At 39.8% G+C, this 288,358-nt stretch overlaps 2 protein-coding genes across 13 annotated transcripts; one reads left to right on the top strand and one right to left on the bottom strand.

Annotated features, from left to right (window-relative positions):
• Positions 1-36,035: 36,035 nt before the first annotated feature.
• On the top strand, positions 36,036-137,058 carry TMEM131 (transmembrane protein 131). Its single transcript, XM_054071225.1, has 41 exons — positions 36,036-36,323; positions 55,595-55,656; positions 68,970-69,010; positions 76,088-76,156; positions 85,613-85,736; positions 86,703-86,819; positions 87,634-87,756; positions 88,491-88,571; positions 91,721-91,871; positions 91,987-92,043; positions 92,925-92,986; positions 97,563-97,671; positions 99,616-99,724; positions 100,534-100,687; positions 100,789-100,959; positions 101,283-101,393; positions 101,480-101,614; positions 102,085-102,189; positions 103,533-103,619; positions 107,118-107,270; positions 107,427-107,502; positions 107,601-107,718; positions 109,637-109,775; positions 109,885-109,994; positions 110,335-110,401; positions 111,398-111,549; positions 112,215-112,357; positions 113,448-113,634; positions 115,339-115,524; positions 118,743-118,901; positions 119,252-119,844; positions 124,169-124,344; positions 125,948-126,075; positions 127,266-127,390; positions 127,540-127,698; positions 128,257-128,431; positions 128,764-128,885; positions 128,987-129,083; positions 130,939-131,036; positions 132,405-132,568; positions 136,017-137,058. Exons 1-41 carry the CDS (start codon positions 36,125-36,127, stop codon positions 136,308-136,310), a joined length of 5,688 nt encoding a protein of 1,895 aa, XP_053927200.1. The 5' UTR covers positions 36,036-36,124; the 3' UTR covers positions 136,311-137,058.
• A 16,144-nt stretch (positions 137,059-153,202) lies between these two features.
• INPP4A (inositol polyphosphate-4-phosphatase type I A) lies at positions 153,203-284,599 on the bottom strand. Of its 12 annotated transcripts, XM_009557933.2 has the most exons (27): positions 249,316-249,525; positions 232,308-232,367; positions 207,091-207,153; positions 204,437-204,654; positions 203,560-203,604; positions 201,951-202,069; positions 201,728-201,844; positions 200,617-200,696; positions 197,884-197,995; positions 196,539-196,629; positions 195,727-195,874; positions 190,848-190,978; positions 190,388-190,492; positions 189,516-189,624; positions 187,886-187,900; positions 185,092-185,275; positions 183,527-183,745; positions 182,107-182,380; positions 178,536-178,568; positions 174,236-174,408; positions 172,701-172,824; positions 171,767-171,893; positions 168,894-169,034; positions 167,435-167,532; positions 164,887-164,999; positions 164,380-164,534; positions 153,203-154,373 (listed from the first exon to the last, which is right to left on the bottom strand). In XM_009557933.2, exons 4-27 carry the CDS (start codon positions 204,540-204,542, stop codon positions 154,241-154,243), a joined length of 2,952 nt encoding a protein of 983 aa, XP_009556228.1. In that variant the 5' UTR covers positions 204,543-204,654; positions 207,091-207,153; positions 232,308-232,367; positions 249,316-249,525; the 3' UTR covers positions 153,203-154,240. The 12 variants fall into 12 exon arrangements, with proteins under 12 accessions (XP_009556228.1, XP_053912797.1, XP_053912782.1 ...); XM_054056822.1 differs by lacking the exons at positions 153,203-154,373; positions 164,380-164,534; positions 164,887-164,999 and adding an exon at positions 224,117-224,170 and having other exon boundaries at positions 167,413-167,532; positions 187,886-187,903; positions 197,884-198,037; positions 249,316-249,526; XM_054056807.1 differs by lacking the exons at positions 153,203-154,373; positions 164,380-164,534; positions 164,887-164,999; positions 249,316-249,525 and adding an exon at positions 284,570-284,599 and having other exon boundaries at positions 167,413-167,532; positions 187,886-187,903; positions 197,884-198,037.
• Between the last annotated feature and the right edge of the window lie 3,759 nt (positions 284,600-288,358).

The raw sequence follows: 288,358 nt of genomic DNA, 5'->3' as shown, positions 1-288,358 counted from the left end.
ATTATTCTGCTCTAGTAATATATACAAAAAGATGTGTGTCATAAACCTGAACTTGATTTTAAACAGTTCCCATTTATTCAGGTAGCCAGAAACCTAGGTTTGCAGTGTTTGGGCTGTAAATGTTTGTGAGCATAGTTTCCAGCTGAGAAACAAATAGCGCTGAGCTCTGCACTTCCTCTGCTTTGCTTTGGTCTACTATGCAATCACAAAGTAATAAACGATCGGTGGCTTTGTAGAATCAACTGACCAGTGTTATCTATGAACTGATGTTCAGATGGAAACACACACCCCCAGGCACAGACGGGTCTGTCCAGCGGCGTGCCAAAGCATTGCTTCAGCCCTTTGAGATGGCTTAGGTAAATAGAGATAGGAAAGAAAAGTTCCTTATAGGGCATTCAATTGGGATGGGAACACAGCTTTCTGGAGTTCCAGCGTCTGGTACAGTTGGAACCAAGTGCTTAAAGACTAACCTGGGCACAGCAAGTCATTCAGGATTGCACAATTGTTCCTCTGAGGTGTAGAAAAGGCATTTATTTCTCAGGCATGAAACAGATTCCCATAATATCTTTGAAAGTAGTAGGTGCAGCATGGTCTCTGAACCCTTTCAGACATCACAACAGCCGTAGTGCAAGCTTCTTTAAGGAGCCAGGTTTAGGGGGCAGGGAACTTTTAAAATTTCTCTTGTAAGTGCAAGTACAATAGATTTTATAAGTAGGTGCCCCAAAATCAATCTAGTCAAACTCCTGCTGTGTTTTGCTGCTTCCAGCAACAGAATCTTTTTTACCAGACACCTACAATGCCTCACTTGGGTCACTTTTTCTATACTATAAATAATGAGCCCTTGTCTCCTCGTGCCTAAATGTCTATAAATGTAGTAATTATAAGATTAAAAAAGTTATTATAGGTGCTGTAACTTCTCTGCAAAGAGCCTGCCAGAAACATTCACTCTAGACTTGGCTATGTTGAACAAAAAGTGTTGCAAGAAAATATTCCTTACAATGCTTTGAACTGCAGTGCTTTTACCCGACAAGCCCAAGGGCAAAGGCTGGCAAATGCAAATCTACTTCTAACTCTTACAGGCTCCGTGATCAACTGGCTGTCTTCCTTAGTTAAAGTTTTTTGGAAAAGGAGGTGATCTTTGCACATCAAATAAGCAGTGTTCCAGGTTCACATTGAAGCCTTGCCTTGGCCACTGCCTGCCCTGTGGAAAATGAGGAATGTGTTGTCCAGATGCTGCCTGCTGAATGAGGCAAGGCTGAATAATAAAGGAGGTGGGGACTCAAGTAACTAGGAAGTGGGAATTCACTCCTTGTACTGGGGTGATAAAAATAAATCTTGAGCCACTCTGTCATCTGACCTTTAGGCTGAATGACGAAGCAGTATTGATGGGTAGAAAACACATTGTTATGTCATTCATTAGAGAATGTATTGTAACATGGGCCTGAAATTGCATTAGCAAGTATGACTTTGTCCTGACTCTAGAGTATTTCACCTATCAATAAATATATTTGATCACTTTTTCTTATCGCGAAAAGATTGTCAGCATTGTCAGCATTTCCTCTCTATCGGTGCTTACAACATGGAACTTTTGGTTTGTTTTTTGTAGTGATTCTTTTTCAACCAAAATAAACCAATCAACTCAATTTTATCTTCCATTTTTAAAAAAATAAGTTAAAAAAGAAAACTCTTTAGCATTTTCCCTTTTTTTTTAGATAATTAAAACCACATTTAATATAAATTTGCAAATGTTCTTTATGCATGCAAAGCATTATGCATAGTGCATCTACTCTGACTGTTATTGAAATAAGAAAGATATGGTCTTCTACAGTGATGCAATCAGTAAGGGTACTTACTGCACTGATGATTATGGCTATGATAGTACAAAGAATGGAGCTTCTCCGGGAAGTTTAACGCTGTCACATATCCTGCCCCATAGTGTCATGCTTCCTGTTGACTCCCTCTCAAAGAGAGACAGGAATCCCTTGCAAGGAGTATGGAAGAAAAGAAAAGCAAGTTGGACTGAAACTGAATTAACCGCTGTCCTTGCTAGGCATATTGTTTACAGTGATTGTTCAAAATAAAAAATGCACATGCCTAAAAAGCAGCTTATCAGCACAGGTAGAATATAAAAGATGTGAAACAAAAGCCCTGAGGCTGTGCCTGTAACTCTTTTCATTTAACAAATTAAGAAAATCAGCTATGATCACCTTCAAAATAGTTCCCTTCTGAGTTGGCACACAGCTGCCAATGTTCAAAGCAATTCTGCAGATTATTTTCAGAAAGGCTGTTGAGGATGTCCATCATTTTTGCTTTCACATCTTCTATTGACAAAAAATCTATTTCTTTTGATCTTTGGGAAGAGGCAGAAATCACAGGGAGCCAGGTCTAGCAAACAGGGTAGGTGCTCAAGTACAGGGATGTTGTTATTAGCTAAAACTTCTTTGTGTTGTCTTGATGTTTACTCACTGTTTGCTCTTACACACCGGTATTTCCTCACCAAGGGTAAGAAAATGTCTGTATTTGAACATGTGTCCACTCATACTGATTGAAGCAATCGAGCTGATGCTTGTCTCACTGTGACAGGTTAGAACATGTTCTACAGCTATCTTTGTGTCTCCTCTTCCAATCTTGGTTCCCAAGATATAGGGTTAGTCTCTTTTTTTTTGTGTCAGATCTTGTAAATAGCATAAAAAGAAAGTCAAAGTGCAATATTTTAAATGCTCCTTTGATGTGTATGCTGCTCCCACCCTTTAAGAGCCTTCTAAAAAGATTTTCTTCATAGTGAGAGATAAATGAGGTAGCTGTGAAAGGGCTGACCCTGGTGTCAGTGGTGATATACTGACATGTGGGGTTTTGCCTTTTTCTGCCTAGAAGGCAGGCAAATGACGCAGGACACAGCTTTGGGCAGAAGAGCTGGATTTAGAGCAGCCTCCACCACATCTGTATGGCATTACACTGTACCTTGTACACTTACCCAAAGAGAAGTATTTTAAGTTTAAAGGTTCCTTCATTTTTTTAAGATGTTTCTAAAGTTCTGCATGTCAGAAGTATGCAGCCTACAGCCTGTGACTGACTTCTAGCTCATGTCTGCCTTAGTCTGCCAGACATTAACTTAGACATAATCACACTTTTGGATGAGGACATTGCAGGGAGGTGGCATGAAACTAAAAAATAGGCACTGCATTGTGGCTGGAGTGGCATAGTGAAAGTGATGTGTATAGGGACTTTTTACCCTTCACCTCACAATCTGCTTGACAAATAGAATGCACTGGATAAACCATAAGACTTATGCTGTAGGAGCACTGAAGTGGAGGAGAAAGGCATGGCAGTAGGAGGCTAATATCGCTGCAAAAAGGTTTAACCAAACTGTAATAGTGGTAGGACTAAACTGTTAGGCATAGAATAATAACAAAAAGCTGGGGATCTCCCGTGAATGTCTAGTGCCCATGTTTAAGCATCTAGTTTCAGACCTTGAGGAAAAAGAGTCATGTTTCTAACAGAAGCCAGCAACTGGTTATCTTCAATAGCCCACCCATGTTTTTTGAGTTATTCGTGTTTTCTCTATGTAATCATCCTCTGCTGTTTTCTGAATCTGCCACGTGCAATCTTGAAAGAAGGATGGTTGCTGAAGATCCACATCCCTGCCCATGGGAGAAGAGTTGAAACTAGATGTTTTTTAAAGTCCCTTCCAACCCAAAACATTCTATGACTCTGTGATTCTGTGGCTTTTTTTTTTTTTCTCTTCTTTTTGTTTGTCTTTAGATCTATACTTTACTAGAAGTGTTGTCAAACTGACAGGAGTGAACAAAAACTTCCCCATCCTAGAAAATTTCTGTCTTCCAATTACCACGTGTAACATGACCAGGCACAAAGGAAGTGAGCTTTTCACTGAAGAAGCAATGCTACTTGGAGCACTATGTAATAAGTAACAGACTGATTAGAATTTAAAATAATAAAAGAATAGAATAGAATAGAATAGAATAGAATAGAATAGAATAGAATAGAATAGAATAGAATAGAATAGAATAATAGCAAAATAAGATATCAGTGTTCCATGACCTTTGCGTTTAAGACAGGCACAACAGATCAAGGTTTGCCACTCCCTAGAATCCACGCAGTGCTTGTGTTGTCTGGAACGGATGATGACAGATAGAAATGCTGCTGATTCCTCACTGCCCTGGGGTGATATTGCCTTACTTATATCACATGGATTTCTTTCCAGGTAGCCTGATTGCGCAAGCAGAAAAGCATGCTAGCAGGCACCCTGCCCTTACTGCGTGGAAGTACTTTATGTCATCCTCAGCAAATAAAGGAAAGACGCTCACAGTTCTTGTCCTTTCCCAAGTCTATCATCAATGATGTGCTCCTTCCCCTTTCTGGAGCCACTCTTTTTTATACCCTGTCCTTGAACCGAGGTCTTCTATTTAAGTGGAGTGGAAAGAAGAGGAACTGGTTTATAATTCCAGTGAGGAACCAGAAAAGAATGCATTTGCTATGATATCTCTTTCCATCATTTTCCCATCTCTGTCTTTCTGTTCCATGATGATTCTTTTTAGCATGAACAGAAAGTCCCTGCCTGTTTCCACAAACATCTCTTCTTGCTAATATTCTTCGGGCTCTGAAACCCCAGGACATGGCCTATCCACCCTGGACTATCCGGAAAGTGTTTTGAACACTATAGGCACTGATAGTCTAGAAAGAGTTTAACAAGAAAGGAGAAAAAACAGAACAGATACAGAGGCTGGGAAGCATATAAAGCAAAAGTGAGAAAGTAAGGGTGGATTTTTTTTTTCCCCATTAGTGGTACAACGGGCAAATGAAAGACACTTAGCTGGCCATTAATAATTCTGGTTTAGAAAACAGAATAAAGTTCTCAAATGTGAAAACAGTGAGGAACTGGAACAGACGTAAAGCTGTCGTATTGGTGGGACATAAACTGTTTTATGGCAGACTGTATATACAAGGGTTCAAAGAGATCAAATAGGTCCTGTCCAGTCATCTTTTCTTAGGACTAGACACATAAATGTGATAAAGGCAAGATATAAAACAAAAGAGGATAGAGAGGAGTAAATGGCAATGAGGAGTGAGAGAAGGAATGAATGTGTAGATTAATTTGCACTGGGGGGGGGGGAATTTTCAATGCAGGAATTGGAATAAGAGCAAGTTAAGACAGTTATTAGTTTCCTTTGGGTTCTAATACTCATTTTACACCAGCTAAGAAACATTAAATGTGAATAGGCATTTGGGGCACAGTTAATAAGCACATAGTGACAGACGTTTGTACTGAAAATGCTTGGATTGTTTGGGTGCCACTAGAGTTCAAAAATCTAACAAACATTCTGCAGCAATGTTTAAAAGCTAGTGAATAACTTAGTGAGCTGAATACACTAGGCTAAGCCCAAGCTAATAGTTCATTCTTCCAAGGCAAGACGGAGAATGAACTGTTTCCTCCAACAAGGGAATGTTTGACTTAACACAAGCACTACGGAGCAACAGTGATAACTCATGGGAAACCAACAAGTTCGGTGTAGTGAATTAAAAACAATTGTAAGAATGAAGTGAATGTTACCAAAACCACAAATCTTTCTAAGAGGACCTGGTGTGAATGGGTAGCAAGAGGTCATAAGTGACAAAGTCATCAAGATACATCAGAGTCCCTGGGATTCCAGCCTGGCTGGAGGCAATTGTTTGATAATATCTAGAGGCTGAATCCAACTCAAAGGACATTCATTTATAACAAAAACAGCCTTTATGAAAGTCAGTATTTTCTATTTATAAATACTTAGAGCCACACTTCATCCACAGTAATCTAGCTGCACTGCCATCCTGCCTTTCATACTCAAATGCATCAATCCATGCATGCACAAGTGATTCTGTTATTGCATTTTATTTTCTTAAGTGCTTGCTAGAGGTTTACATATATTATTTCTACAATGTTGTCTGCGTTCTACAGAAAAATACGCATTCTTTAGTCCTTGTTACAGCGACTAAGCCTATGAAACCAGGGAATGTTGGGAATACCAGAAAAAAAGACCACTAATTGCTAAAAACAAACATTTTTTTAAGAGGTTGCCCATATTATATAACAGATAACAGAGGAACTTCACTGCAACATAAGTATGTTAAGATTTCTAATCAAGCCTAGATAAGAGATAATGTAATATTATTGTATTACTGACAAAAGTAGAGCAAGGATGGGGTAAGAGAGGCACTAATCAAGGAAAACAAGTCCAAGTTCCCTAAGTGATGGCTGCTGCTGGTGAAGGCAGCATGAGGGGGAGCAGGAGGTGGCTACAAATGAAAGCAGGAACAGCAGGAGACAAAGCAGGGGAATCCAGAAGAATGAGAGATGCCCCAAAGTACTTCATTACCATTATGCAAGGTATATAATATTATATAACAATAAATTCAACACTTTAATGTACAGATGAAAGACCTACATCAGTAAGCTGGTTGAGTACCAGGTTGGGTATTTCACTGTGAAAGCAGCTTTTTCCGTTTTAGATAAAGTTGATCTGGATTGATTTGCTGCTCAGCCAGTAAGCATACAGCAAAGGGCAGTAGGTCAGCTTGAAACATTATTCAAACTAAACAGTATTATTTTCTTTCACGTAGAGTATCATAGTGTTATCAAACGGGATAACTGGAGATGAGAATTGCAGGTGTTGTGCTCCTGGTCACATAGGCCCACAGAAAGGGATTTGCCGCATATGACTTCAGTTATCTATGAGATGAGCAATTAACCAAAGCTAATCACCAGCCCTCCTTGACGAGCCAGCGGGGAGAGATATGTAGCCACCTCCCCATAACTGCTTATGCTTTGGCTGCCCAGGCTGAGCACGCCAGCTCACACCTCTGCAGAGCAGGAAACATTCATGGTCTCTCCAGCTTGAGAAACTGTGTGAATGATGGGCAGGTGTGGTCCTGCCAGCAGGCTCAGACCTGTGCTAGCAGCAGAGACCAATGCACCTTCATGCATCCCAGCTGGACAGAACCCTGTTTTCAGCTCCAGGGATCTGCACTCCAGCAGCAGAGAGCTCACCGCTTGCTGCAGATCACATCATTTACCTCTGCACCAACCCTTTTTAAAGCACCAGGGGAGACAGGACCAAGAGTGCGGGTGAGGGCCTCGCAGCTCTGCCAGGCTGGGGGTTATGTGCTGAAAGGAGAGGTCTCAATGCTGACTCTTAAATCTTAAGCTGAGATCACAAGGCTAGCAGTTAAAGGAGAGGAAAAAGGATTTGTTTCTATTTGTTAATGCAGCATCAGTCCAACCTTGATCACTGAGAGATAATAAATATTGATCCTGAAAGCAATATTTATACCCAGGCACTATGTTTATACCAAGGCCTGTGTTTTGACCAATAAATTAATTACTTTACATTCATTCATGCTAAAGAACTATTTGGCCGGAAGAAATATATCCTAGATGACAATTCTTTACCTAGCAGGATGTACACTGGACAGTTATTTCATATAGAAAAAACATCTAGTGTATCATTTCCAAAATACAGAAGAATATTAAGGCTTTCTCTTCACTGGCAGATATGCAGTCTTTTCTCATTATATGAGTTACATCCTGTTCTACGGGAGACATTAAACTTATTAATGCTCTATTTTAAAACATTTTACTGTCTTTTAACAATATAAAATAAATTTGGTGTTGATAAAATCCTGTACAACATTTTGATAACATAGGAAAAGAAATGCATTAAGTAATTAAAACCCGGTTTTCACCTTTTAGTTTTCATATATTTCTGTATTACCTTTGTGATGGGCATGTTGCTTAGAACATTTTTAGGCAGGAATTTGTGTTTAAATAACGTCACTTCTCTCCTCATTTTAAAGCATTTTAAAATATTTTACTACCACTAAGCTCATTCAGTAACCTCAGTGCACTGTAATTATTTTTCCAGTCCAAGCACGATTAAGATAACAATTCTGAAGTCTGAATAACCCTTTACAGAATAATCTGCACAGTTATGAAATAATTCATAGATAACAACTTTCATGAAGTACTTGCTGACATTTTAATCCCACGTTGTCACTAAGAGCAGGACATGCGTCTTAGAGATGATAGCGCAATCAGGACACTGCCCAGATGATTTATAACTTGGCTCTGGTTCCTCCTTCTGGCATTGTTATCTGATGCCTATGAACAGGACTGTGACACACATCATCCTGTAGATACCACCAACGAAGCTGTACTTAGTGGCATCTGTACCCACAGACCTTCAGGTGAGGATTTTGAGTGCATGTGGGTTTAGAACAAGGAAAAAGGTGGAAAACTGATGCTGGAGGGGATATTTTATATCATCGTGGGGAAGTACATCTTGTAAGGGCTTTGAAAGGTGATTAATAGCATTAAGGCAAAAGAAAAAAAAAAAAAAGACAACTTAATATGTACTGATTGCAGAACCTGCCGACTAGGATTTTGTTTTAATCAGTGCTCTTTGTTTCCTTCCAGCCTCGCTGCCAGCTTCACCCCACGAAGCAGAGGCCGGGGTGTCTGCTCACAGCTGTCTTGCTGCATGTCTGGCAGGAGGTGCTGGTGCCAAGCTGAAACCAATTTGCACCCTGCTTTTGGAAACCAGATGCATGGATATAATTATGCTAATCAGTGGAGTTACGTCCCTCCCACTTTTCCCATCGCTTCCACCTGCAGTACTTTTATTGTAATTGAAGCAGTATTGTGTCATATTAATTTTAATATTCCCTAATACCCCTCACAGTTGGTCTGTGTCTTCATAACTCAAGGCCCATTTACAGATGACTCGCCTAATAGTCAAAGTCATTCATTTACTACAAGACTGCCTGCAATCCCAATTTTTGCAGTGTTCCTACATTGCTCACAGACTTAAAATCTGGAGCCACTCATATTACTCATCGGTTGATAAAAATAATTGGAAGCATTAGTGTAACCATTGTTTTATAGGGCCCCAGGCCATTGCATGCTGATAGAGTCAGTGGAGCTTCCCACACAGCCTTCGTCCAGACCAGGAAGTGCCTCTCATCATCAGCAGTCCCACAGGCTGCGATGAAGCGACACCTCCATGCCATTTGAGTCACGACATTAGAATGGGCCCCTAGGTGCTAATTAAAGTCCACTTCATGCACAGGAATATACTTCCAATTATCATAGTAGCCCTGGAATGCATTGTGGGATGTGGAGAAGAACAGAAGCTATTGTGGAAAAAAAGTAATTGGAGCATTTAAATGACAAGGTCCTCGTGATTAGTCTATGTTGTTGTATGAATTGTCTCACAATAACCCAGACCCGGGTTCCAAAACAGATGTTCACATGAAGGTTTTATCCAGGACTTCCAAGTATGACAAAATGAGGCTTTTTTGGTTTTCTCCGTCTTGAGGTTCCCACGTCACTGCATGGTAAAGTGCCAGAGCTATTGGCTGTTCAAGGACCTCAAGGAAGAATTTGTAAAAGATAAACGAATACGTCATTCAGAATGCTGTCCTGGAAAAACAAAATCCAAAAATTTCCTTCCATGTGAAATCTCAAAGATTTTTTTGTCCTTTTGTTTTAGAATGACTTCTTATTTTGGAATTTCTCTTGGAATAGAGATTCAAAGATTCTGCCAATTTGAGTCGCAATTGTGATTCAGCTGTTACTCATCCATAAATTTAATAACTTTACATCCTGTTTCTTAATTCATAGAAGTTTATCATCGATTTATCATTACCCTTATCCTTCCTCAGGTACTATCCAAGCACTATCGAGGAGAGAAATGAGAAACAGAGAGACTGAAAAGACTGCTGAAGCCCGGGACGTTTATTTTTCTACAGAAAGCTAGTATGTTTTGCTGTCTATTCTACTTTGCTTAAGGAAATACACTAACAAGCCCTTCTATCATTTTGAAGCTAAAGGCTCTGAATCCTGTACTAAAGATCCACTTCAACATGAAAACCTGTGCCATCAAGTGGCCCCCAGTGCATCCAGGTCATTTGCAAGCAATAATCACATCAGACTCTACTTCCTGCGGCTACCTACATTGGCTTTGGATGCATTTCAGTTCTGTCTGTCTTGCAGTGGTCTTGGAATGAGTATTTACATAAAGCTGTGATTGCACGCTATGCCCACAGTTTGTGGCCTGTGCCAGCAAAATAAAGGCTCTCAACACATAAGATTTTGAGTTTAGCCACGAAAGCGAGAACAAAAAGCAGTTTAAGATGTAGCCAGCTAGCAAAAGGATGCTGGCACTTACAGTTCATATTTCTTTTGCTAAATCATTTGCTTTTACCAGTATTTACACAAGCACGTTGTGACAGGCACACAACACTTTTGAGTAGCTTTGTGTTGTGACAACGGTAACCACAGAAAACGCTGTTGGCTCCAACAGCAAACAAGGAACTCTTTGAACAGGCTGCTATAGAAAGCCCTGCTCTCCCTCATTCCACTTCTTAGTAAAGAGTCCCATGAGAGACTCCAGGTCTTCCTTAGCACAAACCTGAAGAAACAGAACAAACCTCATTGCTGTAAGAGCCTTTCTTCCACTTTTGGACACAAGGTATAAAGATGCAACACCAGAATCTTTGCAAAAAGTAGCTGGTTTTGAAAAATGTTATCAGCATCCTGGAAACCATGATGACCCAGAAGCCAGGATGACCCAGCCTTTAGCCTTGGTTAGACACGTTGAACCGAGGGATCACAATGAATGAGAACAGGCTGAATGAGAAGAGTTCATGAGCCCAGAGCAAGATAGAAGCATGTTTTGTTGCCTCTGCGGCCAACATGGATGGATCTGCACATGTAGCAAGTAAAATAGGATTATTTTGCGCTGCTCAAACAGAGTCTTCTCTTTCACAAGATCATGGAATCACAGAATGGTTAGGGTTGGAAAGGACCTCTGGAGATCACTTGGTCCAATCCCCCTGCTAAAGCAGTTTCACGTAGAGCAGGTTGCACAGAAATGAATCCATATAAGTTTTGAATATCTCCAGAGAAGGAGATTTCACAGCCTCTCTGGGCAGCCTGTTCCAGTGCTCTGTCACCCTCACAGCAAAGAAGATTTTTTTGGGTTTTTTTTTTCAGTTATTTTGATACTACATTTGCCTTGTTTTAACTTGTCCTGTGATTTCCATCACTGAGGAAATTAATGCTTAGAATACAGAGCTCTAATATTGGAATCTTCTGGGAAGAGATTGAGGCAGCTGGCAGAGGACGGTTAATGTTTTTCACAGACCGAAAAAACGTAGAAGTCAGCACAACTTATTAGCATCTCCAGGTACTTCATTATTCTGATTCAGGAAAGGGCATACTTCATTTCTTCCTCTCTGTTCTTGCTCGTTATTAAGTAAAATATTCTTGTAATAACAAAATAGGCCCTCAGCATATATTTAATCCCTTCAGCACATATATAAAAACTTTCCAAAAAGAGATGGACTTTTCTTCAACAGGGCTGTGAGAGGAAGGAGAAGTCACTGTAATTCCATACATGAAATGTCATGAGTCTGAAAATACAGCTTGGAGTGACAATAAGCATTTCCCTGTCTCCAAAAGGAACTCAGACTTTCTCCACTGTCTTTTTCACACCCTGTTGTTCCTTTTAGAGTCAAATCCCGGTGTCTTGTGTACTCTACAGAAGTGTAAATGTTTAACTTGTCAATATATACTAATGATAAACAATCAGATTTGTAATTTACTTGGTCATCAACGATGAAAGTTGAGCCTTTCACTTTTCCTAGTTTACCTTTTTGGGGGTCAACTGGTAAGTGTGAGCGTTCATTCTAGACATGTAAAAAGGATCCAAACTTTTACTGAAAGAGAGTGTGTTATTTTTCTGGTTGAAGATTAACTCTGCCAGAAGCTCTTTCTTCCCTGAGAGAAATAGCTTTCAGACTTTTGAAAACATCCAAAATAATGATCGGAGGCTATTCTTCTATATGAACACCTGCTTTACTTTTCCTGAAGCTAAAGATTATTTTGCTCTGTTAAAAGGTGATTTGTGACAGCCACATATATAGTGCATTTAAATAATTTTTATTTGACTTAATTACTGAAATAAATATTCGAATGTTATCTTTTTCATTGCATATTTTCCTTTCTCACAGATATGTTCAGTAAGTATATAAACATGCTGTAGTTTAAAATCTAACAGAAAAACAGGCTTCATACTTCTGCCTCTACTTCTATATAAAAATAACATTATATGCATGGCATGGTGTGTAGCTTGGCTGGCGCTAACACTCAGAAAAAATCAGTGCACAGACAAACACGTGATGTACATGCAGGTGCAATTCAGACATTATTTTTCAGTTCATTGTTGCTGACACCACACAGGAAGGAAAAGAAAGAGCATGAGGACATTTCTATGCAGATCACCCAATCCCTCTGTGTTTTGCAGTCCCTCTCACTACCATAGAATGAGACACGCATTTATCTCAGGCTGATGTCAGATTTACTCCCCAGTTAATATTTGCAAAGCACAGTAAAATGGAATATGCTAGACTCAGAAACTGTTGAATATACTTATTTATTCATTGAATATTCCATTTTATTCAGTGCCACATCTGTGGCAGCCTTTTTGAAAACTATTCATCAAATTCTGCATTTACAATTAAATGGTTATTAATTACAATGGTATAGACTTGCATGTTCTCTTTCATTATATTTTTGTAGAAACGTGAAAAAAAGTCTTATTTTTTATTATTTCCTTTTCCATTTGTATTAATGTTAATGGTTTTCTTATGCTATTGTGCTCTGTCATCTCCTTATACTCAGTAAAGCTAATGCAAAAATGCACAGCTCTTGGAATTAATAGTGCTAAACCTCCATAAAAACACTTCTCAGGCAAAACTTTAAGGAGCATAGTAATAGGTTCATTTAGCACATACCTAAAGAACTTCCCATTTTTTATTATTTCTTTCCTCAAAAACTGAATGGCAACATTTGTACTGAATGTCATGAATGCCAAACACAACAAATGCCTTAAATGCAATCCCTTCAATCCAACACTGAGGAACATCTGATATTTAAGGATTATTTTATTGCGAGTCAGGGCTTGTTGCCTACTATGTCTTCAAACAGGCTTTCCATCGTGGATTGTAAAACTGGATTCATGTGTCTATCCGAAACTGGCAGTGGCACCAGCTAGTTTTACAAATCAGAAAAAACTATTTTCCAGCTCTTCTTGCCAAGCAGCAAAGAAAGTCCCGCAGCAGCAAAATGACTGCTTATGTAACCAGCCTCAGTTAACTGGGGCTGGGTGTACATATTATTACTTTTAAACATTTAATTGATGTTTATAAGAACATGCCACGGGTTCTTAATGCTCCATGCAGCACTTGAGCTGCCCTTCATAGATGAAGATATAAGAGAACGAGCCCTGTCCCCATTTTGGAGAGAAGGACACTGTCAAATGTAAAAAAACTGCATCAAAGTTTCTTCTGCTTTTAGTGTAGCTCCTGTTTTACAAGTGTCTCTCTCAAGCTGTTAAAGAGCAGCTGTTTTCTTACAGGCACCACAGCAGAAGGGGGACTTGCAAACGCATTGCTGGAATATGAGATGACCTCAGAGAGCTTCTTCCACGCAGAAGAGGATGCCATGGAGAAACATGTTACAGGGGGAGAGTAGAGAATAAAGTATTGTCACAGATATCACAGATAAAAGGGCTACAAGAAATGCAACCTATTGACATTAACTCTTAGTCTTTGTGACACGTTTTTGTCTAATAAGACACGAAGATTTGTTTATGTCCAATTTTGAGTCAGGGAAGTCTTTGTAGCAAAAGCTGTAGGACTTGCTTGAACTGATGCGTTACACAGCCCAGTAGCTGTAGCTCAAGCAGAAAATACATTTTGGAAAAGTCTTTCTTTTGGATTTTGAAGTTACTTGTGAAGGAGAAACAATCTTTGGCAACTTGTCTAAGGATTATTTTCCTTCCCAGTTAAGACAGTTGAAAAGATCTATTGGGATGAGTCTGGGATGCTTGTGTTGTCCTTTAAAATTGTTTTTCACACTGTCCTCCTTCTTGATGATTACTCTAATGGCATTTTCATAAGCATTACATTTCTCCCAGCATGTTTTCAGCCTGTAAAACCTTTGTTGAACAAACTACGCAACTGTCATGAACGACAGGACTGCAGCTGAAGACAGCAGCGATAGCATCAGGCTGCATACAGAGTCCTATTTTTAAATTTTTGCTTTGTTGAGAGAAGAGGGAGTTTCCTGTAAGTATAATGAAGCGGTGGTTGGCTGTGTGCTACAAATAATTTCTCATGCAAATTTTACCCAAGCTTGTGATAAAGAGTCTCTTATAGCCTTGAATGGAGAAAATAAAGCCTTCCATACAGGGATAATGGTTCATTAAAAAAAAAAAAAAGAAAAACAAAATATGTCATTTTCATGACAAAAAGGACAAAACTACTTTCTTCAGAGAAACAGGCATATGAAAACAATGTACCAACTGTAGTCTGTGCAATACAGCTCTAATCCATCTAACCTAGGATCTATAGGAATCAGTGAGAACCAACCCATAGCCATTGGTGTGAACTGGGCCAGACTCAGGGGTTTTAAGCAACACCTACTGAGAACCTCAGCTCTAATCCTGCTCCCCTACTGCAGGAGAGCAAAATCTTTATTGCTTATTATTGCACAGCAGTGAGATGTCCATGCCTTCAAAGTCCTGCAAAAAACCTCCCAACATTTTATTATGCCACTCAAGAAACAGTGCAAAACAATACTCTAAGATAATGTTTGATTTCATAATTGAATCTTTCTGATAAATGCAATGAGCGTTCAGTCAACTTCAAAAGTGGATTAAAATGTGCCCACCACTGAAATCAAAGCAAAGCTTTTAAGCTCATCTCAGTAATAAACAGTCCAGTCATATCTTTCAGGTCTGAAAATATATGTGCTGCAGTCAAAAAAATTATTATAAAAGTTAATTAGCTCAGTACAGTTAATTGATGTATTCTGTAGTGACCTTTGAATTTAAATTCTTATTTCAGGTCATATATTAAATAAAATTAAGAAACATATTTTAATTTTAATCTTATTAAACATGCACTGTATTTTAAGCATGAGGGAGCCTGAAATTCACTGTAGACATTTAATGAATAATCAGATCTGGAAGATACAATTTATCATAGCCGCAGAAAGAGCTTGGTAAAAACCAAGCCTGACAAGTTAATTAAATATGGCTGAATATACTGGATAGTAAGAATATTTGCAAGCATTTGTTTATAGGGCTTTTGCTTTAAAATTTACTTTTCCATATAGAAAAAATAAAGAAAAATAAGAAAAATGGAATTACAAATCTTAGCAAAAATATATTTAAATAATTAGTGCCTACTGGATGCAATTTTTCATGGTGTTTATACAAAATTTCCTTCTCAGAAAACTCAGCCAGTATTTAAAGGGTATTTTCATAAACGGCTTGGCCTTACAACCCTTTAACCTGATGAGTCATTCCAGATCATGCTACAGCTTACTCACTAGGAAGAATGTAATTTTTGAAGCCTGTCGTTTCGAATACTTCCATGATGGCTGCCATCATCATCCTTAGACAGGAGAAGGACAAGAGGGATGAATCGCATAAAATTCCATGACTCAGGAAGCTGGGATTCAAGATAAAACCTTGTTACTCATAAAGAACCTGTGAACGTGGGCAGTGCCTGAACCAAGACCACAGCACAAGTTAGCAATGCTTACATGTTTTCCCATTTTGAACTTTTGTATTTTGAGGTGTATTTTTGCTACTACAAAAGATCAGCTAATAAGAAACTTGGTATTTCTGTGATATTAAGGAACTGTCATCATTTAAGTATTATTGGTCTTTCGAAGTAATAATTGACTACCAACTATTTCACCAAAAATAGTATTTTGGTGTGAATGCAGGTAAAGGTTTGACCCCTGGCTGGTTTGTTGCCATACAGCAAAAGGCATGTTGTGTAGGAGTTGTTCCAATTCGATCTTCTAACACCAAAGAGCTACATTTCTAGGAGAACCACATGGCCATAAACCCTCCTTTCAGCTGTTGTCTTTGCAGTGGGTCCTGTCCAGGTCCTTTCTCCCTGCACTGAGAACATAACAGAAGACATATCACCATATCACATCCTGAAATGCTCTATTCTGTGGTTACTTTTTCTGCTGGGCTTAAAGCTACCAGTGAACTCCACTTCCTTTTCATGCTCTTTCCTGCTAGTAGTTCCCTGACCGAAGATGACAACTCTTCCCACTGCCTTGGAGGAGAGAATAAGATGCTGGGGAGATGAGTGGTACTTTCTCCACTTGCACATACTCCCAAGGCAGACCGTTTACCCCTGGTTTTCTGCCACGTAACGACTAGGAGCTGCATTAGTAAATAAAGCAAGAGTCAAGCCTAGAACGGGAGGTTAATCATCCTCCTGGAAAGTCAGCAGTTTTAGTCATGGTGTGAACCCGCCCATGACGGCATCCCTTTCTGAAACTTAATCCCAGGGAGAACAGCTTACAGAGCCGAACACATGACAGGCAGTGATCTAAGGCCCTGGCCTTCCTGAAATATATTCCTCCCCAGCATCTCTAAGCTGTCAAGTCATCCATGTAGTCCTTACGTATGTGTAATACATCCTTGAGCCATGATTTTTCTCCTGTGTTTCAAAGCCATGTGGCTCTGAGTGCATTAACTATGCGCAATGTAGGGATACAGGTCCAAACAAAATAATTTTATATTGGCTTCCCTGGTTTTAGAGGATAACTTACATCCTGCTTGGCTGAGCAAACAGAAACATTTGGGAATTGCCCCCAACAAACTTGTAAACTGAAAGTCTGAATGCTACAGCCTAAATTAGGGAAATCGCATGATTATGAGCGTAATCAGGACCACACATCTTCAGCCATTTCCAGGAAGATTGGATCTGTCACAAGAATTGCAATTTTTAAAAAAATGGGTACTCGTTCTTTTCAAACTTGTAATTGCATACAGTAAGATAATTTCTAGCTAAATAAATCTATAAAACTTTAATGATTTGGGGCTTTTGTTTCAGATTTTGAAACCAGAGCGAGGAGAAGGAGGGAAAGAAAGGACTTCTTCCTGGAAACTTAGGCATTCAGACTTTTACCAGCTTTAATCTGATTCCAAAAGGAATTACAACCTCAATCATAAATCATCTAAAGTAAATGAAGTAATTTTCATAAGAGATTCTGGTGCTGAAACATTCAGCCTGTACAGAGTTTGGGATGGATGGTTTAGCCAACCTCTGGAATTAACACGCACGTTTCCTATTTGAGCTGTTATGCCACAAATTCAACCTCACCATCACAATCACGAGTTGTACAGACAGCAAAGCAGCAGTCAGAAACAGAAGGCAGCTTTTCTGCATGGGATCTGTCTGGCTGCTTGTAGGAAAGGCATGACTGGTTCCTTTCCTGGGTAAGGTTGGATAAAAATGTGAATACATTTGTGGCTTTATCCAGTGTTTAGCAAAAGGATCTTTAAGGGCAGTATTGTTTATAATAGCATCCTGAAATGCTAGCTGAAGGCACTGCTGCTAGCAAGGAGTATCTGTAGCTCATGGTTCCTTCTTTTACAATCCGTTTACCAAACCCAACACTGAACCTGCTGTGGTTTCCCACAATTGTTGATCCTAGGATCTAGATGTAAGGTATACCTTTAATTACCGATATAATTATCTCCACCAATGTATGGGTTATGTTGTAGAATCCAATAAGCTACATAATTGCCTACAGGTAGCATTCATGTCATTATCCAGGTATCATCGGCACAAATCCACACACTGTTTATTGAAGAAGTCTTTACTGTCATTTCTGTACACTTCTCTCCAGAAATTCTCCTGGAAACACCCTTCAACATTTAAAGAGGTACCATTATTTTTTTTCTGGCTTTTTTCTTGACTTAACTTGGAACCAGCAACTGTCATACATAAGAGCAAGCCTAGTCTTTACTTAACACCAGCATATTTCCTGCTCCATATTAATTCTTATGTCTCCACCAGACATCGGGGTGGCTTGTCAGAGGCAGAATCATTCTGGGTTGCAGTGATAATTCAGAGAATTTTCAACACATGATGATATTTGATTTTTTTTCCTTCTAAAATAGACAGTGGGAGGTCATCTTCCATTCAAGGTTGCCTTATACTTCAGTAAATATGGTAGTCTGCAAAAATCCAGCTAAAGCTGATTAAAGCTGCAGGCAATTTTCTACTGAAGAACATACTTTCAATTTGATTGCCATGTTGGCCTCCCAGGACAGATATCATATACCACTTGGTATTTACATTTGGATCCTTGCTTTCTCCTGAGATTATTGAAAACTTGACATGTCTACAATATTCTCTGTAGTCTTTGAAAATTATTTACAGATGACAGGAAGGGATCTGCTGGCATTTCATATTTGTCTTGAGTCTTTTCCAATTAAAGAATTTGGGAAGTTTGAAAACTTCAGCCATATCTGCATAGTCAAAAGAAGCCCATGGCCAAAAGTTGTTCAGCAGTCAAGCATTAAAAGCAGTGGGACAATGGAGCTACTGAAAATCATCAGAGGAAGCATAAAGCACAACTTTGCAAGCCCCCAGAAAAAATCGATCTTGTTGTAGCTTTTATCTTTTCCTGCACTTCAAATAGTTGTATTTAAGTGATTTATTTTAGCATTTTTATAATATAAGTGGTTTTGTTCTTTGTTCCTGGCTTCATAGGAATGGAACAGACTGAAGAACTGAAAGATTCATGCATCAGTCCTTCAGCAACAGGAAGCAATCAGCTGTTAATTTGTTTTGTACAGTACTCTGTGGAAATGTCTAGTAGCTGGAAAAATGAGTAAGAGGGGCAGTCTGTGACTGATTGCTTGTTTACCTTAGAAAATAATGGCTTGGTCTTGTTTTCCTTCATATAACCTCCTGGTTTTCTCTTTTGTCAGGGACTTCTACTGATAAGAAAAAGTTTACAATACACTAGGTAAGCAGAAAGCACTTGGACTACCAGGTATGACAGGATCAGAGCTGGAAGCTGCCAAAGGACCATACCATTTCACTGCAAAAGAAAAGCAGTGGAGTCATGCTGCAGGGACGCGAGACACAGCATCACAGTCCCAGAGGAATGGCAGATGGCTGGGCAGATCTCAGATATCTTCAGCAACAGGGGATCAATAACTCCCATGCTCAGAATGATCGAAAAAAAAAAAGAAAACTGGTTGTTGTGGTTTAACCCCAGTTGGTAACTAAGCACCACCCAGCTGCTCACTCACTCTCTCCCGGTGGGATGGGGGAGAGAATGCGAATGGTGAAAAAAGAGAAAACTCGTGGGTTGAGATAAAGACAGTTTAAAGGGTAAAGCAAAAGCTGCTCACTCTAGCAAAGCAAAGCAAGGAATTTACTCCCTACTTCCCACTGGCAGGCAGGTGTTCAGACATCTCTGGGAAAGCACCACCCCAAATGTGTCCCTCTTCCTTCTTCCCACAGCTTTCTATGCTGAGCACATTATATGGTATGGCATATTCTTTTGGCCAGCTGAGGTCAGCTGTCCCAGCTGTGTCCTCTTCCAACTTGTGCAGCCCATTCACTGGTGGGATGGGGTGAGGAGCAGAAAAGACTGTGATGTTGTGTGAACACTGCTCAGCAGCAACTAAAACAACCCTGTATTATCAACATTGGCTTCAGCACAAATCCAGAACATAGCCCCATATTAGCTACTATGAAGAAAATTAACTCTGTCCCAGCCAAAGCCAGCACATCAGCTTTCCTTTAGCAAAAAGAAGACAGGCACAGATGGAGGGATTTTGGCCACGTGCCCAATATTTCTGTTCATTAGGCCAGAGGTCCTGCTTACTAAGCAATTTCCCCTTCAGGGAAAGAAAAAAGGCAGAGCCTTCTGCATACAGACTCTTAGAGCACATTCAGTGTTTACAGTTGTCTGATACCCTGGGAGAAGGAGAAAGAAACCATCAGAGGACTATACAAGAGAACAACTAAGACACTAGGTGATGGCATGTGCTATAATTGCTAAGTCTTATGGAAACAACATTCAGCAGCTGTTATTTTAGCAGCATTACTAACTCTAGTTCCTCCCCAGAAATTAATGAATAAAAAAAGCTGTCTGCTGCCTACAAATCTGAGAATATAAGCCACAGGCATCAGAAAGGACTTTTGCCCTAAATGTCTTCATTTTATTACAGTAATAGATATACACCATAAATTAAATGAATTAAAATATTCATTTGTTTGGTAACCAAAACAAATTTCCCTACCCATCAATATGGTCCTCATAGTATGAATAAATGTGGACTGATATCAAGTGAGTCACAGAAATAATAAAATAATGCTGTTTATCTTTACACATCAGCTGTTGCGCTCTATGAAAGTCATTCTACGTTACAGAGCTTAGAAAGTTAAATGGGATTGTACTACCACAGTAAGAAATTATTCTAGGCCTTTCTTTTCTGTGAAGAAGTAAAAAAAAAAGAGAACAAAAAGCCAATACATACATGTTAATCTTCATAAGGACATCTATTTCAGTTGAAATGAAGTCTTAAACGAATGTTTTGTTGTGAAGGTATGTAACCCACCTGGATGAGTGCCTAATATTACCTTACTAATCTTTGACCACACAGCAACCACAAACCAAATTGACAGAGGTATGAGTCAATATTCTTTCACTCTGACAATGAGGACAAGATGGTTTGGCAAACTGCCTTGGTTGCCACTCATTTACTGAGAAAAGCATATTAGGAGCAAGCCTGGTCATCTATTGCAAGGACTGTGCAGGTCTAGCTCCCAGTTGAAGGGCAAAATTCAGGCTCAGAAGAGTCTTGTGAGTTTGCCCTGACTTGACTCAAGCCTTCAGCTATAATAAAACTGTGCATGGCTTTAACTCAACAACTAATTTTCTGGCAGCTCGGTTGCCTATACATTGCAGCCCCCCAGTTCCTGCTCACTCCTAGACAGATGAGGGAATAAGCAGTTTAAAATTATTAGGCCAGACTATACCTCTTCAAAAAGGTAGTACTGTATTGTATTAGTAACTTGCTATGCAGCTTTATACTGTAACTGCTGTCTCTGAGCCACAGGGAGTAAAGGAAGGCAATGCCGCGCTCCGTGCTGGGCATGGAGCCTTTGCTTACTTTGCACCTGTGGCAGTGGGCTCAAAATAGAATAAAAATTTCTTCTAAGAAGAAATTTGTTAGCCTTGAGTAGGAGGACTTTAGCCTTGAGTAGGAGGACTTTCCACGTCCGTGGGTAAAGGGGAAGCAGGACAGCATCTTCTTGCTTCTGGATAGCAAGGCCAAAACCTTTTGCCACAATTTTTAATATGTACGCTTTGAATCTTGCAAATCAGAGTCTTAAAAAACTTTTCTTGAAATGCAGGAAGGAAAAAAAGCAGGAATGTGGCTTCTTGGAAATGCTGAACAAGCAGCAAACCAAAAAGCAGCAATAGGGCAACCTCCACAGAGTGGGTTATTTGCATCAAGGACGATTTTGCTGGGGGTTTCCTCAACTTCTGGTCAGAAGATGGTTTAAGTGAGGCAGAACTTTGTTTATTGAATTCAAAATGAGTAATACATAAAGACTGCATGCCCAGGGGGAGGCCTTAACAAATACTTGAATTAAGACATACTTTGAAAAGAGTTTGCACAAAAGCAACTCGTAGTTTGTTAGCTGAGAAAGATAACATCACTGTTAGTGCCACAGACAGGCTACTGACGGAACAGTATAATATAACCACTGAGATAGAAATTTAGGGTGTTTTTTAAAGGTATCAGCTGTGAATTCCCAGCCTCAGGGTGAGTCATTTAGACCAGATGCTGCATTTCAAGGAATCATTTCTAGTGAAGTGAGTAAAGAGTTGGAGGAGGCCCAAGTGCAATGCATTCATAGACATCTCATGGGTCATATGAAAGACGCTGTTTCTAAGGGGGCCCAGCACCAGATGGTATTTGCAGATGATGTAGAGTCAAAGGCCAAAGGAGGTGGATTTGCCCAAATGGAAGGAAGCCTCATCGAGGTAAGCAGGAGCTGCATAGATGGTGACACACAGCAACTGGAGCAATATGTGTGAAGAGCAGTCCAGGCATCTGCTGCTCTCTGCAGGAATCAACAGCCAAAAATAATTGTGATTTGGTGAAAATATGATCCACAGAAAATACTTAGGAGGTGAAGGGGAAGAAAATGTACTGTCAGAATAACACTAGGAGCTGCTAATGGCCAGCTGATGCAGACGCCAAAAGAAATTAATCTCCCATCAAATTTGGTGCCTGTGAAAACTAGGTGGATTATGTTGTGTGATCATTATTTCTATTGCTGTCTTACCAAAAGTTGCCTTCCTCTAGGGAACCTGGAAGGGTCCTGAAGCAAGTAAATGGGCTCTGAAGCAGAACTGAAGCCCTCCATGAAAGCAGGCAGGCAGAGAGATGGCTCCAGGGATCTCTCTGGGCTTCATGTACTTCCAGAATGAGTATGGACTGACAAAGATTAATTGCTCTCCATGACAGCTCTAAACTAGGTCATTGTGCAATAGTACACTTAAGTGAACCTGTTGGAGTATTTGAAACTACAGCTGTGCCATCGGGTTTTCTCCTTGTCAGGATGCTGCCTCATGCAGCATCAAAATTTGAGCTCTAAGTAAGAGCAAAAAATGTGATTGACGTTACAAGGTCCTAAGGACAATAGCCAAATGTTTCGCAGCATGTCATGGCAAAGAGGTGTGAAACAGCCCACTCTTTCTAGAAATCAGGGAAACATTAAAAAAGGCAGAGAATAGAAGTTGATGCTCTAGTACAACCAGTTTTCCTTAAATTTGCAAGAACTCGAGCGATGCAACTGGGTGCAGTATCATGTGCTGTACCACAATGTGCCCTTGCATCTTTTTTTTTTTTTCTGGTCACAGTGGATAACTGTGAGGGATTACAGTGGGTAGTGGAAAATGGCCTGGCCACCTCTACATCATCTTGAACTTCCCATACTGCAACTATTAAAGAAAAAAAAAGACCCTCGATGACTTCCCCAACAACTGAGTCAAAGCTTTGTAACGACTACGAGAAATGCAACTCAAAATACCAGCACAATACCCTGCAGTCAAGAGCAGAATAACTTATTAGTTTTGACTGGGAGTCTGGGTCATCCAATTACACTGACATTGACAAATTAAGACAGAACACAAACCACTGCAAGTTCTGCAGAGCATCTTTCATATTCGTGCCCACGCCAGAGATATTTCAGAGGATGATAAATTATCTAACTCAAGATATGAAGACACCCAAGAAGACCCTCAGTAGGGAGAAGCAGCCCAGGCAAAAAGACCTCTACAGCTTTTTCAGAAGATTAGTTGAGAAGGTTGAACTCACTGGGGACATCACTAGCTTCTTCACTGAAGCCGTCAGAGACAAATTACATGCAATGGATGGGCCCGGTTGGCAGATCAAGCATTTTTGTCTCACTGATAATCTAGAATGAAGAATGAGGAATATCCCCCAGACTTGAGCAGGCAGTCTCACACTGGAGCCTGCGAGGTCTGACTGGCTTCCTGCAACCAGAGATCACAGCAGTGATCAAACTGCTAATGCTTTCAAATTCTTGCTAAACAAAATAGGGAAAGACTGCACCAGAGAGCACCTGATGGTTATGGTGTATGGTTATCTTAAGGGAAAATTGCTGGTTTTGTATTATATTACACGTTTCATGTTGAATGGGTGAGGAAAGGCAAATGGAAGTGGGGCCAGAGCTTTTACTCAGAGTACTTCTCTACATCTTGGACTTCTATGTGTGAATGATAAAACAACCTGGCAGAAGACCATATAGATAAAATTATGCCTGTCGTAAAGTCTGCAATGCTATAAGTATTCCTAAGACATTTGCTTTGTTCCACATCTGGTCCTATCTGACTGAGAAGAATAATAACAGAAGTTTCACAGTACCCCACCCAGACTCTTTTTGAGAAGAACAGTTCTGAAACTACAGGCTCTGTGTGTGCAGGGATTATGCTTTATGATTGTATCACTACACATATTTTTTAAAAAAAAAAAAAGTTCAGACTACAAATTGACACTGTCAAAAAAACAGCAATCTGAAACAAGGCCTTATCCATCACCACTTAGTGGGGGAAAGCAGCACATCTAGTCTCCAGTTCTGTAGCTGCCTGGCTGACCAGGGCTTGGGAGCACTGAGGAACTACCGCTGCCTACGAGGAAGGGAGTGCCTGACGTTAGTCACCAGGAACCCGGTCTGAATCAGTTCACGGAGTACTGATTCAGCAAGTTAAATATCGGTGTGAAACAGCAGATGGGTCCTCAGCACTCTGTACTGAAGCGGAAAGCTGCTAGGAAACAAAAGGGGATGCCAGCAACGTGGTTCTGGAGCCCAGGTGCGATATAGATCCAGCGGGAGCCAGGTCTGCAACCGGCAATCCAAGTCTCTGTGGGCTTGGATGCAGACACATAACACTGGTGTGCTGGGGGGAGGATATCCTATCAATGGGGAGGGCAGTGAGCGCAAAAGTTGTATGAGGAGGCCCTGGGAGCCCATGGCCACGTTCAGCATTTGCTTTTCGACATCTATTTTTGCTCACCTTGAGCAGAAGATACAAAGGCTTACACTTAGGCCTCCTGCGCCCGAGAATCACTGCCTACAATTACACAAAGCAAATGTGTGCTTGGGGAATGCCACATCAGCAGTCCTCCTAGGGTGCACAGAGGATTACTGCCAGCCCCCTATGGTGTTTACATAAGAGGATTCGATCTGTGCTTCCTAGTGTGATTCACAAGGCTCTGCCCTGCTGGAGTAGCTAAAAGTTAATTCCTGGACTTCTATGCTTGGTCCAGATACTCTGCTTTCTACAGCAACAGCACCAGTAAGAGTAACATTGCAGCAGGCAATATGGTCCAGTTTTAACACAGATATTTTTAATTGGCTTTTTTGCTTTTCCACATATTTTTTCTCACTATATTTTTTGAGCTTAAAAACTTAATTTTTCAACTGCAAATCCTGCTTTCTTTATTTAGATGAAAACCAGAACAGTAGCATTTAGAAATACAAAGATGCCAGCATTGTTTAAACACCCTCCTTTAAATACATAGGTTTGCGAAAACAAAACTGGTGTCCCTGTACTTTGAAGAGCTAAAAATGACTCTGGTTGCAAAGATATGAAGCATGAAAAGAAATGAAATGTTAAATTACAAATAACTCGGTTTTCGCTTGTGTTCCAGAAACTTGCATAGCTTTCTAGACAGGTTGCCGCTAGGGTACTGACTTATTTATCAATGACCAAATGTAGTAACAAGTTTAAGAATTTCACAGAATATCACTGTAGCACTAGTTGGTTGGGGTTTTTTTTAATTATTTTCAACTTTTTTTTTTTAATCGGGAACAGTAGTTTCAAAAATATGCTTTCTCTTTTCTTACAAGCATATAGGTTTTCTATTCAAAACTTTGGCATTCCCTCTTTCTGCCTTTCAGTCAGTGTACTCATTTTGTATCTCAGTTTTCTGACTTCAAACAGATTACAAGTCTTAGAAACCACACAAGCATCTAACAAAGCTTCACTTAACAATATTTTTAAGACTTCCACCTTCCCTATATTTTAGGAGGGACATGCACATAAACCAGATGGGATGGTAAATTACCAAGTCTCAAGCAGGATTGAGAGAGGTCAAATACCTGCAAGTTCTGGGCATAACCAGCCCTCATTGGGCTCATACTCTCCATTATGACATAGAATGATCTTTGCTCTCTATCTGGCATGATTGCTGCTATGCAACATTTTCACATGGCTTTATTGTTAAAATGCAGGTTATCATGGCAAGTGTGTACCTTGGCAGCTAATTTATCTTGGTTTGTTCTTCTTCTTGCAGATTTATTTGTTTGTTTCATTTTTTAAGTGTGGTGTGGCTTTCTGGATACTTCCAGTATCAGCAGCTGTTGCTTAAGGGAGAAGCTTCAGTCCCCAGATCCATCTGTCATCATTGTTTGCCCAAACAGTCCTCTGGGGATGTTTCTGTTATTAGAGTTTCCATGAGACCAGGCTGATGGCTGGCTGCACAATTCCCAGCCAGGAAGTCCCCTTGGCTGCTTTTCGTCTAGTCCCTTTCTTCTGACACACCCAGCTTTGGAGGTCTACAAGGAGTCAGGCCTCCTAGGAGATCTATTGGGTTTAGTTGAGACACTTGCGCAGTCGCACTGTGTCAAAATACAATGAGAAGGAGAGGAATGTTAGCAAGAGAAAATTCTGTATAAGCTATGATCAAGACATTAACAAGACTGTTGATTACCAAGTTTTCTAACATAGCAATCAAGATCAGATGTTTTGTCCTTTATTCCCCCGTGAAAACCTGATCTGGATGAAGTTGAATCGTAATTAGTTCACAGATTTGATGTGGGACTCCCTCCTATGTGAGTTTTTCAAGCACTTGCAAAAGTACTTCGTTCAGCTCAGCGCTTTATGACCATTTCCTCCCCATTCACCACCTAAATCACTTCTGCACAAGTATGCCTGGATTTTGATGCTTACTGTTTGGAACCCAAAGAAATACATTAATCTTTGAAAGCTTTATTTCATTTCAAGGTGATTTTAAATATGTCATAATTCAGAGCTGTTCTGTTTTTAACTTTTTTTTTTTTTTTACTTCAATACATTGTCATTTTTACAGTTTAGTGGAGCAATCCAAAAGGGATTATATAGGATGAAACATGAAATTATATACTAAGAGTGCTGTTGTCACATAAGCAGTTTGCTTCCACTGTGCAATGACTGCCAATTGGCTCCTGCATCCGTGTCCTGCAGAAGCCATTGTGAGAGCTGACTGCTGCAACTAACCAAAAGGGTCCACGAAGAGTGGTGCAGGCGTTTGCTTGTGGTCTGAGCTAGCTCGATGTAAGCCACACCAGTCTGGATATTAGGAAGCTGCATTAAACAAAAGCTCAGAGTCGTGTTGATAAGTCCTGAAGAGAGTGTGGTTATGGTAAACGTGAGCACAATGTCACACAGTTGTGGTTTCAGTTTTCATATCGGAGCTGGCCTGCACACTGGTAAGCTCAAAGTGTAACAGTAGGCATGCAACTCTCCACACTCACCCATGTAGACATAACCCCTGAGGTATGTATAAAGGCCCTTTAATATTCCAAAGAGTGCATCAGCACCAAAATGCTCTGTCTTCTCAGTGCTCTCAATTCTCCTGCCTATTCTTTCTGTTAGATGAACTTCCACCTTGATGCCTGCGCATATACCTCTACCTCAGTTTGGATAGGCAAGGCTGAATGCTCCTGTGTTGCTGGTGGAAGAGCAGCACCTGGAGGAAGAGCAGCTGGTTCTTAATTAAAACAAACTTCTTCAAGAAAATTGACCTTTTCAGGAGCCTCAGTTCAGGCTCCTTTGGCCTTCCAGCCTACTGCGGTTCCTCATTCAAGGCAGTGCTTCATCTTTTGAATCTGGTGTATAACAAAAGACTGGGATGTCTCACATGCATGTCTCATTCAATTTTGCAGGACAGTAAGACATGCTAGCCCAGGCAGGATGAGCCAGCATTGAGAACTGCAGACAATTCCTGAACCGCTGGCTGTATCTCATTTGCAGGACTGCTCAGCCCCATGCAGTTACTGGAATCTCTCGCAGGAACTGCATGACTCCTATCCTTCTCAGCTGGTGCCACTTCTATGTCTTCTGCCCTGACAGATCTGATATCTCCTCTGAAGGGTGAAAGACAACACTCATTATCTCCATTCCACAGCTCTGCAGAGACCCCACTCCTTTCCCCATAGTCTACAGTACGAAAAGGACAACACAGAACATTTTAAATGAAGGTGGAGAAGTCACAAATAAGATGGAAGCTGAGGAAAGAGTCTTGAATGATCATATTAGTACAGTCTATAGACCCTGGGGCTAACGCTTACCATAAATATCAGTGTATTGCTTCTTGGGAGCCTTTATTTCCCAGTGTGAGACATGAGATAGTAAGCACTTAGAGATATGTTAAAGTGGTATCAACCAGTCCACAGCAATAAAATAGCAGGGAAGGTCTTTCCAAACCTACAACACTACACCACATGAGTCTACCATAGTTTTTGGTTTCTTTTTTTTTAAAAAAAAATATTTTAACATGCAGAACTGAAAGAGATGCTTACCCACAGCAGCAAAGGAGAAGTCAGGCAACAGTGAAGAGCCACTATTTTATACAATCCAACTCAAAAACAGAAATGAAAGAGACATCAGAAGACCAGAAAAGAAGAAGTGTGCACCCGAGAGCATATACTCAGAATGCCAGTACTAATGATAACATAGGTTACATGAAAGGACAGGAAAATCCAGGCATCCACCTACTCACTCTTTCTATCATGTAGCATATGACTCAGTTAAGAAGGATAAAATATCTAGAGCTGTCTGAAGGGCAAAGAGAAGAAGCTAATCATCAAACCATTCAAGCTCCTCCAGAAGAGAGATTGTAAAGACACAGGCAACAAGACACAGTACAAGTACATAACACATGAAGAGGTAGATGGAGCTGCTTTCAAACTTTAAGGGATTTAATCAAATTCTACCATCAGAATTTCATCCTGCAAGTTGATCTCCACGTGCAGTTCTCTGTGACTTTGGTCTCCTTCTTTGAGGATCAGCAGCTCAGGCAGCAATCACAATCCACAGCACCTGATGTGTACCCTCTTTGCACGCTTTAGCTATTGCTCTGCTCAGCTTGTGAACTGAAATCAACAGCACCTCACAGAAATGCTCTCCTGTACCATTGCAATGTCTGGGTTCCACATGCATTCGCAGATAATAAGGACAGAATAAATCCTGGCCAAGAATTTCAGATTAATGTGCCTGTGGCTGGGCTTCTGAATCTTCATGGAGACAACTGGATAAATGATTGAGTGTGCTGATCATTTTCAAACTGCCAAGCAAACCACTTGCATTCCACCAGTTTGACTAGTAACTATCATCTTTTCACCCAGACATGGATACTTTTTGGCGCTGGCACATCATTGCAATGTTGATGGACATGGTCATCGGAAAAGATACACAGAGCTAAGTATACCATTGTTTTGGTAGAATCCCATTTAACTGATTTACAATGCAGAACAGATTTACAATGAAGTTTCAATGCTCAGAAAAGCTTTAGGAACTTAGGAATATAGTCTGCATTTCTTTGGGATGAAAAGGATACTTGGTTTGCCAGCACTCTGTTCAGGCCCATTTGTTTTCTCTTTCTTCCTCTTTCCTCTGTCTTTCTGATCAAGGGTGGTTTTGCACTACATGCCTCCTCTTCCAGCAGTAAAATCAACATACAGAATATACAACAGAAATAGCAGGTATCTAGGATGATTCTGTAGGTACCACGCTACGATACCATGACAGCAGTCTTGGTTTTCTACCAGACTGTCATTCAGTGTAGTTGAATCAGTGTGGAGAATGGGGGAAATAAATATCACACACCTAGGTGTCATATCAAAATACCTATCAACTACACCAGAAACTGAGGCGGGGTAGCAAAAGGGGGCTTGTGGAATGGGGGTCTTGAGGCTTGTGCCCTTGGGGAATGAATCTGGAAAGTGTGGAGCATATTAGCAAGGCATCTAACAAACACATGGTCAAATGGGAGCAGTTCCCTTCTCTGACAGTTCTCTTATGCACAGAGCCAGCCTGGCGTTGAAGCCTTCTACTCTGTTGGACTTCACAGCAGGACTGAGCCCTTTGTGCTGTATGTCCCAAGTTCACACTGTCCCAGTGCACAGCACTACATGGAATAGGGCATGAGGAAACTGATAATGCATTAGGTCGAGTAACAGTGGTCTGTGACTCAGCACACAGACAACTCATGTCTCTGTACTACAGTCACACAACACCCATTTCTATCCACCTTTTATATATCAAACCTATATGTCAGGTACAATTAATCAGGTCACCCCAGATCAGACCAGCCCACTTTGTCTGGTGCCAGGATCACAATAGGAGAAAGGGACACTGATGTAGCAGTAGGGAAGCGTGAAGCAGTGGTCAAATGAGTGAGGCTAATGCCTATCACATGCAACTTTCCAGGTATGTATCCACAGCAAAAGCTCACACCGTAGCTCTCAATACTGATGCTATGGCTAGTATTATTGCCAGCAAAATAGTGCATCCTTTTTTTGGAGGAAACTGGTAAAACAACATCACACATGGTGTCATGGTTTTTATCATGGCAAAGCTGAAAGCAGGGTCTCATTGAGCAAGTAAGTGTGTATAATAAATGATGAGTCTGATCAGAAGGCAATCATCCATTTCTCTGAGAAAATAACTTCTGGGCCATTATATTTAGTTCATAAAATGTAAAATTTTTAGATAACTGAAGGATATTTTTCTCCTCAATGGGTTACCAAAAATTATATTACATATCTTGGATTTTAATTTAGATATGTGATCGTGTGAGTGATTAAGTGAACGGAAAATACGTAAATAATAATAAGAAAATAAGTAAAACAAATAATAAAGGTGCAAATTTACCAGTGTTTAGCTAGAAAATAAAGCCATGAAGTAAAAATGACTCTTAAAAAAAGAGTCCACTGAAAATAACCATTGCAGATAATCTTGAATATTAAACTCCCAATATATCATACCTTCTGTTTTCTTCATGCACAAGTTTTGCAATGCCACAAATAAAATGTTGGAAACAAAGCCCTTCAGTGACTTCAAGCTGGCATGCACAATGAAGCAGGGGGATGGGTTGAGGGGAAGATGGAGAGGAGTCCTGAGCCACTTGTCCTCACTGCACGGCTGTCGCCAGCACCCAAGTCTAGATGAGTATGAGGGCTGCACTGTATTGGCATGTAAAAGACACACCACCAATCCACAGGGTGGTAAACCCAGTTTTAGGGTGTTCAAAAATGTAGCTAAGTGATGCAAAGCAGTGAAGCGATGCAAACTCATTTTGGCAACTCAAGCTTATTGAAACGTTTCTGAAAGGACGACTTTGCCCTAACAGACTCAATGCTGGTACGTGCATCGTTTCTGTGCAATCCATCATAATGTCGAGGCAAATGAGGCAATTTAAGGAACAGCAGCAAGAATTATTTGGAAGAGCAGTTTTATAGAGGAAGGTTAAAAGAGCTTAATACATCTAGTTTTGTTAAACTGGAGGTAGATGGAGGCATGTCTCCAGCCAGCAAATGCTTAAGTAACACAAATCTTTCAGATGGGGAGGAAACACTTGGGCTTATCCATATGGGAACAAGTAGGAGTAAATGAAAAGAGAGTGGGGAAAGACTGAATATCAGAAAATCTTGCTGGCAGTGAAGAGCAGAGCTTGTGCAACTTTTTCAGAGGAAGTGGTTGGAATTCTTTCAGTTAAATTATTTTCAAAAAGAATTTGAAAAATACTAATAAGCAAGCTACCAGGAGTTAGTCCGTACCAGCAGGAAAATTGACTGGATGATCCAACAGCCTCCCTTCTCCTCATTCCTTTTTTTCCTTCATCTATTTTCAACAAATTGACCACATACAATATTTTGTAAAAGCAAAGAGAAAGAAATCTGGGGCACATTCATGACAGAAATCTCCATGTCAATTTTAGAGACTGTATTTCCCACTGTGAGTTCCTATCCTCCCAGCAGAACCTGAGAAAGGGACCCCACGAACATCTCTCAATTGTTCAAGTACAACATCACCTGGATTTGATCCATGTCTCACAGAAGAGGTAAGCCTCTGCAGGAGTGATAGGGTAGTTCAAATATTTGATTATTGCTTTTGGAGTCCAGCAGGCAGATAACCTCCAATGAGTACCAGCAGTTGAAAGGGTCATGGCTTCTAACTAACCACTTTGCTACTCTCCCAGAAATTTCTGCCTCCATAGTAAAGATGGCAGGGCAGAAGCCACACATTTGTATCTTTGCAGTTGTGGTTCCTTGCTCAGAGAAAGAATATAAACTATCAACAAAGGTAACTTTCATGACAGTTGGATGCTGACACTTGAGTGTGCTTAGGAGGACTGAGCCACCATAGCTCAGTAAATGTTGTCATCTTTAAGTACACACCTTTCCACTGAAGTCAGGCAAGAGTGAAGGTAGAGTGACCATACCTTTTGTGGTGTTAAATTTACTCTCTTTTAGCAACTATGCTAACAAAGCTGACAATGGCTGCAGAATTCAGAGTCCGTCTCCCCATTTCAAAGTCTTTCTGATACGTCCTTCTGCAGAACAGGGCATTTCTTCATCTGATGAGTCAGCTGTTGAACTGTAGTGTCTGAGGGTTCATGCAATTTCTGCTTATCAACAGAAGTACATTTCCATAAAAACTACATTCTATGCCTCATCATAGTTCATTATAAGAAAGTTTGGGGGTTTTTTTCAGTATAGGAATTGTTTTTTTAAAAAAAATGTTCAATAGGCTCAAGCAATACTGCAATATCTAAATATTAATATTTATATGCATTGCATGCATAAGCCAAGCAACTTGAAGAGTCTCAAACATTATAAACCAAAGTAATTCAGAAATAAATTAACAGAATCCTTTTTGCTTTATCACTTACAGACACTGAACCATATTGTTTTGGTTTTTTTCTGCACAGAAAACAGTGGGAGTTCTGGACAAAGATGAAAGGGAGAATATACACTGCAAGCCATTTGTTTTCTACACATCTAATAATATCCTTTGAAAGAGACATTCTGTATATAAAAAAATTAAAAACTACTCATATTTTAATGCCCTAAGTTTTAAGATTCATACATACCATAATGGTAGGACTCACAGTTGTTCTCTCATTTATATCACGGCCCTTTTTTTTTTTTAATAGCACAGTTGGCATTTCCATTTTTACTCCGAGGCAGATTTTGTCATCCTTACATCTTAGTTTCATTAGAGTTCCCATTCATTTTAGTGGGTAGGATACTCTACCGCATGAATTAGAATGAGAAAGTCTGGCTGCTCAGTTGTGCAAGACTGGATTTGAAATATGAGAAACAGAGAATAGCTGACTTCTTTTTCCAGAAAAGTAATGTGTGTACAGCAGAAGCCTAGTCAAGAAGCTAAAAGCAAGACCATACAGGGTTTGCTGTAATAAAGAAGCAGCCCTAACTGCAGTTTATCTTTCTAAGTTCTTTACTTGGATAAGATTATGCTCTTTGATGTATATACCTGTCCCCTACAGAAGTCAGCATGTGGGCTTCTGCTCACAGCAGTGATCGGGCTTTCTATTTACTGTGGCTTGGGTGGTTCTGAGAGCTGCGAACAGAGCCTCATGCTCTTAAGTCACTGATTCATGTATGTCCCTTTTCAATGCAGTGGCAAAAGATTATTAAAGTTTGAAAGATTAGTAATTACACGGAAGACTTAAACTTGGTTCCTCAAGCATTTTCTGGAAATGATCATTGTTGCTGGGGAAGGCTTCAGCTCACTGTTTCTAATTTTCCATTTCTTCCTTGAAAATAAAACTAGTTGCTGCTGTGGCCATAGTTCAACAAAACAATAGTATCTGGAATTTCAAGGTGTCTTTGGGGTGTTCTGACAATAAAGAACAGTGTATATTACAATTGTGTAACAGCCTTAATAAATGTTACTATTTTTAGTTAGGCTGTGTGTTAGTCAGTCCTTTAGAGACTCTCAATCTATGACGCTATCCCCATCTATAATGCTCTTCTGACAGCTGAAATTCAACCACGCGTTCAAGCACTTCAAACCCAATGTAACATATTGATCATGTAGGGAAATGAATGATTAAGGAACAGAGCATGGCTATATGCAACTTTTTATTCTAAAAAGCTAAACCGGTTTATCAGTGAACAGAGACTGTTCGTACTGCAGACTTTTTCCTCTACCACTTTATCCAAAATGGCTTTGGCACTATCAGTCCTGATCTTGGGCAGCTGATGTCCAGAACCAGCTGGCTGCAGTTCAAAGAATCACAGAATCATTTAGGTTTGAAAGACCTCTAAATCATTGAGTCAACCATAAACCTGACACTGCCAAGTTCACCACTAAACCATGTCCCTAAGTGCCACGTCTGCATAGCTTTTAAATACCTCCAGGGATGGTGACGCAACCACTTCCCTGGGCAGTCTGTTCCAATGCTTGACAACCCTTTCGGTGAAGCGATATTTCCTAATACCCAGTCTACGCCTCCCCTGCTGCAACTTGAGGCCATTTCCTCTCATCTTATCACTTATTACTTGGGAGAAGAGAGCAACACTCACTTCAGCCTCCTTTCAGGGAGCTGTAAAGAGTGATAAGGTCTCCCTGCAGCCTCCTCTTCTCCAGGCTGAACCATTTCCTTCAGCCACTCACATTTCTTATCAGCAGTCTCACCATGCCACACACCTGGTATCACAGATCCTTTTAGCATCAGGGAAACGCACTCATTCACCAGTGAAACGCTGCATCCACTGGCAGATACCAACCTCAGACTTATAACAACGGGCCTTCTCTCCCATTGCCAATTGGCTTCATGCATTCGACAAAGGCCCTATGCCTGCCCATGTTGCTGAAAGGGATGGTGACAGGTGTATGTGTCTCCTCAACAGCGGCAGAGGCGCAGCATCAAGCTCTTGCTCTAGCACAGAGCCTCGCACTATGCCTCTGGAATGCAATTCCTCCCTGTCCTCAGACTTCATTGCTTTGTTGCAACAGGTTGCCCAGGGAAGCTGTGGCTGCCCCATCCCTGGAGGTGTTCAAGGCCAGGCTGGATGAGCCCTTGGGCAGCCTGATCTAATGGGAGGTGTCCCTGTCCGTGGCAGTGGAGTGGAACTGAATGATCTTTAAGGTCCCTTCCAACCCAAACTATTCTATAATTCTACGATTCTATGCTGGTGAGCATGCTGGGCGGATAGCACTGGCTTGGCCTGGCAGCAGGGTAGGAGTGTGGGTTTCCTTCCTGAGAGGGCTATGGACATCCCTGCCTCACAGCATCTCTGCCCTCCAGCAGTGAGGGGGGCGATTCCTTTACTGAGATCTATGGACATCCGTGTCCCATAGCATCCCAGGCCTCCAGCAGCAGAGAGGGATGGATTCCCTCACCAAGAGGGCTATAGACATCTGTGTCCCAGAGCACCCCAGGCCTCCAGCAGTGAGGGAGGCAATTCCCACACGGAGAGGGCTACGGACATCTGTGCCCCAACAGCATCCCGGGCCTCCAGCAGCAGAAAGGGATGGATTCCCTCACCGGGATCTATGGACATCCCTGTCGTAGCATCCCAGGCCGCCAGCAGCGGGAACCACGGGAGAAGGACACAAAACAGCAGAGAGAGCCCGCCCCCACAGCATCCCAAAATGGTTCTGGTTGGAAAGGACCTTAAAAACCATCCAGTTCCACCTCCAGCCACGGGCAGGGACACCTCCCATCGTCTTGAAGGCGGGGAAACAGACGCAGCGACGCCCCAGTCGTGCGGCAGATGGGGGCGACCCCGACATTAGACAAAATACATCTAAAACAACCCGTTCCCCGAACTCTTGAGGAGGGTTAGGTTGGACATTAGGAGGTGGCTGTTCACCCAGGGGGTGGCGGAGCGCTGGCACAGGCTCCCGGGGAAGCAGCCACGGCGTCAAGTCTGACTTTACTCAAGAAGCATCGGGACATCCCGTCGCAGGGGGTTGGAACTGGATACTATGCAAGGTCCCTTCCAACCCAAACCATTCTATGATCGCTCTCAGACACACAGGTTGAGTGTTGGGCTTTGCTACACAGATACAGGAGCTGAACTCAATGATCCTTAGGGTTCCGTTCCAACTCGGGTCATTCTGCGAACTCCCTACCCCGGCGTGAAGGGGGCGGGGGGAAGAGGCTGCTTGCCCGCACTTAAGATGGCGCCAGCGCCCGCCCTCGCCCGGTAACCCCGCCCCACGGCCAGGGGAAGGGGCGGGGCGCCCTGAGGAACGCTCCTCTGCGTGCGCGAACGCGCCCTTAGGCTGTCCCCGCGGGCGGGCGCGCCCTTACTTAACATGGCGCCCGCGCCTTCCCTCACCAGGGTTAATCCCTCCCCTCCGGGCAAGCAGGAAAAGGGGCGGGGCGGGCGGAGGTCAGCGCGCCTACGGGCTGTCCCCGCGCGTGCGCACGACCACCCGCCCACAGCGCCCCCCTCCGCCTCGAGCTACGCGTTCGTCCCCCCGCCTCTGCGTGACGCGCGCGCGCCGGGAGGCGCCGCGGCCCCGCCCCACCCCGAGCTCCCCCGCGCGCGCGCCGCGGCCCGAGCGGAGAAACGCGGCGCGACCCGCGGCGGCTGCGGCAGCGCGATGACGGCGCGGCGGGAGGCGGCGGGGGCTGCCGGCGGCTGCTGTTGCTGCTTCAGCAGCACCAACACCACCACCACCGGCTCCCCCTTCCCTCGCGGCGCCGGCAGCTGTGCGGCGGCTGCTGTCCGGCGGGGCGCGGCGCTGCGCTTCGCCTTGCTGGTGCTGCTCTCTTTCTACACGGCTCGGGCCGAGAAGGAAGGTGAGACAGATCTCCCCCACTCCTCCTCTTCCCTTTTCTTTTCCTTTTTGCTTCGGGGCGGTGCGCGAGGAGAAGCGGGGGGGCGGTGGCTGGTGAGGCGCCCCCCCCCCCCCTTTGGGGAGCGGCGCCCCCCCATACAAACCCCTCCCCCCCTTTCATATATACACACACAGGACCGCCCCCCCCCCCTTCTTCCGTACACACAGGACCGCCCCCTCCCATTCCCAATACACACAGGACCGGCCCCCTCCCCCGCGTGTGGTTGGGGGGGGTGGGGAATCGCTGACATCGTGGGGAGCTTGGTGGGGTTTCTGCTCACTGATAGCGGTGGGGATGGAGCTGCTTCTTTGAAGCAGCGGCTCGGATCCAAGAAGAAAATAAAAGCTAGGAATGACTTGTTTCGTTTAATTTTCGACTTGAAATCAGAAACCGACAGATTTGATACGAATACCATTTTAGGTCATGCAACTGTATCTTCTCTTTTGCTTTCCTCCCTTCCACTCAGCAATTTGTGCTTTCTCCGTGTAAATCACAGTTCATTTAAAAAAAAAAAAAAAAGGAGATACACGTTGTGTTCTGCTCCGTTTCCTCCAAGTAAAAATGTAAAAAAATAAAATGTAAAAAAATTTGTAAAAAAAAAAATAAATGGAAAAAGTAGCAATGTAAACTGATTTTTTGTCAAAATACTGTGTTCGGTTCAAGGCCCCAGGTAACATTCTGCTTACGCTCTCTCCTTTAAAAAGCAGAGAGGAAGGGAGGAGGGGAAAAAAAAAACCAGCCAAACCCAGGCTGTTTCGCGTTGAGCTGGTTTCCCTGCAGCAGGGCTTCCAGTGGGAAACGGAGCCAAACCAAAGAGACGGGCAAAACCTGCCTAGGAAAAGGCAGAAATGCAGGCTCGGAAGTGACAGCAAGACCCTCCTTTGCTCCCTGTACTTTTGACATGTATCTGACCGCTCTGTAGGGTCCGTGGAGCGTTCTCCAAACTTCAGTGAAAGTCGGGCAGGGACGTTTTTAACTTACAGCGTCTCTGATTTTGGCACGTTGTCTTTCCATTGTGGTTTAACAAGGGGGAAAAAAAAAAGCCCGGAGCGAAACACCTAAGCATATTTTGTAGCATTGCTGAGAACGGCTTTCAAGGTGCAGACTCACTGTCTGCTTTAAAGTGTGGCTGTATGGCAGCGTTAAAAAGCAGCAGAGAAATGCAATGTGTTACAGAAGTAGGTGAAACAGATTTACTTCGGCTGTCGTGAGAATTTGCTTACAAGTTTCTTGCAAGAATTTATTTACAAGTTGAGGTCTAAAAGGATAATACGGAATAAGAACAAGAATAAGAAAGGTACAGAATAGGAGCTTGGTGGGGAGGCTTTGGTCGTGTCTCTAGACCAGGCTTGAGGGAAGGAACACATCCTAATAATGCATGTATCAAAGTAAATGTAAATATGTCTTTAAAGGTATCCTGGTAATGCATGTATCAGAATAAATGTAGCTATGCCTTTGAGTAATTTTCCTAGTAACTTTATGATGGTGTTGATATTAAGGTGGTAATAAAAAACAATAAATTTTGAGTCACAGCCTCTTGTTCACCTTGTTTACAAGACATTTCTTCAGAGAATTTAACATTTAGGAAACAATGTGAAGATATAGTATCCTTAGAGTGATGAGAATTTGTAGAGTCTGTCTGTAGAGTCTTGAAGCCCTAGAAGAGTTCAAATGTTTCAGAGATGCCTATTTTTAACCCTGATTTGGATTGCATTCCTTTACAGGCAATAGTTTATATGAGTTTATAAGCTTTGAGAGGTGTTGTATACCAGTATGATGGAATTGATTCATACCCTTGAAATTGTGACATCTGGGGCCATGGTCTGGCTTTCCTCATTTGTGGAGGACATACCATTTTTTTCCTCTATGGACTTCCTTGGCATTCCTAGATAAACAAGGGCAGTTTTAGATCTACAGCATTTGAACGGATATGATTGAAGTCCTTCAAGAAAATAGAATAGTTTGTAATGATACCATTTCCTTCTATTGATACAGTCTATTACTTAAAACTTATCCCAGCAATACTTCTGTCACTTTCAAAAACTGAATTTGAATCTCATACAGAACGTGGATTTTTTTTCAGACTTTTTTGATACTCATTCTTCTCAAGATATCTGCTGCTTGAGTGTGGTCTGAGTGGTGTATTTAAGCTTAATAATAAGTCTTGGTTTGGGGTTCTGGGTTCTTTGTGTGTGTATTTTTGTTGTATTGTTTTCAGTTTTTTTTTTTTTAAATTCCTATCTTATGGATTCCTTAGAAAAAATTGTTGATGGTGGGCATTTGTGGCTCACACATTGAAAAAGATTGTCTTGGAGTCTTCCTTTTGCTGAGTGCAATGTCTCTTTATAGCCCTGAATAAAAGAACCCTGACATTTTAAAGCAAGACAGAGCCAAATGGTGACTTGTAAGGTCCAGTCCCACTAATCTTAAACTGCAATGTAAGTGCCAGTCTTCAAGGGGCAGGGACTGAACATAGGCGAGGAAGGACCAGCTTGGATGGTGGGCTTTTAGACCAAGGCAGGAGTTCAAAATGAAATGGTAGTTCAGAACAAAGGATGGGAGGGTGTTTCAGGCTCTATCCTTCAATGCCTTTGCTTCTGCCAGGTTGTGTCAAGTTAAACATAGTAAGATGGACTTTAAAAAAAAAATATATATATGGAGGTAAGGAAGTAGCTAGGAATATCCTTTCCAACCCCCAAATGTGGACATATGTGTTTCACTACGGCTGCAGGAAGGAAGCTGTGGAGGGATATTAGAACTGAGGTTATGCGTTCTGGCTCCTGTACTATTTCTACACTGCTGAGTCGAAGGTGACTGTTGTAAGACACAATGCAGCGTATATTCCAGAGAAGTTGCTACAGAAAAAAGTTGATAGAAGCAGGTGCACAGATGGATGATGGGAGTGAGAGAAGCAGAGATCAGTGTATCATAAGTTAAAGTGAAAAAAATGAAGGTAGAGGACACTGCTTTCCGCTTACCTTGCTTGTATGAGAGGAGAAACTGGAGGAAAGATGGAGCAGATGCACAGAGGAGTGATGCTGGCTTTGGGCTTCGGTGGAGATGGAGCTGCAAGCAAATCTTTATGGAGCTGTCATGAGTAGGAAGAAGATTGATGCTGGAGCATTCCAGATTGACATGACAGCATCTAGTCCCCACTCCTAGTTAAAGAGTTTGAGGGTAAAAATGTAACATAAACAGCTTTGCGATTTGTCTAACAGCAAAAAGCAAAACCAAAATCCTTTGTGTATACAAGCTGTAAATCAAACTCATGAGGAACAGTGACATCGCTGTACACTCTCTCTGTGCTAGCAAAATAGAACTTGTGGAAAGTATCTGGTATCTGAACAAATATGAGAGCTGAGAAAGCTGCCTGTGGGACCAGCCAAAAAAACTTAAACATCAATTTTAGACTAAACAATTATGTGCGACTTTTCTTTTTTTTTTTTTTTGGTCTAGTTGGGTCCCCAGTGCACATGCACTGTAGAGAAATGAGTAAGATTAAGAAGGCTGTAAAATTTGTTTGTTTGTTTGTTTTTTCACTTAAGAAATTGTCTTGGTTTTGGCTGTGTTAGAGTTAATTTTCTTCTCAGTGGCTGCTGTGTTTTGGACTTAGTATGAGAATAATGTTGATAACACATTGTTTTAGTTGTTGCCAGGTGATGTTTATGCTCAGCTGGGATAGAGTTAATTTTCTTCCTATGAGCTCCTCTGTTTTAAAGTTAGTATGAGCAGAATGTTGATAATACACTGATGTTTTTAGTTGTTGTTAAGAAATCAAGGACTCTTCCAGTTTTACAGGCTTTGCTAGTGAGCAGGTGTACAAGAAGCTCAGAGAAGGCATAGCCAGACAGCTGACCCAAGCTGGCCAAAGAGATTTTCTATACAGTATAACATCATGCTCAGTATACAAATGGGAAGCTGGTCGGAGACCAGGGTTCACTAGGTATTGGTCTCTGTGGGTGGTGAACAATTGTACCGTGCATCACTTGTTTTATGTATATTATTATTATTAATCTTATTATTGTTATTCTCTCTTCCTTTGCTGTTCTATTAAACTGTCTTAAACCTACCCACCAGTTCACAAGATTGGTGCAAACAGAGCAAGATTGATATTTAGGCTAGGTTCAGTCCCTAACACTAACTTTAGAAATTACATCTTACTGCTGGATCTGGGAAACATTTCTTTGTTTTTTTCTGAAGCTTGACATATTCTCTGCTAAAATCCTAGAAACTAAGATAGTTACTGAGTGTAAAGGATAGGTAAAATAATCACAGAAGAGTTGAAGGGAGATGATGGTATTAGGACAGATGGCATTGGGATGATGGAGTTCTGGTTCCGTTTCTGTTCTTCTGTCTAATCTCAGACAAATAGCTTTTCCTTTTTGCTGTTTGCAGGTATGTAAAATGGCAATTCAGGATACTTCATGTGAATATTGAAAGCAGATTAATGCTGGAAGGTGATGTTGGGGGGGGGAAGCTTTTATGTTTAAAATAACATTATAATAAACTTTTCACATACACTGCTTGTTTGTCATATCTTGCTGTCAGAACTAATATGAAGCATGCTATCATTTATTTTCATGCTAATGTGTTGACTCTGACTTAAATAAAAATGTGATCCAGAAAGAATGACCTCAATCAAACTGAAAACACTGTAGCAGCTGAACTAGCGCATCAAATTTATGAACAGTGTGAGGAAAACAGTGAATAAAAATTGACCATGCTGTCTCACTGTGTCACTGCGTTTTTGAAACTCGAGTATGGGAGAGCTGATTAGGTTTGCACTATGTCTTTGCTCTTGTGAATGATAAATATTAACCATGGGCTTGGATTGAAAGGCCTCGTACTTGTCTGCAGTATCTTTGGGCCAATTTAAATGTAAGGAAAGGTTATTGTAATGCAGTGGATAAGAGGATGTTGGGACCCCATGTTCTCCATGACTTTCTGGTGTAATTTCAAAATGGTTACTCTTCTCTCCTTTGCATCTATTTCTCCCTCGTCAGTGTCTGGGTTATATTGCAGGGGTGAGGCAGACTGAGTCCATTGAAGGACAACATGTTGCAGTTCAGGGCTTTCCACTGTAAAATCTTGAAGGAACTTATTATGTATTTGCATACTGCCTAACATGATGGAGCCCCTCCAAAATTTACAGAAGTCTATGGGCATTTCTTTATTTAAGGCTTTCAGTTGTGATTTTTGTGATTGATTGCCAGTATTGCAATATGGGTTACTTTGAGTCATTTGGATACATTTATGCCTGTTAAAATTTCAGCTGTTTGCAGCAAAACTTGACCATTGGCTGTATGTCACTTTGTTTCAAAACCTACCCAGTTTTGCTCTGCTTAAAGCAAAGCATTTTATGATTCGATGGTGTAATTGACTAAGTTAATGTGTATAAAGAACCTTTCAATTTGTAAACGTGGTAAATCACCTGGAAGTTTGACTGTGGAAGGTTGATGTTGTGGTTCATGCATAACTAGGAGTAAAAGTTGGGCTACTGAAGCACAGGCTAGAACCAGTTTGTTTTGTTCCTGTGTTTGTGGGTTGAACAAGAATAGAAGTCTATAATAAAGATCTATTTTACTTTTCTTGATAGTAATTGCTGTCCAGTATGGTGCCTCAGACTTAGTCTACAGCATGGGCTTATTTGTGTGTAACAGGAGGTGCGAGAAAGTGTCTTTTTTTTTTCCCTCTAACAGTCAGCATTTGAACTAAATCTGCACTCTTCATGGTAATAAGTGTGAGTACTTGGAACTGGACTGGATTATACCTTGAGCAGCCTGCTCTAGCTGGACCCCCTCTGACCAGGCAGCTGGACTGAAGGCCTTTGGGGTCATTTCCAGCCTGTGCTACCCTATGGTTCCGAACAGTGAGCATAGCAGGTGCTTATTTATGGAAACAACTGATTTGATTCATTCACCTGTGGTAGTTACTGAATTTGCTTAAACTACAGTTATTTTTAAAGTATTTACTTTTTTTTTTTTTCCTAAAAATGTATGTTAGTATTCCAGCAATTTTAGTTGTTAATACCAACGTGGAGGATACAGAATTTCTTCCTGCAAAGGAAGTGTATCAGTGCATTGCTGGAATGGCCTTTATTTTGTGATTGACTTGTTTGGCATTAGTAATCTAGCATTTTAATTTGGAAACAGTAACATAGTTCAACTTGGTTTGCTTACTGTCACACACCTTTCTTATTTGGAGGAATAGTTAACAGTCTAGGTACAGAGGCAGTATTTCTTGCCACCAGCTTTCCTTTTTTTTTTTTGTAAGGCTTGTAAACTGAAAATGTAGATGCTCTCTCTTTTTAAAAACCTTGGTTGTAATGGGGAAATAGCAAAGCGCTGAAGGATTGCTGTGTAATTCTACTCTCTGAAAAGGGGAACAATTGAGGTTTACACTAATTTGTAATTTTTCCTACTACGCTTAGCAGATTTGTCTTCTCACTAAGACTATTGTAGAGGCATTTTTGATACTTCTTCTACTGTCTAGCATGCATAGCAGTAGAGAACCATAGGAGAACAACTGGAGTTGTATTCTAGCTATTGAACTGGTTTTAAGGATTCCGGAGCAAAATTTAATGAAAGGAGGTGTACAGCAAATGAAACTATGCGCCTCATAGCTTCTGTCTATGCACTGTATGAAGTTAAAACATGTTATTTAATAGAACCATTTAGCTTACTGTAATACAACATGCTTAGGTTTTTAAATTATTTGATCAATGCATCCATGAACTATTGTCCTTAAAGCAATCTTTCTCAACAATGGCATCTTAAGGATTATCTGAGGCATTTTTTCAGTTGAACATCTAGATCTGTGTTGGACCGTATGGATTTGGTGTAATAGAATGTGCACAGTCTTTTAAGAGTTACTTAAAATCCCAAACAACCCTTGGTTATAGGTTTTTTTAAAAAAAAGTTATTTAAGTCAAGAAGTACAGCTAATTAGTGATGTTAAAAAGATTAAATCATCATTTCAGAGAGTGATGGTAGAATAGGAGACAAAGTTGTAGACAAGCACGGTATTGACTTAAATAACTTGGAACGCTTGTTTCCACTAAACCTTGTATATACCCATTGTTCATCAGCTTGACTTTTTACATCTGAAGTAGAGAAAGGTGGTACTGGAGAAAAAAAATGATTGAGAAGTTCTCAAAGAGGAGGTTTTGAAAGAGGGAGGTTTTGAAAGGGGATTTTAGCTTTTTAAACAGAAAGCTTTCTCTTTTCCTTTGAAGCATACTCTGTTGAAAACATCTCAACGTAGTTTCCTCAGTGTGAAATTGGATGGCTTCAGCATAGTTTGATGTGACTGACTTACGAAGTTTCTTTATTTTTGTAGTAGATAAGCTTTAGACTGAAAATGTCTGGCTCAAATTGGAGATGATAGAAGATACTGACGTTGAATAGACTAGAGGAGTCGGCTATCAGCTATTTTTCACGATACCTATTTCCAGTAGGGGATTTTTCAGTCACCCATTTGAGATATTGATGTAGTATGCTAAGTGAATTTAAAAACTCGATATCTGAAGCTTGTAAATAAATATGAAATCATCCAGCAATACAGAAAAAATCTTAATGAATTAGTGATTCTCACCAAAATACTGTACAATTATTTGCAGATGGAATTTGTAGATATTGACAAAAACTACCCAGGTAGCTAGATAAACCACATTTTTTTTTGTTTGTTTTGATTTATTCCCAGCAGTGGTTCATGCTCTGCCTTGGAGACTAGTTACAAGGAGTTTCTCCTGGCTCTATTCTGGGACCTGTCCTGCTTAATATCTCTGTCACTGATCTGGAGCTGGAGTGTACCAAATCTGGGGAGCAGTCAGTATGCTCAAGGGCAGGGCTGCATTCCAGAGACATCTAAAGAGGACAGAGCAATGAGCTGACAGGACCTTCATGAAATCCAAAAAGGACAAATGGAGAGTCCTTCATGTGGGACAGAATAACCACCTGCAGGGGATACAAGCTGGAAATGCTATACACGAATCAGCACTGTACCCTGGCAGCATGCAGGAGTGTAGCCACTAGACTGAACAAAGTGATTATTCCTGTTTACTCAGCACTTGACAGGCCACACCTAAACTGCTGCATCCAGTTTTGCTTTCCACCATCCCAGTGGAAGGCTGTAAAGATGGTTGATGCGTGCATGATGTATGAAGAGAGGCTGAGGGACCACTGGCAAGGTCAAACAGGTGGCATAATTGCCAGTACCAAGTCGAAGCTGCCTACAGGCTCCTCTGTTACAGTGAGCTGGCTGAGCTCATCCGGCAGCCAGGGCGTATGTGCAGCACAGCAGGGCCTGAGAGCCAGCCTGTACATGCAACACAGCACAGGCATGGGCCCACTCAGGTTAGCTCTTGCATGGATCACTGACTCTTCAGTGAACTGTGTCCAGTCAGGATCACTGCTTGACATAGTAAGGTCATATTTCACCATGAGGACAGTCAGACTTTAAAACAGATTCCCTAGAGAAGTTGTTGAATCTCTAATCTTGGAGGTTTTCAAGGCCCAGCTAAACATAAGCCTAAGCAACATCATACAAATTCAGCATTCACCATGCTGCAGCAGAAGGTTGAGCTAGATGATGTGTTAAGTCCATTCCACCCTGAATTGCTCTCTGTGTTTTGGGTCTCCCTCATGATCTTAAAATCTTGGTTGGAAGTTGTGGTAAGTTTTTGCAGCTGTTGGGGATATTTGTAAGATAGGAGAACTCTGGGTTTGCCCGTAACTCCATGGTGAAATCAGCGCTATGGTAGTAGTAATTTAGATATAATTTAGATAGAAGGGGAGTTGCAGTTTGATCCAGGAAGTTTCACGTGTCGCTGCATCACTAAAGAATTGTGATTGCAGAAGACCCTGTTTGCCATTCTTTGTTTCTGTAGTCATGTGTCACATAGGCTTTATTTTCCCCTGGTTTTCATTCTTTCTCTTGAAAAATCTGTTTCAACAGGAATATTTGTATCCCATCTTTCATGCAAAGGATAATTTAGCCTTTAGTTTCGTCTTTGCTAGCTGCTGGTAATAGGACAATAAATTGGATTGTGGTTGACATGTTAGTGTACAAAATATATTAAAATAATACTTAAGTGTCTGTGCAGCTCATATATCTGAGGAAATACTGAGAGATCTGTATATTGAATGTTGCCAAGTTTGGCTGTTCCTTTGTTGCGGCAGAGGACGTGAAGTACTTGGTCCTCCCTGGAAAGCATTTCCGTTTCTGGACCTCTGTGTAACTTCAGTCTGTGGAGCGAGTAATAGGACATCTAGAGGTACCAGAATTGACCGTTATCTAGTGAGACCCTTGTTCCTAGCCATCCTGCTGCTTAATTCAGTGATAGAAAACATTGAGACTGCTCTCATCCTCTAAGTTGTTGCTCCTGAATATAAGGTGATAAAGAAGTTAGGTGTGAGGGACTTTTATATTATGATATAGTGGCTTTTATATTATCATATACCTCATCAGTTGCCTTTCGTATAGCTTAACTAGGTCATGGTGTGCCCAAATAGCTTTGCCTAAACTGTATCTTCTAAAATAATGAAAAAATATTAATAAATTCCTTGGTTTTGGGGAAGTCTGATTATATCTGATGCTGAAGGAGGGATAATTTTCATTGATAGAGAATGAGTTTTCATAGGCAAAGTTACTCTGCCAATGAATGATACTGAATATCATTACCTGATTGAGAAAAGACTGAGACAAACTTCTAGTTCATCAGGGAAAATTTGATCATAGTTCCAGTACTTGATGAGTCCCATGAATTCTTCCTTTGATTAAATTGAATTGTCTAGGGAAAAATACATTAGAGTAAGGAACTCAGGAATTGAATTAAAAAACTATTTAGCATTATTTAATTCTGCCTTAAAAGTACCTACATTGGGGATGGGAAAAAATCTAGTGCTGCACAGTCATTTAGTCTAGCAAGGGTTTGTGTATTTGGGTAGAGACTTGGTGCTAGGCCTGTAAAAGTAGAAATGAGAGTTATTTTTGAGTGAAGATAATTGACTGTTGTCTTAGTTAAGGGGCAAATTTGGTGTGGGATGGTTGTAATCTTTAAAGTAGAATTGGGTATCTCTTCAAAACATATTCTGTAATTAAGCCTAAGGGTGAAACTGTGATCTGTGTTGTTCAGGGCGTCATCTCGGGTCGTGATAGCAGTTTCGAAAAGAATCTGATCTGAAGAGATTGATTATTTACTTCTGAGGGGTAGCTGCTTCTCAACCATTACCATTTTGGGTAGTTGAGTAGTATTTATGCAGTTAAACATACTGAAGCATTTCATTTCTATATGCATGCTTGCACCTTTAATTTCTTGTTACTGTTTTTGGAGTTTTTGCCACAAATTGGAATTCCCCATTTTGTTTGATTCCACACCCCCCCCCCCCCACCCCCCCCCCCCCCACCCCCCCTGTATTTTATCTTATTGCAAAACTTAGTGCAGTTATTCTTCTCCACCTATTTATTTTCTGGCTTTGTCAGATGTTGTGGCCAGCTTGTGCCTGCTGGTCTGTGTTCCCATATGGCAATTCAACAGACTGCTTTGCTCAACAATCAGTAAGTAGCATTGCTGCCACATCATTAATGCTGGGGCTTTAACATTAGGGTTTTCCTACCCTTTCTTGACCTTCGATTGTTGTATTTGTAGACTTTGTATGGTAGCTGAGTAAGCATTATCTTACTGCTGTTTTACTTGTCCTCTAGGCTTAATAGCTATTTCCACTGGATGCTTGAGTTAACAATTGCCACATGAGCATAGAGAGAATGGAGATACTGTGCTCCTCTGTCCCAGCGATTATTGTCTCAATTTGCAATTTAGTCTTAAACAAGTTGCAAGTGTTATGCAGCAAAGTCTAAATTAATGTATTGGACAAGTTTCCTTGTTGTTTTATAAGTTCATACTGTTTCACCCTGGTAAGTGACTTAAAAAGGAGGAAGGAGTAGAATCAGGGCAGGAAGGAGAGCAGAACTCGGTCGCTCAGTAGATTGCTGTTTCTGCACCCAAAATTGGTTAAGGTGCCTGATACATCCTCTGTAGCAGTTAGCAAGGTAGGAGTAAGGATTGAAAACTGAGGGGTGTCCAGCATAAGCTGTAGCACCTATCTGGTTGCATTTCACATTGCCAGCAACACATTTAGATGTTGGGAGGTATTGGTCTGGCACTGTCATCTTCCTGTTCTGTGGGCTTTTTTAGAAACTCCAAAAATTCCATCCCCCTGCCTCTTTTCTACAGCGTAGAGAATAATTCTTGCTCTTTGTGATGGTTTATTAAGGTCATTAATCAGCTGGATGTAACTTTTAAGTAGGCCTTCGCACTGTGTCAGCATGGTCTGTTTATTCAGTGAGCAGGTTTGTGGGTCCGTTCGGTGGCTGAATTCATAAGAGTGCAAGTTTGGAAAGCTGATGTTAATGCTAATAGTTACAATTATTGTCAGTTAATGCATTGTTCTCCTGAGGCTGCAGAAGCTATGCATTGCCTGTCACTTCTTGCAAACTGCATATTAAATGTTTTAATATGCTGAAAAGGTTAGAATTCCAGTAAGTCCATGTTATCTGTGCACACATTGATTTGCACTGCTCTTTGAGTAGTAAAACTTACTGCCACAATTAGAAGTTTCTGATATAAAATTTGGGAACTTAAGCATGATGGAGATTTAAGAACAATTTGGGAGGGCTGCAGCTTCCCCCTCTCTTATTGCAGGACAGGTTATCTTGGTTTTGAGGGTAGATTTTTAATTAATTTTATGTCTGTGCAAGCTCGATAACAGCAAATTTATAGAGGTGTAACCTAATTTACCATGTTAAAATTTAAAAATATTTAAAATTGCCATCACTAGAAAGAATAAAGAGCCATAAATTATATGGCTCAAAGCCAGAATAAAGGATGCTGTTATGCTATTTGCAGATGTTGTGTTTCTCTTTCTTTTTTTTTCTTCTTTCAATGATTTATGACACGTTTCCATGAGTGTCGCAAGTATTGTTCTCTTTGGTTTACAAATGTGTGCTAAAGTCTTTCTCCAGATGAGAGAATTATTTCTTCTTTTTTTTCTTTTTTTTTCTTTTTTTTAAAAAAATCATTTAAAAATAAGTGTTCTCAGTTCATTCATACACGACTATGAAATCTGCATGGAAAAAAGCCAGAGTTGGATATTATTTCCTGAGAAGTGTTTTGGAGTCAGCAACTAAATGTCTTTGGAGGAATGAAATTACTGAAATATTTAAAAGTAAAGCACCAACTCAAAGCAAAAGATTTTAATAGGTATTTTAAAACATCTGGCAAGTTGTAAAGTAATACTTAATTTTTTTAGGTTGAAGTTTTATGATATTTATTGCTGCCATCTGAGGCAGACTCATTTTAGTCAATGGCAGATAATTTTATTATCACAAAAAAAATCAGATATAAATAAAAATTTCTCTAGCTGAAGGGGCTGAAGACGCAAATTTCTGTAAAGTGGAAATACAGGGTGAGTACAGAATAAGCATCTCGGAATAAGTTATGTGAATAATATGTTTCTTTTTCTGTCCATCTAAAAATCATCTGAAGTAATTTTCTTAGAAAAATAACTAAATAAAAGTAAACTGCTAGGTGTAGTACTTTCAAGTGAAATTTTTTGTTTCTGAGTATGTTTCTATAGTTTTATTGCGAGGCTAGATGTATTACACAACACATCTAATCAATGCAAACTCTGTAAATGAAACCTTCAAGCAGTTGCACCGTCTTCTAAAGCATGAAAAAAATGTTGTGAGCCAGATGTGTGAACTGTGTCTTCAGGACACAGTTTCTTCAGGACACAGACCCACTTTCTTCCCCTCTCATAATGAGCGGTTGCTTCATGGTCTGTCTGGGGCCTTCATTCTGAATCAGAATTGTGCTGTCACTTTCTGTTTTGTGGCTGGCTTTAAAAACTGAATTGATCACTGAATTCCTAAAAATCTGCATCAGCCTTAACTTAAGGGGAGAAGGGATAAACTGATGAATGCAGTGTGACAGCTGTCCTTACTGGGAAAGTGTCGGGCTGTGTAGAGAACCTTGGTTTGTATTTTTAAGTCTGAAATGACACATGAGTAAATTAGCAAAAAATTATATGCAGACTCAGTTGAGTAACAGTGTATGCAGTCAAATTTGTGCTGCTGTGTGCAGTAAAATACAAATTATTTGGCCTTTTTTCCCCACACTGTGGAACAGTGAATCATGCGCTCAGGTGTTGTGCAAGTGATCTACTGTCTCTGTTGATCTTCTGTTAACTTGGACATAGGTTGATGCATATGAACTTATTTGAGTATGTGTCATATAAAATCATAAAAATGTTTTTTATAATCAGTAGCACAAAATCAGGTTTTTAATGAAAATTCTCTCTTTGTTATTTAGCTTAATATATTGTGATTTTGTTTCACGTGATGACTAAAGGTGACTATATAGAAACATTTGTATTTCAACTCTATTATGTAAACAGAAAATAAAAAATCGTCAAGCTGGCTTTTTGAAGGATAGTAAGTTTAGTATAGAAAAAAGATTGAATATATTTCTATGCAAAAAGACTTCCAAGCGAGTTATTTTTGCTGTGATCTTTACTACTTAGTGTTTATTTACTGTCTCAACTGTGTTGGCTCTTCCTGAGGTCTGCTGGATTAACTTCCTTTTCTTATGGACTACTTGAAAAGAGTCAAGTGAAATGGCTATGAAAGTGCCAGAGGATTTAGCTAAAATAAAAAGCCTGCTGGCTGCTGATTTTCTCTTGGAGCCTCTTGCCTGAGCTTCACTGGCTCATAAGAGAACAATCTTTTACCTTTCTAGGGAATAAGTCACCTGTTGGACATAGGCAGAAATTCAGACTGAGAGCTATGACCCTCCTGTCTTGGAGAATAGGCCTTTCTTTAAAACAACTTTTATTGTCCTGAACACTAGACTGGGACATGTTTCTTGAGGCTCACCAGACTTTTATATTGTTGCAGCCAATAAAAATTGTTGCTTGCATTACAGCATAGTACTGTTTTTCTTTATCTGTGTGGTATTTAATTTTTTACAATGTAATTTTTGTTTCATAATGATGGTAACTTACTCTTCATTCTATATCCATTATATTCATTCTATATCCATTTGCCTGTATTCCACATGCTGCTCAGTTTTCCACTGTTCATAATGACTGCGGCTGTGTGATTGAGCGTAAGCAGTTAATTCGTAGTCAAAGCCTTAAAACAAATTTGTCTGGTTTTAGCTGTGCTGTTTACCCAGTAGTGATAGAAATGCTTTAATTACAATTACAGAGACAGAAGTGAATGACATTTAGCACATTGTAGTTGGATCATGTGGTTATTGTTACCTTGAAGTGAGCTTAGTGATTAAGACAAAAGGTTAGAAACTGGACTTTTAAAAAACTTAGTGTAATTAGGAGAGATTTGTAATAAATAATCTATTTGGGCCTGTTTTAGTAAGTTGGGACGCTATTTACAGAATTTGGAGAAAATTAATAGACTAGATGATGCTGGATTGTATAAATACAGCTCATAAGAAAATTAGAAGATTGGTTTAGACAAGAGATAAGGGAGAAAACAGTTCTTACAAGCTTGTAAGAGGTTATATACTGATGATTAACATAAAAATAAACGAAAGCACTTTGTTATGTAGTAGCTGTTCCAGAACTAAGTAGTAGTTAGTCAATCAGAATATTGATCTTATAAACCTGTATGCCAGAATATACATTCCTGTTGAAATAAAGAACTTGACAGCAACTAAATGAAAGAAAAATTCTCAAAGCCACCTTAAAAATTGTATCTCAGTCAGTAGGCCTCATAACCTGTGAACCATGGAGAATTTTTTTATCGTTGTGTAGCAAGAGTCTTGGCATATTCAGTGGTCTCACATTACATGCAAATTTATTATGTTCTATGTAATTCAGGCACATCTAAAGACTGATGTTGGCTAAAGGGGTTTTGATATTAAGTGCCATTTTACTTTGGAGAAGTGTAGGATTTTTAAATTTTTCTCTTGTTACTTGATGTTTTATGTGTCTGTAGTTATTTTAAGCTAAAATATAAAAGGCTTGGACCAAGGACAATTAAAACAGGAATGTGTTTGAGTAAAATTTGGCTGCTAGCTATATAAATCTGAGAAGAAGCTGCTTAAGCTTTGAGGAATGTAAGTGAATTCAGTATCTCTTTAGGTCACTGTTGTTTCCATTTTATTACTTGAGGTGTTTACCATCAAGCACCCTGATGTTGTGGGAAAGGGCAGGGGGAAAACACATAGAAAGGTACTGATAATAATGACCAGATAGTGTTTTTACTGTTCCAGAAGGCTGTGGTAGTGGTTTTTGTTTTGCCCTTTTTTAAACAGCTTATAAAAGCTTAGAAAATGGTCTCTGTAGAAAAAGGTGTTTTGGAGCAAGTGGAAAGACCTACATTCATAGGTTTTTTTCTGATATCTTTTATGGGCTTTTCATAGAAAAACTGACTGAAACAAAGATGTTGTCTTTTAAAGGCTGTGAATTGAAAACAAACAGAAAATGAAACTTGTGGTGTTTTTAGCGTTTGCTGTTGCTTATCTTACTTGTCTTAATAGTGACCTCCTATCTGAAAAGGGGAAACACAACCTAGAAGCTGAAAAAAATTGACCCTGAAATGACTTAATATCCTAGTAGTGAGAGTGGCTGAAATTGTGACGGATTCTCATGACTCTGATGATTGCCAGACTAAGTGCCAAACGGCACTTAATATCAAATCTGCTTCTTGCAGGTGCTTGAAAGGCTAAAGGTTTTCTGTTGAGAGGGTTCTGTGCATACCTCTCATAATAAAATATTCTGATATAGGTGAGGAAGAAAGGAGACTGATTCTTCTGGACTTCAGATCTGTAGATGTGGATCTTCATCCTGTTCCTTCTTTGGTCTGTGAACGTGCTAATAACATTTAAAGTTCGACTAATAATTATTATAATTGGCCTTCAGGGCTTCAGTTGCCTGTAGGGTGAGGAAGAGACGATTTTCCTAATGTGTAATTTGGCTTCTTGGCTGCTGATCTGTGCAGTGGCAGATCACGCTGTGCCAGTCGAAATGCTTCCTACCCCAAATGTTACATTATGCCCCTCTTGTACCAGTTGCCAGTCATGTGTCAGAGTTGACTGAAATGGCACAGTCAGCAGTTCTTAATTCGCTCACTTTACTATTCCAGAGTATTAGACTGATAATGGAGGATGATGGCATCAGCACGGACTTTGAGAAGTTTTTCCAGGAGAAATAGTTAGGGCCTTAGCAGAAACAGTCATCTTCCTCTATAGCATGGGTGATGGTTCAACTAATAAAGCATGCTCAAGTGATCTAACACTTAATTGCTCGCAGAGTCTTTTGGCATTGGTAATAACCTGTTCTCCATTGGTGACGTACGTTTTGTATAAAAGGACAGAAAAGACTATGTGTTTGGACTTGCAGAAGTTTGTGAACTTACTTGGCTCAGATAATACAAGTGCAAATGGTGAGGAGCTGCTTCTAATTCTGGACTGGGCAAATACCCAGAATGCTTCCTTCTACTCTTAGGGAACCGTCTGTGTTTCACTTTGAAGAAGCCTTTGTCATATCTGTGGTCCATATTGGATAGTTTGAGAGCTACTCTTACAGGGATTTGGGTGATTCTTTATGACTCGTCAGTGGAGCTTTTTTAAAATGTAATTGGCTTTGCCTCATTTGAATGAGGTGACTCGTTGCCTCATCCTGAATTGAGAAGTCAGTGGCAAAAACAACCTTTCAGGTTGCATAGGTGAGGTATTTACTTGTCATTTCCTTGCTTTGATGAAATAATGGATAAAGTAGAAACAAAAGCTTGAGAGTTAGTCTAAAACAAAGTAAAAGAACACTGAAATTTCATCACGGTCTCAGTTGAGATGTGACTGCTGCTAAATGGCCAGCAGCCAAGCTTTGCAGTACATCTGACTTCACCTGGCACTGTCATCTGCTCTCTGAAAACATTTCTTAAATGATATAATGATGAATGGCACTTCTATTTAACTGTGTCATCCACTCAAAATGTTCTGTAACATCTGTTGCAGCAAAGATGAAATAACTGAAGAGTAGCTGAGAAAGTGTTTGGGGTTTAAAGATGAGCTGCCTGCATTCAAGCTGCTTGGGTGGAAAGCTTTGGCTAGCTTCTGTGAGCTTGTGTGTGTGTGTTATCCTTGTGGAAGAATGTTGCTATTTTCAGTTCTTTGTACCTAGTATGTACCATATTTAAAATAGGGGAGAAAAAAAAACCAGGACGATACTAAGAATTTGTGATTTGATTAAATGACCTTTTATGTTTTTAGTGATTGTTGATAGATTATGATATAAAAAAGCTGTTTTCTGATTTTTTTTGTTTGTGCCTGATGTCACAGTTAAGTTCTGTGTATTCTTTGTTTCCAAAGTAGAAAGCTAGGAAAATGAAATAATTCTAAAAAGCCCAACCTCAGAGATGCACTTCCTTTTGACTGTTATGAAGGTGGGCTTGTATTGATAAATTCTTTTATTAAATTGTGATCGTTAAACTTGCAATAAATCAAATACATGAGAAAACACAATTTCATTCTAAATTTCTCCGTAAGTTAAAAATTGAGAATTTCCCCTCTGTATCAGCTGATCTGTAATTTGAGAGTTTTGCACAGAGGATAGGCATGACTTTTCTATGAAATTGCTGTTAGCTGTCATACTTCACTTTTTCACCTAGCCTGTCAAAGCCTTGTTTTCTTATGTCTTGTCCTGCGATTCACTTAGAGATTTTGAGTGGTTTTAAAGATGAAAATAAACAGTGACTTCAATGTCTTAAATATGTATTGCCAGTTAAATTGAGAATACACTTACTCTTTGTTTCTAGGGTTAAACTTTAAACTGGTAGACCTACACCAGTAATTTTTTGAAAGCGAAAATCTTCATAAGCCATAGAAATTGAACTTGTAACAGCTATTTAAACACACTTTTTTGCTTTTGTTTTGTTTTTAAATTTCTTGCCCTGTGTTCTGTATAGTTCTTCAATATAAATAATTGGTCAAACCCTGAATTCTTGGATTAAGGATGACTTCTTTGTTTTCAAATTATTAAGGTAATAACAAATACACACAAAATTTGTAAGATATTGCTGATGTGGCAGACTAGTACCACTGGTGCCACTGTTTAATATTGCAGGACATGCAGATTGTTTATAATCTGAGCCCACTCTTTCACCTCTGTGGTGATTTTTCACACTGAGCTGGGCTGCTTTCCCCTGTCAACTTCTCCTACTGACCTTTATGGAAAGAGGGGCATGGTGGCATTCTCTCAACTTCATCTATCTGAATGGTAAAGGCAGTTGTGGATAAAAGGTCATGGGGAAAGAGAGGAATTGTTTACAGGAATTTCTTTTTTTAGTAAATTTTTCTGTTTTCAGGTTGTTACTGTTTTTTATACTAAAGACGTGCTTGTGTGTGTGAATAGTCTTTTGGAGAGTAAGATTTGGACCTCTTTGAACTTTTCTCTTTAACTCATGTTCATTCCTACAGAAAGGGCAATGCCCTCGTTTCTTTGTCCTTAAAAGAAAGTAGTATTCCCTACTTTTTGAGAGGAATTGAAGAACAATTGCCTGAGCAAGCGTTTAGAGGAAATAAGCAGAGGAGGAATGCTTAATTTGAGGATCTTATATGTGACTGAGGCATGAACTTTTCATCAAGTTCAATCTTATGGTGTGAACACTTCTGACTGCTTCAAATTTTGTTTTGTTACTGTCAAGATGGAGGGTTGTTACTACATTAAGGATTAGGGTGCAGTGTGAACAGGACTTTCCAGATGTACAGTTAAGATTTTAGTTGTATATATAAAACTGAAATTCCATTTGTAAGTGTCTGAATTCTTTATAGGCTTAGATGCTTTAAACTCAGTTGTTTAGGTACCCAGTCAGTCATATTGGTTGAAGTACTGAGTTAGCTTGGGACACCCAGTCTTTTTAGGGAACTAAGTAGTCGTTCACTTTGGACTTAAATATTTTTATGCTGAATAAGCTAATTGGCAAAGTATGGTACCTATTAATACAAACACCTTGGAACTGGAGCTCTCTGAGGAAAATTAGTATCGCAGATTTGTGTTTGGTATTTCGCTAGATTCTGCGTTGTTATTTTGTTTTGTTGTAGTGCTATCTACAAAGCAAGGTACATCAAATTATAGATACTGAAGATGCCCTTTTTGATTTAATAACAAATTGTTTTTCTGTGAAGTAACTTAAATTTTTGTGTTTCTTCACAGCTTTCATCCAGTCAGATGGAATAATAGAAATGCTACGTTTTGATGAAGGAGACCTATTGCAGGTATGTAGTCAGAGGAAATGGCCTAAACTAGTGATGCTTCATCTTTTTTGGTAGCTGCTTTTTGGAACTTATGGGTGAGTGTATTTTTGAAAATAAGCAAGCATCAAACTTAAGTCCAAAAAACATTTTTGGACCTTCTAGAGTTGTTTTCAACAGCATGCTGTGGTGGGTCCTGAGGTTCTGGTTCCCTGATCTTTTGTGTTGGTAAACTGATGGAGTTTGCTGCAGGTTCTGTCTGACCTCTTTGTCCGGGTTTTCTTTTTCCCTCAGAAAAACTGGGGGATGCTTTGTGTTTAAGACTCATCTTCATGGGGAGTTGAAAAGCAGTTGAATAGCACAACTAAAGGAACTGAGAAGTGTTGCAGGGTTCCCAAATGTAAAGGCAGTGCTTGTGACCGAGTCACCACTGAATTTAAAGAAGGTTCAAGTTACTGCAGTGAGGTAATTACCGTTGCAAATAGAGATTTTTCAGGTATAATGTTGCCATTCTTGTCAGCTTTTTTTGACTGAGTCAAAACAGATGAAAAGTAAAGTTTAAAGAGCATCTGCTGGTATTTTGAGATCATAGAAAGTTAGGGTTGGAAGGGACCTTAAAGATCATCTAGTTCCAGCCCCTTTGGCATGGGCAGGGACAACCCTCTAAAGCAGGCTGCCCAAGGTCCCATCCAAACTGGCCTTGAACACCTCCAGGGATGGGACAGTCACAGCTTCTCTGGACAACCTGTGCCAGTGTCTCACCACTCTCATGGTGAAGAAACTCTTCCTAATGTCCAGTCTAAATCTGCCCCTCTCCAGTTTATACCCATTTCTCCTCGTTCTGTCACCACAAGCCTTTATGAATAGCCCCTCTCCAGCTTTTCTGTAGGTCCCCTTCAGGTACTGGAAGGTCACTATAAGATCTCTGAGCCTTCTCTTCTCCAGGCTGAACAAGCCCAACTCTCTTAGCCTGTCCTCTTGCAGGACGTGCTCCAGACCTCTGATCATCTTTGTAGCCCTCCTCTGGACCCACTCCAACAGCTCCATATCCTTCTTATGTTGAGGATTCCAGAACTGGACACAATACTCCAGATGAGGCCTCACAAGAGAGGAATAGAGAGGCAGAATTCCCTCCCTCGCCCTGCTGGCCACGCTTCTTTTGATGCAGCCCAGGAAACAGTTGGTCTTCTGGGCTGTGAGCACACATTGCCGGCTCATGTCGAGCTTCTCATCAGTCAGCACCCCCAAGTCCTTCTCTGCAGGGCAGCTCTCATTCACATCACCCCCCATTGTGTACTGAAAATGGGGACTGCCCTGACCCAGGTGCAGGACCTTACACTTAGCCTTGTTGAACCTCATGAGGTTCTCACAGGCCCACTTCTCCAGTCTGTCCAGGTCCCTCTGGATGACATCCATTCTTCCAGTGTGGCTGCTACGCCACTCAGCTTGGTGTCATCTGCGAACTTGCTGAGGGTAGATCGTGGTAGTAGGTGGGGCGGAAGACATCAACATGGCTTGATACTTTAGAGCTACATAGTTCTGAAGTTCTCTTGACTAGAATTTCGTATGCATGCATTTTGTGAGTTGTATTTATATTGAGAATATATTTTGTTAGAATTCTTTGATAGGAATCCTGGTAGTTGAGAGGGAGGAGAAAGAAAAGTTAATTGTTTAAGTCATTTTAACACATGGCCTATGACTGTGTTTAACTTCATTAGTTACCAGTGCAGTGCTTGATTTACAATTCCTACTTCCTTTCTGATATAAAGAGTCGCCAAATGTAAAAGCTGTGTAGTTCTCAGCTCCTGATAATATTATTTGTTTCAGGTAGGTGTTTTGTCACAAAGTTGATGCCTTTCAGAGGGTGGTTTTTTACTCCCCTACTTACCTAAGCTGATGGGTTTTTTTGTTTATTTATTCGTGGGTTTTTTTTCCTTGTTTGCTGCTTGGTTCTTAATGTAAATCAAGAATAACGTACTACAAGTTTTAAGATTGTAATGTGCAAGGATACGATCATTTGAAATTGTCTAAACAGGTGACAGAAAAGGTTGCAGTTAAAAAGAGACAAATGAAAACCCTGAAACTCCCCCTCCCCCCACACCAAAAAAACCCAGGCAAACAACAAAGTCCCAGGTTCCTCATTAAACAGTTGTTTAGATGTCATGTACCAAATACATTATCATAATAGATATCTGTGTAGGCTTATTTTTGGACAGATAGAATGGTGGAAGCTTTTACATACAGTGATTACAGTCTCGATTATTGCAGGTTTTGACTCAGAGTATTTCTCTAACTTGCATGGAGATACCATGTATCGGTATAAATACTACCAAAAAATATCCCTAGGCTTAGTGGTCTAATAAAAATGATAGGCGTTGGCTCACTTTTTAAGATAAAAATGATGTAGTTGAATTTACTTATCTGTATTTTAGGTGGCTTTTTCGCAAGATTTTTTTTTCATTTACTAATTAATTTCAAACTTGTATCATTAATTTTATCTCATTTATTTTAGCGGTCTGTTAATCACTGTAGTTCTCAGGATTAGAAAGTAATGATGCTGTGAACCACCTCAGTAATTCATGTAAATACGGGAAAATAAAATGGATTGTTAATCATTTCAACATTATTGCAAGATGCAACAGAGACAGGAGAACCAGTTTAAATATTATGGTGGAATAAAGTCAGGCAATTCTGTATGTTGCACTGTCAACTTTACAGTACTTTGTATTGTATTTGGCTGCCACTTATCCTAATACACTACAGAATATTTGTTTTAAAACTAAGCAAGAGACAAAATTTCTAATAAATGGTTTCTGTTTTCTGTTGTGGTTGTGGCTCCTAAGCTGAAAATACCTAAGTTTGTGAAACCAGGTCCTTTCAATCGGAACAATACAGCATGTTTTCCTAAGCTTACGATTTATTTGTTTTGGTTTTTTTCAGTAAATTTTAATATGATAAACTCTTGTGACTACTTACTGCAATTAAGAAATAAAAGCAGAGCAAATGCATAGTTGTAAAAACAGATTGACATCTTGTGAACAGCAGCTTGAAAATTTTAAACCTACTGTAGTGTCATTGAATGTTTCTCCCTCAGACTTTCTGTAAGTTTTACAAATGTTCATTGATTGTAGATCATCTGTCATTACAAAACAAATATAATGATCATAGAACCATAGAATCACTAGGTTGGAAGGGACCCACTGGGTCATTGAGTCCAACCATTCCTAACATTCCGTAAACCATGCCCCTCCGCACCTCATCCATCCGACCCTTAAACACCTCCAGGGAAGGTGACTCAACCACCTCCCTGGGCAGCCTGTGCCGGTGCCCAATGACCCTTTCTGTGAAAAATTTTTTCTTGATGTCCAGCCTGAACCTCCTCTGGTGGAGCTTGAGGCCGTTCCCCCTTGTCCTGTCTGCTGTCGCTTGGAAGAAAAGGCCAGCTCCCTCCTCTCCACAACCTCCTTTCAGGTAGTTGTAGAGAGCAATAAGGTCTCCTCTCAGCCTCCTCTTCTCCAGGCTAAAGAACCCCAGCTCTCTCAGCTGCTCCTCATAAGACTTGTTCTCCAGCCCCTTCACCAGCTTCATTGTTCTTCTCTGGACATGCACCAGAGCCTCAACATCCTTCTTGTGGTGAGGGGCCCAGAACTGAACACAGTACTCAAGGTGCGGTCTCACCAGTGCCAAGTACAGAGAGAGAATAACCTCCCTGGACCTGCTGGTCACGCCATTTCTGATACAAGCCAAGATGCCATTGGCCTTCTTGGCCACCTGGACACATTGCTGGCTCATATTCAGTCGGCTGTCAACCAACACCCCCAGGTCCTTCTCCTCCAGGCAGCTTTCTAGCCAGACTTCTCCTAGTCTGTAGCATTGCATAGGGTTGTTGTGCCCCAAGCGTAGGACCCAGCATTTGGCCTTGTTAGACCTCATGCCATTGGTCTCAGCCCATCGGTCCAGCCTGTTCAGATCCCTTTGCAGAGCCTCCCTACCCTCCATCAGATCCACACTTCCACCCAGCTTAGTGTCATCTGCAGATTTGCTAAGGGTGCACTTGATGCCTTCATCCAGGTCATTGATAAAGACATTGAACAGGGCTGGACCCAGTAACGAGCCCTGGGGTACCCTACTTGTAACTGGCCTCCAGCTGGAGTTAACTCCATTGACCACCACTCTCTGGGCCCGGCCATCCAACCAGTTTTCAACCCAGGAGAGTGTGCGCCTGTCCAGGCCAGAGGCTGACAGTTTCTGAAGCAGAATGCTGTGAGAAACTGTGTCAAAGGCTTTACTGAAGTCCAAGAAGACTACATCCACAGCCTTTCCCTCATCCAGTAGTGGAGTCACTTTGTCATAGAAGGCGATCAGGTTAGTTTGGCAAGATCTGCCTTTCATGAACCCATGTTAACTGGGCCTGATCACCCGGTTCTCTTGCATGTGCTTCATGTTAGCACTCAAGATCACCTGTTCCATGACTTTCTCCAGCACTGAGGTCAGACTGACAGGCCTGTAGTTCCCTGGATCCTCGCTGCAACCCTTCTTGTAGATGGGTACATCATCAGCCAGCCTCCAGTCCAGTGGAACTTCCCCAGTCAGCCAGGACCACTGGAAGATGATGATGGAAAGGGTTTTGGAAAGGACATCCGCCAGCTCCTTTAATACTCTTGGGTGGATTCCATCGGGCCCCATAGACTTGTGAGTGTCTAGCTGGGCAAGCAAGTCTCTAACCGCCTCCTCTTGGATCATGGGAGCCTCAATCTGCTCCTCTAATTCCTGGGTTTGTACACAGGGGGAACAACTTCCCTTACTCTTAAAGACTGAGGCAAAGAAGGCATTAAGTACCTCAGCCTTGTCATCATCCCTTGTCACTGTTGTCACTGTTGTTCCTTCTGCATCCAGTAGGGACTAGTAGGGACTAGTCCTTCTTTTCTTGTTGATGTATTTGTAGGAAGATTTTTTTATTATCTTTCATGGACTTAGCCAGTTTGATTTCTAGTTGGGCCTTTTTTCCCTACACGATCTCACTTCCTCCTTGTAGTCCACCCAAGACACCTGTCCCTTCTTCCAAAGCTCATAGACATTCCTCTTCTTTTTGATATCTCTCATGATCTCCCTACTCAAGCAAGCTGTTTTTTTCCCCGCTGGCTCCTTTTCTGGAACATGGGGATGGCTTGCTCCTGAGCTGCTAGGATTTCATTTTTGAAGAGCGCCCAGCACTCGTGGGCTCCCTTGTCCTTAAGGATTGTCTCCTATGGAGCTACCTTACATAAGGTAATAATTAGGGATTCCTGCTACCTCCTTCCAGCTAGAGTATACCTTCTTGATACTTTTTTTTGTACTTACCTGGAATACATGCTAACTACGTACTAGCACTGAAACTCCTAATGTGTGCAGTGAAACCACTGCATACAATCACATTTTGGGACTTTTGTTTAAAAAAAAAAAAAAGAGTTGGAAAATTGGGTTTGACCTGACTCACTTAAAACAGCTATTTGTTGAAAGAGCAGAAATATTTACGTACTTATGTGGAAAACCCTTGCATTTAGTAAAAATAAACTGGCAGTGGAGATTTCATACTAGTGGATTAGAGTTGTGAAGTGAAGACTATGCTTTTTGGGTGTGAACTTTCAATATGTGCACTAAAAAGTGCTACAACACGTAGCTTTGCCCTCTATATTAACATAGTAAAAGTGAGAGATTTTTTCATTAATATACGTGTTTAGATTAAAAGTTTATAGCTGAATAAATTTATGCTACTTCTGTCCATGGATTAAATTACAGTAATGAGAGAATTCCCCAATTCTGTCTGTTCTCCACATGAATGTCCCCTTAATAACTCAACAGCTTTTTGAACTTTTTAAATAATATATTTAGATCCTCAACATAGGGTAAGAATTGTATTAATATTAATGTCCATTGCTCAATGCAATGTAGGGTTTGGTTTTTTCTTCAATAGCTGGCAGTTTGCAGATATCAATTTAATTGGTTAACACTTCAGAGTCACAGATTTGTCTGGTTGGAATGGACCTCGGGAGATCACCTAGTATTTTCTTCAGATAGTGTTGCAGGTAGATGAATACCCTTGGATGATGCTTGACTCTTCTATTTTTAAAACCTGTAGGGAAGTAACTTTTCACAAATTTCCTTAAGTACATACCCGTTCTACACCTAAGCTGGCTTTGCTGCTTCTTTTCTCTCCAATATACATACAGATTATCTTTTTCTTAGATTTTTTGCACTCTTCATAAAGATAATTTTCTACTAAAAGGCACCCATAGTTTCTTCAATCAATTTTTTAAAACACTCTGTAACTTTCTTTAATGAATTTTTATTTGTCTACATACTACTTAAAACGTAGCATGTAATTGGCACATTAGTACTCTGAAGCTTTCAGAAAGAACAGAGTAGTTGCTTCTGTATGTAATAACACTTGTAATTCCAAAATGAGTTGCAGATTTTTGACGGCATTTTGTTTGCTCGTGTAGTTTGGTTTTAGCTGTGCTTTCCAGACATATATTTAGTCATTAGTCAATTATTCCTAGTTTTACATTTGAACTGTCCTTGTGCTTGACTTTGCCTTGTTAGTGTCAGGCCATCTCCTTCATGTATCTTCATTATTTGAACCTTTGTCTAGACCTGACAGATGCTTCAAGCCCCTGACAATGATGTCATCTGCAAATATTGGGAGTGCTAAAATAAACTACAACTGTTACTTTTAATAAATTAACCTTTCATTTTGAAAAGTGAAAAGTAAAGTAAAATTTATTTTTCAGAGCAAAGTTTTCTTTTGCTTTTAGTTCATAAAGAAACTTTTCCCAGGTCATTTGTTTGTTGTGAGAGCTCTTGCCTTGGGTATCTAATGTGTTCCTGCACAATATAGTTGGAGCCACTGTTTTCCAGAGTGGTGGTCGATTCAGACTAAGTGTTTCGAAAATACTTCTGCTTATGTAGTAGTATTTTTAAAGTAGCATATTCCTACAACGAAAAGGGGAAATGACAAGACTCTTCAGTAAAATTCTTTCAGCGTGAATCACTGCACTTCCCCTTGCTGCAATAATCTTAAGCGTATTAAATGCGTTTTTATGGATGAACTCTTAGAAATTATTTTACTGATACTTACTGCCTTGCAGAATAGCTAAAATAGAGGGAAAAGGAAACCTGTGTGGTTTTTTATATATATATACTATATATATATATATGCACGCACACTTAATATGTATTTGTTGTCTTTGTTCATAAAACACTGTAAACTGCTGGTCACAAAAGCTGATAATGAGAATTACAGCGGTCCTAAATATCAAATGGATGGAACCTTAGCATGACTTGCAGTGGTTTTGCAACAAGAAGTCTATGGGACTTGAGTTACAGGCAGGGGAATTAGCAATGCTAATCTCTTACTGCAGGAATTTTAGTATTTTGTGTGATCTATACTTCATTCCATTCGGTGAAGAAAGTATCTTAACAGAAGTGGCAACCTTTCAGTTCTGGTATCAGAGTGTTTTCAGGGTGTAAAGTTTAAATGTGTTTTTTTATTACATCAGCTTTTCATATTGTATATTGTCCTTTTGAAGGGTTCTCATATGATTTCCATTAATATACATATAGTGAAACTGCTAAGATACAGACCGCATGAGCAGGCAATAGAAGTGGCTGGACAGTTAACCGTGATGGATGTACTCTACAGTACAAAGTTCAGCTGACAGTTGGTTACTCGTGATGAAGCTTGATACTGAGGACAATTCTGCTTCAGGTCTTCATTAGCAGCCTAAATGGTGGTAAAGAGAGTACTCTTTGTGAGTTTGTGGATGCTGCCAAATTGGGCAAAGTAGCTGTTGCTGCCACTGCAGCCATCCTTGTTTAAGACTTCAGGGCTTTAATTCAGTTGCTTAAACATTGGTAACCAGTGCTATTTCAGATGCCCTCAGCTGTCCCAGACATCTGCATGAACCTGGCAGGTATAGACAGGGCACAGGAGAAACTGTGTGCCCTTCTGAATGTCCTGGAACTGGCAGGTTACCCTGGGACAGTAATCTCAAGTGGCAACAGATGCCTATGTTTAGATGACTGAATGTAGTGCCAGGTAATATGACCTCTTACCAAGAAGTGAAGAATAGCTATTATAACCGACTAGTGAGACCTTAAAATTAACCTTTTGGTGGTGGTAGTTGGTTGAGTTCTGGGTGGAATTTTTTTGTTGCGTGTTCTGGCTGAAGTTAAAAAACGTGGTTATGTCTTTAGAGACAGCCTTCAGGCTGTAAAGTGTGGATGTTGATTCTCCGTATGTGCAAGATTGTTGTCTGGTATGTTTCCAAAACTGTACTGCAGATTCACCTGTGAGGTCTGCTTTCAGGTGTGGATTCTCTGTGAAATCTTTCTCAAGGATATGAGCCTCTGGAGAGAAGTTGTTGTAAGTCTTGGAACTAGTGCTGGCCGCCTGCCTTCAAATCTTCTAACTCACTGTGTGCAAGTTGTCTTGAGATCTTTATTCCGAAATCCCCTTGCTTTTTCGTTTAATCCTGCTAGAGTTATGAGAGATAAATTAAGACATGCAACTGTTAGTAGCAACAGTCTAAAGGCACATGCTATCTTTATATTTAATGGGGGGGAAAAAAAAAAATCATCTATGTCCACAACTTGAACACTGCCTTTTGGGTAAAAGGATTATAAAAGCCCAGAACTGGTAAAAGGAGTGATTTTTTTTTTTTTTTTTCCCTTTTCCAGTTTTTTTCTCCCTCAGTTATATATTTCTACTGGGTTTTTGGGGGGCTGACCTTAGTTTTAGTTGTTAGGCAGTGACTTGGATCAGGAAATTAATCTAATTTTTTGCCTGTAACTTAGCTTATTATACCTCTTGAAGTATTAATACTGTACACATCCAGCCTTCTTCCTGATCTGTACATTGCAAGTAAGTATTTTGTTATTTGTAATGCTTCTCCTGTACAGAGAATATTTAATAAAATTTTCCTATAAGTCATATTTTGCTAATGCTGCTTTATTACAGATGTATCCTTTACAGGAGAAAAGAAGAAGCTGTATTTATTGAAGAGGATAATTTAATTTTACCTGAAAAACAGGCAGTTATTAAATAAAACCTACACTTTAAAGAGTGGTGGATTGATCTGGTACACAGTTTTAGTGCTTGACATTTGTGTTTGACAGTTTTATGCAGTCACACAGGAAAAATAGCATGTCAGGCTGGAGCACAGTAGGTCTAAAATTTCACTTGATGAAATAAAAAAAATTATTTAGAACATGTAACTGAACATATTTGTAAGTTTTTGTTTACTGCACGACTCTAAAGACTGACATGTAATAAAAATGAGTGATAATTATAGAAACTGCCGCATGAGATTTATATTTGGTTTAGTTCCATGATGCCATGGTTGATGAGCTGCTGAACTTGGTATGCAATTTCTTTGCTCTTGATTGACCCTGATTTAAAAAAAATAAATAAAAGAACACAAAAGTAATCCAAAACCACTCCCCCAACTAAATGCCCTATAACAAAATACCCACAAACCCCCCAAACAAATGAAAAAGCAAACGCCCTCCTGCTCAGAACACAAAAGGTGTCATTGAAACCAATTTGTCATTTTGCTTTTATTTAACTGACATCTGAAGGGAAAAAGCAGGCTTTTCCTTATCAGCCTGAATCTTTGATAGATTTTTGCCCTTAAATATAGTTCAGGAATATGATATCCTACCAAAGTGATTTAGTGACCTTAAACTCTACTTACATGTATTAGACTAATATTTTCATAGGAAGTCTGTACTTTGAGAACATATATGAGGGAAAGCTTGAGTGTATGATCAGCCAGAGAGTTTAACTCCCAATGGTTAACAGCAGCCATGGTTATGTAGTAGTTCAGCTATCAACGATGTGTATTTCGATTTGTTTCTGCATTTTTCTGGAGTTAAACTTGGCCTCCACTACCCTCTTTCTAAAAATTAGGATGGGTGGGATCTTCAACTAAGACCAATATTAGGTGTATTGACTACCTGATACAGTGCTTAGGAGCATAGATAACAATCAATTTCCTTTGCCAAATAATTTTAAAACTTAATGGAACTGCTATTCTTTAAAGCTAAACCTAGTTGTCAAGGATGGGACAGCGTTGGTAATGACTCTCTTGTTTGCCCTGTAATAGGGTCTGAGCCTGTTGGCTTCATCATCTGACTGTCAGGTAACTGCTGATAATTTAATGATGTGCGTTAGTTGTGTTTCTAAAGAAAAATCAGTTTGTGTTTAATAGTAGTGAATAATGCACTTTCAAGGATATTAAGGAATACAGGCTGTTTATATATCTATTAACTTCATAGGATAAGTTTGGTTATTGTCGTGGTCTAATCCCAGCTGGCAACTAAGCTGGCTAACCCAGCTGCTTACTCGCTCTGTGTTCGAGTATCATTCCAGAAGAAGACTAACTCTATCCCAGCCCAAATCAGTACAGTTGTATAACAGTATTTCACGGGAACACCATCTGAGCGGTTTTCGGTTGTCTCCCTTGAGCAGGCAAGAAAGTCAGTGGTGTGAGTGCACAGCATGGAAGAAGGGAGCTGGTGAAATTGGGAGAAGAATGGCTTTAAATGACTGTGCTGCAATAAAAAAAAGAGAGGGATATATGCAGTTGTTGGGTAGGGAGGAATAATTGATGATTTCAGTTAGTAATAAAAACACTCGAAATAGATTTCGGTCATTTTCAGGTATATCTGCATGACTGAATGGATTGCATACATCTTCAGATTCAGAATTTCCTCATTATCAACACTGGGAGCAAACCACTTGCTACGTTTATTCAGAGATGTGCATAAAGCTCATAACTGCTGGACTTACTGAACAATTTGTCTGTTAGCCTAGATCAGTGGTAGCTGGCTGTGTTGAAGATAAACATGCCTCAGCTGCAGTCAAGTAACTCAGCCTGTGTAGTCCTTGTAAGCAAGCACTAGACTGTTTCTGCAGAACAGGCTGTGCAGCAGCTTTTGCAGAGCCCTCAGAGCCACGTATAGTCTGATGTGCTGTAGAGAGAGTATATCTGCAAGCTGTAGGCAATAGTTACGTAGTTTAAAATAAGAAATGAAAAAAAAAAAAGAAAAATGAAATTGGAAAGGCAGATAGTGATTCATGTTGGATTTATGATAGAGAAGTGGGTAGCACTAGTACGTAAATGTAATTATAAGTAGCTGCTTGAAGCTTATTAAAACAGTTTTTAAAATAAGCAGTATTTTTTGCAAAGCTTATAAAACTATGCTGTTGTGAACTAGAGGAAATAATTTGCTTAGTGTTTTGAACAAGTGCTTGTGTGAAGTATTAAACCAGATTTTGACAGTGCAAGTCCTGTTTGGATGGAGAGAAAATATTTTCAGCTGATTCACTTTGATTCAGTTTCCTCTCTGTTTTTTAAGTTGAGAAGTTAATGGATGGCAGTTTAAATCTTGAAGGGTTACTCTCACCTTTCCGGTCTGGGGAAGAAATAAGGTATAGAAGGAAGAGAACAATTCAGTTCTTTAGCTTTTGGAGCTAATCGACTTGTTAGGCAGTTTTTAGGAAGTTTTATGATACAAAACATTTTGTATCTTGAGCATTTGTTAGTTAACTAAAACTAATTTTAAATTTCTTATTTTTTTTTATTTTAATTGAATTTCTGATATTATTCTGAAACTATTCACTACAGATTGTAAGTATTTACTTGTATCTTACTGGAAATAGAAAATGGAGGGTGACATTAGAAATTAAGAAGCTGAACTAAAAGCTTATCAGTGTGTGAGTAGGATACCTTAGGAAAATTTTATGGAAAGATTTGCAAGCCAGTATATTTTAATGAAAAATAGGAAATGCCCTGTTTTCTTAATTACAGTGCAAGTGGGATACTAATTTTAAATGAAAGCTTGCTAAATTTAAATTAAAACTTGCTGATTTTCAATTTATGATGAAATTGGCAATATAAAACAAGTTATCTTGTCTCTTCAGCATTCTGTTCAGTGCAGAAAAACTGCACTGGTCATGATGTAGTGCAAAACAATTTCATATGAACTTCTTTCACCTGCAACATCCCTTTAGCAGGGCAGTGTACCCATCTGTTCCAGAGATTTTAAGATAAAAAAAGCTAATTGATGCTCTGCCTAGATTGCAAATAAATCCACAAGTTACAGACAGGTCACCTTCGCCTTACAATGGTAAATAGTATGCTTCCAGCTTTCTTTCATTTGATAGAAATTACAAATAATTTGTTTAAATCTGAATCACTGCTTAGTTTTGCAGTATAGAATTGATCCTTGACATGAATCAGACATTGTTTGTGGGCTAAGTGATTTAATAGTCGTGATTATGCAGTTTCAAATAAGTGCCGCCAAAGAGCAAAATAAGATACGATTCTTTTATTAAGGAATTTTTGAGTAAAGATAATTTTAAAAAAATTATTTTAAGAAAAAAGCGTGATTTGTAGTTGAAATAGAAATAAATGAAGTGCCCAATTAAGGGTCTTGATTTTAGTTCTGATATATGAAAAACTCGCATTGCCCTTGCAAACAAACAATATCCTTACACTAAGGATGAACTGTGTTGGATGAGACAAGGCGCACCACAGACTTTATCAGACCTATAAGCTTTCTTCCCACTCACAGAAGATGAATATTCATCTTGGCCATGAAATGCCTTTTAAGAGAAAGACTAAAGTCCTCAGTTTGGTCTTTGGGAAGACAAAACTTTTCAAAATTGCGTATATTTTGTCATTAGCTGTATCAGGGCATTCCATATGCAGCCTTCTAAACCATCTGGGATTTCTCAGACAACCGAACCTCCTTGGTTTTGGGTAATAAACTGTAATGTCTAGCAGAGTGATAGTAAAGGTATGAATGGTGGAGGCTAGAAGATCATTAGCAGGGAAGGAGATGAAGTTTCCTAAGCAAATAGAGGTGATGCATTCTTTGTTTTCTAGTTTGTTAAATAAAACCCAGTGAGATAATTGTTTGTCTGTTATTGTTTTGTATGTTTTTCTTTGCAATTTATTTCTTTCATCTATGCTATGTTTTTCTTTTGCTCTCTACGATGTGATAATTTCCTGAACTTCTTTTCCTTCTCTCAGTTTTCAAGTTAAGTTGCTGCTTGTTTACAGTTTGTGGGAGTTCCTATTCTGGGTGAAACAGTCTTTTGATAGAGGCTTAATTTCTTTAAACAATTAATTGGAAAAAGCCAGTCTGCGTTTTCTGCTCCAGATTAGAACTTCACCTTTTGTCTTTCAAGATCTGATATACTAACTTACTACAGTTGCTGGGGTTTTTTCACCACAGGAAGTATAATGCTGTCAGTGTCTTAAATTTAAAATTATTTTTTTCTTTTACAGACAGAGACAACTATAGGCCTCAGTTCATATCAGCAGAAAAGGTAAGCATGATTTTAAGTTTAGTACAGCCATCATATTGTGAGATCTTTGATATTTTTCATAAGGATAATAATTTTAGTGTAAACAAGATCAAATACAAATCACATAATTTTTCAATTATTTGTCTCATATAGAGTTAACTAAAATGTAAAATTATTTTTAATATTGGACAGCTAAATCCCTTCACATATGGAATAAGAAATGGAAGAATTCTTTAATTCACTTCGTAATGCATACCATGGAGTAATTTTGTGTAAAACAGGAGGGAGTAAACACTTGTACGTTTGTTTTGGGTTCTTTTTATCATTTTACCAAAGTTTTATTGAAAAAGGAGTGAGTTTGTTTACCTGCTTGAAAAGATCTTGGGGTCCTTTTGAAGGAAAAAATTTGTTACTTTTGATAGATTCTTCCCATCCATGTGGTCTGGCTCCCGCACCCTCCCTTTCCCCTCCAAGATGTTATTGAAGAACTTTGCATGTATAGTATCTGAGAAGGAAAAGAAGTGACCTCTTGTTTTCCCTAGCCCCTAATTTTCTCTGGAGACTCCCCAAATATTCATGTGTATTTAATGAGTACATTGAACAGTAATAATGAAGCTTGTTTCTTATACAATAGCATTCAACAAGCTGTCATGTAAAGCATAATGTATTTCAGTAAATGCAGCTAGATTTTTTTTTTTGAGCTGTTTCCACTTCCTTCCTGAGAAATCTAGAAAGAGGACTATTATTTTTGTTTTCAGATGAGTATATCAAAAGTTTTTATTTGGCTGTGTATGCTTAAACATGGACTCGAGAGCATTCTCTTTGCAACAAGTTTTGAAAAATCCCTGGGGGGAAAAAGCTACATTTTTTTCATTTTACACTTAAATCCATTGTCTTCTTTGTATCACTTGCAACCAGTCTCTGCTGCCTTCAGATTGGATGTGGACCTAAATCTTGCAGTTTAGATCTCCTGAATTCTATGAAAACACTGCTTACCTAGTACTAGGTTCTTAAGTATACTTGAAATTGGTTTTAAGGAGGAAGAGTGAACATAAAGGTGCTGAAGAATCTTATGAGGATGTGATGGGTCTTTCACGCCAGGTGAAATTCAAATTCACATTATCATTATTGTGATAATGTGAAAGAGGAATTTAAAATATGTATTGAAATAAGGGGTTTTTTGATCTGAAGCTTGAGATAATTTGTATATTATGGTAATGCAAGTATTTATCAAAATTGTGTTATATGAACTTCTCATTTGCTTTTTAATTAAAGTTTAGCTTGGTCATTCTGCCTAAAACTTGAAATTTTGTGATACTGTACCTTTCCTGAATCATTTGTCTTTCATCTTCCTCAGCAATGGAGGCTCCTCATTGCCCTTAGGACTTCTGCCTATTTATTTCTTACCTATGAAGTCCCTCAAGTTAAGCTTTCTGCCTGGTACTTTTAATAAGTGATTTGTTCTCTGCTTGCCTGCTGGATTAAGCAAGCAAAATATGCATTTCACTAAACTGTTCCCATAATTAATCACTTTCAAAGCTCTGATCAGTACTGATTTCTCTGTTAATCACTTACACATGCTATATATACACCTCCATGTGTGTAACTGTACTGTGACAGGAGAAAGAATTGCCACATATAGTGTTAACGTGCATTTAGAGTTAATTGAATTTCATTTTCCTGCTTGCTGCAATCAGACAACTTCTAACATTTTGGTCAATATAAAATAAAAATAGTTTGTTAAAGATAAAATTAAAATTATGCACTTCAAATAATTTAATAGGGATTTTCCCCATTCTGCCGTCTTAAAACGCTTTTGTGAAGCCCTGCACTCATTACTCTGTTGTGGACTGAGACTTTGCAGTAAAAGGATCTATTAAATTTCATTATTGAACTTGTCTTATGTTGAAAGATAAATAAGATGATCCTTAATGCTTCCGGAATAACATAATCAAAGCAAATGCATTACAGAGCAGTACAACTAATACTAGCTTCCAGAGCTTCCATTTCCATAAGCCAAGTACCTTAAGCTAAGTGATCATTGTGTTCTTCCCTGTCATGGTTTGTAATATTAAATCAACTGGACTTCTGGTCGTTCATAATTCAGAAACAACGTAAGTGGTTTAAGATGCTAGTACCTCAGCTACTGTTTACCTCTCCTTCCTGCCAAGGATTCTCTCTCCTGTGACAGAGAAAGTGTTCGTGCCTGCAGCTCAGCTGCTGCAGTTCATGGTCCAATGACTTTTTTTACCCTCCCAGCGATGATGGGTTTGTACATGAATTGTGAACCGGAGCTCTTGTTCCGTGGGTATCTGTTGCATTCTTCCACAGCTGTCGCAACGCACTGCAGTGTGTCCAGCAGATTGCAAGGGTGAAAATATCAATTTAGGGATGACAGTTGAAACTGACAACCATGATTAATGTATTTTGTCTTAGGCAGAGTGAGACATGGTGGATATAGTTTAAATGGAATAGTATCTCGTTTAAATCATTGAGTCTCAATGGCAGAAAGAAGGTGCCTTGATGGGGACCTAGGGACTATATGCAGTTTTTTTGTCTGCTAGGAAGAAACTGAATTTGTAGTCATCGAGAATGAGAATGAGGCCATGCATTAAAGATGTGTCCTGGATTTTTTCATTGTAATTTCTCATCTGAGAAGATTGCTTTCTGTGTTTGAAATGTCAGTCTTCTAGAGCGTGTTCTAATAAAACACTGGTTTACAGATCTGAAAAATCTCTAGGTTTGCCAGGAGAAATCGTCCATCCCACTTCAGAGCACTGGTCTGTTTGGGGTTCAATCACAGTGCAATAAAGATCTGCATTGCAAACTCTTTGATGCCATTTTACAAAGTAAATGCTTAATTTGCCATCTGTTTGTTTCTCTCTCTGTCTTTCTTGGGTTTACATGGATCTCTCTTTCAGGTATTTTTGTAGGTGGTTTTTTTTTTTTTCCCAGTGGCATTGCTAATAATTGTACATTTTTGGTCCACATGCTTTTAACTTCTCTAGGTGACTGGTCTTTTATTGCCCTGATTAGGGATTATAGTTTCTCCTTCTTGGTATAGCTTGCAGATATTTCTTCCCTATCTCAACAGTTTATTGAGGTCTTTGATCTGCTTTTTAACACTAATTGGAAGGAGAGAAATTAACTAGCGATTTAATTTGTTTTGTTCTTGCCCATGGTCAGGTTACAGTGCATCTATTCAATCTTCACCCTGTTCTTTCCCAACCCTTTTCCCACACAACCCCCTCAGGAAATGTTAGCTTTGAAGATTAACGTTTGATATCATGAACGCGCTTTCCTGATACAGGGTTGGCATAACTGAGCCAGCCACTAGCTGGGTGCAGTTCATGAAAAACTTCTGTTGCTAGTCTTTTTATTCTGCACTTGTTGCAGCAGCTGTTGCCAGGTACCAAGGCAGTCAAATGTTTTGTGGGAGTTCACTTTCTCACTGAGGCTGTGTTTAATACTCATACCTCTAAAATTATTTTAACTGTAAAAAGTTTAAATTTTCTGAATTATCCAGCTCAGCCTGACGTATTAACAAGTCATAGAGGCACGCTGGGAAATATGATCAGTTACCAAATATTTGAGGTGGCCCTTTCAAGGATGTTCTGGCACAAAAAAGTACCCACTGTGAGGTATTTGCGATTTATCATTTTAAAATTTCACAGGGTTATTTTTGAACTCACATTTTATTTTGTGCTCATAGAAATAACAAAGTAGAGGCTTTCTGAGAGTTTTTGTTGCTAAGGAAAATCATGAGGTCTCTTGCTATTTGATGGTTTAATGCAGTTGTCTTTATTTCTTGGTGATTTATGGCACAGGGGAGGAAATAAGACCTTTCAAACAACTGGTAAAGTAATGTGGGAAAAATACACACAGAGTAGTTCTTAGATTTGCATTTTCTAAAGTAGCAATTAAAGATGGAACAGATAATTTTCCATAGATCACAGACCTCCTCCAGAAATCTCAGAACAGCTAGAAAGGTAATGTAAGGATACAGAGAAACAGTTACTGCCCTGCTTTGCAGAAATTTTTAAATACTAAATTTAACAAGCATTTTCTTCATCTCCAAATGCAGAGATGTGCATGGATTATTTAAAATTATGGGTGCCTAGTACTCCGTGATAAAGCAAAATGTTATAGAATTGCTGCAGAATGTCCTTAGGCAGAGGAAGATTGTGTCTCAGTACAGGTGAACATCTCTATTGCTTGCAGTTTTTTCAGGCATTGATATTTTGGCCATCTTTATATGTATCTGTGACTAACGTTATTGAGACATGAAGCTGCACTTCAGCAAATTGTGTATGATAGTAGGTTGCTTCCATGTATTAGCAGTACAGTAGTTTGTAGTGGAGGTGAATGCCCTCTCACTTGCATGACGGAGTAGATGGTACAGTGAAGGTAATGATTGTGTCAGGGACTGTGTGTAGTTCACTCTTAAGTCTCATTTTTGAAATTAGAATTCTTGCAGAACAGCAAACATGTTGGGACCATCTTAAATTGTTGCCAGGAATGAGTAATTCCTGGAACTTCATAGTAGTCCTTTCTTTCAAATGCATTTTTTTCCTTTTCATGTTGTTCTTCTTGACTTTGAAAGTTAGAAAACTTGGAGGGGTAGGGAAAGAAAAATGTTTACATTCTGGTACAAGACTGTGAAACATAGCTCTACATGCATGCAGTAGTAATTAAATGTCATTATGCTGTAAAGTTGCCCTACCCATGGGTGTATCCAGCCTTCAGTGAGCAAGTGCCCAGCAAAGGAGACATTATCATCATTTTGTATGTCTGCTGCAAGTTGACTCATGTTGGGCCTTTCAGTAGCAAAGTTTGGGAATTCCAATATTGCTCATTCCCATTTGAATCTTATTACAGTTGTTACTTTTATGATAATAGCTGGCATTCATTATGATGTAGCTGTCGCTACCAGACTTTAACCATGTAAGAGTTATGTGTTTGTCTAAATAGCTATCTAGGATAATACAGCTATGCTGTCTGAGAAAATGTTGCTTAAATTTTTTGATGTATGAGGAGAATTTGTATGCCCTGATTGTTCAAGTTAGGTCAAGTTATTCTTGACTGTTACTTTCAATGTTTGAAATAAAGATCTTCATTATTTCTTTTATAAATGCTGTAAATATTTCTGGTATCAGTTCCTTTTATGGAGAAGTTATGTTCTTTTATGAATATTTGCCAATTAAAAAGCAATGCTGGCTGACTTCAGAATTTTGAAATTGGAAAAAATTGACAAATTTTAGAAATAATTACTGAAGAAGAGTAGTTTCTATTCAGTGTTACCTTCACAATGGAGGTACATAAGCTTTTTGTAGCAAGAACTATAATTTTCTGTAGATCCGAATACAGTTTTTCCTATTAGCATCTTACACATTCACTTCTATTGTTTTGGAATGTATATATACACACACATATACACATGCATGTGTGTGCAGATGCACAAGCATGTATAACTATACATTAATGCTGACTGTGCTGTGCCTACTCTTGCCTCAATAGTGTTTTATTATGTAAATAAAGCTGGTTTTAACAACTTGGCTCTGAATAGTATTGGATATGCTTCGACATCCAAACTGAGAGCTGTAAATTGATCAGCACGACTAGATCACTCTGTTACACGTGTATTATACTTGAATTGTGACGATTGAGTTGTGGAGTTCTAGGGCAAGTCATTGAGATACTATTTTTATAAGAAAAGCTTGTTACACTGTTGTCATTGTGCTATCGGAGAATGGAGTTGAGATTTCGTACCCTGTTCTTAAATTTTTACTCCTGTAAATAGCTTCTTTGTTGATGTGGTTCTGAAGTATGAGAAGACATCTGAATTTGGCCAATAATTATTTTTCCTGGAAGAATGCTGGATGGAATTAGGTTGATTGAGTTCAAGGCCTCAGCTTTCATAAGGCGAGCCACGTGTTCTTCTCTGAGGGTTGCTCCGTCTCCTGGCTTCTCCCTTTGTTGAAGCAGAATGGTGTGGTTCTGCTATCCTGGCAGGGTTTGTGTAGCAGCTTTGCTGACCCAGGACACATGGCTGCAGCTCTGTCTTTGGGTGTCTGGGACCGATACAAGGTCAGGAAGCAAGGATCTAAAACAAGTGCCATTTTAATATCAATAACAAAAGCATTTAAAAAAAAAAAAAAGAAACCCGTTACTCTTCAGCCATTCAGGAGCCATTGATCTTAAGCCATTTTTTAGCCTTCCCTGTTTTTCTTTTTCATTACTGTGTCCCTGTTTTATGTTTTATTGTATTAATACAATATTTACTCAGCCCAAATTGAAGTGTTACTGAATTCCAGAGATACTTAAGTGTGGTCACGATCACATCATTCTGAATAATGAAATGCTTCGGTCAATTAAAGTTTTGTATTTTTGTGTGTGACCTATGTTGCGGGTTATTGATTGTGCTCTATTTAACTATACTACTAAAACAAGCAGCAGTAGAGAATGTTTCCAGATACTTTGTTTTACTGCTGCATTGTTTGAGTGATATTTAAAGTCTTCATCTACTAGCATTCTCCTAGAGAATTCTCAGTAGCTTAGTATAGGCAAAGCAAAGGTGTGGTTTTAGAGCAGAGTCCCTGTCTTGTGGAGAATGAGTTTTTAACAGTATAGACATGGACTGTTTTCTCCCTTGCGGCCTCAGTACCGTCAAATGGGTACAAGATTGTTTATGTACTAGTATAGATGTAGCTAGAGAAACTCATTATGTGTATGTAAATTACTGTTATACATCAAGGAAGATGTTTAGATATTACTGTGAAAGATGATATAGACCTATTTAGCTCGCTATTTCACTTAGTCATCACTACATAGAGGAAAACTAATGCTTAATTATGCCCATTTCCAAGATACGTACCCTTGCATAATGGTTCTTGGAGACACCACATAACCATGTAAGTGGCTGGTAAAATTATGGTATTCTGACTGGGCAAGTTTGTCAGGCTCTTTCTTCTTCTGAACTAGTTGCTCTATTATTAGTATTAATGAATGCTTTGCTAAGAAAGGACAATTTGAGATGGGAAGGGAATAAAATTGTATCATTTAACAGTATATCTTACAGTATTTTAATTTTTCTTGCAGTGTATCCCTGTATCGGGGAAATTGCCGACCTCTCCGGTTTGAGCCACCAATGCTGGATTTCCATGAACAGTAAGCTGAAAAGTCTTTTGATCCGTTTAATTACTAAGATTAAAAAAAAAAATCTTGAGCATTTAAAACTGGAGGAGGAGGAGGTTGCATACATAAGTTGTATTGAGAGATTGCCTCTAAGTGTGGTTGACTGAATTGTTGCTGCTGTACTTTGTCTTAAACATCATGTTGCAGCCTATTAGCTGCCATGGTTTTGGCGGTATAGGTATTTGCACTTACTCCTTAGGCACTGGTACAGCTGCTCTGCAGAGTGGAAACAGTTTTAAGTCTAGAACTTAAATGGGACATCACCCTTCTGCTTGACATAACGCACATCAGAGAGCATCTTCTCTCGTGTGTCCATTTTACTATTGCTTTGATGACAAAAAAAATTCATCAGTGGATCTGCAGTTGTTAGAACAGCAATGTGGAGTTGTGAAAATACAGCCCTGAGGAAGGACAAACAGCCTCCAGGAACCTAGCTCCGTGCTCCATCTTGCACCTGGTTGCTGTTTTAGTTTTCAGTAGCTGAATGTAATGGCTTACAGCAAACCTATCTGTGACTTCTCTAAAAGATAAAAGAAAGGGAGGAGGAAGGATGTTTCAACAATGTACCCCTAGATAGGTTCTCTGTGAACTGCTACAGTCTTACTTTTCTTAGCAGTAAGTGGTTCTTGTGTAACTGTGTAGGCAGGTACAATCTTTCTTCTTGTTAACAGTCAAAAATCAGTTCTCAAGATGGTGTGCGTGGAAGCTGCTTCTGTACATGATGGATACTTTGACACAATGTAAACTGCAGTGAGGACATTTCAAACGTTTTGTTAAGAGTTCAACCTGGAACAAAGAAAATACCCCCGTGTGCCATGGCACAATATTGCTTCCTCTGCCAGCACTGCTGCTGGATGGAGGGCTGCTTTATTTACTGATCAGCCGTGGATTATTATTAAAAATATAGTATGACTTTCCTGTAGGAAAGACCATTGTACAGTGTGGTGACTACAGAGATGTACAAGGGAGCTCCTTCGTATTGACATGGTGTATACTGCTGTGTTTCTGAAAGAAGAAAGGCTGTCACTGCTTATTGTTCATATAAAATAGTTTTCCAGAAATAGCCGTTATACAAAAGAAACAAACATAATGCCACTAAATAACAAAGCTATGAGCAAATGCCTCATTTTACATAATTTATTTGGGCTTAGTCTAACAAAATTGTAAGTTTTACAATTTTAAGTAAAGTCATGGTGAATCACTCTATCCCTTCTTCCTTATCCCTTCAAAATTTTGGAATATCTAGCTTTTGATGTTGTATGATTTTATAGCATCAGTGACTGGTCCTAGGTAAGAGGATATTGACCTTCTAAATTGAATAGTAAAATATCTAGTGGTGAGCCCTGCTCTGCTACATCTCTACTGTACCAAAATTACATTAACAAATTATACTGGTGGGTGCAGTACAAACTCAAAATTGTAGAGCAGTTTGCTCTTTGTTAGAGTAACTGTAAACTTATCTATTGATTTGGTTTGAAGTGATTTTTCTCTTAAAATTGTAAAACTTTTCGGTTTATAGTAATTACTAATTTTGACATTTGAAATTTATTTTATACATGTTTTTCTAATACGAATGAAGTGTTTTTGTGGATGTGCCCTGAAATGTCTTGCTTTCAAATTTATCTATAGTTTGTATGCTTTTCTGAATAAAGCTGTGCATGCTTTTTTCTTTGTGGATTTCCAAACATGGTCTGGAGGTTTTGGGGTTTTTTTCCTCGCTAAAAATAGATCCCAGACAGTGTCATAAGTACTTTAAGCTGTTCTTCATTATGTTTTGACTTCTATGTAAGCTATTCTCGTGAGACCTAAAAGCGTTGAAGAAATAGGGTAGCTCTAATACAATGTAAAAGTAGTGCAAATCTCTTACTTAAGAAGGGCTCTGTATAGTAAATGTAGACCTGTACTGGGGGATTGCTGTACTCTATCAGTTAAAATAGGGAAATTGTGTGTTTGATCTTGGTTCATTGTGTTTTGTTTACTTTTCAATTTTATTTTATGATAATTAATGTATCTGTTGTGCCTAAGATCATGACCTAAACTACAAATTGTTTTCTGGTTTATTCAAACTTCAGTAAGATGTCCAAAACAGTTTTAGAAAAGATTTAGATAGGGAGCCCCACAGTTCAATTTAAAATCTGACTTTAGGCATTTAAATAAATGTGAACCAACTCTGAGAAATGCTGAGTAACTCAACCTTATGGTGGGAACAAACTGCAGGTGCCAAGCAACTTGGGAGTCAAATAATGCAGATCTAAGCTTGAGGGTCTTTTGCCTTTTAAAATTGACATGATTTTCATATTCAAATTCGGGCTTTTCTTTCTTTGTAAATAGTTGCTTTTAGGAAAGGCGTAAGATGTATATTTAGTTTCTGTATAAGTATTGTACCTAAATTTTTTTTTTAATAGGTAGCATGTAGCATTTACTAGAGCAAAAGTTTGTTTAAAGTTTGTGTTTATGCTGAGCTATCAACATGTATCATTCCTAGGCTAAAGAAAGTTGCAATATTGAATTTCAGGTTTAAGTTAACCCATTCTGCCTGTGACAGTTTTGCTAAGAGTGTGTGGATTTCATCAGATGTTTCAAAAACAAGCCAACCTCAGCAGGAATAATGTTAAAATTTGATTTATCTAGAGAATTTGGAAAATCAAAATGAGTATTAAGTTGATATAAAAGGTGCTGTAGACACACTTTCTATGTTCCACCTGGAGATGAGATTGCAGTGGCCTTATACTTCTGATTTAAAACAGTTGGGGTTTTTTAATTGTTGTTTTAATATAAAATAAACACTACCATATTCTACCACTTTGAAGGCAGTCCAGGTAATCTCAGATTTATTAAAGGAAATGTATGCTGTATGTTAGGATGTGCAAATGTTTAGCTTCCTTGAAGAGTTCCCAGATGTTCTCTGCTTACATTAAGCTTCTGGGAATGGGGTGGAACCGCGGCAGGTACTCACGTATCACTGCTCCAGGGGACTGCTTGGACTAAGTAGAATACTTATTTGGTTATTTAGTGTGAAAGCCTCATTTCTCTGTTTCTGAAGCAATGCTAGTCTTCCTCTGGAACAATTTCTGCAACATGTTGGAAACTGGAGATTTGAAGCTTTATAGAAAACAAACAAAAAAAAACCCTCCATCCAAACCCAACTCCACAACTAGCTGCCTTTATTCTTAGCTGTATTATGTTCATTGTAGTCTCTCTTTCAATCTGTTACTCTCCCCTGTTGTTAAATGGGAATGGAATAATTGTGGTGCTTTACCATACAAGCAATAGTCATCTTCCATAGCTTTGGCAGTTGGTTGCTCAGAGGTTATTTTGGCAGAGCAGTCGCCTATATGGCTTTCTGTGTTTGAGACATGCCTTTAGATTAGAGCTCTTGCAGGTGGCCTATCTGGGTATACAGTTCCTAACTGGAATACAGTTGCAGGGCAGTTTATGTTCACTTCTTGCACCTGCTTTGTGAAACAATTTGAATCTTAATAGATCTCGGTACTTTGCCTGCATCTGTGTTAATTCAACTCTGGCTAAGTAAAGTTTGTAAGTTCTTCAGAATTAAATTTTTGATAGAAGTAACTTTTGGTAAAGGAACACTTGGAGGCTGATAATTGCAGAATACTAACAGTATAAAAGAGAACTGCTTATCATCAAAAATTTAAAATGTGTAATTATTTTAAAGATAAAGTTGACACCTTACCCCTGCTTCATAGAAATGATTGGTAATGTATGAAATGATACTTCTAGGAGAAGTAATATTTTAATCCTTGATCAACCTATGCTTCTATGGTGAATGCCTAGAAAGCTTAGCAAAATGGTCTATTTTCTTCAAAACCTGTAATCTCTTGATGTTAGTGAAGAATTTTAGTGACTAGAGAGTTTATCCAAATCATTAGTTTTCCTACATTTTGAACAAGTATATTTACAACTGGTGAAAGGACCCATTAGGTACCTGCATGCAGTGAAATGTTTACACAGTACTTTTGATCCACTAATGCGTGCGTTTGAAATTGTTGGAGTTTTTAAAATATGTTGCAAAATGAAATTTTCGTTTCCCTTAGAGTTTGTTAAATGCAAGAAACTTTTGACAGTAAATTGACATTCAGTCCAGATCTACCTCTGGTTTTGTTTGCATGTCATACTAGACCACAAAATGCTACCAGAGCAAATAATAGTTTACTAAGCTTTTAGATTCATTCAAGTCATAGTTGGTGGCATGGCTGGGTAAGACTCTGCTACTGGTGTTTTATATATAGGGTTTTGCTAACCATTTGGAAAAGAGATGATTTTTTGTATGAGATCTGAGTTAGATTCTGGACATAAAATGTGGCATTTGTTCCATTTAGTATGTTGTGTGGACACTAACTTTTTGACAGCTGTAATATCAAACAACTTTATTGATTGTTAAAAGGCAGAAACATCTGGAAGGTGCGAAACAATCGGTCTTTAAGCTAGTACATGTACAAAACCAAAACCTTTGTTTTCTTTTGCTTTTCCAAGTTAGACACATTTGCATGCTCAGACTTAGGTGCTTCTGTTACTCTAACTTCAGTTAAAGAAGCAACTTGCCTGTCTCAACTAGTGATGCATATAGTTTAGTGTGAAACAGTAAGAATGCTTTGTTCGCTAACTGTTCAGTCTTGTACCTCATGTAAGCTTCCTTCTTGTAAGGAACTATCCCTTTTTCTTCAGAGTAAGGTGCAAAAGGTATTTCCTTTCAGTCTCTAGAGGTAATCTTGTTAAGACCAGCTCATTTAGTTTCATTAAAAGTAGCTAGATAGGTTGCAAGTCAACACCCAAGTTTTTGCTCTTGGAACTTACTCTCTCATATTGACTGGAGAGCCATCTACCTTGGTTCAGAAGGTTCCTGAGCTGCATATATTTAGAGGGTAGAAGAGTTTTCTGGGCACCTGACTTGGTATGCTTTCCCCATTATTACACTTTAGCCTCCTAGGCATCTGCTATTTACTCCTGTCTGACACAGGGTGCTGATTGAACCCACGTGAAAGTGTTGATACACTGTGTGACCGCTGGTCTTAGAATTGTTTCAGCAGCTGCCAAAGATGCTAGAAGGAAAAAAAAAAAAACAAACCACACATAGGGGGAAACATATTTGTTAAATTCTCAAATACATGAGGAATTTATCTCTATTCTTGTATATTTATCTATATTGCCAGCATTCCAAAATCTAAGTGGGAAGCTTTTGGTTGACTTCAGTTCTCTCTCCAGTCTCATTAGGAAGAATAGGAAGTGGAAGAGGGAAAATATATCTGCTGAATTTATATACTTTTTGGTAATAGATTTCTATCAGCTTTCATAAATCAAGCAAGCATTTTACAGAGGTACCTAAACTACATGCAGCAAGGAAAAATGTAACTGCTCTTTTAAAAGGGGATTTTATCAATCCTTATTTGCTTCACACCGAGTATCTAGATATTTTTGCAAGTAAAGTTTGGGCCAATAATTCAAGGACTCATGTCCCCAACTTCTTGCAGGACCTGGTTTCCTTTCTTAAAAGAATCTACCTCTTGACTTCTAGAGCAGCAATGAATTCCATTACAAGGATGTGCTTACAATACACTGCAAATACTAGCTCGGACTTTGGAAAGAGTTGACTTGCAGCAGCGAAGAATGTGAACACAGGGTTCTTTACCCATTTAAAGAGGCACTTCATCCTTGTTAATTACTATCTTCTCATCTAGGTTGCGGTATTTGTTTTTTGTCATGGTAGATGGACCTAATACCATGCAGGGACAAAAGAGCAAAAACTTTTACATGCTTTGACAGGTCACGTTTGCCTGAAGCTGTGTATCTGTAGCAGCTTCTTGCAATGAAAAATGCTGTCTTTGACTGCCTCAAGGAATTCTGCTGTAAAATTTCGCACTAGGCAACACTATACTAGTGCAGATCATTGTGGCGCAATTGTCTGCAGCCTGGAGAGCATCCATTCTGTGATTGTTGCTTGGATTATAGGTTCATTAAACATATCTGGTGCACATTGGTTTACGTGGATTTTATATGACAGAAAAAACAGATTCTTCTGCTCTGTCCTATTTCTGTAGATTTGGCTAACATCAAGCTTAAAGAATAAAAGGAAAGCTGTATCTGACCAAAACATAATATTAGACCCATTGACCATTCTGGTTTTGAAACAATAAAATAGTAAAATAAAACATGGTGCCAGCAACAAAATTCCTTTTTAGTGGCTTCTGCCTTTATTACCCCTAACTATACTGTGGTGCATTAGTCTGGCATCTGAAGTTAGTAAACTGTGGTGTCTGCCATGGCTGCTTCCCTCCTAGTTGTTTTTATAGGCTTTAGTCTCTCGAATTATACTGTCTTATACTCCCTTCTTTTCAGAACTGGAAAAGCATGGAGACCTTAAAAGATTTAAATATTTGAAACATTTCCTGGGATAACGAGTTTTATTTGCAAACTACCTTTCTGGTGGGATCAGGGTGTCTTTTCAGTATTACCCTGGTTCATCCAACATAGTTATACTAGTTTTGTGATATTTCATACATTCTGCATCATAAAAAGTGTCACTAAAGTCAACTGTGATCTCAGGTTTTCAGTATACACCTGTTTATCTGTAGAGACCATAAGTGATATGCTAGTCATCTCATCTGCTCACATGTGCCTTATCTTCTCTCATTTCCTGCTGTTGTGGTTGGTGGGAACTGTTCTTCTTGGTCTTGGGTTTGGCTTTTAAGCTCCTCCTACGAAGACTGTTGGAGTGCAGTGTAATAGAGGAGGAGGATGGTCTCTGCTACTGAGCAATACTCAATGTGCTGGGAGCATGTTGTCCGCTGTGGAAAATGGGAAATTTCGGAGATAACTAGGGAGCAGACAGCTGATGATCAGGAGAGAATGGAGACAATTCCTTCAGCGCTAGAGGAGTTGGACTACTGTTAATTTATTTAAGGCACGACCACTTTCTCTAAACAATGAATTCACTGTAAAATTGCTGACTGTTCTAAAGCTTACTTATGCCTGTCAGTTACGAAGCAGATAAAATACTTAAGCCCATCTGTACTGATGTCAGTGAAGATATGTTTGAAGCAGTGGGTTGAGAATTCAGGGCATGTCTGGTAGCTCCATATCAACAGACACTTTTCTCAGTTGTGCCTTTGTGGGTGGTTTGGTTGTTGGTTTGGGTAGTTTGGTTTGGGTTTGGGTTTGTTTTTTTTTTTTGCTGGGAGTCGGGTAGGGATGGTGAATGTTGGAGGTCTGGCTCTCATTCAGATTCTTCTGGTCTGACAAACTTTATCCTTAGCAAATGGAGAACAGGTGTAGAGCCCTGCTGTTTGATTCCATTGATCAACAATGTAGCAGTTACAGCAGTTAACGCAAACCATCACAGCTGATAAACCATTTCCCTTGCTAATAACCTCCATGTATACTGGCAACAGATACGAATAATTTTTTATGACTTAGCTGGTAGGTTTTATACAAGTTCTAAAAGGTGAGGAGAGAAATTGTCTTGATTACTAGTTAAGTTAGAGAAGTTAAAATGAGATTTTTTGACAGTGAAAGAAGGATCGAGTGTTTGTTGATGGAGACATGAAATGAGTAGGACTCAGCAAACAAAGCAAAGAGATTTGCAGTAGCAGAGTGCAGATATATTCTGCTGTTAGTGGTGATGCAGTTTATTGAAGATTAACAATAGTGTCTTTGAGTTAACATTACTGTCTTTAGCATCTATCTGTTTAGCCCCCATTTCATAAGTAGTAGGTTATGCCTATTACCACAGTGTTGTGGTTTAGCCCCAGCAGCAACTAAGTACCAAACAGCCTCCCACTCACTACCCCCGACCAACCAGTGGGATGCCAAGGAGAATCAGGGAAAAAAGGTTGATCTTGTGGTTGGTATAAAGACAATGTAATAGGACAGCAAAAGGAAGGGAGATTAAAGATAATAATAGATTATACAAAAGAAGTGATGCACAGTACCGTTGCTTACCACCCAGTGACCCATGCCCAGGCAGTCCCTGAGCAGTGAACCCTGGTCCCCAGCCAACTTCCCGTTTGTATACTGAGCATGATGTTATAAGGTATAGAACATCTCTTTTGCCAGCTTGTGTCAGCTGCCTGGCTATGCCCCCTCACAGCTTCTTGTACACCTACTCTAGCAGAGCCCGGAAAACTGGAAAATCCCTCGGTTTTCTTAGCAACAACTAAAAACATCAGTGTATTATTAACATCCTGCTCATGATAAGTGTAAAATACAGCAGGTCCTGGGAAGAAAATGAACTCTGCCTCAGCCAAAACCATGATATGCAGTCACTTTGTAAATTGTGGTATCCTCCATTCGATGCAACCTTTAATTTCCAGCAAACGTATGAGACGCACACCCTCAGTTGAAAAAAATTGTGCAACTACAATAGCTCTTAATTATTTAGCCTGTTAAAGTTAAATGAGGATGACAGAACAACTGCTTGTTATTGGTGGTCATCACTTCAGATAGTAGTTCTTATCAATATAATTTTGTGGTCCTTGCAATGTTTGGAGCAGCTGACATGGGAGAGTGTACTACATGGAATATGAGTATCCTGAAAGTTCAGAGTTAACTGTTTTGAATTCCAAAATTTAATTTGGAGCAAACTGTGACCTATGTGCTTTTTAGTGCTTTGGTGCTGATGCTTAACACGTACATGCTAAAAGGCATGAAAAAATTCTGACGAGATGTCAAAGCCTGAAAAATAATTGGTGAAACTGAAGCATTTATTGTCACATCAGCTGCTGTATGCAAAATGGAACAAGCCTAAAGCTTGTGTGGAATGAATTGTTAGCACGGTTTGTTGCTGAAAGTGTGCTGTTGTCTAACTGTTTCTGTGTTTTATACTTATTAAATTCCAGAACTTGTCTCCAGCTTTTTATTTTTTTTCCTTAAAGTGTGAGTTCAGATGCAGTATATGAATAAAATGTTGCTGCACATACCTGTGTACTTAATTCTGTAGAGCATATAATAAAATATAATACCAGAAAAATGCTGGGTTGTGGGTAAGACTACTTAGGATCCATCAGGAAAATAATTGTGTTTAGGCTTAGGTCTAGGATGCCTTCTGTTTAATTTAAGTTGCTGTGTGCAACCTTTAACGTTATTATTTCAAGGTTGTAGCACAGGAATAGAAAACTTTTCTGATTCTGAATTAAAACCCTGAAAAATAGAATTTCATTTTGGATCGGTGTCTTTTTGGAGGATGATTGAATGTTAGGTAAGCCTTCAGGAAAAGTAATCAATAAAATGTTGGAAAAGATGTTAGCTAAGTAACCCTTCAAGGGAGAATTTACATATGTTACTTGAAAACATTTAGTGGAAAGTTCTATTGTCAGAGTTCATCACTGTTATGTCTGTGTCTAGTTTAATGGGGCAAAGCCCAATGCTTTACTTTCTGGAATTCCAACACTTTAAAAATATTCTCTCTTTCAACAGGCCAGTTGGAATGCCAAAAATGGAAAAAGTTTACCTGCATAACCCTAGCTCAGAAGAAACAATTACATTAGTATCAATATCTGCTACAACGTCACATTTTCATGCATCATTTTTTCAAAATAGGGTAAGTTTACTTTGCTTTCTCAAAATGAGCTTTTCCTTCCCCCTCCCTAGCCTGAATGGGAGCTTCATTACCCCCCCCCCCCCCCCGCCCCCTCCTCCTTAAATGAGCTACTTACTGCAATAATTATCTGCCTAAAAGTATCCAGATGCTGTAGCTTTTGATCTCATATTGATTGCCCAGCAAATTTGAACTGAATAGGGAAACACACACACAAACTTTGCTAGAAGAGAAGGAATAAAATATTGCATAGGAGTTCTGTCTGTTGGAAGTATATACTATAACTGATCGTTTAATGGCATATCTCCTTTGTTGCCGAATTGACTATCAAGCATATGTTGCCTTATATCATCTACGTGGACAAGCTGTTGGTATAAATTTTCTGAAATTTTGAAGTCCAGTGTGAAGCAGCCACTCCAGTGCGCTTATAACTACTGCAGTCACGCTACAGGAACTTGCCGGTTAAAAAGCATGGTGTCAGCAGGGTTAGCTCAACCACATTACTATCAGATGTAGTCCTCTAGTTTCAGTTTTGTCTGCAGCACTTGTGGCTTAGCAGTGGCCATGTCAACACTAAAAACCTCAGAAAACCTGTCTGTAAGCAACCTTTCGCACTTGCGGAAGCCTTGTAGTAATGCTTTTCTCCAGTGTTCTGTAAACTGTCAGTCCAAAATAATTATGTGATAAGCTGAACTCTTCAGAATTCAGCATAAAAATTGAATTAAATGTGATATTACACTAGATAATACTTGTCGAATATTGACATTTTTATTATTTCGTTACGTATTTTTATCTGTCTAAAACTTGTGCTCTTTTTTGTCTAAAACTGCACTAGAGTTTCTAATTTCAGTTCCCCATAAAGGACACATGGAGATCATCTGTAGCACAAAAACTATTTTTTGTCTGTGGAATGTCTTCAGTAAACAGTTTTGCTTATTCCTGTGCTTACTTGCTTTTTTTTTTTTCCAGAAAATTCTTCCAGGAGGGAATACGTCCTTTGATGTAGTTTTCCTCGCAAGAGTAGTGGGAAATGTAGAGAACACTTTATTTATTAACACATCTAATCATGGGGTATTTACTTATCAGGTAAGAGAATTGCACTCTGTCAGAAAAAGTTGTGCAAATCAACCAGAGCAGTATCTTCCATGGCATACTTACCTATGTAAGAATATTTGCCCAATAGTTTGTTGTTTTGTTTTTTTTTTTAATCAGCCCCCTTGAGGAAGTTTCCACTTCTGCTGCTTGTAACACAGAGGTATACCCTTGTAAAGATCTGTGGGATAGTACTGTGAAATTATGTAGGGTTTAAAATCTCAACTGTTTTCTTGTGTGTGTGATTTTAGTCACACCTTGCAGTGATCTATCTCATTCTTTAGCTCTATATTTATCTGATCCAGTGACAAAATAATGTTATTGTTTAGACTGAGATTCAAAAATATAAAACCATACAAATGCGAGGGTTTGAGAGGTCTGAAAAATGAGAGAAATCCTCTTGTTAAAAGAATGACTCTTATCATGGCAGTGTTTTCAAAACACCACCACAAATACTTTCTATAATCTGTTCCGTAATTATATGGTTAGAGGATATTTCGCATATTTTGAACCTTTAGCTAGTATCTAGTATTTCAGAATATCAGGAAAGAAATACAGTATTTTGACTTCCGGTGTTTTAAATATGTCAGTGTAAGTAAGCAGTAACTATGAGAACTACCTTTTAGCTGCAAACTAAACTAGTTTCCTTATTTCAGTGCTTTAGCATGATACGGCTTTTAAATGTTTGATTAGAAGTAATAAAAATTAATAAACAGAGCGATTGGTAGATTACTGAAATTCGTGCCCAGATGTTAGGCTCTGCAACGATGGCATACAGCTACTGAAGCTTGTTTTTTTTCTGAACCAGGTGTTTGGCATTGGAGTACCGAACCCCTATCGTCTGCGCCCATTTATTGGGGCACGAGTTCCTGTAAATAGCAGTTTTTCTCCTATAATAAATATACATAACCCTCACAGTGAACCTTTGCAGGTGAGCCTAAGATAAAACTGTTAAACAGTCATTTATGTTTGTGATATTAAACTAAAATTTTTGTTTATTTTGGTACTACTTAGAATTCTGTTTGAACTTTAAATTTGTTTGAGGCCAAGTCTTTCACGTAATATAAATGTTTTTCAGTTTAAATGAAAATCAGTTGTTCTAGAAATGTTAGATTACGCTCAGAGATCTCTTAATTTGCTAAACTGAGGTGAAATTTCCGTTTTTAAAATGGTCATAAGTACTGCAAAATAAAGAATTGAGCTTCACTGGTAATTAGGAAAAATACTGAAGCAAACGAAGTAAAATAGGTCTTATGCTTTTAATCCAGGTATGCATCTTATTTTCCATCTGCGTGTTTTACACAGCATAAGATGTCTCTACAGTGTAACCCCGTGTGTAGTGTTGTCAAGTATTCTTTTGTTAAGGCATGATTGATGTCTGTAACCTAACCAAACAAGTAAATGAATAGTCTACTGATAAACTAGTAGTTTAGTGGCTAATTGTCACTGATAAACGTGATCTAATTCTGTTGAGTGGTCCACAACTGAAATGCTACAGAAAGTGTAGCACTAGCAAATGGCTATACGATCATCAGAAGTGAATGTATAAGATATTCCAGTGGTCAAGTAGTTGCTAAGCAATAATATTACACAGTATAATAACTGATAACTAAACAAAGGTTCCTTAGAAGTTGAGTGCTAACATTTTTCTGTTATCCACCTTAGGTGGTAGAAATGTATTCCAGTGGAGGTGATCTTCACTTAGAGCTTCCAACAGGTCAGCAAGGAGGTACAAGGAAGCTATGGGTGAGTAGTCATAGTATTATAGACTGGTTTGGGTTGAAGGGACCTTAAAGATCATCCAGTTCCAACCCCCCTGCCATGGACAGGGACACCTCCCACTAGATCACGCTGCTCAAGGCCCCATCCAACTTGGCCTTGAACGTCCTCCAAGGAGGAGGCCTCTGCAGCTTCGCTGGGCAACCTCTTCCAGTGTCTCGCCATCCTAATTGTGAAGAATTTCTTCCTTATGTCTAACTTAAATCTTTGCCCTTGCAATTTAAAGCCTTGCAGCATTCACTGTACTTGGTTGGGGAAGTTTCATTTTTATATTATTTTACATTTCAGTGTCTTTTTACCAACTTTGGGTTTTATCAGGTAATTATTAAAAATATTTCATAAATAAATAACAGGGTCTGTTAATTTTATAGTAATAGGAACTGAAGGAAAGATTTAATGAAAAGACGCCATCACGATTGAACTGTGCTTTTTTGAAATAAGAGGAACGAGGTGATTCCCAGTAGAATGAATTACACCTACCCGAGCATTCAGGCCACTGCAGTCCTTCAGATTGGCCTATGACCTGGATCTAATCCACACGAAAAATATATGAATTTTTTTTTTAATTGAATGAGTTCTCCTGCAAATCGCTATGAATGGTTTGAAAAAGCAGCTGAATGACCTTTGGGAAGAAGAATCTGTTGAAGACTGCTAAATAAAACACTGATGTGTCTAGCTACACTAAATACCTAGATCATGAGTTGAGAGAGCTGGAAACTCTTCTGGAAAATATTCATATACGCATGCTCTGCAGCTGCTCTTTACTCTTCAGTCTGCTGCTGGAGATGGAGTAATGATTCGGATGGACTCATGGCCTGGCCCACTAAATCTGTTTTGTTGTGTTCTTCACTTAATATAGTTTTGAAATAACCTATACTGATATCTTTAAGTGAAATAAATTTTGGAAGCATCCTGAAGGTAAAGTATAGGCTCCATGCTGTATATCCCACTGTTGGTAATGTCCAACTACATACAAAACATATTTTCATCTTTGATTAGGATTATTCCTTTTTTAATTTTTTTTTAAATTTTTTTTTTTTTTTTTTGTCTGGAGAAGACTTTAAAGTTGCTGGGCTCTGAAACTTGTCTCTTGGTCGAGTGTATTTGTACAGTCACTGATGGTTACATCTATTGTAATGAGTAAGGCCAGGATATTTCCAAGTGAGCTAACAGGGGCTGATAACAAAACTTTAATTCCTGGCTTTTCTGGAGAAAGTCAATGAGAATCACAGTATCTTAGTTTTAAATACAAAAGTTGCAAAAAATTGAGTATGAATACAGATCGTAAAGATTTTAAAAAATGCCATGGAAAAAGTAAACAGATACAGAGAGTAGAGGTAAACATTAAAATGGATTTTAAAAAACAGAAGTCCTAATGTCTTGAAACCATTTTAGTCCAATGGCATTGCTTCTAAAAATAGTCCCTTCCTTGTTGACAAATAGTAACTGAAGAGGAATGTTGAATTCTGTAGCCACTAGTGGGTAAGACGCATGTTACAGCCACAAACAAAAAAAATAGATTTGTTTATTTCTAATACTGGTTCTTGAGCGTGTAGTTTTCGACTTCTCTAGGTCAGGTTGCCAGTTAAAGCAATGATGTTGTGCATGCGAAAGCTTGCAGTGTATTGCATGGAAAGGCAGTTAGGTTAATACTAGTCAGCACAAATCCCTTTGTTTTTCATATCAACCACTGGTATTTTAAAACAATAAAGCAACTAGAAGAAATTAAACCAGCAGGAGTAAAAACCCCATATACATCATTATATTTGCTATGTTAAGAGCTGCATTGGAGTAAGAAAAAGCTGCAAAGCAGAAATTATTTTAAGTAAGATGATCATACTTTGACATATAGATATGCATCATTGTCTAAAATTGTTTTGATGCCAAACGTTTGGATGAGCGGACGATGCAGTCTGCGTATGCAGAAGTATTTTTGTGATCACTGTTCAGAGTTACTTCAGAGATCTGACAAACCTTGATTCCCTGGTTACACGTACAGAAGAATCAAATCGCATTTTTTGAAACAAAATTGAGTAGCTGCATTACCTTGTGCCTAAATAAGTACTGAAACAGAACTTGCTAGTTTATGGACTTGCCAGGTAGTAGCAGTTGAAACTAGTTACTTTGATATTCAGCAGTTTTCAAAGAATACATCTACAGTCATTATGCCATGGAAAATATGGCTTGACCTCCACAATGAATGGATAAGAGCTTGTAGCACAGAAAGCACAGAAGAGATCTATAGGACAGTCAGTACCTATAACGAGTAACATCCAGTTTTGCTTATCAAAAACATAAAGAACATGTCAGCTGAAACGGTGTTGATGCAAAGACTATTCATCAAAAATACCTACATTCTGCCATATTTAGTTGCATACTTATTTAAAGTGAGAGAAGCTCCAAATTTCTAATCAAGATTGAAAAAAGAAATAAATCCACTTCCTCAACCCTTCTGTAATGTGATGAGGAAGAATATGCAGTGTTAGTATTTCAGCTTGTCTTCTGCTTCATCTGTGTCCAGCAAGATATAAAGAATGGTCTTTCTGACCGTGAATGCAGGTTGGGACTGCGAACAGGCTTGGTACAGAAACTAAAACACCCTTTGACTTTTTGCTGTAAATTGTTTGGTGACTTAATAAACCTTCAGCTCCACAAGCTTCTGGCTACTTGCAGCTCTGCACATTTTAATTTGTGTTTTAATTACATGGTTTTAACATCTGTTTCTGTAGCAGTGAAAATCTGTTTTTTTCTCCAAAGCAGACACAATGTTTGATGTTACAGCACTCAGTAACATTTTTATGAATAGATTTTATTAGTAGGTTCTGTCAGCTTAGTCTACTGTCTTTTTTACCAGAATTTTAGTACATAAAACATAATCAAATGGAATGTGAAAGTCTTCTTGCATATACCTTTTTTTAATCAATGTTATATTAGATGATTACAACTATTCTTACTAAATTTAATGGCAATTTTAATAACATGCAGCCTATCTCTTACTACTATTGCAGCTTTATCTCTTAATCCAATTATACTTAATGTTTCCATTATAATATTTAGATATGGCAGCTTTTTTGTAATTGCTGCACTCTCATGGATATGCTTTGATTGTTTATCAGGAAATACCGCCCTATGAAACAAAAGGAGTGATGAGAGCCAGCTTTTCTTCAAGAGAAGCGGATAATCATACAGCCTTCATTAGAATAAAAACAAATGCCTCGGACAGCACAGAATTTATCATTCTCCCTGTTGAAGTAGAAGTTACAACAGGTTTGTAGAAAAGTGGTTGGATATTTGGTATTTCCCTTGCTTGTTTTTGAAGTTATTTAACTTAATTAAATTTTAGTAGAATAAGAAAATGATAACTTTTCTTTTTTCCTTAAAGCACCAGGAATATATTCATCAACAGAAATGCTAGATTTTGGTACACTACGGACACAAGGTAAACTATATTTCAGGTCTCAAACTATTTATAAGGAGTAGGATGGGGAGGGGAAAGCCCAATTATTTTTGTACTATTCAGGATTGCTTGTGAAATGGTGCTTTTTAGAGTTTCAAAAGCAGGATCACAGTATGTTACAAGAATGCACAGATGTATTCACCTGCAAGCACAGTTGAATTATAGAATCATAGAGTGGTTTGGGTTGGAAGAGACCTTAAAGATCATCCAGTTCCATCCACTGGCTGGGACACTTTCCACTAGATCCAGTTGCTCAGAGCAAGTTAATAGTAGTTTGCATATCCAGTTAGAAGACTAGTAATAATATTAGTCTCCCACAGTTGCTCATGGCTTAGTCTGAAAACCATTGTCAATTTATTTAATTTGTAGACTTGCTTTATCTCTGCATAAGTATTAATAGTTTTCAGACACAGGAAATAATGAAAGTATGCAAACTTCATCAGGTTTGTTACTTATGGCAAGATTTTTTTCTTTTAAGTTCTGTTTACACACTTGTGCCTAACATTTGCATTTTAAATTATAGTGGTTAGTGAAATAGTAGTAAAACTGAAGGTATCTTTTGAAATTGTAAAATGGACTCATTACTGAAGAAAAACAGTAAATAACTGTTCATTTCTTAAGGTATTAGAAATAGGGCGGTTAGCTGAAGCATGTAATATGTATTGGTACGCAAAAATGGAGTTTTTAAGTATGTCATATTCTTGGGACTAGCTTTTTTGACTGGCTGTAATATCACGTTAGTCTAATTTTTTAACACTGAAAAACAGTGGATTTATGGGAAACCAGCTAGTGCAGATGACTTTGTGTAAGGTTGTTATGTTAAAATAGCCTAATAGCCAGGTGTGTTTTTTGTTCTTTAACAGATCTGCCAAAAATTTTAAATCTACATTTATTAAATTCAGGAACAAAAGATGTGCCAATTACAGTAAGTTTTATTTCCTTTCAATTTGAAGCTTTCTACTTGGATTTGCTTTCTCTCATAAAAATGGATCACTCACAGGTTCACCATGTAGTGTTCAGAATTCGAAGCTAGGTGATGCATGACTGAAAATGTAGCAATAGTAAGACAAATAATTTATATGCGTGGTAAAATTCATTTGCTTCATAGTCACCTTTGAACGGCTGTTTCAGCATTTATAGACTGTGCCTGCAATAGCTGAGCCTCTGCAAGCTTTTGTACTTGAGAACTATGATTCCTATTCAGTGAATGAGTGATTAATGCAGAGTCTGTGGAATTCTTTGTCCTCATCACACACTCCATTGGAGTGTGTAAAGTGGGTGCCTAGCATAATCTTTTAAGATGAGCAAAGAATAGCTTTCAAGAGCAGACTGTAAAATGACCCTGTTTTCTTGAGGTTTTCTGCTTTGTAGCTTGAAATAAGAAAAAGGCCTGCAAATGCTCTAGAGCCCTTTCCAGTGAGATCACTGCAGCTGCATCTGAAGTGCAGCCAGCTTCAGAATTCTGGGGTTTGGATTTTTCTACTTTCTATTTTCATTACCAAATTTTGGCTCTAGTCTGGTAGCTCACCTTTGTTCATTTATACCTTTTCCTTGTGTAATTTTTTTTCATTGCCAATTATTTCTCTTACTTCTTCCTTCTCCCATTCTGGTCTTTCTTGTTTTCCAGAGTCAATTGTATAGCTAGCTATCCTTGTCCCAGTGCACTTCAAAAAGTGTTGAAAAGAAACTAGAGGACCCAGAAGAAGGACTGGAGGATTGGCAAAGATTTCTTCCTGAGCTCTTGAAAAGCATTTCTGGGTTTTTAAAGCTTCTAGCTCAAACTGCAGGGAATAGTATTTTAATAGTAGAGTTCTAACAAAAAATTAAGATACTGGAATCTGAGACTAGATGAATTTGAACTAGAAACAGGGCATATTTTTAGTAATGAGAATAACTTTCCTCTATGATAGCAGTCCACTGTAATGCTTGCTAAGATGTTGTGTACTAATAATTTTTTCAAGTTGAGAGTAACTCTTAGTGTAGTGCAAACAATTTAATTTATCGAAGTCCTAATGCTTATTGTATTAATGAGGTAAGATGATCCTTTAAGGTCTCTTGTGGCCTTGTAAGCTATGAACCAACATCCATGGATGGTTTTGGAAAAAAGACCTGTATAAGATTTTTATTTATTAAATTATTTTTCCAGCTATGCCTGCCATCTTATATCATGTCTGTCTTCTTATATTTGCCTTTTTTTTGACACAGGGACAGTTTTTGTAGTGGGGTTTTTTTAAGTGTGTAATATGCTTCCTGAGTACAATGCAAATAACTGTAGATTCAAACCATCGGTATCTTGATAATGTAGTGCCTAATTCATACTAAAAAAAACTACTAAATTTTTGAAGCTTTGGTCTTTGGGCTGTAGACTGGGCCATAAACTGCAGTCTAATGAAAGACTGTCATTTGATAGCCATTATACATGTCATGACAGAACTTTTCCACATGAACTATTCTTTTACAGTGTATCAGAGCAGTAAATGTGGTGATCTCAAGGCTTTTAGGACTCACTCCTGCAATGATAAAGTTATCACATAGGTCCAGGTAAAATGTATTTTTCAGTGTGTCATATATGACATATCAAATCAAATGTTCGTCTCATTAAGGCACAGCTTTGCTGTGAAATCTTTCTAGCATTTGAAGTGTGAATTTCTGCTGCAGTGCCAATCGGAGTTTCAAAGTGGTAAGGAAGAATAAAGAATTTTTGGAAGGAATTTGGTGAATAGCTTACCTTTAGGAAAGCTCGAGAAGTGGATTTCTGACCGGTTAGAGCTAGGATTTAAAAGCAGTGAGACAGAGCTCTGTGCCAAATTTCATTTTAATGTCAGAAGAAAAGGCCAAGGCTATATTTAGCATATATTTAAGCTTGGTGCTGGAGGAGCAAAATATCTTCAGGTCATCTGTGTGTGAGAGGCCACTAATACTGTTGCTAGAATTGTTGTTCTGCCTTGAAGTACTTGGTCATGCTGTGGTCCAACAAATTGATTCAGGAAAATAGAACCAAGTGACTTGACTTTCTTTTTTTGAGTTCTAAAACTCTTCATAAAAACTTCTTTAATTGCATTTTGTAGCGCTGTCTCCAAAATTGGGGAGAATCATGTTTATTTTGTGACTGGATTAACTGTTGTCATGCTGCAGCAATTAACTCATGCTGTCAAAAATCTAGGAAGTGTAGATTGTTGAACACTTTCATCCCTTCTCTGGAATAGAAATTCTGTGTTTCCTTAGGGCAATTTAAGCCCATTGGATTACTAAAATAAGCCTATTTGACTTCTAAAAGCAAGGGCGCCATTTAAAATTTGAGCTCCTGATCAAGTTTGCATAAAGAACCAGGAACTTCAGGACAGCCATATATTAAATATGAGTTCTATTGATTTGGAAGTAAAAGAAAGGATTTAGTTCCTTCTGTCACAGTTCAGGTATTTCAGAGATTTTTGCTTTTATCAGCCTGCAAGTAGCAGTTTACTTCTGAGTTATGTTTTCAGTCTACACGTCTGAGTGCATGCATTTCAAAGTTGTCAAGGAAAAGTTACCTCAGAGGATTAAAATGTAGTAGTAGTTTATTCCATTGCTGTTCAGGATGACGCTTTATGGTGAAAGGGATCTTTAGATGATTGTGTGTGTCCCTGTTTAAACTGAAGGCCAAGCTGTTGCCGACAAAATAATTGCGTCTGTAAAAGTGATTAACATAGGATAGATGTGGTTCTGACGTGCATTGAACCAGCCTTAGCCTGTAGGAAGGGGTTTTTTTTCTCTTGCAGAAGGGTAGCTGTGGTAGCTGTGTCTTGATTATGTGTAAGCAGAAGTCTACAGCCTGCTCAGTCTTTAGAGCAGTATCATTTCCTTTAGTGAACAAGGCAAAACTATGCTTGGGAGCTTGCTGACTGGTAAACAGTATGGATATGCCAGTGTTTCAACCTGTACTCTTCTCCTCTTTAGTTTATTAGAATAGGTATAGTCTGAGAGTCCTTAAACCTTTGAAGTCTTTCCAAATAACTACTGCAATAGGACAAGGCTTTCTCCCCAGTCTGTATTCTCTAGAACATTTAAGGTCCTCATTTTGTGCTCTTATGCTAAATATTGAATGTATCTCAATATAGCAGGGTGAGAATCCTGAGCCAATCTTCGGGAGAGCCGTGTGTTAATGAAGCATGTCTATTTTAAATTATTCTTCCCCAAAGAAGTTGCTATCAGGATGTTTTTTGAGAAAATCGATGGTATTAGATTCATGATGGAACTTGTTTTATGTGTTTTCTCATGACCTCTTTTCTCATGCCTTAAATTTTGAGGCACATCTCAGGACAAGGTTTGCTTGGGCTTTATTTGAAATAGGTTGAGCTTCGAGGAAAGAGAAGTTGAAGGAACTCTTAGTGATGTTTGGGTTTAGTTGTCTTAGTTCTGTACTTTCTTTTATAGCCTGTAATCAGGCCATAAATAAAAAATGTACTTAGTGGAGTTAGGAAATTTTCAACAAAACAGTGCTAAATTCCTTCCTTAACTAGGTACACTAGTTCTACACAATTTTAGTAAGTGTATAAATGGGTTTGTTGCACTTGTGGTTTAAGAGGTGCATCTCTGAAACCTACCAGTTTTCTGGCAACAAGCTGGCTTTTTGAATATTTCCAGTTTAATTTGCTAAATGAAATCAGCATAATTTGAAACGTCAATAATTAAAAAAACAGCGTTTGAGTGAAAAGAGGTACTAGAAATGGTTATCCTTTCTGATATGGAAAAGCTATGAACTTCATTACAGCTTTGGTTTTGTCTGTTTCGAGAGTTTTTCTTAAAGACACCTCAAGTTCAGTTTTGTAGTGTGGATTCATTAGAAGAAAATTGTAATAATTATGAGTTGACTTGTGAAGAGAAATAGCAAATATCTGCACACATGTATGCAGGTGATTGATGGTCAGTACATAATCTAATCTAAAATACAAAACTAATAATACTAAATCCAATATCCAAAACTTAAGGTAACAGAGATTATTCCTTAGCTGCAGGAGCAGTGCTGCTTGTTCCCTCTAAGGATCAGGTGGCTGGTTATGAAGGAGGTGCTTTTATTTTTCCTGTAGCAGCTCTGCAGATTTAGCAGGGGATCGGAGACGAGGTGGATGTCTGTATAATCGCCAGTAATTACACAAGTCCCTTAACAGCTTTGTTAGTCAGAAATAAATAGTCTAGCTATTGTAACTCTGCAGCATTAAAAAAAGAAAACTTTATTTAAAGATTGTTTTCTGTTTTATTAATGTGTTTCTGTCCATACTGTCACTTCATCCAGTGTTCCCAAGAACACTCTGTTGCCCAGTTTGCTACATATTGAGTCATTTGGGAGACCTGAAAAAAATTCTAAAGCCTCTTAAAATGCTGCTTTGTTATAGGAAAGACAGACCTGTAAAAACTCAGCTCAAACCTAGTTGCTGTTGTGTCACTTTGAAGGATATGCGAAGGCTGCACAGTGTGTTAACAGTGATAAATTTACAGGTGCTTCATATTTTGATTGTTTGCAGAGTGTTAGACCTACACCACAGAATGAAGCTATAACAGTACATTTCAAGCCAGTTACATTAAAAGCGTCTGAAAGTAAATATACCAAAGTTGCAAGTATTAGCTTTGATGGTAAGTACTGCTCCTCTCTTTCTAGAACTTAAATGCTTCTTAAAACTTCTTGAAACTTCATGAATCGTTTTCCACTCTTAACAAAGTGCTATTGGTAATTTTGAGAAGGAAATGGCATTTTCCTACCTGGAAAAGATTTACAGTTCTTTTAACAAGTTATTTCTGATCACAGTCCACAAGCAACTAAGACTAGTACATACTGATGAGAGGAGAGGGAATTCTTAAGCAGTCTCCTATGTGTGTGTATAAAAATTGAACATTGGTTTTCAATTAAACATAAGCAGTGTTCATATGTTAAGACGCTAATTATTTAAAATGTATTGTTAGTCTAAATACACAAATGTTTCTGAGAAATCCTAAGAAACCAGCATGTGTTCCTCGTGGTTATATATATCAGAGGAGAGTATATCCCTTGGATTGTCCTTTGGTCCTTCCAAGGTTTAAAAAGAAAAAAAAAAAAGTCCAAAATCTTATTTATAAAAAATAACACTTTACTTTGGATTGCCCATATAAATAGGGCTCTGTCATGCTCTTGAGAACCTTACTGTGAAAGCTGGCTTATTTTGTTTGGCTGCCTTGAATTCATATTAAAGAAAAATGGAAGCAAAGGTGGAAACGCCTTTTACACTCACCTTTTCTACAAAGACGTTATGTATGCTGACAAGGACTTTCATGTATATTTTTATGAAAGAAGTGCTGGGTCATTTCCCTCCTGTGTAGTGTGACCATAAATATTATGCTGACATTTTGTAGAAAGGCACCTCGGTTTTAAAGGAGATTTTAATCAACTGTCAGAATGTTGCTGACCTGCTCAGATGTTACTTCTTTAAGGTACTAGTTGGTGCTGTAAGTTTCTCTGCTGGGATTGCTTAGAAATGGAAGTTTATAGATGCAATGTTTTTCTTTTCAGGTAGACATAGTTTTAGAAGTTGTATGGATAGAGAGGAGAGGGTTGATTCTTATTGTTCTTATTGATTAGCACTTTAGATTTTTAATAGCTTACAGTTTGTAAGATCAGTGAAGTATGGTTTAGCTTGTAAATAAATTCTGAAACAGCTGAACTCTGTCAACCTGAAGTGATAATGTGTTCAGATTTTGGAGCTGGAGGGAATTGTTATACGAGGACCTACTAACTAATATGTGGTAGATCCTGAAATGGTAGCTGGGGGAAGATCAGCCAGCCAAGCTGCTTAATGTGTTTAAGGGGTTGACTTGGTAAATTCTTTTCAGTGAAGCAACCAGCCCTAAATGTTTGCTATTCCAGGTGTCCTAGTATATGTAGGGGCTTTAAGTGCTGGTGGTTTCTCCTAGATAGTATTTAAATCCCTTGACTTTTTTGGCAGCTTCATATACCAGGATAACATTACTTGTTCTGTGATCTTGGAGCAGAACTGTGAGCTTCATTCGTGGGGCTTGTGTAGCTTGGGTTCTCACATGGATTCTCACTCTATTTCTGTGAAGTTTAGCATGTCTTTGATTTCTTAGTTATTAAAATGTTGCTGTGTTTCTGGCCCAAAGTCCTGCTCAACTGATAGTTCTAAGGGAGAAGCCAAGCAATCTTTAGTTTCCCTCCTGTGAAGGGACAGGTGTATTCCATTACCTTGGGGGAGAATTCAGCTTGGGATCTGAATTATGCTCTAAACATGTCCAAGTTACTTATTGGACAGGAATAAACAGGCTTCCCTGTCACAGATAAGGTTAGTGACTCAGGCAGGACAACTAGCTGGTGTTAAGGGGGAGGAACTCGGAACTCAGATCTCTTACTTCCTAGACTTATTCCATATCCGTTGCTTATTGAAATTCCCTTATAATCCATTTTTCTCTTCCGTGATACTTCATCTCTGGGCTGGTTCTATGCTTTTATTTTTCCACTCGTGCTAGTCAAACCTAATGGATCATTTTCTTGTCTGCTTTAACGAATTTCATACATTCTTGTGTGCACAGCATCAAAAGCAAAAAAAGCATCACAGTCTTCTGGGAAAATAACTGTCAAAGCGAAAGAGAAGAGCTACTCCAAACTTGAAATACCGTATCAAGCGGAAGTGTTGGATGGGTAAGCTTGCAGTAATTGAACATAGTTCAAAAACTTAGTGCTGTATATTAGCTAATGTAGCAGGGACTACAGCCTTTTAGGGGGAGAAGGGATATAAAGAAGTGATACCCACATTTTCTGAACCTGGCTCCTCAACTGAAACTGTGATTACTCATTTGAATTTTTCTGGTTTTGCAGTAGTAGATGAGTAGTCTTAGTCCTGCATAAACTGTTTTCAAGGCTTGTGTTCAAAGTGACCTTAGCGAGTCGTTTTTCAGAGCAGTTGAAGTCTGCAGGTGAGACATTTTTAAAGGGCAGTATTGGAAATTTTTTCAGTTTTGCGTTTGCTGTTTTATCAGGTTACTGAAAATATTTTTTGTTTTAAGCAAATTTTTGAAGGAACTGTCAATACTTCTGTATTTTTTGCTATTTATTTACAAAATGTGGCTAAATTGACTTTAAAATTATTGTTGAAATGGAGTGCTACTTTGTCAACAGAAGTAACAGAGTACTTTAAAAGCAAAGAATCAGAACTTTTGTGCTGCAGATGCCTGATTTACTTAATAACAAACACATGCTATTTGCGAACTATCTTGAATACTCCAACACTCACTTTTACTCCTCCTACTATGCTGATTCACATGTTTTCTTATCTCATTTGAATTACTTAATTATCAATGTGCCTGTAATGCTAATACTATAGTTTCATCGTACAGTGGGTTGTGTACCTTTTTGGCTGTTGGACTGAATGAATTATACTCTTTTTGTGTAAGAAAAAAATGTTGTTTGAGGGAGGTCTTCATTTTTCTCATACTGTTTTCTTTTAATAGATATTTAGGATTTGATCATGCTGCCACGCTTTTTCACATCCGTGACAGTGCTGCTGATTCTGTGGAAAGACCAATCTATCTAACAAACACATTCAGTTTTGCAGTCCTCATACATGATGTTGTGTTACCAGAAGAAGCAAAACCAATGTTTAAAGTAAGCTCCATTTCAGTGAATGTTTTTACCTAATAGTAGATGTTTAAATGTGCTGCACTTTGTTAAATCGTAACATTGATCTTCATTGTTCACTGATCTAGGTCCAGAACTTCAGTAAACCAGTCTTAATTCCGCCTAATGAATCCAGATATATTTTTACACTTCATTTTATGCCTTCCACATCATCTGTTCATATAGATAACAATATTTTACTTATCACCAATGCTTCTAAATTTCACCTACCTGTCCGAGCATACACAGGATTTCTAGATGTAAGTATTTTCCTTTTTTTAGCTTATTTAGACTAATTAGAGGCAGGCTTCATAGGATTGCTTTTAAGTCTTTATTCTACTTCTACAGGATGATGGCTTTTTCAATTTCAAAATGATTTTACCAGTTCTTTCCTTAAAAACAGATTCAGTTACTGCTGAAAAAGCATTTTTTTTCCCTTTAGTTTTACATAGAAAATTAGTAGAACTTGGAGGTTGTCATGATACTGCTGTATTAGACGTATTAATGCATTTGTTAATGAGGTTAGAGTTTAAGCACATATTATATTTAACTTACGCTAAAATACCTTTATCTGTCTTTCCAGTACTTTGTACTGCCTCCAAAAACTGAGGAACGATTTATAGATTTTGGCATATTGAGTGCAACAGAAGCTGCCAGCATTTTATTTGTGGTCATCAACAGCAATCCGATAGAGGTGAGGATGGATTTATTTTTAGTTTGCGTTTTAAAAAATTTACTTTGTTTTTGTTGCTGAAAACAGTACCTTTTGTTCTTTTTAAGCTGGCTGTAAGAAGTTGGCATATTATAGGAGATGGTTTGTCCATAGAACTTTTAACAACCGAAAAGGGAAACAGAACGACGATAATTGCAAACCACCATGAACTACAAAATGCTAGTGCATCCGATCAGTCTTCAGTAAGTAATCATTTGAATTGTGGCTTAAAGCTAGATCTAGGAGGGGAAAAGGAGACGAACCTGTGTAACTTCTTGTAGGTACATTTTAGAAGGGGAAGGGAGGATAAGAATTCTTAATTTTTGTTTGAATTTGAGGATGATAAATCACATAGAATTTTAAAAGTATATTTTTAGAAGCAATATTGTGTTCAGATTGGTTAGATTTTGAAAGAGGAAACTTCAGAAGCAGTAGCCTCCATGCCCTCAGATGGCGCTTATCATTTATCTGGGAAGAGTGGAATTTATCACCTTAAAGAACAGGCAAACTTTGCGTTAGTAACTTGTATTTGGACTTTTATTTATCAGTGACAGTTGTTTCAAATTTATTTCATTTCAGTTTAAAGAAATCAGACAATGTTAGGTCTATGTTTTTAGTGAAATTTCTTTGTTTAATGGAATACAGTGGATGACTGGCTCTCTGCCTTTTACAGGTGATACTAGCATCAGGTTATTATGCTGTGTTTAGAGTGAAACTAATAGCAAAGGAACTTGAAGGAATTCACGATGGAGCTGTACAAATCACGACAGATTATGAGGTACATTTGTTGTGTATTCATGGGTGTTGCCCAAATAATTTGTTTGATTTTTTAATTGTCATATTTTAAGAGTTGTATTAGTGGACAAATTGCAATATCAGGTTGAAGCTGAGGTTCAGGAGACCTCTGGAGGTCAAGTTACCTCTACAAGTTAACCCTGCATCAAATGATGGTAATGCTGCTTGTACTGTCTTCTCTGGAGGAACAAAGAATGACTTTCATTATGATTTTCTCCTGGCTTTCAGAAATATCCATTTAAATCTGACCTAATGCTTTGAGGTATGGGTTCTTCAATGACTTGACACAACCTCATATCATCAATGCATGGATCTTTTGGCGTAACGCTTACTGACAATGTGCTGATTGGTACATTGTCAGTTACTGAAATTGAGCTATAATTTCAGATAGTTTTTCTGTCAAAACCCAACATGAAGCTGTTTTGGAGAAACTGCAGTTTGCTGGCAGTTGATGAAACAGAGTTCTTACACTAAAATTAGTAAGGAGAGAAGAACAACCAGTTAACTTGCAACTTCATATGCCTTTCCTGTTAAGAAATTATTTTGCAGGAAAGAGAGATTCTGATACGTAATGGAATCTTTATTTAAAATCTTTGGGTGATAGATGTAGAGCAAAGGAAGTGTGACGCACCATTCTAATGAAGTCAGATTATATATCTTACTCTCTGGTTCTAATGAAGCTACTGAAAAATATGAAATTACTGATTTTTGCCAGTTATCTGAGATTTTAAGCTTATTTTTAATATGTCCATGCATGTATATGACCTTTCAGTTATAGAATCTGAAGCATTTTATTCTCTTTTTTGTTCTTACAAGTTAGTCTACCTGTATTAGTAGCTTTAATGATACATAGGAAAGATCTCATTGGCATCTCTTCCATATTTCTTTTTCTAAGTCTACATCTATCTCAAGATCCTACCATGATTCCTAATGTTGTTTGAGAAGTTTAGTCTATTCTCTTCCCTCACACTCATTTACTTTGAAGATGTTATCCTGCTGTTTTCCAACAAAGCAAGCCCTACTTGACTGAGACCTGTATAAGGCTCAATTGTGGAGCTTATATTTTACCTGTGCTTTGGTGTTCCATGTAGAGTGGTGCTAAATATGACTGAGAAAGGGTGTGCTTCCCCACAGTATGAGTGAATGTTCTGAATATGATGATGTGCTGAAATTTTAGTTCATGTTTCAGTGTTTTCACCATGTGTATAAACCCAGACGACGTTAATTGTAGAATTTCAGAGTTTTGATATTCTATGGAAGTTTTAAAGGCTGAAATTTTAAGTATTTTTTTTCCTAGACCTTCCTTGTTTTTTTTCCCCCCCCCAGATTTTAACTATACCAGTGAAGGCAGTGATTGCTGTAGGCTCGCTCACCTGCTCCCCAAAACACATTTTTCTTCCACCCTCTTTTCCGGTAAGAGAGTTAAGTCATAGTATTAAATGTTTTCTTGCTATATTTTTTTATTTGTCTGTCATTTTCAAGAGAAAATATTGTCTTGAATTGCTGCACGTCAAATTACTGGAGAGGTTGTGCTGCTGAACTGTGATGATTCAATTAGTTGCTGGTTTTTATTCCTCTCCTCCCCCCCCATCTCCTCGACTGCTTGTTTGAATAGGATCTTACAATCCTGATATGATTCCAAACCTTATTCTTTGCAGCTTCATTCTAATGTAGCTGTGGTCACTTGTTGGTTACCAATTCACGTCTGTTTAGCACCAAGTGTAAGAGAGAGATGAAATTGCACAAATGCATTTTTCAAGTTTATGAAGTGTAATACCAAAGACAAAGTCAGCTAATAAACTGATGTTTCAGTGGGAGTCCTTGATCTCTGTGGAAGCATTATTATATTGTTTCCACACTGAAAGTAAATCTTCTCAGGGGTACATGGTGTGGAGTACATAAACAGGAAAGCAAGAAAGCTGTGTACATCGCATCTACAGTGCTCTGCAAAAATATGTAATGGCTGTTTTCATCCCTGCTTATTCAGCGAGGGCTGAGAGCAGTTTCTTTGCTCAGGGCTACAGATTCAAGCAGCGAGCTATTAACCAGATAGTACTTCCTTCTCACTTGGCATTCAGCATAACCATAGAAGCATGGGCAATCAAGGAATATTAACTTGCAGTTGGTATCTCATTTAAGTCTGAACTTTATGTGAATTTCTGATGAACAGGGAATGTAATATGATGGAAAACCATAGGGAAGGTTGTTGAAAAGTTGAGAGGGGAAGTAGCAAAAGGAGGTAGAGATGGCAATTCTCTGAAAGGATAAAACTGACTCCTTGCATGTTGGAAATGGGTTTTGTGTCCTTGTCTGTCCTGCATAGTCTTGTAGAGCACCTGTTATAAAGCCTGTTCTTACCTCCTTTTCCAATTAGATCCATAGTATCTCCTGCTTATCTTACAATTTGTGAACTCTTAAATAGTAATTTTTTGCTGGCTCTTTAGGGTTTACCTCAGTCTGGTAGATAATGCTTTACCTCAGTCTGGTAGGTAAATGGCATTTTTTTATAAAAAGTAATGCAGTAAAGTCTCACCAGCAGAAGGAGGTCAGTCAGTAGGACTTTAGCAAGTCATTGCTACATTTGTCCCTTTATCCATTCCATCTCCCTTCTGATCTCGCACTTCACAAACTGTTTTGGAGTCATGCTATTCTTGAGGTCAAATGGTCATGCCTGCCTTGCACAGATTGCTTGTTATTTTTTTTGTCTTTAGGATCTATGGTTCCTATTTAACTGTATTGCCTCAGCATTATATGGATATTTATTACACTGACTACCATATCTGTAACTTCATCTATGAACTGCTCCATAAATTTTTGATAAACTGAAATAACTTAAAGGTCTGTCTCCCTCTCTTTCATCAAGGATAAAGCAATTTCTATATTCTGTATCCTAATTTATATATCCTAATTCCTGGCAAGATCATTGTCTCTCTTGAATGCCTCCTTGAAATATCTTGTTCCATTTTGGGCCATAAAAAAGTATTTTTTCTTTTTTAATCCCCCTTTATTTTGTTCTATCTGGAATGGCTAAACTGCTTCTCAGTGTATCTCAGTATATGCTCAAGGTCTTGGTCAGCTCGAGGTTTTTTGTTTTCTTCTGTTTTGTTTTGGCAGGTACTGCTTCTTTTAACACCTGTATTTCTCAGCCTCTAAGACATAGCTTCTTTGTTGTCATGATTCTTTCGCATCCCCAGACTGCTGTGGTTTTTATTGGCTTCCTGCTGTTTTCTGATAATATTTTCACCTAATTATTCTTCAGGGGAACTTTGGGCTCCTGCGTTTTGTTTGAGAGTAGAGATTTGGGATATAATTATCACTTTTGACAAAATTCTAGACTGTTTTCTGTGTTCAAGCTCTGAGCTCTTCAGAGTAGTCAACTTCACTTATTACTTCTGTTGGTTAATCACATAGCTCTTTTGAAAATCGAGAACATTGACAGCATAGTTTTCTTTTTACTTGGATTAATTTCAAACTAAACTTGGGATCACTGAATTCATGATACTCTTGCATCTAGTTTTTCTGTAATGCCTCCATTACTTATGAAAATAATCGTAAAAAGCATTAGTTGTTCTTGTTTCAGTGTCTGGAAGAGAAATGTGACAGCTATAATATCCAGGAATAACTAGGTGCTACAATTTCAGTAACACTTGCTTTTCAGTTCATGCCTAGGATGTAATTCTGCTGCAGCTGCCTGGTTCCCAGTGCTCTCCATTCCATAATTTTAGTGTCTTTGCACCTAAGCCTGCTGGTGTTCTGTAGAAATTTGTCAACGATACACTAGCAGTGTATACAGGTCTGGTAAAGGTCAGTGTCTTGAAGTGAACAGATCTAGGCTGTGTTGACTTCTACTTCATAAAGCATTTTTAGCTCACAGTGCCATCTCTATTAACTCTTCCGTGATCAAAACTCATGTTTGAGGGCCTGTGTGCTAAATAACATTGTTTTGTGGGTTTTTTTACTGATGGGTAAAGTCTTCTGTCTGTATCTGTTTCAAGTTGAAGTACTACATAAAGGTCTTTGTAGAACAAATGAACAGTGTTTTACTGAGTTTAACAAACTTCTATCTTGCCTAATTGAAGGCAGCTTTGTTACTCACAGGAAAACTAGGTGAAGCTCAGATGTACCTCCCATTTGTCTGTTTTGGTTTGGGTTTTTTATCATTTACTCTGGACTTGTCAGGGTTGAGGCTTAAGATAAGGTGAGAAACATGGCCATAGAATCATTGATATGCAAGTGAGGGCATCTTGAGTGCTGCAATAATTCTGATTGAGAATTAAACTACATGTTCGGTGCTTAAAAGGTAGAATAATGTTTGGCTCAGAAGAAGAGGCAGGGTATAAAGGTGGGGGGGATGGGGGGAAATTGCCCTTATTCCTTTTCAAATGTTGTAATTTTAGTGCCTGGTGTTTTAATTTCATTGGAAGTGGGAAGGAGGATTGTACCTATGTTTTTAAATGCCCTCTGTCATCTGTAGCGTTTGCAATCTGCAGCTTCACTGTACTGTTCCTTACAGGTTATTTCTAATTACTAGCAACTATGTGCTAGATCTCTTGCAAGAAACTTGTTTCCCTCTGAAGCTTGCTATTGCCTTTCTTCCTCTAGTACTTCTGCATGATTTCATAAAGCAGAACTGTTGTCCTAGCTCTTCAAGACACTTAAGTTGTATTTAATTTTCGAAAGAGGGATGAACTGTGTTTGGAAGAAGAAGAAGGAAAGAATACAGCTTCATAGAAAGTTACCTTGAAGTGTTACCAGTGGCATTTTTACAAGTGACATTTTTTTAAGATAGCATAGTTAAAAATATTAACTTAACATTTCTCTACTGTGATCTTTTCCAGCCTGCATAAATAAATAAATACGCTAGGGAAAATGCATGTGCTGCAGACATTTTTAATTCTTTCTTTTCTTTAGGGGAAAGTAGTTCACCAGAGCCTGAATATCATGAACTCCTTTTCTCAGAAAGTGAAACTACAACACATCCGTTCCCTGTCAGAAGATGTGAGGTTTTATTATAAGAGGCTAAGAAGTAATAAAGATGATTTAGAGCCAGGGAAAAAATCAAAGGTTTGTTTATGCCTTATTTCTACATATTTACAATCTCTTTCTTATATATAGCATATGTTAAATTTTTGTGGTCATCAGAAATCTCCTTTCTTTTTACTTTGGTCATTAGATTTACTGTGCAGTTTCTTGATTGATCTGCTCTTACCTGTTTTGCAGATTGCAAATATTTATTTTGATCCCAGTTTAGAATGTGGAGATCATTGTTATGTAGGATTGCCTTTCGTATCTAAATGTAAGTAAGATTTAACTTCTTAATGAAACTGTTCATAAAAAGTTTCCTGAAACAATGTTTTTACATGAAGAGTTTTTAAAAAATGTTATTTCTTAAAGCGGAATCTAAAGTTCAGCACAGCATAGCAATGCAAGAAGATACATGGGATTCTGACTGGGATTTGCATGAGAACTTATTCAAGGAATGGACAGATATAAAAGAAAGCTCAAGCCATAGGTAAGAATTTTATGCCTGTTGCTTTCTTGGGCCTTAAATCGCTAAATAACTTTTACGTGTCCTGTAAAATGCAGGGATTTTAATATTGCAGTGCCCTTTGAAAGGGGGCCGAGAAGGAATGAGTTAACCTCTGCATACCCTTTAAAGTGAACATTTTAGAAGTTAAAAAACAGTAATTTCAAACACAACACTGAAAGTTAGTATTTGCTGGAGTGTGCTGCAGTTCTTGAAAAGATGGCAACAGAAAGGCATTCTCTACTCTGCAAAAATTTCCTAAACCAGATTACTCTGTGCAGCATTCCTGTGTAATTTGTTTTAAAGTAGTAACCTCAGTATCCCTCCTAGATTTCACAAGTTTTTCTACTGCTGCTCTTCCGAGACTATTACATTTCAGTGAATTATCAGTGAATTCACTGTCTGGTATTTCTCAGTTTCTCATCTCCTTCAGATTTGCTATTTAATTTTTATAAAAAGTCGTGCTCTGTAGGCTGTTATGTACCTTTTAGACATCTACCTTCTCATACATAGAAGTATTTAATCTCTAAGACCTAATTCAGCATTGACAGTAAGTGCATGTGTCTTTTGTGATGATAGCATCCAGACTACCATTTCAAAAAAGTTATGTATATTTGCATAAAACAAAAAGACTGTATGTAGCTAAACAGTAACAAATCATACCTCCTTTAGCACTTTTTTTTTGTTCTGTTGCTGATGTAGTAATAAATCCTGAACAAATGTGATCTAAATAGAATTCTCTATTTAGCCACGCTGGTAACTTTCAAGAGTGTCCTATTACCTACAGAAAGAGTACAGTAAAGGAAAATTCTCTTTAAAACTACTTCTGAATAAAGAGCAGTTTTAGGTAGAATAGAGATCCTTTAATACAACTTATAATCTAGAATATGTAATGCTTTTAAAGAGAGCTAGAATTAACCAGCTGTGCAAGGTAGCTTTCAGCAGAGGACGGCCTGCTCCTTCTGAACACAGAGGGGTTCTGACTTGGGCATGTGGATTCTCTCCAAAATACTTCTCAAGGTTTGAAATCTAGTGTATCATCTGTTTTGCTGACTGGAGAAGACTAAGTACTCGTAGTCTTGTTTCGGCCCACGATGGAGAATTTTTGAGAAAAGGCATCAAATCTGGTTTAAAGATTGCTTTATGGAGAACTTCATCCATTGATAGATACAGTAGCTGGTGCCAAATGTGCTGGTTGACATTTGGTTTAGACAGGACTCCAGACACATACTCCATGTATCTACTGCAGTTAGAGTACATGTACAGGTTTACTCTCCATTACATTTGTAGGCACAAAACATTTACTGGATAGTGGATGGCTGGATGTTGTGCTGGGAACAGACTATAGCAGAACTGATATTTTTCCTTTCTACTGCTTATACCTTTACAAATTATCAAATATATTTTGGGTTGTTTTTCTTACTGATCTGAATCTCAGTTCTTCTCACATTTTGTTTCTGCGGTAATAAGAGCTAGGCATTTCCTAATGAAAGATAAAATTTGTCTCACTGCCCACAGAGAAGTGAATTAAGAGAAATGTAAATACTGAAGGGTTTGTGATGCAGTGCTTAAGTCCTAGCACAATTCTGCTTGCCTTTATCCATAAATAGGCCATAACAGAAAGTGGAATGGATATATGTTGGCAACAGTACCTAAATAGAGAACATCTTTAGAATCTTTGGGTTGTTCTCATTTAGCGTGTTTTGGTAGTTTCTGTTGCACTTCTTAACAGCAGTGTTTATGGGCAGAGCTCAGTGGGGTTTTTTTTAATTGTATATAAATACAGCATACCATGCTATTTCTCAAACTAATGTGGTTTTCAGGGTGCTTTTAAGCACTCTGCTTTTTTCAGGCTCTTCCTATTTTACTCCTGTAAAGTAAATTTTATAACTTATTTCTCCAGACTGAATGCTTTTTTTGAAGTAGACACAGATCTTCAGAAGGATGTCCGGTTGAAAGTTACAGCAGAAATGACCTGGCCTTCCATCCTTAGTTCACCACGCCACCTAGGCTTTCCTCTTACCAATACGAACAGTTCATCAGTAAGTTATTTTGTTGATAGTATCATTTTGTAGAGACTGCATTTTTAATAGCTGTTTCTAGTTACATTTGCACCAACGTAAACTTTACCAAAATTATGTTTCTGAATAGGAAGAAGAAATTTTTTTAGAAAATCCAGCTGATGTTCCTGTGTACGTTCAGTTCCTTCCTGTAGCCCTGTATTCTAACCCATCTACATTTGTTGATAAACTGTTAGAACGGTAAGTATTGCTTCAGAGTAGTTAGGCCATTCTCACTTTACTGCTAAATGCAGTTTACAAAATGTTAGTACTTACAGTTCTAGCCACTTCAAGAATTTGAATCATTAGCCCAGTTGAGAAATGAATCTGGGCTGTTACCTTTGAACGCAACCCTTTTTGTTTCTTCCCTAACTTAAAGTATGGGGTGGGAGGAATAAAACAAATCAAATTGCCATTTCAACTGCATATTGTTTGAGTCCTACCATATGATTTTGATTTGTGCTGAGATCCATAAGTGCAAGTATGTCGTCATTTTCGTTGATCGGGAGAGGGAAAAGAAAATATCACATGTCTGTTTCAGGTTTAATTTGAGTAAGCCAGCTAATTTCAATCTGAGGACTCTAGAGTTCCAAGTCTTCAGAAATTGCGTAAGTATTTAAATAAATACTTTAGATTTTTAAATTTGGATATTTTAATGTTTTATTAGGAGTTTTAGCCATACATGTCTTCACCTAATGTTCTTCTACCTAATGTTTAGGTATTAGTACATGTGTAAAATATGATGCTTCTGTTGGATATTTTCAGGGAATTAGGAAAAGTAGTATTTCTTCAAATGTAACAGTTAAAATGCCGCTTTTTCTGTGTGCGTAGGTTTGAGTAGAATTGCAGAAGTTACAGGAAAATGTATTTATTTATTCTGTTACTTGATACAAGATTATTTTCTTTGTTGTAGTGGTTGGTAGTTCCAAAATTAGCAAAGTATTGAGTTTTCCATTCCGTTGTTCTTTATTTTAAATGATTTGAGTTTTACGGACAACTTTAAGCATGTCCTCTTTCATATAGAGCTTGCCACATCCTTGAACGCTTTCTTTTCTCATCCAAAATATATGCCTTTTACCCTCCATTTGTAGTTAGTTTTAGATTAGCAATTTGATGCTTGCACACTGTGTAAAGGCAAGATTATCAAACTATGCTTCTCTCAATAGTTCTATTTTTAAGTTTTGTGTTTTCCCTTTTTTCCTTTACTTAGGAAAAGCAGTATTCTAAAAATGCTTTAACATCAGAACAATTTGAAGGTAGAAAATGTTACATAATGGCTCAATGCTAATTTGGTGTTTAAAATATACATTTAAAAACCTTCTGAACTCTTTCTTGTACTAGAGGGTTTTTTTGTCTATGTGTATAGTTTAGCTCAGGTCTGTATTACTGTGTCCTGCTTCTTAATAAGCAGATGGCTTACTAGTAACTAGGAAAATTCTTGTGCTGGGAGACTTTCTGGTTAAAAAAAAGCAGTGTATGTTGCTGGGTCGTACACTTCTTTATGATAAGAAAGATTTTCTAGGTAAAATAATATAATTTCTGTCAAATACCTGTAAAAATTTCCAGTTTTTAGAAGTGTTACTTGTGTTCCCCACTCTCTTAAGGTCCAACCACTGCAGAGCACTATGGGATTTACAAAGGGCCTGGCTCGTCATTCAGTTTTAAGCCTAATATTAAAACCTGGTGAGAGAAAGTCTGTCAAAGTAAAGTTCACTCCAGTTCTTAATAAAACTGTTTCTTCATTAATTGTTATCAGGTATGATATATATTTCTGAAATAAGTGTGAGTTTTTCTGATTTTTTTTTTTTATTTATAAAGATCATAATTGTGATCAGCTACCAATAAGAAACTATCGCTTTTACGAGAATAACTGTAGAATCATGTGTCAAGGGAAAGGTTTAATTTAAATGTAATCATGATATATTTTACAACAGTTAAACCATTTGTTCGGTACATACTTTCTAATATGAATACATAATCCACTGTTATACCAGGAGACTTGAATGCTTAAATAGATACTACACTGTCTTGAAAGTAGGGACTATAGTTAAAGACGCCATTTGCAAGATGAAGCTGCAATGCAAGCAATCTTTCTAGTGAAGAACTCTGTTTGAGTAACTATTTCACTTCTGTATCGGATGTGATACATTAATGTGATGATGAAATTATGAACTTTTAGCTAGTACTTCTTTGGGTATTTTATCCATACACTATGTTGTGATTCCCTAGGTTTTTGTCTTGCACACACTGTTTGAGACCCCATGCTAGTTACTTCCATATTGTGGGGAATTATCTGTGGAAAAGCTTGTATTTCTGTCCTCCACATTTGGGATATAACTTTTCTAGTCTGTAGAGAGGCTTGCAGGACCAATAGACTGCATAATCGTTTTATGAACATTTCCCCTTTTTCTTTGTACACAGAAATAATTTGACTGTAATAGATGCCATAATGGTACAAGGACAGGGAACAACTGAGAGTCTGAAGGTTGCAGGCAAACCTCCTGGTCCAGGAAGTTCTTTACGCTTTAAAATCACAGAAGCATTATTAAAAGACTGCTCAGAAAGTGAGTACTTCGTGAGCTACTGTGCACCATGAGCTATGTGTACAACTTTAAATGTGTGAAAACATTTTTTTTTCCCATGTTCTAGTGCATCAGAAATTTAATTCCTTTAAATACATTAAAATTGCTTTTTCACTCACACAGAAAAAGAAATATTTGAGTTTTCATTTTAATGTGAAAATTACAAAAGGTGAAATAAAAGCCCTTCATCCACTAAAATTCAAGATAGAGGTGAAGTTCCTAGTGCATTTACTAAGATATACTCCAGTTCCTGAATTTAAGTCAAACTGCATGCAACTTTCTGTATATTTTTTTCCCTTCATAATCAGTATGTACGTAGCCAGCATGGAAAAAATTAGAGTACATTCTTTAGAGAAAATTAAAGCCTGTCTAGATTCTACTCTGGAGTCAGAGGTTTTCTCCTCTGTGGGCCAGGCTTGCTCCCAAGAGGAAAAGCTAAAAGTTACCTGTATTACCGAAGGAACTGGTAAAAGAGGTTTAGTTTTATTTGGTATTAAAAACTGCTTGGTTACTTTGCAGATTTTCAGACTTATTTGTAAGGTGTCATGTTAACTAATATGTGAGATTATTCTGCTTTTTTGAGGGACGAGTGAGAAAATTTCAGGTAACACGTGGTCATTTTCTCTTGCATGTTGTAGTTTAGGGATTTTTTTTTTTGCTAGTAATTTATCCATAGCTTAGCCATGGATATTATTTTAAGGACACAAAAACCTGAGTCTTAATTCTCCTCATGCTGGGACTTCTCACAGAATACCAAAACAATAAGCAATACATGAAAGAACTTTACAGCTTAAATTATTTTTCATGAGGCAGCAGTTTTCTCGGAGGTTTAGGGCTTTGGTTTTTTCCCTGATGAGTTAGAATGCTTTAGAATTGTACAAGTGCTTACTTTTATAGTGATGAGAATCTAGCTGCAGAGATCTGTTCCTGCAGGTTATGCTAAGATTTCCACGGGCCTTGCTAGTCCCCTTTCCTCGTGTAATACTGACAGAACTGTCTTCTGTAGAATATGAATACGTTGAAGGATATCTGTTTAGCACAACACTAACCACTTTCTGCTGTCTGTTTCTAGAGATGAAATACAAAGAACCAAATTTCACACTGAGAAGAACATTTAAAGTGGAAAATACAGGACAGCTGCAGATTAATGTGAAAACCATGGAAATCAGTGGCTATACATGTGAAGGATATGGATTCAAAGTAGTTAACTGTCATGAGTTTGCACTAAGTGCCAATGCCTCTAAAGACATTGTCATATTGTAAGTGGTTTTAGTAGTTTTATCCTACATTTAAATAGTCTCACATTAGGAATTCTGGATACCTAATTGTATTTCAAAGGAAAATTCTGTTGGCTAAATTCTGAGATTATTTTTTTTTTTTTTTACACTTCAGATTGGCGTGTTTGGGGTTTTTTAATACACCTTAAGCATGATTTTTTTCTCTTTTCTTGCAAACACTATTTGATTATTTAATAACTTCAAGTTTTCCTGGCTGACTACGGTATTACTTTTGTTACTATCCAGTAAGTATAAGCTATTGAGTTGTGTAAAAAACTTAAAGTAACACTATTCTGTTTCCTTCATTTGGGTTATGAATGCACAATATCCTGGATATCCATGGTTTTGGTGCATTGCAGTAGGTAGGAAAGAGCATTTAGTCTAAGGATTATTATCATAACACACAGCATTTTAGTCTGAATATTTTGTCTGTTCCTGTAATGATAATGACTGTTTAATTCCGTCAGATTTTACTGTAAAGGATCTCTGCACCAAACTGCTTGGTTGTAAAGTTAACTATTCAGAATACAGTATCTAAAAAGCTCAGAAGATGCTTCTGTTCTGCAAGGGCACGTACAAGATACTGCAAACAGTGAAACTTCACTTGTATTTCTGCAGTAATCTTAGTTTGTGATCAGATGGGAGCATAGTAGTGGTGTTTTTGAAAAGGCATGCTGTTCTGTCTTAAAGGTGAATTTTTTAACAACTTTATAGCTCATGTAATGTTTGGTTCCAGTGCTTCCTTACAGCTGCTGTTAATTTTTTTACTGCATCCATAGATTTCTTTTAACAGTTATGGTCAACACTTCAGATTTTAGAACTGAAATTAATTTCAGTTACTATAATGTATCTTCATACAGTGTATCAGGTGTGTCCTGGTTTTGGATGGGGTAGAGTAACTTTCTCCCTAGTAGCTAGTATAGTGCTGTGTTTTGGATTTAGAATGAGAATGGTGTTGATAGCACACTGATGTTTTTAGTTGTTGCGAAGTCAAGGACTTCCCAGCTTCCCATACTTTACTGGCCAGCAGGTGCACAAGAAGCTGGGAGGGAACACAGGCAGGACAGCTGACCCAAAGTGACCAAAGGGATGTTCCATACCGTATAATGTCATGCTTAGACCTGGGGGCAGTTGTCCAGGGGTAGGATCATTGCTCAGTAACGGACTGGGCATCAGTTACTTGGCAGGTGGGGGGCAGTTGCATTGTGCATCAGATTTTATATACTTCTTTTTATCATTATTATTATTATTATTATTTTATCTTCTTTTGCTGTTCTATAAAACTTCTTATTTCAACCCACAAATTCTACTTCCCCTCCACCTTTGGTGTCTCTCCCATCCCACTGTGATGGGCAGAGTGAATGAGCAGCTGCATGATGTTTGGCTGCCTGCTGGGTTAAACCGTGACAAAGGGCAGTCTAGTACCAGATGTGTTAGTCATAGGTGTTGATCAACTTATTTAGGTACATCTTAACGTATTTGAAAGACACTTATAATTATTTGTAGGCTAATTGCGTGGGTGATCATTAGTTGTGCTACTAGGTCTGATTGTTATAAATGTTCAGTTGGGATGCCAGTCAAGGTAGTAATTGGAGGGTGTTTGTTTTATTTAAGAATAATATAAAGTATCTCAAACTTTCGTGCTCTTCATATGGCAACATTTAATGCACTTCACTTTATTTTCAGGTTTACACCCGATTTCACTGCTTCCAGGGTCATACGCGAGTTAAAATTCATCACCATAGGAGGCTCTGAATTCCTGTTTGTCTTGAATGCGTCCCTTCCATATCACATGTTAGCAACATGTGCAGAAGCGCTACCTAGGCCCAACTGGGAATTGGCGCTGTACATAATCATCTCAGGAATAATGAGGTAGTGTGTATGTTTGATCTTATCAGTGTTTGTGCACAAACTACTACTGCTTGAATGCAAGTTACAGTGAAGTGAATATGTATTTAGTGCATAAGGAGCCTGAGGGGAGACCTTATCACTGTTTACAACGGCCTTAAAGGAGGTTGTAGCGAGGTGGGTGTAGGTATCTTCTCCCAAAGGACAGGCAGTAGGACAAGAAGGAATGGCCTCAAGTTGCACCAGGAGAGGTTCAGATTAGACATCAGGAAAAATATCTGCAACTAAAGGGTTATCAGTACTGGCAGAGGCTGCCCAGGGAAGTGGTTGAGTCACTATCCCTGGAGGCATTTAAAACACGGGTAGATGAGATACTCAGGGATGTGGTTTAGTAGCGGACAGAGATGATTGGAGTTGATGATCTCAAAGGTCTTTTCCAAGCAATTCTATGATAATACACTCTAGATAACCCTGGTAATGTGGTTTTTTGATAAGTAATGAAGCCAAACTTGAATCAAATTAGGTATTAAAGCACTGCTAACCATAAATTCCTATGGGAATTTAAGCATCCTTCTGGAGTATTGTACTTTACAGAGATATGAGACAGTGACTGTAATAAGCTTAGCAGGTGCCTTGGATGAATTTAGCTTTGCTGCCCCTTGTATGTGACAGACAACTGGTGATACTAATAATGGGATTTCTGAGAACCTGAAGGGCTTTGTTTGCAACACTGCACACTCGGAGGTTACATAGTAGCATATTAATGCCGCTTTTTTTTTTCAGCAGACACTTAGCTCTGACTGGATGAAATATGAGTTGAAAGTTCCACTGTGTTTTCCTAGTCTAACCTCTTACCTATATTTGTTTATTTGAAATCTGAGGATATGAACAATGTGTCCCTGCCCTTCTCTTGGATGTGAAACACTTTTTCCCACTGCCTTTATACAGATAAAACTAATCAGTATAAATTGTTGCTTATCAGTAACAACAAATGCTGTTTTCCTTGGTAATGTTAAACTTAGATCTTGGTGTGAGATGAATTTGTGCTATTGATGTCTGTGATGAAAAAGTGGTCTTTCTGTGTGCTGCAAATCCAAAGCATTGTTGCAGATATGTCATGTTCCTGCATTTTTTGTTCATAGTAAGATACTGGCTCTTCCATTTCACTGTACTGTATTACATAAAGTTTTGGTTAGACTGCTTTCCCTTCTAGAGATAGATAAAATAAATAGAGAAGATAAAGTTAACAGCTTGCTTCATGTTCTTTCTGACTCTTCAGCGCTTTCCTAAGTAATGCAGTGTCACTCAAGAAAGGGAATTTTTCCTGTTACTAGGAAATTTTGTTTCCTAGCCAACACTGCTTTACTCAGGAAAGTGGTGAGTAAGTACTAAGTGATTTTCTTCTGTATATTTGCAAAAATGTAAAAGCTTGGTTTCTCTTTAGTTTATTAACAGAGTGAACAATGCATGTGAGCTTGTAAGTGTAGGGCTTTTTGTGTGGATAATTTGGCATGTACAGTATTTGTTAATTAGAATTTATAGTAGAATGCAGGGTACTAATCCTCTCCCTCACTACATTTTTCCTACAAGTACAAAACATCCTTCTTGGTAGCAAACTAGAGAAGAGTCTTATGTAAAGATTTCATAATATTCCCAGGATTCTGAGCACAGCCAGCCTCTGACTTTTAGGATACCATCACATAGAGGTTTGCTAGTTGCCACTAAAACAATACTTCCATATTGATGCAAAACTGTTCTTAATTTCTATGAATGAACAGCTCTAAGGGTTTGTCTAGTTCATGTTTTTAATTTGACATGGTGGTGTTTATTGTTGCCTTCCCTAAATCACTTGGTTTGGATTGTTACCATACTTGTGGCTCCAAGTTTTGAAGTCCAACTTACTCGAATATGTACAAACATGACAAGGAGCCAGTCCTTTTCACGAAGAACTTGTCAGCTAGGCATATGTGTGAAAAACATGAGTGGAAAGAGGGATTGTTCTTGGTTGCCTTGACTCTGTTACTCCCCACTCTGTGTTGCTCCTCACACTGATTTGTCTTGTAATTTAAAGGGCCTGAACGCTTTAGGCTGTTGATATTTTTTTTTTAATAGTAATTTTTTTTAAAAGTAAAAGATCCAAACCACCATTGCTATCACCACCACCACACCAAAACCAGAAAGTGCAGTTAAAAAGACCACAAAACAAGATTTACTCTGTTTGTTTCATTTTAAGATTGGTGTTCCTTTATCAAATCACCAAAGTTGGCTTACATAAAGGGAATAGAGCCCTCACCCAGAGGGTGGTGGAGGAGGAGAAGCTCTTAAGGTGACCTTCTGCTGCAGCCTCACCTGTACAACCTCTGCAGAGCCCAGCATTCGTGCCACAAGGGGAGTGCTATATGGGGCTGAGAGGGAAGTGTCTTCACCCAACCCGCCAAAATGTGATGCACTTCATCCCGAGTCTGTGTAGCACCATGGTGGTTGATAGAGATGTGATGCTATTGTTTTTGTCAGTCTTGTGAGACTTTCAAATAGCATGCATTTGGCTTCGAAAAACAACAGTCGGAACAAGGACAAGAACAAAACCTGAAGTTGCTAATTTGGAGTTCTTTTCTCATAATCTTTCTAGGATACTAGGCAAGGCAAGGTTTAGTCCCCGTCATTGTCTCCCCTCCCCGCAAAACTCCCACCTGTTAGAAGATTAAATCGATAGCAGTGCAGTGAAGGTCTCTGCAGTGGCTTTATTGCTTCATTCAAAAATATAGTTCACTGCAGTGTATTATGTAAGTGCAGAACTCCTAAACACAGTGTTGCAGCAGATGCATCTAGATGTAAAACTCCTTGAAATAACGCTCTTCAGTTTGACTTCTCTAGGCAGCAGTACAATTCTCCACAGAGGGTCTATGCTTTTAAAATGAAATTGCACGAACAAACTGTGAAAGCTGCTGATCACTTGAGTGCCATCATTTTAATATTTTAATTATATATCTCTCTTTTGGATTAATATTCTTGGCACTTCCGTGTCAGGCTTGCATCTACCTTCCATTGTCAGTGTTAGCTATGTATATATGTATCATGCTAGACTTGGGTATTTTACGTTTCTGTCAGACAAAGTTGTAGTTTGGGTGCAATTTTCAGCTTTTCAATACAAGATACAAACTTTGTCTTGTGTGATCAGATTAATCAATCTTAAAATGCTCAAAACTAAGAAATACTTAGGTGACTACCTCTCTTCTCTGCAGTGTACTCTTTCTCTTGGTAATTGGAACAGCCTATCTAGAAGCTCAAGGAATATGGGAGCCATTTAGGAGACGCTTGTCCTTTGAGGCCTCAAACCCTCCCTTTGATATGGGAAGGCCACTCGATCTCAGGAGAATAGTTGGAATTTCATCTGACGGAAAGTAAGTGGATGTTAAGAGGGTTTGTGGGATGTCTTCCCCTTTTTCTTCTTTTCTCATAAGGCCAGTAAGAAAGTAATAGTGTTTTTTAGAACAGATGAATGAATAAAGATTCTCCTAGCTACTTATAAAAAGATCGCTTGAATAAAAAGATGGCTTTTGTGATTGTGAGGAACATTCACCTTTTGGAAAGAAAGAACGAAAAAAAGACCTCCAACATATATGTTGAGTCTCATTTCACTGTGTTTTTTTCGTATGTACAGTAAGCAAGTGAACAGGAAACTGTGATTCCTTTCTAATGTGGAAGAATGGAGCCATTGTAGACTATATTTAAATGCTTGTTTTTCTTCCAGCTTGAATGCACTTGGATCAGATTCTAATCACAATTCATCCAGAGGGATCTATGGAGCCAGCAGTTCTTCACGATCCAGTGCAGGGAATCATAAACAATACAATGCAACAGCACACCTTCACAGCAATAGAAATGCACCTGATGTTGAAAACATCAAATCCAAAAGCAGTTCAAGCATACCTAATAGGACTTCAGCACAAGCAGCTTCTGTGCAGTCAGTGAACAGAGCGGGCCCTTTTACCTTGGATTCAGGTGCCACAGCTCAGACTCATGCTGCAGGCAAAAGAGCCAAGGGGACAAGGCAGAACCAGCAGCTGACACAGCAGCCAGCACCAGCTTTGACAGAGCAGCCCCTCCAGCAACCTCCAGCATCTGGGCCTCAGCAGCAAGAGCAACAGACTGAAAGCGCTTTGCCACAGCTACCACTTCCCAGCCCGCCACATGCTGAATGTGAGGGCAGCAGAAGGCACAGCTCAGAGGATTCAGATCTCACTGGGCTTATAGAAACTATGGAAAAAGACTTTGACCATCCAGAATCCCCTTCCCCAGATGTGTTTACAGAGCAGCCCCCATCTCCACTAGCAAAAAACAAAGGTAATGTAGTTCTACTTTTTGTTAACAGGGTGATTCATTATGTAAATCCACAGAACAAGATTTAATCAACTGTAAAAGTCATGTTTTCATAGTATGGAAAGTGATAGCTTCTCAGCTGTTGCCTGCCGTTCTTTATGTGCCCATGTCTTGAACACTTCCTTTATTCACTTCATGGCAGTGAAGTTCTCCATGCAGTGATAAATGGGGATTATTCCTGCAGCATTTTTATAATGTTTTGATGAAAGCAAGTGTGAAAATTTAGACATCTGACTCCCTGGAGAAGGAAGATGCTTTTGGTTGCCTTTGAGTTAGCATCCATCCCTCCCACCTCCATCATATGTACTTGGGGCTGGGGTTTGGGAAAAGGAAAAGGAAGTTGTCTGAGTGTATAACTAAGACAGGGAGAAAGGGAGTGGAGGAATCATAGGATGGTTTGGGTTGGAAGGGACCTTTAAAGATCATCCAGTTCCAACCCTCCCCCACCATGGGCAGGGAACACCTCCCACTAGAAGAAGAGAGAAATGTGTGAACTGTGATGGTATTCGGGTATGGAATTTGTTGTGCAGAGACTTGCATCTGTTGTAGAAAATCCTCGATGTCAAGTGGTCAGCAAATTAATATATAGCACATATATTTAAGTTGCATTCATTGCTTGTGTGAAGTTAGAGTTTATGCATCTTTTCGATTAAATGCTTAAAATATTTTGTTGGATTTAATATCTTGGATACCTTCAGACTTAAAATTATATATTAGTTATTTTCCTTTTTTTAAACACTGTTAGAGTAGAACTTCTGATCATCCTTTTTCTGTTATCCATTTCAGTTGTGCCAGAGTTACATGGTTATTAATTTAACCTTAATGTGTTCATTTCTGAGTGTTTTTTCCCTTTTTTATAACACTGTTTTACAGAACAGTACAGATACTTTGTAGCCTATTAGAAGTAAAGTTAAGGAAAAGAATGGTGGGAAGGCATATAAAGCCTGAAGTGTCTGTATGATCACGCACCACCAAAGAGAAGAGCTTCACTCTGTTATTGCGTAATGAGCGGAACACTCTTAAATAGTTCAGAATGGATGTGATGATGCAACTGGATGTTCAAAGTGGAGACTCTGAAGTGATAAGAGGGTTTGGGATCCTGCTGAAATATGCTACTTTATTTCTGGGCTTTTTTGCCATTAGTTTAGACAAGGGTATGTGGCTGAAGGAATTAAGATTAAGAAAATTATGACCAGTTTGTCAGGCATTCTTTCATAAAGGTTAAATGGTATTCCAGCAAGTGACAAGACTGTAGTTAGGTTCCGTAGACTACATCTATGTTATCAAATATTACAGTATTGTAGTCTTAGAAAGCAAAATGACTGGTAGTGTGGTTGCAACACCCTCATGGGAGCGGATTTCCAGTGGACCAATCCCATCCATATACTGAGTACCTGAAAAGGCTGGCTGTGTTTCTGGTTATAATTCAACCTAAAAAGAAACCAGCTCTTGCACTCCAATCCTGCTGTGCTAAGCAGCTGCCAAACAGTATGCGGGGACCATTACAAAAGCACGTTGCTGTGCTGTACCTGTGTTAACATTTTTGAACCTATGGCAGTTTCTCACAGTCTGTGTATTGGAAAATTGTCTTGGCAAGCAGCTGCTCCTAAGTGTTGATAGACCTTTCCGTATATTTCTTCAACTATCAACACGTTTTCTTGAGATAGATGCTTGCATTGATTTATCTATTGATTTCAAAAGCTGTTTAAACAATGATGAAATATTTAGTTCCTAATCACTTACATGGGTTCCGCTTTTTGGCATTACTTTCTTGTTTTGTAACTTCCACCTGATTACAAATTCAATCAGAGAAATTAATGTTTTTTCTCCTGTTACAGAGGCTTTGTGCTCTGGCATGATGGTATTTTGAATATTTAAACAAATTCTGCATTGCAAAATATATTAAGAATGTTATATTTTGCAGTTCAGGTAGTTTTCGTGACTTCTTCATCATATCAGATAAATAAATCAGATATATGCATGTAGACGTCTTTTTTTGACAAGCTTTATTTTAAAAAAAAAAAAAAAGCCCTACATTATCTGTAAACCATAACTTGATTCACAAGCTTAGCACATCAAATAAATCTTACCCATTTCTATTTGCCCTCTTTAAAAATGTTAAACCACAGCGGAAGTTCTGTTACCTCTCTGGATCTACATACTGACACACTGATATTTGTCTTCAGAGAAACAGCTCAAGCCAGTCACAAATGTTTACAGAAGCAGCAGCCTCTGGACTGAAACTGGCTGGCATAATGTCCCTGTGTAGGATTCCCGTCTCTGGAGTGTTCTGTTTCAGTTTCCTAATTCTTGCATCCTGGCAGCCTGCTGCAGGGGCTGCATCGGGTTTTTGTTAAACACCTGCTTTACATTATGTTTTTGTGTCATGATAACATTTAAAATAGGTTTTCTAACAATGAATGTGAAACTGTTTAGCAATCCTGAATGTAGACTAAATTTCAAGCAGGTTTTAGAACAAATCCTTCTGAGGCAAAACGGGAATAACCAAACTTTAGAAAATTTCCATACAAAACATCAAAGAATCGTACAATGGTTTGAGTTGGAAGGGACCTTAAAGATCATCTGATTCCAGCTCCCCTGCGATGGGCAGGGACTCCTCCCACTAGATCAGGCTGCCCAAGGCCCCATCCAATCTGGCCGTGATCACTTCTGGGAATGAGGCATCCACAGCTTCCCTGGGCAACCTGTGCCAGTGCCTCAACACCCTCATTGTGAAGAAGTTCTTCCTTATGTCTAGTCTAAATCTGAGCCTCTTCAGTTTATAGCCATCATAGAAGTTTGGGTTAGAAGGGACCTTAAGGTCATCCAGTTCCAACCCTCCCTGCTCTTTTGTTTGCATTCACACTAAAAAGAATATTTTATCTCCAGTGATTTTTTTTTTTTTGTTCTTCATACTGACAACATTGGTATTAAGTCTGAAAAAAAATGGAGCTTGAAGGAAGTGCTCTTTGCTGTGTGTCTGGTATTTGCCAAAATACTGAAGGCAAATTTATGTTTTCCTGTGAACTTCCCCTCAGGGACATTTTGCTGAATAAAATATGACAGCTATCATTGTGCTTCCAGACTCAGTTCCAACTTGAGCTGGTACAAATCCCAGCAGGGGCTGAATCCACTTATTCGGCACAGGTTAATTGAGTCTTTTCTTGAGTGAACTATTAAGTCCATCTTGGAAGCTGTACGCAGACACTGTGGGGCTTATAAATGAGAAGGCTTAGTCTGAAGGGCAGTAATCGAAGAAAGATTATATTTGTACAGGCATACATTACCTGTAATGAAAGACATAAGAATACTGTGAACGTTCTCATGCTGTAAGAGAACAACAACAGGCAATGGTAAGATACTGATGGCTCCACACATATGCACGCACAGTTTCTCTGTATTGATCCTTTTTTTGATAAATTTCTTACTCCGTGGGAGGCTAATCCTGCCTATTTTGCAAGCCAAGACCTTGGGCTTGATTTTGAAGGTTCTTAAGCCTTTACAATCAGAGCTTATACTGAGCATCATTTCAGTTAGCCTGTAGAAATTGTAGGAAAAACATAATCAATTGTTTAAGTAGCATAATTTAGTTATATTTTGATTGCTTTGACAAAATTGATTAAACAACTCCTGGATAATTTAACGTGTTGTTTTACCTGTTTTGAAATGCAGTAACACTTCAATGTATCAAGCCAAACTATTTTACATTTGGCTTAGTCATAGCTCTTAGAAAATACCTTCTGGAAGAATAAAATATGTCAAGGGGAGAAGGTATACTTGGGTGTAGGTTTCAGTTTTGGGGATTTTTCTGTCTTTGTTAGATAGATACTGTTCATGATTTTTCTCATCTGCTCTAGCCTCACTGCAAGTTGGTTTTTTGGGTTTTTTTAACTGACAAGTGTGCTGATCATTTCTGTTCTTCATTTGTTTGGATTATAAAGCTTGTACCAGCATCTGAAGTTCATGTTTAAACTTAGTTTTATATGGTTAAACTGTCAAGTTGGATTCTAAGGTGTTCAAAAGGAATGCCAGGAACATAGCAGAGGAGAGTTATAGGTAGCCAGGTGCCCACCGTCTACAGATAGGCAATGGAGGTAGGACTTGGGAGCCTAAGTGCAATGATGGAGATCATGGTTCTTCAGGTTTGATGCTATTGTGTGCATTTGGTATGAAGTGACTGTAAATAATTGGTGTATCATAATAGACAAGACTGCAGAGCGTTAATCGTGTGGGTTAGCCCATCTCGGATCACTGCTGCTGAGAATCTGAAGTGTCATTATCTCCCTAGGGAAAGGGAAAACACTTCAGCGCAAGGCAAAGCCACAGAAGAAACGGGAAGAAAAGGACAGAAGAGGGAAAGGAAAGCAACAGGAGGATGAACTGAAGGATTCCTTGGCAGACGATGACAGTTCTTCAACCACAACAGAAACCTCCAACCCAGATACAGAACCACTTCTCAAAGAGGTACGGTGCTGCTCATAAAGGGAGGCTCCTGTGCAGCTGGTGGGTCACCTGTTAGAGCAGGAATACAGTCTCCTCCCCCCGCCCCATCCCCAACTTTAATATACTGTAATACCCTATGAAGGAGGAATATTAATTAAAAAGCTCTTTCCCAATCCTTGCCTTTGCTTCTTTATAAAGTTTCCTCTTCTGTGAGTGTGAACATGCTTAAATCATGTTGTCTCAGGGCTAAAAGTGCCTGAATCATAGAATCACTAGGTTGGAAAGGACCCACTGGATCATCGAGTTCAACCATTCCTAACACTCCCTTAAACCATGTCCCTAAGCACTTCATCCACCCGTTTCTTAAACACCTCCAGGGAAGGTGATTCGACCACCTCCCTGGGCAGCCTATTCCACTGCCAGATGACTCTTTCCGTGAAGAATTGTTTTCTGATATCCAGCCTGACCCTCCCCTGGCAGAGCTTCAGGCCATTCCCCCTTGTCCTGTCCTCTGTCACTTGAGAGAAGAGGCCAGCTCCCTCCTCTCCACAACCTCCTTTCAGGTAGTTGTAGAGAGTAATAAGGTCTCCCCTCAGCCTCCTGTTCTCCAGGCTAAACAACCCCAGCTCTCTCAGCCGCTCCTCGTACGACTTGTTCTCCAGCCCCCTCACCAGCTTCATTGCTCAAATGACTGTAGCCTATTCTGTTTGCAAATAAAACGCCAAAGTGTGGACACCAATTTTACCTTATAATTGAGGTGTATGCTCAACCCATGCATTTCATCATTTACAAAGGATCTGTTCACTGTTGGTAACTTGTCAGCAGGTAGTTAACTTAATTACCTTTGACAATACCCCTGCCTTTATTTTATTCATTTGGCTTGCATGCTTCTAGGTAATAAATGAAAGTTTTAACAATTTATGTAGTGGTCAGATTGTCTTAAAATATTTTGTCCTAAAGCATGTGCTAGGGAACCAATTTGTTGTAAAAATAATTCCAAAGAGATGAAAACTAAGCCTAAATTTTGATATATCTTAAATGTGAGCTTTGGAAAAGATAGGGATTCTGGTTAGGCAGGAGGGGGGAGAAAAGAAATCCATGTAATATATATGAAAAGTTACCATTTAAGTCAATTTTTGCAAATCACCTTTCATTTTTTGGGATGGCTATTTGATACTATACCTATATTCAGAAAATCTTAGAAGTACTGTTCAAAAATAATAAACTGAATGTTGAAATTGCTCATATTCTTTGCTTTGTTGAAGAACCTGTTTTAGATAGCCTGGACTGTGCAGAACAGAAGCATTTAAGTCTCAGTACAGAGCTGGCATGTTTTTGACTAGCGTTCGAGGTCATGGCTTGAGGAACTATGTGTTTGCAAACGTGATCTGCATGAAGCACATGAATTTGCTGGATAGCTCAATTTCTGTTTCTCCAAATACGAAAAAAATTGATATCATGTTTTATAGGTGTACTCACTAAGTGGTAAAAAGATACCTTCTGTGCTCCAAAAATGCACATTTTCAGATAGCATTCTTTGCTTATCCCTGTTTATATGTAAGTTGTGATGCAAGAAGGGACTTTACTTCTCATGAACATTAATACATTGTTATGTCTTTTATAGGAACCTGAAAAACAAAAGGGAAAAGTTATACCAGAAAAACCTGAAAATGAAATAGTTCCGGTAAAACAGAAAACTAAAAAACTGCTAGCAAGTATCAAGAAAGAAAACCCTGTAGACGTGAAAACCAGGTAAGCATAACAAAGGCTTTGTAGTAGATAAGGCATCGTGCTTGAAAGGAAGGTGGATTAATAAAAGTATGTGTATTTGACTGTGGTGGCTCCCTGTCCAAGTAATGCCAACAGCGGATACCTTTAAGCAGCTGCTTTCCTGATATTAGGGAATATCAGAAACTTGTAAATAATAAATTATTTAAGGGGAATACAGTGCTTAAATAAAATGAGAACAAAATCCAGCGAATAAATTAAGTTTAAGCAATGCCAAGCTTTTCGTAAGTGGTATCACATACATTAAATAGTGTTAATGCTTCTAGAGGACCTTCTAGTGGCAGCACATCAAGCCAGTGCTAACATGAATGCCTTTAGTTGCCTTTGGTGAAATTAAAGCCATGCAATTTCCTTTTTTGTATCATAGAGTAAGATCAAAGTCTTGGATATATTATTAAAGGAGGCTGTGGCTGCTGCCAGTTACTTTCCCTTACTGGCAGGTGGTTGATTGTAGGTTGTAGAAAGGGGAAAAATGAAGAACTTCGGTCTTACTCTTACCTAGTTCATTCTGAAACAGTATTCTGGAATCCTACTGAGGCATGGTGTACCGGTTTGTGTTTTCCCTGTTGCTGTAATTAATACTAAACTTACTAGGATTAGTTATTCTTGATACTGAAAATGTTGTATGGCAAAGTCTCCTTCTCATCTTATTTAGTCTTACTGTACCTACTTTCCTTTATCATATAAATGACAAGTTCATTACGTGTGACAGTATTCAGAGGCCACGATTGACAGGTGTTTTGGAATTCTCGGGATGTCATCCAGAGGGACTTGGACAAGCTGGAGAAATGGGCCTGAGCAGAAAAATGGCAGATGTTTACTGTTGTTTACTTCTGTCTAATCAAGCAAGTTTTGTAATCCTGGAGCTCCAGGATGAATGGTACTCATGGAAAGTGAGTGAGCCATAATAAGTGTGGAGCAGTGTGGGTAGAAAATGAGACTGGGCTAGGAAAGAGTTCGTGTTGCATATAGGAGAAATAAAAAACTCCACTTATGAATAGCTTTGAAGACGAGCAAGAGTTTGAGATTGAGAAAGCTACAGGAGACTACTCTTTTGTAAGACCGTATGGCTTCTGCATATATATATGTATATAAAGTCTTCTCTTCAGCACTTTAGAGAGCTTACAAATAAATGGATCTCTGTTTTCATTTAGTTCCTTGGAATTGCCTTATACTCCTCCACTGGAAATCAAGCAGCGCAAAACCTTTCCATCCAAGATGTCTACACAGCACCTTCTGACAAATGGGTCTAAATCAAGAAACATCCCCAAAACAAGAGGTAGCATGAGGCTATTTTTTCTAAAAACTTCGGGAGTTTTATTGGGTTGTCTGTAACCCCTCCCGAGTGCTTAATTCTAAGTCTGGTATGAGAAGAAAGCTGTTCAGTGTAGTACCCATGGACTTGCTTTTCTTCTTTTGTTTTAATAGGTCCAAACAGTAAGTTAACAGACAGCAGGCCATCAGTATTAGCCAAATTTCTCCCCAGTAGTTCTGGACAGGAGCTAGGAAACACCAGCAGCTCAGAAGGCGAAAAGGATTCTCCACCACCGGAGTGGGACTCTGTACCTCTTCACAAAGCTGGCAGCTGTAAGTAATCACCAGAGGATGACAGAATTACTTTTCTGCAATGAATATCTGTAGGTAGGCTCAGCCTGTTTATAGATCTTCCTGTCTTTTTTCTCCCTGCATAGCTGTGCTCCCGTTTTCTGCTGTAGGCCTCACACTGATAGAGTCCGGGAGGTTTGAAAACTGCATGGGTAGAACATGGGCCATCCTGCTGATATTGCAGTTCTTCAGTGATTCACAGGATTATAACCTTTATAAGCTTTTTAGTTGTGCTGTTAAGTCCCTTTTGTGGGGTCAGCTTCTTGGTTGCATGTGAACAAAGTCATCCCTCTCCACAGTACTCACTTAGAAAGGTTCTTCCTTCTGTAGAAATAGGTTTGTCTTGGTGCTTTTACTGCAGTACAGTCTCTCTCTGAAAATAGGTAATAAACCTGCCTAATAAGAGGTGAAAATAGAGAACGAACTACTTCTTCCATTGCTACCTTTGTCTTGATTCCTCACTTGGAACAAGGATGACAGAAGTTTGAGAGGCTTTTGTTTTAAAGTAAACGCTACAGGAAACTGTGTTTCTCTTTATAGCTACGGACAACCTTTATAAACTCTCTCTGCAAACCCTGAATGCAGATGCTTTCCTGAAACAACGACAGCCCTCGCCGACACCTGCCTCTCCATCTCCTCCTCCTCCTCCTGCATCTTTAGCTTTTGGGCCCCGAGGAGGCACTTACAGCAGCATTGTGAACAGCAGCTGCAGCAAGTGAGTCCAAATCTGCACCTCCTACTGATTTCCCAGCACAGAACACTTGTGGAACCCATGTGCTTCATTGGGTGCATCTCCTTTTTCTCAGACCCATTTCCTCTTCCTGTGGAAACTGCTGTTTTGCATATAGCACCGTGCATATTTTACCATGCTATTTATATTTTTCTGGGGTTTCTTATGACTTGGAAGATTGGAGAAATGTGCAATTACATGAGCTGTGGAGCTGTTGTTAACATTTCCATGAATGCTAGCTTAAATTACTGCTTTTTTTATCGAACTGCTGAAGTCCACAATCTTACTTCTCCTTTTTTTCTTCTTTCTTCTTTAAGTGAAACAAAAAGCAAGCAGCCTAATGGTACCAAACATAAGCTGGCAAAGGCAGCTTCTCTTCCAGGCAGGAATGGAAACCCCACTTTTGCTGCTGTAGCTGCAGGTTATGACAAGAGCCCAGGTACTAGAACCAGTTTGGATTTTTGAGTATTTCCTGAATATACTCTTTTGAGGTCTTTTTATTTCTATTTTACTTGTTTTACATATACTACTTTCTTTCAGGTGGCGGTGGTTTACCAAAGGTTTCTCCAAGCAAGACAGAGGTTTCCAGCAATATCAGCATGTCCCACACAGCTGTTGACAGTGATGGCTCTGACAGGTAATTTTTTTTTATTCTTAGGCAAATACCTGGGCCCCTAGAAAAGAAGATTGGAAGCTGTTAATGGTATTTTGAATGTGGTGACAGAATTCATTCCGGTTCCTCTTTTTTTTTTTTAAAATAAAGAGGCTTATTTTAAGTCTGAGCACAGCATCTCACTTTGCAAAGAAATTCAGAACTTAGGAGTGACTCAAAGTAGAGAGAAGGATGTTCTGGATGTGATGTTTAGGGGTGCTGATTGATGAGAAGTTTGATGTGAGCCAGTAATGTGCACTCACAGCCCAGAAGGCCAACTGAATCCTGGGCTGCTTCAAAAGAAGCTTGGCCAGCAGGTCAAGGGAGGGGATTCTGCCTTTCTAATCTACTCTTGTGAGACCCCACCTGGAGTACTGTGTCCAGTTCTGGAATCCAAATATAAGAAGGATATGGAACTGTTGGAACAGGTCCAGAGGAGGGCTACAAAGATGATCAGAGCGCTGGAGCGCCTCCCATTTGAGGAGAGGCTTGAGAGAGAGGGTTGGAGATTTTTCAGTGTGAAAAGGAGAAGGCTCCGAGGGACCTCATAGCAGCCTTCAAGTACCTGAAGGGGGGTGTACAGGAAAGCTGAGGAGAGACTTTTTACAAGGGTGTGTAGTGGTAGGACTTGGGGGAATGGCTTTAAATTGCAAGGGGGAAAGACTTAGATTAGACATTAGAAAGAAATTCCTCATGATGAATTGTGCAGGGAAGCTGTGGATGCCCCATCCCTGGAAGTGTTCAAGGCCAGATTGGATGGGGCCTTGGGCAACCTGGTCTGGTGGGAGGTGTCCCTGCCCATGGCAGGGGGTTGGAACTGGATGATCTTTAAGGTCCCTTCCAACCCAAACCATTGTATGATGGGGACTTCCCCCACCTCATTCCCAGTAATTCAGTTTAGTGTTCCCCAGGCATTCAAACAATGAGGAATCAGCTTGGCTCTTCCAGTATTGAGGCGTGAGAGCCAAGCTATTTGAAATAGCTTACAGGCAGAATATCTTGCTGTACAGCGATATCTTTCACTCCCAGTTTTAACACCAAGACCAGAACTGTCACTGGCCATTTGCATTATAAATAAGAGCAGAATAGAGCTGTGGTCAGTCACTTTCCCCAAGGCATACTGTCTTTCTTGACATATTTTAGCAGTGCACCTCTATTTCAGTTGTAAAATCAGTGAGCCGTCTCCTAGTCTCCCTGGAATGGGAGGGAGACTTGAATTCAAATTCCAATACCAAAGGAATTGCTTTTCTGAGTGAAGTTTGTGGGTTTTGGTTTGATTTTGTAAACATTTATCCCTGTTTTCAGTTAACTTATCTGTAGTTTAAAGAAGCTTGCCCACAAGCTGGAATGTGATCATTTGTATCCCTTCCAAGTGGTTCTGAATTTTATCTGCTTGTCAAAAATCTGTGCTATGGCTTAAGATCCTTTGTTTTCTGAAAAACTGATCAAAAAAAGCTACTCTCAGGTTTGTGTTGGAGCTCAGTCTACAGATTAACAAGCTTTATGTAGAATCATAGAATCGTAGAATGGTTTGGATTGGAAAAGACCTTAAAGATCATCCAGTTCCAACCTCTCTGCCATAGGCAGGGATGTCTCTAGCAGTATGTTACTCCAGGGTGGGTATATATGCAGGACAAGAGCGTTTCTCTGAAATCTTCTGTTAAAACAAAAATAAGCTGGTTTCCTAACTCTTGATCACCATTAAATCTATATATATGTATCATTAAATATATACACCCGCATATACATTTTTATATACACATTTGTATATAGATCAATAAGTTAATATTGTCAGTAGCACTGTGTTGATGAGTTGTGTGTTGCTTTCCCATTACTCCAGTTCGGGTTTGTGGAGTCCTATCAGCAATCCCAGCAGTCCGGACTTCACGCCTCTCAACTCATTCTCTGCATTTGGACATTCTTTTAATTTAACTGGAGGTGAGATTTTGTGTTTTCCATGTTCAAATAGAGGTAGTGAAATGGTGTCTTCTTTCCACTGGTGTACGTACAGACAGCATTCCCATTCCTGCCCCCAGAAAGGATGACTACTTAGGAAAGTGTGTTAAAAATACGGTAGTGTATTCTGTTTCAGCCCAGAGAGAGAAAGTGGAAACTAATCTTTGGAGTGTTTGAGCTGGAAACACTCGAGTTTGGAGATTGGTTTTAGAAAGAATTCTTGATATTTGTTTTTCCCTTAGTTTTCCTCCCCTCTGTCCTTCCCCTTGAAGCTTTACTGTAGGCGTTGGAAGGGTGCCCCTGGTCCTGTGCTGTGCTGAGGATTTAACGACTGCACAAAGACATTCGGCTCTAAATGAGGCAATGGCCCTTTCCTTGTGTTGCTTTCCTCTTGTGTTTGCCTCTAGCGTTTGTATAGCTGCATGATGAACTAGTGCATGCTAAAACCAGCCAGTAATTCCTGTATTGAAATACTTGGGTAAACTTTCCCTAAGTGGCTATTGAGAGGGCCTTTGATGCAGGCAGGCCCTATTGTAGGGCATGGATGCTCTGCTTGCGTATTGTGCATTTGCACACTGCGTTTGGGATGTGTGGTGGTTTTTAAGGTGCTTGCAAAAGATGATAAGCAAAGGAAAGTTCACCTGTGGCATTTGCAAAATGGATTTTATGGCTACGGAAAAATCCTGTCTACTGAAAAAAATTATACGTCTACTGAAAAATGCTGGATGCTTGCTGTGGAGTTCTTTCCTCTTCATCAGCATCACTTGGCACCAGACTGTGAGGGACAGCAGTAAGATGCCTGGGATCAGTTCTGTGTGCAGGGACAAGGCAAACCACAAGCACTGGTGCTGCGTTCTCCTTCTCTAGCAGAGGTGGGGTCTGGGCTGGGGCACAACCAGTGCTGCCTCCCATACCAGCAGTTACCTGGGAAGGAGAGTGCTGTGATTATGAAAGACTCCTTCAAGCCAGTCACTTACTCCACCTGCGGTTAACTTGTTATGAGGAGCTGCCAGGACACTCTGTTGCTGTGCTTCTGCCTGGTTCTGCGTTGTTTGCTCTTGGGCAAATAATAACAGGAACCAAACAAATCCCATATGCTGATCCTGAATTACACACAGTAAGCGTATAACTCTTTTCCCCACTGTAACTTCGATTTTAACTTTGTTGGCACTGTCTGATGTTGGGCACCTGAGATGAGATCTGTATCACTATGTGACTTTCTAATATCAGCTCTTGCATTGCAGCAGGACCCGCTGGGAAAATATGGGAAATAACTGTGAAAAGCATTAGTCTTGGAAAAAGGAGAAGAGTAATGTACTCAGTTGTATTTCACGGTTTTTTTTTTTTTAGAGGTTTTTAGCAAACTTGGTTTAGCTCGATCAGCTTATGGGCAGGATGTTCAGAGAAACTGGACTGAATTCAACAACGTTCCATCATCCATCTGGGATCCTTCAGCTACAGATTCTGTACCCTCCTGGCCAACAAGCTCGAGTTCCCCAACTCATACAACTGCAGTAAGTATTCAGTCCAAATACAGCGTTTGAATACTGTTACCAACCTGTTCTGTACCTGCCATCTCATTTCATTTAGAGGATTTTTAAATGTGGATTAAAAAATTCAATGAAAGAACACAGGAAAAAGGAAGTTATACATATTTGTTGTTCTGTGTAATTAAGTTGATGTGGCTGTTGGACAAAGAGTGATCAGTCTGCTTGCTTGTGGATGAGGAATCCATGTAAATTGTCACTAAAAATATTTCTCACAAGAGTGAGCGTCTTGCAGCACTTAGTGTGCTCGATTACCATGTGCTTCAGGATTTTGGGAAGAGCCATTGTGTTCTTGTGCCATGGCTGGACAATGCCTCTCTTACTTCCAGTTTGATGGACAGTTGCAGAATAGCCAATATAACTTTCAGGGTTTGACTCTGCTTCCTGAGTCCAGTGCTGCAGCTTACCTGAAAGTAAAAAAAAAAAAAAACAAAACCTCAAGTGTATCTTTTTCAGCTTAGAAAAAAACACTAAGATAACTGAGAGCAAGGTGAAGCCTTTAAACTGACAGCTAATTTTGAAGCTCTTGAGTATAGCCAAAGAAGAAGAAAAACCCAGCTTTTACACAGATAGTAGCACAGCTCTCTTATCCTTGTGCTTCTTTGTCTGTCAGAATAAAACTTATGCCACAACAGCTGTCTTCAGTGCCAGCTGAAATCATTCTTCGTCTTGTCTTGTGAAAATGTTTTCATAGTGAGTAAGAGGCAGTGTTTACTTCACCTGGTAGCAGTTCAGAGGGGAAGGTGGGGGGGCAGGGGAAGCCGAAGAAGGTCACACAGCTTCTTATAGGCACATACTCACTGGTTCTGCCCTTGTCGTGCAGTTATGACTGTGGCTGTAACATCACTGAAACTATGTAAGGAGAGACTTTTGGTCACATGCAGGGCAGATTTCTCAGCTTCTGATAGAAGGAGGGATTGAGGACAACCTAACTCTTAACCTATGTTCTGGCCACTTCTGAGAAATACTTGGAAGTGTGCTTCAAGAAGCCTCAAGACGGAAGCCAGGCAAATGGTATAGAAGAATTGTTAGTCTCTCCCCTCTAGTGCTTTGATTTTTGGAGGAAGAAAAAGGGTGTTTTAGGAGCTTACTCAAGGAAAAGGTCACTTAATAAACCAGCAGCAAACACAGTGAAATGTTCAAAGCCTTTTAAATTATTATTATTTTTTTCAAGTGCTCATGGTGAGCCAGAACAGGGAAACTTGGCTTTTACTGTCACTGAACCCCCTGCTCTCTGTGGTAGATAAGAGAGAAGGTACCAGGGTCCTGTCCTTTTCTCCTTCCTGGCACAAGAGCCAAAACCATTCTTGCAAACTGCACTTACGTTGAGGTGTCTGTGTTACCCTCTTCCCTAGGAAGGTGTCTGCGGAGTTGGTTTTGATCACCTTCCTTGCTTATTCCTTTTGCTTTCCCATTTTATGCATCTCTACCTCTGTACTAAATAGCACTTTCTGGGTCCTGTCTCCACTCAGGCCTTGCTGCATTGCTCTTACTTCCTCTCTGGTTTCTTTCTAACCACAGTCCCTTATTCCTCTTTCCTCCATTTCTCTGCATGTAGTTCTGTCTGACAGCCACTTTGTACCTCCTTCTGCCAGTCTTGAAAGGGAGTAGCAGTTCAGTCTAAGTAAGGTACTCTTCTCTGCCAATCCTTTCCTGGTTTCTTCAACTTCATGAGCAATTGCCTTTCTGTTAGGCTTTCCCAAGCACGTTTAGGACATGTAGGAATAATTCTTGGCTCTTGCCCACAGGAGGAAATGGAGTGGGCTTTTGCTATGCTAAGGTTGATGTCTGAGCAGCAGAATGAGTGTTTCAGGCTGTAGGCTTAGTAGTCTAATGCTTAGATAGCTTAAATATAACCAGTTATAGAGCAATAATAGACTGTGACCTGGTTTTGGCTCAACTTCTCAGTGACATCAGAGAGTTCTAACAACGCTAGCCCAGTTAATCCCTGAGAATGCTCATAACTCCTGGCCAACCCTTGGTATCAAATTCTTTGAGGACCCTTTGGTATTACTGTCCTACCAGTTTCAGGTATGATTAGACTGAGCACATCATCTTCATTCCAGGGGAGAAAATAAAAACCTGAGATGAAGACATTTTCAGAGTTTACTTGGTTTGCTTTTCTGAAGGGATTTTTATTTTGATCTTCAGATGCAGAATACATGGATACTGGTTAAGCTTTAGTATGTATTATCTAAGGGGTGGCATCTTGGGAAGAGGTGCCCCATCTCCACCCAGTAAATCCAAAGATAAGGATGTTTGTACCTTACAGCACTTACTCAACACGTCCACTGCCTTTCAGATGTATCAAGTTTACTGTATATTTGCAAATTAAATTTACAGCATATGTACATTATAAATCTGTTGGCGCTGAGGTATGTAGTGCGTTAAGCCTACATGTAACAGGTTCTGTGCTAATATTAGCATGAAAGTTAAGCTAAGCTTTCTCATCTCCATCTCTGGACACTTCCAGGTATCACTTTCCAAAACACCATATGGGTCAGTCCTCTGCTTGTCGCTTGCTGCTGCTTTGACTTTAGTGAAACAGTCGACAAAACCTGAGCCTTGTTCGTTTCTGCATGAGTTCCATAGGCTTTGCTGTAGCTGTCCCATGCATCCCAAAGGCATTTGTGATGTGTTGTGGCACACCTGCATCTGCACTGTGACCATTTGTCAGAATTCCAGACACCCTGAGCCAGAACAGGCTTACTGGAACTCTGTGACAAATGGCCAGTTCTCCAGTCCCCTCTCCCTTCATCTGGAGAAATTTTGGATGAGGAAAATGGATGGATTTGATGAAATGATTTGATGAAAATCCATGTTTTTATGGATCCCCCCCCATGTTTATATGGGGAGGTGCAGTGGGGCTGAACACAGGTTCATCCAAAATGTAGAGTTTATAACAGACTTTATATTTCTGTGTCTGAATACAAGGTGACGAGTTTGCAAACAGCCGAAGAACAGTCAAGGAGTAGACTTCGCTGTTACCTTCCTTTACAAGTTGAATTTTGTTGTTTTCAAGATTTGAATCATATTTTTCTACTCCATTCTAACTGATTTAATTAAGCTTGAGCTTTTTGGCCCTTGTGTGTTAAAGCTTGAATGCTAGGAGTGCTTACATCGGTAATGGTATGAGGATGTACAAGCTCAAATGAAAACAGCTTAAAAGCCTATAATGGAATAGCACTCTGCAGCCCATTCAGTTACCGGAGGCGTTTGGTGACTGTTAGTGGTGTGATTCCTCTGGACAAGCTCTAGTAAAGGGCTGAAAAATGCATGTTGCAGTGAAGACAAGAAGGGGTTCCATGGCAGACTTTCTGTTTCTTAGATACTGTACTTTTACAGGGGGCTGTAAATGAGGTGAAAATAGAGGTTAGTGAACTGCTACTTAGCTGTCTCCATCTTTTAACTGCAGTCGATCCTTGGTAACCCTGGCCTGTGGTCCACCACTCCGTTCAGCAGTTCCATTTGGTCAAGTAATCTCAACAGCGGCCTTCCCTTCACCACTCCAACCAACGCATTGTCAGGCATTGATCTAATGGGTTGTGAGAACTCTTCTGCTGCTCCTCCTCCACCCACCACTGCCACCGTTGCCAATCCTGCTGAAGACATAGGACAGACCTACAATCCTTGGAGAATTTGGAGCCCAACAATTGGAAGAAGAAGTTCAGATCCTTGGTCTAATTCGCACTATCCTCATGAAAATTGAAGTTAAACAAAAGGGAAGAACTCTTATCCAGGTCATGATACAATTCTGAATGCAAATTAAATGCAAATTTTTGAAATATCATTTTCAGGCTGTTGCTGGTCATTGCTTCCCCCCCACCAGTCATGCTTTCCTCACTCGCTCCTTTTTGAAGTCTGTCCTGCGATACAGTAGTTTGAGATTGCAGATAAGCTTGAAAAAGTCTGGGTGCGGTCACAGAGCCCAACTACAGCCGGAGCCTGTAAATCTGAACAATTCCACTGATTTCATCTTTTACCACCTGCCATCTTTATTTAGGAACCAATTTGAACTCTAAAACGATCCTGGCATGCAATACTTTTATGAAAAATACCGGTTTGGGTTTTTAAATTTTTTCCAGTATTATCCTCTAAGTTCTAATTTAAAATCAAAAGGGCACTTTGTGCTGAAATGCAGAGTATTTTTTTAAAATAAGGCTGTCTTTGTTAACACAGGTTCTAAGAATGTAAAAAAGAAAACATAAAAATTCAACAAAAAAAACACAACAAAACCAACGCGAAACCTTAAGAGCAAAATGGCTGAATGTACAAGCATTCTGTTGAGACTGTAATACACTTTCTGTGCTGTTTGTACATTTGTAAACCTGAATGCATTTTTAAGTTGAACTGAAATGCACACAGCCAAGACTTGTGGAAGAAACAAGATACCTTGTGTATTTCTTATGGATACAACTTTGGGTTGTACTTTAAAATAAATACTGCTTTTTTCAAGATCTGCCTGCTGGAATTCACTTCTAGTATTTTCAGAACTTGTGTGTGCATGAATCCACTTAGCAGTGGGATCCTCCAGACCAAAATCTACTATGCATGGGGCCTCCTTTAACAGAAACTTGACTGCAGATGAAGCCTGGCCTCTTGGCAGCATGGGTTTGTATAGCAGTGGAGAAGGAGAATTTGTTCTCAGGGTTACATGGTGCCACCCATGTGAAACCTTGCTGGGTAGCAGAATGCTGGGAAAATGTCTTCACTGTTGAAGTTTCCACATATCAGGCATTTATGCTACCCCCGTACCTCTGTAACGCTGCTCTTCTATAGGTCCGAACAGGAACTTCTCCATTTACAGATATTATTTCTGTCCCTTTAAGGCACCTGTTTGCCCTCACTAACAGTAAGGCAAGCCTCGGTGACTCTATACCTTCACCCAAGCTAAATCCAGGTAAAAATGAACCCTTCCATTACAAGAAAGCATTATCAGATGCTAGCAACATAAATTTACTCAGTGGCACTGACTAAAGTTTACAGCAGCAGATTTTTGTCGGAATCCATCCTTTAAAAGAGTTAGAACTGTAGATTTGAGTTAAATGCTGTGAAGAATATCATATGCAACAAAATATGAGGGTTAAATACATAATTGAGATTGTAAGTGATGACTTTCCAGCTCACATTATATAAACAAAATCCCTACAGCTATCAGATATCTGTTTTCTTTCTGCCACCACCAGCAGTTGAAGATATAGATCTCTGAAATAGGAACTTGCTGGAACTACTTTTTTCTTAAAATTTGGGTCTTTCTAGAACCTTGCCAAGGTCATGAAATGTCCAACTTGCATTTGTATGTGATTTCCTTCTGAATAACTGGGCAAACGAGACTGTTACTGCACACAGAATTCAGAAGTAGTAGTTACGCTACTGACACGCCGGGGCCTGCTCTGTAAATGGAACCTGTGAAGATAACTAGCAGTTACTTCAAGGTGAAGGAGACTGCTTAAGGTAATGAGCCACCTCTTTTTCCCAGCAAGTGTTTACATTACAATTAAGTCCATGGAGGGCAGAGCAGAAATGGATTCTATGATACTGACAGTTCTGAGTGGTTTAAGCAGTTGTGAGGACAGGAAAAGATTTCCGCTCTAAAAATGTTTCCCTTTGAACAAGACAAAGCAACACACACAAGTAACTTAGACTTTTTTCCCAAAAAAAATGTGAGCCATTGCCTTGTGCTAATGCAAATAATCTCCACCGCCTTTAGGATATTCTATTGAAGAGCTTCCCCTTGATTAAATATTGCTTCAATTCCAAAGGTGAAAAAAAATCTGAACTGCTCATATCTTTGACACTTGGTTTTCTGTTCCTGAAGAGAGGAAAAAGCATGTCCTTCTTCCTAAATTTATAAGGAAAATGTCCTAGGCCTAAAGACTTCCTACATCTGATTGTCCTGTCTTCCTTCCCTCTACTCATGTTATTTCCAACCAAATGATTCTGTGATTTTATGAAAAAGAGTCCAACCGTAGCTGTTGGCTACTAACCCATATCCCTGAGCACCTCACCTTTGGAGACCACCTTGACTCTGTTCTGCTTACTTAAAGGAAATGATAGAGCCACTTTAAGAAGAAGTCCTGGCTGTAACTGATGGAGTTCAGGTGAAATAATATTAGGCAAAGATTAGGATTCCTAAAGAAACCTCTGTGTGTGTTAAGTACATGTACAACACGGGTTTTTCTGCCTTCTCCCCGAGGTGTCTCCTTGCCATCTCTTATGGCACGATCACTCTGCATGCATTGAAAGTGCTTTCAAAATTGCTGGAAACTGGAGGAGGAAGGTGGGTGATGGGCCAGAAGCATCCACAGACATCACAAAGAATAATCGAGAGGATGGACCTCTTCTGGTGAGGTCCAAACAAAAGAAAAGGAGTTTTTGACAGAGCACGTGTCAAGTCTTACATAAAAATCCAGATGGAGCTGAAAATGTTGTAGACTGCTGGAATGACATAAATATACACAGATTAAAGAATATGCAGAGAAGTCAGAAGCAAGGGCAGACTGTTTTCAAAAGCAGAATGAACAAGACTGACAGTTGGGCCATGAAAGAAGTTCCACCTTGACTAAAATGACCAGACCTTAGAGCTGGTCTTCATCTTAAAGCACTTGAAAGATGTGCTGTCCTGGAAACCAGGGAGCTCACAGCCCTTATATTTTAAAACACTTCAGAGTAGCATCAAGGCCAAATTATCACAAGTCAGCTTTTCTCTTCCACACCTGGAAGCTACTAGGAATACAAAGTTCCCTGCAAGAAAGATAAATAATTACTGTTAATTTTGGTAATTATGTTGGTGCTCCTAAAAGCAGCTCTATTCTGCCAACTCTGTACAAATAGACTTGTAAAGCCTGAGAAGTTTCTGTATTAAAACCAGAAAGCCTGAAGTGAAGTCAGTGTGTGGCCCTAACATGAGATCAGTTTAATTAGCACAAGCTCTGTTTCAAAAAGAAAGGCATTAGAGATTTTTGTTAAAGGCTGTATCAGAACAGGATGTAAAATTCCAGCTGAAGGACAATTAATACTTATCTCACGGATACAGACACTTGGAATGAACTGACAAACCAATGAAGAGGTCTGGACCTTGCCCTGGCCATAGCTCTGGTGGCAGCGGTATGTGCCGTAGCTTGGCCACTGCCCTGCGAGAGAAATTCCAACCTGGGGAAAACTTTAGGATGGCACAGGCTGCACAATGTGAGTACAAAGGAGATTCTAAACACCGAAGCATCATTCATGGTCAAATGGTACTGATACTGTCCACTAACTGTCTCCCCAACCCAACGAGAGGTAAAATTGAGAGTGCCCGAGTGTTTACCTTCACGAGGTAAGAAGAAGCAATCTTTCACTTAAACTATTTCACCCAGAGTAATATTTTACGCTAAATACAGCTTTGACTCAGCCTTGTCTGTTTTTCCAGCCTGTAATTATGAGTGAGTTTTCTTTGGTCTTTCCACCTCATGAAACAATGACAACTTCAGCTCACGGTGAGTCAGTTTGTTAGAAGAGACACATGCGGCTGGGATTTGAAACAACCCGGCTTCTACTGCATGTTTGCTGTGACTGGGAGAGTGTTCAGTCACCGCATTTTAAACAGGTTCTGCTTCAAAACTGAATCTTTCACCCAGTAGCTGTTTTCATGTAATGCCAGTTAAGGATGGACTTCGTGTTCAGCTGGTGCTCTAGGCATATCTAAAGCAGTCATCAGGGTGGTGGGACCAGCAAGCTCTTTAGCAGCTCTCTGAACACAACTGCTAACCTGCTTAGGGCAGCTTGGATGGGGCCTTGGGCAGCCTGATCTAGTGGGACGTGTCCCTGCCCATCACAGCGGGGTTGAACTGGATGATCTTTAAGGTCCCTTCCAACCCAAACTATTCTATGATTCTATGCTTACTACAAGTAATCTGCTACTTAGATGCTATGTGATACAGCAGCAAGTAGAGCATGACATATATATAATATATACATATTTTATATATATATATATATACACACACACATAGCAAAGAAGAAATCAAGCAACTAGAAAGCAAAGCCACAAGCACCTGCAGAAGCCAGAGGCAACACAATGAAGGATTAGCCTGAACTCTGGGGCACTAATAAAAATCGTCTTAAGAGGCAACAAAAAAATCACCTAATGAAAATGTTGCCATATTTGCTGGGATATGAGGACTGTCCTCATTTTTTAGCAGAACTGCATAAAGGTAGCTGCTCAGCTCCAAAGCCATCAGTTGGCCTTGAATGGCAGATCTCATTGCACCAAGAGAAATGCACAAAGTGGAAGTGTCAAGAAAGATATTATGGCCGCTTCCTAAGAAAACCCCCTTGAGGTGTTTACTTTTTTCAAGCTAGGATCACCAAATAGTGATCCTTCAGGATGGACCCTATCTCTGCCTACTGTAAAGCAAATGTTTGAGTCAGTGTCATTAATTCTGGATTATACGTGATCTGCAGGGATTACACTCAGTCTCTCCTGAAGCTTTACAAGATCATAGAATCATAGAACGGTTTGCGTTGGAAGGGAACTAAAAGATCATCCGGTTCCAAGCCCCCTGCTATGGGCAGGGACACCTCCAACCATACCACGCTGCCCAAGGCCCCATCCAACCTGGCCTTGAACACCCAGGGATGGGGCAGCCACAGCTTCCCTGGGCAACCTCTGCCAGTGCCTCACCACCCTCGATAATACTCACGTGGTCCTTGAACAGCAGCAGGAAGTGAGTAGGGACATTCCAGCACTGCAATAGCAGGATTCACGTGGGATACATGTCAGAGAGTACTTGCAGGAGGTGAAGCAAGCAGATTGTCCTCAAGTTCAAGCCAGACTCTCTTGCAAGATGTAAAAAAAAATGGCAGTTAAATTACTTGCCTTAAATAAGAAGGGGAATCTGGAGCCTGGCATGCTGCAAGAGACAAAAGGTATTGGCTGGGGAGGGTGCAGGGCAGGGTGTGCATGTGGGGAAGATACCTACAAGAAGGAGCTACCAGCTCTCCTTGTTATAATTCTGGGTCTGATAAAATATTCCCAAGAAAAAAATAAATAAATTAGCTATTCTGGAAAGTTTCCTGAGCATTGTTTTCCATGGAAACTTTCCAGCTATTCTGGAAAGTTTCCTGAGCATCCATGGCAGGATGAAGTCACTTGTGGTGTTTTGGCTTGGTTACAAGCAGCTTGCTGGAAAGCAATCCTACCAGGAAAGTGAGCACCTGGAGCAGCTTCTGCCTCGCCCAAGTATCACTTACTGGCTCATTCCGGAGTTATTTTCAGGGAAGACAATACTTACTGGAAAGAGGATGTTATCCTGCTTTATGGCAATGCAGAAGACAACAGAAGCTAGGGAGGATGAATCACTGCCTCTCAAGAGGGAAAGAAAGAGAAGATGTTATCAAATGAGAGACTAAAATGCTCCTGGGTGTGCTCCTTCCCTGGGTGCTGTTGGCTTTCTAGAAGGGGAAAGGACATTTAGCCCCTTCAGCATTACATCCCCCGTCCTCCTCGTACAGCCTGTTCTTAGCAGGCAAGTTAATTCTGCCAACACCGAGGAGTTTGGCGAATAAGAATGAAGAAAGTCCCTAAAAATAGACAATATTCTGCATTAAATGGGTATGACTCAGCTTACGGCTTGCAGGGACAATCCTGTTGTGCTGCATAAACCAGGAATCTTTTTGGACAACTGGAATTCCAAGGAATATTCACTGACATCTTGTTCCAATCCAGCAACACGGAAGTTTCTTCCCTTGAGTTTCTGGTGCAGGTCTGAGTGCCAAACTTTGCTCAGATTTGCTTGCCTGTCAAATTCTATTCTGTGGCTGAAGGGTTGGCCTCCAATTCAAAGGAGAGGTGGGGTGTAAAAATCAACAGAGCTTAAGAAAACATCAATAATGCCTTAATGCTTCAGTTAAGCTAAGCAAAGGCTGTGGCAGAATGGAGTATCTTATATGCTTTAAAATACTGAGGGGGGAGAAGACAGAAGGAATAAAACTGTTCAGCTACATTTAGAAAGTCAGTGAAAAATTTATTTATTGTGTAAGCGTGAGGAAGGGAGGGAGAAAAGAAGGGATAAAAGAGAGTTCCTTGCTTTGACGCAGCTGAACTCGAGAGTCTAAAGAAATGCTCCAAACGGTTAACTCATCACAGCTCAAACAGAAAGCAAACACTTATGCTACAACGAGCAGCACACAGAATGTCTCCTTGTTATGCAGAGCTTAATTTCAGATATGCAAATGAAGGACTTGGGCACTGACTGTGAGTTGAACCCACGGTTTCAGGTAAATTAAATGAAAATGAGCTGCATTGTGGGCTGACTCGGTGCCCTTGCATCGATCAACTGCATGCAAAAAAAAATCCATGCGATGCATTTATTAGAGCAATAAAACTGGAATATTTCTGGAGTCAGCAGGTTTAGCCCCAGGGAGCGTCAGAAAATGGATAGTATTTGTACTGGTTTTGTTTCTAAATGGAGCCTCCATGTGAAAAGTCACTGCTTTGGCCTATAGAGCAATATTAGCTCAGGGGAAAAAAGATCCCAGTAGGCTTTCAGGAATTCTGATTAAATCAGCAAACTGGAAAACACTTGCCCTGACTCAATAAATTTGAGTAATGACAGTTCCTCTCTGCTTGGTGAAGAATGAGTCCTGCTCTTTAGGCAAACAGCTCCCCTCTGTGGCTACAAGCAGCATTCAGGTCATCACCTGGCCTTAAAGTTTCCTCTATAATTATATTTTCCTGAAATCTTGGGAAAAAAAAAAAAAAGATCTCAGCTATAGTAGCAGCATTTTACTTTAATGAGTTGTACACTGAGAAAATTAACACCGCATTCCCTGCCACCCCTCTATCCAGCTATCCGTCCTCAACAGTGATGTGCCCAAAACCCTAAACCAAGAGGAACTGAAAAGTTGTTGCTGTTCAATGGTGAAAGTCTACAAATCGGGGCACCCTGTTCATCATAGCAGGATTTTAATGCTCTTCAAGCCTAGTGTCACAACATGACAGAGAACTTTAATGCTAAACTGTTTGTTTCCTGTATTTATTTCAATAGTTCTTTCATCAGACTTTTGAGAAATTAACCACTTTTCTTTCTTTCCCCTTCTATGTGCTATCAGTATCTTTTCTTCTATATCTGCTCGCCTGGACTGGAGTGACTCCTGGCTTAGCTCTCCAACATCCAACTGACAGTATTAACCCTGCCCTGTACCTGTGAGACACTGAAGTGGCACATAAATATGATCGACCCTGCATGCCCTCAGCTGGTTGTTCTCAAGCTCTGCAAGTACAGCCTTTGGGCTGCCACGAAATCAGGGAGTCATTTAGGTTAGAAAAGACCTTTAAGATCATCAAGTCCAACCGTAGACCTCATTCTGCCAAGCTCATCACTAAACCACGTGCCACATCTACCCATCTTTTAAACACCTCCAGGGATGGTGACTCAACCACCTCCCTGGGCAGCCTATTCAATGAAGTAATATTTCCTGATATCCAATCTAAACCTCCTCTGGAACAACTTGAGGCCATTTCCTCTCATCCTACCACTTATTACTTGAGAAAAGAGACCACAGAATCTTTTATCAGATTGGTAAAGTGATGGCCTCAGAGTAGCATTTGAGCATTTGACTCCTCGCAGTCTTTTGAAACGACTGTGAGGTCAAAAGTTTTCTTTCTTTAGGAAAGCTGTTCACTTTTTTGGTAACACTATTCAACAGCTGTGTATTCTTTAAATAACTATCAATCTTGCTTTACAATAGGAAAAGAATAATAAACAGATTACTGCCTATCTAGATCCATAGTCTGACAGTAGACAGGAATGTATTAGTAAAATGCCAAGAAAAAACAGTTACAGTTTGTTGACAAGCCATCAGCTTTCTAGTTAACTACCTCTGTCATAAAGACAAACTCATATTACAGGTTAATTCAGATACTCCATGCACAAACCTATGATTCTAATTCTCTGAGGCCTCAAATAATGAGATAAAGAAACGTATACCCACAAAAAGGAAGGAGAGACAGTGTGTCAATCAAAAGCACTATCATGGCACTACATAAACCAATTCAGAGCTGACACTTCTGAAAATGCAAGTCAAAAAATTTGTAGAGATACACTTGGAAACCCCGGGCTGTGTTTATTCTGTCCTTCCACAGTTATAAGGTAGAAGACACTGACAGGCAGGACACAAGGCTGGGATGGTTTATCTATGACCAAGTTCTGGGGTTGTTAATTTAGGTTAGTAAGCCTCAAATCTAAGTGGCTGCCCAACCTTACTTATTAACCGCCTGTTTAATTGGATAATTCTAAAGTTACCTAGAAATACTTCTGTGCTTGCCCAAGCAGGACCAAGAAAATGAGCATTTCTGTGGCCTGTGGGTAGCCCTACTGGTATCTCTGTTCCCGAGCAGATAAAAGACCAGCAGGATAGCACTGCTTACAAAATGTTAGCCTAACTGTGAGAACCCTGTAATCGTCGGGCTAACATTTGGGCTGTGGAATTGGAAACAAGAGGCTGCTTCTTGCATTCACCCCAAACCATGAAAAACAACCCAGGTTAGGTTCACTCCAGGAACCAGTTTGCAGCTGGAAATGCCCTGCGGCACTGAGCCTGCCTGCCTTAGTGACAATCCCTCCGGGCGAGAAGAGAAACCACTTTCCCATCTCTCATCCACTCAGTACAATCCCCACCGAATTCCCACAATGTAAACCAGCAGCACTGCCCTACTGGAGAGGGCCATGCTGGATGACAAATCATGCCATCTGGTACTTTTGGAGTTGTCTTCCAAGGGAGAAAAGGGATAGGGAGGCACAGAAGAGAAAAAAATAAAGAAGAGCTCAGCTTCCAGCATCCCATGCCACCAGCTGGTACAGTGGAGCGGCAAGAAGGATCCAGCTGGAAGAGCAGTGCATGCTCGTGGCTGGGATCCTAAGGGCTGCAAAGCAGCGGAGAGCAGAGTGCAGGCAGCAAACGAGGACCTTGTCTGCAAGCTCTGTTACTTAACTGAGCGTGCCAAACGCAGTGAGGGTAAGGCTTGGCTGTGGCTGAGGCCAGAGGTACACAGTCCTGTCTCTTCTCCCAGCACGGAGGTGGGAGAAGGAAGCCCAGGCCAAGGTAAGTCTCAACAATAAGCTCTTCTTCATTGGCAAGCCCCAATGTAGAAGGCCTCAGGAAGCTCCACGTCAGTGGAGATGATACCTACAAGTTAGGCAAGCTATGGGTGGCGAGCATGCTTTGTAGCCTTAATTAAAAGGGTTCTGATGGCAGCAGCAACACCTGCTGCATCTGTAACGTGTAACTCACTGCAGAACCAGCACACACAGCTGAGGATGAAATGTAGATTTTTGTGTGCTGTCAGTCCATGCTATGGTATTGAACCAATTTAGATACAGATAGCATGAAAAACATTGTCTGCTTGCCTTTTTTCGCTCATGAGGGAGGAGACAGGACAAACAACACTTTCTTCATCCTTTGGCACATCTTCCTCCTCCCTTTTGTCACATACGATAGTTCTCAGTTCCCTGTGCTATGCAGAGCATCTTGAGACAAGTGTCCTCAGTATGGAGTTACAAACACCTGGAGCTGAGTCACACCAGCCTGACACAGGGAAAAATCAAATCCCATACCTTTTCTTTCCATCAGCTCCTGGGTGGAAAAGTTGCAATCGGCTCTGCAAGCAGCCCTTGACACTATTGCAATGGGAAAACACAACTGAAAGGATGACGCTTTTCATGGTGACTTGGGAAATTAGCCAGTGCCTTGAAGACCAGCTGCTGGTCGGGTGCCCCGCGCTGCTTTGCACCCCAGCATGAGCCACTCCTGCCAACTGAACTCCCCCAGTGCTGCGATGCCCACTGTCCCCTGGGAGATGAGGGAGTACACCTGCGTTTTCTGAATTACAGCCAGGAAAAGGGCTAGTACTGAGGAAAGTAAGTGAGATGAATTATGAGCAGCACTGCCATATTTCAACTCAATAACTGAGCACTTCTACTGGCTGATATTTCTCAGTAAGCTTTATGCTAGCTCTTGCCATGAGCCACGTCTCACAGTGATGTTGCAGAGATATCGACTTCCAGACACAACGCTAAAATAGACACTGCAGACTGGAGTGAGAGGATAGTCCATACTGACAAGTAGTCCTTGCTTATGAGGAAGGAATGGTAATTTATGGATGTGATCTATCTGGACTTCTGAAAAGCCTCTGACACGGTCCCCCACAACATCCTTCTCTCTAAATTGGAGAGATATGGATTTGATGGGTGGACGGTAAGGTGGATAAGAAACTGGTTGGATGGTTGTAGTCAGAGAGCAGTGGTCAATGGCTCAAAGTCCAGATGGAGATCCGTGACGAGTGGTGTCCCTCAGGGGTCTGTACTGGGACCGGTGCTGTTCAATATCTTTATGTGTGATATTGACAGCGAGATTGAGTGCACCCTCAGCAAGTTTGCGGATGACACGAAGCTGAGTGGTGCAGTTGCCCACACAGGATGGGATGTCATCCAGAGGGACCTGGACAGACTGGAGAAGTGGGTCTGTGTGAACCTCATGGGGTTCAACAAGGCCAAGTGTAAGGTCCTGCACCTGGGTTGGGGCAATCCCTGTTTTCAGTACACAATGGGAGATGATGTGATTGAGAGCAGCCCTGCAGAGAAGGACTTGGGGGTGTTGGTTGATGAGAAGCTCGACATGAGACGGCAGTGTGCACTCACAGCCCAGAAGGCCAATCGTATCCTGGACTGCATCAAAAGAAGAGTGGCCAGCAGGGAGAGGGAGGGAATTCTGCCCCTCTATTCCTCTCTTGTGAGACCTCATCTGGAGTATCGTGTCCAGTTCTGGAATCCTCAACAGCAGAAGGATATGCAGCTGTTGGAACGGGTCCAGAGGAGGGCTACAAAGATGATCAGAGGGCTGGAGCACGTCTCATAAGAGGACAGGCTGAGAGAGTTGGGCTTGTTCAGCCTGGAGAAAAGAGGACTCCGAGGAGATCTTCCAGTACCTGAACAGGGCCTACAGGAAAGCTGGGGAGAGATTATTCATAAAGGCTTGTGGGGACAGGACCAGGGGCAATGGGTATAAACTGGAGAGGAGCAAATTTAGACTAGACATTAGGAAGAATTTCTTCACCGTGAGAGTGGTGAGGCACTGGCACAGGCTGCCCAGGGAAGCTGTGGCTGCCCCATCCCTGGAGGTGTTCAAGGCCAGACTGGATAGGGCCTTGGGCAGCCTGGTCTGGTGGGAGGTGTCCCTGCCCATGGTGGGTGTGGTGGAACTGGATGATCATTAAGGTCCCTTCCAACCCAAACTATTCTATGATTCTAATTTGGAGTAATGAGTGTGTGCGGGGGCTCTACAGCACACACTCAAAGGGATCAGCCAGAACGCTCCTTTCGCAGTGGCCTCCCTTGCTCCTGTCCTTCCTGAAAGACAGATCTAAGCCACCCCTATGGGTTCTTTCACTCGCTCTATCAGCCTTCACCGTGACCCACCCGCCTGTTTGGTTGCACCCATCACCAAGGGAACTGGGGTCGTTTTGCCTGGAGAAGAGGAGGGTGAGGGGAGACCTTATTGCTCTCTACAGATCCCTGAAAGGAGGTTGCAGAGAGGTGGCTGTCAGTCTTCTCCCAGGTAACAAAGTCACAGGATGAGAGGGAATGGCCTCAAGTTGTGCCAGGGAGGTTCAGATTGCATATTAGGAAAAATGTCTCTACCAGAAGGGTTGCCAAGCATTGGATCAGGCTGCCCAGGGCAGTAGTTGAGTCACCATCCCTGGAGGTGTTCAAAAAACACGTAGATCTGGTGCTTAGGGATGTGGTTTAGTGATGTGGTGTGTTAGATTTATGGTTGGACTCCATCATCTTTAAGTTCTTTCCCCACCTAAACGATTCTGTGATTCTATGATTCTGTGATTCTATGATTCTGTGAATCAGGTCACACACTGGAAGGAATTCACTTACTGAGTTTAACTTTGGTGTCACAATTGGCAGCCGAGGCTCTTACATAACCAGCACAAAGAGGCAGGTGGCTTTTTAATTAGGCTTAATGATTCTCTGATTCTGTGATTCTGAGGTAAATTCCTCCCCTGCCCAGCTTCGCCCCTGTTGGGCAGGGACTCACTCCATGGGCTCCGGGTGCCGGGAGGGCGTTTATTCCCATTGGAGTGCATGGTGGGACGGGGCACTGGTTGGGTTGGAGCAGCCCCTGAGGGGGCACCGTGGGTTGCGGGCAGGGGGTGGCACTTTTTCCTTCACAGATTGAATGCCATGGCCCTCCTGAACATCCCTTACACACACACACACACACACACACCCCCCCATGAGTGTTCACAGAATCACAGAATGACCCAAGTTGAAAGGGAACTCCAAGGATCACTGAGTCCAGCTCCCGTCCCTGCACAGGACAACCCAACATTGACCCCATGTGTCTGAGGCTGATGTCCCAATGCTTCTTGAATATTGTCAGCCTTGGCACAGTGACTGCTTCCCTTGGGGAGCCTGTGCCGGTGCTCCACAGCTCTCTGGGAGAACAGCCTTCTCCTCCTGGCGCAGCTTCCTGCCATTCCCATGGGTCCTATCACTGCTCACCAGAGAGATCAGCGCCTGCTCCTCCTCCTTCCCCTGTGAGGAAGCAGTAAACTACAATGAGGTCTCCCCTCCGTCTCCTCTTCTCCAGGCTGAACAGACCAAGTGACTTCAGCCACTTCTCACACAGCTTCCACTTAAAACTCTTCACCAGCTCTTCACTAACAGTGTTATGGTCACTTCTGGCACCGGGCAGGTATTAATGTATTGAAGCAGCTTTGTCAGCTTGTGTGAAGCAATGGAGCACACCCCACACTCACCAGAATCAGGGCTGATCCACAGGTCCTGTGGATTAGCAACTGCTTTATAGTCCGGTTCCACGTCCTTTATTAAAACTTTAATTTGAAGTTAGATTGAGAATCTTCCAAAACTTCTCCACGCTATCCGACTGGGACATACATCCATATCCCCTCCCAAAGTTTTTTTTTTTTGGCCAGGAATCCCTGTGTAGTCTCAGCAGAAAAGGTTCCCAATGGCCTCACTATGCAAACAAAACCATTCTCACCTCAGGTCACTGATTTCAGCAACGGTGTAATTCCCTTATTTTCCAGATTTTGCCTTTCCCGTTGTAACCTCTCTTAACTTTTCAACTTATGAATAACTGAACATTCGCTGAGCCTGTTGGGCAGCGACTGACTCATGGCCAAGTGATTTAGTGACTTAATGCTGCTATTACTGTTGGAGGCTCTGGGAAGGCTCCTCCTCCACCCCGCTCCCTCGGAACAGTCAACACGCAGGCTGAAAATGATACACATAAGTAATAAACAGCACATCATCTCCTGTATTTTGATTGCAAGGACCAAAAGTTTAAAATAAATTACCTTAGGGGATGTACTGCACATCCCTTAATGTTGTGAAATCTGGAAAATACAGATTTGCAGAACTTTACATTTAGAATACTGTATGGTGCATGCACAAATACAATAGCCACCACAGAAAATAAGCCCTTCTTGATGCGAAGTCTCTGTGGAACATAGAAAACATCTGAAATTATAGGACCAGACTAGCAAATAACATACAACTCGATATTAACATGACTTGGGTGAAAAATGGGATGCTTGACGCTGATACCAGGCTCTTATAACGTGTGTTTTCATGCCATCAAGTGAACACAATGGACACTACTGGATAAACTAGAACACAGCTCCACATCACATCATGCTGCCAAAGGGAATCAGTTGCAAAGGACAAAATATTTCATTATCTGGGAGCAGAAAGTGAGAAAAAGAGGTTGCTGTTGAATTAAGCTTTCCCATTCAGAGCTCGGAAGCCTTGTCATTCATTAGGGAGAGTCATTTTAAACAAGCCCACATGCAGTTGGCAACAAGACATAGAAAATTGCTGAGGTGGGTCTTGAAATTCTTAGGAATTCCCAAACTGAGAAACACTGAAAAAGCTTACTCTTGGTCAATAAAATTACTTACAATTTCTTCTGACAAGGACCCTTTTTCTGGTTTAAATCAGTGGTTTTGCCCAGAGAAGCAGTGAATACCCCATCCCTGGAGCTGTTCAAGACCAGGCTGGATGAGGCTTCCAGCAACCTTACCTAATGGAAGGTATCCCTGCCTGTGGCAGAGGGAATAGAACCGGATGATCTTTAAGGTCCTTTCTGACCCAAGCCATTCTGTTTCTATGGTTTGGTATTTTTTGGTGTTTTCTTCTTGTTTTTCTATTCTGTCATGCCATTTTGTATTGCATCTATTAAAATTTCCTCTTTTGTCAAGAGTACGTGTTTCAAACTTTAAGATGTTAGATCATTTACACCTTGCGGACACGCATGTGCCCTGCGTACACCCACAGCTCCACAGGCAACCCGGATTCACAGCTGCTTTGTGTTTCGAATGGAGCAATCTTTATGGAGATGTGTACTTTAGCTTCAAACAAGTGATAATTTCTCTTGTAGCTTATAGAAGATTCCTGGAGAAAGTACATACAACTAAAGTAAAAACCTCATACTGCGGCTTTGTTTAACTGTTGCTGCTGAATGTACAGCGTGTGGGACAAACTGGGGTCTGGCTTCACTACAGAAAACTGATAGCAGCCATTACTTCTGCAGGGTTTAGGACTAACTACATCCTGACATGCATATTGGTGTAAAATATCTTCTACATAACTTAGCTTAATGTATTCTCCAACAGATAAAGTGTATCAAGTCAAGTAACCTGGAAATGTTTATTTTCATCCAAACGCATTGAAAGTAACCCACCATTTGTTACTCTTGTCAGTTCTTTATTGGTTTTTCATCCTAAAGACTAGCACATTTACAGCATACATGGATTGGATGAACTAGAATATATAAAACAGTAGCCATATGTTTATGATATATTAATACTGCCCAAAACCAAATAAATAAAAATATTTCAATGCACAAAGCTTGGCAAATACAGTTGTGTTGGGACAAAACAGTGTTGTATTATACAATAATTTTACATGTATAAATGAAACAAAAGGCAACTGTGCTGTAGGTACTTTCACAGAACATACACAGAACATACTTGGCAACAGTTTTTTTTTTTACCTTTGTATGTTTTATAATTTAAAAAACGTACTCAAAAAAGAACATTAGACAGAACTTCATTTTACAGTAATCCTTAAATTCGCCTCTCCTGTGCAACAGAAAAGCCGACTTCACCCTTGTGAAGCGTTCTATGCGGATTTCAAGTTTCACAGTTTTTCTTTTTTGATGCACTGCTCGAGATCTTACTGCTCATTTCACCCTTTAAACCAGCCTGTCGACGCGCATGTGCTGACAAGGTTGTAGATATAAAACGTTAGCTGGACAGTGTTTTACACTTATGCATACTGAAATCAGAATATTTTGAACAAAATAATGCAGTACTTGAGACTGGCATCCCACCACTTTAGAAAAGTGAGCAAAAACCATGCGCATACAAAACTCGGCAACTTCTTGCTGATGATATCTCTATACAGAATAAATAAAGGATCGCTAAGCTCTAGAGTAGATCTGACAATTGTTGTCCAGTCTGAAGCGAGCGGCTCTGCTCATTGTTATGACAGACCTCTTGTTGTTTTCTTCTGAAGCAGAACATTGGAAGGTTTTTATTGTAACAATACAGGACTTAAAATATAATGAACTATGTTTTGAAATATACAAAATAAAATTATCAACTCATACAAACTAAGGGATATAAAGAATATCGTTTATACAAAAATAAATGTAGATTTAATAACAGTCCAGGGACTGCAGGCAGGGCAGAACTAATGGACTAACATGTCTAAAGAGATCCCATCGAAAAGGTTTTCGCCATACATGTTTTTGCATATTAACAATATAATAAAACATAATAAATAAACACTAATTTATCAATTAGTGAACAGGGTTTGTAAAGTTTCCAAGGGACTGTTCTACTATAGATGATCTGTTCAGACCTGGGATAGGTACTACAATATAGTGGATTTGCACAGAATTCTGTTTTGTTATCCTAGGGAGCCTGAAAGAATGGTGACAAGGTGGTTCTCTCTGACCTGCCTTGGTGACATGCTGCTCAGCATTAAACTGCAAGAAGCAAAATGCAAAAACTGCTAGACCTGGAACCCCCAAACCTGCATGGGAGCAGAATGGACATGACTGATTGATTGAGCAGTGACAGCACAGACAAACATCAGTGAGAGCGAGAAAGAAACCAGAAAACAGCCATATACTTACCTGGCTGTTGCTACTCTCACAAGAACAAATGAGCAGGTTTTTCTATCCTAAAGCTTACAGCCTTAGAAACCAAGAAGGAAAGGGCACAGTGTGCTGAATGAAGCTCGCTAGCGCTTTAATCCTGTTAAAATTTGGAAATTAATGTTTATCTGCTTTTTAAAATGCTATCTTAGCTTCAAAGGCATTCCTTGGGAGATTACTTCCAAGGAGATCTGTTAAAGATTTTTTTATCAAGTGCTATCAAACTGATCACCTTCATCATAAAGGCAGAACATATCTGCAGTTCTCATGCATTAGCAGTAGCACATGGGTGGCTCCTTTCTATCAACTTGGGCCAAAGCCACCTTCCTCAGAAATACTCTGAAAACAGTCATATTTCCTCTCTCTCCCAGGATTCTGAACATCTGTCTAGGTAAAATGCAAAGCTGAACAGAAACCAGTTTTGGTTATGGGGTAATGGGGCTGCGTTGGGCACTTTGAGCATTTTTGTACTGACATACAAAATTGATATGCGAAAAAAAAATCAAACACTAATCAAGAAAAGATAACCCCCCCAAGACACTCATGCTTACAATCCAGAAGTGATATAAAAAACCATGGGTAAAAATCTGTTAATTAATATACAGTTCCATGGATCCTACTGAACAGGTCATGTGCAACATCAGCAACTTGCTTGTTGCGCTTGCCTTCTTCTGGGGAAGTGCAGGGGGAACTGCTGCTGGCATTAATGGTTAAGCATCATTATGTTTCCAAAACAGTTAAAATCACTTAAGATATGTGCCCAAGTCCTTATCTGCTGAAAACGACAGGAATTTGTCTTATTTGGACGGAACTAGAAACTAGACCGTAATTTCATATACGAAGATGGCACCTTATGTACAGTAAACCAATTTATACTCCTGGCTTTTATTTTGTTGATTGTTTTTAAAAGTTAAACTTCTGTTTCTTGATTGTAACAATACAATCTACAGTTATCAGACTGTCTAGGATCCAATCCCTTTTTATTTACAGCTTTTGAGTTTTACTCTCAGTTTAAAAAGTTTATGAAAAGCTCAATCTCAAGTCAACTCGGTATAAAAAGATGTTACGTGTAACAGATGCCTAAACGCCGTTCCTAGAGTCGTTGCCTATCGAGGAGGTACCTAGCTATTTGCATATCGGTAATTATTAAGTAGCATAATATCTGTTCGTCTTACATACACTGAAGGCTATTTAAATGGGCAGAGAGCCATCACACTATTCTCAAGCTAAGGTGTCAGAATAATTGTTACTATAGATTCCGATTCCGTAAGTAACATGCTCTGTATAACCTAGTGAGACGTACAAAAAGGTTATTTATCTCTTCTGGATGACAAAATCATGTATTAATCTAGAGTGTATCCACATGTTTTAATGGAACAGCAATTAAAGGACATAGTATGCTTATGTTTCAACTTTTCCGTAAGTTCCTTCTGGAGGCCTGTAATACTTTGGGAAAGCCTTCAGTTGCAGGGAATTAAATGCATACTTGCGACATCCAACATTCTTCATTGTATTTTCTCGCCGACAACCCTCACTGGGGAAAAAAAACAAGCACAAAAAATGACAGCAGTAAAAAGGGAAAAAAAAAAATAAAAGAAGACTTAAACTAAGATGAAATGAACTGGTTATTTTATAGCATTAACAAAAAGTTGGTTATATTCCATGAGCATTTAATTAATTTGCCACTGCAAATATTAAAATGATGGCTCATCATACAATGCTAGTAAGAAGCACACAGAATGGACACATGCTATGTCTGATTGCTAGTTTTGCATTTCTAAAAAGCAGCAGTGCATCTACCGAAAAGGTTCTTTCATGACGGTTTCATGTATTTCAGGGTACGCCGTTGTGGCGCTCACACGCCACTTCGTTGCACAAGGGATGCCAAGAGATTGCTTAAAAGCAGTTCTGCTAATTTATTAGTATATTAAGCTGAAAAACCGCTGATCTCTCAATAAGAGCTTTAAAGTCCTTTTATTGTTCCCGTAGGTCAGTACTATCAGTACATACTTAAAGATCAGAGCTGATAGAAAAATAATGACTTTCCAGCTATCTCTGCGTGCACAAAATTGCCTTGAAAACCAACACACTCTAATGAAAAGAAATCTTAATAACGAAACAGCCATTTTTTTTGGCTGCAAAAAAAGATTGGCTGCCTTGATAGTCACGACTCCAATGAAACAAAGCTGTGAAGAATTAAATTGTTACCCAATGTTATGGTGCAACTGCCCCACATTACAAAAGGGTTCCGTGCTACAATAAAAAACTACTCCAGTTATAAGGCTTCTTTACACTTGTAAATCTACTTCAGAGTTCCTTTGATTATATTCAAAAACAGACATACAAAGAGGAAGCACTTATCATTTAAATATATATTATAAATCAATTTAGGCTTACAGGAGAATGTCTTTCCCTGATAGAGAACTGAAACCTAAGCAACGAATACTGGAACTTCATGGCAAAATGTACAGTACACCATCTTATGGTCATGTTATTCTTGCCTGGGAGATAGATGGCTGCAGCATCTGCCAGGTAAACTGTGGTCATCTGATTCAAAAGGCAGGTTTGGATTCCGGTTCAGTTTGAACACTCTCTTGCTCTTACTGACTGCACCTTTGTTCTAATTTTGGTTAATTAAATTGATTGTAACTATGTTCTGTATGTACCATTTACTTGGACTTCACAAAACGTTGTAATTTTTTGCTTTTAAGAAACTGTTTAGACAAATTTGAAATTTGTCTCCGGAGCACATTCTGCACCTGCGTATTATAGAATGGATCATACACAAAGACACTGCTTTCTATGGCACTGCTTAGTGTTTTACAGACTCCTCCCCAAAGGCTGTTGTAGTCTAATGAATTCATCAAAAGTCTGCACAAATTATGGATCAGAGTACTCGTGAAAAGATTAAGTTTAACTAGCAAATATGGGATGCCGGATGAGCATTTTCACTGTAAACTGAATAACTCTGTTCATTATTAATTCTACTCCACCTGGTTATCGCATGTGTCCCTCTACAGAGACAGTGACAAAAATATATTTCATAGAATCATAGAATGGTTTGGGTCAGAAGGGACCTTAAATATTATTCAGTTCCAACTGCCCTGCCATGGACAGGGATGCCTTCCCCGAGATCAGGCTGCTCAAAGCTCCATCCAGCCTGGCCTTGAACACCTTTAGGGATGGTGCTTCCACAACTTATCTGGGAAACTTGTTGCAGTGCCTCACCACTCTCACAGGAAAAAATTTCTTCAGAATATCTCACCTAAATCTCCCCTCTTTCAGCCTAAAACCGTTCCCCTTCATCCTATCGCTGCACTCCCTAATAAAGAGCCCCTCTCCAGCTTTCCTGTAAGGTCCCCTCCAACCATTTCACGTGCCACGTTTCTCCTGCTAGATGCACATAAGCAGCATGCACTACAGTGTTTTAAATCTGAACACCCGAATGAAAGCACCGACCAATCTAATAAAAATAGAAGAGAAAAAAAGACGACATCCCCACTGAAGTTTAAGAAATATAATAATTACATTGTTTTCAAAAAGCTGAGGCTTTCAATCCAGATGAATTTAAGAGCGGTCTTATTGCAAGCCTGACGATAGGCATGAGCGAGGACTTCATACTTTACTTAAACAGATGAATAATCTCATGGAGTTCACTTTCACACCTTGTTAGACCGAACCCAGGACACTCGTATCCCCATTGCAAGAACAAGGCCACAGTCCAACCTGGCACTCCTTCCCTTCATAAAAATGTAGATTTTGGAACTCATAGCAAATGAACCAGTGTTAATCAGAAGGAAGCGATGATTTGTACAGACACGGTGGTACTAGATACAAGCATAGGACATGGATATATCCAATACCATCACACTACAATTTAAAATTTCATCAGCAGGAAGGCTTTACCTAAATTCATAACAACTATTCATTGCAGTTTACTGCTTTCTCACAAGGGAAGGAGGAGGAGCACGTACTGATCTCTTCTCTCTGGTGACAAATGATAGAGGGAATGGCAAGAAGTTGTGCCACAGGAGGTTTGGGTTGAGTATTAGGAGAAGTTTCTTCACCCAGAGGGTGGCGGAGTGCTGGCACAGGTGCCTCAGGGAAGCAGTCACGGCACAAAGGCTGACAATATTCAAGAAGCATTGGGACATCACTCTCAGACACACGGGGTGAATGTTAGGGCTGTCCTGTGCAGGAATATAAGTTGGACTCAATGATCCCTGTGGGTCCCTTCCAACTCAGGTCATTCTATGAGTCTATACATGTGTGTCTGTATGCTTGTTTTTGTGGGCTTTTTTTCTTTTAAGAATTATATTGGAAGAACAGTGAGAAAAAACCCACCAAGAGATAGTGTACTGTACAGTCTGATTTCATGAAGACACAAATGTAACAACACACTAATTTTTTAGTTAGAATATTCACCAACTTTAGGATTTTATTCTATTTTTTTGTTATTTTTTCTTTTTTTTAGCTTTCTGTCAGAAACTTTGAAATTCTACTAAAACTGATAATAAAAGCTACAGCTACTTATGTTTTTGAGCGAGTTAATAATAGTAAAAAATAGAAATCACAGTATTAGAAGAATTCTCCTCAGAAGCCCAATTTTCTGTCATCTCAGGCACCAAGCGAAGTAAATCCCATTATGAATTTAGCAAAGTACACTAAATGAGGTTAGATTTTTGATCAACTATTGCTATTGACAAGCTCTGCCAGACCTGCATCAACAAAATCTTTCCGTTTAAACAGGCCTCTCCCAGTTTGCTGTTATATATAAACGATGATCAAATTCTATCATCTGCAATTATTCTGCGCGATTAAACTAGGTAAGCGGCTTTAGTCTCACCACTTACATAAACACTAACCTACCATCATTCATTTTGCGTTAAGTCACTATCAACATCATAATTTATTAAAGCTGTCCAACACTTAAAAACGGAAATAACAGTAATATTTAGTCTAGCGTAATTAAAACAAAGCCCAGTGGGAAAACCTCAAACCCACTTACTAAAGCAGCTAACCGATACTTCCCCTCTTCTCGCGTGAAAGATTAAAGACCAAGATCTTTAACTTCCAGGATGATAATGACCCTGTTTCAGAATAAGTTCTAGCAGAGCACCCGAAACTGATAATGGATCATTAGCAGACTAATGCAAATTACATCCTTTTCCTATCCACAAGTCACTCTCTTTATGTCTTTGATACATTACAAAATGCAGATCTACAAATAGAATGAAATAATTCTGCATGCAGCGCACCTCAAATCATATTTTTGACTGGGTACACTAGTCTATTGGAACATACTTAACCATGAGAAAGGAACAACACTATGGTTCTACAAACTGTTTAGTAATGTAATTTGGCTATTATGCTTTGGAAAGAACGTAGAAATTTGTTTATTTCTTTAAATAAATTTCTTATAATTTCTTACAAACCCCACCCGTGTTTATATTTTTCTCTTCATACCTCATAAAAATGAAAGGCAAGAGTAGCATACACCTTAAATATACAAAAAGATACAAATTCTTTTCAGATAGAGTTCCTTTCTCTGGAATACATGAAACAAGTAACACAAATCTGTATTTGGTAAGAGATCTTCAGGCCGGCTAAAGTAACGAGGTAACAGGCCAATGTCAGACTATGTTACAAGCACTGAAAGCAGAACAATAATTTAAAGTTTCAATACAATTCTTTTCTGATAAAATAATTTGATGTGTATTTACAGTTTAGTACAATAGAAACATAAAACTGTAAGGCATAATAATAATTCTTGGCAGACAATGCTATGACACATTCCTTTGTCCAGCAGGTACCAAGTGGCAATACACATTCAAGCACTTTTTTTTTTTTGTTTTGTTTTTGTTTTGTTTTTTAACCTTATCTTCACTTGCAACGTAATCTGGCCACCAGGTATGCTATGCTCAGAAACAGCCACACAATCAGTAAATTGGGGCTGAGAGCTAGTAAAGGAATAGAGTAGAGGAGGCTGGGATCTAGTCTGAAATCTCGGATGGGCACCAAGCCACTCAAGTTCTTCTGGGTGACTACCTCCCGTGTTCCAATGCTGTGAAAAGGAAGAAGGTTGGGAGGAAGGAAAATAAAACAGAAAGGAAGACGGACATGCAAATGAATGTTTAAAAAGAGATGGCAACACAAGGTGGTCAAGAAAATGAAAAAAACATGGAAGAAAGCACAACAAAACCAGAATATGAGGTAAAGAAAGAGTGGAAAAACGTCTCAAAAATATGTATCAGCAGAAATAAGGAGAGGGAAAGAGAATAAAAGAGAAAAATAAGAAAGAAGTACTGTAGTCTACTGAAAATAAACACATGTAGGTTGAACACAAATGGTTTTCCATGTTCATTCTTTCAGATTACTAGGCAATAATATCCCATGCTGCTCTGCCATGCTTTCGCATGCTGTAAAGTGGAGCTCTGAAAACCAAGCTGAACATGAATAACCATTATAGCATTTGACCCTTTCAAACATCTTTCCATGTAGGCTGCAGTGAAAACAGTTTAACCTCTTAACTACCTGCTCAATATGTAAACAAAAAAAACCCCAAACCACCCACTTATTTTTCAGCTTCAACATGAATTCAAGTGTGTATCAATATGCCCTCCAAAGTGCGTGTTTCTGAAGTGCCTCAATATGCGCTCGTGAAGGCAAGACACACCGTGCAGCCTGACTCATTATGCCCTGCTTCCCACATTGCTCTGAGCACAGAAGGCCTGTCATGGAGAATGCCTCTTTAGGTAACCCAAGGCTTTGTAATATTTCAATCTGGAGCATTCTTATAGCCTGTGCAGTCCAACTCTTATTTGTAGTTTAAAAAGCAACAACTAAGTGCAACCCAAGATCCTGACGCTGTTAGAAGTGATGGACTCACTCCATTTGTCAAAGGTGATGGGTAACCTTGCTGGTTGTGGAGCAAGGTTAGGTAACGAACAGACAATGTCTTGGAGAACGTCAGAGATACTCTGGAGGTGGTAAAAGAGAAACATAGCTTTCAGATGCTGGTGACACTTCGAGTCGAATGGAATTAGGTTGTAAGGAAACTAAACGAACCATGTTTCTGATTTGGGTTAACATATCCAAATCGGTGACCAAAATACATTTTCACCCTGGTGCCTACACTGTGTAAGGGCAGATCAAGTCTGTGATGCCTAAAATCCCAATTACATTTGTAGCGAGGGGAGAAGAGATGCACCCTCTAAGAAGGACCAGCAATCACACCTGGCAGTGTGAAGGGGAAGTAGGATATGCAGCAATATCCAGGCTTGACTCATTTCCACCCTGAGAGCAGGGCAGCCTGAGACTGCACTGAACCATAGCATAGGTTTGAGTTTTCTCCATCAGCCAATAGATAATGCCCACCTAACCTGGATAAAAGGAGCACCTGAGCTCAAGGCTGACGTGAGGACTGGACTTTTGTTGATGCAACGATGGGGGACAGAAAGAAGCAAGAAGGCTCAAAATGACAAGATGGCATTATGGGCCACACATGCCACATCTCTATCACTACAAATTAGTATCGAGCTACTCAATTTGACACCAAAATGTATGCACAGCCACATACAGTAGGAAGAGGGGCAAGTGCTGGAAGGCGCTTTCCCTGTCACTGTTACACCATGTAGATGCTTCCACTCGAGGGGTGAAAAGCCACCCTCACCCTTTCAAAATATGAATATAACAATTTGTACATGGTACCACCAAAACATTCATCAGCAGACCACGGCTAAGAGAGGACCAAGGTAAAGAGACCAAGCAAATTCCTTTCTAATCCACCTTGCATATGGGAATTCTCTCTATATGGAGTGCCCGGGGCTGCCTGTGCTGGACACAGCTGGCTCCAACAGACCCACTCCAGGGCACAGATGAGCCCTGCAGCCACAACGATGGTGCCTGGGGAAAGGCTGCATAAGAAAGGGCAAAACACTGCATGGCAGTGAAGAGTAATGGGAAAGGACATGAGAAACAACCCTGTGAGCACCAAAGCCAGAGGAGGGGAGGAGGTGCCCCTGGCACTGGAGTAGAGGTTCCCCTGCAACCATGGAGAAGACCATGGTGGAGTAGACATCCACACTGCAGCCCGTGGAGGACCACATGATGGAGCAGGTGAGTATCTCCTGAAGAACTGCAGCCCCACACTGGAGTGGGGGAAAAGTGCAAGGAGGAAGGAGCAGCAGAGAGAAACCTTTGGACTGACTGCAACCCCCCCGGGGTTCCACGTACCCTGTGCACTTCTCAGTGTGGGGAGGAGGTGGGACAGTTGGGAACAAAGGATTGAAGTACTTGGAATTGAGATAAAAGGTATTGTGGAGGGATGGTGTTTTTTTGCCTTTGTTTCTTAACATCCAAAACTATTGGCAATAAACTAATTTTCTTAAAGTCTAGACTCTTTTGCCTGTAACAGTAACTGCCACGTGATCTCCCTGTCTTTTACCTCAACCTATGAACCTTTTTACTGTCTTTTCTCCCTTGAGCTATTGAAGACAGAGAGCGAGAGAGCAGCTGGGTGAGTGTCTGGTAGGCAGCCAAGGTCAACTGACCACAATTTTATTCTTAAAGCAGGTCAACCAGTAAAGGAATCCAATAGAACTTTTTATCATGGCTCTTTTATTGTTTACATTTATACAGGGGGTCCAAACATGACCATCAGGGCTTTACTATGTAGTCTTTCCAGTCAGCACAGTGGCAGCTGAAAGAGATTATTTTGCTCACCCCATTTCCAGCTGCTTTTCAAGAGCCTCCGTGTCATGGCTCTTATCACCCTATCAGAGAGATCTCTTCCCTGGTGGCTGAGCTACTTGTGATGCAACTTCCTTCAATGAAAATGAGCTGGGCTACCTTAAACATCTGAATGATTTTGCTGCTCAGTCTGATTTTGACTGAAACCGGATTAGACTGTACACACACAAACAGCTCCACTGGTGTTATCTGACAGGATAGTAATCTGGTTGGAGGAAGGAGGACAGGGAGACACAAGTCTAGTGGCAAATGTTGGCACTGCTGCAGATGAAAGAGGCTACGTGATCCAGTTGGACTTTGGCTCTTGAGCTGCTTTTACTGGCCAGGTTGTCATGTCCTCTGTAGGCCTGGACTTACAGACATATCATTATGATTTTACTGTTTATAGGCTGAGTTACCATTTATTTGATTTGGGATTGGAAAACTTCTTTACAGAAAAGTGAGTTTATTCTAGTAGGATATTTGCCTCTAAGGTGACAGTCTCAAACTTTTATCTGTGAATTTCTACAAGAATCTACAAGGAACACTCAATGTTCTCTCCCTGACGTCCACGCTCACTAAACATAATCATCCCAGATATACAATTATCACCAGACTAGGAAGGAAAACAAGTCCCTGAGGATGAGTAAGTGGGAACTAACACCTCTGAAGACCAGCATCACATGGAAGAAAAGGGTGCTTTCTTAAGTTTTCAAGAACTGCAAGCAAGGATGCTTTCCTTTTCTGGAAATTTACCAGTAGAGAAGAGATGAAATACTTTACTTGACTCCTATAACTCAATAGTGTTTCTTCCCTGCCCTTCCAGCTGCCTCAGAAATTTTAGGTTTTCCACAGTGAACCAAGCCTTCCTTTTCTAGTACAATCACACACACACACAAAAGATTCCAATTAAGAGAAAAAGCAAGTTTCTGAATGCCCTGGAAGTAATTTGCAACTCTCTCACCTCCTACATCTGTCACCTAGATCTGGTCATCCTCTCCAGATTGAAATGAGTTTGGGTGGAGTTGGATTCCTAGATATTTGTTCTGTAATCCTATCTTTCTCTCGTTAAGCTCTGTTAATTCTGTGCCATTGTTTCCCACGCAGAACTGGCAAATAATTTAAAAAATACAACAACCTGTCTAAAAGAGTAATGAGATGTGAGAAGAATGAATGATGGGGTAGAAGAATGATCTAATCTTAGTATTCCTTCAGGACTAGTCAGTATTTGCTCTGCACAATCTCTTTGAGGCAAAGATTCACAACAGAAGAAAAGAAAGTCACGTCTTTCACTTGTTAGAGCAAGTCCCTGATGTTGCTAGAACACACGAGCCAAAACCTTTTGATTAAATTGGTCCTCTTTCAATATCCCTGTGTAGGTCAACATAAAGCAATGCATTTCTTGGGTGGATGTTTTATCTGATCTTGTGCTACATAAAACTGAGAGTCTGAAGATCCAAAACAATGTTGTCATTATTAACCTCCTTATTGTGTGCATCACTGCATTAAAAAACCCCAGCATATTATCTGAGTAACTAATTTAAAGAAAACAACGTTCCTAGTACAATACTCGTTCAGTTTTAATTTTTAGTAAATAAACAACTGTGCAACAAAGCTTTTTTCTTGCATATGTCTAAGTCAACAGGTTGCATAATTTAAATAGATATTTGAAAGCAACTTAGCTTTATTCTAACTTCTCCATCAAAAAACCTGCTCCAAGCTTTTTTCCCAATACCGAGGTTTACAAGTCTCTGAATGCAGTTTTCATGTTGTGCACTAACTCTGCAACAGTGCAGCAAAAATTGCAGCACTAAAGTGACAGTAAAAAAGTCCAGTGACATCCAATTAGATGCAGATAGAAAAATCAGATTATTAATGTAAGAGGCTACAAGTGTTATTATATAAGACATTTTCCTTCTAGGTAACTGAAGAGTCAGAAAGGGTCAAACAGTAAAAACATACAGAAAGGATAAGAGAATTGAACACTCTTGAGAATTTGGTGAAAGACACACAGTACAGTACATTCAGTAAGAGTGAATGTTGAAAAACAGGACTGAACAGCATTGTTGAACTACATTGATAAAGACTAAAGCTAGATTTCTTATCCTTTCTTTTGGTATGTGAGTTACGGAGTTTTCCAGCAGTGCTTGAAACAAGGCATTGAACAACAGTAAACAGACTTTCCTTTTTCTTTAGTACAGTATTTAATTCCACAAACACCTCTGCTGCTTCAGAATACAGAACATCATTATATTGATAGGACAACAGCACACTGACACGTTGTGATGAAATTTGGTTGCCGTATTGTGAAACACTCATACTGACACTACGCGCAGCGAGCAGTGTTTCACTGCTAAAGAATACAGGTGGTAAACCAGTGCAAACCGCAGGTGTCTGTGTTTCCAAGAACAAAAGACAAGTCATCCCTGGGAAATCTGCCTGATCTAGAACCAAGAAACCCAGCACTATGGCAGTTCAGGTAACCTCATCATTAAACAGCTTTCCAAGAAGCACCAGTTTCCTGTTCTGTGAGCTCAGCATTAATTGAAAACACGTTTTTACATGCTTCTCTGAAAACTCCTGATTCACTACTGAAAACTAAAGCCCATATGATCTAAATCTGGTAACAACCAGCTTTAGCATATGCACCTCACTAATACGTGCAAGGGAGGGATGAATTCTAGCAGGCAGTTTAGCAGTTTTATGGCTTTATTGTACTTTTTTCCCTTCCGACAGAAACAGAGACCACTGTTCCTCTGCAGTTTGCATGATTCCTCATTTAGGAATAAGTGACACAGCCAAACTCTTACCTCCTCATACACTCCAGAGCCTGGGTGAAGACCTGTGGAGCCATTCCATGTTCATGCTGTAGGATCAAACACTGCTCCAGGGTGACCGACATGGCAGTCCTGTCCTTGGCACTTTTACAGCTTGTAAATCGAACACCATTTAGTCTGCGGCATATCTAGAAATGGGATAGACAATTCATCATGCTTTCTTCATGCATAACCTTCTGTCAGAGAACACACCTGCACTTCTTCTTAGTGACACGCATAAGTTGTGTAGGACTCTGATGTCAAAAGTTGTCATCTATGAGAGGGCAGAATCTCATTGCGTGAGTTGTAGGGAAAATATTCATGTGGAAAACATTTTATCTTCCTGTGTCTCTTCTAGAGCAAGGTTACCCTGGCATTATTTCCACACTACACACAAGCAAATGAAGAAATTCGATTGTGTTGGTAATAAAAAAAGGGGAAAATACATCTGCATACAGAAAACCAACTGAACTATGCAGAGATGTTTAGATTAATAAATACCTCAGCAGCTTGCCAAAGGATATCAACATTCTTATTTTTCCTTGCATGTACATTTTGTCCCAGAAATCTTAACAGTTCAGGCAGGCACGTCTGACTACGAGATCGAGGTAGACCTATAAAACAAACAAACCCAACTCCACTTATTTATGACTATTTAACAATTCTACAAAGATAAGTGACATGAAAAGCGCTCCCTGTTGCGAACACAATCATGTTTTTCTGAAACTATCAAAGCTTAAAACAATACAATTTTTAATTACTTAGGACCACCAACAAAACAAGTTTAATCACACTCAACTGAAAATATACACTCAGGTTATAACAACTTCAGGAGCTCAGAAACTGACAGCAATATAATAACAGAGTGATCAAAGGGAGCAATATTGGTATAGTATCTTGGTCTGTGTGTCACTGACATACGTGCTTTTGCAGCCTGCTCAGAACTGTATATAGACACATTACTGCTGGTATTATCAGCCCTCAGAGGTGACAGGATATCATGGACATGTCTACAGAAAATCTGAAGTTATTTTATATTGTGCTCACATTATAAATTCACAAGATGGTCAGTTTTCAGTTACAAGAAATACTCTCTCTGACAGAACACTCCTCTCCATGATCTATTTATTAATATTTCATTAACTGGAAATAAATCAAGATAAAATTTTCAGTATTTCACAGTGCTTTCATAGGTCATGTTCTATGTTCAAAGACTGAGCTTCCTAATTGGAACACTGTGTTCAGTTCTGGAGTCGTCAATATAACAAAGGTGCATGGAAAATTATGTTTCACTTTATACATCCTAAATATAACCACAGACAAGGTACAAAACACACCCTTAAACCTTCTTTATGACAAGCACAGTCCCAGGTTTGTCCACATAGACTCAGCTTTTCACAGAGGAACTCTAACACACCTGCTAGAACATTCAGAATATTTTTTGACACTTCTAATCAAAACTTTTGCTTAATATTTGCAACTGCAGACCATATGTCCAAGCTGGATTGCAAAACCAGATACAATATGTCTTCATTTACCCAGGAAAACCAGTGAAGCAGAAAGAAGTTTTGGCAGAAGGCAGATTTTACTCCTTTGTGGTATTCATTTCAAGTGGTAGGGATCAATGGAATGACAAGTAAGCAGAATTAAAGGAGAAAAGGCAGGTAGAAACGAGTATTTTGTTTTCTTTTACTGGTAAGGCACATCCTAATGCCAGCTGGCCAACACTGCACGCCAAACTTATTCACAACTTCATGTTACTTGAAGAAAAACCCCTGGTCTGAAGTGTAATTTTTACTGGTACGTGAGAAACTCAAGGTTGTGGCACTCGAGCTCTTTAAAAATAAAGAACAAGCATAAAGTTAAAACAGAATTCAAAAACACATGAAAAGAGAAGGAACAAATGGCAGGACAGAAAACAGACTGCAGGATACAAAAAAGAGTTTCAGAAAAAAGGCAGAAGCTAAAAGAGTATTGGATCAACATAAGAGGTTAGAGGACAAGGGAAGAGACTGAAGTGAAAAAACAAGCAAAATCAATGACAAAAGGAAGGAGCTGAATGGGAAACCTATTATGGAAGACTATACACAGAGACATGAAGAAACAGGGGAAAAAAGAAAAACAAAAAATCACTTTAAATTTATTAAATTACAAACTTTTCAAGAGAGTCTGATACTAGACTACTATATAAGAAAGAGTTTTGCAGCTAAAATTTCAGAGAATTAATTATACAGAATTACAAATGCCTGGAAGGAGGGAAATAAGTACTGCTCTCAGCTGCATTAAAAATCCAGGGTAATTGAAAATATAGTAATGTACCTCAAAACACAGAGTTCTTACCCCTCTGCTGCATGTTCCTGCATTTGTATTTCTGCAATAAAACTGCAATTGTGTGACTCACAAAATCAGCTTACAAGAGGTCTGGCACTAACAGTAACAAATCAATGAATTTTCATGGGTTTTGTGGTCACATATAAATAATGTTTATGCCAAAAGAAGCAGTAATGACCAAAAAATTTTTGTATATAGCCAGTAAAATTCAAGCTTCTAGCTACTGCCTTTCTTCCAGGTGCTGGACTTCTCTGTTGATGGCTGTAGATGCAGCAACTATATTAGCAAAGTGCCAAAGGATAAGCAGAGGGGAAAGGGATTAAGTTCCTAAAAACTGGCAGTTGCTCCCTGTGTAGGTTATCATAAATGCAGAGAATGCGACCAAAAACTGCACATAAGCTGCTTCTGCCGTGACCTGTCAATTTTATGCCTTCTCCTCATGGCAATCTCACTGCCTAGCTGCATGTTGATACAGCACTTCATGCCATTTAAAAAGAGTAGCAAAATAAATAAGAAGTTAATCAGACTGACCCTTAAACCTCTTGGACCTGGTCTACTTAGTACTAATATATTAAAATAGAGTTGCATCATTTCTTGGAGATTACTAATGCTGGTGTATCATCAACATTTCAACAACAAACATGAAGCAAACAAATGAAAAAATCAACCTGAATTAATCTGTTCAACCAAAAACCTGCCATTTATTACTAATACTTACAATCATCAGGCAAAACTTCCTTGAACTGCTCAAAATATGAATTCAACCTCACCAAGCTTTCCATGTTAATGACTTCTTGAAGTGAGGTGTCTCCAAACCTTTAAAAGGCAAAGAAAGGAATGTTTAAATGCAAGATAAAAGGCTTCTCCTTTTCTTCAAAACAACGGCACTCGGCAATATGATTACCAGAAAACAGTTTAAAGATCCGTTCCATGAAATTACTAACAACTCAAATGCAGGGTAAAGTGTAACAGAGAAGTGTTGTAGCATATCAATTCATTAAAGAAAAAGAAAAAATATGAGTGTGAGGGGAAAAGTGGGAAGGAGGGTGAAAGAAAAATCTTATGGAAAATTGTACTTAAAATTCTTTGGCTTTTGTGTCTCTTTTTCAGTATTAAGTAGACAACAAGTAAATAATTTTGCCAAAATTCAAACGTTTACAAATAGATTTCCTAGTTTAGTTCATAAGCTAATAATATCCATAACATCAGTAATAAGACTGAGAATGTTGACATCAGATATACATGTGAGAAATATGAAATACAAGTAATAAACTGTGAAAGTAATAAATAATGTTAACAATGCCATGATTCATCTCATCTATCGGTATCCACATTCATAGATACACACACACAGTGTTGATGTCTGTAACTGTGCTAGTCACCTTGGGCTCCATTTATAGACGACAAAGGACAACAGTTACTGCTCAAACTTTAGACTTTTTCTCGTTGCCCACAATAATACTGCCCACTCCACTCTGGAACTGAGGCTGCTGTCACAACATGCATGTGCCTGACTTCACCGGAGGAGTTCTCCATTAGAGCAGTGCTCTGTCTATGTATTCTTTACAGGATATGGCCCCAACAGAGGGAAGCTCTGGTGGCTCTTCCAAATCTGAATGGTTTCCCTGGAAAATCTAACTACATAATTATATTTTTCAGCTTTACAAGAACAGTGTTGCGTTACATGGGTAGAGCAAGGATATGTTAAAAGAAAGGTCCAACTAGCCTGTTATCCTGCTTTTTGAAAGCAGCCAGAAGAAGGAATTCAGGGAAAAGTGCAAAACCAAGAGAGCAAATGCACAGGCGATACTCAGAATGATCTCCTGGCCTCCAGCAATTTGTCACTCACAGAGGTCCTGAGTCACAAGCAGCACCTCTGTGTTAAATAATTCATGATAGATTTCCTCTTCTGTAAATTCACTTCTGACCTGCATAAACCTGCACTAGACTCAAAGCCACGAGGTGAGGAGCTCCACAGCTGTGCACCATATGAAGAAGAACCTTCTTTTATTTGCTTTGTATTTTACAGCTACACTTAATATTCCCTTGTTTGTGTACTGGAGAAACTGAATCGCCGTTAGTAATGCAACAGTGCAATTCTGCAGAGACATACTTCCATAAGAACCGGAGATTGCTGAACTGCCATTAAGGTTGAGCTCGCATGATTGAATACATACTTCTCTGCTAGGGTTTGCTGCTCGTTGATTCCCACATTGAAAAGAACAGGCTGAACCCTCAGTAACATGCCACTTTGAATCTCTCGCGGCAACAAATCAAACAAGGCGCTTGGCAAAGGGATCCTCACATTAAATCCATCACTGCAAATAAACAAACAGCTATTAGACATAAAGATCAAGAAGCTGCATTCTGAGAACGCGTTATTTTTGTAAAGAGGGATAACATCTAGAACGTAATACAGCTATTAAAAAATCAGTAGCAGTCAAAACTGAGGACTTTAAGGAACTGCCACAGCTTGCTCCTAATCAGAAAAGCTATCATAGTTCAAACAGAAATCTGCAGCAACCTGTAATGTTGATTTTACATCCTCATGGACGTTTCAGTCAGATCTGCCAGTTTCCTCACAAGAGCTGATTTTCCTCTGCTCATTAATACTGCAGCTCTTACACAACTTGGTTAGAAAAAGCCAAATTCTGGCATGTTCTTGTCTCATCAAGTGTAAAGTATATTTGATTTTAAAGTGATAAAGGCTAGCGATCATGCACATGCATCAAAGGATACAGTTTTGGACACAGCAATACAATTCTGAGCAGAAGGGTAGAGGCAGTGATAGCAGTGAACCAAACATAAATTGAAGGGGGAGCTAACAAAAGCACTGATACAGAATCTTATTTTTCAGACCTCCAGGGTCTTCCTGCAGCACAAGAGGTTACCTAGGGTCAGCTAAGCTACAGCAAAAAGCACTGTCTATGCTTTACCTCATGGCAAATGTGAGGTAACACATTTTATCTTATCCTATAACATCAGTGCTGACTAAGTGGCGTCATATTACCCTACGTTGGAACTGCCAAGACAAAAGTTCCTGTGGTTTGTGTGCTGTTTGTTAACCTGTTAGCAGCAATACCTTGGTGTTACATCCAAATCTTTACAGTGCAGAACTCTCAAGTAGAGCATATACACTCAAGTGTAGCCAAAGAGCTCTAAGAAGTTTATAATAAGGTAATCAAAACTGTCAATCCCACATTTACACTGGGTGGACACACAAATCCTATGCTAAGTCTGAAAGCAAGAAACTTATTTTCAACTCTCAATGTAAAACTGCCAATAGTAAAAAACCAAAAAGCATCGAAGTAAATATGCATGATTTCTTTCTTGTCTTTCTTGAGTAAAATAATAAGCAACACTATCAGACCTGAAATCAATGAAGATTGGTTTCCTGCTGAGTAGTATCCTATAGCTGATGGCAAGTTTCAACTAAAGATTTTTTTTGAAATTAATTTTCTGTCAGCTGTTTCCACAGGTCTCAGCAATTTCTGCAACGTACATGACCATACTGCAGACCTCTTTCAGCCAGGGCACTTTTGATTGCCTGTGGACCTTAACTTAACAAAGATCCTCTAAATGTTTTTATCTTTGAGAATTCTAGCTCTTTTTCAGATGTGGACAAAGCTGGGCAAAGCTCCAGCAGGGCTTGGTAGAGCACACTATCATCAAATAAGCCTCACTTCCTCCAGAAATCAAATTCAAGACTAAAAGATTCTAAAGAATATGAAATACAGAAACATTAAAACATTGACTTTCGCCAGGCCTCTGTCCTTCTGCAGCTTCATCCCCATCTGTGAAATGGCTCTCTCTGGCCAAGTACTCTACTGCAGGGGCCTTTCAGCTCTGTGACAGAAACCAGTGCAAGGCCAGCTGATGAGCAGCCTGAGGCATTCAAACTGAAGTGTGGCTCTGTTGTAAACACTTCCCATCATAACAAAGCTATAACAGATCAATCCCACTCCACTTTATGTGAGGATGTGAGTGCATGCTACTTCAGGCTTTTAAAACGAAAATTGCTTTTAAGCTCAAACTTGAAAATATCTCTTTTCAGAGATGTGGTCAAAATTAGCAGCAGTCTGGTGTTTCGTGTAAGTCAAAGCCAGCTTGGACCTGCGAGTTTGGAAACTAATCCTAAATAGGCCTCCCCTCAGCAGCAGCCCATCAGCCGCCTCATACACGTTCAATCAGAACGGGGGCTGGAGAACAAGTCTTATGAGGAGCGGCTGAGAGAGCTGGGGTTGTTTAGCCTGGAGAATAGAAGGCTGAGGGGAGACCTTATTACTCTCTACAACTACCTGAAAGGAGGTTGTGGAGAGGAGGGAGCTGGCCTCTTCTCCCAAGTGACAGGGGACAGGACTAGAGGGAATGGCCTGAAGCTCCGTCAGGGGAGGTTCAGGTTGGATATCAGAAAAAAATTCTTCACAGTAAGAGTCATTGGGTACTGGAACAGGCTGCCCAGGGAGGTGGTCGAGTCGCCTTCCCTGGAGGTGTTTAAGGAACGGGTGGATGAAGTGCTTAGGGACATGGTTTAGGGAGTGTTAGGAATGGTGGAATGGTTGGACTCGATGATCCAATGGGTCCTTTCCAACCTTGTGATTCTGTGATTCTGTAATGTCCGGTCATCCTAACAGCAGCCCATTACTCAGTGGCATACAGCAAAGGATTGATCAACTGATCATCGTCAGCGAACTTCAGACAAGGAGATCAGCATCAAAAGTCAGTCAAATTTAAAACCAAAACAAGTACTAAAAAAAAGTTTTAATATTTCTGGCTTATGGTTGTGGAAGGCTAGCTCAAGGTGATATTTGTTCATAAAACAATAATGCCACGGTTTGAGCCTTGCCACAATATCCCTTTTCAGCTTAGCTCCCTGTAAAATGAAACATCAGTACAAATGAGTAAATTCTCTTCAAAACATTTCTTTGAAGTTCTGAGAAGAAATACAGCACAGTACAAAAGCACGTAATTAATTTCAAGTGCAATATTATTGCTTCTCCCATCTGCAGTCCCACCTCACTTCCTGCTCCCTTGCCTCATTTTGTTTTACCGATTTCCAGTGATAACTGGCAGCATGTCCGTAGATGTATTCGATGTGGCCTGAGTTACTTTAAAGGTTACATTCCTCAAGTCCATGATTCCCAAACTCATGTCCTCCAGCATTGCCAGTTCCTCACCTAAATGAAGGAGGAAAAAGTGAATCATAATCATTAGTTGTTACATACAGCTTCCCTTTAGCGATTTGATAACAACTGCAGGTCATTGCTCTCATAAAGAAGTTCTGAAAAGCCTCTGGAGCCCAGGCTTTCACCTTGACCTTCAGACTGCAAACAACGTCATGACTGATTTCTTAAGAATACCAAGTTTAGAAGACATCAATTATTCTACTGTTCTTCAAGTAGACTATATGCCCATTTTCCAATTCAGACAATACTACTAAGTACTTCCTAGCACTGTCACAGCCATGATAACCTTTGTGTTGTAGAAGTCAGTGTATTCCAGATTTGTTCAGTAAGGCATTCCCTAACTGGCAGCCAGATGGCTGTTCAGACACAGAAGCAAAACTCTTTTGAGTGAAGTACTTTCCCATTTTGTATTCTCTCTTCAACCTCACTTTGTTCTGTAGGATTACAGGAGGTCAAGAAAATTTAAAAAGCCTGTTTTGGGCACAGTTTCTACCAGCTTACCAGAATTTTAATCCAATTCTTTTCTGAAAAATTGACCACTATGATACTCTTCTGCTTTTCAAATCTTTGATATTATATTATATGGCAAGTACACTTTATCTTTCAGAAGTAATTCAATTAAATGTGAAGAAACTCAGCGCTGTTAGCTAAGTACTCCAAAGATAATCTGGTTTTGCATTTCAGCTTTCAAAATCATTCTGTAGCTAAGTCACGGGTTGTCCCAAAAGCCCATGTTCTGCTGCAGCCAAGTTAAAGCAGAATTTGCTGACTCAGCACCCACTTGCCCTGTGTTTTTACCATAAGTGCTCAGCAGGCTCTCAAACTGCGCCAGCAAGCCAATGGTGTAGAGTTGTCTCAGAAATCCATCATCATGCAGGCAGTTCCTCAGCTTGATAATGAAACCACAAATGAGAGCTGTCAGCTGTGGGAGAGAACACAGACAAGGGCGAATTGATTCAAGTCAAAAAAGGCTCTTTAGCCTCAAAAAGGAACGATATCACATATAAGAGATGCCATAAAATCTGTCAGACTGATGCTCTTTTCCCTTCAAACATTACTCTGGTTATCCTTGTAGCTGAAGAGAGACAATGAACCAAAAAAAACCCCAAATATCCATAAAATTATATCTAGGGCATATTGCCTCCATCTCACAAGCTCTCCCAAAATGGAACTGCTGTTCAGCTCACATTCATTTGTTTTTTGGACACAATAATTTGTATTAGGATCTTCAGGTTACAGAAAAGCCTCCTTCAAGAATTATTTTCGTTACAGATGCAAAAGCAACGTAGCTAGTTCTAGGCTATAAATTTTGATAGTATGACTAAATGTTTTTTTTTTTTAAAAAAAGAGACATTTTAAGAAAAGTTAACACTGTGATATCCGATTGCATTATGCAAAGATTCAAACTCTAATCAGGACAAAATCCTGAAGACCTAGTACTAAGATCAGTACTAAGATCTACGATTAGTACCAGTCCTAATTCACTCTGTCAACAGAGGGATTTCCCAGTCAATTGTGACATGGCATGTACACAGGCATACGACTTTGTTACAGCATTAAATAGAATGCAAAAAGTTGTTTATAGTGGGTAAACACATTCAAAGCATTGAGTTTAAAAATTATCCGTAATGTGAAGTGGTTTTTGTGTGGAAAAAATCCCTGAATTTATGAGATATTACATTTTGAGACAACCGCCCTAAAAAACAATGCCCAAGAGATATGCTGCTTGAAATAAATAAATAAATGGGATACTGATTTCATGGGGAAGTAGACACATTACATAAGCGCAGCGGGCAGAAGAAGTGTATAAGTTTTTTGTGTGCGGACACCTGCTAGTCACAAGAGACCCCAGCTGGCTCAGAAACAGAACTTCTAGGAAAAAAAACAGCATTCATTTCTCTCCCTGCAGCTGGACTTCTCTCCTTAGGTGCCGCAGGTTCAGTTAGTTTTCTCAATACAAAGAACCAAGAGAAAGTAACCGAGGTACTTTCTGCTCATGGGATTTCCCCCCTCTCCTTTCACATCTCACTTCTGGTTTTAGTATGGTGGCATTGGAAGGCAAAGGTTGTTTCTGTAAATAGCAGTATATTTTCACTCGTTCTATAATAGTTTCTTTAAATAGTCAATGTATATCCAAGGGGACCCTTGAGTTATATATTGTCAAATGCATGCAAGTGACCAGTAAAGGTCAGGATAGCACAGCCTGCAAGAGGAGATCACAGTGTTAACCCCGAGTGCAGAATAGATCTGAAAAATTCTGAAAACAGTCACTTTTCTTATAAACCCCACCACAAATCACAGCACAATCAAATCATGCATATTAGCTTGCTTACAGTTTGGCAGAAGACAACATCCCTGCGATACTGAAGGCTCAGGCAGAGCCCTATTGTTGGGGCGCTGTCCTGCATTAATAAAAAGACCATGGCTTTCTTTGCCTTGTCACTCATCATGGCTACGCAGTCTGTAAGCGTTGTCAGCAAGGGATAAAGAGCTTCGCTCCATTCACCTGGTTAAAAGGAAAAAACGAGCAACACTGTAAGTACTTTATTTGCAACATACCTGCATGCATTAAGACGAAACTTCCCGTTGCAAGTCAAAGTTGTTGATAATTCACCTTTAAGGCTTGTTTTATTTTGGGTGGCTGGTTACTTCCTGCTTGTTATTAATTAAGCAATTTTACAGAGTAGTTATCGCATGAGGAAAACAGAGAGAATTTTACTCTGTAAGGCTGTTATGACTTTCCCAAGAGCTCCCAGATTTGTGCCCACGGAATAGGTTATACAATAGCTGATTTTGGAAAGCATAACAGAAAGAGGAGTATCTCTATACACAAGTGTATATTACAGTATTTGCATGTTCAAACACACCCTTTCACAGTGCATACATGCACAGACAGTACAGAGTCTATTGTATAACAGAAATAGCGAACATCTGCGTAGCCATTTCTGTCAATGAGACTTCTCCCAAATATCTTGCCTTTGAATCTTTTGTGCACTCGTACCATTCAACTGCCTAACCATCTTATTGATCCTTGTTGCACCTCAATGAGGTAAGATGATGTTTATCTCCTGTTTGCAGCACAGGAATAACAAGGCAGAGAGGTGAAAAATTCACGTAGGTACTCCGTAAGTGTCTTCTGCCTGCTGAGTGGCTTTGAAGGCTTAGAGGTAGCTAGAAAGAAACACCAACTACACTGATTTAGATGGGAATTTGCCAGATCCTTGGAAGTAATTCAGAGGCTGATTTCCACTGAAATACATGAGATGTATCCCAGAGGGAGTCTGTTTAAAGTCCTACGCAGAAAGTACAGAAATGAGACTGTGTTGCCCAATTCCTATTTTAGTACCCCAAACATTGTGCCATTCCTTTTCCCTAAGAGACTGCTCTGCCTTCAAATACCCCACAAACTGGGTTTCTTTTCTTTCCTTCTTTCATCTTTCCTCTTAATCAACTGGCAATTTTAAAGCACACTTCCAAGTCCATACGAAAACTTATTCAGACGCTGTACCAAAATCCATTCCCTCTGCCATGGAGAAAGAAAATAGAACAGTGCCTTGGGTTTGCACCCCTTAATATAAGGTTGAAACAGAAGAAGACTTCTCTTTTCAAAGGGAAGAACAATGAGTTTTGGTTTTGAAAAGCACTGGAGCTCTCAAACAGAACACACAACACCTAGCCTGGCTGGCTGTAAGGACCAGACAAAGTACAGATCATAACCCACGTGAACAGGGCATTTCAAGCCCCTGAAAGGAAGCTCTTTGGGATTTTGACATAAAGGCAGACTAAGAGCTAGTAACAATAAATGTTTCTTTGATAACCAGCCAAAGGGAGAAAGTTGGGAAGTCTGCTAACAGAAACATAACTGACAAGAGTAATAGAACTATCCTTTTTGCTTTTGTTCTATGCGGTAGATAGATAACCTAATAAACTACACAAGGGGGAAGTTGTTTGGCTCTGTTCCACTGCCATAAAAAAAAGAAAAAACAGGAAATACCAAAAGAACAGGCAAGGAATTACAGCCTGCCTTCTATATTTTTTTTTTTCTCAAAATAGATCAGATGCCATAACACAGCCCCATGAACACTCAAAGAGCGAAACAGAGACGATGCTGACAGTGTTTTTTACTGTATTTCAGAGCTTTTCAATAAATGAGTATGACAAAAAGAACTGAGAAGATCTTCCAGCACATCAGCATTATCTCATTGTCTGGATATACATACATGTATATAGTTATTAACTCAGTGGAGATTTAAAATTATAGTGTGTCTGGCAGCACTTCAGTTGAAACGTATTTTTATCTGTGGTAATCACAAAGTATACTGGTGGTACACCAGCCTACCTGAAGATAAAGCAATTGTCAGCTGATTTCTTTCTCCTAATGCTCACACGGGCTCATCTGAGGTCATAAGCAAAAATCATCTCTGCTGTGTATCCTCTTGGATTAAACTTTTGGCCATGAAAAAATGAACCTCTGTCAGTCTTCAAAATTTTAAATGCTTTTTGCTACCTACTTCACAGAGATGTCACCCGTGCTCTTTCAATTTTTTAGTCAATTATAGCTACTATTAATAATAAATAGGAATAAAAGGAATTGCACTCCCAAGCTCAAATAAGGTTGGAACATTTCACTGGCAGCATTTAAATAAATGTTAAAGGCTTCTTAAGCATTCAACTTCCACCTGGATTTTCTTTTCCTTCTGTCTTCCCCTCATTAATTTTCCTAACAGAACTTTATTACTGAAAGTATATTTTCTATCAAATATATCAATGGCACCTTCAAAGACCATGCAGCACTAATTCTAATGTGAAATCCACTTAGATTTACAACAGCTGGAGGCATAGTCCAAGCTAGTTCTTGAGACGTCTGAGACACAAATCCCACTTTTTAATCAGAGGTTTGTAGTTAAAAGTTATTCTGTCTAAAAACTGACATAGTACAAACTGGCAGGACGACTGTCATTTGCTTTGGGCACTTTATATTGTACAGCAAGAGACAAATCCCACAGTCGACAGTCAGGCAGCTACAACTGAATTTTGGCTGGTAAATGAGGGCTGTTTTTCTTTGCTATTTTTCTTAAGATGGTTGTTGACCAAAGTCATATCTTGATGTACAGCTTGAAATGCGGCATTTTCAAAAGGCAGGCAGTGGGGAAGAAGAGTGATGGAAGAATACTGGAAAGGCCTTTAAGTTCACACAGTGGACCTTCTCTGACTGTACACAACTGACTATTTTATAAACTAATGTTTTGTTAAGAGAACTTAAAACATAAAGACTGAAAAGATCAAAGATGTAACATCATATGGGAAAGTTTTTGCGTTATTACCCCTAAGAGTCTCTCTTCTGCAGAGCAATAACAATTTTATTAAAATAACTTGTCTTCCAGACTCCTAAAAAGATATTTTTAGTCTTTTTGCATGAAAAAAAAAACCCATAGCATTCATAAATCAAAGTACTGGGTACCCACAGTTGTTCCTGGTTTAGGTCAGGGTGCAAGAACTCATGGTCTCTAAGAAAGATTTACTAAATAAGTGGTAGTTGCTAAGCCCTGATCCAGTGAAGTATAATTGCAACCCACTTAAGCACACAGTCACGTCACATTTGGCTTCAGAGAGAAGCAAGCGTTAAGTGATTCACTACACTGTAGCTTCAGCCACTTAAGTTTATGATGCAATTTTGGGTATATCTGGGTACCCAGCTGGGGTGACCTGACTGCTTTTAATTATTTCCATTTAAAAAATAAATAGCATTAATTTATGTACCACATCCATATTTTGCAAAAGCTAAAGAATGTTTCAAGAACTAAAAACTTGTGGAGTCTTTTACTAATAAAAAATGTTTTCACAATGATTAAAAGAAACAGGGTGGATATTTGAGAAGAACAATAATATATTTCATGAAGATGAAAATCATACCTGGGGTTTTATCTCCCATTAGTTTCACTAAACCCAGAAATCCATGCTGTAACATGGATTCTACCGAATCTTCACTGAAGTCAGATCAAACTACTCTCAAATTGGAGAAATTACAGCCATCTAGCTGGGAGAGAGTGGTATTACAGAGGCATCTTATTCAGTCCCTGTAAATGCAACACAAGCATGTGGAAGTACAAGGACAGAAAGGTGGCTAACGGTGGGATGAAACTGTCCTAAACTCTGTATTCTGAAACAGATCTGCAATGCCTAACACTGCTTGGTGTGTACCCACCACTGAGATTTTACTATCAGCCTTGTTGACTGCTCCATGTTCTGCTCGAGTTCTCATTCGGAAAGGCCAGCTCAACTGCACACACATGAACGGGCATGTATTAAATATCAGACTCCCATAGACTTCAGTGACATTTGGAACAAGCCTCAAATCATTGTCACCTACAACATTTTGCTAAAACGCATCAACTAGAGAAACCAAAGAGACCAGGAACAAGTGCTCTCCCATATCTGGACACAAGAAGTTACCAGATACCCCCTTTCACTATTATTTAGGAAACAGCAACTTCTCCATATGCTTACATAACTCGCGTGGTGTTGCAGAGCATTACCATTTCAAAATGGTCAATGTTAACAGCAAGTTCAGTTGTTAATTACGAACGAACTCCTGCCATTTTCAGAAGAAGCAGAAGCCATGAATGCACATACCTTGGCCAGATTCTTCCGGAGCAGGGCTGCAATCTGCACAGAAATGGAGGGGCAACATGCATGATTAAGGAGCAGCAACAAAGTCTTAACATAAGCAACTCAAATGCCCAATGCCAGGGTTCTCAAACACTTTCAATGACTGAGGAGGAGCTCAGCAGAGATACTCCTTTGCCTGCGGGGAACGAAAGCATGGGCTGTTTCCTCCACTCCGCTGTTTCCCATCAGAGGAATGCTTGGATGGGGACTTGGAGGAAAGTCAGCACCTGCTAGCTCTGGGGCTCTCTGTGGATCACCAGAAAGCGCACCGTCAACGCACAGCGATCCACAGGGCACAATTTGAGAACCACTGGTTTAATGCAATTCTAGGATAAGCTGGCAGTAGGGCTGTTAAACAGAACAGCAAAAGACTAGCAGTAAGTTCAATGCACTTAAAAGAAAATGACATTAAGGCACCCACAACGCAAGAGTAATAAAGAAAAAGTATTTTGCTGTCTTAGACAAATTTTTGTTATACTATTTTGGAGACAGTTAACACAAGCATCAGATTGTATAATAATGGCTGAAACCTCATCAGTGAAGCCTGCGTTCCACACTCACTTCAGTGGGAGGAACAAGCTGTCAGATGAAAATATACTGCAGTGCAATACAAACAGTAAAAAATAAAATATAAAACCCATTATAGCAAGTCTTGGACTAATGAAAAGTAGCTTAAGCTAACAGAATTTAAATTTCTGCTGTTTGTATCTAGATTCTCCAGTCAATAAATCACGAATTTGAGAGTAAAAACAGAAAATACCAAATTCAGACATGCATTAGGACAGTCAGCTGAGCTAGAGAATCCAAGATAAAACTTTGTCAGTAAACAAACTCATCACATTCATTAGAGAAGTGATATGCCTCCACGCAATTCTAATAATACCTAAGCCTATAACAAAAAATCAGTTTTAAAAGAAGGTCTTAAGTCTTCCTTCCACTATTTCAGGTAGTATTTTCTTTCATGAACAATCATTTCTGGAGAGATCTTCTAAAGTCATAGAATCACAGAATTGTTTAGGTTGGAAAAGACCTTTAAGACCATGAAGTCTGACCATTAACCTAACACTGCAAAGTTCATCACTAAACTGCATTCCTAAGAAGTATAACATTCTAATGTCTCTCTGTTACCAATTCTGGAACTATCTTGATTTGTCGGTTTTTACATTGCTTTCAAAAATATTTCTGGCAACTCTGCTCAGCATCATTTACTCAAAACTCAGAATTACTAACAGAAAAAGTGTTATTTCTTCAAATACATGACAAAGAGAAACTTTAAAACTTAAATAAAGGATCTTCTTTGTCCCTCAATTATTCCCATGATCAGTTGCAGAAAGTAACAGTGAAAGGGAATTAATAGAATCAGTAAATGGGTTGGATTGAAAGGATGCTTTAAAGGCCATCCAGTCCAAGCCCTCTGCAGTGAGCAGTGAGCCTCGTCCAGCTGACCTTGAATGTTTCCAGTAATGGGGCATCAACCCCAATGGGGCTTCTGGGAAATCTGTTCCAGTGCTTTACCACCCTTAATATAAAAAAAAATTCTTCCTTATATCTAGTCTGAATCTACCATCTTTTAGTTTAAAACTATCTAACAGGCCAGGTTTGGGGTGGTGTCAAGAAAAGTAACCCAATGGGAAAATTCCCATTGATTTCAGTAAGACCATTTTTTCCCCATGGTATTGAACCTGTCCCTCTGGCAAAAATACTGATCATTAAGTAGGAATCACATTTGATGAGAATGTGATCAAGTACTCAGCTTGCCTTTGCTTACAAAAATTTCCCAAGTGCAATTCAAATTGCACATTAAGACCTACGGTCAATGTTTGCACCAGACACCTAAACTCCAGGATTTTTTAAGTAAAATTCACCCAACACTTTTTGCCAGTCAGACTTCAGATCTACTCCTTACGCTTGTAGCACTGGGAAACGTCAGCAAGTCCCTTAGCTTTGAAGTTTGTGACACTTGCTGATTTAAAGTTTCTGTCTCCGGTTCCGGGGATTAAATGGGAAGACTTTTTTTCCTATTTTGGAGGAACAGCAGGGAAAGTTTACAGGAAGTATTGGCACAAACAAGCCCCTTGGTAAGTAAGTGCAGTTAATCCAACTTTCACATGGCAAAGTGTCAAGATCCAGAGCAGATTTAAAAGAGCACTGAAAATGAAATAAGATTATTGCTCCAAAATGCTTTTAGCATTGAATTATCTTGGGAAAAGCTTCTGATATCATCCACCACAGATTTTTCATATTCTTTTTAATCTAATTCTTTTTAATCTAAAAATCCACAACTTTTAATCAGTGCTATGAAGGTGCATTGAAGTTTACTGATAGAACTTTCATGTGAATACATCTAAAACTTCATATAAACTAGCTAGCAAATAAAAACATTTAAAGGTATCAAACTGGTAGAAGAAATGTAGTCAAAGATTAATCAAAACCACATTCTGAAACAAGAACCAGCTCTCCTAATCCTTTATAATACACAGAAATGTCAGTCAGGTCTAGAAAAACATAGTCATTTAAGATACTAAGATCATATGTAACATGTACAAAGCTACCCAAAAATATATTAACATTTATTTTATTTAACTTCCTTCTTGCTTTCTTTCTCTTATGGTACTGCAACATTAATAATGGGATGGACGTGAAGTCACAGACACACATTAGGAACAGAAGGCCACCAAACAATAAGACAGAACAAGACAAAGGAAATGAAAACACAAATCAGTTTTTCTAGAGCTTAACATGGCACACCTGCTCTATTAAGTGGCCAAATCATAGTGACCACATGTAAAGAATTTGAGAATAAGTCAAATAAGTGCATACGTAAATTAAATAATTCTGAAATTTAATGCTGTCAACCTAAACTGATAAATGTCTCTTTAATTCATGTGCACATGGCATTACCCTGGATTGAATCCAGCATCCGCTTCACCTCAAATTTTGATAGGATTATTCCACAGAGAGCTTATACGGCCAATTCCTACCTTCCAGCTGCAAGAAGTCTAACTAATTGAGTGCCTCAGCACCATGGTTTTTGACAACTGAGGTTAAAATTTGCTTTAAACTCCAGTAGGGTCATCCAAGCTCAACTCAGTCTAATGGGAAAGCTTGCCTCCCCTCCTGCGCTCTGGCAGCCCGGCTGGGATCATTAGCAGTGCAGTACTGCCTGTAACTTTCTTGTGTTTTAGTATCTTTCACTGCAATAAGCTTTGATTGCTGCAAAGAAGCCGAAGCCAACAGGAAAGCTACCAGAGGTGGTGTTCTGACATGTGCTAACCCAAACATCTGTTTTACCAGATTATACATAGCATGAAAACCAAATATCAATGGATTTCACAGGGATTTCAGTGGGATCAGGAATTCAAAATAAGCAGTGGGTTTAGCAGCTCCCAGTACACCACCAGTCCCTTCTGCCTGACATCAGTGCTCAGCACCACCACTAAATTAAAACCACACAGAAGGGTGTAATAGAGGCTTAGGAATGATGCCAGCGCACAGCAAGAGAGTAGCAGTGAGAAGCAGTGTCTGGCATACGCACTTGTCTTTCTGTGAGAATGGCATGCACAGGATGGTGTGGATGAAGGTGGTGGTGAAGATGATGAAGGTGGTAAGGATGATGAGGTCTCATCTAAATCTTCTGGATTTATCCAGTAGGCACGAGTGTCCCGATTACCTTTCTTACTAGTACAGCTGATATCACATTGGAAAACATCTTCACAGCTGTCACTTTGCAAGCGCTCCTTCTGGAGGAGTTTGTCCACTCTCTGTATAATACACTCCAGACTTTTGTCAACGTTCAACCAAACTTTCTCCTTAAAAGAAAACATTTCTTTCTCAATATAAAAAGAAAAGAGACACTGGGTAACAAACCACTTGACAAGATAATTCCTCCCACAATTCTGGTCACATTTCCTTTGCAAAGTTTCCTCTGAGCTACTGTGTTTACATCCATGCACAACAAACTCTGGATATGTAAACAATGAAATACCAGCTTGTCAGCAATATGTAGCGACATGACGTGGTAAATTGCAAAGCTATTTTCTAAGTAAATTTGCTGAACAGTTTTAAGTGCCCCTTCCTACACTAGTATTCCAACTTCCAACTGGCACCATTGTTTAATCTTGAAACTCATGTTTGACGTCAAAATTATATACAATCACATATCTTTTTTCTTATATAACTCAGCGAATAATACATAACATTACTGTATTGTATTATTATCAAGATTACTGAATTGGCTTTATTTGTATCTCACTACTGGGAGTCTGACAAAGTATGTAAGACAAAGTATGCCAAAACAACTAAAACTAGCAAGGATCCATTTCCAAAATGAATAGGATCTCATTTCTCAATTGATATTTCACGATACTAATAATGGTTTTAATTAATGTTGACTATTTTTGAGATTCAATTCACTACTGTTTATATGACAGAATTCACACAGCCCAATTCTCATTTCAGTTGGCTGTGTGATAAGGCAAACCATTTAAGTTCTTGTGCAAGTATTTTGAAAATGCTGTTTGCAATCAAAACGGAGATGGACCACAAGTTCTAAATATTTAGATGAGACTAAAAGCCAGGAAGGTGGAACTGTATAGATAACATATGCAAAAGACACTTTATCTTGGAGAAGTGTAAAAGCCCATTGTAATATAGTAAGGCTTTTTACTTTAAAAGCTATCTACTTTCCCTCGGAATCAACTACAGAAAAGACACTCATTCACTGTAACCATCTCCACTATTCCGGAGATCCTGAAATATCAAGGCCTGTTTCTATCCCCATGCCAAGGAGTAACCGAGCATAGGATGGAGGGAGCATCTTTGCTAGTTGACCAATACCTCCAAAACAGTCATCTCATGCGTATCTGGTGAGCAGTTAGAGAGCTTATAAACAAAAGAACACAGCAAATGAAAACTAAAAAGAAGAAAATATCCATCACTCCACTAAGCAAACGTACCCACTCTTCTTCATGCCAATCCACCTGCAGAGAAGATCGACTATTTCTTCCCGTCCATCTGGCCACAAGTGTATCTTGATCATTCCTCAGCATCACCTGCTCCCCCTCTCCAGAAGTTGGAGATGCTTTCGAAGCTATATAGTCTGGCCTTGCAGCATTCAGTCCATGTATTGAGTTTGCCAACAGCTTGCAGTCGCAGACTGTGACAAGTTGCCGGGTCTAAAAAGCAATAAACCCCCAACATTTTAACAACTTTTCATGATTCCACACACAATTTTCATTACATTCTTTCACAGAATGAAAAAAGAAGAACTAGCATTCTGTAACAGAAATGGTTGTTTAGGAGTTTCTATGATGCCTTTAAAATAATTTTAGAGAATGGCCTTAAAAAGCAACATAGGATACAAAACACAAATGGAACATTTCCAAAGGCTACTACATTAGCCTTGCAGTTGTTGAGAGTTTCACTAACAGACGTGCAATTCATCTTCACTTGCGCTTCACCCTCTGTTTGATGAAAGCTTAGAACAACATGCACACATTTTTATACCTCACACAATAGCTGCCACAACAGATGCCAGGCTTAGCCTCCACCATCCTGCCTGAAATCATAACAAGATTTAAGAGGAGGGCTGAAGATACAACCCAATGATCAATGCAGCTTGTTCCTTGTCTTATTTGAAGGTGTTGTATTAAAGGATTTATGTAAATTACACAAATACGAGAAGTATCTGGCCCATATGTTCATTAAAAAAGGAAAACAATAAACAATCCTGTACTACTTTACATGTACATGTTGGCCAGCTGTAGTAAATCCCACAGATCAGTTATACACATTGTACTCATTTAGAGTGAACATTATAATAAATAATGCATTTACATGGGTTCACATTTTTTTTTTTACACTCTACAGTTACATGTATATTCTCTCCAATGGGACAACTTCTGTCAAGCTGATCAGACATTACTGTCATTTACAACTAACAGATCTGCTTCAGGGAGAGAAGAGGTCAGTAAAACTGTATTTGTTCTTTTGTCCCTGTAAATAAGTGTTCAGCTGTGGGTCCAGTCTCATTTCTGTTAACGCCCATCACAAAATAACGGTTTCATATAACTGTAATTCAAGAAAAGGCTGCATCACCATTATTCCTTATTTCACCAGTGGAAAAATACAGAATTGTTTAATTTACTCAAGTTTTGCCCAGTTGCTGCTGCTTGACAGATGACTCAGAGGAACATTAATACAAAGCAGGTGATTATGTAGGAAACAGCATAAAAAAACCTAAAGAATGCATATTTCTGGAATACCACGAATGGAGGGAATCAGAGGACATTGCTCTTCACTGCACTCTCAAGAGGAAGTGAAGGCAAGAGTGCGAAAAGTAGGAGACAAATAAAAAGCAGCGAACTTTAAAGGTTGGTCAGATTTTGCTTTTTCTTTAGGACTATACAGGTTACAATATACTATGGAACAAGGTAAAATAGATATTTCAAGAAAACCTACTAACAATAGAGACAGAAAAAAATACACTGTGTTTCAGGGTATGAATGTATTATTCTCCTACCTTGTCTGCTAGGATGGCAAGAGTTCTTTCAAGGCCATTAGCTGATCTATCCTTAGCAGCTCTTGAGAGCCTTTCTGCATAGTAACTGACTTGTGTTTTCAGGGTGTTGATTTGTGCAACAATTTCCTTTGCTCTAACAATGTCCTGTGGGATGTATATTATAGACTGGGAACTTGTTGAAGTGCTGAAAAAGAAAGACTGATTTCAGGGGGGGGAAATTGATCTATAGGTACATATATCACAGCAGCATGCTGGGGAATTAATGGCAGACAACAAAAATTTACCTAAGATAGCAATCAACAGTGAAAGGCCAAGTGGGCAATTGCACAGCAGGAACATGACCCTAGAGCCTTCTCTGCCGTTACTGAAAGCATGCAGATTTAGTAGCCCCTTATGCCAAGGGGCTGTGGGCAGAGCTTGTATACCAGAGGGACAGTTTTGCCGAGGAGAATGTGGGTGATTTTGCCACGAGATATAGAACCACTGTTTGAAGAGACAGCTTGCCCCGCTTTCCTTACAACACAGACACTTCCCTGACATATGGTTTACAAACTTGTATCGTGATACAGCTACTAGCATGGCGAAAAGAAAACCTGCACTCCTTCCAACACAGAAATGCCACCCAGATCTATAATGCAAACACTGCGGTACTGACAGAAATTCCTTCTGCTAGTACATCCTTTCCTCAATGGCATCCTTGATTCAAGTTAGACCAACAAAAGCAATCTTATTGTATATAAAAAAAAGTCTATCTCCAGGCTAATCCAAGGACTCTGTCTGTGGGGTAGCTTCTGTTAACACGCTCTTACTATACCAAATGAGGGATACAGACTCTCCTTATTATAAACTCAGCTGTAACAACATAAAGCAATAGCAAATTATGGCCTTTTCCAAGCAGTAAGGGGATTTAACTATACCAATAAAACTTATCTTTATATTGGGATACTACAGCTCCACTAAGACTCCTTACTTGGCAGTGGAGGAGGAGATAGTTTATGTCCTCTAAGTTTAGATGTCTACAGAAGTTGCTTATCCAGTCCAAGACAGATGCTTGGACTCCTCTGTAACTCCCTGGACTCCCTCTGTAACTGCTGGAGAAAGAACAGCACTTCTAAAAGGTGGTTTAACCCTACCTGAGAAGAGCCATTCAGAAAAGCTGCCTTTTAGTTAAGAAAACTACTTTAAGCTGAAGTTGCGCGCTCAGTTAACTGTTTGGAACCAACCCACAACTATCCCTTTGGCAGGCAATATGCTGTTTTTTCCCCTCCCAGTAGGAAAGCTATAGTAAGATGAAGCTTTTACTTCAGCTCCAGCTGTGACAAGTGTGGTGCCCATTCATGATGTGGCATCAAGCATGAGGTGACATCAATTGTATATTATATTCATTTTTTTCCAGTTATGAATGGCTTCCACATAGTAACAGCACTGAAGAACCTATTGTTAGCACCACTCTCGGCACTATTCTATGGACACAGCTACTCTGGGAGACAACACAGAGAGCAGTTTCTTTTCCAGGCACAGCAAACTCAGATCACGACCTCTGAGGAGCACAAATTCCTCTGCTACCCCTAGAGCAATGCTGTTACTTTCTGCATTGTGTCTGTGAAATAAGACAGAAGTGTTGCATGGGGCACGCTTTAAAAATCATTGACACAAATACCAGTTCTTGTCCCTGAACTGATATTAAGGTGAGGGAGGAGCTTAATCCCAGTATCTGTCTGAGCTCCATTAGAAGAAAAGATGGGCACTTGTTTTCAAAGGATATTAATGCAGAAGTGATTCTTGAGAGTATCTTTATTTGTGTCCCTCTGGTCACCCATCTGAGTGGAGCAGAGAACAACCCCTCCTCAGTAGTGCCACACCATACAGCAAATAATTTCAGCTTTTAGGACTTTCCCTGTACATGATTTGCACTCTCTCTTGACCAGTGATCTCAGTGACAATTCCTCTGAGCAATTTCTTTCCACGACAGTGTGGTTAACATGCATAAAGATGTATTTGGCAGGAAAGGCCATGCAGTGTATCGAGATCTGATTTAGAACTATTACATTTTTAATCACAAACATTTGCTGGAATGATCACAGGGGCAAATTTATGGTGTAAAGTTCGCACATATTTACTTTCCAACCTGCAAGTGCTTTTTCAAATGAACAGCTCTCCTTCTACTATATCAGCAAACTGTAACACAGCCTTAAACTCAGTGAATTAGGGGGTTCAACCTTCAATATAAGTAATTTAGAGCAGAACTCTAGCGCTGTTGAACCATCAAGTAATATTTCCTTTTCATGCCACTGAACATCACAACACAAAAAAACCCAACCAAAAGTTAAGTGAAAATGTTTAAATGAAGGCATGGGTTACAAAAATATAAACCATGTCCAACTTATCACCACAAAGATTTTAAAATATGCAAAGTTATTCTAATTATCTTCTACCTCTGGCAGATCATTTCTCTGCCCAGGCAGTTTTCACTGGAAATAACAGAGGAAAAGATATAAAATTCTTGTGTTTTAGTCTTCAGCTTTCTAACTTCTTATGATCAAAGAGAGCCAGGAAGTTAGCTGTTCATTACAAACAAACATTGCAGATGAAATGAAATTCATTCACACATGTTCCACATAGCAGTTACAATTACTCAGAGCACAATTAGGGATGCCATGATGCATGACATTAAAAAGCCCTGTACACTTTAAAACACACCAGATCTTTGCCAAACAAAAGAAAGAAAAGAAAAACGAAACAGCCCAAAGAACAGAAACCCTCTCTAAGGAACTCTCAGAAACAGAAAACTCACCAACACTCCTCATAACTGCTAAAAAAACAAAAAAAAACCAAAATAAAATTAGCAGATTGTTAGCAAATACCAAAAGCAGAAAACAAAACAAAGAATGTTTGGGGAAATAACTTGAGTCATCTTTTCAACAAGGCAGGTACATAAACTTGTAAGCAAAAATCACAGATTGCCAGAGGCCGATGCGTTGTTCAAGGGAAATGTTGTGGATGCACCAAGCAGTTTTGCCAATGAAAGGAGAAACAACTGAACAATACCTATGTAACAGTGAAACTGAGGAGATGGATCTCAGTTCTACTATACTGGTTTTGATGATAACATAGAAGTCCTTAAAAAGAAAGTTATTCTTCATATTTTCAACCTATATTTTTCATGGACCCAGAAAGAACAGTTCTGTAAAGCTTAAAGTTAAAATACTGGAGAGAAATTAAGCTCTCTGATCAGCTTGGTGGGGGTTGGGGAGTGGGGAGATGACACAGGAACTTAGATATTGCAGGAGTGAGGCCCACTCCAGTCGCTAAGCTGATAGAAGTTTATTTCAGAAAGCAACAGTGGTTTCAAAAGAACAGGAAGGGTGAGCCTAGCATACTAGTGTTTCCAGGTTTACATTTCCTTTAGTCCCATCCTAGTACACTCTGTAAGTCAGAAATAATTACCCTAGGCATATTTTTGCACAAATCTTTTTATCAGTACGTATCTGACTGACGTTCACAGGATGCACTTCGCCACTGCCAAAATTAATTCTGCAGAGCCTAGTTCTCACGTCACTCCCTCCTCCCATCGGCTCCAAGTCCCACAAATCCTATCAAGGTCTCCTTTTCCCTGGCTACAAGGACTTCTTGTCCTGCTGCTCTCATTGTTCCTTAGATTCTCCATACTGCAGCAAAAGTAACACAGACCCAGGCAGCATTCGCTCCTCCTTGGAAGCTAGAGTGGTTGCCATGTAGGTCTCTCCCTTTAGTATATGGAACCTTCCCAACTTTTGCCCCTTCCTCTAGTACCTAGTGACCAGAGAGGTCACTAGACAGTCCCTGAAGACAAGACCACGGAGGTCAAGTATCCTGCCTGTAGAGCACAGTAAGGCAAGATTCAGTAGCTAATCTCTGCACAAACCTTGAGGCCATGCAGAAAAGCCTCCAGCGGTTGTCCCAGAACTAATCCCTACCTGCCAACAAGGAATTTGCCTATCAGGCACAGCTGTTCTGTACTAAAGAGAGTCCAGCAACAGGACCTTGAAGCTATGAGAGGCAAAAGTCTCCTGAAAGTAAAGGGGTTGAAAACGTGACATAGTGCAGCTGCAGAGGTTTCACAGACAAATTTCTAATCCACAAACAGGCAGAACCCAAATCCAACACCTAAATCAGCTAATCTAAATGAACCAATAATATTCTGGAAAATTAAGACTTGGCAAATATGAGAAAAGGCCTATCAGCAAACAAACAAATATGGTAATAAGGGGAAACTGTTCTCCCTCTCCTTCTTTGGGAAAAAAAAGCATAGAATAATCTCATTGTATAGTAGAACTATTGAATGAAGTGAAACAAAAACATAGAATGCAGTGATTTTCCAAATTACTGAGCACGGGCAAGGAGGAAAAGACAGTAACAGCTGACATAACAACATTTCTACTTACTGTTTCTTTGCTTCTTCAAATTTATGCAACTTTTTCCGCAAGCCACCTGATTTAAAGCCTTGACAATGAGCTGCTGGTGCTCCTATGGTGACTATGTCGTAATTCTGATCTGGGATGGACAAAAAGGACTTACAAATGAAAGGTTGTCATCTTTAATATGGACAAACAATTGTGGAAATAAAAAAACTACTTTGAACATAATTTTTCTAAAACTTTGTGACAGTGTTTTGAAGGACATGGAAACCCGTACTTCTGAGGTGAAAGAACCATACTTGACTGCAGGTCCTCTCTTTCTTAATCTAGAAGACTAGCAGTGAAAAAGAAGCCTTAATACTGGTCTTTGCAAAACTGGTCATTACTGGAATCCCTCACATTGATACATGAGAGAAGTATGTGTCCAGCGTTAGTTAAAATAAGGGAAAAATCTAGATTATTTATGAAGAAACAGGTTTCTTTATGTGAATAAACTGGTGTAATTACGCCTAACTGTTCATAATGGTTACAGAGAAAAAGTGCAGAAGCTTAAAAAAAAACAACAGTCAAAACCTTTGCTATTCTTCTACAATCCAAAATTACTGCAAAGGACACATCAGATCATTCCAATATATTTCCTAGTACAAAGGCTGACTTGTTTCACCTGGGGTACAGTGAACTCCAGAACCTAGTTTTGCCTCCTGTAGAATTGCAGTAATTGTAGTTACACCTCTTCTTTTGCTAGATTTGGAATCTGAGGAGAGAAGGTGCTAAAAAATCCCAAGTAGCACTAGTACTACAGAGCAGTATTTCATAGAAACTTGGCTACACAGCTGAGATTAAAACATGGAGAGAAAAGTAATAGAATAATGTGAATAAAGAGAGAATGAACCAAATACCTGATCCTCCATCATCTTGGACTCTCATTCTCTGTATATGTAAATTCGTAGGAACAAATTCCAATTTTTTATCAGCTTTCAAGCTACTGGCCTTAAATGAAGGACCTGAGAAATACAAGGGAAAAATAATCATAAAAGTCCTCTGCATCTGCTGAAATATTCAAGGAGCTTCTTTCAACTTATACTGCATGCTGAAAGTAAAGCAAGAAAAAAAAAAAGATATCTCTTTCTGTTCATAATTGTTCTTCACTTTCAGGATAAAACAAGAGAATTAATAAAGCAGACAAATATTCCCAGATCATTAGCAAATTCATAATAAATGTCAATAAACAAGAGAAATCCAAAAGTAGCGTTTTCTTTTTTATTCATCCAACTAAAACTTTGTAGCTTCCCACTTTCAGAGAGAAGCACTAACAATCACAGCTGAGAAACATCATGTTATTATGAAAAAAGAAATCACCTTTATACTGGTGCAGGTCAGTTAGATTTTCCTGGTAAGTTAAAATAATTGTTTGGTACTGAGTAACAATTTGTCGACGAAGGCTTTCCCAACAAGGAGACAGTTCTCCCAGTTCTTCTAGTTCACAAACCCTAGAGAAAAAAAGAAAAAAAAAAAAAAGAAAGAGGGGTTTTTAGCTTGATTTTTAATTTGATTAAGAACAAGTTTCACATTGCATCACTCTAGTACCATCCTCAGCTGACACATTCTCAATTCACTCCAGTCTAAACTAGTCACCAGACTGGGAATAGTTCCGAACATACATTCGTAAGCACAGATGTTGAGCCCCTCCCCAAGGTACACAGGCTCCTCACAGGCAGAACAGATCACGTTCTCCCCCAGGAGTCTCAAGTGTTGGTCAAAACCAAAGCTTCCCACTTTTCTGCAGGAGCTCTTAAACTACATGATCATTTGCAAGTGATGGATGCTGTCATCACGTCAGGAGACTTGGGACAACGAAGACATTTTTAGGCTACTCTACTGAACTTCAGTGGCACTCAAATTACATGGGAACTGTGACTGAGGTTAGGCAGGAGGTTAGCACCTATCTGACACTAGGTACAGGGAGTATCTGCACTGGCCAGGTATCTAAGCAACAGTGTTCAAGGCCAGGCAGGGAATGGATAAGAAGCGTTAGCACTAATAATGGTCTGGAGAGACAAAAGATGAGCCAATAAAACCTTCATCTGAGATTCTGGATTTTAAGCACTCGATTTTCACTGTAGGTGGAACAAAGGACAGCTGGATACTCCTAGATAAGACCACCAAAACTCCAGGCTTTCCCATTGCATCCCATTGCAGCCCAACTGCTAGGTATTCAGTCATGCCTGGCAATCCTGTATTAAACACTTTTCCTCAGTAGGGCTGCTGAGAAAATGTTCAGTGTGTTTCATGCCATGCTTATATTACTGTCTTCTTGTATTAAGACATTATTCAGAATAAAGGATGAAGGGAAAAAGCAAACATGTCAACACCAGACACAATCCGACAGCACATTACCCCAGAAAAGGTAGAACAATCATCTGTCAAAAGGATCCAGCAGTTCCTTTCACAGTTCTCTCAGTATCTCTAATCCACAACTTTAATCAATTGTCTGCATGTATAATAATTTAAGACAGCATTTCACAGAACAATTCCCACTCCACAGTATTTAGGATACTATCAACAGGAAGCAAATGTCCAAGAAAAAATACCAGATTGATTTGCCAATAGGCAACAGCGTAAACTATACTTATCAGGAGTGACTTGGAAAAAGACATTTCCAGTTTCACCTTGTAAAAACTGCTTCTGAATCAGATCCTATAATGATCACTTTGTCAAGCTCCCTGCTCAAAACAAACCACTGCATTTGAGCCCAGCTCTTCCTGAAGTAAATTCACAGCTTAACACTTCAGGTTTACTTGGTTGTCACACAGGGCTGAGACAGCAGGGAATGTGTACGCCGTAAGTAATTAGGTAGTGAATATATCCCCCGTGCTAGACGCCTCCCATCAAAGAGCTCTTGCCCAGGAGGGCGTTATGTAAGAGACAGCAGTTGTGATTATCCAAGGACATTTTAAAAGTCACCAGGATGTTAAGACAGAAGCAGCTGTGCTTGTCTAGGTGTCTGGTATCCCTCTAGGTTGCAGCACAGAGAATGGAGAAAAGGGCCCTTGGCCAAATCTGAGAGATCCTATGAATACTAAGTGTGATTGTGCTATTTCCCACACTGTAACAAAGTAGGGCACTAATTCAAACTGAACATGACTGAAATCCATTTTAAATAAAAATAATAATTCACTAGAAATATAAAAGCACTGATGGAAAAGAATTCTGCATGTCATTGAGGGTCACCTCAGCTGAACAGAGAGAAGGCAGTCTTTCTTGCTCATTACACAAAGGTTGTATTTACCTTTAAGCTACGCAATTCGGAGCATATAAAGTTTTATTAGCAAACACCTGGGCTGTTATTAACCTGCAACTGTATACGATATGCATTCACCAATCTCTATTTGGCAAGAACCTCTGAGCGGTCAAGTTTCAGAGCTAACACCTTAAGAAACTTCACTGACCACAGTCTTAGAGGTAGCTGCATCTTTTTACCTCATTCACTGTAAATTCTCCCTTATCTTGAAGTCCTAAAACTACATCCATCACAGATGGCACTGTATAGGTGAGCCTGTTAACTCTTTACAATGTTTTGACTGTATCTTGTAATGAATAGGTGCTTTTAATTGTACTGTGAGGAAAGGTGTAAAGAACTGAAAATATGAAACAAACTGTGGATAACCCATGTCTAAATGTGTAATAGCATATCCTAAGCCCCCTCCAACAAGGTTGCAGCAGGACAACTATGCAAGATACAGGATTTGTTCTCTAGAATTTAAACTCTCATTATTTCTACTAAGTGCACATCACTAAAAAAAAAAATCATAGAATGGTTTGGAAGGGGCCTTAAAGATCATCCAGTTCCAACTCCCCTGCCATGGGCAGGGACACCTCCCACTGGATCAGGTTGCTCAAAGCCTCAGCCAACCTGGCCTTGAACACCTCCAGGGAGAGGGCACCCATGACTCCCTTGGACAACCTATTCCAGTGCCTCATCATCCTCACAAGAAAAAAAATTCTTCCTCATCAAAATCTCAACAAAATTGCTCCTCATCAAAATCTCCTCTCTTTCAGCTAAACTCATTACTTCTTGTTCTATTGCGACACTCCCTGATAAAGAGCCCCTCCCCATCTTTCCTATAGGCCCTTTAAATACTGGAAGATCTCTATAAGGTCTCTGTGTAGCTGCCTCTTCTCCAGACTGAACAAGCCCAACTCTCTCAGCCTGTCCTCGTACGGGAAGGGCTCCAGCCCTCTGATCATCTTCGTGGCCCTTCTCTGGACTCACTCTAACTGATTCATGTCCGTCCTGTGCTCAGGAAACAAAACAGCAGCAAAAAAAATTTAAAAAATCAAAGCAAAATTTGGAAATTCAGATATGTCATGCATTACTTTTCTATACATTACAAAAATTCACTGCCTCCTTCTTAAGATATTTATCTTTTCAGCAAAATACCGGAAAAAATCATAGACTAATTCTGCCTGCTCGTATGAATTAACACATGATTTTCTTTCACAATACCCCAAATGAATTCAAATGTATTAATATAGGATACTGAGCCGACTACACAGTTTTAATTTTAGTTAAGGTCAGCCTTAACTAGGTCCCTAGGAGTGGATTCAAACACAGCCAAAATAAAACCCCAATACTCAGAAATACAGCTGAAAGTCTTTTACTATGTCAGTCCTAGCTTTTAGGAAAAAATGCAAACATTTATGTTTGCAAACCACAGCCTACAAATGTAGAGAAGTAAAATTCATAAATGCATACGTTGCCTGAAAGGGTCAACTGCTTCCAAAAGAAGCAAATGCAGAGTAAACCTACAAAATGCTTAACAGATTTCCTTCTCCCTCCCACCTCCTAAAATGAGAAAAAGTCCTGACTGTCCTAGAGTGCCTCATTTTACTTGCTTTTATTCTGTCTGTTTTCCTTTCAAAACTACTCTTCTGTCTCTTGAAGTCATCTCTTAACTCATTGAAAGGAGTCAGTACTCCTGTTATCTGTCTCCGCTTTGCTTTCATAGCACAGAAGTCAATTGACTATTTCAAAGTTCACCTTCAAAATGATTTTGATTTTTCTGCTCTGTCTGCTACCGTTAGTACTCTTTCCCCCTCAGCCGGTTTCTGTGTTGTCTCTGTTCCCTTCTCAAAATTCTCAGAAGCTGCATTTATCACTCTTTCATTTATGCTGTCTCATCTACCCAGACTACTCCTCACCTATGAAACATTGAGATGTTTCATTTTTAATTCAACTTCATTTTTCTCTTTATATTAAAAATAAACCATGTTTCAAAAAAGTGTACTGAAGAATATAAATGATTATATCCATGAAAAGGTAAGGTATTCTAACATGCTGTTCCTAATGCAGTCATACGTCTGTGGAATAATACATTCTGTGGCTCTATCAACACTTTTGTGAGAGGAACAAATAACCCCTAAGAGCAGAGAACAGCAGTATGATAATGATACTATGTGTTCACTCTACCAACAACTCTCTCCCACCATAAACTCTGTATGTCCATGTTACCATATACTCAAGCCCAAACTCTATACTCTGACATAAAATCTTACTCACTTGAACTATAGTCAGCAAGGTGCTGCTTCTACAATTTTTTCTTCGGTGCCTCTGTGCATTAATGCAGAGATAGGAGGTCCGACACACAAAAAAAATGAGACTGTACCTGTAACTGTTTAACAAATTAAGAAAATCACCTATGATGACCTTCAAAACAGTTCCCTTCTGAGTTGGCACACAGCTGCATACGATGCTGCCACCATTCAAAGCAATTCCACAGTTCTTTTCCTGAAGTTTCGCCATTGTTTTTCTTATTTTCTACTGACAAAAAAAGGGTTCCTCTGAGCACCCATTTGATTTCTGGGATCTCTTCATCATAAGCCTCAATAAATAATTGAAAATCTTCTGTCATGAATTTCTTCAGTTTCACAAGAAATTTGATGTGAAGTCGCTGTTCGCTCTTGCACATGGACATTTTTTGACCAAGGGTAAGAAAAGATCTATATTTGAACACACGTCTGCTTGTACTGAGTGAAGCGACCAAGCTCAGCCTTATCTCACTGTGACAAGTTAGAACATGTTCTATAACCATCTCTTTGCCTCTCCTCTCCAACTCATGTTTTCTGAGCTACAGGGTTAGTCTCATTTTTTTCGTGTTGGACCTCATATTCCCTGGTAACTCGGTAGCAGCCACATCAGTGCTGTATTTATTGCACATGCAAACTGGTCCAAACTGACCTTGCAGCATCTTCTTCTAGAAGCAGCTTCACAAATTGCCTTGGGATGTGTAGCGACAGGACACTCTCAGCCATCTGCTCCAAAATTCTCAAGTGGTTTCCATCAGTGGTTGGAAAGCGATACATTCGGCAAATGGCACCACCAAACACTAAAGAATTAAAATAACGTTATTTTAGCATAAGGGCTTGAGTTAAAAGTGCACAAATTCTCTCCTTTTTTAAAGCAAAAGGCTTCAATTCGATAATGTGTGATCATATACTGCTGTAAAGATCTAGTTAAACCAGGCATCAGTGGAGTTTTTCCAAGAATGGTCATTCTGCAATGACCATTCTCTCAGCATGTGCAGGAAAAAACTAAAGATGATTTAAAACACTGGAAAGGAAAAAAAATACATATTCAAGTTTTGAACTATTTTTTTTTATGTACTGGGCATTTTCTTCTCATACAATAATTTGCTGGAAAACTAATCTTGAATAATTTTTTTTTTTTTTAAAAAGCCATTGCTTTCCTCTGTCCCTCCCCTCACCTCTCAATGACTGTTTTGGAGTGGACTAGCAAATCACATGGAAAATGTTATACCACAGTTACGCTAATACCAAAGTTTGCTTCTGCTTCTTTTACTATACAGTTGATAAAATAAAATATGCAGAAGACAAAATAAGTTCTTGTATGACCCTTAGAGGGCTGCTCAATCAGCAGCCTGTTCCTTTTCAAATGAAACATCTGCTTAACCACCCTGGGGCCACAGACAGAAAAGAGATGAGCTTTTAATGACACCTAAAGCTTACTCGTGACAGCCCATAGCAGCTTACCAGATTTCAGTAGTGCGTCTTTCCGTAATGAAGCATATTTGGATCTGATTCCTAATGATTCTGTCAAACTTTCATCAACCGGCAACACAGTCTAAACAAAAAGAAACAACGCAAATAGTGAAGAACAAATCAGTGCTAGCACAACCTGCAGTGATGATCCCTATTATACAGATGTGAAAGGAATATTCAACACAATGCATGTTTAAAATAAATATTTTACTATATTTTTATACAGTGTTTACTATGGACAAAAAAAATACCAAAGGCTGAAATAACAAATCCAAATAAACTCTCCAATCTAACCATTCTTATTTACTTCCAGTTCAAAATGCACAGTTCAAAATGCTGGAAAAATTTACATCCAGATATTCAACTAACTTAGGTTAGCACAGCTCCAAAGCTGTGTCAACTACAGGTCTGGCTGGATACAAAGTGATACTAATCCACATTGTGGCTGTGATACACAAATAGAGTGCAATTATCCTGAGGATATTCAGAACACAAGGTTTACAGAATTACACGTCTAGGCTGAGAAAGCACTATAAATATCTGCTTTCAGACAAATATATGGGAATCACAAAAAAAGAATAATCACTACTCAAGTAAGCTGCTCAGGTTTATTAAAATCTTTTAAGATATTACTTTTTAAAAAGTTGCTTCTGAAAATTCTGGCAATTCTCCGAGTGTCCCCAACACAGCTTTGCTTGATGCCATCTTTCAGTTTACAGGTGTTCATATGAAACTGGTTATCAAGGCATCAAGTGCACCAACGTGCAGTACCGCAAGCTTATTCTGATAAAGAGCATGAACACTTGAATGTGCTTAATCATTGTAAACTAAAATTTTCACCAAGACTTTTAACCTGAAACCTTAATTAGCACCCAGACCTCTGCAAAATACAAAACTGCTTCACCACCATTGAGGCTGCTTTTTATGGTATTTTGAAATTGTAAAGCACTTAGTCAATACAATCCCCTGGGAAACTGCCCCTGGGGACAAGGGAGCAGAAGAGAGCTGGTATATCTTTAAGGACGCTTCCCATAGAGCAAGTGCACACAATCCCCAGGTATAAGAAATCAGGAAAGTGAGGCAAGACACCAGCAGGGCTGAGTTGAGACTTGACAGTCAAATTAAAGGGCAAGAAGGAAACGCACAGGCAGTGGAAGCAGGGCAATGTTAGGTTTACAGTTGGACTCAATGATCTTAAAGGTCTTTTCCAACCTAAATGATCCTGTGATTCTACTAATACCAAGGTGGACAGGAAAGTTGACAGTAGATCTCAATTTATTTCAATACTACAAATCAACCCGTATCCTTCTGAAGCCCATACAAAGCTCATACTCACCCTTCCATTAATTGTGTCAGGTGACCTTGTCACTGGAGGCCTTTGGTCAGTTTTTTCCTCCATTTGCCATCCAATAACTGTAATGTTACCTACACGGTCACTTTCAGCCGACCTGCAACAAATACTCTGCGTTGAGATTTTTTTGGAGGTGGACCTGTTTATCAACAAGGGAACACTTATAAAAGGCTATTAATCTTCAAAATTAACGAACATATTAAATAGGAAGCTTTTCAACTTAATTTCACGCATTTTTATAATGCAGTATTCCAAAAGAAATATGCTCCCCACATTCTGCGGGGGACACTGTACAGACCTCCTAATTGAAGGGAACCTAAAACCATGCATGTGCTTCAATACTTCTGTAAAACCAGAAAGAGTTCAGATTTCACAAATAGGCAGCTTAAATTCTGAACATTAACAGGGAACAAATAATTGGAAGTACGTGCATGTGTGTTTGAATGAAACCAAACTTTCTCACTCTCAATCAGAAGCCTGCTACTTGCAAACTGCTACCGGTACACTTTGATAAAAGTGGACTAAACAGAAGTAGCACATCCCAAATCTTCCAGTTGACAGGGAAGTCAGTTGAAGTCACAAGTTTGGAGACTAATTACATCTTATGCTTCTGCAAACAGACTGTTTAGATTGGGAAAACTGGACACCTGACATTCCAGAGAGAAAAGCCGACGCTACAAAGAAGGATCCTGACAAGAAGTGGTCTACAGAAGAAGGTGGTGAAGATTCTCAATGGAGGAACAATCATTGAGGTGGAGGAAGATCCTGGAGATCAGGGAGTTGTGTGGAAACAAATGCCACGGATCCCCAGGGACCTGGCCGCTAACAACAGCCTAGGAGCTGTGCAGCACAAACTGACACAACTTTCATGTTCCCAGCCCAGTAGCCATCTCCTTGCTGGGGAGGGAAGCTGACACCATATGAAAATATGACTGAAGGGGGAGAGAGAGAGAAGGGGAGAGAGAGAGAAAGAGAGAGAGAGAGAGAGAGAGAAAGAGAGAGAAAGAGAGAGAGAAAAAGAGAGAGAAAGAGAGAGAGAGATACTGAGAAGTGGGGTAAAAGCTCTCATCTGGCTGTTTTTTAAATATATACTAGAAGCCAGGTCTACCATGGCTGTCATTTATTCTGTCTCACCCATGACACACAGTAATTTTGGCAGAGGCTTTATATCATTGTTTTAAGGTAGATTCTAAATGGTGTTTTAAGACTTATTTACATGTGAAAATATGCTGGGATAACTAGGACAAAAAAAAGTCTCTGGAACTGACAAAAGTGGGGAGGCAAAAGTAACAAGCAAACAAGACAACTACAAGAAAAATTCAAGTATCCAAATCATGCAGCATGTTTATAAACATTGCTCAGCATTCAACTTATATACCTGAGGGGTAACATGACAATGAGAAGACATGTATGTGTTCACACACTTTGATAATCAGAATACACTTGATATCAAAACAAGATAATAAAGTCAATTTTCAACTCAGTCAAGATAGAATAAACCTAACAGAATAACCATGTCTAGCATACAATCATAAAACTCCCATCATCATATTTCTCCTCTTTTTCACTTCCCTCAAAACACTAGCACCTTCATACCTATGATAAATTAGGCTATTTCATCCATTATCAATATCATACTTATGGTGTCTTTTCTGACTTATTTCCCTCATCTGCTCCTCTCTGTGAAATCATTTTAGCTTTTTCCTTACAACACACTGTGGAAATGACAAAAGCCTTATCCACCTATTTTCTTAACACGGAAAGCTTTTCCCATGTTTTTAGTTGTGTTTGGGCTAAGAAATTTCTGCAAGTTTATCACAGTCACTGTTTCTCGTGCTGATTATGCTGATACTTAAAACACCATCTTCCTCAGTCTCTCTGATTATGCTTCCACCCCTTCAACCAACTTCCCGTTGCCTTCACCGACAGGGATGCTTGTCCTGCTTTCAACACATACTACTACAATATGCATTTAAACATCACAGCTCTCTTTGCTGAACCTCACTTTGCCTTCTTCATTATTTTCCAACTCTGTACTTAACTTTACCCCGCACTGGCTTTCAAGAGTGTGGTTTGATTCCTTCTACCTAAAGGATTTGCAGTAGACTCTCATACTCTTTTTCATCCCCTCCCCAAGTCACGTTTCTTCCTCAAAAGTTTCCAATATGAATTAAGGTAGAAAATTACATCAATCAATGTTGTTGTAATGTTACTCGTCCTACTCCTAGTGCATTATATCGACAAATACAGTATTTAGCAACAAATGCAGAATTCAGCAACAGGTAGGTGTTGAAATAGTAAATAGAGCTTAGATTTATCTAAGCCAAAGTATTCCAAACAGCTGAGATAACCCCCTGTTTCAATGGGTTTTATCCTCCCCATCACAGGCTCTATATATCAGCACAGGTAAAAATACTCTATTTTACCACTCTCCACAGACACATACACTGAGATGATAGGATGAAATGCACAAAAATCAAATTTGTCTTGACAATACTTTCTTTTGTTGTAGAATTAGAACCAATGTCTAACATTATTCACCGTGTTGGAAATGACTTGTTGTACATCTTTTAATAATCATGCAGTAGAAAATAGTTTTTCCTTAATAGTAGCCTGGAACTAAAATAAAAACCAATCAACCAAAAGGTTTTCATCACATCTTAAACATCCCTTCAAGAATTAGGAATTAATTCCTAAATGGAGGAGAATATTACAAACCTTAGTGTTAAGTGCAACCTGTGATTCTTCTCCTGAAGAAGTTCTTTTACAGTGAACATCCCAGAACCCAACAAATACATCTGAAAGAAGATGAGTACCAGAATTGTAATTATTTACCTTTACAAAGCCTTAATGAAGGCTTTGTGCACAGCATTAAAGCCCAAAATACTATTATTACACACAGAAGTGTGAGAATAGAACTACAATCACATATGCCCATACTTGACTAATTAAAATCCTTTAAAATGTGATAAATTCAGTAATTTATCAAAAATACTTTTTCTAACAGAGGGTAATAAGCTTTTTTCTTTCTCTAGAATCTGAGCGGAGGCACCTCAGTATCTACAAGCTTAGGGCGAGCAATACAGGAACAGCGAAAGCGATGGGGCTCTGACTAGGGCAGCACTTCTAGTCCCACTCTGACCCAAACCTGGCTCCTCCTGAGGAACTTACCTCCTTCAGAGGTATTCTTTTTTCCCCTGGGCCTCCTCATGAAACACTGGACAGAGAGGGAAAGCCCTGCTGCCTCTAAGGAAGCCATGGAAAAGCAGACAACGTGGGGTCTGAAGCAGCATTCTGGCCAATAGTCTGAGAATAAATGGCCTGAGCTGCCCACAGATCCAAGGAGTTACACGGGAGATGGGCACTTAAAACTTTTTTCCTTAAGGGAATAAATTTGAGACCTGAATAAAATCACTAAGGGTTTAAGGCAGGGTGATTTCTGGAATTTAGCAACTCTGTTCAAAAGGACTTTTACATGATGGGCCAAACATTTTGGCACAGATTAGAGGCCTCAGATAGGGGTGCTGGATCCCAGTCATTGTCAGCGAAGGGATCCACAACATATCAGAACAAAAGATGGGACCTCTTAATTTAAATCAGGAGTTCCCAAACGTTGCAGACAAGCCTTATTTGAGAAAACTGGCAGTGCTCCTCACACTGCCAAGTCCATGTCATGGCATTTGTCCCTCCTTTCTCTACCTATCTGCTTTCTCTAGGATCAATGCTTCTGCCTTTTTGCTTTCTTCCACAGAAGTTACCAGCTTGATCTCCTTGACTCGTCTCCGTGCTCCACAATGACTGGGAAAGTAACATAATAAAGAAAACTTACTGTTCCCTGAGATCTATCTTTGACGTCATACACGGAGAGTTTGATTTGTGTCATTTGATTGATAAGAGAGTCTTGAAAAAAGGCAATGCTGCTTAGAAAGATGGGATTATTTGTTCCCTGTAATCATAAACAAAAAAGGCAAAAATTAACACTGCGTTAGAAAGAAATGCTTCTTGTGTTGGCTTCAATTCTAAATCTAATCCAGGCGCACCTCACCACTTACCTCAATAATTTCTGTCTGTGCATGCTTTGTCCAGAATGCCTGAGGAGGTGTAGTTACACTCACTGCTACAAAACTATTTGGTTTTCGATCTAGCGATGGAGTTAGCAGCTCACTGCAAGCTTTAGGTATGCAAGAGAGAAATAAATTTAGATCCAGGATCTTTTTCATATAGCTGTAAGACTATATTTTTATAAAAGCATATTATATACCCTGAGCAATAAAGCCACAAAGGGCCTAATATTCATTCTACTGTCATACCATAAAGGCAGACATCATTCACCTTTGTGCACGCAAAGAGTAACGTGCAATCAAACCAGCCTTGCTTCAAGCTGTAGAGCTGTAATTTAAACTTTTTCTCTTCTAACCACCTGCTTATCCATCCCCCTGGCACAGCTCATTATTAGAAAAACACACAAGCACAGGTTTCCCTCTGGGAATCTCGTAAGTATAGCTGCATTTGATTTGAAGTCACGCTCCATTAAGCCCATTACCAAATGGCATTTTGCCATGGAGAACCAATACAAAGTGCTTGAACATTGGTCAAGCAGCACTACTATGAGTTGAACTAGCTTATAATTATAAAAGGACAGTAATTTATTTCTTCCAAAATGTAACTGTGAGTTTAACCCCTGGGAAGGGTCTATGGCAAATAGGAAACAATGATGAAAAATTTCAGTGAGTGACTCTACGCAATTGCATTAAACTTCAGAGCCAAGTTCTGTTTAGCTAGATATGGGTAACTACAGCATGGTCTGATTCTGCTTCAGCTAGATGCAGAACGTTAATTCCAAAACTTATCTGGGCAAGCAAAATGTTCCAATGTACACTAAACAGCTTGGTAGTCCTAGATATTTTTAATTTATCTGAAAATATTTGAAGTACTTTATTCAGCCATAAGGAGTTTCTAGGTTATTATTCAGAACATAATTACATACATCTCAAAAAATTTTCACATTTTTCATGTCAAGTAAACTGTTGAAAGCATAACCTGTCAAACATTAGTCCACTATTAAGCCAAGAAAACCATGCTACAGTAGAAAATGTAGACTGAATTTTCATGAAGAAAATATTTTTCACTTATTATTCAAGTGAGGTCACCAGCTTCTTGTCCAAATTTAACCATCCCAGAAATTAGGTCACTTCTGCATCTCACATCATCATTTGACAGCAAAGACCACAGGAAACAAAGTATGTGCAATACTTGGTAACTCTTAGAAAATATTATGAACCAGAATGCTGTTTCCAGCAAATCTTCAATTTATCCGAAGACCTTAACTACTGTTATACTGAGATTGAGGACAGTTTCACTGTATTTTCACATAATCAAAATAAACATGTAAAAATACCATTCACATAGTAAACATTTAAGATTTTATAGGACAAATGTGTTTATTATAGACTTTTAAAACCATCACTGCCACATCACTGCTGGTTGCTCACCAAAAGATACTGCACAGGCTGCAAGAAAACTGTACCACATGCATCTCCACAAAAATTAAAGTTCCAATACTTACTATATGAGAGGCACTTCAAAATCAACAATTAAAACCCCACACGCATACATAATAGCATGTATCATCAAAATTAGCGTACAAATCACTAAGCCTACCTAGACTGAACTCTAAAATCGGCTCATCTGGATCTTGAATGTTTCCTGTAAATCAGAAAAATTAACACAAGATTAGTCAAATGTTCCTGTCATGTGAAACTCTTCCTGAAGTTGCAGTCATATAAAGAAAGAAATTAAATTTTACATTAAAAAATAATATTTTTAATTCAAGAGACATGACTAGTATTTAAAATATTTAATAGCTAATCTTTGCTATCTAAAAATGATTTGAAAAACTTGTGATGATCTCATTTTACAAAACATGTTAAAATATGTGAAACTGTATGAAAGATTATATGCAATGTGGGAATATGAAATATCTAGTCTCAGTAGAAAACAAGAGGATTAAAGTTACTGAGTGTATGAGCCGCTATTAACTCCAAATTATTAAATCAGATACGTCTCCTCTGTGATCAGTGAACAGGGAGAAGTTTGAAAGTACCTGCCTCACTAATCAAACAAAGCTCCTGGGGAGTTACAATCCTAATTTACTCACCATGAAAGCTGACGGAGATAAATCTCAGTTCCCTGAACTCTTCTTAAAATTTCATACAATGTCAAACAAGGAGACTGCCAAGGCTCTTCCTAGACCTTGACATTCTTTGGCATTTTCTCCCCATTGCTTATTTGTGACTGATAAACATAACTGCACAAAATTTAGTTTAATTTCTTTTTTTTTCCCCTTCCCTCTCCAAATTTTATGTTTTGTCTATTTAAAAAATGGCAAGCTTAAGATTGTGTAATATTTTAATATAATTCCTTTATCTCATTCCCTGTAGATACCCAGACACATCTAAATCTTCTAGTAATTAAAAGAAGAAAACTCCAATGTTAGTACAAGGTAGATTCTGAAAGTTGTTGATGTGAAGGTACATACCTGCTAGAGAAAGACCTAGCATGTCAGAGGTGACATCAATGGTGGAGGCCCGTTGCACGGTGCGGGATTTTGCACCATGGCGGGGACTGTGTTCTCTTGCTGTCATTTTGTCATGAAGAACCCTTCTTTTCTTGCTGCTTGGCTTTACTGATGTTTGCTTATGGAGTAGCACAGCGCAGCAGGTTGTCTCCAATTGCTATTCCTCTAACATTACCACGCTAAGCAATAAAGACAGCAAAAACAAACACCAAATTTTTAGATCACTATCAGCTACTGTTCTTTTTAACAGCAGCAAACTCAGTGCCATAAAATTGCCCCAGGACATTCAAATAAAATGCTCAAGGCAGATCCAGTGCACAGTAACTCAATTTGCATGAACCGTACATCTGTAGCACTTTACTGCAAATTGTTGAAGAATGTACCGCATGCAAGAAAGGCTCTTCTGTCAGAGGAGCGGGTTGAGAGAGACTCGTTAAGAGACCAGCTGCTCTTCTCCTTTGTCTAAGCTATTAAACCCTCCTTAATGAAGTTTCCTGGTTTTCATAATCCCTGGGGAGCACAAGTAAATTCGTCAGATGGGGCCTTTGTCTGCAGAGGTAGGACAAGGGATAAGGACAAAGGGACAACGGATTGGCAGAATGCAGAACAAAAGGGCAGGAAACGTTGTTACTGCCGGCACACTGTGTTGTTTCAAGATCTAGTGCCATGAGAAAGAGATATTAAAAACTATAAACAAAACCTAGTGGGCCAGAGTGATGCTGAAATTCTGGGATGGTGATGGAAAGAAAAAGCAAAAGGGGACGCTTGCTGATAGGGCACATGGCAGTGTCTGTGCTTTTCCTTCACCATACACGTCATTCATCTACAGAGATCCATGACAGATGTTCTTCCCCTCACAATGCCTATACAGTGAAATGTTACAGTAGAAAAGAAACACACAGCCTACAGAAAATTTGGTTACATTGTTAAATGTGGTTTGGCTGATAAATTCTGATGTTCCTTCCGTCAGCCACGTTAGCACTTTTGTATTCGTTTCATCCTATTTTATACTATTATGACAAACTCCATTCATTTAGGAAGTGAGATTAGGACTAAAATCTGATAAACCTGAAAGGCAGTAATATAGTGACTAATATCTTCATGGCAGCCCCTCATTAATTTTACAAAACATTTGAACTATGTTGCATAATGGGAACAAATTTTTTTTCTTTTTGAGGTTGACAGACCTAACAACAGGCAAGATATATTCTAATTAAATAAAACACCTAGCTTTTACTTGCATTTTAAATAGGCATTTTAAAACCGCCCAAAGGCCTCCAAAAGAGCATTCAACCTGCCCAACCTAAGTCTCTAAATTTAACTAGTCAGTATCTCCCTCTGGAGGATTCTTTTAGAATTTTCCCTCTCTCCACTCATTTTTTTTACCTGGCACTCGTTCACTGGACATCCAAAATACAAGATACAAGCTAAGCATCTAAGACAACTCAACTGAACACAGCCCTGGCCAACTACATGAGCCTAGAAATGAGATTTTAAATTGAAAGCTTATTCTAGGGAGGAAGGAATTTGGGCCATGTTCAGCAGATGAGCCAGTCGGTTGTCACTCAGAATAATTTGCCTTGATGATTCAACTCTGGTTTATACAATATAATGTCATAAGTCAATTCTGAATAAGAAAAAGGGGAATTCTTGAGCGGAAAAAGCAGAAATTGAGAGCTCTGAATATCCCATCTACCAAAGTTTTGAAATTCATAGACAGCATACAAAACAAACAGCTTATAGATATAATTTATGACAGCCAAAAATTAAAGCAGGCAGTTTCCCAATTCATATGGAATCACGGAATAGTGGTGGTTGGGAGGGATCTCTGGAGTTCATCCAATCCACTCCCCCTGCTTGTAAGCAGGTCAGCTACAGCAAGACATTCAAGACTGTGTCCAGTTGGTTTCGGACAAGAATGGACCTCTCTGGCCAACCTGGCTGTGCCAAAGTTTGATCAATCACAGTAAAAAAAGCTTTGTTTTTCTTCCTTTTTTTTTGTTTTAATTAAGGTGCAAGTCGTTAAGTGGCTAGTGAACCACCACTCTTTCCTGAATAGTACTGAATGTCCTCAGATTTGGTCAAATAAAACTTCCATCAAAATTCTTTGCCGGTTTCCAAGTCTTTCTATTCTCCTATTTCCCCACTCCTCTTCTTTCAGCAATAGGTTTTCCTTGGTTTGTTCTTTACATAACGTGACATTTAATGGTTCCTAAGTCCATTAAATCGAACTGTCTAATGAAACAGAACACCTACAAAATGTGTTTGCAGAGAATTAAGACAGGATGCCATAGACTCCTCCCAAAATCCTGCAAATACCTTCTTAGATAATAATTAACATGTTCACATAAGTACAGATCAGACAGTAGTTAGGTTAAAGAGTCCAGTTGTTTTTCATCTAAAAATCTCTGTATTGATGACATGCTTAAAATGGGTCAATCTTTGAGAAGATAAAATATGGTCAGGTATTTTCTTTATTTTGATACTATTTATATTTAAATATTTTAGAGCATAATAATTTTCCAAGGCTAAGTTCTCAATGATTCATTTAAATTGCAGTATTACTTTCTCGCCTAATGATACATTTTTAATTTACTTACACTAATCATACTTACAGAGTGCTCTTCTCCTCATGTGTGAAAGGATTTTGCATATCATAACATCAGTTAAGTCCACATCTAAAAAATTAACAAACTAATCAGCATAAACAATCAAGCTTCTTATATAGCATAAATCACAACCTATGGGCAGGTAAAACTCTCAGATTAACTCTAATTTTATCTTTATCTCATTTGCTGCAGATAATCAGGCATGTAAATCTTCTAATAATAGAAAGAGGAGGCTGAGGGGGGACTTATCGCTCTTTACAGCTCCCTGAAAGGAGGTTGTAACGACGTGGGTGTTGGTCTTCTCCTAAGTAACAAGTGATAGGATGAGAGGAAATGGCCTCAAGTTGTGCCAGAGGAGGTTCAGATTGGATATTAGGGAAAATGGTCTTTACTGAAAGAGTGGTGAAGCACTGGAACAGGCTGCCCAGGGAAGTGGTGGAGTCATCATCCCTGGAGATGTTAAAAAAGCATGTAGATGTGACAGTTTGTGACATGGTTTAGGAGGCATGGTGGTGTGGGGCTGACAGTTGGACTTGATGATCTTAAAGGCCTTTTCCAATCCTAATGATCTATGATTCTCTCACATTAAAGTTTACTGACAACAGGAAAATAGTATGGTCTGCTGCTCTTCTCCCAGCACTAGTAATCGCCATCGCCAGTCAGAGGACAAAGAAATAAGCTTATGCCAAAAAAAGACTGACTTGATGTCAGCATTTGGTGAGTGGGTAGAACAGCTGTAAAAAACATACAGTAACATGTTTACTGAAAGGCTTGGTGCTATTAAGAAAAAGGAACGTATATGATATGTTGACTATGAGACAGCATTTGTTACTAGGCTTGTTTTTGTATAGTTAAGCTTCTAAAAGTTTGCTGTTTGGAAGATACAAGCACCAGGAGACAGGAGAAGAGATCCTATGTCAAAACACAGACGTTCAAATTATTATGTGAGGTAGGCTTCTATGAACAGCTAACAAAAAAACATTCAGGAAAAATGAATTATTTTTAAATGCTATAGGTTAACTGAAGGTTTGTATCTCCTAGTCATACTATCTTATTCAAGCACATTTGCATTAATAGGGTATGTCTCTTAAGACCTCCTATGTATGCCAGAACACAACAAATGGGACAGGGAAGTCCAGTCTGAGCCTTTTTATTTAATCGCCAGCCCTACCAACTAATCAAAACTGCTTAAGAACATAGGTATGAGCTCTTAGGACTTATGGAAAGGGTTTTATTTCACCTAAACTGCAGAGGAGGCAGGTATCTGATCTTGACTCAGTGCCCAGGTTCTCACATTCAACAGTGAGACACAAGCAATTCCAGAGAATGAGTCACCATTTTCCAAGGTAGGTGGGATGAATCACCCCATGAAGACATCTCTCTCTAATTATAAAAAGGATTTAGATGACTCTATCCACTGCACAACCTGACAGACCCAAACAACAGGGGCTCTGATCACTCTCTTGAATTACAACTATTTCAACAATTACAACTTTATCATCATATTTTTGATAAAAATCAATGGAGGTAGGACTCCTCCCAAATTAAAGGTAGTATTAACACAACAGATAGTTTCCTCACATGGTACCAAAGACTGCTGCCACTCCTGCAGCCAGCGATCCCAAAGGCTGATGTGATTCCTGTCCAAGCAAACCTTATTCTGAAGATGGCATGACGTATCTACACATAGCCTTTGCCTTCGCCCTTACCAATACTGCAGACAGTGGATGTTGGCAATCTGCACAGCTTTGCATTTCATGAAGTTTTGTTGCAAGCCCACTTCAGTTGTGGCTTCAACAAAAGTATGAAAAAACATTGTTGACCCCCAATACCAGTAATGCTCATTTCCACTGTGCAGAAAAGGCTTCTGAACAAGACTCCCTCCCATTATGTGAATATTTATTTGCTGCTCTATTAGCACAAAAGCATACAACCGGAAGAAAAGACTATCACTGGATGCCACTTCGGGCCTGCCACCTTCAGTCCTGGCAGTTGGCTGCAGGAAGCAAATGCCACTCTGCTCAGCTGCATGTTCATTCAGGTCTCACATACCTGAAGCTTGAAACTTTCAGATATCTGGTCACTCTGACTGCCTGCAAGATCTCAAGGAAAACCCAGGATCATCTCAGTTCCAGCTGATGACTTGTTGTACAACTACAAACTAATATTCTCCTTATCTTCACAACTGTTCTGGCAGTGTTCTCTTCTTGCAAAAAAACACCTCTCCTATCAAACTACCCCTTGTGTTAGGTGAGATCTAACCTTCTTTCACTCTAACACCTGCTTTTTTTGATGCTCATTACACAACTTTAAGAAAGAGGATTTTTCCAATTCACACATCAATAGGCAAGAGAAAGAAGCTACTCTAGTTGTAGACCAAATCAAAATCTACTTTGAGACTCTACTTTTCTACAGCAAAGGTGCTCTGGAATTGTGTCATTTGACTGGGTAAAGAGGCATGCCAAAGCAGAAAATGCAACAGCAGCAAAAGGCTAAATGTTACCGATACATCTACATGAAGAGAACACCAGAGAAAGGCAGCGTGACAGCTTCTTTAATGCTTTAAAAAAATGGGGATGCAGTCCTCTTGAATGTTTCCCATTACCTCCAAAAGGGAGTGAAAAAGTAGTTGTGAGGTATCTACTGAACCTCCTCTGAACCTTACAAATTAGGGTAGATCCTCCTGAACAATCAGTTTCAGAACATCAAGAGGGCTCCTTCAGCCAACTGCATTCTTCACTTAACATCTTAGTAAAAAGCTTCTCTGCCTGATAATGTTTTAGCAACACACATAAAAAATGGAAATGAATACTGCCTGAAACAGTATTTTGGATCTGCAACATGGCCAGGTTTCCAGCTAAGGTTAAAATGCCAGACTAAGCTAAGTTATGACTGTTGCCTTCTATGCAAGAGCACCATCTCAAGTATAACTAGCATACAGGTTTTGTATTGTTTTTTACCTCCAACCATAGAAAACCTTGGTAGGGAAACAAGATTAGGCATGCGGGTTCAAGATCAATGTTCCAACAATTTCAGCATCCAATCTCCAACAGCTGTTTCAAAGAAGAGGTAAGGAACTTTATTAACCATGCTTCAGTGTCTGAGGTGAAGGTCTGGATCAACCCCGTTACTCATGGCTGCAGAAGCAACCAAGAATAGAACATCAGCTCAAAGGACAGCAGCTCCTAGCAAAAGCCTGCTAAGACTGATACTGATTAAGAGCTGGGTTTTTTTACAGTATCACAAACACTTTGCTCTTCTGTCTCATTTAATGACAGACTGAATGTCCTGAATCTCATACAGATCACAATAACAGGAAAAGTCAGAGACATGAACTTGACACATTGAGTCAGTCTTCCTTACAGCCAAATTTGTGGGGGCAGCGACACAGACCATGTCTACTGCAGATTCATAGGCTGACAACAGAGTTTCACGCCACTCACTCCATGAGGTAAAAGAAAGCAAGCAGTGCAAGCATCCAATATGGACTTTTGCCTCCCACTGAAATTAGTTGCTCAACAAAAACATAATCGTCAGGTGCTAGTCTGTCAGCTCCATAAAGAGGCTGTACTTCATACTCTCAGTGTACTCCTCAGGTCTAGGTTTCCCTCACAAGCTGCTTCAATGTCGCCCTCTCCCACCGACCAGAATCTTTACTACTAAGGACAAAAAAATAAGTTTGCCCTCAAGAGTCTTCTTATCACTCTCTGGAGCTCTCCTGAGTATTCTGAGCAAGTGGATGACCTCAGTAAGAACAGGGGAAAGTCTTCCACAAGAAAATGAAATAAACCACCACAAGGCACAATGAATGTGTTTGTACAGCACAGAAATCCCCAAATGCAACCTTTCAGTGGTATTTAGATAAAAGGCCATTTCAGTAGCAGAAAGTAGTTTTCTATCTCTTTGCTTTCCTGCCCACCCTCTCCCACCTACTTACATATAAATCTCTAAGCAGCAAACTTTCTTCTTGATTCTTCCCCTGCTATGAACTTCATCAAACTCAATTAATCTAAAGACCTAATTTTACGTCTTTAATATATTTGAGTATTTTTAATAGAAAACTGCAATTTAGGCCACTTAGTTCTTTGTGCAAATTAAGATTATTAGTCTACATTCACAACTGACATACAATTAGTATTCTTAACTTAGTGAGATATCATTTTGATTTCACTTGTCATGACACCACTTCTATTTTTTCAGTACTTCTTCTATAAGCACAAAAATATGCACACCCACAGGTGGAAGTGAACATTTGTAACACACGTTTGCTAATTAAAAAGAAAAGAGCACAGCTCTGTTTCACTTTGCAGCTTTTATCAAGATGAGCACAGCACAATGTCATGGAAAATGACGATTCTTGCTACAGAGCAGTTTGAAGTCCAACCCTCTCAGCCTCCTCCATTGTTTTACGAACAGAAACTGGAACAGCTTACAAATGATCTTTACCCTCTTCACAAGAAATGTGCACTGTATGTTGTGGTGAAGCTTCCTGTGCACGAGATGACTTCTCAAGACCCAGGGTTCTCATCCTACAGATGTGGAAAAGCCCATGAGAATGGGGGACGTATTTTCTGTTGAGGAGTTTGCACTAGAAATACATTTCTGAATTTGATGGTCTTTTGGACTCCCTCCTAAAGTCTGCCTCTTCTAAACTGGGCTTTCTCTATAACCATGGTGCTCACAATGCAGAAACAGCATTGCTTTCATTGGAAAAAAACAAAGCTTTTAACCCTTTCTCCAAATTCCTCCTGCTGCAGGAAAGGTTGGGGAGGGAAACAAAGGCCAAAAAAAAAAGCCCACAACCTCTTAACAGCTTATGACCTAAAACAGAGATGAACCAGACATACCTTTACATTTGATGAAGAATTCATACTCCTGTGGATTACAGATGGATGGCAGTAAAATATTCTCCAACATACAGGCAAACAAGACGGGGGATTACAAAAGACACAGGGGAATGGATAAAAGCACTGAAACTGGATCTGTACTCAGAAGTTTTGGTCAAGCTTGGATTACAACAACAGAGGGAACTCTCTGACCCATCTGCCCATAACACTCATCTGCTTCAGCTAAGACTAACATAGCACTAATTAAAGCTGGTGTATTCTCACCAAAACAACACAGGAATCACAGGCTACTGTTAGCATTGTCCTCTATGTGTTTGACAGGATCTCACATTCTACTTCCAAACTACTGTGCAACAGGACAGAGCTCTAGGATTACAGTCTAAACATTTGTTTACTTTCCTGACACTATGTTTTCCCATGTGGAACGAATGGTCAGAGGCACACCAGAAAAATCTCCCCAAAATCTCTTCATTTTTATGTGGCCTTGCTCTGACTTGCAGTGATTCCTATACTTACTGTTTAAAATGTTAGTATAAATTAAAAATACAGAGCAGCATCTAAGGATAAACCAGAAATGTGCGAACGCTTTCTCTAACATACATGTTTTCAATAAGAAACCACTAATTCACTCAGGAAATGGAACAGTGTCAAGTATTCAGAAACTTTAAAATAAATGTCAGTGTGGGAGCAATATTCCACAAAGGTTACTAGCAGGTTGTGGGCAGCATGGCAAAAAAATGGAGTCTTATACTACTAATACAAATTTGCTGACACATATTTCTTCATCAACTTTTGGTTTGTACTCCTGAACTGTATTTTGTTCATGTATTTCTGATCCATATATGTTTTTTTCTTACACAGTGCATGCCTAGACTATGCCTAATGCCCACAATACTGGATGAATTTTCAAATGAAATAATTCTTTTTTGGTTCCAGATCTCTGATTCCTTTGTGCTGCTTTCATTTCTTCTTCCTGGGAAATTAAATGATTTCTTTGTTTATCCTGATCTTTCTAAATCAATGGGAGAGAGGGTTGTTGTGGGCCAAGATGCTGACTGCAAGACTCTTTCCTGGATTCCTTTCTGGAGTCACGTAAACAAGTGGTGGGATGCTGGCAGTTCAGAAGCATAAGCATCCAACTCAACACTGGCCAATGGGAGTCTAGGCTTCCCACCACTACTCCCAATGCAACACTTTGGTGGGACAGCTGTCCCAGTGAAAGAAATCCTTTTCCATGTCAACTCTACCCTGTGGGTTAACAGTAAAATCACCCTGTAAGATATAATGAATGTGTGTGTGTGTGTGCTGTTTTGCTTTCAGTTTCTGAAAATATTTCCCTTGACAATCTATTTAGATAGCATGCAGATCCCACTTCAAAGTAATCCAGAAATTCCTGTCCAGATTCCTAGGAGTTGGGCCAAAGACTCCCCACATTTGCTTTGCTTTCTTGCACACAGGGTTCTCCATCAGTCAGATAAAGGCAGATGTGAGCTGACAGCTGAAAGAGAGCAGTCTGGTAGGTTTGAGGAAGGATGGATCGCTGACCTGCTTCTCAAGAAGCAGTAAGACTCAGAACTAAGTGGAGCAAAAGATCCTGCTCGTCACCTGTCAGCCATTAGCTATGCCTCAAGACAGAGGCTGAAAGAAGAAATAAATCTATTTCTGAGCAGGCCTTGAGCAAGATGTAGCCTCTATATACTCAAAAACATTTATACATTCAAAAAGTATTCACGAGCACATAAGTACTGGAAAGGAGCAAGATGAGACTCAGGGATAACTAAAGAGACCATGTCATCCTCTGTTTGCATTGCTAGTGGAGCAGATGTGCTCTAAATCAGTGGATGAACACACGCTATCCCAGTTCCTCCCCGCGCCCCTTACCTCCCTCCCACATGCACACAACACACATGTATACACATCCTCTCTGCCCTTCACAATGCGGTTACAGCAGTTGTATTCTGATCTCGTCGAGTGAGAAGGGAAAGGAGGAAATGAAGCAGCAGGGCCTGATACACACTAATCCACTCAAGGTTTTCTGCTACAGGCAAGCATGTGCTGCGGACACCTCTCTTTCAGAAAAAAAGGAAGCCACACTTCCCAACAAAGCTAGAAAACTTACAAAAAAGTAATTTTTCAGAGGTCTCACAATGTCACCTATGTGCCCATTGCAGGTCACAAGGAAGGACACAACTAATGCTTTTCAGAAAATAAAGGTTAAGACCGTAACTTCAGAGAAACCAACAATTCCATACTTCAGCATCAACAACAATGATTTAACTTTAGTGACTATGCTGATGAGAATTGTCAGAAGCAGACAGTGTGTCTAGAATTGAGGTAAGAAAAAAAGAACTAGGAAGATGTAAGCGAGGCCCAGTGAAACAGTTCATAGAAAGCTGTAATTTTATTCTGGAACATAATTTAATTTTCTGACCAACATATTTGCTTATGTATTTTTAACATGTGATAAACTGCACATGCATTTTCAGAGAAGGTAGATTTCACCACATTTGCAAAAAGCTGAGTCTATGTCAAGTATAAACGGAACTGGACAACATCATTTACTAAATGGATTCTTAACTTGTAGCAGAGCTACCGAAGCACAACCATGGAGGAAAGATTACATGTAATGACATGGGTCATTTCAAAACATACTGGGAAAATATTTGGAATATATTGAAACTTGCCATATTTGGCTGCTGAATTTAAAAGGCCTAAATCAGTAACAAAAACTGGAATAAGTAAAGTACGTGACCTACAAAAAAATAGACCATAAGTGGTTTGCATGTCTTTGAAGTGACCTCATAAGAGGAAACCAGACCAAACATCACTGAAATATTTCTACAATTTTGATTACAAACCATTCTTCAACATAAGGTCAGTGAGCTGCCATTAGAATATCATACTTCAACAATTGTCCCCTACTTGTGAAAACTTCCATGAGGCTTCCAAGCTTTGACTACCAGCCTTACTGAAATACTATATTTTTCCTTGAGGTGTGATTGAACAAAGTAGAATTTCATAGAATCACAGAATGGTTTGTGTTGGAAGGGACCTTAAAGATCATCCAGTTCCAACACTCCTGTCATGGGCAGGGACACCTGCCGCTAGGTCAGGGTGCCCAAGGCCCCATCCAACCTGGCCCTGAACACCTCCAGGGATGGGGCAGCCACAGCTTCCCTGGGCAACCTGAGCCAGTGCCTCATCACTCTCACAGGAAAAATTTCTTCCTAATATCTCATCTAAATCTCCCCTCTTTCAGCTTACAATCATTACCCCTCGCCCTATCCCTGCACTCCCTGATAAAGAGCCCCTCTCCACCTTTCCTGCAGGCTCCCTTTAAGTACTGGAAGGCTACTGTAAGGTCTCCCTAGTGGCTTCTTTTCTCCAGGCTGAACAAGCCTGACACTCTCAGCCTGTCCTCATAAGGGAGATGCTCCAGCCCTCTGACCATCTTTGTGGCCTCCTCTGGACTTGCTCAAACAGATCCATCCATGTCTTCCTGTGCTGAGGACTCCAGAACTGAACTTCAGGTGAGGTCTGACCAGAGGAGAGGAGGAGGATCACTTCCCTTAACCTGCTACTCACACTTATGGAGAATAAGTGTCTTGTACTGGATATTATGATGCCAGCTCTAAGACAGAAAAGACAAGGATAAAATAAAGTTTTGAAAGAGTAACTAAAGTTATTTCTACTACTCTGATTGGCTTTAATGTGTAAAATGAGCAAACATATGAATAACTTGCAGACAAATCAAAAAGTTGTGGCTCCTTACAAGGTTCACGTCTTCTCATTCCAACACAATTAAAGTGGTCTTATCAGACAGAAAAGCCAGTAAGTATTTGCATAGCTACAGTAATATTGAGCAACCCTTTACTCTGCTATGACTACCTTATTTTCTTTTGCTCTTGTCCACTGACAGACCAAATGTAATTGACATTTCAGTTCAAAATTCAGAGAAAAATTAGGACTCCTTAGGATTTTGGCCACAGATATCACATTTCTAGAGTCCAGGGTGTTTAAAAACAATTTAAAGATAATCGTAACCACAATCTGCTGGGTTACTTTCAGCAACTAGTACTGATCAATCTTTAGAACCAAGGCAGCTTACTAAGCCTCAAAACTTTATTTAGAAAAATAGCAACTGCAGCAGGGATGGTAGCAGCAACCACAAAAAGATGTAAATGCTATGCAAGGACAAAGGGCATATACTAGTGCTTAGTTCCTTACATGTCTCAGTGCTCAAAAATATGAGTTCAAATGTCAGAGTTTTGTCAGTTCTCCAAGCACTAACATGCCTTGTAAAACTGCTGTGTTACTACCAGCCTAGTTTATCTGAATCTCACTTTTTAAAAAAGCAAATTTCACATGGATACAGAACAGCCTGAAAACGTGAAGGACGCATCCCAATTGACTTTCCTTTCTTAAAGTTCACAACTAACTCACTCATATGCCTGATATAATTGCCTCTCAATTTTTGTATGCTGAAGGCAAGCAACAGTGACGCCAACTCCTGGTGCGCCCACCACATCTTCTCAGAAATTCCTAAGTAAGCTGCCCACTTCAGCAGTCAGATTTCCAAGGTAAGGCAGCAGAAATGATGTTTCTGCACACAGCTACCTGTCTCGCTCTTTTGGCCCAGATGGGAACAGGTACCTGCATTTCAGCCATACAAGGTTATAGTCCACTATCTCATCAAAGCCACCTTCAGCAACAGGTTAAACTACGATACTGAACTGCATCTCAGTGTGGGCACATGTTTCTACACCTGCTGTCACTGCTAGAGGGGCAGTGACCTTCTGTCAAAAGGGCAGGACCAAAAGCTTAACATAAAGACCTGGTCATCACGAAAGGTTAATCAAAGCCTGGAGCCCCCCTCTGAGAGTGGGGAGCACTAGAGACTGAGAAAAACAGTGTAATAAGCAGTACTGATATTTTGTGAGGCATCTCAAGGCTTGCACTCTCAGAGTCAAATGACAAGCACCCTAGGAACTTTCTGAGCTTGGCATCACACCCAGAGCTCCACATTTAACAGCTGGTGGTAACATGACAGCTAACATGCTAGCAGAGTGCATCGTTGGCCCCTGCAGCACTGTTAGCCCATACACCCACAATACCATATTGCCATCATAAGTGACTGGCCACAAGCCTTGTAGCGAGGCTTGCAAGCCCTGAGGACTTTGGCTTTTCAGGCTTACTTTGTCTGAACTTTTCTTGACCTGCCTGCAACTTTGTTTTAGCCTGCAATTAAACTTTTCCAACTGCCCAGATGCCTGTGGCTAATTTGTTTTTACTTTGCTTATCTTCGCATGGTAGCATCATCATTTCACAACTGTAACACAACAATGTTGTGTAGAAAAATACAGATTTGGTATGATAGCAGAAGCCTTGAGGAGTGGGGATAGGGGACGGAGAGGAGTACAAGCGTGGGATAAAAAGAGACAGGGTAGCAAGCTGACACTTGGAGACACTGTGGCTATAGACAGCTCACCCATGGTCAGTTAGAGAACTGCAGACTTGAGGCTGGTTTTAGGGGTAATAAAATAGGAAAAAAATGGTATATAACATGTATATAAGGTAAATTCAGATATGACATGGAGCTGCAGACGAATGAAAAAAGAGCCAATTTTAAAAGCTTGCAAGAAAACATAAAAATGATCCCAACTGGATCTTAGAGTGAAGAAGAAACTATCAATGTGAACATCAAATTCCTCTTATTGGCACTGGAAAGATTGCTGAAACATCTCCACACCACCCACCACCAGAATGAAACCACCCTAGGACCCAGAGGCACAGAGACGATTGAGCATTACGGCAGGATAGAAAGGTAGACACTTTTGTGTGTGAAATGCTTTTAACTGTTCTTATTTATTGAGAATTTCCCCTGTACAGAAGCATTCTTTCTTTTCCCGTAATTCTTAGATCCAAACAAGTAATGATTCCCAGAACAGACTGTAAAGACTTTAATTATGGTAACGACAACAACTTCTTGCCTTTGGATATAAGATGCATTTCATCTTTACAGATAAAAAACATTTTGCTCTAACAGCACAGATGTGGAACTCAGTGCCACTCTTCACTGTTTACTTGTACCAGCAGATGCTGTTGTCATCCAGTGTCATTCCAGATAATTTTTTTAATAGTTGGGAGCACTGGTTTTACTGTTTCCAGCTTTTTAAGGTCATGCAACTCTCATCCCACAGTGTCATTTAGAGACATTTTTATAGACTAAAGAGGCAAGAACAAGCTAGACACAACATTGTCAGGACAGTTTGTGACCACTGGGATAACATCTATGTTCCAAGCACAATTTATTTGCTTCTACTGAAAATAAAACGATCATTTGCCCTCAGTGATATCACTGTGAATCACAGCCATCAGTGTAATGCACCTTTGTCAAATAATTATGTTAGAAAGGCTAATGTCATAAAACTATTATTTTAAACTGTTTTAAGTGAAATGAGCTAGAACCATAACAAAACAAAATGGGTCATTATTAAACTCTTACGTCAATATTTTCTGATTTGAAAACTCCCTGAGAATTTTCCAGTGGAAGAACCTTTTGGTACAAGCTAATATAAAGCTACTTCCCACCAATTTATTTGCATAGTTCATGGACAATTTAAAACCACCAACTGAAATATTATAAGAACCAAAGTAGCTATGATTGTCAAGGTTTTTTTTTTTATTTATTTTACATTGTTTTCATCTGTTCAGAACTTCACAAATTATTCACCTAACATACTAAATTTTTCCACGATTGGTCTCATTTTAGAAGTAAATTTGTATTCGGAAAGTATGAGCTAAAGCCTTTCTGGGCATTTTCCAGTTCTGAAAAGGGAAAGTCTAATAATAACCTCTTTATCCAATTAAGAAAGAAAAAAAAAAAGAGAGAGTAGTCTTTTTCAACAAAAAATAAAAACAAACTAAGTGAAACTCTACGTGGCAAATAGTTCTTTATGAGTTATACACTTACAAAACCCTCAAACTATTTACTATTTAAAAATAAAATAAAAAAAAAAGTAAAAGTGAGTTAATCAAAAATCAGAGTCTGGCATCACCTACGGGGAATGAAGCCCGGAACCACTGGTTGAAATGTAGTCGACCCAAGCCTCACAAATCTTCTAATACTGAGGCAACAACGGTGTCAAATCCCCATGAAAATCCAGGCTACTAAAGAACGACGCAGAAGCTGTGGTGTTAGTGTGCATTCAATAAGCACTTTGATAAGCCTTCCATTTGTTCAGCTCTGTGCCCAAGGATCCGATGTATGGCTTTGTGGCAATACAGACCCAGATTTTAAGGAGAACTTCACAAGCAACAAGTCTCAGAATTGCATCCTTGTTTTGGCTATGAAATTATTGGATTGCTAGACAACCTCAGGTATACAGCCTTGGTTGACAATAAAGACTGCAAAAGCCACAAAAATACTGCTCTCTACATTTCTGCTGTACCACAAGTTTATATATGACTTAAGCCTCAGAAGTAGTTTAGCTAATTTCAATGATCATTAATGTAAATTCCAATCTTAACAAATGGATGAATGTTTTCAGAGATCCAGAGGAGAGAGTTTATGGAAGTTTGACTGTATAGTCAGGTAGAAGATGCAAAAGTTGACGTTTATTAACATTTCCATATGTAAAATATGGACACTACACAATGGACAGCTCTGCCTGCAGTTAAACTGTCGTAAAAGCAAACGTTACAAAAATAATTATATCCACCTTTTGTGCATAAAATTACATTGCCTAGGAGTGGACAATGGTGGCATTCAAATAACTGGTGTTAAAACATATTCTATTTTCCTCCCTAGTGACATCTCCAGGTCACTCCTGCATAAGTGAGAACAGTTTGTAAACACCCAAATGTTTTTTCCTAATGTGATCTGTCATAATATAAAAGGACCTGTTACTCTGCCAAGATTACAAATCAGACTACAGGAGTCAATGGTCTAAAATATACCATGAATTTCTTCTCAGTTCTGGGAAAGTCATGGCCATGTGGTAATTGCTGTGTCTGTTTTTCAGGCACCATTACAACCACAACCTTTTCAGCAGAGATGTTCAGATTTTCCTTTCTTGAATCTTAGGGCAGCAAGACATGCAAGCTTTCAACTGCAAACAGACAATACCATCAACTGCATTCCTCCATGTAGTTGAATAAATATCAACAACCATATATGATAAAATATAGTCAACTTGAGACCACTCATTTCCAATGCTCTGGGCACCTGTTTTGTCCATGGGGATTCATAATTACTACTCCTCAGGTCAATTTTGCTCCTAGCTTTGCCTTTTTGAAAAATCAGAACTCAAGAACCTCTTCTTTCCATTTTTCCACCATTCACAACAAATTTTTATCTGAAAGCATTGCTTTTCCAACTTTCTTTCTCAAAGAAATAAAAGACTGTGTGGCAGACTTTATAACTATTACTTAACCCATAAAGAAAATGGTTTAACACATATAACCCATTGTTTGAGGATAAAATGCACCAACAGGCACCATACAAAACAAAGCTGATTTGTCATACTTATGAACAGAAAAGGCCTTCTTCCTGTATATGGATTTCAAGGCTAATTCACAGCAAAGTATCAGGGAAATAAACCAGGAAATATTAAACTTTGTAATTCAGAAATGCTAAGTGCTATATATGTATGAAATGCTAATAAAAGACATTTTTCCAGAACTGCTCTTCAACAGCCATTTAAGTATACTGTTAAATAAGTCACCCTTGAACTTGAATTGCTAAAACTATTTTTATGTACATATACACATAATTAGAAAGCAAGAAACCTGTCTCCCAGTAACAGTGAATAGAAGGAGGATTACATTAAATGTTGGATTTTGCTGCAGAATATGACATTAAGCCAAAAAGAATAGAGTCTGATTATTTATCGTCTTTCCTCTATTCCCATTACCAACAGATAATTATCATGATATCCCAATCACTAATTTGACACACTTTCAACTTGTTTTTTACCACTCTTCTTCCCTAATACTGTTATTTTATTTCTGTAAGGAAGGTATTAATTTTTTTTCCTTTCCTGAAAGTTATTCAGTTTTATTATAGTGAAATCAAAGAGTTCCTGTATTAACCTGGGCTTGTGCATTAAAAGAAAAAGAATACAGGGAACCATGATTACATAAGAAATAAAAGTGCTGAAAATATTTAAGGAGTGTTTTCCTCTAGTTTCTATGGCATTTGAGCTACATAAAAGGTTTCCCCTCTCTCTATACTGAAGACAAGATCTGTACCCCACATCTTAAAGCCTGATGATGACCTATAAAACAGAAAATCAACAAAAAGTAGCTCAGGGTGGCTGTTTTCCCTCCCATCAATCATAAAAATCACAGTTGGTGCCTTGGTTCAAACAGACTTAGCTTCTAAAGTTAGGTCTTGTTCACCTAGTGCTAAGACTTAATTGAAGACTAAGGTACCTGTCTGCATTAACAGGTATGTTTATTAAATGGAGCCTGGCTCCCTTATGGGATGGGATTAACAAAGATGAGAGTGCCAGATGAACTACAAAAAATCCCCCCCCAACATCTCAAGGTGGAGGTCTCCAAGTTTATGGAATGAAGCTCCCAATCAAAGTGGTGGAAACCCCACAATCCAAGACGTTTCCAGGAGACTACACCAACCCTGTAGGTTCAAATAGCTGGAGTTTCCCCATTTTTCTGTACACCTCCACTTTGAATGCTTGAGAATATTTGGCAGCTGCCTGGGGCAGCTCCAGAAATCAGCTTATCACAATTCACAGCAGATTTGCATAAAGAAAAGTCACTAACGAGAATGTGCACAACAGTGGTGAAAATGCCTCCTTTCAGAAACACAAGATAGATGTTCGAAAGTCCTACTAAAAATAGCTCAGTCTTAACAGCTGAGCAGAACGTTTTCATTCTTTTTCTTTGTTTTCTCATGTTAACATAGACAAAAACGTAACAATTAAGTACAATTCCAGGCAGCATATTTTTATATGCTTTCAAGGAGAGTGTTCCAAGCGCTCACATGGGCCTGAACCACAATACATCTTTTAGACTATCTCACAGAATTACAGAATGGTTTGGGTCAGAAAGGACCTTAAAGATCATCTAGATCCAACACCCCTGCCACAGGCAGGGACACCTCCCACTACATCAGGTTGCTCAAAGCCTCAGCCAACCTTGCCTTGAGTACCTCCAAGAATGGGGCATCTATGACTTCTCTGGGCAACTGTTCCAGTGTTTTGCCACCCTCACAGCAAAACATTTCTTCCTCATATCTAATCTAAATCTTCCCTCTTTCAGATTAAACCCACCACCCCTCGTCCTATCAGTAAATGCCATTGTAAAAATTCCCTCCCCAGCTTTCCTGTAGGCCCTCTATAGGAAGGTTGCTATAAGGTCTCCTCAGAGCCTTCTCTTCTCCAGGCTGAACAACCCCAACTCTCTCAGCCTGTCCTCATAGGGGAGGTGCCCCAGCCCTCTGATCATCACTGTGGTGCTCCTCTGACTCCATGTTACCGGCATTTCTGTGGTTAAAGTTTAGCAGAAGCTGCATTTTTTTTTTTTTAATATGGAAACTAAAGAATATTTTTTTTTTAATATGGAAATTACAGAACATATTCCCAAATGGATATGTGTTTCAAAGCAAAATTAGCATAAACATTTGAAGAAGAAACTATCAGTCTCCCTATCTTTCTTGCCTACAAACCCCCCAAATACCTTGGCATGTTATATTTTTAGCTCTTACAACATATAATCTATCCAAGCAGAAATCATACTATTAAAAGTATCATGAGAGAAAGATCCAAATAAGCTGGAATAACCTTTTCTTTTTGTATTGCATACAGTTCAGTAGAGATAGAGTTCACACAGATGCTATTCCATCATACAAAAATATTTCTGTATCAAAATTATTACTGTTTAAGAATCTGTGTGAACAAACCACGAGGACAATGTTTACTTTGACTAAACACCACACTATGATAACGTTAAGCAAAGTGTGTACTCTTTGGATGAGATTCACTTCACTGAACTGTACTGAAGTTACGCAAAATAGACTAGTTAGAACCGAGCAGAGAGGAAAGGAACCTTCAAAAGGTAATTCTTTCTGACTTTTAAACAGCTATCTTAAGAGATTATAAAACAGGATTAAATGTGCACAGTTGCAAACAGTTGCAACAGTTCCTGGGCAGAGCAGGGAAGTATTCCAAACCTGACAATATTCACTTGTCTCTTCATTTGTGCTTATTTCATCCATCCCCCACCCAAAAGGATTGTGATGGGAAAGGAAGGTTTGCTAGTAATTCCTCTACTTCTTTTTCTTCCTCAACAGGAGTGCAAGATGCCTTTTTCCTGAAAGAGGCAGAAGTCCCTTGGACTTCATCATCTTTTCTCCTTCAGAAACCACTTAAAGGGACGTTCTTCCAGTTTTTCTGGACATTCTTGTAAGTGACAGCCACTCAGAGCTGAGATGCTCCAAGTGTTGTCTCTCAGGAAGAGACTGAGACAAATTTTCAAATTAAACCCCCAGATTAGTAGCAAGAAAACCCATGACTTGGAGCTAAATAAAACCTAGAATATACAAAAAAGGCCAAAGGCCAAACCTAAAACAGGACAGATACTAAATATAAGGGAGCTACCATCACCCTAATAAACAATAAACCTGAAAAAGCACTCACACATTTTCACTCTTATCTTCTCCGTCCTCCCTTCTTGCTACCCATTCTCTCCGAATGTCATTCAAAGCACTGTGTTTCCAACACAACACTCCCCTTCCGAACTACTGACAATTCAGTCCTTAAACAGTGTTTTGTCTTTACTGTGGCAATTTGCCAAGTAAGGACTGTGAGATCATCACATAATTGTTTTTACCACAGAACAATAACGACTTAGTACTGCTATGTGATGATTAATTAGGAAGCAGAAAAAAAAAAAAAAAAGAGAAGCCATACTATTTTCTCCTGATATTCTTCTAGGCACTTAAGAACCTCAGAAACACAGACTAAGCACTTATTAATAAACAACTAGAGAACTACGCGTAGTGTTGCCAGAAGTACATTAAAAAGGCTTCTTGCTGTGATGTTTTCCTCCTGGTACTTTACTGATCATTCTGCTGAAGAACGACCTGATCAATGTCTTAATAGCTGATAAAGCCACTTAGAGCAACATAGGATTTGCAGCAGAGCAGAAAGCACATTACTCACCCTTGCTCAAGGAATTCAGCTCCTTTTTGATCTGGCATTGGGATAAACCCGCACCTAGGCAAAAGACAATTCTTCACCAACAACATACAGCTACAAATGCATGCATTTGTCAAACTCAGGAGGTATCTGGGGCGAGGGCTGTCACTGACTGCAAGTACTGCACCCGTCATTTGTCTCTACAGGCACACTGGGAATCTTCAACCACAATTTTCACTTCAGAGCAATTCTCTCACTGGTTATGAGTTTTCTGCCCAGCAAACGTAACATGCCTTTGTCCAGCCCCACAACTTCACTTAACGCTCGATTTTCCACATGGCTTTCCATGTGCAGGGAAACTGCAGGGCAATACAGTAGGCAGCAAGTATCACACTGTATAGGAGCGATCAAAACACACAAGCTGCCAAACAGCCTAGAGTCCAAAAAAATCCATGCAATCATTGCCCTTCGTAAATCTTTAAGCTCTTCCTTAAATGTACATCACACATTCTTCTACTGACTACTGCCATATATGATGGAATTATCACTATGCATTTCTCTCTGTTGTTTAAATATTTTATCCATATGCTAGGTACACACACAAACTCCAATCATGTCACCTCTACATCACGTCTGGACGCTTCTGTTTCTGTATTGTAAGTCTTCCAACAATACCATACTGTTACACATAGACCTTCATTAGTCCTCTGATGGACTAAAGACATTCTGCTCGCTAGCTATCACCTAGCTGATATCAGCCACATTCCAAGCACATCACAGCTACAGCAATTATATTTCCCATTTTGCTAGTCTTCCTGATATATCCAACACAGCTGTTTCAGATTCCCCTTGTAACATAATCCTTTGATCATCCCTGCAGCTTTTCTCTGCATCTGTTAGGTACTGAGACGAACTTTCTTGGATATTGTATGCTTATTCCAGATCCGGTCCCAGCCCAGATGCAACTAGCTGAGGTGCCCTCCCTCAGTTTGCAATACTGCCCCTGATACTTCCTTGGATCCCATCCATCATTTTCATGACAGTCTCAAATAGACAGTCTAGAGACAAACTTGAACCCACTTACCCTCATACAGGCCTTTCTCTTTCAAAGTCTTTCACTGCTGAACTCCCTGTACACAGGAAAAGTTGTTGCATTACTTCCTAAGCTGAGGCCGTAGCACAGATGCTAGGGTCAGGTGCCTAAGCTCTGTTAACAGGCAAGAGAGAAAGGAAGGAGTCTGGTGCCTAATTAAAAATATGCCTCTTTCCACTGATTATATAAGAGTTCAGGCTGCTAATTTTGACACCAAGGCTAAACACAGTAAGTGAATTCCTTCCAGTATGTGGCCTGACACTCTTATAGAATTGTTTAGGTTGGAAAAGACCTTTACGATCATCAAGTTCAACTCTTAACCTATCATTACCAAGTCCACCACTAAACCATGTTCCTAAGCACCACATCTACCCATGTTTTAAATACCTCCATGGATGGTGACTCAACCGCATCCGTGGGCAGCCTGGTCCAATGCTTGGCAACCTTTTCAGTGAGTCTAAACCTGGATATCATAGGCACAACTTGAGGCCATTTCCTCTCACCCTATCACTTATTACTTGGGAGAAGAGACCAATACCCACCTCACTACAATCTCCTTTCAGGCAGTTGTAGAGTGATAAGGCCTCCCCTCAGCCTCCTTTTCTCCAGACTAAAAGACTCTAGTTCCCTCAGCTGCTCCTCACAGCACTTGTGCTCCAGACTGATTGTTGGCCAACTTCATTGTTCTTCTCTGGGTGTGCTCCAGCATCAAAATGTCTTTCTTGTAGTAAGGGGCCCAAAACCGAACACAGGATTTGCTGTGTTGAACCTCAGCCCTTTAGTATTACCTAATTGTTCTTACACTAATGTTCCTCTACCTTGAACAGTGATTCTGATGCAGGACCACGTTAAGCGGTTCAGTTGAATCCAGAGAGACCAGATCTAGCACATTTTTTTCTTTTTCTAGAAAACCTACTTTCTTACAAAAAAAAATACTAGGTCAGTCTGACATGACCTATCTTAGCAAACAGATCGTGTTTCATTCCTCCTTCCACTCAGCTCCCATGCCTTTAATTATTAATTCCTTAAAAAAAATTCTAAGGCTATAAAGGTCAAATTAAAAAGCCTGTAGTTGCCTAGATAATATTTTCCATTTCCTTATATATATATGTAACATTCCATACCATCAAGTAATAAAAATCCTTAAAAAAATCTCCATAGCAGATCTATATATTAATTACACACTAAAAAAACATGTAACTTTAGGAAATTCCTAGTTTGGGAATTACTTATACAGCGCCTTAAAAAGTCACTCTGACAGCCAGAAAGTCTGATTGCTTTTAAAATATGAGAGATAAAAAAACTGGATGTTTCTGCTGCAGTTACAAGAAGGTATGTGAAATGATCAGTAAAACATCTAAGACTTCCTGAAAGCTCCTGAGACCCCAAAATCAAAAGATACATAGGAAGAAATATCTAAGCCAATTGTTAAACTTGATAACCTCAGTGAAAATCTGAGATGCTTTTGGGCTCTGTGTTACACAAGCCTCTTGAAAAGCTGCACAGTACCTTGAGTTCCTACCATTCAGTACAATTTCTAATATTCACAAATGCTGAATATGTTCATGTAGACTTTCCGATTAGTTGAGTCGCTCAAGCATGCAACATCTGGAAAAGTTTTTGTGCTAAGGCATGATTTTCTTGATAAAATTTAAAGGATTTTTAGAAGGATAAATACGTTCTCCAGCTCAAGAAAACTGTTTGATCAGATGCAAGAACTTTTTTCCTTTTTTTCCTTCTCTTGTTTTAGAACTTCCGTGTCTCTATCCACTTGTCTTACACATGCAAAAAAATATGCAAAAAAAAAATCCCTTAAAAGCACACAAAATATTCCCTTAGTCTGCAATTTCCAGCTCTCTTTATTTCACTCAAATTGCCATTTCTATGCCTTGAGCTGAAAGCAATCATCTTGCTAAAAGCTGATTTGTCTATGTTGCCTCCTTCAGACAAGTGGGGCCTGAATTTTAAAGACACCCCCTTATTAATTCATTCTTCAAACAGTCTAAGTGTGAGTTGCGCATCCTCGTGCTTTAGATTTGTAGCTGTCTGTACATCACATAATGTTCAAAACAAGCAGTCAGTTAAGACTCCTTCTGAATATCACGGCTATAAACTTCTGCTTGGGCTCTGCCTAAATTAGCACTTATGGGGCACCTCAATAAACTCTGGTTCAGCAAGGCAACTCAGCAGAGGGACAGCACGTGAGCACAAGCATATCCTACAAGTTTCAGTCCTACTGAAATGAACAGAAAAGTCAAGATTTCTCCTGATGTAAATTTTCAAACTGACCTGATTTCCTGGGAGATATCGGATCACTGACAACTGCTCCTGACTTCACCAAGAGCTGCAGTTGCTCCGTGTCTACAAAGGACTTTAATTGAGATGACTGAGTTCAGATTAAAGCTACGTATTTGAAAATTTTACCTCAGGTATTTAAAGCCCATCTGCCCTGCCCTCCCAAAAGGTATGAAAAATCATGCGTTAAAGCTAAAACTAACCAGGAGTCTCTTCTGCTATTTATTCTGCAGAGACCAGCATGCTAGCAATGCACCAATCCAAGAGAAACTACCACTCTAGTTTTTTGTCTTTCATTACAATGCTTCAAGCTTTTGTATTCCACCTAGCCTTAGAAGCCAAACAGGAAGTTGGCAAGTGTCATAGAATCACAGAATCATTAAGGTTGGAAAGGACCTTTACGATCATCCAGTCCAACCATCAGCCCAACACCACAGTGCCTGTTAAACTATGGCACTAAGTGCCATGTCTACACGTTCTTTAAACACTTCCAGGGACGATGACTCCACCACTTCCCTGGGCAGCCTGTTCCAATGCTTAACCACTCTCTCAGTAAAGAAATTTTTTCTAATAGCCAACCTAAACCGCCTCTGGTGCAACTTCCTACCTCACATAATAATTTGAACGTCTGTGTTTTGACATAGGATCTCTTCTCCTGTCTCCTGGTACTTGTATCTTCCAAACAGCAAACTTTTAGAAGCTTAACTATACAAAAACAAGCCTAGTAACAAATGCTGTCTCATAGTCAACATATCATATACGTTCCTTTTTCTTAATAGCACCAAGCCTTTCAGTAAACATGTTACGGTATGTTTTTTACAGCTGTTCTACCCACTCACCAAATGCTGACATCAAGTCAGTCTTTTTTTGGCATAAGCTTATTTCTTTGTCCTCCTGGTCTGACTGGCGATGGCGATTACTAGTGCTGGGAGAAGAGCAGCAGACCTTACCCTTAAAGTAAACTTTAATGTAAGAGAATCATAGATCATTAGGATTGGAAAAGGCCTTTAAGATCATCAAGTCCAACTGTCAGCCCCACACCACTGTGTCTCCTAAACCATGTCACAAACTGTCACATCTACACACTTTTCTAACACCTCCAGGGATGATGACTCCACTACTTTCCTGGGCAGCCTGTTCCAATGTTTAACCACTCTCTCAGTAAAGAAATTTTTTCTAATATCCAATCTAAACCGCCCCTTGTGCAACTTGCAGACATTTCCTCTGTTCTATCACTTGTTACTTGGGAGAAGAGACCAGCACCCACCTCGCTACAACCTCCTTTCAGGTAGTTGAAGAGAGCAATACAGTCCAGCACATACAGTTCTACAGAGTGATACACTGCACAGTCCAGACCTTTTGATGCATGGAGGTCTGGATTTGAGGACCCACATGGTCACTCCCTCTCTTATTTTCCTAGCTGTATAGAAAATACCACTGCAAGTAGGAAATTATCAGTATGCAAAGTTTCTAAGAATGAAAGCAGTAAGGTAGGCAGCTGGTTTTCAGGGTTGGTTCAGAGTTCGGATTAAGTGTTAATCCTCTCAGTACATTTTAGTACAACAATTACTACTGAAATCTTCCTAACAACTTTGTGGTAGTTCATCTTATGTATCTCCCAAGGATAATGCGGAGATTATTAACAATTAAGTACTAGACATTTTGTAATTTAAACACTGTAATAGCCTTATAATTAAAATGCAAACACAGGAGTAAAATGAATATGTTATTGAATTGAATGTAAGCTTGGAAAGGATAATGTTCCAAACACTTCAAATGCCTTGGTGTAAAAGTAGCGTTTAATTCCAGAAAACCCTTAATTTCTTTTTGTGATTGCGCAGAATATAATGCAGGATAAATGCTTGTACAGAGACACAAGTTATCACAGTAAAGAAACAAAATAATAACTCACAGGCCACTGTAGTCTCCACTTAAAACATCTAAAATTCTTCTGTCGCGCTCTCCCTTACTCTGTGCCCTCTACATCCATTGTCATTAGCTATGTATCATCATGTCATGCCCTCTTACCCTTCTTTCTGTCCCTCTCCCTGCATTCAAGGCTCTACTCAATGTGATTATGCCTTCATTTAAGATTCTATTTGAACTCAATCCTTCCTCTCTGTCTTCACTGCTAACGTCACGGTTAACTCTGCAGATTAGAATCAACATAGTCAGAAAAACACCTAATGTAATTTGGAACATTATTGAAAGGCCAAGTGCATCACATTATGCAGTAACTCCACACGTAGTTATGGCAATCATACATACCAATCCAGCACAGTGCACGCGATCGGTCTAGCACTAACAAGTGGATGATGAACATGATGGTCTTAGAAAAAGGATCATTGCACATTTAACACAGCCGTGCATTCACATACGGCCTGCTCTGCATTCTAAAATACTTAACAAAATCATAAAAAGGGAAAAGCAAGATGGCAAGGAACAAACTAGTGAATGCTGTTTTTTGTTAAAAAACAAACTGTAAAAGCAGATGCTAGACTTGCAGTAAAAGCTAACAACAACAATTATAAAGCAGCTTGCCATGCTAGTAACAATTACATCATCTTAGTCAGTCACTCACATGGTTTGCCTATGCACCACCTACACCCATATATGCCTTAGCTGAGCCTGTTATCTGGAGATGTCACCCGGAGAATTGATTGCAGAGAAAGCAGGGATTGCTACTTAAAAAGGGTGTCACTGGAGATCAGCTCTGTTTTATACACACACTAAGGAGCCTCACTCAAAAATCTATGTGGAGCTTTACATATGCAACACGGGGTTTGACTCTTAATGAAGAAGCTACTAAGTCCAAATGAGTTGAAAGAAAATAAGCACCAAAATGCCAAGCAAGAAGGCAAAAAGAAGTGGGTGGCAACCTCTTTTCTTTCTTTTCTATTTTCTCTCCAGACCTAACCTAATGCAAAGCTTCAAATGAGTAGTAGGATCTGTCCACATGGAGTTGATTGCACAGCCAGGGCCATAGTTGAGGAACACTTAATTAGGATATATCGTCCCTGTAGGGGAGCCCCAAATGCTGGTTTTTTTCCTCTATTGTTATAGATATCTTTTAAATTGTAGAGACAGACTCCACAGGGGAGAAAACACAGCAATGAGGAATAATGCAAATTGTTTTTTAATTTCTTCAGTAAGAAGCAGCATTGAACTGCATGGAGATGCAGAACCCCCATCCCTGGCACATCTTTTCCAACGCAGACAATGATTAATAGAAGAAAAAAAGATTATATGAATGACTAGTGCTACTATATTTCCTTTTAAGTCACAGTAAAGCTAGCTACACAGTCTGGCAAAGCTAATTTGCTGCTAGCAATTTAATCCCTGCCTCTTGGGATCAAGAAAGATCTGCAAGTCCATGCCTGTTCCCCAAGTTATTTTTCATTGAACAGTTCAAGATGGTGAAAGGAAAAAATTACACATAAATCCCTGGAGCATCCCCTTTTGCACTGCATTCCATGCTGCCCCACTTAAATAACCTAGTCCATGGTATCGACTGCTTGCTTTAATTTCATATGTAGACACAATCATTGTAGCACACTCCTCTAGACTTTTCAGTAATTGATCCTCAGTCTGCATTAAGACACACATCTGATACCACAAAAGCAATGCTGCATGAGAAGCTGCGTTTGCTTGCTGACTCTCCACTGATCCTACAAATGAGCTTGTTCTCCCTTACATGGACTTGGGGAAAAACATGTCTTAAGAAGTTCACCACTGACTGTACTCCAACATTCATTCTTTTTAGAACACTGTGAAAAGGCACTGAGAGCACTACGCCAGAGATGAGGGGACTCACAGTTCCCCCTCAGTTCCTGCACATGATTATCCACACGTCTGTGAGCATTGCTTTTGACCAAGAGCATCATGTTTCAACTCTCACTGCCTCCTATTCCTAGACCAGCAAAACCTGCTGCCTCTACCAGGAGATGTGTTTGATTGGTATCTGCTTCATACTGCCTCGCAGTTAAGGCCATATGCCACACATCACCAACACGTGTGCCACAACTTCTCTTATTCTCTGAGATGCCAGAAAGCTGGGTGCAGTCCAGCTCAACACACCCACCAACAGCTGGTCTAGACCACAGGAAGCAAGAGGAGGGGTCCTATCACTGAAATTTGCTTGGAAACAAGTTGGCAAGAGTCTTCTCACAAGAGTCTTCCACTAACAAGAAGCTCATCAGGACACACATTCACCTCTCAGGACCTAGTAACATGACCATCAGCCTCCACTCTCTGCCACATCACAGGACATACAGTAGCTTTTTGCTGTGGAGAGGAAAATACTTGACAAATGTGCCCAAAAGGATTTAGTTTCCATCCTGAGGGATATTGCTTTATCCTACAACAATATTCAATGACAATAAAGGCAGATCTGCCTTCTTCCACCTCTATTGACCCAGGATATTCAAGGAAAAAAATCAAAGAACCACCTCTTTGTTCTTATGATGGAAACAGGTGACAAATCTTGACCTTTCAGCATAGGATGTACTTTAAAATTTCACAAATCTCCAGCAACACTTCACTTGCCCAAAGATCAGGAAATCACACTGCCACTAGCTAGTGACCTACCTGAGCTTCTGTGGACAATGCACCCAAGGATGACAGAAATATCATGAATTAATCACAGTACAAAACACAGCATAAACTCGCTACTGATACCAGAATGTAGGGTCCTGTCAGCACTTCCCTATTTCTGAGGCTGAAGTTCCTTTTGCTCTGTTTATTTCTAATTTAGTTCATGTTTGAACCTTTGCACTCAGTGTCCACAGATATCACACATAATAGTACTGATTATTAAAATTATATTACCTTATTCCACCTTTCACAGATGAAATCCAGCATGCGTATATAGTTCTTTTTTAAGAAAGCCTGAAAGACACAAAAAGAACAAACTGTTTCTGGCTGAATGGATCCAAATAAACAGGCTGGTAGTCTAGGAAAAAAAAATCTGGGGGAAAGCAATAAATATAGGAACAACTGAAAAAAAAAATCACTAAAAGCTTGGGAAAAAATGCAGAGCATTAACGTTTTATAACAAACTCCTTTTAACCTCCTTTACCATTTGAAACAGAACCTGAACTGTGGATCAGTTATGAAGAAAGAGTACATAAGGATAAAGCTGAAAGAGAAATTTCGTTATCAGGTACTGTGACTAACATTTAACACGTAGGGGTTGTGATGTACATCTGCCTTCTACTATATTAAAGCAAATACAATGCATTTAACTAAAATTACTTCTCTACTAAGACTGCAAAACACTCAACACAGTTACAGTATAAGAAGCTCAGTAAAGTAGCTACTTCACATCACTCACAATAACTGAAGTCTCCCAACACAGCTTCTCAGCTCAGCTACTTTGTGTCTGCTCATTCCAGCTGTAGCCAGTGTCTGGGTCACCACATGCTACTGCAACTCCTTCCCCAAGAGGATGTTCCGTGAAATAGAAATGTTAACAAATGAACCCAGCCCCCCAAATCAATCTTTACTTCCTGTAGGTCCAGACTGAATTCAGATGCGACTGGCAGAGAGATTCAAGAGTTTCATTTCTTGCTGCCAACGCCCACAGCTCTTCCATTGTGACAAGAAACATACTGTTCTCGGCCATACCAACATTAATCACCAAACAACTAAGCCATGGGAATCCTAATGTTTTTTTTCTTTCCCTTCAATAAGCATAATCAAGACATTTCCTGGCACATTTTGTCCCATAAATCAATCACTCTGGAATCCTTATCCAAGTTTATGGTCAAACCTTATCCAAGTTTATGGTCAAATGGATACACAAACGGATTTGTCTGTAGCCAGTCAAATGCAACATCTACACCACTTAGTCCAGCAGCAACTGGGGTTGGCCCCTGCAGGTGCAGGGGAGGCTTCCTGTCACACTGCTCAGGACTGTTTCTGTTCTGCCTCACACAGTTGTCACACAGTATCCTAACATTTCACCCATGGTCTCTTCTCAGCTCCCATGGTTTTTCTGCACTTGGGGCACAACAACCCTATGCAGTGCTACAGACTGGGGGAAGAATGGCTGGAGAGCTGCACGGAAGAGAAGGACCTGGGGGTGCTGGTTGACAGCCGACTGAACATGAGCCAGTAGTGTGCCCAGGTGGCCAAGAAGGCCAACGGCATCTTGGCTTGTATCAGAAATGGGGTCACCAGCAGGTCCAGGGAGGTTATTCTCCCTCTGTACTCGGCACTGGTGAGACCGCACCTTGAATACTGTGTTCAGTTCTGGACCCCTCACCACAAGAAGGATGTTGAGGCTCTGGAGGGTGTCCAGAGAAGAGCAACAAAGCTGGTGAGGGGGCTGGAGAACAAGTCTTATGAGGAGCGGCTGAGAGAGCTGGGGTTGTTTAGCCTGGAGAAGAGGAGGCTGAGGGGAGACCTTATTACTCTCTACAACTACCTGAAAGGAGGTTGTGGAGAGGAGGGAGCTGGCCTCTTCTCCCAAGTGACAGGGGACAGGACTAGAGGGAATGGCCTGAAGCTCCGTCAGGGGAGGTTCAGGTTGGATATCAGAAAAAAATTCTTCACAGTAAGAGTCATTGGGTACTGGAACAGGCTGCCCAGGGAGGTGGTCGAGTCGCCTTCCCTGGAGGTGTTTAAGGAACGGGTGGATGAAGTGCTTAGGGACATGGTTTAGGGAGTGTTAGGAATGGTTGGACTCGATGATCCAATGGGTCCTTTCCAACCTTGTGATTCTGTGATTCTGTGATGGTGAGCTAAAGACATAACCATTATTTTGTGATGGCACTGCTCGGAATTTTCAGCTTTACAAAATTCCGTATGACAACCCAACAGAACAGTGCTTTTATAGCAACAAACTAGGAGCAGGTACCTCGCATCCTGGCATGAGTGCAGCTGGGGTGTTGGTTAGTGAAAAACCTGCCAGGATGGAAAGCAAGGTGAGGTACATAAACAAACCTGTCACAGTGCTATCCATACAGAGAGTGGTCCATGCAGTGAATTATGTCTTCCAATTCACTCACTCCAGAAGCAAACCCAGAAGTAAAGTAATGTGCAATACTAAAAACAGAGATCAGGACGTGGGAGCAAACTGGAGGGCGAAGTATGGATAAATCTGATGGGAAATGGGGTACAGGAGAGTCCTTGACATTAGCCAGCTAAATACTCCAGCCGACTTTCTCAGTCTTTTACCTTAAAGGCAAAAAAGAGACAGGCTCCCTCCAAGGAGTCCTACTGAAGTTACTATCTCCTGCTATAGCCCAGGTATGACCAAGCCAGATACATCCCTTTGTTCTTCTTTATTTTTTTAATAGTGACATGAAAATGCTGTCAAAACGAAAGAGGATTTATGTGAAACCACATAGGCTAGCTGCATGATCACCCCTTTGCAGCACCACAGCATCTTGCAGGCTGAGACACTACAGAAAAGCAGACGCCAAACCAAACAAAGCAACACTAGCATGTTCAGCACACTTTGCCAAATGACTACTCCACTGCACATCTCTTTCCAAGAAGGAACTTGTTTCTCAGCAAGAGGTAGCAGAATCTGCCTTTACTGAATAATTCAGGCTGGAAAGGATAGTCAAGCTTTCTGCTCCAGGCAGGGTCACCTCTCAGCTCAGACAAGGCTGCTCAGGGCTTTATCCAGTTGGGTTTTAAAAACAGCAATTTTAAGCAACTGCTTACTGCACAACTGATGCACAACACAAACTGAACATTCAGTTTCACACCTTAAACTATTTACACTCAAAATTATAGAGCAAAGACATTAACTGTGTGCCCAGGTGTTAGCAAATAACTCTGTGGATGAAAGTCTTTACCTTAAGGCCAAAAATTCTCAACTAGTATGCTCTCCAGGACAAGAATAAGTACGATTTTTATAATAACCTGAAACATCTGCCATTTTGCTAGAACAGTGCACATTAGAAAACTTTGACCACGGTACCACAAACCTCTGCCAAGGCAACAGGTTCCTGTGTGGAAAAGATAATTCTCTAATAAAATATACAGTTAGGGCAGATATATAAATATATAGTAGGATTAAGAAAGCTAAAACTTTAATTCACAGAAAAATACACTGATCAGTCATAAGCAGAACACTCATCAAAACACTAAATTCAGAGAAGACACATACATAAAGCAAACAGTGTTCAGATTCGTGATGTAGTAACGAAGATGAAATTCATCGCTTTACACTGCTGTGAGTAAATATCAGCAAAATCAAGACTATCAAAGAAGAACCAAGATTGAAGCAAAATAAATAAGAGTAAGTTAAAAAGCACCAAGAGAAAATGATACACTCCAGACTAAAAAGAAGTACTTTGAATACAAATTGGAAGTCTATCAGTTGAAAAAAAAAACAAAACCAAGAGGAAGGAAGACATCAGTGTCAGACGATGCAGCCACAGAAGGGGCAGATACTGCATTAGGGCACACCAGCTAGTGCGCTCTTGTCCCTCCAAAAAACAGTTATGAGGCTGCGTCAGGAATACTGGCTACAACGAACTGAACACTGCCCACCTCAGTCTGTAAGAAGTGTAGAGAAAGGCTGATGAGGACAATGGAGAGTCAGTTTTCCCAGAGCAGAGCAATATATTGTTAAGGTCAAAGCGGAGGCTGAGATGAGTTACAATTTGCTCCCCAGAAAGACATGACAAGGGCTAAACACCAGAAAGGCAAAAATCACGTTAAGATAAACAGGACGTTAACAACTAACAACTAACCTAGCTGGAATAACAGTAATCAAGAAAGCCAAGGAAAAACTTGGTTTCTATATAAAAGGAGCATTATACCACTGTTAAGACTAGACTTAACAACTTGGGAAACTCCATCCAGCCCTGTCCTTCTATGCACTAATCAGCAAAGCATCTAAGATTTCTTGCAAAATTACACTTCTTCGCAGGAGTGACCTATGAGGAGGATCAAGGTTTCTTCTCTTTTCACTGTCCAGGATAAAGGCAGAACAAACTTCAAGTTCACTTCTATGACTGTCAATTCAGATGAGAAGTTACAAAGCATTTCACTTATTCTGGCTTTTGGAGAGTTCCTCAATGAGGACAGAGACATCTGACATTATGTGGAGCTCTTTTCAGAGTTATCTATGATATGCAATACTTTTTGGCATCTACTATTTTATACCATTTTTAAATTTGGTAAATTCAGTGCAGTCTCACAAAGTTGCAGTTTGGTATCTTTTGTAACTTCATTTACTTAATATAATTATTTTTTCTTTTTTCCGTTCTAAAAGCATTCTTTCACACACTGTGAAATCTCCTACACACCACTCACAAAGCAAGTCACAGCTAGCCACAGTCACAAGAGCAAGGACCGATAGAAGAGATCGGCTACATTATAACCCTGTAATACACTGTACCACCATTCACCCTCAGGACTTCTACTAGAAATATTTAAACCTAGTAAGTTCTTACTCATTTCTTTTAAAAAGAAGAAATGAAAATGGCAGAGACAACAAAGGAATCTAAAAATCCTATATACTATACCATGACAAAAATTGACTAGTTCTGTGGCCACAGGCACATATCTTTCATCTCTGAGGCTCAGCTCACACAGTCGCAAAATAGAGGCAATGTGACCTAGTTAACTACATCAAGTTTCCTTGCTGGCAAGTTATATTAGTACCTTGCTCACTACCACCAGGAAGTTGCACCCATTTTACAGAGCAACACTGGAAATCACACATTCTAGTGTTATGTTTTAAAATCAGCCTGTTCATGAGATTTTCAGAGTATTGCAACTTCTGCAGTGAAGGCTGACTACCAGTCTCACAGCAAGTTCTGACCTCGCACAGGTGTCCTCCTACTCTGCACCGCATCCTAAAAGCAACTTTGCTTCTCAACAACGCTTCCAGAATCACAGAATGTCCTGAGTTGGAAAAGAGCCACTCATTGAATCCAACTCCTGTCCCTGCATATTCACCCCACGTGTCTGAGAGTGATGTCCAAACGCTTCTTGAATATTGTCAGGCTTGGCACTGTGACTGCTTCCCTGAGGAGCCCATTCCAGTGCTCCACCACCCTCTGGGTGAAGAACCTTTTTCTAATATACAACCTACACTTCCGCTGGCACATTTTCCTGCCATTCCTTTGGTTCCTATCATTGGTCACCACACAGAAGAGAGCAGCACCTGCTCCTCCTCCTCGCCTTGAGAGGAAGCTGTAAACTGCAATCAGGTCTCGTCTCGATCTCCTCGTCTCCAGGCTGAACAGATCAAGTGACTTTAGCTGCTGCTCATACAGCCTTCCCTCTGTGTGAAAGACTCTCTTTTTCACCCTACATTATACATTTCTTAAATTACATTGCCATGCAACAGCAGTAAGACCACAGCAGATGATGTGCTAGCGCAGAAAACATCAAAGCACCGGCTTCTTGCCATGTTTTGCCTCTAGCCTTCTGCATCAAGAAATGATGATGATGATGATGATGGGGGGGGGGGGGTAATTCTGCAAAGACTGGGGTGTGGTTTTGCTTAATTAAAACCATACAGAAAATGTTTTGTAATTGACTGATGATGGCAGTCCAAGCCTTAATGCTCACTGCCAGATTTTAAAAGCCATTCAGATCCTTCATCATAAGGAAATGATATCTACAGTGAGATTTTTCTTCCCCCCCCCCCCCCCCCCAATGGCTTCTGCTTGCAAGCAGGGCTACCACACAAACCGAGAACATCAGTTCTTAATTAAATCTGCCACATCATTATTCCAAGTACTGCAGAAAGCGAAGCACGTGACACCATTCCCTGTAGAGAAACCTGGAAATGCAATGCAAAACAAACATAAAAACATAAAACCAACAGGGAGTGTACATGTTCCTACTGAAAATCCCTCACTTTCTCCTCCTCCCTCCTTTCCTTCCTCTTTCTCACTCGCTGGAGAGCAGTTAAATTACTCAAGGGAGGAACAAGACGTTAATCCTTTTCCTTTGCACTTAAACGTGCTATCAACATCTCCATGACAACAAGTGTGATTTTGTCCATTAGTTAAGCAGAGAAAAACAGGGCTACTTTGCTTGGAGACCATCTCTGACAGGCTTTATCCAGGTACAGTCCAAAAGACATGCTATTCCCAAGGGAACTGAACCAACCAACATAACCTACTGCCTCCCTTTACTTGTACTTGCTTTTCCCCTCCTTCAGCAAATCTGCACACGTTGGTAAAACATGTTTGGTACAACCAAAACTGTTGGTGTTTTTTTAAAGAAAGAATACTTGGACAGAAAGAAAAAAAAAAAAAGAGCAAAGCAGAACAGTTTGCAAAAGGTACAATTTTAATGAAAGCACTTTGACAGAACCAAGCTGAGCAATGGCTGTATTTGCTGTTCACGCTGGCAAGTTTGAGTAGCAGGAACCTCTGCAGCAGAAAAGCAGCTGAGGATAAACCACTTGACAGCAAAGCTGCAAACAAATGCTCATTGAAAGCAAGTTGTCAGACCAAAGGTAGCTCAGAAGACATTTCCTGTAAACATATTCTAAATGTTCAAGTTTCCAATAATCAGCCTACAAACCCAGGCAGCACATTCGCTTTCTAGGTCAAGATAGTTATGACCCCTGCTAAAAACTCAAGCAGACAGAAAGCAGAATATGCTGGCTGGCTGTGTTCCATCTGATCTTCTCCTTTGCCTTGTGGCAAATAAAGTACAGTGCTCTTTAAACTCTTTTATAAACTACGTATAATTTCCTGAAGTCTTCCCTCGTATTCCCCATTCTGCAATACCAGTCTTCAAGATTTTAAAGAACATCAACTCTCTTCATTCTGAGCAAATTATTATTGTGATCAATGCGGCAGCTCTTTCTGCAGTACCTACTGGCACAAGATGCCATCATCAAAATACGCCTTGCAGAAAAAGAGGAAACTTGCCTTGTCTTGATCTGACTTCCTCAGAATTATTTCAGATCTGCTTGCATTACGCATGCAACCTGTACTTTCACAACATTAAAGTTTCATCTATATTCAGCTCTTGTTTGGGAAGAAATAAAACACACATCTGTGCCTGTATCTATATTACTGTTTGCAGCAATACTTTAGGATTCCTAATTCCAAGCTGTGTTTCTGCAAAAGTCACATCTTCTTCTCAGGCAGAAACACAGTCACCATTTACCCTACTCTGCACCTGATTTTCATGGAAAGAAAATCATATTACACGCCAATAACTCCCAGAGTTGAACAAAAATTGAGCCAGAACCCACAGCATGAGCCAACATCAGGTTTATCCTCAACATCGTCACATAGACACCTCCACAAGCCAGTCTAGCTAAAGAGTGCCGTCCTGCAAAATGGGAAACAAGGAGAAGATTACGAAGTACAGTCTCAAGGCCAAAATGGTTTGCACAAGTGGGTCTTGTATTTCACACTCTGTTTTAACTATCAAAGAGATAGTTTTGCTATTACAAAGAGACAGTTTTGCTCTGGTTTGCTATTACAAGCATGATCAATCCAACTATTTACTACGTGCTTATGTAGAAAAGATGAGGTGTATGAAGAACACTCAGGACCACAGTATATCGACTTGAACAGTTTTGTAATACTGTTGACAGCAAATGACTCGTGCCCAATACCTAAAATTCTCACTCCCTTCCTTTATTTATTACATTAGTATCAAAGACATTTTTCTTAGCTACCAAATGCCCACATGCCTGTCTCTTTTTTTATCACAGGAGGCTATGCTTTCAGGCTAAACAATATTCCATTGTAAAACTCCTACATCCAAGTAGGAATGGGTGGAAATTATCTTCATGCATTGTAACTAAATAATTTACTGAGGTTGTCTTACACAAATCCCTGAGATGCTGACATTAAGATGGGTTCTCCTTCCAGGGCATCCACTGCACTGACCTTGTTGTCACGCAGACGTATTTTATGAATCCTTACAGGCAACCTGAGAGCTGATGTAAATTGGAACACTGGGCACTCCAGCCATGAAATGTGGAGCACAGTATGGGGAAATCTAGGCTGTGTTATTAATTTTTGCATATAAACATGTTTACTTGTGAATCAGAGGAACAGAGGAAAAAAAGTGCAAGTTGTAGGGAAGTTGTGAAAGTTATAAAGATGTTGGGAAAGATGTCATACTTTCAAAAAAAAAAAAAAATCTGCAAATTATACTCTCCACCAGCTACTACAGGCCTCCCAAATTCCTGTTTGCCACCTCACTTTTTTCTCTTAGAAGCATTTTAGAGGTTTGCAAAAGTTATTAGTGACAAGCAACCACAGTGCTAGGAAGGAACAACTCTTTCCATTTATCCCAGCTGTCTTGCTCCTGACAGGAAGGGGTATCAAATTTTCACACAAATTGAGTCAAATTACTAGCGAGTTCCTGTTTGCTTCTTACCAGAAATATAACATCAGCTAAGCAGATCTTCACACCGATAAGTGTTCTGCTCTCCATTGCTCTTTTTTTATGTCTTTATTTTCATGTCTTTTTAAAGTTTTTTACTGGTCTGCTAAATTTTATGTAAAATTTTATGTAAATTATGTAAAATTTACATCATTGAGCACAGAAGAGAATGTTCAGTTCTTCTTGAGCTATTAGGAAATACTTATATTCCACAAAGAAAGTCACTTAAAAGGTAGTCAAAACTCAAACACTATGGGTGTTAAGCCAAGCCCCTCCCTTCCTCAGTTCACACAGAGATTGGCAGCTTCCCATCACTTCCAAGCACAAAAGCAGCTGCTTCCTTCAAGTGCTCCCTGTGCAAACAGAAGTTTATCCTTCCACAGGCCCAACCAGATCCCCTCTCTCACTTCTCTCTGTATTCTGAAGATGTTCAACCCCTTCCACTACCTCCATGCACTAAAACGGTGTGGTGTCTTCAAAAGGATCCAGTGAGAGAGCTCTTCTTCCAGGCATAAAATAAAATGTGCCACGGGCCCCATGAAAACTGCTAGCATAGAATCACAAAGTCATTTAGGGTGGAAAAGACCCTTAAGATCATCAAGCCCAACCCTTAATCCAGCACTGCCAACTCCACCACTAAATCATGTTCCTAAGCACACATCTTTTAAATACCTCCAGGGATGGTGACTCAATCACTTTCCTGGGCAGCCTGGTCCAATGCTTGACAAACCTTTTGGTGAATTTTTCCTAATAACAAGTCTAAATCTCCCCTGGCACAACCTGAGGACACTTCCTCTTCTCCTATTGCTTGTTACTTGGGAGAAGAGACCAGCACCGACCTCACTACAGCCTCCTTTCAGGTAGTTGCAGAGAGCAATAAAGTCTCACCTCAGCCTCCTTTTCTCCAGACTGAAGAGACCTAGTTTCCTCAACCACTCCTCAAAAGGCTTGTTGTCCAACCCCTTCACCAGCTTCACTGCCATTCTTTGGACAAGCTCCAGCAACTTGATGTCCTTCTTGTATTGAGGAGCCCAAAACTGGACACAGTATTCAACGTGTGGCCTCACCAGTGCCAAGGATGGGGAAGTGATCACCTCCCTGCTCCTGCTGGTCACTATTTTTGATACAAGTTAGGATGCAATTGGCCTTCTTGGCCACCTGGGCACCTTGCTGGCTCACATTCAACTGGCTGTCAACTAGCATCTCCAAGACCTTTTCCACTAGGCAGCTTTCCAGTCACTCATCCCCAACCCTGGAGTGTTACACAGAGTTGTTCTGTCCCAAATGCAGGACCCAACATTTAGCCTTGTTGAACCCCACACAGCCAGCCTCAGCCCATCCATCCAGCCTGTCCAGATCTCTCTGAAGAGAGATAACACTCTTGCTCAACTTGGTGTTGTCTGCAAACTTACTGAAAAAGCACTCAATCCCCTCATCCAAATCATTGATAGAGATAGTAAACACCTCCACCTCCCTCTCTGAGCACAGAGAAGCTGGCAGAAACAGGACTTTAATGGCAGAACGGGAGGAGAAGTCAACTGATGGCAAGAGCCAGGAAGACAATAGCTGCCTTGGCCTCCTGCCTGCAGGCATCTCTGCCCTTCACAATCCAGCCTGCCCATGTCTCTCTCTGCCCACTCAGGCCCACAGGAGCTGACTGCTGGGCAGCATTTGCAGTTTCACTATGGAAGAACCCTTGGATAATTGATTCAGTCTCTCTCAGATCGTATCAGTTGAAAGGGCAATAATATTTGTATGCATTCAATTGCAAAAGTTGCTGGTAAAAGGGAGGCAACAATAAAGGACATAATTTCATCATATAGCAATAAATGTGACAAATTAAGGTCATGGAATGGGATGACAATTCTGAGTGTATTTCACTCTGATCCCTCCAGCCATGGCTTTGTGGAGCTCAATAAAATAAGCTTCTTGAGCACCTCTAGCAATGGTGGTCATGGCTTTCCTCCAGAAACCACAGGTCTGGATCCTTGAAGCATGGATTAAACACAGTCAAACACAATTCAATTCAACTCTCATTTCTTACTTTACCCATACCCTTAAGGGGTCACTTCCATTCACTGTGTATTTTAGTGAAAGTGCTATAGATAAACTGATTGTACAAACTGTTAGTGAACATTCAGTAAAGATGGCAAAGCCCTGTAGGGTCTCTCACAGGATCCTCTAAAAGACATCACGTTGCCTCAAGACAAACTTAGGACTTAGTTTAATTCACTTCTGCCTAGTAAAAAGCAATACCTATTGTGACAAAAAAATCAAATTACATGACAGTGTGAATGCTTAGTCTCACTACTGTAATTCTAAAAATGGCCAATCTGCAAATACAAACACTCTGAACTTAGTTGCTGAGATAAGATCACAAGCAATTTCTCCACAATTCATAAATTTGAGACCGAACTTGTCCTGGTTCCCTTCTATTCCCATCCAAACTGTAGACTTCATAAGACGGCAGCCAAAAAGAAGAATTCCCCCTAACTTCCCATTAGTCTGTCTTTCCAGAGTCCATTTCTGGTCTAATTCGCAAGTCTGCCTCACTGTTTATCTACCGGCAAAACAGTACTCACTTTTTCATGCAACTTTTCTGTGTAGAATCACTGACGTGTAGAAGTATCGGTGGTTTTAATATCATGTTCTTACCAACGAGTTTACAAAGCTATGGGATAATAACCAGAAATCTTTTTTTATGTAGGCAAAACCACAAAGGCCGCATTCTTCATATTACTCACTACCTCCTGTTTACCAAAACACAATTGAAAGTCATCCACTTACCTCAGGAACAGAGAACAATTTAATGCTCCCAGACACCCACATTTGAGAGAGAGTTTATCACAGAAAGACGTCATTCTAGCCAGCTAGCTGAGTGCATTTTTATGTCATGTATTCACAGCCACTATGGTAGTATTTAGTGATCGTAATACTCAGAATGCAATCCTTTTAATACAAATCCTCCAGACTAACATACAGAGCTCAAAAAAGCTCTTTTTGCAAGCTTTCCTGAAACACAGGACACTGTCAGCATGGTATTATTTTTTTCACTCCTTCTATGTGCATTAAAAGAATCATCATTTTACCATGTTGGTCCCCATGTCCTCAGGAGAAGCCCTCCCTGTTGCCCAACAACAGTAACAGGGATGCCAGGGAAAAAAAAATTCTTTTGCTTTACAGCCAGACCACTAGTGTCTATTTCTGAAACGAGACAGAAGAACTCTTTTATAGAAGAAATCTTTTATAGCAGCTTGCATTTCAGGAATATGGGCTTAAAATACGCCTATCATACACAGGAAACTTGATGAAGTTACTGTTTTTTCAGTGCAATCTAGAATATTGCAGGGTGTCTTTTCCTTTTTCTTTTAACAAAAAAAGCAGATTTGCTGCCCAACGAACCTGCAGCAATGGCCATACTGCGTTATTCACCTCTGCCCGCAGCAGCTCTGTCATCTGGCACTAGCAAGTATTTATCTAAAAAGCAAATCTGAATCAAGGATCATGAACCCATTCTTTTTAACTATGTATCACCTGAGCACAGAAGGTCGGTTCACAGTCATGTGAGACATCAAACCTTCCAATTCACCGCAGTTTCTTTAAGCCTACATGGCAAACTCAGAAGTACCCTGTGGCTTTAAAAAATGAAGAACCGAACTGAAATGAAAACTGAGCTAATCCCAGATTTCTACATCCCTATAAAATACAAGGAGAATTTAGCACAGAAATAACATGTCATCCTAATCCAGGCCATAATCTCATTTAACCAGAGCAAAACGAACTATACTCATCCTTACGCTGGCTCCAACTCTACAGTCAAAGGACTGAAGTGGAAACTCGGACCCTGAAGGCAAATGAAAGTCACGGTATTGGCTGCACCTTTCACTCTATTTAAACTAGCACACGCTCAAGAATACACGAAGTTGAGACCGGGACTTATTCTGTGTGATACAAAACATCAGGCAATGCACTGAGGTAGGAGCCCCTCTAACAGTTTGAGCTTTCCAAGGCAAGCAGGATGTGTTCACCACCTCCCTCTGTGTCGCCGTGTTGTGTCGCCGTGTTGTGTCGCCGTGTTTGGACTGCTCCAGGATTAAGGGAAGAGCTTTTCAGGACACGGTATAAACAAAGATTTAACAGTTCTTTCCCCTTCCTCTTTAAAACCAAGCAACAAATCTAATCCAAACAAGAAGACTTACTCCAAAACCAGGAAAAGGGGCAAAGCAGATACCCTCTAAATGTATACACATATACAAATAAAAGACACCCCCCAAGAAAACTGATGTAAAAATTGTCATTTCTAAAAATGACGCAAATAAAAAGATAAGTTCTCCAACAAACAAGATGGTTCAGTATTCAAACAGTGCTATTCATTCTGCTCACATGCAAGGATTTTGTTCCAATACAACTCCAGTTTCTAGGGGCTTAATTCTAACATTAAAAAAAAAGCAAAAAAACCAACAAAAAACCAAACCATAAAACAATTTTTTCCCTCTCTCCTTTTCAAATCTAGAGTTGAAAACAGAAATGCCATGTTGTTCGATGACATAAAGATGTACTACATAAACACCAATATACTGCTGCTTTTTCATATACTGCAGAGTCCTCTTTCAGAAAGTCTAATGTCAAAGAGCAAATCACAGCAGAAAATAAGGCAACGACATTTTGCAAAAAAAAAAATTATCATTCCATGCATGGACCACCTCTACTTTGAGCAAAACTCACCACCTGATACAGTAGTGCTCCACTTTGTCTTGATCATTAGGTAAAACTGCAACACAATCCAAAAATAAGCCATATGGAAAACAACTCACGTAAATTCATCTCAATAATAAGACCAGATTTCCCCCAAGTTCTTCACCAGCCATTTAGCAAGGCTGGTGATAAATCATTGCTGATGTCACTTTTGTGTAAAATAAGACAGTAGGTGCTTCCTCCCATTGAAGGTCTCAGAGCTTCAAGAATTTTGCATAAATGCTTTATTTTCTCCATGCCCCCTTTTTTTCTCCACTTACTCCCCATAGCAGCAGCTGTGCCTCCTGCACAGTCATTTCCCTCTGCCGCGGTGGGGAGATGCAGAACAGCACACGCAAGGACAATGCCACTGCCCATTTCGAAACTTCTGCTCAACGACTGAGGAAGCAGAACGTGTAAGAGATCAGAACGAATCCAGCAGCATCGCTTCCCACGTGCCAGGAAGGCAGATAAAGGGCTCAGTGGGGCATGACCACAAAGGAAGCCACAGAAAAAAGCAGTGGGTTTTCTGAAGGAAGAAACAAATAAAAGGGCAGACAAACACTCCACCTGTCTTAGAACCATAGAATGCTTTGGGTTCGAAGGGACCTTCTCAGGTCAACCCAGTCCAACACACCTTGGACATCTTTAACTCAATCAGGTTGCTCAGAGCCCCATCCAACCTGACCTTGAATGTTTCCAGGGATGGGGCCTCCACTACCTCCCTTGAGCAACCTGTTCCAGCTTTCCTGTAGGCCCCCTTTAAGTTGTGTAATGCCACTATAAGGTCTTCCTGGAGCCTTCTCTTCTCCAGGCTGAACAACTCCAACTCTCTCTGCCTGTCCTCATAGGGGAGGTGCTCCAGCCCTCAGACCATTTTTGTGGCCCTGTTGTCTTGCACAACACAAGTGGCACAGGAGCAAAGGGAAGAGCTGAATTACATTGCACCATCTAAGGTTTGCCGATGTAGAAAACCTACCAACAGGAGAGAGTCATTAAACAGGTTACAGTAGAGTAGTGAAATGGGAAAGGAAAAGGGGCTTAAATTTCAGCAGGAAGTCTGCAAAGGCTTCAGCAAGGGCAGAGATAACAAAACTTGACTCTGGAGTAACGCAGAGATGAGATAACCAGTTGTCCAAGCACTGGTGATGTTCTGCAGGTAAGGAATAGGAGAGGAGCACAGTGAGCAGAGATCTCCTTGGATTCACTGGACATAATAAACCATTCACCACAGAAAAAAAAAGCCAAGGAGATCATGAACTCTCACACTACAAGTCCTGCCAAAAGTACAGGTAAAACGGTCCAACAGTTTCTGCATTTGTTGCCTTCCTGGCCTGATGCAAAGCCAACTTAGAGAAACAAAAACTAACTTTCAGGGTGCCAAGAGGGCAGGCTTTGACAAGCCCTATTATACTCACTACAAAATCCTAGCATAGAAGGATCAAACACAAGTGCTTCCTCTGGACTTAAGTAAAGATCACTTCCCTGCACAAATCTCTCCTACCTTGGATATTTATGTCTTTGTTGTGACTTGTTAATGTATCCAAAAGAAGGCATGTAATTATCGAGGTAATATCACAACATATCAACACTAAAACTGCCATAGCTCTTCCCAGAAACTTTACGACTCACATAAAGCAAACTGTCTAGCTGCCCTGTGAGGAAGCTGGTCTGTTTGTTCTTTTTTTCAACTGATGCTCTTTTCCACATAGTGGCATTCCAGCAGCACACAGAGGGATACAGCAGGCAGCGCAAGAAAGAGATGAATCAGGGAGTTCTCTGTGGTGGTCAGCACTTGCTCAAAGAGTTTATGGGCAAGCAGGATGGAGAGGCTGTCTCCAGGGTATGTAGACTCAGGACCTGTCATTCTGTTCCCAAATGTTAAGCATGTTCTTGCAATTCAAAATGTTAACTGTAAATTATTTAACTGCGCCCACAATGCATTAATAAAGCAATTATGTAAACTTAATTGAAGATAACTGAGTTTTATTATCATAAATTATTTGTGTGGGATTGACATAATACAGAATTCATACATAAAGGCAAACATGAAAGCAAACACAATTCTGACACCCAATATCGGAAAACAATAATTCAAATACCCCTCAGTGGAAAAATTAAGACTACAAACAGTGTTTTATTTAAATATGTTTTGATTTGGGAGGGGAAGGAAAGACTGCCATGTGCAAGAACTCTGCTAGTGAGCAGTCCTAAAACCAACACTAACATTATTTAAACTAGCTTGTATTTATGAATCCGTAAAATCAGAAATATTTCAGGTCAGAAATATAATTTTATTCTGGGAGGTGGGTGTCCACGAGTGACATTGTTTCAGAAGTTTCTCTCACACTATAGTTTTCTAAGTTGAATGCCACAAGAAATATAAAGATATTACGAATGTGCTAACAAACCTTACTCATTATTTTATTAAGAAATTTAATCCTTTTTAAAGGAGGAAGTAACACCAAATCTAGTTAATTCATAGCAATAAAAACACTGTGCATCAGCAAATGTCATAAATTAGCAAATAGAAGAACATAAAGCATATTGTCATATTTAAATGACTTTACTACAGTACCATATTTCTTTGAAAGGAGAAGGCAGCAGTCATTTTTGTGCAAATTCTACAGGGAAATGAGTGATAGTCTCAAGGAGCTGAAAGTAATAGAGTAAATGATCCATTTTGAAAATATCCTCATTCTCTCATTCTGAAAATAATACACGGGAGTGACCACACTCCCTTGTTATTAAGAGCAGCTGCCAACCTCACTGTAAGATACACCTCAAAAGAACACTGTCTTGCAAATACAAAATAAATGAAAAAGAACAGGATAAATTCATTAATGCAGATTGAAACCAAAGATTCCCTAACTTAGAAAATCTCTTGCAGAGAGTACAGCAAAGGGTCAGGATGCAGTGGACTCCACGTGAGCATAATCAGTGGTACCAGTCTAGGCTACATTATAAATACAGCACCAGAGTAAATAAAATAGCAGTAAAGCCACTACACAAAACTATTTTACCAACTCTACATAAGTCAACACTCACTAGAATGTGTCCCACTTTTTGGATATAACCAATAGTGAGAACAGGACATAGATACATACACACACACACACACACACACACACATATATATATATGTGTGTGTATATATATATATATATATATGGGCTTTCAGTGGTACAAAATGAAAATCACTCCAATATCTAGAAGTATCATTTAAAACTATTTGAAGAAACTGTTTATATCCAGGCACTGCACAGAACACAGCATGCGCACACTCCCACCCTGAATGCTGAAGGCAAAACACCACTGTGATTCTAAAGGTAAACAATTATTTTGCTATTACTCATGCCACTGTTTTTCATTTTATGAACAGCGAAATTCAGAAGTCAGTGAATTCAGAACTGCAGCACGCTTCAAAGAGCAGAGTGCTGCTTAAAAATTAGTTGTTTTCCTTGCCCTACCGTCTGGCAGCTCTATTTCTTCGAAAGAGGTCTTCTGTCCTTAACATGGCTGCCATGCCTTACATAACATCAATGAATGTGAAGATAGTTATTTTATTTCCCAGGACATGCACTGCCCGTTAGCCATACGATTCTCCATATGGCACAGCAAACAGTTGAGACAAAGCTTTGCGGTAACACAGCTCCAAAGACCAGCATCCTCTGAGAATAAGCAGCAGCAGAAAGAGACTCAGCCTTCACAAGCTCTAAATTCCCTTTCATATCTTACTCCAGTAAATAACAGGAATTCTTACCTTAAGAAAAACGATAATAATAACAGCAATGGTGCTCAGTAAAGCCTCCTCTGTTTCATCTGTGCCAGTAAAAAAAAATCTTGGCGCAACCGCCTGCTGCAGCAGGTAATCAATAATCTAACCTGCTTCTTCTGTTGCCAGAGCTGCTCCATCTGAACGCTAGCAAACGTGAACACTGTCAGTGTGAGTCATACAGTGACTCAGAGCAGATGCAGAGCTGCAGGAGGAGTTTAAGTTTCAAGGCTTCCTCTTGCTGACTCCCGCTCTGTGTTGCCCAGGCACACACACACACACGCTCAGCATCTGTGTACGCCTGCAGGCTGCTCTAGCTTTTTCTCTCAGCAGCAAGTTTGATTTCATCCTGTACATAATGTTGTTTGGGTTTTTTATTTTATTCCAGGATGGCAATTCTGGTTCTTTCTTCACTGTAAATATATTTATGCAGGATGGGGGATGATGTGATTGAGAGCAGCCCTGCAGAGAAGGACCTGGGGGTGCTGGTTGATGAGAAACTCAACGTGAGCCAGCAATGTGCACTCGCAGCCCAGAAAGCCAACCGTATCCTGGGCTGTATCAAAAGAAGTGTGGCCAGCAGAGCGAGGGAGGAGATCCTGCCCCTCTATTCCTCTCTTGTGAGACTTCATCTGGAATACTGTGTCCAGTTCTGGAATCCTCAACATAAGAAGGATATGGAGCTGTTGGAACAAGTCCAGAGGAGGGCTACAAGGATGATTGGAGGGCTGGAGCACCTCCCATACGAGGGCAGGCTGAGAGAGTTGGGCTTGTTCAGCCTGGAGAAGAGAAGGCTCTGAGGAGACCTAATAGCGACCTTCCAGTATCTGAAGGAGGCCTACAGGAAAGCTGGAGAGGGACTGATTACAAAGGCTTGTAGTGGTAGGACAAGAAGGAATGGGTATAAACTGGAGAGGGGCAGATTTAGACTACACATAAGAAAGAAATTCTTCACTACAAGAGTGGTGAGGCACTGGCACAGGTTGCCCACGAAAGTTGTGGCTGCCCCATCCCTGGAGGTGTTCAAGGCCAGGTTGGATGGGGCCTTGGGCAGCCTGATCTAGTGGGAGGTGTACCTGCCCATGGCGGGAGGTTGGAACTGGATGATGTTTAAGGTCCCTTCTGACCCAAACTATCTTGAATTATATTATCTTGAATGCAAAATTATATTATCTTGAATGCAAAAGGTTGCTCTGCCAGCCAGGTCAGTACTGTGGTGTGCCAGACAGTGCACTACTATGGCATATCTGTGGACTCATGCTTCTCACAAAGATTAGGGGAAAAACTCAAATATCCCAAGAATGATTCTAAAACAAAGTACTGAGTTAGGGCAGCATCCATTTATCCATCACTAGCCTATAGCAAAGTGTCTCTGATTTCATTAAGTTCTCTGGGGAAGACAAATTTGGTGTCAAATGAAGTGAGATAAAAGAACTAGAGGAATGGGATGCACGCAAGCAGAAACCTTATGTGCCCGGCAGCTTAACAGCTGCATTATAGACAGGGGCAGTGGGTTTAGAGTTGAATTCGGGCAGCCTTCCCACAGCTATTCACCTCACTAGGCACTGATCACCATAGTCAAAGAAGCAACTTGATCATCTATTTATTTCCCAGGCCTGCCAGACTCCCCACCGCATACAACGGAGAGCATGCATCATGAAGCTAGTTAGGCACTTATTGCTAGACAGTGTTGATATGCACTGCTGTACAGATTACACTTTATTTCTGAAAGGCATATTACACTACGCAGTTACAGTGTTGAGTACATCCAGCCTGCAGATGAAGGCAGATGAAGCCTTGTCCTACTGAGCCAGCAGGTCAGCCACATGGAAACAAGTCATGGTGGGATGAATCAAGAGAGTATTGTCAAAAGAAGCTGCTGGCGCAAGAAACGATGTCATTAAAACATGTTGACCTGCTTAACAGTCATTCATGCAAACATCCCAGATAGTCTGGAAAAAAGGCACTTGGTTTATGTCAAAGCATTTACAGCAGAACATCTTTCCTCATACTTAGCAAACGTCCAGCTGGCTATCACCCATATAAACAGATTTGTATTGAGATTACTTATGGAAGAGCTAATACCAATGTATGACTTTCATGATTCTGCGGTTTTTGTATTTTTAAAGAACTCCTTCTTTTGCAAAGCCCAATGAATTGAAAGGTTAAATCCACTCATCCAATCCAAGTATGTGCAACAGCACTGTTGAGTACTGTACTGGGTTATTAGTAAAGCCAAACACACTTCGTACTATTGATGGAGAATGTTTATTCTCTCCATGTATCTCAAAGCAGCCAAGAACACTGATCTGGCAAGGAGCAAGAGATGAGCAGGAATCAAATCGAGCAAAACAATCCTTGAAACATAGTCATGGAGATAACATAAACAAGGGGGATAAAGAATAGCCAGTGTCCGTGAAGATACACTGAACTAAACTCTTCCCCCGAAAACCACCCTTGGAAAAGCTTCTCTCAAATCTCATACTTTCCCCCAATTTTCTGATGGCAGTAAACCTTTGCTCTTGTCAAGCTTCCAAGGCTTTATTTTTATGTCTTAAATAGTTGAATAGGCAAAAGAATGCTAAAATCCACAGTGCATCTAGTATGGGGAGGGTCTGGAAGAGGGGAGAGGTAGGGAAGAGGGAAAGCAACGGCAACAAAAAAAACCAAACCAAGATCCTTGAGATTTTAAACAGGAAAACTCACAGCAAGGCCACAATTCAAATGGCACAGGCAGAGAAGAAGACAAAACTGAAGACAAAACTGGAAGGTACTTCAAACGTCTGGAGGCTCTGGGGGTTTTCAGAGGGGAGTGGTTCTGGTGCTTTTTGTTGGTCTGGTTTTAAATGCATGGCATGCAATTGTATACCTACATTCGATTTAGTGCAACTGTCCACTTAAAAGCATAGATTTGGATCAAAGATGACTCAAAGGAAGGAGCTGTTAGAGGCCTCAGAGAGATAAAACACACCAAGATCGAGCATGCGTTATATGAAATGCACATATTTGTCCCAGCTGCAAATGACCCCATATACATATCAGAAGCAAGCTAGCTGTTCTAGGCAGCAGTTCTGCATTGCCTAACATATCGGTCTCCTTAGCTGGACTTTCTGCAGCAGAAAGGGTTTGGATCATGGGACTAAAAGTAGGAAAACCTGAAGCTTCATACCCTAGAAGAGACAAAACCCCAAAACCTTACACAGATGTGGATAAAATCTTGAAAAGGAATTTAGTACAGCCTGCGAAACTAAACACTGCTGCAAAAGATTGTGTATTAAAAGGCAGTGTAGACTATTGCACACTCTTTAAGGATTAGAGGTAATAGTTTTTCCTTTTTCTCCTTTAGGAAACAAGAAAGCAAAGGCTTTTCTATAGTACTTTTTCAACATGGTACCCGAGAACATGCTAAGCTGAAGAAACTCATCCCTTCTCCTCATCTCCCTGTCTCTGGGAATTTGTTTATTTGGGATTTTTTTTTTTAAAGTCTTCATTACGGCAGTGGTGGTGGAAATGGTTTCCCACAGCCTCTTCCAGGTTGTCAGATTCCATATTAAGATGCTTTCTCACAAAAGCTCAGTCTACAGCCAGTTTGTCCTTACCGAGAACACGGACCTCTACTCCTGTTCTTCAGCCTTTATTCTTTTTAGCTATACTGTCCCAGGGGAAAACAAACAAACAAACAAACAAACAAACAAAAAAAAAACCCATTCATTTTCTTCAAGGATAGACCTGTCTCCCAATGCAACAGAGTAACAGAAGCACACTGAAAACCACTGCCACTACCCAAAGTGATGCCCCCCCTCCACCTTCCCCTCTCACCCTCCTAGCCTTCCAGTTATCTTTCCATCAGCTGCATACTCTGCTGCAACCTGACATTTTGTAGCCTTGTTTTTCTGAGCCCTGTGAAAAGGCAGAAGTTCAGAGATACTAACATTTTTGAGGAGCACTGTCACGTGTTTTTGAGAAGAAAAGCGAAGATTGTTTTCAGTACAGGCTGACACTTCCTTTATTGTGGTAATAGGCATTTCAGTACTTTCCAAATGCCCTCACCAGCGAGCTGCCACACTTGGAGGTAAGCACTATGCACATGTAAAGTAGAAGAGACCCACTGCAGAAGGACCATGCATTTTGAAAAGACCTACTGGCAAAAAGTTGAGAAGGGAAGGGTTTTTGCATCATCTTACAAAGCGCAGCTACCTGACTTTACCAAGGTTGCTCCCCATGTCCACAACAAAGCCAAATGCAGAAACTAGATCTTGCTCACCAGACCACCAGATTTTCTTTATCAGTGCATCTCAGGAGTATTTTGATACGCTTAGGACAAAAGCGCTGTTTGCTTGTCAGGAAAATTAAAACTCCTGCTAGGAAAGCATCAGCACCAGAACCTTTATCCTGCACAGACAACGGACAGAGGAAGCCACACACGAAAGCAGAGCTCTAGCGACTGAGTATGGGAGGAGGGAAGAAGATACACTTATTCATCACATTTATCTCGAGGCTTTTGAAGACAAATAACAGGACACACTGCAGCGGTTGAACTTTTTACCATCACTACATCATCCATCAATGTCTCAGTAGCATCTTAAACTCATCCCTACAAAGCAGTTAGCAAAGCAAGAGCCTGTGGACAATCTTATCTAGCCCACCACACAAGTCTGTCTCTTCACAGACATCACCTCCTCAAGTAGCTGCTAGAGTAAAATATATTTTTTATTTCTCCAAAGCTATATATCCTACACTGGAAAGAGACTAAAAAGTTGAATGTTGCCTGTAACACACCACATGCAGATCTCAGAGAGAAGTACTTCTGCACATCTAGTGAAAATGCACAGACGACCTAAATGCCTATTTCCTCCTTATGGTCTGTTCTCAGCAGATGACACAAGAGACTCTGAGAGACTAAGATGAGACAAAACAAGAGAAATATATCCCATAGCAACAAAGATGTACTGACCAGATGCGAGAGTAGCTTACAGACACTGCAGTGGCTCGTGTGTATACAGACACAGATATATTTGCTGCATACGAAGGCTTGTTTGGATAAGAAGGACTCCCCAGATTGCACTTGATGTCAGCATAGCGTCAGCTAACCTTTTGGCAGCTGGCCTGCTCATATCTATTCTCTTCTGCTCTTTAATGACAACATCTGCCTGTGTTTTGCGCTGATATTAAAGGTCAGCAAGATTCTAATGATACATTAAACCTGATAATCAAGTGATGCACCATCTGCAATTACTGTGTGCCCAATCTGATTCCCCTTATATTCAGAGCACTGCTTTTTCCTAACAAACTGCACAGTGCAAGTGCAGAAGCAACTGTAATCTTAAATCTTATATAGATGCCGTAGATATCACTTTGGATACCAAAGGAAGCATGTCAGAAAACATCTGGTCTCTCCAGGCTTCCAAGAATACTATGGGGTTTTTTTTGAAGCAAGACAGACACAAACTTCTGATTCCAAACAATCTTATTTTTCCCTACAATGCACAACTACCTCTGTTTCAGACCAGTGTGCCCCATTTTCTGTACTCATGCAATAATTCCAATTGAATAATGATCTGTGAATCCTAACAAAAGAGACACCCAAATGTAGGCATAAACTCATTTTGAGGACAGCATATGTTACTGCATGACTTAAACATCATGGTTCCATGCAGTGTCTAGCAAAATGCAACAGTCTGGTGTGAATTGTTTACATTCACTTGTTTTGCTTACTGAGTGCACTCCATAAATTTACTGAGTAAAGTTTTTCCTGTTGTCTTCACAATACAGGACTCACAGATCTCATGCTGGTCCCCGTGACCAGCAGGTCCTGATGGGCAGGTCCTTCAAATGCTTCAGGAAGAACAATTGTCAATGCTGGAGAAAGTCGATGGAAAACTTATTGTCTTCTCACTACCATCTGCTGCACTGGGTAAATTAAATTAAAAAAAACAGTAAAACTGAATGTAAAGCTGGGTAATTTTGATGACTGTTCTGCAACATTTCTTAGAAGATTTACTCCTCCTCATCTACATGAAGAAAGAGCAGCTGCAATACAAGATTTCTGTGTTTGCACAACATATTTCTAATGCTTCGGTTTGTCTTCTCAACTCACCTCTACTCCTTTGCAAGTTAACCAGCCCCTATTTCAACAGGGATATCATCTTCTGATACATTCCTCATTAGTAAGAAGGAACTTCCTACAGAGCAGTCCTGTTGTTAGTAAGTAGAGTGTAACACAACACTTCACAAAAAGCTAAGGGGGCCCCCAAATGTATGTTGACCAGTAACAGATCTAATAAAAAGAAAAGCCACAGTTAAAACTATTTATTCTTCTTCCTCAAAATTCCTTATTTCTCCTCTCAAAATAATTTATGTAGCAATCCAACCAGGAAGAGTAATTTGTAAGTTCATAGATTTTAAGTTGCTGTTTGTGAATCCAACCTTTATTTGTGGTGTGCCGTAAATTATTCCCTAGATTGATGCCCCCAAACATCAGCAGGGTCACTCAAAGGGCACTGTACACGTTGGATTGTGTATCAGAATTCAGACCACTGTGAGCCTGAGGTGGAAAAGCTTATTAAAAATAGTGTTGATAATGAAAGTGTTTCTGTCATGATTAATATTAATTTTGACATTCAGGACTTAATTGACTTCAGATCAGCTGGGATTTTTCCAAAAATTAGGCCATGGAAAAAGCTCACAAAAAGTAGCCCCTCAGTGTTTTAATGTGGTTTCAAAAAATCTTCATGTCAAAGGCTACGTGTCTTATTCTAAGAACAGTCAAATACAAACCAGCAAATCTACAGAGATAATAAGAGAAGGCAACCCTCCCCCCCTCTCAAAAAAAAAAAAAAGTAAGAAAAGGTTCAGAATCTCCTTATTAAACAATTTTTTTTTCTTCAGGTAGATGAAAATGCAGACTTCCCCAAGCAGATCCTGTGCATCATTTGTTGACACTTCATCTGCTACAATGTCTTTTTCCATGTATGTATTGAAAAAACAGGGTATATCAGGGCTGAGAGTGGTTGCTTTGGGATTTTTTAATCAGTTTCATTTGTTTAAGTATAACCCAGAGGTATGCATTGATATATTGCTATATATATTTCTAGATTATTTTCACTTCCTAGTATGGTAAAAGGCTTCATCACTTGGGATGTCTTGAGGACTCAAGGGATAGTAAAAGTTACAGATGTTTGTATCATATGATGTTTTGGGAAAAGACTGAGTCCTTGGATTTATAAGGAATTAGACTGGGCAGATAATAACTGAGGTCATTGCATCATTTGATTACCAAGTTTAATACATTATTAGAGTCTCCTCGACGTTCTCTAATAATGTTTGTGTGTGTGTATTAAGGAAGGATGAATAGTATTAAGGAATGATGATTAAATGTAAAACAACGATAACTATGCTACTTTAAAGTAATTTTTTTACAACCATATACTATGATTCTAGGAACAGCCTTCATCCACTCAGTTTCTCATCAAATGTATGTCGTACATTCATTCAGTTATTGAACAGATCCATCCAAGTTACCACACAGTTCCAGTTATGCAGAAAAGTGACATGCATAGCTTCATATACAACCTCTTGTTTACAGTTCAGTTCCACCAGCCTAAACTGGTAAGGCAAATAATCAATTTTCAGTTTCTTTTTGAGGGAGGGTCAAGAGTGGGTGGTTGTCTTTAGCTGTTTTGGCTTTTTTTTTTTTTTTTTCAAATGGAAGAATAAAGCAGGTGGAGTCTGAGGCTCAGAGGCACAAGTTTCTAGGGTCCATCTCACTTAGCTTGTAATGATTTCATTCATTACTTGCCTGACATTATCCAAAGAGACTTGGGAACTCAATCTTGAGCTCTGATTAGTGCACTAAATATTGGACAAGCTTTCTTTCAATGTATTAGTACCTAATTTAGGGATAATGTTTAGCTTTGGAAGGAAGATATCCATTTATCTCCTATTCAAATCTTGTGAAGTTGATTCTAATCAATGTAGGGTGGTGAGGAACTGGAGCAGGTTGCCCACGGAAGTTGTGGATTCCCCATTCCTGGAAGTGTTCAAGGCCAGGTTTGATGGGACCCCGAGCAGCCTGGTCTAGTGGGACGTGTCCCTGCCCATAGCAGTGGGGTGGAACTGGATGATCTTTAAGGGTCCCTTCCAACCCAAACCATTCTATGATTCTATGATAGAACTGTATAAAGAACAATTTAATAAATAACAGTAACATTCCTAGAAAGGTGAGCTTCAAAATACAACTACTTTTGTAAGCTGAGGGTTTCAAACACTTATGAAATGATTTTAGAGGTAAAGAAGACATACTGAAAAGAACTGGCTATAAATACAAGATCACCAATACAAGCATAAGTCAGCAAGAGCCATAAAGACAGGTAGTATAAAAATACTTTATCGATTGGTATAGTCCAAAATAGCATTAGTTCACAGTTAATTTCTCTTGGGAAAAACAATTCTAATAACCTTCTGTGAAAGAGCATCTAAAATAGAACACTATTCATCTTTGCCCATTATATTAAGATTGAATGGAGACAACAACCTGAGCAAAGAGAAAGAAGACAGAGCCTTTTTCTACATCAGTTCCTCAACACAATCGGAGTAAGAAATTCTCTAATACAAACAGTAGTCGTTTATACCCTCAGAACCAACCATTTTGCTTGAGAACCACTGAACTATCTCCAGCTTGGTTAACTACTGCACAGTATGCAGGGAAGAAATCATAAGCGAAGGCAAATACCAGCATGGAGCTGGAGTTGCTTTAATCCAGGCACAGGAGAGAATGGAAAGTACACGATCCACACCCATAACTTTGGAAGGATTCTTAAAATACAGGCTGTAATTTAGTGCAACAGCTGCAGTTAGGATGGAAAAGGAAACGGATGCATCAAAATTAAAGGAAGACAAGTAAAAGCTATCCTAGTTTCAAAAGTATGGTAATCTTTCTTTTTACAGTGGGTCTGAAAAAGGGTCAGGTACAGGCAGAATCTCTTAGGCAGTGTTTCTAAACAGCCTGCCTTTTTTAGGAATTCACATAACAGGCTGAAACTACACAAATACTAGTCAAAGACTATTTCAAAAAGACCTGATACTTTGTCAGCTTCATATAAAGGTGCTTAAAGTTTATTTTTGTAGACTATAATTTAGATAGCAGGTAATCAGTACAAGCTGCCTTTTTTTTTTTAAATAGAAATGGTGCATATTTCTTCTACCCACTGTTTCCCCTCATATATTTCTCACAAAAAATAATTGATTCCAGGCACAAAACCCATCATGGAGATCTGCCTGAGCCTTTTTACAAATAGTAACAAACTTTGCATTAAATTGGTAGCAATTATAGCTTATATAAAGGAGCAAGAAGGAAATAATCATTTTTTAACCCACATAAAAAGGTTTCCACACAGGAAAGCAACACATTTTTGGTATCTTATTTGTATTCTTTTGGTTTGTTTATTTTTAAGAGAAGCTTTTTCAGTACTCCAAGGTTCCATGTAACTATCAGCTAAAAACCCATAATTTAGGTACTAAAATGAGGAAATACATATAGTGTGGAGTTAAGTTTCTCACTGAAGTATCTCACATTAAGAGATAAAAAGAAAAGAAAGAAAAGGAAAAGTGAGAACTACAAAAATTACATTAAAGAAACAGATCAACTGTTTCCTCCCATAGATGCAGCCTGCTAACCAGAAGCAAAGCAATATTTAAGAACATAAATCAAAATTCATGGAATAAAACTCTGTAACGCCTCTGATCTCTTTAACAAGTTGAAAATAACTACAATCCATGCATTCCTTTTATATGCAATGTGTAGGCTGAAGAGTCTGCAATAACAAGAGTATCCAGGAGAGTCATAAAATGCACTGAATACTATGATCTCCCAGAAACAAGAGAAGCAGAGGGCGATTTAGAGCACCTAAGCTAAGCAGGTGCTAAGGTGCTAACTTGGGTGTCAGGAATCACTGTCTGAAGGCACTCACATCTCCTTCTAAAACTGCGGAGGGGATGAAGTCTGCCGGTGCTATTATGCCCCAATCAGGCCTACCAATGAATAAAAAATTCTACAGAAGATAAAAAAAAAAAAAAAAAGCTGCAGCGGCTTAAGTGCTAAAGTTAAACAGGGAGACTATCCAGTAAAAGCAGAGCTCAAAATAGAACATGGATGGGAAGAATCTGGCTGTGAGGTACGAGACGTTTTTAGAAGATGACAGACAGAGACAGAGGAAATGTCAGAGCTGGGGCATCAAGACTCTCAGCAAGGCAAAGATCGATGTTACCATCAAGAGGATACAAGTTCCAGTTAATATACCAACCTGAGAGCAGCTCCTAGCATGTGGTCTGGAAAGGAGAGAAATTAATGGCACTGCAGTGGCTTGCTAATGGGGCGAGCTGGTTTAGAGGACAGGAAATAGAGAAGTGATGGCAAAACTGAACAGCAAGTCGTCCTAGGGGAAAGCGTGGCAGGGCAAGTCAAACAAGCACAGTTAACAGTATGATGGAGAAAGATCCCAGGAGATGGATTCAGGAGACGAGTGATTCAGAAAAACAAGGGTACACATTTGAGAGCTGCAAGAGCGAGCTGGCTGGCTGACATACAGAAGGAAACATGAGAAAACAAGATGCCTGGGGAAGCTGTGACAAAAAGGGGTGAGAGAGGAGACAAAAGAAGGTGGGAAGATATCATCAGGAAAGCTTTATAAAGGTATTATTTGGCAAGGAGAACAACATTTGTCAAGTCTCTAAAAAACAACCAAACAAACTTTTTTTCAGCTATCTCTCCCGTTTTGAATACAGGCAGAAGAGTTTTAAGGCTGTTTAGACTTCGCTGTATTTAACTGTGCTCATTCACAGCAGTACAGCCTCTTCCACTGACACAGACGTCTGAAGAAACACGCAGACCTCTGCAGCTTTCAATCTGGAAAAAGGTCCTGATCATATCTTGATCAACGGCATTTTCCAGTGTGAACTTATCATTGCCTCAAAGTTCAAGTCTGACAGGCAGGAGCCTGAGTAAGATGCTAAACCATACACCTCTACTATCAGAGTCTTCAAAACTCATTCTCTGAATCAAGTCTTCCTTGTCCAGTGGACTAACCATTTACCATCATGCAACAAACTCTCCCATTAAAGCAAGTGCTACTTAACATGAAGTATTTAAGGTCTGCTTAGCCTCTTTAATGCAATAAAGGCAACAATAATGAACAAAGGGAAAGCAGTATCATACAAGTTTCCATCACTTCATGAACCACAAATCAGAAACTCCTGGCCTGCCATTAAGCAATGCTCAAAGGTTTGGCCACTGATGCTGCAACACAGAGCTGTGCGAATCCTCCACAATCCCTGAGCACATCTGCAGCTCAGTTACACAAAACACATGACAAGTTGAGCTTGGATACTGTTTTGGGCAGTATCCTGAAAACACTCCTGAAACTCCTGGGCTTTTGGCTTGTGACCCCTTTATAGTCACTACAGCTTTCTCCAAGTGTTGCACTGCCCACTGGTTCTAGCACCAGTTTTCAGAATTGTGTAGCACTGGCAGAAAAGCTGACAAGAAAAACATCAGTCACTCCAGAAAAACTGCTATGTAGAGCCTCCACAGGATATTTTACTGTACCAGCTGCAGGCCTGTAAAGGTACCATGGCAGGTTTGGCCTCTACTACTGCAGAAGCCACACATCCACAGAAAAATACAACACAGTACTGAAAAGTTCAAATGCCTTATGATAGTTTGTTATCAATTCTGATATTGATAAGTGAAATTCATAACAGCTGCCTGAAGCAGTCGCCTTTTATTGTCCTCTTTAAGTCCACCCACTGCTTTTTGTACTATAAGGAGGCACTACCATGTACAAGGTCTTCTTGAGGGAAAGCATGACAAACACAGGAGGAAGGGATAACTAACAGAACTGCTTCTTCACATCTTGGAAGTTTCAGGGGCTGCTCATCCTTCTTTTTCCTCAGAAATCTCTTACTCTTAAGTTTTCTCACAGTACAAAGAGCCGTGGAGGAGATGGGGAGAAAGTGGACAGATAAAGAGCAGTATTACGGTATTCCAGTCTCAGCCGAGTATCCCAAACCTAAAGGCACTAACAGCTGGTTAAGCTCTCCCTTGGTTTAAAACCATTACCCCTTGTTGTGTCACAACAGGTCTTACTAAAAAGTCTGTCCCTATCTTTTCTGTAAGTACTGAAAGGCAACTGTAAGATTTCCTTCTCTTCTTTAGCCTTTTCTTCTTTAGGCTGAAGAACCCCAACTCGCTCAGCCTGTCAGCCTGCATCTTGAGACATGGGAAAGTGAAGAACTCCTGACCCTAAAGCTTGCTTTTCACATGAAAATGCACACGCTAATTGAAATAGGCATAAGACCCAACCCCTCACTTTGTCAGACTAGGGCCTAAGCACAGAAATATGTGATATTATTTTATTTTTAAATCCAGGAACCAAATAAAATTAAGGCTTTGTTCAGCATAGTGACTTTGTAGTATTAACCTGTGCGTGGGGCAGAGTGAATTACAGCTGCTTCTTTCTAAAATATGTGATGCCTTTTAAAAGGCTGGTAAGGTTAATGGACCGATCAAGAATAGCAAATGCCAAAGAGCAGACACAGTGCTTTCAACGCAATACAAATATTATTCTACAAACACAACATTTTTAAAACAGTTGGGGGTTTGGTCGGTTGTTTTTTTTAAAAGGAATATTTGTTAGACACACAAAAAGTGCTGATGCAAAAGACAGAAATGTCTCTCTTGGGCTCAGAAGACTTGCCTGTCACCATCAGATATTCTACATTTATGGCTACACAGATAAAAGCTCAGGATCAAAGTACTGAAGTTTAACAAGATATAACACATGAGCTGAACCACAGCAAACACAAAGCAAAGTCACTTTGCTTAACCTCACTCCACTGTGAACTACACAAATAACCTTACCTTTGCAGCAAGCTAAGAATATGCCTGCGTAAAATCACTACTATACATTGTCCTCCTAAACATCAGTGATAGGATAAGGAGCCTGGTCCTGAAGTCACTGATCTGAATAGATAAAATCAGCCCAAATACATCTTTGACAAGCTAGATTGTCGAGGGCTGCTGAAGCCATAAAGGAAGAACACCTTTGACATTTCAGACCATCCCTGCAAGAGACTGTTGCATGGGGAATATAACAGCAATACTGCAAAAAAGTATGGGAGGAGATAGGTCAATAAAGGAGAAAAATCAAGACTTTCTTATGAAAATTATGATGTTGTTCACTTCCACTAATCCCCTACTAACATTACAATCAGAGAGTCATCAAGGTGATAGCTACATAAATAAGGTAGACGTTTTCCCAATGAGTAGTTCTGCAGATGTATCAGGGATTCTTTGGGCTTCTCAGGTAGTTACATTAAGTACATTTCCTAGGACAAATTTCCTATGCTAAAAGTTAGTAGATACTGTAGTAAAAATCAGAGCCAGTGCTGTGCTAACTTTTAACATTATTTTAGGCAGTCTACATGGGACACTACCCTAAATTTTCTGTATGTCATATGTTCTAGTAATGCAGGTTTTTAGCTCTTGGCAATGAACTTCTGCTTTTTGTCTTCCACAGCCATGGAAAAAGGAGAGCAGGTTCCCTTCATAAGGATAGTGTTTGTCTTTTAGAAGGACAGCACCAACATGAGACTTACCCCTAAAAAGACACAGGCATCTCCTGTGCATTGCGACATCACAGGATGCTCTCTCATTAATTACTCCTGCCCTCTGACTCTATAGCCATACATCCACAAGCAAAGCCAAATCCCCTTCTCCTTCTAGTTCCTCCTTTCAATTTGGCTTTGAAAAATTCTTGAGGACAAACTACTTTTCCCTATGGTTGCAGGGTAATTTCTTTAACAGAAGTTATTTACAACATTGAATCCACTCAGACACCTCCTTATTCTGCAACTGGTGTCAGTACAACTTAGCACAGGAAATGCTTGACTTTAAGCTGTTTTCAATACGTAACATTGGGTGACACACAGGAAGAATTCAGTTTCCCAAGGTAGGAGTTTTGTGCCTCTGAGCACAGCTGCCAAAGAGGAAAAATACAATACATGTTATCAATCATGAGTGTCCTAAATGTCTTGTGCAAATCGGTCCCCTTTAGAAAATGGCTAGGAAGCACTAAACTGTACATAACTCTGAATTGCTTCACTTTGTGTATGGCCAAAATCTTCCATCTAGCAATGAATAAAAAACCCCAAACAAACAGCCAGAGAACCTGTGGGGACACAACACACATCAAAAGGAGAGGTTAGCAAAGTCTAATGCATCTGTGACCCGCTTTTCTGGGGTTTTTTGACAGGTATAAGCAAAAGTGACAGCAAAACTGCAAAATCTCTACTGTAAAATATAAACTATTAAAAAAATTGTTCATAGCAACTGTTTCCTTTTTTCATGCTTCATACAGCAAAACCACTTCAAATATTCTATTGACACAAAATAAAAGCATTCAGAAAAAAAAAGGTTCCTCTGACTACACCTGCTGCCTTTAGATAGCAATCCCCAAGCCCCGTCTCAAATCTGACAGACCTCAACTTGCCTCCGGCTTGCACCTTTTATTCCCATAACCACCAGAAAGAACTTATGCCACTAGTAGGTCATATAATTTTTCACCTCTTTGCTACAAGACTTTCTGATGTGCATACCTGCAGAGGCCTAAGCAACTTGGTCCAAACCAGACTGGTGCTGGTTTCACTAGTAAAGCCTGCAAAAGGCGATCTTGAATCAGTCCTTCACTCCTTTCCTACTTGCAACAGTAGGCTCATGTCCCTCAGAGCGCAGACGATGAGGTTGAAGACCAGACAAACATCAGTGCACTTAGAGCATTTACAGAGATGGTAACACTCACAAACAAGCACATCCTGTCTCAGTTGGTTTCCAAGTTACCTAAAAAACTCTTAACTTTGCTGAAACTATGTTTAACTACCAGCCTTATATTTTGTTTTCCAATTAATCATTTCACAATTTGAAAGGTCTGAAAGTTGAAACAAAACACCAAAGCTAAAGCAAGTCTTTTCTGTTCCTCAAAGAAACATGCAACCATCCCAACTCTCATTTCCGAGACCTAAACTTTTCAGACTTTGTGGGTGAACCAGGACATAATGCCATTTTCTTTAAAAGAAATTACTTTTTTTGTCTAAAACCAAAAAGCTAGAAGTCCTAGTATTTCTGTGTTCTGTACAGTCCTTGTTATCTTTCCTCATGTTTGAGTGTCCTCTTTCAAAATTTTTGCGATCTACATTCCTGGAGGGAAGAAAAGCTCATTTAAAAATTACTTTCAGTGGTTCACTGGAAGATTATTTTTTTTTCTATTTATGCACGCTGTAAGAGAGAAATACACGTTTTTTATAATTGTGGACAACGTGCCCTCAGTCTAGTCATGCGATTAATTACAAATTATTTCCCTCCTCCTCACTGTGTTTCACTTTGTCGTTCTACCTTTGCAGGAGCGGTTATTACAAAGTAAAATCATTCAGATGAGAAAGTCAGGTAAAATGCAAATCCTGCAAGAAAATACTGTACTTAAAACAAAATAAACAGCAAAATGGCTATAAACAAGAACTTTGACTCTTCAGCATCAATAGCCGAGGAGGTCTAGATGCACACTTGGAGAGTCAGATATTCACTGTATATTTTTGTTAGACTGCATGGTTTTAGAGAAATGTAAGGCTACAGGACTTCGACTTAGCACAAGAATGTACTTTTTTCCTGTACATCAGATGACGTTTGTCTCCACCTAAAACTACAACAAATGTTGATCGTGAGACTTTCTGGTTTAATTGCCTGTAACCACAAGCAGTACAAAACACAGTACGAAGTCAGTTAATGAACTTGCAGCAAATGCAATAATTGCTACCAAAACTATGAGTCTTTTTTAAGTAACAGTGCTCCTTCCTTCCTGAATGACTTACATTTTCTCTGCTACAAAAATTTACAGATGCTTTTTTCATCTCCAGTCCCCAAGATTTTCACAGAAGCAAAGGTCTGACCAAACACTCACTGATGTCAAAGGAAGACAGAAATCAGACCATAAAGAGAGGAAAATATCCAGGTCGTAAAAGGTCTGTTCCAACCAACTTAGTGTCTCGCTTTAGCAGTTTTTAATGACACAATAGTCAAGATAGACTCCGTGAGCTGGAAACTTGGCAGGTATCATAAGCAAAGACGTGTTTTGTGTAGTCTTCATTTGCGGTTTCTCTGTATCATAAAATCATAGAATCACAGAATGGTTTGGGTTGGAAGGGACCTTAAAGATCACCCAGTTCCAACCTCCCTGCCATGGACACCTCCGACTGGATCAAGTTGCTCAAAGCCTCATCCAACTTAGCCTTCAACACCTCCAGGGATGGGGTAGCCACTACTTCTCTGGGCAACCTGTGCCAGTGTCTCACTACCTTCACAGGAAAATTTTTCTTCCTAATATCTAATCTAAATCTACTGTCTTTCAGCTTAAAACTGTTACTTCTCACTGTGACCTATTTATGCTCCTGCAACAAAACAGAACTTGAAATCCTTTTCTAAAACAGGGAAAAAAGAAAAAGGAAAAAAAAATACATCTCTCCGCCCTATCTTCTGTTACCTACAAAAGTTTCTAGTTTATTGTCCCTGCTTACTTGTACATGCTTTCTGTACGGCCATAAAGCCAAATTCAGGAGTTTGTGTGCATATGTGTGTGTAATTCACATACATATTTGTAAATGTTTCTCACTCACAGATATGTATACAAATACCTATTTGTGAGCAGAAAATCATCCATAAATGTCTTGTTCTTTGTCTCTCTCTGTGCCCATAGTCAAAAAATAATAACTGTAGGTTCACAGAATTTTATCTTAAGTAAATCTGTCATTATTAGGTCAAGTTCAGAGAGGAAAGCAGCCAACAGGTCAAAAAAAACCCCCAAACAATAAAACCATAATATTTTGACTGGCCTTTTCATTTGTTTTTGGAGAGCTCCCGAATTACACACTGTACAAGAGACAGCTATCAATTGTTATCTGTTTCACTGAAATTAAAAGCCAATTCCAAGGGTAGCAACATTTCTGTCCAGCAAATAATTTATCATAATAATTTACTGTCCTGAGTTGCCTCCCTTTTTTATACCTAATTTTCCTTGAACCATAAGAATGCATGAAGAAAATTCTCTGTCTTAGAAGTCTACGTTCACATTGCACAGGAAAGAACACATACTTTTTCCAGAAAAAGATCAAAGAGCAACCACTTTGGACAAAACCAGAAGTAATAAAGGAGAGGAAAGCCTCCAGATTCTAGTACAAGTGGAGACTTGTATCAAAAAAGATCCACAAAACCAGAGTAACTACTATGATGTTTGTGATTATAGTTTTTCTTGGGTTATTCTAAAAGGACTGGAACTCTTACCAGTCAACAGCTGTGTACAGCCTTTTAACGTCACCCTCCTATGAGATCTGTCTCATTCTTCCGCCATGATGCAAGCAGCCACAAATAGACGTTGGAATCCAAAAATATTAAATTAGTTTAGTGGGATTTATTTCCTTTACTTAAAAGGGAGGAAGGATGGAAGAAAGAAGAAAAAGGAAATCATACAGTGCAATACGCTTAATTACATTTAGAATTGTCTGGGAGGGAGGGTGGAAGAGAATTACCTGAACAAATTTAGCATCTGAAACAAAGCCTGCAGCTCTACAGCACAACAAAATAAATCCACACAGAAATACAGAACTTTCCCAAAGCCAGAGTACAGGATGTGTGTTTAATTTATGTAGACAACATCACTGCACAGAATAGACATTGATACCCAGGGGAGATTTAGATCAGATATTAGGAAGGAATTTTTGCCTGTGAGGGTGGCAAAGCACTGCAACATGTTGCCCAGAGAAGTCATGGATGCCCCATCCCTGGGGGCGTTCAGGCGAGGTTTGATGGGACCCTGAGCAGCCTGGTCTAGTGGGAAGTGTCTCTGCCCGTGGCAGGGGAGTAGAACTGGATGATCTTTAAGGTCCCTTCCAACCCAAGCCATTCTGTAATTCTACCGTTTTGCCCTTCTATTAGATCTAGAGTAACTCAGAAGAAAAACCAAAGAATTTGACTAGCTTACAGATGTTGCCGTGTGCTTGGTCTGAAATGGTTTGTTTTTCCCACATGAATAAAATATCCCAAACTCAAATATATCCCACTAAAATGTATTTTTTAAAAGCTAAAAAAACTCGCTGCTTTCCTAGAATATTTTGTTTTTCACTAACTCTGAAGTCAAAGAAAATCTGATACAACAATCTGAAAAATAAATATTGAGGACATTTCTAAAAATACCTGTGAAAATTGTAACTTACATCACAAAATCTCTCCAGACAAATATTTTCTCCATGGAATAGAAATAAGCAGCTTGCCATATTTACTGTTTGTTTGTTTAATAATTATTAATCTAAGCAGTGAAAATAAATAAAATCACAACGCTTCCTACATCTGCGTTGTGAAGAAAGCCCCAAAGAGAAAGAAAGATGCTTTCTATCTTGAGATCATTAAGTATTTCTATTGTCCAAGATATTATACTTTGACTTAAAAAATAGTGATTTGACAGAGGTTTTACGAAATGGCTGATTTTTACTACTGTAACACCAGTAAAATAATACTGAACCTTCATATACTGGAAGTATGTTAAAAAAAGAATTGGTAATACCCATGTCACCAGCTAGATTTCAAGCTTTGCTGTAATTTTAGTTGAGAAAACATTCTTCTCAAAATCTGGAACATACAACTACTAAAGAATTTGAAAAGTATATCATCACAGGTATCACTGCAACTTTAAGTCAATTAAATATTAACATTTCATTGATATTGGTCTTGAAACTTTGGCATACAAATGTAAAATTCTGTTTCCTACAAGACTGCTATGAGAAGAGTGAAACAGACAAAAATCTTGGAAAATATATGCCTGCACATCTAAAAGTGATCACTATTCAAAGTTTACAGACAAAATGCAAGACAAAAAGTAAGTGATGCATCATTGCTGCTAAAAGTAAAGCCTACTATTCTCTTACAACTTGAGCGCACATCCAGAAACAAGACTTTTTTTTTTTCATATAAATGTTTTCAGGTAGGATTAAACACTGCACAACACTTCACCTTCCTGTTTCTTGTTTAGTGAGTAGAAATAGACTGCTTTAAAAGTAGAGGCATTCAATTCAAATAGAAGACAAGTGCTTCATGTTCTTCAAACAAAGCTCTTAGTCAGAATGAAGGAAAAAGTTTAATCACCTTGCTCAGTTAAACCTGAACATTTAAGAAGTATTTCTGGACAGGAGCATTTTTAGTGTTTATATGAAACCAAGGTGATCCAAACAAAGAGGTCTTTTTCCTCTGTAGGTGTCTTTTTCCATTAAAAATAGGCCTTCCAATTCAAGACCTGCAATGTGAAGGAAAATACGCTGCTGTTGCTCAAACTTCAGACACTATTTATTTAAGACTTAAATCCTTCGAGCTGTCAAAACACAAAGTTTGAGCAGTTCAAACCTTCAACCAAAAAAAAGAAGACATTCACAAACAACTTTGGGCTCACAAGGGGACCTGGTTTGCTTCAGAGCTGGCACAAAAGCATTTTGCAACAGACAATTTTCTTACACGGTTAATAGCCAGCCTAAAACCAACAATGTCCCCCAAGATACTCATTACAGAGATAACACGGCGATTTTGAAAGTCCTTGCGGATCAGCATTTTTATTTTGGTTTAGAATCATAGAATGGTTTGGGTTAGAAGAAGCCTTAAAGACCACCCAGTGCCACCCCCCCTGCCATGGGCAGCGACACCTTCTACTTGATCAGGTTGCTCGAAGCCCCATCCAACCTGACCTTGAACACCTCCAGGGATGAGGCATCCAGGACTTCTCTGGCCAAGCTGTTCCAGTGCCTCACCACCCTCAAAGGCAAAAATTCCTTCCTAATTTCTAATCTAAATCTCTCCTCTTTCAGCTTAAACCCATTACCCCTCATCCTATCACTGCACTCCCTGATAAGGAGCCCCTCCTCAGCTTTGCTGGAGGCAAACAGTTTAGATTAGCACCAAACACTTCTGCTGCGTGCTTTGGCTATGGCCCAACGCTGCCTTGGTACCTGTTCCCACTGCAAGTGGCAGAGAGGGTCTCCACTCAGAGCAGGAGCACCTTGAATTTTCTCAAGGCACAACAGTCTTGGACCTTGCCCTCCCACTTTCGGCAAAGGTGAGACAGAGCAGATGAAGGTCCCCAACAGTGACTCCCATGACTAAAACACATGAGCAAGCATAACCCAGGCCCACATGCTCCCTCCCTGCCACACAGGTTGCCTTTGTTCAGCTGCTGTTAGCAGGATCCTTCCTACACTTGTGCAACTTCCACCTCACCAGTATGCCAGGCTAAGTCACATTTCTCTGCTCTAGTCTCATTGTTCAAACAGTTGATGCAACAGGAAGACAGCACCTGCACCAAGTTAGAAATTGTTTTCAGCAGAGAGCATGACAGTCTAGATCCCAGCTACAAATTACTGTGTTGGGCAAATCAGGTGAGAATTTTCTCCTACACACCCAAGAACCTGAAAACAGCTCTACCTATGCTTTATCACAGTGGTTCCTTTCCTGCCCTGCAATGGCCCCTTTGTGTCTGTAAAAAAGTATATTTTACAATCAGTTCTGGACAACAACTGCGAAAGACTCACTGAAGCACCATTACCAATCTGGGATTTATGCCATCATTTTTCAGTCAATGCTGATTAAAGAGATTTGGCATTACTGCAAACATAATTCAGCATCTCTGGCACTGTTTAGAAAACTGTGATCACAGCTTCACATGTATTAAGACTGCTGGCCATCTGCATCCAAAGAACATATAATCAGCCAGCCATTGGAACTGTGGGTGAAAAAGATAGGTGGAAAAAGAAGAGAAGATCCAACAGAGTATGACTAAGCAAATACCATGTTCTAGAAAGACTAAAGCTCCAGCATTAAAAATAGCCACTTTGTGAAATGCATCTCACGTTCTACATACACGTTTTATAATACCAAAATATTTTCATATTAACCACAAATTAAAACCCAAGACTTTTATTAAATACAGACAGATGAATACATCACACCTTAAACTAATAGTTATCTAAAAGTGTTATCAAACTGCAGCACTGTTTCTCTCCCTATATTGGCTTTCTCCTTTGTGACCTTGCCTGATATCAGTACTCCAACAACACGAACAAACTCGGATTGCTCCATGGATTCTTCTGGAATCAAGAAAAGGAAGCAGGGTATAAAGTTATTGAAGAGTGTGATATTAAAAGCTGTGGTATCAGCAAAACAAAGGTGCAGGCAGCAGCAGATTTTCTGTGACTCTTTACTAGAGAACTTGTCTCCGCTGCCATCTGAAAGCCAACATCTAGTGCTCTGAATATGGAAATTCAGCTAAAGCCTGGAGGTCAAACTGCTGCCAGCAACGGATTTCAGATTCAAGCAGACGGAAGGCAAACTTCAGCTCCAACAGGTAGGCACTACTGCTGCTATAAAGGGCTAAGCCTTCGTCTGGAGAGTTTTCACACAGATGTTAGGAAATCCTTTTCAGAGGAAAAGTAGGCCAGTCAGCCTGACAGTGCAAAGAAATTACAATATCACAGCCCCCCAACGTGTTGCATGTCCTTATCATCATCTCCTGTCCCCTGCCCCCTGCCATTTTCCAGTAAAAACAATCTTCTTAGCGACATCACGGAACTCTCACTCCAGCTTCACACCCCTCCTGCTCCTCAGAGAAGAGACCACACCCTTACTACTCATCGTACAAACTTTACTCATCATGTGTATAATGTCAAGGATTTCCACACTGGCCATTACTGCCAGGAACACTTTTCTTCTTTGGTCTAAACTCTGCTCTCATTTTCACCCCTGCTTGCACCAAATACTGAACGTTGCAGAGGAATTAATTATCCAATAAATGCAATGTCATACACATGCACTGGTACCAAAGTATCACTTTCAAATGTGGAAGTAACATAAGAGGTGGTCTCTGGGAAAGGACTTTTTTTGAGCACACCAAGTCAGAATATCAGGTGTGAACAGCAAATGAATGAGCTTCTCAGTGTGAAATCAAAGGGATAACAGCAGGACACGGGCCTGAAAGGCAACACAGAAAATGGCTTTAGCTGGGCTGCCACAAGAACAGAAATGTTATGAACCATTCTGGTATTTCAGTAAATACAAGCACATGCTGTTTACACATACAGGCACTTTTTCTTTTTCTCACACAAATCCTCACTAAGTGTTATTTAAGAATATTCGAATGAATGCCAAAAACCATGCAAAACCCCACAAAACAAAACTACCCAGCCATAAAAAGGAAATACGTACCCTTATCTTCCTTTTCGACCTTCGGCTACCAACCCATTACCATACTCACACTGCCTGCTCTCAGACCTGCGCAACATGTCATTTAGGAGAAAACCAGGTCTACACCCAGATTACTTTCAACCATACATACCACAACAGGAAAGCACAAATATATCATAGAATCATTATATCATCTCATTCCTGTCTGCAAACAATAACCTTGGATAAATGCAAGACTCTATTGCAAAGCATCTCCACTAAAAAAAGCAAACAAAAAAACCCAAACTCTTCCTTACAGTTACCCACGTGCACAATGCATTTAAACACTATTAACAAAACCCTTCCTCAACACACATCCATTCGCCTTCTAAAGGGATACAACAGCTGTCCAAAAGCAAACAGGGAGGCAGGCGACCAGATGGAGAAGAGGGCTGAATTCCATTCAACTGTCTGGGAAGTCACTTTAGGAATTACGGGAAGCAGCTCTTCTGAGGGAGAGCCTATTCCTCTGACCAGAACCATCTCTCATGCTTCCTAGTCTGGAGGAGGATTGAGTTATTTCTTACTCTTATTTTGGTTTAGTAGGGGAAAAAAAAAAATCCCTTTACATCCATTGTGCTGTGGTACTTGGAGCTATGTGACAGAAAGGACTACAAGCCAATATTTTAGCAATGCATCAAAGTTCCAGCTTCAACACACAACTGACGCAAGAGTCTCACCTTAAAAAATAACCTAGCCAAGGGTCCAGTGAGAAATAAAAAGCTGTTCATTTGGACAGAGAGAGAAGAAATTGGTATATATCTTGGAGCTGATGGAAACGGGAAAGATGAGATGATGACTGTGGATTATCGATAACGAGCCATTTTCTTGGAGTCAATGGCTTGTTGAAGACAGTCAATTGAGCAACCATTTTTTATTTTTAAGTAATCTCTCTTCCTCTCTGGAAATTAACTACATTTGCATATTTCTTTCTACCCACAAGGTAACCATTAAAGAAGTTTTTATATTAGTAATCATCACTACTAAAATCAAAGATTCTGAGACAGAGTATTTTTAGGATAACCACGCAAAAGTGAAATATTATTTCCATATGCATCGACTGCAATTAATAGTTTTCTTTTATTTAGGTGTCTATAGTAGTCAACATGGAAACCTCATGTTTCACTTTCAGGCTTTTTTCCCGTTATGCTTTAGGAGGCAATTCTTACCACTTAAAAACACTACAGAACCACTGTACTGACCTTCTAAATAACACAGTGCCTTGAAGGTGCTCCTTTCAAGCATTAGTTCAGTATTTTGAAAATTTGTTGTGCAGAAGGCTGCTTCTCCTTTCATTTTCTTTCTGAGAAATGCAAATCTCCCAGTTTTCAAGACTTTTAGGTGCTTTCACTTTCCAGCTTCTAATTCTGTTAATTCAGTAGTATTGCCGCCCTCTCAGAGTTTATCGTTTCTCTTGGATTTTTTCTTGTGGTTTTTTTTTTTCTCTTTTTCCAAGTCTTGCTTCTTCCACTTCTCTAAGTTCTGCTCTCATCACCTTCAATCATAATTCTGGAGGGTCTTCCATTATCTCCTTCCCACCAACTACATCATAAAAATAATGACAAATACATTATATTTTCCTGACCTTTCCCTTAAATTAACGTCAAGGTCTTTTAATGTCTGTTTGCCAAGAATTCACTCATGGCTTTTCCTAATCCTATCAAACTTTCACCAACAGCCTATGCCTCTCAACTTCTGCTCTGCCAAGCACCCTTTCAGTTCTGGTATATCTCTTGCCACCTTCATGGCTTCACTGTTTCAAACGGCTGCAATTCTAGTCTGATCCTAATGTGCAAGCATAACTGCAGCAATGAGTTAAAAAGGAGCCATCAAAAAAAAATATCCCTGTCTACTTCTGGAACTAACACTAAGAGAGGAATATGAGGTGACCACAGACCATGTTGTTCTACTCAATATTGTTGAACTAGGGCCATCAGGATTGGGAGCTCTCCTAGCAGCTCTCAAAGCTGGGAGATAAATATGAAGTCTATGGCAAGGACTACTTCAACAACCCTCAGGATTTTGTAGGCTTCCCGCGATTTCTAAATGCCCAAGGCCAGTACTACTGCATTAATTTTCTGGCACTCATTTTCAACTGTTGCATTGTAAAAGTTATGTCTCCTGACCTCCTTTGTTCAAGAATTACTCAAGACCTTATTTTACTTGAGAGACAACTACCCTGGCTTCTCCTAAAAGAAGCTTTCACTGGATTCTCGTAACCAGTTTCAAAGAACTGTTTTTCCCTTCCCCCTCCTATGAACCTCACCCATACAGCTCACCAGGTGCTTGTCCCAAATGCAAATTTCCAGAGGAGGAAGTAGGAAATGGGATGGGGGAAAAGGTGCACTTACAGCAAAATAAATTTCCACTCTCAGACTGACAGCTCTCAGGAGCATCCTTGCAAACAAACTACTGTACCACTGTGTCTCTTTCCAGCCCCTCCCTGCCAGGTGGGGGGTGGAAGAGAAGTCAGGTTCCACTAACTCCTGAGGTGGACATTTCTGCTTAGATGTGCATGTCAGTGGAGGGGACTATGTTCACCTCCTTTCTTCACACAGCAGCAGATACTCTAGGAGCAAATACAATTTGGGGATTTTAACACTGCAAAGCTAGACAGGACATATTCAAAGCAACACCAGACTGCTACGGCAAGATGGTAATGCAATAGCACTCTGCTGTTCCAAGAGTAAGAACTGAACACATTGCTTTCTGAGCTGCAGTACTCCGAGTTAAGTCTGAGGTGAGGGAAACCTGGGGGAAAACATACTTTTGTCCCTTCAGAGCAACAGAAGTGAAACAACAAGGAGGCAACATAAGAGAACCACAGAAATAAAGAATTTCTATTCCTACACCCCTGAAACGCCTATGTGAGACATGACATTTACATAACAAAACGCTAGAAGTTTTCGCTGCTCTTCCTATGAAGGGAAAGCTCACTAGAAAAACACCTGTCCTCACAATTCCTTCCCCACTAATTGCCTCCCCACTTACCTGCTTTCTGCTAGGACTGGAGAACAGTGTTTTTGGAGCAGCTCTCAAAGTCTCCCTGTGCTTAGCAGCTAGTGTAATTGCTGAGTTGCTTCTACATAGCAGAGTAGAAGCCCTCTGCTCCACCAGCTTCTCTTTTCTAAGGACAATACTATCCTGCTGAGAAGTAACGGGCATTACGCACCCACTGAAAAACAGCACACTACCTGTACAAAGAGCCAAAAGTGAGCCGCTGATGACTTCTAATGGCTTTACTTACATCCCACCAGTCCATTTTTAGCAGCATGCTTGGTTTACCTACAAGGCTTTCATACAATTGCTCAGTTCACATCCAAGCCTGCAGGGTTCTGAAACTCCCAGTTCCTGGCAGCACCTGGATACTTACCGCTGTACTGTAAATGGGCTACTTATGCTACATAACTGAACTGCTAAATATTTTATGTAGGCATGTTCATTCAATATACTAATTAGATATTTAATTAGAAATTACCTCAAAATTGAATAGAGCACACGCATCCAAAACTCTCCTTGCAGATTCACTCACTATAGGAGCTTTCACATAGATTTTCTCTTCTAGAATGCATTCTGCTGTGCTCTCTTTTTATAGAGTATATAACCCTCCAGTCGTAACAGATTGCTTGCTCCCAGCTGGAAAGCCTCATGGGAACACAGAACTGTAACCTATCACTAATATATTAAGTACAGAACATTTCAGACACCATGACGCAGAAGTCACAAAGATAGAAAGCTACGTGAGAACCTGATGCAGAATTAACAAGGCTTGTTCCATATCCTTTGCTAGCTCAAGTGAAGCGCTAAACCTACAGCTCATGTTGAATGCCTGTGTCTCAGGCACAGCTACCATAGCGAAGAGTACTTCTAGGAGAAATATAGTTCTTACTGATACTTCTTGGAAGGGGTAATTTTACTAAAACATAGATTGGGTCAGCTAACAGGAAAAAATAACTATTTTGGGGTAACTTGTTCTTGCCAAAAGAAACATATTGTAGAAAAGATTCAATCAGAGCATATGTAGTTTCCTCAAGTCTTAAAAACTTGGTAAGATAAAGTCTGTCTATTACTTGTAGGAAAAAATTCTATGTAATGCAGACAACTTAGATGACAGCATCCATACATTTTGATTTAGTGCTCAACAAATGCTTCCTCACAGTTGTTTGGGAAAGGTACACTGCCTGGAGAGAGAAAGATTTTTGGAATACATCAAAGCAAAGAGGCATTTCAACATTTCTATCATTCTTAACAAAAGTGGAAGAGTTTACATTGAAAGCAGTTCCTTGCTATGCAGGATTTCCCCCATTTTCTAAGGGACAAGTCATTTACATGCCATCACGAGTCAGTCCCACGTAGTTTTAGAAACCTCTTATATGACACTGCATGCCAAGCATAATGCACAATAGCTGAGATGCACAGCTTCACACGAAGGGACTGAACACTTTGTAAAGCACTTTCTAATCCCTCAGCAAGAGAGGAACAATCACAATGAGGGACAGGCACTACCCAAAACTATGGCTGCTTAACATCACTTCTTAAAAGACTACTGGTTTCAGATGCTTATATTTTCCCAAAGTGCGTGCCCAGAAATTTTTCATGCTGAGTGTTTGCCTCAGACTGATTTTTAAAGAATAATCATCAATTTCAGCTAAAACAGTTCACCTACTGCCAAGAAAAAGAGCTAAAGGAAAAATGTTTTGCATAAATTAAATTCCAAAACTTGGCAGTCTTTCCTTTCTATCCTAATGTTTTTAAAAAGACACAGTAACCACAGATCCACTACAGATTCGCTCACAACTAAAATCTCCAAAGATGCCAGAACCTGAGTACTCTTGATTTCCACAGGTGACCGAACTGCACAGACTCAATGGCACTGACTCAATGACAACTGGCACAGACTCGAAGGCAGACTCAATGTTCCAGCCCAAGGGGTTTGGAAAACTGTTAATTTTAATAATCATTCAAGATCAGTTTGGCTGAACACTGAACCAGGCCAACAGAACCTGTATCTCTAAGACAAGTCTTCAGGAATAAGAAAGAAAAATCAAATTCAAAAGGGGAGGGGGGACAAAGGCCAAACTGGAGGAGTAACAGAATAAGTAACAGATTTGAAGAGCAATACTGGAAAGGTTGGCTTAAATAATGAAGGTGTAGGAGGACCAGAAATGAGGTCTGTGGATAGAAATAAGGTCAGAAATCAGTTGGCTGAGAAGAATAGTGCAATAAAAAGTCAGGGAGCAGACAGATATGGCAGACCAAAGAGACTGAACAAGGACCATAAGGAAGAAAACCAAGCTGGGCAGCCTAAGCTGCTGCAAGGAACCAGCTGTGGGAATGTGACAGACACTGGACACAAGCTTCAAGAAAGAACCAGCCTTCTTCAGCAGAAAGAACAAAGTATCAGTTAGCTTGGGTGTCCAGCTGAAGACATCCTTGATTCAACTTGGGAAGTATACAGTCTTTTACATAATATATGCAGAAATAGAAGGGAGAAGTTAGCAGTTCTGTAAAACCGAAACTAGATCTTATATCAGGCACCCAAAACCTGAGAAATCCTATATTGACCAATGGCAAATGGAAAAATTTTAAAGACTTGCCTTGCACCACACAGGAACTACGGGGAGTGGTAGGGTTGCGTCCCAGGCCTTTGGAAGGATGCAGCTCTCAATTAGAAAACAACCTTGTTCTCTTCCTTCAATCTCCTGCTTTGACAGCTATACAACTTCCAATTTCTGCAACAAATAAAGCTGTTACACTCACCAATGTCCTTTACCGTGCAGTCCATCCCCAAATTAGGCCCCTCCTGTGTATTAAGTACAACACAGAAAAGTAGTTAAAAAATCTAAAGATTTCACCTAACTGAAATCCATGAGACCAAACTGTGGTTCCATGGATTACTCTTTTAAGACAATTGTGTTGTAAGCAGGTCATTTGTGGTTTACAATGTTGTCTTCATGCCTGTAACTGTCTTGTTTGTATGGGGCAGCATCATTTTCCATTCAGCATGGAACCACCAGCACTGAACACTTCCCCCAATCCCAGAAATGAGAGCAGACGATCCACCAACACATAACAAAAAGTTCAGGTCACTAGGAAACCTCAAGGACCGTGTTCATCCACGTTTCTACAAGTATATGACTGGACAGCAGAGCAAGTTCATGAGTCCACGGGGAATTTTAAGCATCACAAAACATTAGCTTATAGCTGTGACATGGGTTTTTAAACATGGCTAAACATACATGACTTTTCTAGTGATATTATTATCTACTGGTCTCATATTAATTGTTGCTTTATCTGTGTTATACTGTACAATTCTGAACTTAAAAAAGCAAACCTTAAAAACTGGAAGGGATAAGATATCCACGATATAATTCTCTTGTGCACATAATGTCCATACTCACAAATTACCTGAGAAATGCTCTACAGACTTCTGGACCTGGACAGAATTAACAATGCACTAATACTTATTGCTTTATGGTAAAAATATAACAGAAAAAGTGGCACACAGAGCTCGGCAAGTAGCTGTGGGTACTGAAAAGATGACCACGCTATTGCTCAAGTTTACAGCCTCCCATGCGAAATCAATGGACCAGATCAAGTGAACACATTTCAGAAATGTCAAACCAACAGTTTAAATTAAGCCGCTGAACTTTGCACTAAAGTTGTTGAAGCGCAGGCACACATTTCATTTCACCTGCCCTGCTGTGGGAGGCAGTAATTTCCAGCCTAGTAAATGTAAAAAGTATCTACAGGATCAAAAAAACTCTTAGTAGCAAGACAAAACACGGCAAGATGTACTGAGAAATCCAGGTAGGTACAGAAAAAAAATAAAAAGAAAAAAGTCTTTAGAGGGTCTATCAATAACAGTTACATTGTATTCATACAAGATGTTTTTTAAAAGAGCGCTAGGAAAAATTAGAGGCTTGGTGAGCTATGAAAATCTAGTTCCTTAACACAGGCCATTACAGAGAAAATGTAGAAAAAGAGTTGGGAAAAAAAAAAAAAAAAAAAAGAGAAGACTCCAAGCAAGCAAATATTTTTATGACATCTTATACAAAGCAATTTAATTCAAATTCAAGTCTTATTCAAACTCTCAAAGACTGGACAGTTCTTGAAAAAAATCTTCAAAAGCCTGAATGCATGCTTCAGGCTGCCAAGGGTTAAGGCTCGAAACAAACAAACCGGAATTACAGTAAAATCCAATGCCTAACCCTAGCAGTAAGCCCAGCACTTTCCCCAAGACAATAGATTTAAGGACAGAAAATGAGTGGAAGAACAAATTCTCTGCAAATCTAGTATCCACTGAGCCTCCACCGTTAGCTGTAATTTCTACCTCAGAACCTTGTCCTACTCCCTGCAAGGGGACATTCCAGACATCAAATTCTCTGTAAGCACAGTCTGTGCTTCTGCAGCTGGAAGGAGATTACAGAAAACTGCTTGACACAGTAGGGTACCACCAGGTAAAGAAGCTATTCAAGCACAGAGTTAATCTAGACTTGCCAGCCTTGTAAAAAATGAAGGAACTGAGCATATGCAGAGGCACTCACAGGCACTGACTTTACCTGTAGAATTCCATGTAGTTTGCTGCAGTGTTGTAAGGGCACCTTAGCTATAAACTGCCCCAAGGAACCAAGCTGTGCTGCTTACAAAGATGTGCAAACTTTAATATGTCATATGGTAAACAGAACAATTGTTCTTATAGAAGTTTAAATGAGTGGTAAAACATATTATTATCTTCAGCAAGGGAAAAATAGCCATGCTTGTGAGAGCAGCCGATGTCAACTGCTTTAAAACCTCTTATCTAGCAATGGGAGATAGCACCATCCAAACCCTGTAGGAGGCGTTTGTCTGCAGGTTCTCATTCAGAGCAGCACAGCTCCGCTCACTTCCCATATGCTTTGGTTCAGGATGCATCTGCCAGGGAAGCCCAGCTCTAAGACCTAGCCCCTGCTTTTGCATCCTTCCCAAGTACACCCCAGCTGGAGCTACGGGTCCAGAACTGCTCCTTTTTTTTTTTTTTTTTCAGAAACTACAACTTCGAAGTGCTACACTGGCAAACGCTATGAAACATAGATCAGAAACAGACTGGGTGCATTTTTCTGTCACTCCCTCTCCTCTTTTCTGTACAGGCCACCTACTCTCTCATCCTCCCTGTTCACTTCCCTTCCCTTTCCCCAGCTACATCTCCACTCCTTTTCTCCCATGCTACTCCCTTTCACCTCGCCCAGTTGTCTCCTCCACAAAATCTGTTCTGTCTGCAACAAACTGGAAGAACACAGGCTTCTCTGTTAGCACGGCAGAGCAGCAGACCACAAACAAGATGCAGGCCTTTGTGAGAACTATAAGAACATCAAAGGGGCTATACTGTTGTGAGTGGGCCAGATCTACACAAAACAGCTCAAGAACGACAATAAGTCTTGCTGATTTCATGCAAGGTTGTAGTGCCATCTCACCACTGTATGCAATGCGTACTTTTAGTGAATACAGACAGTCACAAACCTTGGTTGCAGATAAATCCTTATTTGTGATTTATAAGCTGCAGAGAAAGTCTCCTTCACCTAAGATCAAGAGCTCAACTTGGCCTGGAAATTAGGTGGAAAGCTATGTTACTCTCTCGTATTTCATCAAGATGGTTTTAGCCAAGTTAGGACATACCTTCAACTTCCCTATTTCCCATTTATTGCATATTTAGTAAAAATATCATAAATTCAAGAAATACATGCTCGATGAAACTATAAACAGCCAGGGATAGCCTTCTTCCTGACTGAAAACACTCTACTGCAGCTTTCAAATGTTGTTTTCAAGAAGCACTAACATATCTCTGAAGCGCTGGCACCTCCCTTTCCTCCGTGACAGACAAAAAAGTGCCTGGCTGGCTCAGCGGGCTAACAGAAGCAGAAGCACAACGTCCACCTGTGCTGGCTGATGCAACATCATTAATTCCAATTCCTGAAACAGGGAAAACACAACAGTAACTGCCAGGGAAGTCTGGGGAGTTTGCCTTCCATTATCTCGTGCACACTTCCCTTACCGCATGCCATACAAACCACAGGAGCCAGCTATGACCCTACCACTCCCATGTGCAGCCAAGACACATACCCTCCTCGCAGTCACGTCCTTAATTTACAAACGTCTCTTATCTTCCTTACTTCACTTGGTCCACGCTTCATTCTCAACCTGCTCTGCTCTGGCTGTTCTTTGGTTTTGCCTCACATGCTGCCAGTCTGTGGAAACACTTCCCTTACAGCCAACAGACCACTAGAGACAACTGAACTTGGGAAGCAAAGGAAGGAAAGCAGCAGTAACAGGAAGTGGCTGTGAAGCAAGAAAGGGAAAATCCTCCTATCTGAAAGCCAGAAGAATCAACTTTGCCTACAGTAAAGAGCTTATCCTTCTAGATTAAGCGGCAATAGGTGTGATTTAAACACATTTGAGGCTATGCCAACCTGCCTGACAGATGTGGATGAAGCAGATACACCCCAAAGCCTTCTTCTTCCAAGTTCAACATCTGCCAATGACATTTCTGCAAAGGATGACTGTTTGAGATTTAGGTAGATAATCCAACAATAGGGAGGAAGTTCAGTTTGTCAGAAAAGAAACAGGAAGGGAAGTAACGAGCAGAAGCAAAGAGCACACAAGACCAAGCTCTGAGCTATGCTGCCGGTGTTATTTGATCTCCTATCTCTCTTCAAGGACAACAGGTAGAGGTTTCAAGCTTCCTCTCTGAGCAAGGCAATTGCTCTCCACATCCAGGGAGGAAATGGAGAAGTTTTTCCAACGCGATCATGTACAAAGGCCATCACTTTACAAAGAGTATTCTTACAGTGTAAAGGCGTAGCAGCAATGAGGTAATCAAAGTTTAATGTAACAAAGCACACGTCAGAAGCCTGAATTAACTCTTAACAAGGAAACAGTCAAAAGGGGGCCCTTTGCCTTCTTGTTTTCCTTCTTAGTTCCAGTACAGTAATACAAAGATTAAGGAGCCCAGAATGTATAGGAAACAGAGCAGACATTTCAACTAGCAGTCATTTCACTTCACAGGGAGAATTTCTTCCATTTAATACAGCACCTGTACAACCAGACTAGACTTGAACAGGTCTAAGAGATGACTGAGGATGTTCAATCTTCAATATATCTGACACCTTAAGACAGAAAATTCTACTATCCTAGTAGAGGTACAGCCTTCACCAGTATGTCTCAGGTGACAGCAGGCAAGACAGAAGTAACTAAGTTTCTGCAGAGGTGTGATCACCATCTTCAGTAAGGGAGCCAAACACCCCCTGAAGATCACGCGGCTCCTTTGTCACACTTTGGCAGGGTTCTTTGTTTCTCCGTGGGTCCCTACAAGCTACCACCCACTATAGATTAAGTTAAAATTAGCTCATTAAAATGAAATTAAATAACAGGCAAGATGTTATGATACATGTTTTCATGTATCAAGAAAAAATGCATAAAGCCTAGATAGAGATAGCTGAAAACAGCACCGAAATCATGATTTGCTAACAACTTGGTACTGCCAGCAGAAAGCAGTGAATAAAGGAAGCCACATCTACCTTAAAGTTTGGAATGAGTCAAACTTCTAAACTTAAGAATACTGAATTTCAAAGTCTTGCCAAAAATACATACATCCCTCCCTCCCGCATTGTTCCCACCTAACATTTGCATTGAGAGTCAGAGGCTTGTGAAAAAAATGGCAAGATACTTTATTCCCTGTGAGAGCTCACAGTTAAAATCTTCATAAGCAGGAAAATGCTTAATAAGTTTCTAAATTGAGAGGTTCTGAAAAAAAAAAAACCAAAACAAAACAAAAACACATTAGCAAGCAGTGGTTCCCTCAAGGAGAAACAAATAATCTTGTTTCCAGGACAACAGGGTTCTGCTAGCTCATCTCCCTTGTGCTAGAGTTTGAGGGCATACAAACACAGAATACAGTCTGTGCTCCTGTTTCTTAAGAAGTAACATAGCAAAACCTTCCCCGCTAGTTCTCTTCTGTTAATGTAGAGAAGTTCAGTATTACAGACCTTCTGCAGAAAGGATGATATTGGCCTGCAGATGGAGAGCTACTATCAACGCAGAGCGCTTGATTGACTGCAGAGGCAAGAGACCCTCTACCATCCATGCAGCTGAGCTTCGACCTGCACATATTGACTGATCATTGCATTAGGGGAAGTGTATGTCACTGGGACAAAGATACAACTTTGTTCTTAGACTGCTTCATCAAAGCTAGGTGAAATGGATGATGTACTGCAAAGACATTTCTATGGTATTTCACAACCATATTCTAGCTTAACAAATGGGTGAAAACCAGAAAGATGCATCAAACTAAACATACAATCTGTTTCCTTTTAAGGATTCTCTATGTGGGAAAGAAATCATTAAACAATAAATTAAGGGAGATTAAATGTTCTTAAACATCCCACCGCTTTCCACAGGGCACTCTGCTCGCTAAGCACTGCTCTTCAAGTCCTGTCCCCTGAATAATGGCATCATTGCTGGAAAAGTGGAGCTCACAAAGAGCATGGGTGCACCACGCGGCATCGGACAGCGATCACAAATGCACCCTCTGATCCTCACTTTTTCAAGCTCCTCCTAGCAAACCCTGAAGCTGGCAATCCCACCTCAGGACAGGGCCTTCTGCACACACAAGTGTTTGCATGACTCTGAGCACCAAAGCATGGAGGGAGTATTGCTATCCAGTCCCACCTCGCCTTGAGGTCATCCCACCACCACAACAGCAAAACCCGCAGGTCAGGAATTTCTGAGGGACACAGGGCCCGCCAGCCTGCTGTTCTGCAAATCCACGCCATGGCACAGAGCCATAAAAAGAGCATCTGGGCTAGCAGCAAAACGCACAGATCTCACAAAAATACCTAGAAATAGGAACGCACGGGAGCTTTCCAGCACCCGCTTAAATAACAGATTAAAAGCAACATCATCCTTCTTCTTTTGATGCCTCCCTCGCATCTGCTCCCCGTACAGCTGTTTATACGCCCTAATGGATGCTCGGCAGGGCTCAGGGTGCCCCTCGGCAGCCCCTGGACGTGTCCGGCAACGCTGCGGGTGGCAACAGCGGGGACACAAACCGCGACGCCGCACGAAGCCAAGCGGGGCTGCCGGCGGGGACCGGGGCTGGGGGAGCCCGGCAGGGGCACCGGGCAGCCGGGGCGCTCCCAGCGGCGGCTGCGGACGGCGCTGTCAGCTGCGACTGGTACGAGACCCGCCGACCCCGCATCCCAGCAGGCGCCCCTCGCATCCTGGAATGATTTGGGTTGGAATGGATCTTAAAGATCATCCCGTTACAACACCCCTGTCACGGGCAGGGACACCTCCCACTGGATCAAGCTGCATCCCGGCAGGCGCCCCTCGCTTCCTACCCGCCGGCAGCCCGGCAGGCACCCATCGCTTATGCCCCTCGTACCATAGAATGGTTTGGGTTGGAAAAGACTTTAAAGCTCATCCGGTTCCAACCCCCCTGCCATGGGCAGGGACACCTCCCACCAGACCAGGCTGCATCCCGGCAGGCACCCGTCGCTAATCCCCCTGCATCACAGAACGGTTTGGGTTGGAGGAGACCTTAAAGACCATCCAGCTCCAACCTCTCTGCCATGGACAGGGACACCTCCCATCAGACCTGCTTGCATCCCGGCAGGCGCCTCTCGCTCCCCGTTTCCCTCCCGCACCATAGACGGCCTTGGGTTGGAAGGGACCTTAAAGATCACCCAGTTCCACCCCCCGCGACAGGCAGGGACACCTCCCAACAGACCAGGCTGCATCCCGGCAGGCGCCCCTCGCTTATCCCCCCACTATCACAGGATGATTTGGGTTGGAAGGGACCTTAAAGCCCATCCAGCTCCAACCCCCCCGCCCCAGCGGGCGCCCCTCGCTCACCCCGCGCTCCCCGCTCCTGCAGCGGCCCCGGCACCGCCCCCGCCCGCCCGTGACGGCAGCGGCGGCCCCGCCCCGCGGTGCCCGCGGCGGGAGGCGGGCAGGTGGGGAGGCGCGGCCGCGGCAGGGCCGGCATCGCCCTCCGCCGGGCTGCCAGAAGCCGGCAACAGCCCCGCCCTTACACCGAGGTTCCCGGCGAGCTGCCTGCTTGCCGTGCGGCCGGGGAGCTCGGGCCGAATAATCAGTCATGGAATGGTTTAGGGGGAAGGGAGCTTAAAGATCATCCAGTTCCACCCCCACCCCCGCCATGGGCAGGGACACCTCCCGCTGGATCAGGTTGCTCAAAGGCCACCCAACCTTGAACACCTCCAGGGATGAGGCATCCACAGCTTCCCTGGGCAACCTGTGCCAGGGCCTCACCACCCTCCCAGAAAAAAAAAAAAAAAAAAAGTCTTCCTAAAATCTCATCTAAATCTGCCCTCTTTCAGCTTAAAACCGTTCCCCCTCATCCTATCCCTTCCAGTTTATACCCATTGCCCCTTGTCCTATCACCACAAAACTTCGTAAACAGTCCCTCCCCAGTTTTCCTGTAGCTCCTTCAGGTACTGGAAGGTCACTATAAGGTCTCCCCAGAGCCTTCCTTTCACCGGGATGAACCCCAACTCTCAGCCTGTCCTCACAGGGCAGGTGCTCCAGCCCTCTGATCATCTTCGTGGCCTCTTTGAGACTTGCTCCAACAGATCCATGTCCTTCCTGTGCCGAGGGCTCCAGAACTGAACACAGCACTCCCGAGTGAGGTCTCACAAGAGTGGAGTAGAGGGGCAGAATCACCTCCCTAAACCTGCTGTCCACTCTTCTTTTTCGATCACAGTTTTTTCAATTTAATAATCCAGATTTTTTCTTTTTTACTGAATACACCAGTATGGTTCCTCCATTCATCCCAACTCATTGTCCACATTCTAGGTTGCTCAACAGAGGTTCCACCAGCTGCATTTGTTGAGACTGCTGCGAAGCTGGAGTTTGGGCTTGCTTTCTCCATCACTTTCTACACCATGCTGCTGTCACTGAGGCAATTAACTCACTCAGTGTTATGTGTAATTTGAAAGGATGTCAGAAGACATCACAGTCCAGCTCTGGCTCCTTCTATTTTTTTTACACAGTACATAAACGCCAAGAGGAGGAAGGGTTACTCACAAGCTGCCCTGTGGGAACTCCCAGGAGGTTCATGAGGGGCTCCTGCAGGTAGGAAATGGGCTGAAACGGAGAATTACTGAGACACACACAGCCACGTTTGTCTGAAGGCCTCCAGCCAACTGTGCATGGTGCGCAGCGGATGGCTGCCAAGTACCAGCTGAGTCAGCCCCAACACCACTCTAGTGTAAGAATTCTAATTCGCCTGTTGCAGTTCCCCAATGCTGAAAAGCTGCCAGCTCGAGTCCTTAATATGATTCAAGTTTGGATGGAGAAGCCAGGAGATGCAGCTTGAATTTTTCATTTTTCTTTCCATCCATCAGTTGTGAAATTCCATTTTTAGGTGTTGGAAGTGATTGGATCAGCACTGTCAATTTCAAAATCAGACAGAACTTACAGAGGAGAACCTGCATTCAACGCCTAATCAAACGTTAAATTTGTAGCATCTACCTTTGGTCATAGTTTCAAGCTAATGAACCACGTCATGTTTCTAAACAAAAAGTAGACAGAAAATAGAAGTTCTTCTGCATATCACACAAGCTTAAAGCCACCCTCCCATAAAAATATTTAACATACTTAGCCAGAACAGATCAGAAAGCAAGTAGACACTGTCACTCGCACCCTTCAGTTTGAATAGAGAGTTCAAAGGTTAAGCAGCACAAAACATTGTAGTTTATTTGTAGCCAGTGCCAGTTTTAATCACCATCAACCAAAATATGACCTTTAAAAAAACCCAAAAAACAAACCAGGCTTGGACAACACCCCACCAAGGATCCTGGAAGAATGCTGTTTCCCACTGATGTTCACTTAGCATCAGTGAATCAAAACAGCACTAAAAATCCAAAAGACCAGAAGGACACTTATGTTTCACCAGCACTGAAGGAGGTTGTGGAGAACCACCATGTTATTTATAGGCAGAGCAGTCCGAGTTACCCAGGGCAAAGTAAGGGAAAAGCTGGCAGAGCAGGAACGGATACGGTAGGCAGGTTTTTAATTTACCTCACCTTTTTGTAACATTATAGATAGCTTTGATTAAGAAAACCTAAGTAACAAGCCTCGAACACTCACTGTCAAACACTAATTGTTTTATTTGAGCAGAGGTAGTTGGAAAAGTGCCCTGGGACCATTACCAGGTTTAAGACTATTCAACACTTTTCCTTAAAGATATAGAAGCATTTATAAACTCACTGCTGATGCTGATGACACGTAGGGACAACACAAAAGCTGGCACTATGGTGAACAAAAGAACTTGGAACAGCTGATGCAGCATACTCTTCAAAACCTTTTTCTTATTTTCAGCCAAATCCCAAGTTATACTGCCAGGAAAAGAATACAAAACAGAATACAAAGCCATACCTTGAATACTGGGAAAAAAAGCTGAGTGGAAAACTGTTGAAAAACTCCCAAAAAGGCATCAGGGTCCTAATGGACAGGGAACTGAAAACGAGATCCAAACCTAACACTGCAACAAAATGTGAACGTGCATCTTAGAAGTACAATCCATAGTGTACAAAGAAAGAAGAGGGGATTTTACTGATATATAAACCACTGAAGAGAAAAAATATAACAGGGGTTTTTATCTCCTTCTTAAAAGATCACAAATTTGTGAAGGGACTAAGGAAGACTGGCAAAACACAAGATTTTAGAATGCCAATTCATGCACTTCATCAAAAAAATACTGAGTGGTTGTTTACTTTTAAATGCATTCCCAGCAGGAAGATACTACTGACCTCTTTTGCAGAGCCATCTCCCCCTTCCTATTAGTGGAAGCTGAAATCAAATTCTAACCACAAGACAGACATGCACTTTTAAAAGGTATTACTAGCTATTGAAATATACTATCAAAAGAAGACACAGACTACATTTTATGCCTTTATCAAAAGACCATGCCTTTCTCTAGCATAAAAACTTAACCTTCACAGGAAGTCAGAGTAGATAAAAGGTGTTAAACTCTGACTTTAACTGCTAATACAAAGCAAGAAGAAAGGGACACTTAACTGTCTCAGCTGCTATAGGGCTTTATGGAGTCTCTGTCTTTATACTGAGCAATGCAAAATTTTAGAAAACTGATAATCAGTTTCCATTTACCCTCATCTTCCTTGATATGCCAGTGATCCAATCACCTGTAACAGATCTTACCCAGATTTCCAGAAACCATCCTGCTGTAGAGCCAGTAGAGAGGTATGGTTGATACAGAATCAAAAGCCTGAGACAAGCAATATCTAACAAATATTAGTCTGCCGCGACCTATGTATCAGAAAGACTTCAAAACTTTCTCCACCAAAGAACCGTGAAAATCCCTGCCATAAATTGACAGAGAAGTTCTATATTCCTCATCCTCCATGATAATGAGGGACAACACAATACAATTTCACAGTAGCACAGTTTATCATTGGAACTTACGACCTACAAGCCAACTTCTATATTCACTATTTTTTCCCTGCTCCTTTTAAAACATCGTAGCAATACTGCAAAAATAATTTTGGATATCTCATTCTAAGTCAGGGAGATTCACTTGTATCATTTCCTCTGTTACTAAAAACCTTTAAGAGTCTACTCCCTTCCATTTTACTGCAGCCCGTTTGTACCTACATGCAAAGA

This window comes from Cuculus canorus, chromosome 1 (genome assembly GCF_017976375.1).
Source record: "Cuculus canorus isolate bCucCan1 chromosome 1, bCucCan1.pri, whole genome shotgun sequence".
NCBI lineage: Eukaryota > Metazoa > Chordata > Aves > Cuculiformes > Cuculidae > Cuculus > Cuculus canorus.
The sequence above is the reverse complement of the archived record's forward strand: the minus strand, read 5'-3'. Positions and strand labels throughout refer to the sequence as shown.

What these genes read in the sequence shown, in the direction of transcription:
- TMEM131 (XM_054071225.1), top strand. Translation starts at nt 36,125, where the DNA reads ATGACGGCGCGGCGGGAGGCGGCGGGGGCTGCCGGCGGCTGCTGTTGC. An exon ending in AGTTCATATCAGCAGAAAAG is followed by an intron (nt 69,011 to 76,087) that starts GTAAGCATGATT and finishes TTTTTCTTGCAG; the next exon opens with TGTATCCCTGTATCGGGGAA. An exon ending in AGCCAGGGAAAAAATCAAAG is followed by an intron (nt 107,271 to 107,426) that starts GTTTGTTTATGC and finishes CCTGTTTTGCAG; the next exon opens with ATTGCAAATATTTATTTTGA.
- INPP4A (XM_009557933.2), bottom strand. Translation starts at nt 204,542, where the DNA reads ATGACAGCAAGAGAACACAGTCCCCGCCATGGTGCAAAATCCCGCACC. An exon ending in GATTTTAGAGTTCAGTCTAG is followed by an intron (nt 202,070 to 203,559) that starts GTAGGCTTAGTG and finishes GCATACCTAAAG; the next exon opens with CTTGCAGTGAGCTGCTAACT. An exon ending in CCAGTTATCACTGGAAATCG is followed by an intron (nt 169,035 to 171,766) that starts GTAAAACAAAAT and finishes GTTTATTTGCAG; the next exon opens with TGATGGATTTAATGTGAGGA.